General features: G+C 46.9%; 1 protein-coding gene across 1 annotated transcript; it reads right to left on the bottom strand.

Annotated features, from left to right (window-relative positions):
- Window positions 1-6,555: 6,555 nt before the first annotated feature.
- Window positions 6,556-142,640, bottom strand: LOC142483907 (TRPM8 channel-associated factor homolog). Its single transcript, XM_075583828.1, has 7 exons — window positions 142,566-142,640; window positions 124,111-124,745; window positions 95,731-96,722; window positions 83,301-83,395; window positions 28,270-28,483; window positions 7,299-7,535; window positions 6,556-6,971 (listed from the first exon to the last, which is right to left on the bottom strand). The coding sequence occupies exons 2-7, from the start codon at window positions 124,740-124,742 to the stop codon at window positions 6,556-6,558; spliced, it is 2,586 nt and encodes an 861-aa protein (XP_075439943.1). The 5' UTR covers window positions 124,743-124,745; window positions 142,566-142,640.
- Window positions 142,641-249,763: the final 107,123 nt, after the last annotated feature.

Here is a 249,763-nt window from a genome sequence, read left to right as displayed (position 1 = left end):
AGATAAACCATTGTAATAAATTAATATTGATCAGCGACGACTCTGTTTGCAACAATTGTCATCAGCGTTAGTTATAAATAATAGAAATGATGTAAGGTATAATTCCATATACCATTAACGCAGCAATAGTGCCCGCAATAGCAGTCTCCCGCCATCTCCCCTGCAACTACTCTCAATATGGCTGCGCGGCGGCAAATGGCGCTGCGTTGCCATGCCAACGGGAACGTCACGTGACGTAACAGCATCACGTGATGCTCGTTGCCATGACAATGAGACGCCACAAGATGTCACGACGTCATGCGGTGCCACGTTGCCATGGCGATTTGACGCCGCGTGACGTTACATAGCATCCCGTTGTCATGGCAACACAGTGTCATTAAAAAAAAAAAAATCTCCGTGTTGACCGTCAGTCGAAGGTGGCAACCCTGGCACCACTCCTTAGAAAAGACATTATGGAACTAGAGAGAGTGCAGTGAAGAGCCACCAAATTAATAAAGGGGATGGACAATCTAACTTATGAGGAGAGGCTAGCTAAATTACACTTATTTACATTAAAAAAGAGGCGTCTAAGAGGGGATATGATAACTATATACAAATATATTCGGGGACAGTACAAGGAGCTTTCAAATTAATTATTCATCCCATGGGCAGTACAAAGGCCTCGGGCCATCCCTTAAGGTTGGAGGAAAGGAAATTTCACCAGCAACAAAGGAAAGGATTATTTACAGTAAGGGCGGTTACATAGTTACATAGTTACATAGTTACATAGTAGATGAGGTTAAAAAAAGACGTACGTCCATCAAGTTCAACCTATGCTAAATTTAGACAACAGATACTTTATCCTATATCTATACTTACTTATTGATCCACAGGAAGGCAAACAAAAACCCCCATTAAAGGGAAAAATTAATTCCTTCCTGACTCCAAGAATTCGCAATCTGATTAATCCCTGGATCAACATTCTTCCCATGTATACTTATTTGGTATATCCCTGTATACCTTTCCCATCTAAAAAGATGTCCAACCTTTTTTTGAACAAAAAGTAAAAATGTTGAATACATTACCCATGGAGACTGTGATGGCAGATACAATAAATTTTTCAAAATAAAGGTTGGACATCTTTTTAGATGGGAAAGGTATACAGGGATATACCAAATAAGTATACATGGGAACAATGTTTATTCAAGGATTAATCCGATTGCCAATTCTTGGAGTCAGGAAGGAATTTATTTTTCCCCTTATGAGATATCATTGGATGATATGACACTGGGGTTTTTTGTTTGCCTTCCTCTGGATCAATAAGTATAGATACAGGACAACATATCTGGTGTCTAAATTTAGCATAGGTTGAACTTGATGGACGTACGTCTTTTTTCAACCTCATCTACTATGTAACTATGTAACTATGTAACTATGTAACTATGTAAGTTTTGATGCCTTCTCCATTTGAAAAAGTATTTTGGTTTACTCAATCCCTCAGATATGTGGTGGTTTATAGCATATGCCTACAAACATTTTCCTTATACCTTTACCTCCAATGCAAAGTCATGAGTTTCATCCCACCGTGCTTTAGTAGTGCCTATGACATCATACTGCTCCCTTGTTGCTATTGTAGCCAGGTCCCCTCGGCACAGCGGACCCCTCCCCTTCTGCCACTCACTGTGGCTGAGCGCGGGTATACGTGTACGCCCCTTCTCAGCTAGGGGAAGAGAGCGGAGCATCGGGTTGCATGCAGGGCGGTTGCTATGTGCGGTGATCGTGAGCAGGGACTCCCGGCGGCTCCCATTGCAGGGCGCCGCCATCATAGGTTGCCTCGCGCATGCGCGGTAGACCCACCCGACGGGAGGCATACAGGCAGCTCGCGCATGTGCAGAAGAAGCGCGCGAGACACCAGCCAACCAGGAGAGGGCTCTAGAGCAGGGACTACATATCCCATGAGCCTCCATCGCCCCACATGACTCCAGGGAGCCAATAGGGCCACAGCAAATCCCTGCAAGGGAGAATTGATACATTTCGCGGGTTTGCAGCACGTTTGTTAGTTGGTGACCGGAGCAGCTAAGGGAAGGAGGTAAGATGCATGAGTCAGTGACTCCCTGCACTAGGCCAGCATCCTCCTAGGCCCCAGATAGCCCTGAGTCACCAGTATCTGAGTGCTATAGGGACAGGCCCTAGGTTAGGGACCCTGCCCCATTAGCCGTTTGCTAGTTAGGGACACAGCAGACGCTGCGTTTCCTGCTTAGAGACTTGGGCTCAAGTCTCCGCCATTAAAGAGAGCTGGACTATCTTCAGGGTGGGATCGCCTCTGACGGATCACAACGCGGGTGGATCCTGGATGTCATGTAGGAGCTCATCTGATCCTTTCAGAAGATCCTTTAATGCCAGGTGCCGCCGCACCAGGCCGGTATCGTTATAAGTGCACCAACTGAATACTCACACGGGACTAGTGGCTTCGCAGTCACACACACGTCCATATCATTTAAAGGGGACATATTGTGTGGGGTCACTGGACACGGGTGGGATCACCCGGTGGGAGGAGGTTGCGTCCTGTGAGACGCCGTAGTAGTGTCTCCTCTAGGGAGGCACACCTGGTTAATATATGCAATAGTAAAGTCATTGGTTGGTTTACATGCTGTGTGTGTGTGGTGATATATATATATATATTGTCCTGCGAGGAACCACTCTCCCTCTGGTGGGAGCCATCGCAGGTGGAGGCGCTGCACCGAGTACGCGGTTACTCATAGTATTATATATGCCCCAGGTTCCCCGTGGCGGAAGCTAAGCCCTCCTGTGAGCCTAACAGGTAAAGCACCACACCTGGTAACACTAAGCTCCCCGCACACACACGTTATATGCGATTGTATGGGGGAATACCCGTTACACTATTAATCCAATCTGTCAGGCTTCTTGCATTAGCAGTTTTTCCAGTCTGTGCTACTGTTATCTTATCTGCTCCTGCCTTTCTATTCCAATTGGATTTAATCTTGAGAAGTTTTCTAGCTTTATCTGTGTTTAATATTGCTGTTTCCGTGCTGGCCAAACTCCCACTTGCCCCATTCTACCCCTAGCTATTTCCCCATTCATATCCATTGTGTTTAGTTCATTATCTGATTATGTCCCTCCCCCTCCTTCCTAGTTTAAAATCTCCTCCAACCTTTTTTAACAGTTTTAAATAGTTATAATAAGGGTATTGCCAGCAACTCTGTGCCCAGAACATACGTGAAAACGAGAGGTAACTCTCACTGTATTACTTCCTGTAACACGTTATAACTCTGTGCCCAGGACATGCGTGAGAACGAGAGGTAACTCTCACTGTATTACTGCCTGTAACACATGTTATAACTCTGTGCCCAGGACATGCGTGAGAACGAGAGGTAACTCTCACTGTATTACTGCCTGTAACACGTTATAACTCTGTGCCCAGGACATGTGTGAGAACGAGAGGTAACTCTCACAGTATTACTGCCTGTAACACGTTATAACTCTGTGCCCAGGACATGCGTGAGAACGAGAGGTAACTCTCACTGTATTACTGCCTGTAACACATGTTATATCTCTGTGCCCAGGACATGCGTGAGAACGAGAGGTAACTCTCACTGTATTACTGCCTGTAACACGTTATAACTCTGTGCCAGGACATGCGTGAGAACGAGAGGTAACTCTCACTGTATTACTGCCTGTAACACGTTATAACTCTGTGTCAGGACATGCGTGAGAACGAGAGGTAACTCTCACTGTATTACTTCCTGTAACACGTTATAACTCTGTGCCCAGGACATGCGTGAGAACGAGAGGTAACTCTCATTGTATTACTGCCTGTAACACACGTTATAACTCTGTGCCCAGGACATGCGTGAGAACGAGAGGTAACTCTCACCGTATTACTGCCTGTAACACACGTTATAACTCTGTGCCCAGGACATGCGTGAGAACGAGAGGTAACTCTCACTGTATTACTGCCTGTAACACATGTTATAACTCTGTGCCCAGGGCATGCGTGAGAACGAGAGGTAACTCTCACTGTATTACTGCCTGTAACATGTTATAACTCTGTGCCCAGGACATGCGTGAGAACGAGAGGTAACTCTCACTGTATTTCTGCCTGTAACACACGTTATAACTCTGTGCCCAGGACATGCGTGAGAGCGAGAGGTAACTCTCACTGTATTACTGCCTGTAACACACGTTATAAGTCTGTGCCCAGGACATGCGTGAGAACGAGAGGTAACTCTCACTGTATTACTGCCTGTAACACGTTATAACTCTGTGCCCAGGACATGCGTGAGAACGAGAGGTAACTCTCACTGTATTACTGCCTGTAACACGTTATAACTCTGTGCCCAGGACATGCGTGAGAACGAGCGGTAACTCTCACTGTATTACTTCCTGTAACACATGTTATAACTCTGTGCCCAGGACATGCGTGAGAACGAGAGGTAACTCTCACTGTATTACTGCCTGTAACACGTTATAACTCTGTGCCCAGGAGATGCGTGAGAACGAGAGGTAACTCTCACTGTATTACTGCCTGTAACACATGTTATATCTCTGTGCCCAGGACATGCGTGAGAACGAGAGGTAACTCTTACTGTATTACTGCCTGTAACACGTTATAACTCTGTGCCCAGGAGATGCGTGAGAACGAGAGGTAACTCTCACTGTATTACTGCCTGTAACACATGTTATAACTCTGTGCCCAGGACATGCGTGAGAACGAGAGGTAACTCTCACTGTATTACTGCCTGTAACACGTTATAACTCTGTGCCCAGGACATGCGTGAGAACGAGAGGTAACTCTCACTGTATTACTGCCTGTAACACATGTTATAACTCTGTGCCCAGAACATGCGTGAGAACGAGAGGTAACTCTCACTGTATTACTGCCTGTAACACACGTTATAACTCTGTGCCCAGGACATGCGTGAGAACGAGAGGTAACTCTCACTGTATTACTGCCTGTAACACACGTTATAACTCTGTGCCCAGGATATGCGTGAGAACGAGAGGTAACTCTCACTGTATTACTGCCTGTAACACGTTATAACTCTGTGCCCAGGACATGTGTGAGAACGAGAGGTAACTCTCACTGTATTACTGCCTGTAACATGTTATAACTCTGTGCCCAGGACATGCGTGAGAACGAGAGGTAACTCTCACTGTATTACTGCCTGTAACACATGTTATAACTCTGTGCCCAGGACATGCGTGAGAACGAGAGGTAACTCTCACTGTATTACTGCCTGTAACACGTTATAACTCTGTGCCCAGGACATGCGTGAGAACGAGAGGTAACTCTCACTGTATTACTGCCTGTAACACATGTTATAACTCTGTGCCCAGGACATGTGTGAGAACGAGAGGTAACTCTCACTGTATTACTGCCTGTAACACGTTATAACTCTGTGCCCAGGACATGCGTGAGAACGAGAGGTAACTCTCACTGTATTACTGCCTGTAACACGTTATAACTCTGTGCCCAGGACATGTGTGAGAACGAGAGGTAACTCTCACTGTATTACTGCCTGTAACATGTTATAACTCTGTGCCCAGGACATGCGTGAGAACGAGAGGTAACTCTCACTGTATTACTGCCTGTAACACATGTTATAACTCTGTGCCCAGGACATGCGTGAGAACGAGAGGTAACTCTCACTGTATTACTGCCTGTAACACGTTATAACTCTGTGCCCAGGACATGCGTGAGAACGAGAGGTAACTCTCACTGTATTACTGCCTGTAACACATGTTATAACTCTGTGCCCAGGACATGTGTGAGAACGAGAGGTAACTCTCACTGTATTACTGCCTGTAACACGTTATAACTCTGTGCCCAGGACATGCGTGAGAACGAGAGGTAACTCTCACTGTATTACTGCCTGTAACACGTTATAACTCTGTGCCCAGGACATGTGTGAGAACGAGAGGTAACTCTCACTGTATTACTGCCTGTAACATGTTATAACTCTGTGCCCAGGACATGCGTGAGAACGAGAGGTAACTCTCACTGTATTACTGCCTGTAACACATGTTATAACTCTGTGCCCAGGACATGCGTGAGAACGAGAGGTAACTCTCACTGTATTACTGCCTGTAACACGTTATAACTCTGTGCCCAGGACATGCGTGAGAACGAGAGGTAACTCTCACTGTATTACTTCCTGTAACACATGTTATAACTCTGTGCCCAGGACATGCGTGAGAACGAGAGGTAACCCTCACTGTATTACTGCCTGTAACACATGTTATAACTCTGTGCCCAGGACATGTGTGAGAACGAGAGGTAACTCTCACTGTATTACTGCCTGTAACACATTTTATAAATAAATAATTCAAGCCTCTCCGCTATTTCTCAGTTTGGAAAGTTCCAGTAGAACTTTATAAATGTACAGAAGAAGCGAGCGATACTAATGGCATTGGGGCAGAGAAATATCCTATAAGAGAGTACTGTGTATTTCAATTGGAAAGTTAGTGGATAAATGATGCAATCTCCAAGTGGATGTGGTTCAGGCAAATAAAAAAAAACATAGATATTGAGGAGGATATCATTGAAATGGAAACTTAATCATTAATTGGAAACTTAATTGCTCCAGTGTCAATAAATAACATCGGCTGCCATCGCCTCATTTGTTTCTTTACCTGTAAGTAGGTTTCCAGAGCCGTGAATACAGTCCATTTCTCAATCTTAGCTCCCTCCTTTACATATTTTTGTATCCTTTCCTCCCTAATATGTGGCTGTAGTGCTGGATGGGCTTTGTCACGTGGTATGTTACATATCTTCTCATGGAGGTACACAGACCACAGGTTGTTGGAGGCCTCGACGGTATGAGGGTAGAACATCCAAGCTTTCCTCTGCTGGTTGTGACCCAGCTCATGTGCAGCTCCCCAGAATCCTTTAGATCTCATTCCTTTCACATCTACGATACTATTGGCAGCTGATGTATAGATCATAATGGGATACCCGGCGTGCATCCAGCCTGATAAAATAAGGGTACAATCTCACAGTCAAGCAGAGGTTAAATAGATTTTGATATTATGATATGTACTGTAATTGTAATAATAATTTGCTAAAGATTATAGTAAATCTTTTGAATACAAGCATAAGATGAGGCTTTAGGTAATACAGTATGGGATATACTGAGGGTCATTTAAGGTGTAAGACTTACTGGGAGTAGGAATATGGGCTGGTTAGGTGGGACAAGTCGTTTTCTATGTTTTTATGACCTCAGTGATATTTTTATAACCACAGATTGGACATGTTGTCCCACAATTCATTTTGTGCAGAGGTTATTCAAATTACTCACCACCAACCAGTTGCACATCTGCCACAATCCTCTCTGGTCGTGAAAAATTAGGAATTGCTGCCAGTTCAGCAACTGTACTCATCACTACATCCCAGAACTGAAGTAATTCCTCAGGGTCCTCCACAGAAGAGGCTACATCTGAGGGCACAGTGAGGATGATGTTTTCGGTAGCAAACTCAGCCCATGGCGCTGGGTAATGACGTATGGTAGTTAGCCAGTCTGATTGTTTTGTCAGCCCTAAAAAAAAAAAAACATAAATTCTACTTAATTAATGACACTTGAATGTATATTTTCTAAATACCGATTTAGCACTGGGATAATTCATCCCAATTTAGTGTGTTTAACAATTAGATTGTAAGCTCCTCGGGGCAGGGACTCCTCTTCCTTAATGTTATGTTTGTCTAAAGCACTTATTCCCATGATCTGTTATTTATATTATCTGTTATTTATTCGATTACCACATGTATTACTACTGTGAAGCGCTATGTACATTAATGGCGCTATATAAATAAAGACATACAATACAATACTAACTTTACAATTTTGGAGGAATTTAAATGGAAACAATGGGGCTGATTCAGTAAATTGGAATACGTTTGTTTTAATGGTTGATTTCATGAATTTGTATTTTGTCTGTTTTAATTAGACCAAGTTATTGGTGATAAAGAAGGATGCAGGGCTTAGGTGGTTGCAGCTGAATTAAAGAAGTTACAAAAACCCAATAGTCTTATCAGTCACTGTTTTACATAGTTACATATGGGGCTATGCACTAAGCTCAATGGGTTTGCGTTCTGATGTTCAAAAAAAGCACGTCCGTTAAAAAGTGAGGCCATGGACGCAATTCACTAAGGCCTTGAGCTCATTTTTTAACGTACCTGCTCAAAACACCCACAGCGTACGTGTTGCTTTTTTTCCCCCTGCTAGCGTTCTTAAACTTCACGTACGCTAGCTGCTAGAAGAAAAAGCCGCATGTAACATTTGCATGGAGATTTGCCATCTCCATGCAAGGCTGTTACAGGCGATTGTGCACTAAATAAATACATTTGATTAATAGTGTACATGAGCAGGGGAGCTGAACAGCATTGGTTTCAGGTCTGAGGACCCCCTACTTCAGGAGATATAGGCCCCGTTATGGGGTGCCGGTATCCCCTGCAGAATTTCAATGTCCCGGTCACGTGACGAGGAAGCTTGAAAGTGCAGGGGATACTGGCACCCCATAATGTGGCCTGTATCTCCTGAAGTAGGGGGTCCTCGGACCTGAAACCAATGCAGTTCAGCTCTGGAGACCCCCTGCTCATGTACACATTAATCAAATGTATATTAAAAAAAGTGAATGAATAGTGAATTGGTACCCTAAAGCTCAGCGCTGTGACCATTAATTTTGTGATTACAATGTAAGTGATAATAAATCTACTTGTGATTAGATATAAGCTGCCATGGGGTCCCTGCCTAACAAATAACTCACAAATTCGTTTAACAGAAAATAATACAAAAATGCAGTGACCCGGCGCTAGAAGTGACAACAATACCCCAGTCCAATGACATGTCCATATAGATTGGGAAAGTTCTCTTAATGTTCCAATTGGAAACGCAGTGGTGGTTCAGTTGCTAGCTGGTGCTTCAAAGTTCCTCCTGCAGTATAATAGACAAAGGGAAAGAAACCATTGCGCAGCCACAAGTACCAACAGGCGACCCCAAAAAGGGCTTACAAGTAATAAACTTACAAAAGTATTGTGTCTATGTTCATTTGAGAGAATCTGTGCTTTTACTAACTTCTTCTCCTGGACCTCACGAATCCCCCGTGTTGTCAATCATACGTCAGCTCACTCTCCTGTTAACTCACAGCCTGATCACTCAAAGGTGATCTCCGTGGGTTCCCGGAAAGGAAATGACATAGGAGATGATGGTGCAGATTGCTAAAAACTTTAATGACATTAAAAACAGTAAAAAACAGCCAAAGGCTTACTCACATAAACCGTGCTGTTACAGAACAACTGACAACGTGCCGTCCGCAGCTTGTTAAGGTGAGGGGTAGTGAACACTGGGCTGATCGCGCTCTCACTGCTCTCAGTTCCAGAGACTACCGCCTGTCTTCGCGCAACACACTGACGTCACACAATGGCGCCCCCTCCAATCTCCTTGCTACCGGACACCTCAGCAGCTTGTTAAGGTAAGGGGTGGTACAACCTGGGCTGATCGCGCTCTCACTGCTCTCAGTTCCAGAGACTGCCGCCTGTCCCCGCGCAACACACTGACGTCACGCAATGGCGCCCCCTCCACTTTCCTTGCTACCACTTTAAGTCACGAAACGCGTTTGGAGAGAGAGGAGTTGAGACTGAAGTGTCCGGTAGCAAGGAGAAGGAGGGGGCGCCATTGCGTGACGTCAGTGTGTTGTGCGGAGACAGGCGGCGGTCTCTGGAACTGAGAGCAGTGAGAGCGCGATCAGCCCAGGTTGTACCACCCCTTACCTTAACAAGCTGCTGAGGTGTCCGGTAGCAAGGAGATTGGAGGGGGCGCCATCGTATGAAGTCAGTGTGTTGCGCGAAGACAGGCGGTAGTCTCTGGAACTGAGAGCAGTGAGAGCGCGATCAGCCCAGGTTGTACCACCCCTTACCTTAACAAGCTGCTGAGGTGTCCGGTAGCAAGGAGATTGGAGGGGGCGCCATTGTGTGACATCAGTGTGTTGCGCGAAGACAGGCGGTAGTCTCTGGAACTGAGAGCAGTGAGAGCGCGATCAGCCCAGTGTTCACTACCCCTCACCTTAACAAGCTGCGGACGGCACGTTGTCAGTTGTTCTGTAACAGCACGGTTTATGTGAGTAAGCCTTTGGCTGTTTTTTACTGTTTTTAATGTCATTAAAGTTTTTAGCAATCTGCACCATCATCTCCTATGTCATTTCCTTTCCGGGAACCCACGGAGATCACCTTTGAGTGATCAGGCTGTGAGTTAACAGGAGAGTGAGCTGGCGTATGATTGACAACACGGGGGATTCGTGAGATCCAGGAGAAGAAGTTGGTAAAAGCACAGATTCTCTCAAATGAACATAGACACAATACTTTTGTAAGTTTATTACTTTTAAGCCCTTTTTGGGGTCGCCTGTTGGTACTTGTGGCTGCGCAATGGTTTCTTTCCCTTTGTCTATTATACTGCAGGAGGAATTTTGAAGCACCAGCTAGCAACTGAACCCCCACTTCGTTTCCAATTGGAACATTAAGAGAACTTTCCCAAGCTATATGGACATATCATTGGACTGGGGTATTGTTGTCACTTCTAGCGCCGGGTCACTGCATTTTTGTATGATTGTATATTAAAAAAAGATTTAACAAACATCTATACACGACCCCCCTCCCGCCCTCCTCCCGAACACATACAGTACAATAATGTGCAAAATAACTATTATCCAGATATGGATAATAGATTATTTGCCCATTATTAAACACTGCATTAGCATACCTAAATAAAGTCAATAAAACAGTAGTCAGCTAATCCAATCAATACAAGCAGTAACAACATCAACAATGAATTAATTAAACCATTAACCAATGAAACCAATTAATTCCTAAACCAACTCAAAATGAATAGTAACACTAACCAATCAAACCAATGAATTACTACAACATTAATGAATGTAACCATTAAAAGACAAAGAAATACATTCAAACAATCTCTGAAGTAACCATAAAACGCATTAGCTAACATAATACAACATTAATTACAAGCGAACACCAATCGCAAACATTTTATTACATTAAGCAGGAAAAAAACAAACAATCACATCCACATAAAAAACTGACATTAAAAACACCAACAGCAATACCAAGCCACAAATGCCCCCCAAATATTGTCATAATAATGTATTAATCTGTACCTTAAGTGGTAAAGATTAATATATTATCAGTCAATGTGCCTCCCCCCAAAAATAAAAAAAACACATCCAATGTAGAAACCTGTAAAAAGAGACATTTGCAAACATTCTATATATTACTTACCATTAGAAGCGGTGGCCCTCCGACTCCCGGGGTACAGGAAGCTCACGTACCTTGAAGGCCTCCAACAGCATCCGATGCCATCCGCCATGAAGATCCGGATCAGGTACCCCAATCTTCTTTTTTCTTTCTTTAATCACCTTCTTCTATCTTCATCTGTCACCATTTCTTGATCTTCTTTATCTTCTTTCTTCATCTGTCAATCAAAAAAACCCCAGGGTAAATCCCAACCGATGTTGTCTCGTCAGCTTCTTGGGTTCAAATGAGGCGTCACGGCCTTAAATAGGGCTTGTGACGTCACATTTAGCCTCAAAATGGGTAACAGCCACCTGATTGGCTGTCCAAACCATGTTCCGACTTTAATTTTTTTTTTTTACATGCCGTCACTTAAAGGGAATGATGCCAGCCAATCAGAATGGCGGTGCTTTTGCCTTTAAGATGACGTCACGAAGCCGGCGTCACATGGTATTTCAGCCAATCAGATCGTGGGAAACAATTCCACACTCTGATTGGCTGAAATACCATGTGATGTCGGCCATCTTGGATTTAGTGACGTCATCTTAAAGGCAAATGAAGCACAGCCATTCTGATTGGCTGGCATCATTCCCTTTAAGTGATGTCATGTAAAAAAAAAATTAAAGTTGAAACATGGTTTGAACAGCCAATCAGGTGGCTGTTAACCATTTTGAGGCTAAATGTGACGTCACAAGCCCTATTTAAGGCCATGACGCCTCATTTGAGCCCAAGAAGCCGACGAGACAGCATCGGCTGGGATTTAACATGGGGTTTTTTGGATTGACAGATGAAGAAAGAAGATAAAGAAGATCAAGAAATGGTGACAGATGAAGATAGAAGAAGGTGATTAAAGAAAGAAAAAAGAAGATTTGGGTACCTTTGCTGGATCTTCATGGCGGATGACATCGGATGCTGTTGGAGGCCTTCAAGGTACGTGAGCTTCCTGTTACCTCGGGAGTCAGAGGGCCACCGCTTCTAATGGTAAGTAATATATTGAATGTTTGTAAATGTCTCTTTTTACAGGTTTCTTCATTGGATGTGTTTTTTTATTTTTTGGGGGAGGCATATTGACTGATAATATATTAATCTGTAGCACTTTAAGGTACAGATTAATAAATTATTATGACAATATTTGGTGGGCATTTGTGACTTGGTATTGCTGTTGGTGTTTTTAATGTCAGTTTTTTTATGTGGATGTGATTGTTTTTTTTTCTCCTGCTTAATGTAATAAAATGTTTGCGATTGGTGTTCGCTTGTAATTAATGTTGTATTATGTTAGCTAATGTGTTTTATGGTTACTTCAGAGATTGTTTGAATGTATTTCTTTGTCTTTTAATGGTTACATTCATTAATGTTGTAGTAATTCATTGGTTTGATTAGGTAGTGTTACTATTCATTTTGAGTGGGTTTAGGAATTAATTGGTTTCATTGGTTAATGGTTTAATTAATTCATTGTTGATGTTGTTACTGCTTGTATTCATTTGATTAGCTGGCCACTGTTTTTATTTAGTGAAGTATGTTTTTTTGGAGTTAGGTTTTATTATTGTGTATTTGGTGCAATAATGTATTGTAATTAGGGTGCCCATTGAATGCTATAAAGGCTTATCATGCCCATATTATTATTATATGGGTATGATGTACCACTATACTACTCAATGGGTACAGGGTGGGTATAGTCAGTTCAGGGTGGGTGCTTATTGTACTGTATGTGTTAGGGGGGTGTATTTAGTTAGAAATAATGTTTATTATTTTTGTAGGCACAACATTGGTACTGCAGGCCCGCAGGTACCCCGGGACTCCCGCGGGGTCAGCCGGGGACACCCGCCGGCCTGTTGTATGGGTGTTGCTCATGCAAAAATGGAAAGCAGGCAATTTTTCAAAGTCCAGCTTTTTTTGTGTCTACTTTGAGCTGACGTGTTCAGTTAAATGCAACTTTCGCGTACACTAAGGTTGCGTTGCTCAGTGCATCCCGCTTAAGAGCAGAATTTAACGCAAATAGGGTAACGAACAAGCAAAGTTGGACTTAGAAAGATTTCCTGAAAAAAGTCACTTTTAGAGCGCAAAGTGCCTGTTTGCTTTGCTTAGTGCATCGTGTTCAGCGCAACATCACGTTCTAAGAGCACTTTGCGCTCTGAAAGTGACTTAACGGAGCTTAGTGCATGACCCCCACTGCTCCTTCTGCACGTGCAGCTCATACAGAGATTACAGGGGGAGGGGGAAAGGGGCTGGTGGGCAATTTGAAGATCCTTGTCCAGCATCTCTGCTGAACTCTCTGCACTTCATGGAGGAGGAGGGGGAGGGGGCCGTAATCGGAGCCTGTGAAGATCCCTGTCCCGCATCTCCAGCTGATCTCTCTGCACGGAGGGGGGGCGTGATCGCAGCCAGGCTGTTTGTTTAACACAGACGTTCCCTTGCTGGCATCTCTAGCATCACCCCCTACCTGTTTTTTTGTTTTTTTAGTACATCAATTCTAACAGACATGTGAAAATGGGAAAAAAAGTGCGTCTTAGAATCAAGAAAATACAGTATATAGATGGAGATAGCCCCACATTAGAAGGCCCAAAAATAAAACACATTACATATGTAACGGATTTTATGGCCTAGCCTGACCCACCCAATCTCACATTGGCCCCTGTGGTCTAACCAGTCCCCATTACAGTGTAGTGTCTGGTGGTGCACCTGTTGGCAACAGGACTCCTGAGTCTCCCGCATGATGTTGTGTGGGGATTGCCAACCCAGACAGGCAGCTGAGGTAGTGTGCATGAGTCCTACCTATATCCAGTGCAGCGCCTCCACCTCATCAGGATCCCTGCGTCCGCATGGGGATGGTTCTGATGAGGAACTCCTTCTTGGTGATGCCTTCCCCTGCTGAGTAATTCCAGACTCACACAGTGAAGTGTCTTTATTCAAGGTCATCTTTATTGGCATGGTGGTATGGGCCAGCTGCCCCTCACAGCTATCAGCTTAGCCGCTCATTCCTTTGCTGCACTCCATCTGGAAAGTTCCTCCTTCTCCTAATGGAGTTGCTTTCCACCTCTCCCTTTAGGGAGATTCAACAGCTTCTCTCTCTGCTCAGAGCTGCACAGACTCACAGCTAGCATGAGACTACTGCAACACTGTTGCAGACCTTCACGTGCCTCTCACTGAACAGAGGCAGCACAACAACAGGAAACTGAACACTAACTTTAGGCAGTGCTGTGTCTTATATCACCTCAGGAACAGGCACATCTCTGATGTCACTAAGGGTGGACACCAAGCATGTTGTCACTTCCTTTGGGACATTTGACACCTCACCAGGGTTTGAGGGCAAACCTCCATGATGACTACTGGCAATCCTGCATACTTACCAGGTTTACTGCCAGCATGAGAAAGAGATATGTACACCAATTTTACACATGGCTACACATAGAAAAATCAACACATTACTAATGCCAATAAATCAATTGATTAGCACAGTGGGTACACCATGCCCATAAAATATGGGCATGATTTAACACTAAGGCAGTCAATGGTCAACATAAAAAATAAGCAACCACAAACAATATCCAATGTAATCCAAACAATCACAAAATAAACAAGAATAAATAAGTAAACACAACATAATTACCACCAATCAATTAATTAAATACCAAATAAATACCACAATTAACAATTAAAATACCAAAACAAAACCAACAATAAATAAAATAAAGCTCCAAATAAACACTATCATTCAAATTAAAAATAGCAAAATTAATCCACTATTAAAAAACAAACACCAAAAACACCCCTGAAATAATCCATTCAAAAGACAACCAAAAATGCCATCATTCCAAATCAAAACACAAAATAAATAGCCTCAAAAAGATAAAAGAAAGTACCAAAATACATTTAAAATACATAAACGCAAGCAATTGCCAAACTACCCATTCCTTTTCACTGTATGTATGTATGTATGTATGTATAGCCCAAAAGGGGCATACATATATACATTTGCAAGCAATTGGCAATCCAAAAAATTACATAATGAATAAAAATACAATGAAACAAACCTGTAAAGTAAAAATAACATACATTCAATGTTTTTCTTACCTTTAGATGTCTTCACACTTCGATTCCCATGGTTTCAACAAGCTCTCAAACAAATCCATGATCCAAAACAGCAACGACCCACAGGTATAGTCTTAAATCCTTTTCTTCTTTCATAATCTCCATCTGTTAATAGTAATCCATTTGGGATTCTTCTTCTTCTTCTTCTTCTGGAGGAGGTCCTACATCCTCAGCTTCTTGGCTTCAAATGAGGCCTTTATATGGCATGTGATGTATTGGCTGTGAAAACCATGTGCCTTTTTTTAATGTGACGTCATGTAAAGGGAGTGAAGCCAGCCAATCAGAATGGCTGTGCTTCCTTTCCCTTTAACATGACGTCACAAAAACCACATCGCCACTGTCACATGTTATTTCAGTCAATCAGATTGGGAGATGTATATCCCCAATCTGATTGGTTGTAGTTGACCATGTGACTCCATTTGGATGGCATCACATCCTTTGCCAAAATCGACTCGTCACATGGTCTACTACAACCAATCATATTGGTGATATGCATCTTCCAATCTAATTGACTGAAGTAACATGTGACGTTTGCCATGCTGGATTTTGTGATGTCATGTTAAAGGGAAAAGAAACACAGCCATTCTGATTGGTTGGCTTCTTTCCCTTTATTTGACGTCACATAAAAAATAAAAAAAAGACAGATGGTTTTCACAGCCAATCAGATAACGTGTGAACCATTTGCCACTAAAATGTGACGTCACAGGCCATATAAAAGCCTGTGCAGCCTCATTTGATGGCAAGAAGCTGAGGAGGTAGGACCTCCTCCCCAATAGGAATACAATGCCATTACAGATGAAAATGGATAAAGATGAAGAAGAAGATACAGAAGAAGATGAAAGAAGACCCCCAAATGGATTATATTAACAGATGGAGATAAAGAAAGAAGAAAAGGACTTTGGACTTTACCTGTGGTCTGGTGCTGTTTTGAATCGTGGATTGGTTCGAGAGCTTGCTGAGACCACAGGAATCGGCGGGTGAAGACATCTAAAGGTAAGAAAAAACATTAAATGTATGTTATTTTTATTGTGCAGGTTTTTTTCTTTTTTTTGCATTGCCCTGCATATGTATATATGTATGCCCCTTTATGGCTATACATACAAACATACATACCGTGACAAGCAATGGTTATTTTGGCAAATGCTTGCTTTTATGTATTTTAAATGTATTTTGGTACTTAGTTTTTTTGTTTAGATGCTCTTTATTTTGTGTTTTGATTTTGTATGCAGGCATATTTGGTGGTATTTTCAATGGATTATTTCAAGGTTTTTTTTGTGTTTGCTTTTTAATAGTGGATTATTGCTATTTTTAATTTTACTGATGGAGTTTATTTGGAGCTTTCTTTTATTTATTGCTGGTATTGTTTTGGTATTTTAATGGTTAATTGTGGTCTTTATTTGGTATTTGATTAACAGATTGCTGCTAGTTTTGTTGTGTTTACTTTTGTATTGTTGTTTATTTGGTGCCTGTTTTTATTACATGTTTGTGGTGGTTATTTTTTAGATTGACCATTGACTAGCATAGTACTAAATCATGTCCATATTATATGGGCATGATGTACCCACTGTGCCAATCAATTGTTTATTGGCATTTGTTATGTATTTAGTTTGCTATGAAATGTGTTTTATTTTTTGCTATAGTGGTAAATCAGGCCCATATTATATGCGTAGTTGCCTTGGGATGGTGTTAGGCCTCCTGGGTGTGTAGAGGGGAGGGTGGGGTAGCCCACGGACAACCATGGGGACCACCTGAGGCCCCCAGACACCAGTGGGGATAACCTGGAGGCCCTCGGACACCCACAGAGATCACCCAAGGACCCCCGGACACCCGTGGAAACCACCCGGGGACACTCGCCAGCCTCTTGTATTTATTCTGTGCTTAAAAACACATAAACAATGCTTTTATTCCTGACTCCATCTCTTCTGCGCCAGCCTTTAGCTGGTGAAAAGAAATGCTGATTTTTTCCCAGTAGCGATACACTTATCACTGCTTTGTGAATCACACTGACTGGCAAAAAACAGCGGGTTTGCCATCTTATGCCTGATCGGACCAGTTTTTTATCACAGATTTTTTTGGTGAATACCGCACTGTTATCACTGCTTTGTGACTCGCACAGCAGGCAGTATCGGTCTTAAAAGCCATTTAGCTCACTTAAAAGCAGTTATCACTGCTTAGTGAACTGTCCCCTAAATGTGAGCCTAAATACAAAAGAAAACAGAGGATCAGATAGTGTCTGATGTTTTACAGCAGATAGGAAATGGTTAAGTGGTTCTTACTGTATCATCCATCAAATTCTACATTTTTATTTTAAAATAATGCTGCCAGATTCATGGACAGTTCTGTACCTCACTCACCTCTGCAGTTCTGTACCTCACTCACCTGTGCAGTTCTGTACCTCACTCACCTGTGCAGTTCTGTACCTCACTCACCTCTCCAGTTCTGTACCTCACTCACCTCTGCAGTTCTGTACCTCACTCACCTCTGCAGTTCTGTACCTCACTCACCTGTGCAGTTCTGTACCTCACTCACCTGTGCAGTTCTGTACCTCACTCACCACTCCAATTCTGTACCTCACTCACCTCTGCAGTTCTGTACCTCACTCACCTCTGCAGTTCTGTACCTCACTCACCTCTCCAGTTCTGTGCCTCACTCACCTGTGCAGTTCTGTACCTCACTCACCTGTGCAGTTCTGTACCTCACTCACCTCTACAGTTCTGTACCTCACTCACCTCTGCAGTTCTGTACCTCACTCACCTGTGCAGTTCTGTACCTCACTCACCTCTGCAGTTCTGTACCTCACTCACCTGTGCAGTTCTGTACCTCACTCACCTGTGCAGTTCTGTACCTCACTCACCTCTGCAGTTCTGTACCTCACTCACCTCTGCAGTTCTGTACCTCACTCACCTCTCCAGTTCTGTACCTCACTCACCTGTGCAGTTCTGTACCTCACTCACCTGTGCAGTTCTGTACCTCACTCACCTGTGCAGTTCTCTACCTCACTCACCTCTGCAGTTCTGTACCTCACTCACCTCTGCAGTTCTGTACCTCACTCACCTCTGCAGTTCTGTACCTCACTCACCTCTGCAGTTCTGTACCTCACTCACCTCTCCAGTTCTGTACCTCACTCACCTCTGCAGTTCTGTACCTCCCTCACCTCTCCAGTTCTGTACCTCACTCACCTCTGCAGTTCTGTACCTCACTCACCTCTCCAGTTCTGCACCTCACTCACCTCTGCAGTTCTGTACCTCACTCACCTGTGCAGTTCAGCACCTCACTCACCTCTGCAGTTCTGTACCTCACTCACCTCTGCAGTTCTGTACCTCACTCACCTGTGCAGTTCAGCATTTCCACTATGCAAATCCCTACACTGGCTTCCAATATTATCATTAAATTCTAATTCCTAGATCTGACTTACAAAGCTACCAGAGCTGCCCCCGTTACATCTCAGCCCCCATCCCCAAATTTACCCCTAAATGTCCCCTCCATTCTGCCCTTTACCTATGCCTTGTCTTCCCTTTTTACCTTTTTATTCGTCTCATTCCCGCCTATAAGACTTTACGCGCCCTGTAACCTCTCTCTGGAATTCCCTACAATGTTCTATCACACTCTTCCTCAGACTTCCAGACTGTTACAAGCTCCCTGAGAAATCACGTTTTAGCAAAGCCTACCTTATACACCCCTAACATCCATCCCCTCCCACCCTTCTGGAACCAGCTATGCTAACCCTAACCCTAACCCTAACCCTAACCCTAACCCTAACCCTAACCCTTACACACCCCTAACATCCATCCCCTCCCACCCTTCTGGAACCAGCTATGCGCTTGGACAAAACTCCATCTAACACCCCCTAACTTCCACATCGTCACACCTTTATAGATTCAGCTGTGTGGCGGGACCATACTCTATCCTGAGGCACACTCTATCCTAAGGCGCACTCTATCCTGAGGCACACTCTATCCTAAGGCGCACTCTATCCTGAGGCACACTCTATCCTGAGGCGCACTCTAACCTGAGGCGAACTCAATCCTAAGGCGCACTCTATCCTGAGGCACACTCTATCCTGAGGCGCACTCTATCCTGAGGCACACTCTATCCTGAGGCATACTCTATCCTGAGGCGCACTATCTCCTGATGCATTCTCTATCCCGAGACACACTCTCTCCTGAGGCACACTCTCTCTGAGGCACACTCTATCCTGAGGCACACTCTCTCCTGAGGCACACTCTATTGTAAGGTGCACTCTAGCCTGAGGCGCACTCTACCCTGAGGTACACTCTACCCTAAGGCCCACACTCTATCCTGAGGCACACTCTATCCTGAGGCGCACTCTATCCTGAGGCACACTCTATCCTGAGGCGCACTCTAACCTGAGGCGAACTCAATCCTAAGGCGCACTCTATCCTGAGGCACACTCTATCCTGAGGCGCACTCTATCCTGAGGCACACTCTATCCTGAGGCACACTCTAACCTGAGGCGAACTCAATCCTAAGGCGCACTCTATCCTGAGGCACACTCTATCCTGAGGCGCACTCTATCCTGAGGCACACTCTATCCTGAGGCATACTCTATCCTGAGGCGCACTATCTCCTGATGCATTCTCTATCCCGAGACACACTCTCTCCTGAGGCACACTCTCTCCGAGGCACACTCTATCCTGAGGCACACTCTCTCCTGAGGCACACTCTATTGTAAGGTGCACTCTAGCCTGAGGCGCACTCTACCCTGAGGTACACTCTACCCTAAGGCCCACACTCTATCCTGAGGCACACTCTATCCTGAGGCACACTCTATCCAAAGGCGCACTCTAACCTGAGGCGAACTCAATCCTAAGGTGCACTCTATCCTGAGGCACACTCTATCCTGAGGCGCACTCTATCCTGAGGCACACTCTATCCTGAGGCGTACTATCTCCTGATGCATTCTCTATCCCGAGACACACTCTCTCCTGAGGCACACTCTCTCCGAGACACACTCTATCGTGAGGCACACTCTCTCCGAGGCACACTCTATCCTGAGGCACACTCTATCCTGAGGCGCACTCTATCCTGAGGCACACTCTATCCTGAGGCGCACTATCTCCTGGTGCATTCTCTATCCCGAGACACACTCTCTCCTGAGGCACACTCTCTCCGAGGCACACTCTATCCTGAGGCACACTCTCTCCTGAGGAACACTCTATTGTAAGGTGCACTCTAGCCTGAGGCGCACTCTACCCTGAGGTACACTCTACCCTAAGGCACACTCTATCCTGAGGCACACTCTATCCTGAGGCACACTCTATCCTGATGCATACTCTATCCTGAGGCACACTCTATCCTGATGCATACTCTATCTAAAGGCGCACTCTATCCTGATGCACACTCTCTCCTGAGGCACACTCTCTCCTGAGGCACACTCTCTCCTGAGGCACACTCTCTCCTGAGGCACACTCTCTCCTGAGGCACACTCTATCCTGTGGCACACTCTATCCCGAGGCACACTCTCCTGAGGCATAATCTCTCCTGATGCATACTCTATCCTGAGGCACACTCTCTCCTGAGGCACACTCTCTCCTGAGGCACACTCTATCCTGAGGCACACTCTATCCTGAGGCACACTCTCTCCTGAGGCACACTCTCTACTGAGTCGCACTCTCTACTGAGGCGCACTCTATCCCGAGGTGCACTCTATCCCGAGGCACACACTCTCCCGAGGCACACTCTATCCCGAGGCACACTCTATCCTGAGGCACACTCTATCCTGAGGCACACTCTCTCCTGAGGCACACTCTCTCCTGAGGCACACTCTCTCCTGAGGCACACTCTATCCTGAGGCACACTCTCTCCTGAGGCGCACTCTCTCCTGAGGCGCACTCTCTCCTGAGGCACACTCTCTCCTGAGGCACACTCTATCCTGAGGCACACTCTATCCTGAGGCACACTCTCTCCTGAGGCACACTCTCTCCTGAGGCACACTCTCTCCTGAGGCACACGCTATCCTGAGGCACACGCTATCCTGAGGCACACTCTCTACTGATGCGCACTCTCTCCTGAGGCGCACTCTTTCCTGAGGCGCACTCTCTCCTGAGGTGCACTTTCTCCTGAGGCGCACTCTCTCCTGAGGCGCACTCTATCCCGAGGCACACTCTATCCTGAGGCGCTCTCTCTCCTGAGGCACACTCTATCCTCAGGCACACTGTCTCCTGAGGCATATTCTATCCTGAGGCACACTCTATCCTGAGGCACACTCTATCCTGAGTCACACTCTCTCCTGAGGCACACTCTATCCTGAGTCACACTCTCTCCTGAGGCACACTCTCTCCTGAGGCACACTCTCTCCTGCGGCACACTCTATCCTGAGGCACACTCTCTCCTGCGGCACACTCTCTCCTGAGGCACACTCTCTCCTGCGGCACACTCTATCCTGAGGCACACACTCTCCTGCGGCACACTCTATCCTGAGTCACACTCTCTCCTGAGGCACACTCTATCCTGAGTCACACTCTCTCCTGAGGCACACTCTATCCTGAGGCACACTCTCTCCTGAGGCACACTCTCTCCTGAGGCACACTCTCTCCTGAGGCACACTCTCTCCTGAGGCACACTCTCTCCTGAGGCACACTCTCTCCTGAGGCACACTCTCCTGAGGCACACTCTCTCCTGAGGCACACTCTCTCCTGAGGTACACTCTATCCTGAGGCACACTCTCTCCTGAGGCACACTCTCTCCTGAGGTACACTCTCTCCTGAGGCACACTCTATCCTGATGCATACTCTCTCCTGAGGCACACTCTCTCCTGAGGCACACTCTCTCCTGATGCATACTCTATCCTGAGGCACACTCTCTCCTGAGGCACACTCTATCCTGAGGCACACTCTCTCCTGAGACACACTCTATCCTGAGGCACATTCTCTTCTGATGCATACTCTCTCCTGAGGCACACTCTCTCCTGAGGCACACCCTCTCCTGAGGCACACTCTATCCTGAGTCACACTCTCTCCTGAGGCACACTCTCTCCTGAGGCACACTCTCTCCTGAGGCACACTCTATCCCGAGGCACACTCTATCCTGAGGCACACTCTATCCTGAGGCGCACTCTAACCTGAGGCGAACTCAATCCTAAGGCGCACTCTATCCTGAGGCACACTCTATCCTGAGGCGCACTCTATCCTGAGGCACACTCTATCCTGAGGCATACTCTATCCTGAGGCGCACTATCTCCTGATGCATTCTCTATCCCGAGACACACTCTCTCCTGAGGCACACTCTCTCCGAGGCACACTCTATCCTGAGGCACACTCTCTCCTGAGGCACACTCTATTGTAAGGTGCACTCTAGCCTGAGGCGCACTCTACCCTGAGGTACACTCTACCCTAAGGCCCACACTCTATCCTGAGGCACACTCTATCCTGAGGCACACTCTATCCAAAGGCGCACTCTAACCTGAGGCGAACTCAATCCTAAGGCGCACTCTATCCTGAGGCACACTCTATCCTGAGGCGCACTCTATCCTGAGGCACACTCTATCCTGAGGCGTACTATCTCCTGATGCATTCTCTATCCCGAGACACACTCTCTCCTGAGGCACACTCTCTCCGAGACACACTCTATCGTGAGGCACACTCTCTCCGAGGCACACTCTATCCTGAGGCACACTCTATCCTGAGGCGCACTCTATCCTGAGGCACACTCTATCCTGAGGCGCACTATCTCCTGGTGCATTCTCTATCCCGAGACACACTCTCTCCTGAGGCACACTCTCTCCGAGGCACACTCTATCCTGAGGCACACTCTCTCCTGAGGCACACTCTATTGTAAGGTGCACTCTAGCCTGAGGCGCACTCTACCCTGAGGTACACTCTACCCTAAGGCACACTCTATCCTGAGGCACACTCTATCCTGAGGCACACTCTATCCTGATGCATACTCTATCCTGAGGCACACTCTATCCTGATGCATACTCTATCCAAAGGCGCACTCTATCCTGATGCACACTCTCTCCTGAGGCACACTCTCTCCTGAGGCACACTCTCTCCTGAGGCACACTCTCTCCTGAGGCACACTCTCTCCTGAGGCACACTCTATCCTGTGGCACACTCTATCCCGAGGCACACTCTCCTGAGGCATAATCTCTCCTGATGCATACTCTATCCTGAGGCACACTCTCTCCTGAGGCACACTCTCTCCTGAGGCACACTCTATCCTGAGGCACACTCTATCCTGAGGCACACTCTCTCCTGAGGCACACTCTCTACTGAGTCGCACTCTCTACTGAGGCGCACTCTATCCCGAGGTGCACTCTATCCCGAGGCACACACTCTCCCGAGGCACACTCTATCCCGAGGCACACTCTATCCTGAGGCACACTCTATCCTGAGGCACACTCTCTCCTGAGGCACACTCTCTCCTGAGGCACACTCTCTCCTGAGGCACACTCTATCCTGAGGCACACTCTCTCCTGAGGCGCACTCTCTCCTGAGGCGCACTCTCTCCTGAGGCACACTCTCTCCTGAGGCACACTCTCTCCTGAGGCACACTCTATCCTGAGGCACACTCTATCCTGAGGCACACTCTCTCCTGAGGCACACTCTCTCCTGAGGCACACGCTATCCTGAGGCACACGCTATCCTGAGGCACACTCTCTACTGATGCGCACTCTCTCCTGAGGCGCACTCTTTCCTGAGGCACACTCTCTCCTGAGGTGCACTTTCTCCTGAGGCGCACTCTCTCCTGAGGTGCACTCTATCCCGAGGCACACTCTATCCTGAGGCGCTCTCTCTCCTGAGGCACACTCTATCCTCAGGCACACTGTCTCCTGAGGCATATTCTATCCTGAGGCACACTCTATCCTGAGGCACACTCTATCCTGAGTCACACTCTCTCCTGAGGCACACTCTATCCTGAGTCACACTCTCTCCTGAGGCACACTCTCTCCTGAGGCACACTCTCTCCTGCGGCACACTCTATCCTGAGGCACACTCTCTCCTGCGGCACACTCTCTCCTGAGGCACACTCTCTCCTGCGGCACACTCTATCCTGAGGCACACACTCTCCTGCGGCACACTCTATCCTGAGTCACACTCTCTCCTGAGGCACACTCTATCCTGAGTCACACTCTCTCCTGAGGCACACTCTATCCTGAGGCACACTCTCTCCTGAGGCACACTCTCTCCTGAGGCACACTCTCTCCTGAGGCACACTCTCTCCTGAGGCACACTCTCCTGAGGCACACTCTCTCCTGAGGCACACTCTCTCCTGAGGTACACTCTATCCTGAGGCACACTCTCTCCTGAGGCACACTCTCTCCTGAGGTACACTCTCTCCTGAGGCACACTCTATCCTGATGCATACTCTCTCCTGAGGCACACTCTCTCCTGAGGCACACTCTCTCCTGATGCATACTCTATCCTGAGGCACACTCTCTCCTGAGGCACACTCTATCCTGAGGCACACTCTCTCCTGAGACACACTCTATCCTGAGGCACATTCTCTTCTGATGCATACTCTCTCCTGAGGCACACTCTCTCCTGAGGCACACCCTCTCCTGAGGCACACTCTATCCTGAGTCACACTCTCTCCTGAGGCACACTCTCTCCTGAGGCACACTCTCTCCTGAGGCACACTCTATCCCGAGGCACACTCTATCCTGAGGCGCTCTCTCTCCTGAGGCACACTCTATCCTGAGGCACACTGTCTCCTGAGGCATATTCTATCCTGAGGCACACTCTATCCTGAGGCACACTCTATCCTAAGTCACACTCTCTCCTGAGGCACACTCTCTCCTGAGGCACACTCTCTCCTGCGGCACACTCTCTCCTGCGGCACACTCTATCCTGAGGCACACTCTCTCCTGAGGCACACTCTATCCTGAGGCACATTCTCTTCTGATGCATACTCTCTCCTGAGGCACACTCTCTCCTGAGGCACACTCTCTCCTGAGGCACACTCTATCCTGAGTCACACTCTCTCCTGAGGCACACTCTCTCCTGAGGCACACTCTCTCCTGAGGCACACTCTATCCCGAGGCACACTCTATCCTGAGGCGCTCTCTCTCCTGAGGCACACTCTATCCTGAGGCACACTGTCTCCTGAGGCATATTCTATCCTGAGGCACACTCTATCCTGAGTCACACTCTCTCCTGAGGCACACTCTATCCTGAGTCACACTCTATCCTGAGTCACACTCTCTCCTGAGGCACACTCTCTCCTGAGGCACACTCTCTCCTGCGGCACACTCTATCCGGAGGCACACTCTCTCCTGCGGCACACTCTATCCTGAGGCACACTCTCTCCTGCGGCACACTTTATCCTGAGTCACACTCTCTCCTGAGGCACACTCTATCCTGAGTCACACTCTCTCCTGAGGCACACTCTATCCTGAGTCACACTCTCTCCTGAGGCACACTCTCTCCTGAGGCACACTCTATCCTGAGTCACACTCTCTCCTGCAGCACACTCTCTCCTGAGGCACACTCTCTCCTGCGGCACACTCTATCCTGAGGCACACTCTCTCCTGCGGCACACTCTATCCTGAGTCACACTCTCTCCTGAGGCACACTCTATCCTGAGTCACACTCTCTCCTGAGGCACACTCTATCCTGAGTCACACTCTCTCCTGAGGCACACTCTCTCCTGAGGCACATTCTCTCCTGAGGCACACTCTCTCCTGAGGCACACTCTCTCCTGAGGTACACTCCATCCTGAGGCACACTCTCTCCTGAGGTACACTCTATCCTGAGGCAAACTCTATCCTGATGCATACTCTCTCCTGAGGCACACTCTCTCCTGAGGCACACTCTCTCCTGAGGCACACTCTCTCCTGAGGCACACTCTCTCCTGAGGCACACTCTATCCTGAGGCACACTCTCTCCTGAGGCACACTCTATTCTGAGGCACATTCTCTTCTGATGCATACTCTCTCCTGAGGCACACTCTCTCCTGAGGCACACTCTCTCCTGAGGCACACTCTATCCTGAGTCACACTCTCTCCTGAGGCACACTCTCTCCTGAGGCACACTCTCTCCTGAGGCACACTCTCTCCTGAGGCACACTCTCTCTCCTGAGTCACACTCTCTCCTGAGGCATACTCTCTCCTGAGGCACACTCTATCCTGAGTCACACTCTCTCCTGAGTCACACTCTCTCCTGAGGCACACTCTCTCCTGAGTCACACTCTCTCCTGAGACACACTCTCTCCTGAGGCACACTCTCTCCTGAGGCACACTCTATCCTGAGTCACACTCTCTCCTGAGTCACACTCTCTCCTGAGGCACTCTTTCCTGAGGCACACTCTCTCCTGCGGCACACTCTATCCTGAGTCACACTCTCTCCTGAGGCACACTCTATCCTGAGTCACATTCTCTCCTGAGGCACACTCTGTCCTGAGTCACACTCTCTCCTGAGGCACACTCTGTCCTGAGTCACACTCTCTCCTGAGGCACACTCTCTCCTGTGGCACACTCTCTCCTGAGGCACACTCTGTCCTGAGTCACACTCTCTCCTGAGGCACACTCTCTCCTGAGGCACACTGTCTCCTGAGGCACACTCTGTCCTGAGTCACACTCTCTCCTGAGTCACACTGTCTCCTGAGGCACACTCTGTCCTGAGTCACATTCTCTCCTGAGGCACACTCTATCCTGAGTCACATTCTCTCCTGAGGCACACTCTGTCCTGAGTCACACTCTCTCCTGAGGCACACTCTCTCCTGCGGCACACTCTCTCCTGAGTCACACTCTCTCCTGAGTCACACTCTCTCCTGAGGCACACTCTCTCCTGAGGCACACTCTCTCCTGAGGCACACTCTATCCTGAGGCACACTCTGTCCTGAGTCACACTCTCTCCTGAGGCACACTCTCTCCTGCGGCACACTCTCTCCTGAGGCACACTCTGTCCTGAGTCACACTCTCTCCTGAGGCACACTCTCTCCTGAGGCACACTCTCTCCTGAGGCACACTCTCTCCTGAGCCACACTCTCTCCTGAGGCACACTCTCTCCTGAGGCACACTCTGTCCTGAGTCACATTCTCTCCTGAGGCACACTCTATCCTGAGTCACATTCTCTCCTGAGGCACACTCTGTCCTGAGTCACACTCTCTCCTGAGGCACACTCTCTCCTGCGGCACACTCTCTCCTGAGTCACACTCTCTCCTGAGTCACACTCTCTCCTGAGGCACACTCTCTCCTGAGGCACACTCTCTCCTGAGGCACACTCTATCCTGAGGCACACTCTGTCCTGAGTCACACTCTCTCCTGAGGCACACTCTCTCCTGCGGCACACTCTCTCCTGAGGCACACTCTGTCCTGAGTCACACTCTCTCCTGAGGCACACTCTCTCCTGAGGCACACTCTCTCCTGAGGCACACTCTCTCCTGAGCCACACTCTCTCCTGAGGCACACTCTCTCCTGAGGCACACTCTATCCTGAGTCACTGCCCCTTTTTCCCTCTCACGATCAGGGCCCTCATTACCTTCTGTATTTGCTTGCATTTCTTTGTCTTTATTTGGTATTAGAGATGGATGAACCAGTCCAAATCCTTTTTCTGCGGATTGTTTAGACCAAATCCATCCATTCCCCACTAAAATTCATTGGGCCTGGGCGGTTTAATGGCTGTGCAATTCTGTAACCGCGGCTGTGCTGGAAAGCTGTGTATTACGGCAGGCAGAAGCTTACAGGGGTCCATGTTAAAAAGGACATGAAGTAAAAGGTGACACTACGTGTTCGTTTGCATGTCATTTCCCAGAATCCCTTGCTGAATTGGAAGCATTGTATGCTAAGAGATAAGGGGAAACACAGGGTGCAGACCTGCCGGAGACATGCGAGTGGGCCTAGAAGTGCTATTTGTATTTGCAATACTATATAAAGTTCTTCATGGTGGTTTCTAGGCAAGACAACAAGGCGTGATTACCCTTCTGGAAGAACGGAGCCCTCTGTGCACCTTCAATAGACACGTTGAATTTTCCCAGCCGAGTGTGTGCGGGTAGGATTATATAGATGAGGCCGCCCCACAGGCTGTGCACGGTCAGCTTTTCCTTATTGATGGGCACTGTCTGTGTAATCACAGGGGGACGACACATAGTCTCACAATTTTTTAGGTTGTCGGTGTGGCATCCAATCTGCACCTGGAAAAGACAAATCATGTCAAGTTTTCAGCTATTGTGTACACCTGGGCGCAATGTCTGGGACGATGCAGGGGAGGTGATTGGAAGACTAAAGCCGGTATGTACAGTATGTATTGTGTGAGATTGGAGTATGCAGGTAAATGCCAGTACAGGCTGCCTTCCTACTTTGCAATAACGTGATAATCATACAGTTGTATTCCCGCCTATAAATATACAGAAACGTATAATCAGGAAGGTACAGTAGCTATTTGCTCTGAGGCTTTTTATCAACCTGCACATTGTTTTTGTGGGCCAGTAACTCACCTGTAAAATGATTACATACATGTTATTGCTCTGCCTGCCAACCTTACTGTACGTCTAGCTGGAAAACAACCCAACCGTCTCCTTCTTCAGGACTTTGCTCTGCTTAGGACGGACCTCCTGCTGTACATGTGGTCCCGCACATTTTATATTGTGGTGGTCTTTTAGAAAAGAAAAAAAGTGTGTGTGTGCCGATCACGCGCATTTTATGTGACACTTCTTTGTCTTTGGTCACTGTTTTGTCACAGAAATTGTACTTGGTCTTGGGATGGGGATGTTTTCAATTAAAATTCTAAAATTCAAGACACAATGTCAGTGCCAAAATGCAAAGAAGTTTGACTTAGAACGAGCGTGCGCAGCACACACACCTTGTTTTAGCTATTTGCACTTCTATAGTTACAGTAACTGTACAGTAACTGTGCATTCCTTGTGTGTGTGTGCATATGTCTCTGTGTGTGTCTCTGGTGTGTGTGTGTCTCTGTGTGTGTGTCTCTGTGTGTGTGTCTCTGTGTGTGTGTGTGTGTGTGTGTGTGTGTGTGTGTCTCTGTGTCTGGGTGTGTGTGTCTCTGTATTTGTGTGTCTCTGTGTGTGTCTCTGTCTGTATGTGTGTCTTTGTATGTGTGTGTCTTTGTGTGTGTGTGTCTGTGTGTGTTTGTCTCTGTGTGTGTGTCTCTGTGTGTCTCTCAGTGTGTCTCTCTTTGTGTGTGTCTCTAAGTGTGTGTCTCTGTATTTGTGTCGGTCGGCTCTCGCTCAGTGCCGTGCGCCCCCTCTGTAGAACAGCCCTTAGGGCAGGCCTGCACAACTCCAGTCCTCGAGGGCTGCAAACAGGCCAGGTTTTCAGGATATCCCTACTTCAGCACAGCTGGCTCAATTAGTGGCTCAGTATGACTGTTTGCGGCCCTCGAGGACTGGAGTTGTGCAGGCCTGCCTTAGGGCCTCATTCTAGTAGCTCCGATAATCAACTTATCGTGGCTTTGGAGAAGCGATCGCAAAATTTTGCTAGGTAGCTATTCTGAAAGCCTCAGTTAGTTGGTTAGATCGCGCGGGGAAGGCCTTTTTTGGCCGATTTTTCACTCCTGGACAAGCACACCACGCGGGTGCAGCAAAATATCTGGACATCGCATTTTTTCTGATGTAACGCTATTCTAGTAGCACCGATGAAATAATTGGAGCTCTGGAAATGCGTTTTTATCAAAGATTCATCTCGCCAGCACAAGAGAGGCGAGATGGGATCTGCGAGCAGGACTTTGAAAAAAAATGCATTTTTTCCTGCATCAGATTAAAGCCAGGATAAAATAAGCTCCAGAGCTTATACACATATGTAGCCCCCTGTAAACAGCACAGGCTATACATATCTTCCTCCTACTGTGGTAAGTCCTGTTAAGTGCAGGCACCAGTAGTAATCATGGGTTTTTCCCCTTCAAGCCCTGCCCTGAGTGATAGATGCAGGCCCCTGACTCTGCTGCAGGAGTGAGACAGAGGGGAGGTCTTGCTGACATCATGAGAGGTGGGGCTGCCTCTATTAGCAGCCAGTTCCTGTAAGTGACAGTCTGTTCTGATACGGCTCTTGAGCTGTTCTGATACGGCTCTTGAGCTGTTCTGTCCTGGGAGTTGGAGGAGTAGACACAGCTCCGTCCTGGGAGCAAGCAAGAGAGAACTCTGGCCTATTACATTTGGAGAGCGAGCCGAGTTCAGGTGGACCAATGCCCCTCACCCGATGAGGGGGTGATGGGGAGAATCCATACCCCACCCAGAGGATACCCTCTGGGGTGGGCAGTGGGGTATTAAGGCCCCACCACAGTCCATCCTGTTGGAGTGCACACTTGGAGGGAAGGACAGGAGGAAAGGCCTGTACAGAGTGGAGGGTCGTGTGTGCTGTGGAGATTGCTGTTGTTGTTGCAGCTGCTTGCTGCTACTACTGTCGGGCGCGGCTCGGAGAAATAAAGAGAGACGTTACCTTTTACTAAAGACTGTTGTGTGATTCTGGAGCATCCACCCTGGGACCAGGGTTCACTCTTCTATACGGGTCCTACCCCATAGCCTGGGAAGGTATAGAGGATGGAGGCGCTGCACCACCACTAAGAGAATGGAGGCTTCTACCCCAGAAGCCTTGTCCTGTTATCCCCCACACCACCGCGGGAGACTCAGGCCCTCCTGTTCCACGCAGGTACGCACCACTAAGTACATGTAATCCGCCCTCACACACCCTAGATATGTCAGATGAGTCTAGGGGGGGGGGAATAAGGGTTACACATATATCAGCACCGGAGACCCCCGGCATCAATCCGATGCAATACTAATGCATTTCCAGGCAGATTCATTATCTTAGCGGCTAACCGCTAAGGCAATGAAGGTATTAACTACCAGTGCTAGGTTTATTGTGGGTAGCAGGGGTGTGTGAAGGGGGAATTTGGCCCATGGTGGGTGTTTAGGCCTTGCGGGGGGGGGGGGTGTTGAGGGAGGAATTAACCCCTTCATTACCTTAGTGGTTAATACTGCTAAGGTAATGAAGGGGTTAACCCTCCCGCTACCCACCCCGTAGGCATAAACACCCAACGTGGGCCAAATGCCACCTTCACCAACCCCCACAACCCACAATAAACATTCAAAAACACAACAGCTCTACTACCCACCTCCTCTACCCCCAAAAACCCAGGGGTTAACTAGTCCCGCTACCCCCCATGGTAAGCCTAATCACCCACCACTATAAAGTAAATAAAAGTTCTACTTACCCCTGCCAGGGTGAAGGTGTGTATTTTATTGTATTCTAGTATTGTGGTATAATATAATTTGTATACGTTTGCAGTTTTGGTGTTAGAATAATTGTATTGATGTGTAGTCGAGGCTTTTTATTATTATTTATTATTTTATTGTTGTGGTGTGTAGGTGCTTGTGTAATGGGGGTCACACCTTTTGGCCAAGAATACTGTTTTGCAACAGGATTATATTCTCACACTAAATAAAAAGCATCCTATTACAAAGTTGTATCTGTAGAAAAAGGCCGTACATCCTTATCATAGGATATCATAAGTACATTTATAATAATAATAATGATGATGAGTTCGAGAGTAATACAGAGGCAGCGGCCGTTATCCAATCGTTTATTGGGGTAAAACACGCCGCGTGGTCGTCTGAGAAGGTCCGCTGCAGACTAAATGACCCATCGGATTAACACAGCAGGGTCCCAGGGGTCTACTTGTCTGTAAGAGCCGCACAGGAAGAGATAGGCTGAATAAGTCACTCTACCTGCGCGCCTCAACAGGCGACTGCGTGGATTTCAGGTCTGGGGACCCCCTACTTTCGAAGAAAATCCCACGGTCATGTGACCCACAGGATTTTTACATGGCGGGGATACCGTCACCTCATAACGGGGTCTGTATCTCGGGAAGTAGGAGGGCCCCGAGGCTGAAAACAACTTTGTTCAGCTCTGGAGACCCCTTGCCCCAGCACACTAGTATCAAACACCACCCCCCCACCAAATCAAAAATCATTACCTTAGGGCAGTGATTCCCAACCAGGGTTTTGCAGAACCCTGGGGTTCCGTGGAGCAGTCCCAGGGGTTCCGCCTAGCCGCCTGCACTCACTGCGACGCACAATGGCTTTCCTGGATTTCCCCTCTGGCTCTCCCCCTTCATTCCTTCTCCCTCCTCCTCCTCCCTCCTCCTCCGTAGGAGCACGCTCTAGCAGTCCGGCAATTCCGGTTTCTGCACAAGAGCTTTGCAGTCCTCACCACCTCAAGCCTCCCGCTGCCGCCTCAAGCCTCCCGCTGCCGCCTCAAGCCTCCCGCTGCCGCCTCAAGCCTCCCGCTGCCGCCTCAAGCCTCCCGCTGCCGCCTCAAGCCTCCCGCTGCCGCCTCAAGCCTCCCGCTGCCGCCTCAAGCCTCCCGCTGCCGCCTCAAGCCTCCCGCTGCCGCCTCAAGCCTCCCGCTGCCGCCTCAAGCCTCCCGCTGCCGCCTCAAGCCTCCCGCTGCCGCCTCAAGCCTCCCGCTGCCGCCTCAAGCCTCCCGCTGCTGCCTCAAGCCTCCCGCTGCCGCCTCAAGCCTCCCGCTGCCGCCTCAAGCCTCCCGCTGCTGCCTCAAGCCTCCCGCTGCCGCCTCAAGCCTCCCGCTGCCGCCTCAAGCCTCCTGCTGCCACCTCAAGCCTCCCGCTGCCGCCTTCTGCCCGCCTGAAGTAGGCATATGGGATGGATGGGATGGGGGAGGGGGAGATCGGCGGCTTGTGAGCTGGGGAGGGGGTGTGGGGAGATCCACGGCGGTAGTGGCTTGTGAGCTTGGGCGAGGGGGGAGGGGGAGATCTATGGTGGCTTGTGAGCTGGGGTGAAGGGGAGATCCACAGCGGCTTGTGAGCTGGGGTGGGGGGAGATTCGCAGCGGCAGCTTGTGATCTGGGGCGGTGGGGAGATCCGCGGTGGTGGCTTGTGAGCTGGGGTGGGGGGGAGATTCGTGGTGGCGGGAGCGGCGGCTTGTGAGCTGGGGTGGGGGGGGTGGTGATGTGAGATGCAGAAGGGGGGGGATTATGTGAGATGCAGGGGGGAGGATGTGAGATGCAGGGGGGAGGATGTGAGATGCAGGGGGGAGGATGTGAGATGCAGGGGGGAGGATATGAGATGCAGGGGGGAGGATGTGAGATGCAGGGGGGAGGATGTGAGATGCAGGGGGGAGGATGTGAGATGCAGGGGGGAGGATATGAGATGCAGGGGGGAGGATGTGAGATGCGGGGGGGATGATGTGAGATGCAGAGGAGGGACGATGTGAGATGCAGGGGGAGGGTGATGTGAGTTGCATGGTGTGGGTATATGGGGATGAAGAGGGGTGCTGGGGAGTGATATATGAGAATGATGAGGGTGCTGGGGAGAGATATATTATGATGATGATGAGGGGTGCTTGGGGAGATATGATGATGATGATGATGATGATGATGATGATGATGATGATGATGATGATGATGAAGATGATAAGGGGTTCTGGGGTAGATATATGAGGATGATGAGGAGTGCTGGGGGGATATATACGACGATGAAGGGTGCTGGGGGAGATATGAGGATGATGATGTTGAGGGGTGATGGGGGGAGACATATGAGGATGATGACGTGTCATCCAGATAGGGGTTCCTCAAAATTGTATTAAATACTTCAAGGGTTCCTCCAAACAAAAAAGGTTGGGAATCACTGCCTTAGCGGATAGCTTCTAAGGTAATGAAGCTGCTTACATTTTATTTTTATTCATAGTGTGCGTGAGCAGGGGGTCTCCTTAAAAGTAATAGCTATGATTTATTGTATACAACAATACAGTACTCAGTAATACAAGAATAACAATAGTAAAGAAATCCATAATAAAGCAGAGCACAATTCTTAGTTATATGCTTGCATATACACACCACCAAGTAGAGTACCAATTTAAGTCTTGCTAATGTCTCTCTGTCTGCTCTGTTCTCTGTTCTACCTGTCAGTTCTCTACACTAACTTATATGTCATCTGTATACGTCACAGTTCTGTTGTCAAGCAAAATAGGCTAATTCCTAACATACAGAATTATCTTTCTTTCTTCTGTATGTAGCCCTCTTACCCCAACCCTAAGGGGGCTATGCACTAAGCAGTGATAAGTCGTTTTAACAGCGCAAAGTGCTTTTAGAACGAGAAATTCCGCCGAGCGCTATGCACTAAGCCGCGCAAACAGGCACTTTGCGCTCTAAAATGGGCTTTTCTTGAAATTTTTTCAAAGTCCAAATTTGCTAGTACAATCAGCTGTTTGCGCTGAATCCTGCCCTTCTGCGGGATTCAGTAAGCAACGCAAACTGATCGTACGTGAAAATTGCGCTGAATAAAGCTCACCAGCTAAAGGCAGGTGATAAAAAAAGCTGTACTTAGAAAAAATTCTTTGTTTACCTTTTTGCAGGCGCAAAACCCATACAACAGGCTGGCGGGTGTCCCCGGCTGACCCCCGAGGGAGGCCGGGGGTCGCGCGGGTGTCCCTGGCTGACCCTGCGGCCGTCCCGGGGTCCCCGCGGGAGTCCCGGGTACCCGCAGGCCTGCGGTACCAATGTTGTGCCAACAAAAATACTAAACAATATTTCTAACTAAATACACCCCCCTAACACATACAGTACAATAATGTGCAAAATAACTATTATCCAGATATGGATAATAGATTATTTGCCCATTATTAAACACTGCATTAGCATACCTAAATAAAGTCAATAAAAACAGTAGCCAGCTAATCCAATGAATGCAAGCAGTAACAACATCAACAATGAATTAATTAAACCATTAACCAATGAAACCAATTAATTCCTAAACCAACTCAAAATGAATAGTAACAATAACCAATCAAACCAATTAATTACAACAACATTAATGAATGTACACTGGCGACACACTTTATCGCAGTGCGGCCAGATCCGCAAGCCGGGAGATTTCCCGGCTTGCTAGTGGCCGCCCCTCGGCGTGCCGCGCGTCATAGACGCGCGGTCACGCGTCTTCGGGAGCCTGCGCCCCCTGCACGCGCGTCCAGGGCTCCCCGAGGGAGCCCTGGTGTCCCGCGATCTGCGGGACGGCGGCAGGGGGTTCCGGGGGACCCGGCGGACCCGGCAGCGGGAGGGAGAGCGCCCCGATCGGAGGGCGCTCTTCCGCTGCTTCGGCGCGCGCCCGTCACACTCGGGCGCGCGCCAGGCTACTGCTGCGGCACAGAACGGGCAAATGCTCGAATAAACTGTGCCGCAGCAGTAAACATTAAAAGACAAATAAATACATTCAAACAATCTGTGAAAGAACCATAAAACGCATTAGCTAACATAATACATTAACTACAAACATTTTATTACCATTAAGCAGAAAAAAAACAAAAAATGACATCCACATAAGAAACTGACATTAAAAAAACCAACAGCAATACCAAGCCAGAAATGCCCCCCAAATATTGTCATAATAATGTATTAATCTGTACCTTAAGTGGTAAAGATTAATATATTATCAGTCAATGTGCCTCCCCCAAAAAATCAACAATCACATCCAATGTAGAAACCTGTAAAAAGAGACATTTACAAACATTCTATATATTACTTACCATTAGAAGCGGTGGCCCTCCGACTCCCGGGGTACAGGAAGCTCACGTACCTTGAAGGCCTCCAACAGCATCCGATGCCATCCGCCATGAAGATCCGGATCAGGTACCCCAATCTTCTTTTTTCTTTCTTTAATCACCTTCTTCTATCTTCATCTGTCACCATTTCTTGATCTTCTTTATCTTCTTTCTTCATCTGTCAATCCAAAATACCCCATGTTAAATCCCAGCCGATGCTGTCTTGTCGGCTTCTTGGGCTCAAATCAGGCGTCACGGCCTTAAATAGGGCTTGTGATGTCACATTTAGCCTCAAAATGGTTAACAGTCACCTGATTGGCTGTTCAAACCTTGTTCCGACTTTAATTTTTTTTTGACATGACGTCACTTAAAGGGAAGGATGCCAGCCAATCAGAATGGCTGTGCTTCATTTGCCTTTAAGATGACTTCACAAAGCCAGCGTCACATGGTATTTTAGCCAATCAGATCGTGGGAACCAATTCCACAATCTGATTGGTTGAAATACCATGTGACGCCGCCAATCTTGGATTTCGTTTTTTATCGGACGTGCTAATTTTTTTCAGGCCAGCGCGAAAGCTCGGAGCTTAGTGCATAGTTCTCTAAGTGAGATTGAGGTGGGTAGGTGTATCTGACTACTTATCAGTGTGGTGCTGTACCTGTTTGGCAACCAGGAGGGCTGAGCTTCCGCCACGGGGAATCTGGGGTGAATTACTCTTACTACTACTATATGGTGCAGCGCCTCCACCTGTGATGGCTCCCAGTAGAGCGGGAGTTGTTCCTCGCAGGACACATACAAATGAACACATACACTGGATGTCAAATAGCAAAGGGCTTTACTGAACATAACATATCTCTTAACGCTCTAATGTTCTGACTTATAACTCTATGATAATATCTTATCACTCCACCCACTGAAGACACAACTAGCCACACACCTCGCAGGGCCTTGTACCCCACACCTTATTCCCTGAGTCCCAAGTGTCCCAAGAGTTATGCAACCTTAGGCGTGATCAGTGCCTGTGTGGTACCGGTAATGGTGGTGCACTTGGTGACTGTACCTGCCGAGTGTGTCCACACTCGGTATGATGAATCTTCACAAAGGATCCGCTGATCCTGCGATTAAATCTGCCTCTGCTGGGGTGATGTCCCGTGAGACGCTCCCACCGTGAAGACTGTCTCTTTCCTGAAGAGGTCTGTTCCCAGACCCAACTTGCAAGGCCACGTGCACACAGCTGTGTCCCTGACTATCTTATAACACAAAGAACAGGCCAAGCTATTAACAGACAGATTCCTAGAAAGAGGACATCCAAAGGGTAGTTTGATTAAAGCTTACAACCGGGCACTACATACACCGAGAACGCAGCTTCTAGCCACAACTAACCGAAGCAATCTAGGGGAGGGATACAAACCTATACGATTCATTGGAACTTTTAGTGACCAATGGGGTTCGATCTACCGTATCCTAAACAAACACTGGCACATCCTCCTAGATGACGATGACTTAAAGGGGGCGTTATCAACAAACCCCAAACTCACCAGTAGGAGGAGTCGAAATTTAAAAGACATCTTAGTGAGAAGTCATTTCCAGACAAAACAGAGGGGAACCTGGCTAGACCAAAAACCGAAAGGATCATACGCCTGCGGGAGGTGCAAAGCATGCAAATTTGTGCCTAAAACTACCGAGTTTTCAGATTCTAGTAAAAAACGTGTATTCAAGATCAAAGAATACATTAATTGCACTACAGAGGGGGTTATCTACCTAATCATCTGTTCCTGTGGTAAACTGTATGTAGGTAAAACCTTCAGACATTTCAAAACCAGAATACTTGAACATCTGGGATCCATAAGAAATGCAAAAGACACCCCACTTGCACGACACGTGACGATTGAACATGATGGGAACAGTGACAAACTAGTGTTCATTGGTATCGAACACATCCCTTGGGGTCAAGGTAAGGGTGACTGGAATAAGGTCCTCTTGCAGACAGAATGCAAGTGGATCTACACACTAAAAACACTGAGCCCTGTAGGCCTGAATGAGGGTTACATATATACCTCTTTCATATAAAGCATCATGCTAGCCCTGTGACGGGGAGACCATATTGTATGTGAGGTTCAACTGGGATATAGCTTAATGTTCGGTCCGTATTGACCTTTTGGGCGGACAATATTCTGGCTATTAACAATCCTACACCCACATATACTTATAAGTATATTTGTTATGAACATCTGCATCACATTTCTTTGGGGGGTTTATGGTATATAGCTTAAACTAGATGTTCGTTTTGACCCTCGGGGCGGACAACATAGGTCAGGACACTCCTACACTATTATAATAGATACATCCATGAAGATATTTACACTGTATGTATTCACCTATGTGGAGTTATTGGTCTGAGTAATGCTATGTAGAAGAGGTATATATGGGACCTAATTCATTACAGGATTACCATTTATACAAACCATTAAGTGGTTCATATTCCAATACATTGCACTGATATATATCTGTTGTTGGAGCAGAAATACACTATTGCTTGGATCCTACTGAGAAATAGTATCAGCCTCTCCTCATGCATCAGCACAGTTTTACATAGCGTAGAATCAACACGATTGACTGAAACTACACAAAGGCTCCATGGTATACAATGTAGGTGAGCATATGCATCTTGCTCCAATAAGGCGCTATATATCTTAAATAAACCTACCTAAATGTATTTGCATGCACTATGTCTACATGCATATTTACCAGCAACAATATATACTGTGTGAGTATATTACAAAGTATACGCATGATTACTATCAATTCCGACAAATAACTTGCCTGTATGGATAGGTAAATTATTGCAATGGACATATATAGGTCTCCTGGTATTTAAGACCATATACGCACAGGATTTGGGCTTTGAAACTACAAATGTGTATCCAGATCACAGCAATACGAGCTGAATTACCCTTTACACATGTAGTTTTTCTGCTAACATGCAAGCCATAAGTCTGGGCAGTAATCACGCGAAATCATTACATACAACTTGCCAAAATACACATAAACAGACTGATCCAGTGATAGATAGGCAGGTGAACTGGAATTAACACACTTAGTTCTTATCCCACTCAGTATTTTCTGTAATTAGACACTTTACACTTTTTTGTGGTTCAGAAAAGTTGTCTATAGCTTTAAAAGGGAGGTATAGACACCCCCCATCGTTCGGGAGCAGCATACATAAAAGGATAGCGCTGCTCTGTACTGGCACCTCCCACCTTGAGAAAGCGCAGGTCCCCCTACACGCGAAACGTACGTCGGCATGACGTCATCGCGTTGACGTCGTGGAGGAGGCAGTAATCGGGTGAGATCAGTCCTTGCATTAGGCAGTTGCGGGGAATATATTTTCACATGTTATATCTATTGATCTGTACCAGTATTAACGTGTGGGTGCCCCGTGTTACATTAGAGCAGAGGGCTACCTGAATATTGCTAAGCATTGACTATACACGTATACATTAGCCACTACATGTGTTGATACCCCGCTGTGTGAGCTACCAGGTGTGTGCAGCTTATATCTCTGTTTGGAAGTCTGTGAGCAGCATGGTGTCAGAGATATTTTGTGTGTACTCTCCTAAATAATTTGAGGGACACCTGAGTGTTTGGTTACTATTAGAAGTCCACGCGACTAATACTGTGGTATAAACCTCACACTATAGCTACCATTGTGAGTAGAGATTAACTCCACAGCACTCATTCATCTGACTTATATTAACCATCTGTGTGCTGTATATACTCACAATTACTTAGATGGTAACTTATCCTGATCGCCACACCTGCGACTGTGCCCGTTACATTCACATTTTAATTGGTTTTGAGTTAGTTTAGAGCGAGCGCTTCATGTTGTTTGTCTGGTTATATATTAATAAAACATTTGTTATTTTTGCCATTTGGCGTTTTAGTGGTAATTGTCCTCTCACAATATTGGGAGCAATTACTTACCTGTACCGAATGGTTGACTGAACCACATGTAAATATTTGGTATTTAAACCGTGTAATTCAATCCTAGCCTTGTGTGCAGCCAATGAGGATCTTTGAGGAGGATTCTATGCCTCCTTTGTATGTCTTTATCTTATAACACACCTGACTGCTGAGGGGATCCGTTCCCTATCTAGGGCATGTCCCTGTAGCAGCTCCAACCTTTCAATGACTCAGGGCCTAACTGGGCCTGGGGTATAGGGCCTAATGTACGGGCTACTTGCCTCCCTACACGCAGAGCTCCTTCTCCTTCTCTTATGTGACAGGTCCCTATCCTAGGGCCTGTCCCTGTGACCACCCACCCTCAGTAGTGGGAAGGCAGGGCCTCAACTCTAGCCTGGGGATTCCTGGCCTAGGGTTTTTGTGTTTTTTAATGTTTATTGGGGACAAAGGGGGTGGATGAAGGGGGTAGTTGCACCAAGGGTGGTGATTAGGCCTACGGAGGGGGGGGGGGGGGTAGTGGGACTGGTTAACCCCTTCATTACCATATTTCCACCGCATGGTAGTAGTGAATGGGGTTAATTCCTCCTGCACCCTTCACGGCCTAACCGCCCACCCTGGGGCTACTACCTCCTTCATCCACCCCCTCTGCCCCCAATAAACAGGCTTTTGAAGCTTAATCTCTTAATTGCCTTAGTGGCTGACCCTGCGGCCGTCCTGGGGTCCCCGCGGGAGTCCCGGGTACCCGCAGGCCTGCGGTACCAATGTTGTGCCAACAAAAATACTAAACAATATTTCTAACTAAATACACCCCCCTATCACATACAGTACAATAATGTGCAAAATAACTATTATCCAGATATGGATAATAGATTATTTGCCCATTATTAAACACTGCATTAGCATACCTAAATAAAGTCAATAAAAACAGTAGCCAGCTAATCCAATGAATGCAAGCAGTAACAACATCAACAATGAATTAATTAAACCATTAACCAATGAAACCAATTAATTCCTAAACCAACTCAAAATGAATAGTAACAATAACCAATCAAACCAATTAATTACAACAACATTAATGAATGTAAACATTAAAAGACAAATAAATACATTCAAACAATCTCTGAAAGAACCATAAAACGCATTAGCTAACATAATACATTAACTACAAACATTTTATTACCATTAAGCAGAAAAAAAACAAAAAATGACATCCACATAAGAAACTGACATTAAAAAAACCAACAGCAATACCAAGCCAGAAATGCCCCCCAAATATTGTAATAATAATGTATTAATCTGTACCCTAAAGTGGTACAGATTAATATATTATCAGTCAATGTGCCTCCCCCAAAAAATCAACAATCACATCCAATGAATAAACCTGTAAAAAAAGACATTTGCAAACATTCTATATATTACTTACCATTAGAAGCGGTGGCCCTCCGACTCCCGGGGTACAGGAAGCTCACGTACCTTGAAGGCCTCCAACAGCATCCGATGCCATCCGCCATGAAGATCCGGATCAGGTACCCCAATCTTCTTTTTTCTTTCTTTAATCACCTTCTTCTATCTTCATCTGTCACCATTTCTTGTTCTTCTTTATCTTCTTTCTTCATCTGTCAATCCAAAATACCCCATGTTAAATCCCAGCCGATGCTGTCTTGTCGGCTTCTTGGGCTCAAATCAGGCGTCACGGCCTTAAATAGGGCTTGTGATGTCACATTTAGCCTCAAAATGGTTAACAGTCACCTGATTGGCTGTTCAAACCATGTTCCGACTTTAATTTTTTTTTGACATGACGTCACTTAAAGGGAAGGATGCCAGCCAATCAGAATGGCTGTGCTTCATTTGCCTTTAAGATGACTTCACAAAGCCAGCGTCACATGGTATTTCAGCCAATCAGATCGTGGGAACCAATTCCACAATCTGATTGGTTGAAATACCATGTGACGCCGCCAATCTTGGATTTCGTTTTTTATCGGACGTGCTAATTTTTTTCAGACCAGCGCGAAAGCTCGGAGCTTAGTGCATAGTTCTCTAAGTGAGATTGAGGTGGGTAGGTGTATCTGACTACTTATCAGTGTGGTGCTGTACCTGTTTGGCAACCAGGAGGGCTGAGCTTCCGCCACGGGGAATCTGGGGTGAATTACTCTTACTACTACTATATGGTGCAGCGCCTCCACCTGTGATGGCTCCCAGCAGAGCGGGAGTTGTTTCTCGCAGGACACATACAAATGAACACATACACTGGATGTCAAATAGCAAAGGGCTTTACTGAACATAACATATCTCTTAACGCTCTAATGTTCTGACTTATAACTCTATGATAATATCTTATCACTCCACCCACTGAAGACACAACTAGCCACACACCTCGCAGGGCCTTGTACCCCACACCTTATTCCCTGAGTCCCAAGTGTCCCAAGAGTTATGCAACCTTAGGCGTGATCAGTGCCTGTGTGGTACCGGTAATGGTGGTGCACTTGGTGACTGTACCTGCCGAGTGTGTCCACACTCGGTATGATGAATCTTCACAAAGGATCCGCTGATCCTGCGATTAAATCTGCCTCTGCTGGGGTGATGTCCCGTGAGACGCTCCCACCGTGAAGACTGTCTCTTTCCTGAAGAGGTCTGTTCCCAGACCCAACTTGCAAGGCCACGTGCACACAGCTGTGTCCCTGACTATCTTATAACACAAAGAACAGGCCAAGCTATTAACAGACAGATTCCTAGAAAGAGGACATCCAAAGGGTAGTTTGATTAAAGCTTACAACCGGGCACTACATACACCGAGAACGCAGCTTCTAGCCACTACTAACCGAAGCAATCTAGGGGAGGGATACAAACCTATACGATTCATTGGAACTTTTAGTGACCAATGGGGTTCGATCTACCGTATCCTAAACAAACACTGGCACATCCTCCTAGATGACGATGACTTAAAGGGGGCGTTATCAACAAACCCCAAACTCACCAGTAGGAGGAGTCGAAATTTAAAAGACATCTTAGTGAGAAGTCATTTCCAGACAAAACAGAGGGGAACCTGGCTAGACCAAAAACCGAAAGGATCATACGCCTGCGGGAGGTGCAAAGCATGCAAATTTGTGCCTAAAACTACCGAGTTTTCAGATTCTAGTAAAAAACGTGTATTCAAGATCAAAGAATACATTAATTGCACTACAGAGGGGGTTATCTACCTAATCATCTGTTCCTGTGGTAAACTGTATGTAGGTAAAACCTTCAGACATTTCAAAACCAGAATACTTGAACATCTGGGATCCATAAGAAATGCAAAAGACACCCCACTTGCACGACACGTGACGATTGAACATGATGGGAACAGTGACAAACTAGTGTTCATTGGTATCGAACACATCCCTTGGGGTCAAGGTAAGGGTGACTGGAATAAGGTCCTCTTGCAGACAGAATGCAAGTGGATCTACACACTAAAAACACTGAGCCCTGTAGGCCTGAATGAGGGTTACATATATACCTCTTTCATATAAAGCATCATGCTAGCCCTGTGACGGGGAGACCATATTGTATGTGAGGTTCAACTGGGATATAGCTTAATGTTCGGTCCGTATTGACCTTTTGGGCGGACAATATTCTGGCTATTAACAATCCTACACCCACATATACTTATAAGTATATTTGTTATGAACATCTGCATCACATTTCTTTGGGGGGTTTATGGTATATAGCTTAAACTAGATGTTCGTTTTGACCCTCGGGGCGGACAACATAGGTCAGGACACTCCTACACTATTATAATAGATACATCCATGAAGATATTTACACTGTATGTATTCACCTATGTGGAGTTATTGGTCTGAGTAATGCTATGTAGAAGAGGTATATATGGGACCTAATTCATTACAGGATTACCATTTATACAAACCATTAAGTGGTTCATATTCCAATACATTGCACTGATATATATCTGTTGTTGGAGCAGAAATACACTATTGCTTGGATCCTACTGAGAAATAGTATCAGCCTCTCCTCATGCATCAGCACAGTTTTACATAGCGTAGAATCAACACGATTGACTGAAACTACACAAAGGCTCCATGGTATACAATGTAGGTGAGCATATGCATCTTGCTCCAATAAGGCGCTATATATCTTAAATAAACCTACCTAAATGTATTTGCATGCACTATGTCTACATGCATATTTACCAGCAACAATATATACTGTGTGAGTATATTACAAAGTATATGCATGATTACTATCAATTCCGACAAATAACTTGCCTGTATGGATAGGTAAATTATTGCAATGGACATATATAGGTCTCCTGGTATTTAAGACCATATACGCACAGGATTTGGGCTTTGAAACTACAAATGTGTATCCAGATCACAGCAATACGAGCTGAATTACCCTTTACACATGTAGTTTTTCTGCTAACATGCAAGCCATAAGTCTGGGCAGTAATCACGCGAAATCATTACATACAACTTGCCAAAATACACATAAACAGACTGATCCAGTGATAGATAGGCAGGTGAACTGGAATTAACACACTTAGTTCTTATCCCACTCAGTATTTTCCGTAATTAGACACTTTACACTTTTTTGTGGTTCAGAAAAGTTGTCTATAGCTTTAAAAGGGAGGTATAGACACCCCCCATCGTTCGGGAGCAGCATACATAAAAGGATAGCGCTGCTCTGTACTGGCACCTCCCACCTTGAGAAAGCGCAGGTCCCCCTACACGCGAAACGTACGTCGGCATGACGTCATCGCGTTGACGTCGTGGAGGAGGCAGTAATCGGGTGAGATCAGTCCTTGCATTAGGCAGTTGCGGGGAATATATTTTCACATGTTATATCTATTGATCTGTACCAGTATTAACGTGTGGGTGCCCCGTGTTACATTAGAGCAGAGGGCTACCTGAATATTGCTAAGCATTGACTATACACGTATACATTAGCCACTACATGTGTTGATACCCCGCTGTGTGAGCTACCAGGTGTGTGCAGCTTATATCTCTGTTTGGAAGTCTGTGAGCAGCATGGTGTCAGAGATATTTTGTGTGTACTCTCCTAAATAATTTGAGGGACACCTGAGTGTTTGGTTACTATTAGAAGTCCACGCGACTAATACTGTGGTATAAACCTCACACTATAGCTACCATTGTGAGTAGAGATTAACTCCACAGCACTCATTCATCTGACTTATATTAACCATCTGTGTGCTGTATATACTCACAATTACTTAGATGGTAACTTATCCTGATCGCCACACCTGCGACTGTGCCCGTTACATTCACATTTTAAATTGGTTTTGAGTTAGTTTAGAGCGAGCGCTTCATGTTGTTTGTCTGGTTATATATTAATAAAATATTTGTTATTTTTGCCATTTGGCGTTTTAGTGGTAATTGTCCTCTCACAATATTGGGAGCAATTACTTACCTGTACCGAATGGTTGACTGAACCACATGTAAATATTTGGTATTTAAACCGTGTAATTCAATCCTAGCCTTGTGTGCAGCCAATGAGGATCTTTGAGGAGGATTCTATGCCTCCTTTGTATGTCTTTATCTTATAACACACCTGACTGCTGAGGGGATCCGTTCCCTATCAAGGGCATGTCCCTGTAGCAGCTCCAACCTTTCAATGACTCAGGGCCTAACTGGGCCTGGGGTATAGGGCCTAATGTACGGGCTACTTGCCTCCCTACACGCAGAGCTCCTTCTCCTTCTCTTATGTGACAGGTCCCTATCCTAGGGCCTGTCCCTGTGACCACCCACCCTCAGTAGTGGGAAGGCAGGGCCTCAACTCTAGCCTGGGGATTCCTGGCCTAGGGTTTTTGTGTTTTTTAATGTTTATTGGGGACAAAGGGGGTGGATGAAGGGGGTAGTTGCACCAAGGGTGGTGATTAGGCCTACGGAGGGGGGGGGCGGGGTAGTGGGACTGGTTAACCCCTTCATTACCATATTTCCACCGCATGGTAGTAGTGAATGGGGTTAATTCCTCCTGCACCCTTCACTGCCTAACCGCCCACCCTGGGGCTACTACCTCCTTCATCCACCCCCTCTGCCCCCAATAAACAGGCTTTTGAAGCTTAATCTCTTAATTGCCTTAGTGGCTAGACGTTAAGGTAATTAAGCTGTTTTAATTAAAATGTTAATACGAGTGTACGTGAGCAGGGGGTCTCCGTAGCAGAACCTCATTGGTTTTAGGTCCAGGGACCCTCTACTTCCCGAGATACAGGCCCTGTTATGGGGTGCCTGTATCCACATGCAATGTTTTAATGCCCCCCGTCATGTGACCGGGGTATTTAAATGCATAGGAGATACGGCACCCCATATCTGGCAATAATAATGGTAAATGCTGCACACCAACAATAAAAAATCCAAAAAAGGTGATACAATTAGCGGTGCTCCTACGAATGGATGAAAGCCTGCAGCACACCCAGGAACGTAAGAAAGAAGAAATCGCAGAGCACTGACGGATTTGTTAACTCTAATTTATTGAAGCGATCTTCTCAAGTGATATAAAGTGGTATATTGACAATGTCCTGTGTTATCCATTTTTTATCCCCGCCAGATCACTTTATATCACTTGAGAAAGATCGCATTGTCGAAACTTTGTGTTTCTGGCTTCAATAAATTTGAGTTTAACACATCCGTCAGTGCTCTGCGATTTCTTCTTTGTTACGTTCCTGTATCTGGGCAAAGCAGGGGTCCCCGGAACAAAAACCAATGAGGTTCTTCTCCGGAGACCCCTTGCTCTCGTACACTAGAATTAACATTTTTATTACAACACTGCGATCGCTGGCGAGATATGCGCAGGTAGAGGCGTCTCTCTCTGTGCAGCTCTGCAGTCAGATCGCACAGGGAGACCTGTGAGTGCGCCTGAGATGAGTATTTGTGCGGTCCCGAGCGGTTTAGGCATTTTACTGATGCTCGGTTTGAGTTGGGTTCAGATTCTTTCTGAATACCGAGATAACACAAATTTCAAACCGTTCGGCGGGAATATGCCAAACCATTCGGCAGGAATATGCCAAACCGTTCGGCGGGAATATGACAAACCGTTCGGCGGGAACATGACAAACCGTTCGGCGGGAACATGACAAACCGTTCGGCAGGAACATGACAAACCGTTCGGCAGGAACATGACAAACCGTTCGGCAGGAACATGACAAACCGTTCGGCGGGAATATGCCAAACCGTTCGGCGGGAACATGACAAACCGTTCGGCGGGAACATGCCAAACCGTTCGGCAGGAACATGACAAACCGTTCGGCGGAAACATGACAAACCGTTCGGTGGGAATATGCCAAACCGTTCGGCGGGAATATGCCAAACCGTTCGGCGGGAACATGACAAACCGTTCGGCGGGAATATGCCAAACCGTTCGGCGGGAACATGACAAACCGTTCGGCGGGAACATGACAAACCGTTCGGCAGGAATATGACAAACCATTCGGCGGGAACATGACAAACCGTTCGGCAGGAATATGACAAACCATTCGGCAGGAATATGACAAACCGTTCGGCAGGAACATGACAAACCGTTCGGCGGGAACATGACAAACCGTTCGGCAGGAATATGACAAACCATTCGGCGGGAACATGACAAACCGTTCGGCAGGAATATGACAAACCATTCGGCGGGAACATGACAAACCGTTCGGCGGGAACATGACAAATCGTTCGGCCGGAACATGACAAACCGTTCGGCGGGAACATGACAAACCATTCGGCGGGAACATGACAAACCATTCGGCCGGAACATGACAAACCATTCGGCCGGAACATGACAAACCGTTCGGCCGGAACATGACAAACCGTTCGGCAGGAATATGACAAACCGTTCGGCCGGAACATGACAAACCATTCGGTGGGAACATGACAAACCGTTCGGCGGGAACATGCCAAACCGTTCGGCCGGAACATGACAAACCGTTCGGCGGGAACATGACAAACCGTTCGGCGGGAACATGACAAACCGTTCGGCGGGAACATGCCAAACCGTTCGGCCGGAACATGACAAACCGTTCGGCGGGAACATGACAAACCGTTCGGCGGGAACATGACAAACCGTTGGGCAGGAATACTGCACCGACACACTTTATTCGAGCAAATACCCAGTATGTACCTGGCAGATACCTGGAATGCGCCGCTCCTCACCTCTGACAAGCCCCGTTGCGTTTGCCTTCCCAGCCTGGGTTCATGCCTGGCTGATGGGCGGCTGATCTGTTAAATGATAATGATTAGGATTTAATAGGCTGCAATGCTTCGCGTGTCTACCAGATGGCATAAATTCATGAATTGTAATGCAGTATATATATATATACTGTGCAGTATTGCAGCCAGCGGGAATAAAATGTTTCAATCCCTGCCTGGAAAATACCTCAATGCACTCGGGCAGAAAACAGTCACAAACCTCAATACACCCGGGTATACCCGAATTCGTGGGACTAGCCGAGCTCGAATAAAGTGTGTCGCCAGTGTATGCCAAACCGTTCGGCGGGAACATGACAAACCGTTCGGCGGGAACATGACAAACCGTTCATCAAAATCATCGGAGCTACTAGATGTGACGGGGAAGGAAGGGGTTAAACTTATTTGCTATGCATTACTGTGTTTGCCCTGTTCCAGCCATTTTTTATCCCCCATTTGCAGGCCATTCCCTACTTGCAAGGGTAAAAGACAAGATGCATTGCTTGCCATACCCTCTAACCGATACATGATGGCAGATCTTAAATGTAAGGCAGGAGGTATTTTTTGTAAGTCCAAGCAGGAATTACTTGGACATCCAGCTGTGATATGGGTGAATGAGCTGGGGCTATTTTTATGACCAAGCCTCAAAGGGCTCTCAATGGGCTGTAGTTATTTTTATGACCAAGCCTCAAAGGGCGTTCAATGGGCTGATGTTATTTTTATGACAGAGTCTCAAAAGGCTCTCATAGATTTAGAGTCCCCCTGTCTAAAAGAGTGTCAGTTATGAAAAGACCCAGAGACCCATAATGTATACAATACTGGCATACTGATGCACAGCAGATGTCAGGCTAGTGACATTTATTGGACAAAAATCAGACGGAGCGGCACCAAGTTATGGGTGTAGCCCAGGTATGCTAAGTGGCATGGGCGTCAACCTGACCCATGCGCCCTGCCCACCGGACAGCCCTTTTGACCGGTCTTATGATCTGTGGGTAACTTGGCTATTCGTGTTTTTTTTTGTTCCCACGAGGGGATTGGATCCACATGTTAAAGATAGCTTTGGGCAGCCTATAACTGTGGCTCCCCAGGTATCCCCAGTGTGATTCCTGAATTTTAATCCATGATGTAAAGATGCAAGACTTTGTTCCAGCCCAGCAGCAACCAGTCCAAGAGTGAAGGGGTTAATAACAACATAACCACAAGACTTTTAAAACCAAGGCTGCATTTCTTGCGCTTGCAAGCAAAGGACAATTTCTTTCGTTCCAAGGACAATTTATTTCGTTCCCTTATCCCAGTGAGTGTTGTTTTAAGTGTATTCTGCAGATGTCGTGTCTTTGTCTATTAAGGAAATAAATCACAATTTATTTTGCAACTTGTTCTGTTCAATCAAGTACCCAGAAATATAAATGTGTTGATAAAAGTTGGTGTCATCGTGACAGGCTTTTAAAAAACTGGTGGCAGCTGGTGGGATACTGATTGAACCTATATTGCAGTTTTCTGCGGGCTCTGTAATATAGTGAGGACCTTGTAGCTTGTGAGCTCCTCAGACAAGTAGCAACTGACACACACTTCTAAAGAGCACGAGAGACCTGTTCCCTTCACCCATACCCTGAAGGCACCATGAGCGATCGCTCAGGAAGGTTCCGGTCATGGACCAGAGAGAAAGTCGTGAGAAATGTGCGGGGTATGGCTTACCGACAGATGGGCGGTCAAAGGCACAACTGGAGGAGGATTTGGAGCATCATGAGGACCACAGGGTCCTACCAGAGGGGCAAGTCCGCGTAGCTGCTTGGTTGGCAGACGCAATTCAGCCCGGAGTGCAGGAGGTCCTTCCAGCTCCGGGGCTGCAAGGACATGAGGAGAGTGCTAGTGACCCCCCGGTCGTGGGTGGCTTGGCGCCAGGGGTTGTGGATGAGGTAGCAGCTGCGGCTGCTGAGTGTGTCGTCCCTGGGCTCACTGCACTTCTGGCTACATGGGGAACGGGTGTTAGCACTGCGGGGCGGGTACAGCTCCTGACAGCAGTGCTTGGAAGAACCCACAACTCCTACCTTGAAAACGGAGAACAAGGTCTTTCCCGGGCGGATCATCACAGCTTCAGCAAGTTCGTGGGTGGCACAGATGACCTCGATGCGTTCCTGAATGACTTTGAGATGCAGTGTTCCCGGTTCCGAATTCCAAAGAGGGACTGGGTGGTCAGGCTGCGACCACTGTTATCTGGCAAAGCCAAACGGACTGTGATGGGTATTCCATGCGTGGATGCCAATGACTACGGTCATGTGAAAAGCAAGCTGCTTAAACAGTATGCCCTGACCCCAGAATCTTACAGGGGCAAGTTCCGGACAGGGGTAGTATTCCCCGGAGAGTCATACAGCACCTATGCCAGTAAGATGGCTTTGTACGGGACTCAGTGGGTGGAGGGGAATGGGGTTACAAAATTCCATACCCTGCTGGACTTATTCTTTCAAGAGCAGCTGCTGACGCAGCTTCCCACAGATGTGAGGGGATGGGTCTATGACCATAAACCTCAGACCTATGAGGATGCAGCGAAAATGGCAGATGAGTATGTGGCCAGCCGAGTTGCAATGAAGGACCCTGTAGCACCCAAAGGAGCGGGCCGTGCAGTCCAGGGCACTAAGACTACCCCTCCACAGCAAACAGCACACCAAAGGCTGCAGAGTTCAAGCATGAGAGGCGGTGGTATTCATGCAATAAAGTTGGACATCTCAGGCCAGATTGTGCGGACCGGGACCGGTCCAAGGGACCCCATTAGGGGCAACGCTCACCAGCTGTGAGGCCGGTCGCCCGTGTGCGATTGGCACACACAGAGGAGCCAAGTACAGCTGTGGAACCAGCCCACAGAGGGATGCCCAGCGGAGAGACTGCACTTGCCACCTCAGGACCAGCAGCAGAGAGCAGGGGACATCAGGTTGCTCCAGTCAGGATGCAGCCCAACGATGTCCGGCAGAAGCATCTGCGGAAGGTGACCATCGGAGACCGGCAGGCGGACGGCTTGCTAGACTCCGGTGCCACCGTGACTCTAGTTCGCCCTGATATGGTGCGGCCAGAGCATTTGCTCTCGGGCACCGGAATGTAAGTGACCATGCCAGATGGAGGACCATGGTCACTCCAGGTGGCCCGGGTCTTTTTGGACTGGTTTGCCGGACGTGGCATGAGGGAGGTGGGGGTTTTGCCTGGGTTAGATGCCGAGGTCTTGCTGGGTAACGACCTAGGACATGTTACCTGTGTTTTTACCACTGAGCTGGCGCCTGTTGCAGCGATCACCAGGAGCCAGTCAGCAAGGATCGCAGCAGAACCAGCCCCTGTCCCCCTGCATTTGGGACCTACAGTTCCAGTAGTCTCTGCAGAGACCAGACAGGTAAGCCAGACTCAGTCGCTTTCTGACACTGACTTACTGTTCCCTGTACCTGTTCCCTGTCCCCCTGATTCAGATGTGACCGGGGGGGGGGGGGGGGCAGAGTTAGGTGCCCAGTTTATGGATGCGGTGCGATCTGATCCCAGCTTGGAGGGCATGAGACTGCGGGCGTCCGAGTCTAAGCCAAGCAAGGGGTCTGATTACTTCTTGTGGCACCGCGGGCTCCTATATAGAGAGCAAGGGACCACCGGGTTAGATGAGGTATGGACGGGGAAGAGACAGCTAGTGGTACCCCGGGAATATAGGCAGCAGTTGTTGTGGGTAGCCCACTCCATTCCACTAGCGGGGCATCAGGGACTAGCGGGGCATCAGGGGGTCGCTAGGATGCGAGCCCAGCTGTTGCAGCGTTACTACTGGCCGGGGGGCATCCAGTGAGGCGGCAGAGTTCTGCCGATCCTGTGACGCCTGCCAGCGAGTAGGTAAGGCGGGTGACCGTGTGAAGGCACCCCTGAACCCGTTACTGGTAATAGGGGAACCCTTTCAGCGGGTAGCTATGGACCTCGTGGGACCCCTCATGGTTCCCAGCTGGTCAGGAAAGCGCTACATTCTCACGGTGGTGGATTTTGCCACCCGGTACCCTGAGGCGGTAGTGCTTGCCAGTATTGATGCTAGGGCAGTAACTAAAGCTCTGTTAGCCATTTTTTCTAGGGTAGGTTTCCCTAGTGAGATCCTAACCGATCAGGGGTCGCAGTTTATGAGTGAATTGCTCCAGTGTCTCTGGGAGGCGTGCGGGGTGAAGCACCAGCGCACGACCCCTTACCACCCCCAAACCAACGGACGATGTGAGAGGTTCAATGGTACCCTGAAGCAGATGCTGCGAACATTTATAGAGGCAGAGGGGAAAGACTGGGAGATTCACCTGCAGCATTTGCTGTTTGCGTACCGAGTGGTGCCGCAAGAATCTACAGGCTTCTCTCCCTTTGAGCTGCTATATGGTCGCAGGGTACGGGGACCTCTGGACCTATTACGTGAGGGATGGGAAGGGGAGACGACCACTACTGATGCTTCTGTGCTTCAGTATGTGACAGATCTCAGAGACCGGTTAGAGATGCTCATGGGGTTGGCACAGGACAACCTTAGGCCGTTCAGACCAAGCAGAAGACTTGGTATGATCAGAATGCCCGTAGCAGAGAGTTCATCCCAGGACAGCAGGTACTTGTTCTCAAGCCCATTCGGGAGAACAAATTAATGGCTGCCTGGTCGGGACCGTATCCGGTACTGCGAAAGATGAACGAGTGCAACTATGTTGTTCAGGTAGATGCTGAGACAGGGAGAAATAAGACTTATCACATCAACATGCTGAAGGAGTACATAGCACCGAGTGTGGCGTCGGTGCTGGCCATTTGCAGCCCACCGATGGGGGATCCGGCGAGCAATGCTCTGCCTGATCTCCTGGGGGAGGCTAGGCAGGTTGGCACCATAGAATAGGTGGAGATAAGGGCTCAGCTGAGTGTCAGGCAGAGAGCAGAAGCCAGGGCTATGCTATAGAAGTATAGGGCTCTGTTCTCAGACAAGCCAGGGAAGACACACATTGCAGATCACCCAGTGCTGACAGGGGATCTGAGACCTCTCATAAGCACGCTTATAGAGTGTCAGCAGAGGTAAAGGGAAGTATAGAGAGGGAGGTAGAAGAGATGCTGGCCCTAGGGGTAATTGTACCATCCTAGAGCCCTTGGGCTTTTCAGGTAGTCCTGGTGCCTAAGAAGGATGGAACCACCCGGTTCTGTGTGGACTACCGGCAGCTCAATGTGGGCACGGTGTCAGATGCCTACCCCATGCCCCGCATGGATGAGTTGTTAGATGAACTTGCGGGGGCAAGGTATCTGACGACTATGGATCTCAGTAAAGGGTACTGGCAGATCCCTTTGACCCAGGAGGCTAGAGAGAAATCTGCATTTATTACCCCAAGTGACCTCTATGAATTTCTAGTGATGCCATTCGGGATGAAAAATGCACCGGCTACCTTTCAACGCCTGGTCAATCGCTTTCTGGAAGGTATGCAAGGGTTTGCAAGGGCATACCTGGTTGACATTGCTGTCTTTAGTAATTCGTGGGACTCACACTTAGTGCATGTAGTTGCGGTGCTAGCCAGGATTAGGGAAGTGGGACTCACGTTGAAACCCACCAAGTGCTTAGTGGGGATGGCAGAGGTATTGTACCTAGGGCACAGAGTGGGTGGCGGGCACCTTAAGCCAGAACCAGCTAAGATGGAAGCTATAGTGCAGTGGCCCGTTCCCAAAACCAAGAAGCAAGTCATGGCTTTCCTAGGCACCGCAGGCTACTACAGAAAGTTTGTCCCTCACTATAGCGCCATTGCCAAACTCCTGACTGACTTGACCCAGAAGCGACAGTCTGTGCTGGTAGTCTGGTCTCCTGCCTCTGAGGTCTCATTTCAGGCATTAAAGACTGCACTTGCCAGCGCTCCTATACTTGCCGCTCCAGACTATGCAAAAAAGTTCCTGGTGCAGACTGATGCCTCAGACTTTGACATTGGGGCTGTACTCAGCCAAGTGGGGGAGGAGGGCGTTGAGCACCCCGTATTATATCTTAGCCGCAAACTGCTGCCCAGAGAGGTGGCCTATGCCACCATTGAGAAGGAGTGTCTGGCCATAGTGTGGGCTCTAAAGAAGTTACAGCCTTATTTGTATGGCAGACATTTCACGGTAATAACTGACCACAATCCTTTGAGTTGGTTACAGAGGGTGTCGGGGGAAAATGCTAAACTTTTGTGCTGGAGTCTTGCCTTACAGGAGTGGAACTTCACCATTCAGCACAAGAAGGGAAGTGAGCATGGTAATGCTGATGGCCTTTCCCGCCAGGACAGCCCTCAGGACTTACTAACTTCAAGAGCTGGCAGTTCAGCCCAGCCACCTGACGGGGTGGTCAGGGCAGAACCTGCGTCTTTAGTGGTGGAGGTGTGACGGGGAAGGAAGGGGTTAAACTTATTTGCTATGCATTACTGAGTTTGCCCTGTCCCAGCCATTTTTTATCCCCCATTTGCAGGCCATTCCCTACCTGCAAGGGTAAAAGAGGCCATTCCCTACCTGCAAGGGTAAAAGACAAAATGCATTGCTTGCCATACCCTCTAACCGACACATGATGGCAGATCTTAAATGTAAGGCAGGAGGTATTTTTTTGTAAGTCCAAGCAGGAATTACTTGGACATCCAGCTGTGATATGGGTGAATGAGCTGGGGCTATTTTTATGACCAAGCCTCAAAGGGCTCTCAATGGGCTGTAGTTATTTTTATGACCAAGCCTCAAAAGGCTCTCACAGATTTAGAGTCCCCCTGTCTAAAAGAGTGTCAGTTATGAAAAGACCCAGAGACCCATAATGTATACAATACTGGCATACTGATGCACAGCAGATGTCAGGCTAGTGACATTTATTGGTCAAAAATCAGACGGAGCGGCACCAAGTTATGGGTGTAGCCCAGGTATGCTAAGTGGCATGGGCGTCAACCTGACCCATGCGCCCTGCCCACCGGACAGCCCTTTTGACCGGTCTTATGATCTGTGGGTAACTTGGCTATTTGTGGGTTTTTTGTTCTCACGAGGGGATTGGATCCACATGTTAAAGATAGCTTTGGGCAGCCTATAACTGTGGCTTCCCAGGTATTTCCCAGTGTGATTCCTGAATTTTAATCCATGATGTAAAGATGCAAGACTTTGTTCCAGCCCAGCAGCAACCAGTCCAGGAGTGAAGGGGTTAACAACAACATAACCACAGGACTTTTAAAACCAAGGCTGCATTTCTTGCGCTTGCAAGCAAAGGACAATTTATTTCATTCCAAGGACAATTTATTTTGTTCCCTTATCCCAGTGAGTGTTGTTTTCAGTGTATTCTGCAGATGTTGTGTGTTTGTCTATTAAGGAAATAAATCACAATTTGTTTTGCAACTTGTTCTGTTCAATAAAGTACCCAGAAATATAAATGTGTTGATAAAAGTTGGTGTCATCGTGACACTAGAATGAGGCCCTTAGTTGTATCTTTCAAGTCGCTTGTTTTGATTCAGTTATCCTAAACACTCAGTGACATATCTTCCAAGTCTAGATTTTGAGGTTTAGTTTTAAAGGATTGATGGGTTTATTGGATTTTTGGCAATGTTTTCACTCATTTTCACTTCTTTGAGTAAAAAAACTGTCATTGTCTTCTCTTATTTTTCAGCATTCTTAGTGTCAGAGGGGTAAGTAATGTAGGGCTTTGTACTAAAATTACAATTGTGTTTCCATGATAGATTCATGCCTCAGAATAAATATATCAGATATTGTAACTGGAAACTCATAACTGCTGTGAACATTTTGCAACCTTCCGTAATGCAGAATATGAGCAGAAGCCGGGTATGCACCATGTGTGTGTGTGCAGGGAGTTACTTTACCTGAAGAGAGCGTGATATCACAGAATATGAGTATAAGCCGGGTATGCACCGTGTGTGTGTATGCAGGGAGTTACTTTACCTGAAGAGAGCTTGATATCACAGAATATGAGTATAAGCCGGGTATGCACCGTGTGTGTGTGTATGCAGGGAGTTACTTTACCTGAAGAGAGCTTGATATCACAGAATATGAGTATAAGCCGGGTATGCACCGTGTGTGTGTGTATGCAGGGAGTTACTTTACCTGAAGAGAGCTTGATATCACAGAATATGAGTATGAGCCGGGTATGCACCGTGTGTGTGTATGCAGGGAGTTACTTTACCTGAAGAGAGCTTGATATCACAGAATATGCGTATAAGCCGGGTATGCACCGTGTGTGTGTATGCAGGGAGTTACTTTACCTGAAGAGAGCTTGATATCACAGAATATGAGTATGAGCCGGGTATGCACCGTGTGTGTGTGTATGCAGGGAGTTACTTTACCTGAAGAGAGCTTGATATCACAGAATATGAGTATGAGCCGGGTATGCACCGTGTGTGTGTGTGTATGCAGGGAGTTACTTTACCTGAAGAGAGCGTGATATTACAGAATATGAGTATGAGCCGGGTATGCACCGTGTGTGTGTATGCAGGGAGTTACTTTACCTGAAGGGAGCTTGATATCACAGAATATGAGTATAAGCCGGGTATGCACCGTGTGTGTGTGTATGCAGGGAGTTACTTTACCTGAAGAGAGCTTGATATCACAGAATATGAGTATGAGCCGGGTATGCACCGTGTGTGTGTATGCAGGGAGTTACTTTACCTGAAGAGAGCTTGATATCACAGAATATGAGTATGAGCCGGGTATGCACTGTGTGTGTGTGTATGCAGGGAGTTACTTTACCTGAAGAGAGCGTGATATCACAGAATATGAGTATGAGCCGGGTATGCACCGTGTGTGTGTATGCAGGGAGTTACTTTACCTGAAGAGAGCTTGATATCACAGAATATGAGTATGAGCCGGGTATGCACCGTGTGTGTGTGTATGCAGGGAGTTACTTTACCTGAAGAGAGCTTGATATCACAGAATATGAGTATGAGCCGGGTATGCACCGTGTGTGTGTGTTTGCAGGGAGTTACTTTACCTGAAGAGAGCTTGATATCACAGAATATGAGTATGAGCCGGGTATGCACCGTGTGTGTGTATGCAGGGAGTTACTTTACCTGAAGAGAGCGTGATATCACAGAATATGAGTATGAGCCGGGTATGCACCGTGTGTGTGTGTATGCAGGGAGTTACATTACCTGAAGAGAGCGTGATATCACAGAATATGAGTATAAGCCGGGTATGCACCGTGTGTGTGTGTGTATGCAGGGAGTTACTTTACCTGAAGAGAGCTTGATATCACAGAATATGAGTATAAGCCGGGTATGCACCGTGTGTGTGTGTATGCAGGGAGTTACTTTACCTAAAGAGAGCTTGATATCACAGAATATGAGTATATGCCGGGTATGCACTGTGTGTGTGTGTATGCAGGGAGTTACTTTACCTGAAGGGAGCTTGATATCACAGAATATGAGTATAAGCCGGGTATGCACTGTGTGTGTGTGTATGCAGGGAGTTACTTTACCTGAAGAGAGCTTGATATCACAGAATATGAGTATGAGCCGGGTATGCACCGTGTGTGTGTGTATGCAGGGAGTTACTTTACCTGAAGAGAGCGTGATATCACAGAATATGAGTATAAGCTGGGTATGCACCGTGTGTGTGTATGCAGGGAGTTACTTTACCTGAAGAGAGCTTGATATCACAGAATATGAGTATAAGCCGGGTATGCACCGTGTGTGTGTATGCAGGGAGTTACTTTACCTGAAGAGAGCTTGATATCACAGAATATGAGTATGAGCCGGGTATGCACCGTGTGTGTGTGTATGCAGGGAGTTACTTTACCTGAAGAGAGCTTGATATCACAGAATATGAGTGTGAGCCGGGTATGCACTGTGTGTGTGTATGCAGGGAGTTACTTTACCTGAAGAGAGCTTGATATCACAGAATATGAGTATGAGCCGGGTAAGCACCGTGTGTGTGTGTATGCAGGGAGTTACTTTACCTGAAGAGAGCTTGATATCACAGAATATGAGTATGAGCCGGGTATGCATCGTGTGTGTGTATGCAGGGAGTTACTTTACCTGAAGAGAGCTTGATATCACAGAATATGAGTATGAGCCGGGTATGCACCGTGTGTGTGTGTATGCAGGGAGTTACTTTACCTGAAGAGAGCGTGATATCACAGAATATGAGTATGAGCCGGGTATGCACCGTGTGTGTGTGTATGCAGGGAGTTACTTTACCTGAAGAGAGCTTGATATCACAGAATATGAGTGTGAGCCGGGTATGCACCGTGTGTGTGTGTATGCAGGGAGTTACTTTACCTGAAGAGAGCTTGATATCACAGAATATGAGTGTGAGCCGGGTATGCACTGTGTGTGTGTGTGTATGCAGGGAGTTACTTTACCTGAAGAGAGCTTGATATCACAGAATATGAGTATGAGCCGGGTATGCACCGTGTGTGTGTGTATGCAGGGAGTTACTTTACCTGAAGAGAGCTTGATATCACAGAATATGAATGTGAGCCGGGTATGCACTGTGTGTGTGTGTGTATGCAGGGAGTTACTTTACCTGAAGAGAGCTTGATATCACAGAATATGAGTATAAGCCGGGAATGCACCGTGTGTGTGTGTATGCAGGGAGTTACTTTACCTGAAGAGAGCGTGATATCACAGAATATGAGTATAAGCCGGGTATGCACCGTGTGTGTGTATGCAGGGAGTTACTTTACCTGAAGAGAGCTTGATATCACAGAATATGAGTATAAGCCGGGTATGCACCGTGTGTGTGTGTATGCAGGGAGTTACTTTACCTGAAGAGAGCTTGATATCACAGAATATGAGTATAAGCCGGGTATGCACCGTGTGTGTGTGTATGCAGGGAGTTACTTTACCTGAAGAGAGCTTGATATCACAGAATATGAGTATGAGCCGGGTAAGCACCGTGTGTGTGTATGCAGGGAGTTACTTTACCTGAAGAGAGCTTGATATCACAGAATATGAGTATAAGCCGGGTATGCACCGTGTGTGTGTATGCAGGGAGTTACTTTACCTGAAGAGAGCTTGATATCACAGAATATGAGTATAAGCCGGGTATGCACCGTGTGTGTGTATGCAGGGAGTTACTTTACCTGAAGAGAGCTTGATATCACAGAATATGAGTATAAGCCGGGTAAGCACCGTGTGTGTGTGTATGCAGGGAGTTACTTTACCTGAAGAGAGCTTGATATCACAGAATATGAGTATGAGCCGGGTATGCATCGTGTGTGTGTATGCAGGGAGTTACTTTACCTGAAGAGAGCTTGATATCACAGAATATGAGTGTGAGCCGGGTATGCACCGTGTGTGTGTATGCAGGGAGTTACTTTACCTGAAGAGAGCGTGATATCACAGAATATGAGTATGAGCCGGGTATGCACCGTGTGTGTGTGTATGCAGGGAGTTACATTACCTGAAGAGAGCGTGATATCACAGAATATGAGTATAAGCCGGGTATGCACCGTGTGTGTGTGTGTATGCAGGGAGTTACTTTACCTGAAGAGAGCTTGATATCACAGAATATGAGTATAAGCCGGGTATGCACCGTGTGTGTGTGTATGCAGGGAGTTACTTTACCTAAAGAGAGCTTGATATCACAGAATATGAGTATATGCCGGGTATGCACTGTGTGTGTGTGTATGCAGGGAGTTACTTTACCTGAAGGGAGCTTGATATCACAGAATATGAGTATAAGCCGGGTATGCACTGTGTGTGTGTGTATGCAGGGAGTTACTTTACCTGAAGAGAGCTTGATATCACAGAATATGAGTATGAGCCGGGTATGCACCGTGTGTGTGTGTATGCAGGGAGTTACTTTACCTGAAGAGAGCGTGATATCACAGAATATGAGTATAAGCTGGGTATGCACCGTGTGTGTGTATGCAGGGAGTTACTTTACCTGAAGAGAGCTTGATATCACAGAATATGAGTATAAGCCGGGTATGCACCGTGTGTGTGTATGCAGGGAGTTACTTTACCTGAAGAGAGCTTGATATCACAGAATATGAGTATGAGCCGGGTATGCACCGTGTGTGTGTGTATGCAGGGAGTTACTTTACCTGAAGAGAGCTTGATATCACAGAATATGAGTGTGAGCCGGGTATGCACTGTGTGTGTGTATGCAGGGAGTTACTTTACCTGAAGAGAGCTTGATATCACAGAATATGAGTATGAGCCGGGTAAGCACCGTGTGTGTGTGTATGCAGGGAGTTACTTTACCTGAAGAGAGCTTGATATCACAGAATATGAGTATGAGCCGGGTATGCATCGTGTGTGTGTATGCAGGGAGTTACTTTACCTGAAGAGAGCTTGATATCACAGAATATGAGTATGAGCCGGGTATGCACCGTGTGTGTGTGTATGCAGGGAGTTACTTTACCTGAAGAGAGCGTGATATCACAGAATATGAGTATGAGCCGGGTATGCACCGTGTGTGTGTGTATGCAGGGAGTTACTTTACCTGAAGAGAGCTTGATATCACAGAATATGAGTGTGAGCCGGGTATGCACCGTGTGTGTGTGTATGCAGGGAGTTACTTTACCTGAAGAGAGCTTGATATCACAGAATATGAGTGTGAGCCGGGTATGCACTGTGTGTGTGTGTGTATGCAGGGAGTTACTTTACCTGAAGAGAGCTTGATATCACAGAATATGAGTATGAGCCGGGTATGCACCGTGTGTGTGTGTATGCAGGGAGTTACTTTACCTGAAGAGAGCTTGATATCACAGAATATGAATGTGAGCCGGGTATGCACTGTGTGTGTGTGTGTATGCAGGGAGTTACTTTACCTGAAGAGAGCTTGATATCACAGAATATGAGTATAAGCCGGGAATGCACCGTGTGTGTGTGTATGCAGGGAGTTACTTTACCTGAAGAGAGCGTGATATCACAGAATATGAGTATAAGCCGGGTATGCACCGTGTGTGTGTATGCAGGGAGTTACTTTACCTGAAGAGAGCTTGATATCACAGAATATGAGTATAAGCCGGGTATGCACCGTGTGTGTGTGTATGCAGGGAGTTACTTTACCTGAAGAGAGCTTGATATCACAGAATATGAGTATAAGCCGGGTATGCACCGTGTGTGTGTGTATGCAGGGAGTTACTTTACCTGAAGAGAGCTTGATATCACAGAATATGAGTATGAGCCGGGTAAGCACCGTGTGTGTGTATGCAGGGAGTTACTTTACCTGAAGAGAGCTTGATATCACAGAATATGAGTATAAGCCGGGTATGCACCGTGTGTGTGTATGCAGGGAGTTACTTTACCTGAAGAGAGCTTGATATCACAGAATATGAGTATAAGCCGGGTATGCACCGTGTGTGTGTATGCAGGGAGTTACTTTACCTGAAGAGAGCTTGATATCACAGAATATGAGTATAAGCCGGGTAAGCACCGTGTGTGTGTGTATGCAGGGAGTTACTTTACCTGAAGAGAGCTTGATATCACAGAATATGAGTATGAGCCGGGTATGCATCGTGTGTGTGTATGCAGGGAGTTACTTTACCTGAAGAGAGCTTGATATCACAGAATATGAGTGTGAGCCGGGTATGCACCGTGTGTGTGTGTATGCAGGGAGTTACTTTACCTGAAGAGAGCTTGATATCACAGAATATGAGTGTGAGCCGGGTATGCACTGTGTGTGTGTATGCAGGGAGTTACTTTACCTGAAGAGAGCTTGATATCACAGAATATGAGTATGAGCCGGGTATGCACCGTGTGTGTGTATGCAGGGAGTTACTTTACCTGAAGAGAGCTTGATATCACAGAATATGAGTATGAGCCGGGTATGCACCGTGTGTGTGTATGCAGGGAGTTACTTTACCTGAAGAGAGCTTGATATCACAGAATATGAGTATGAGCCGGGTATGCACCGTGTGTGTGTGTATGCAGGGAGTTACTTTACCTGAAGAGAGCGTGATATCACAGAATATGAGTATGAGCCGGGTATGCACCGTGTGTGTGTGTGTGTATGCAGGGAGTTACTTTACCTGAAGAGAGCGTGATATCACAGAATATGAGTATGAGCCGGGTATGCACCATGTGTGTGTGTATGCAGGGAGTTACTTTACCTGAAGAGAGCTTGATATCACAGAATATGAGTGTGAGCCGGGTATGCACCGTGTGTGTGTATGCAGGGAGTTACTTTACCTGAAGAGAGCTTGATATCACAGAATATGAGTATAAGCCGGGTATGCACCGTGTGTGTGTGTATGCAGGGAGTTACTTTACCTGAAGAGAGCTTGATATCACAGAATATGAGTATAAGCCGGGTATGCACCGTGTGTGTGTGTATGCAGGGAGTTACTTTACCTGAAGAGAGCTTGATATAACAGAATATGAGTATAAGCCGGGTATGCACCGTGTGTGTGTGTATGCAGGGAGTTACTTTACCTGAAGAGAGCTTGATATCACAGAATATGAGTATGAGCCGGGTATGCACCGTGTGTGTGTATGCAGGGAGTTACTTTACCTGAAGAGAGCTTGATATCACAGAATATGAGTATAAGCCGGGTAAGCACCGTGTGTGTGTATGCAGGGAGTTACTTTACCTGAAGAGAGCTTGATATCACAGAATATGAGTATAAGCCGGGTATGCACCGTGTGTGTGTGTATGCAGGGAGTTACTTTACCTGAAGAGAGCTTGATATCACAGAATATGAGTATAAGCCGGGTATGCACCGTGTGTGTGTGTGTGCAGGGAGTTACTTTACCTGAAGAGAGCTTGATATCACAGAATATGAGTATAAGCCGGGTATGCACCGTGTGTGTGTGTATGCAGGGAGTTACTTTACCTGAAGAGAGCTTGATATCACAGAATATGAGTATGAGCCGGGTATGCACCGTGTGTGTGTATGCAGGGAGTTACTTTACCTGAAGAGAGCTTGATATCACAGAATATGAGTATAAGCCGGGTATGCACCGTGTGTGTGTATGCAGGGAGTTACTTTACCTGAAGAGAGCTTGATATCACAGAATATGAGTATAAGCCGGGTAAGCACCGTGTGTGTGTGTATGCAGGGAGTTACTTTACCTGAAGAGAGCTTGATATCACAGAATATGAGTGTGAGCCGGGTATGCACCGTGTGTGTGTGTATGCAGGGAGTTACTTTACCTGAAGAGAGCTTGATATCACAGAATATGAGTGTGAGCCGGGTATGCACTGTGTGTGTGTATGCAGGGAGTTACTTTACCTGAAGAGAGCTTGATATCACAGAATATGAGTATGAGCCGGGTATGCACCATGTGTGTGTATGCAGGGAGTTACTTTACCTGAAGAGAGCTTGATATCACAGAATATGAGTATGAGCCGGGTATGCACCGTGTGTGTGTATGCAGGGAGTTACTTTACCTGAAGAGAGCTTGATATCACAGAATATGAGTATGAGCCGGGTATGCACCGTGTGTGTGTGTATGCAGGGAGTTACTTTACCTGAAGAGAGCGTGATATCACAGAATATGAGTATGAGCCGGGTATGCACCGTGTGTGTGTGTGTGCAGGGAGTTACTTTACCTGAAGAGAGCTTGATATCACAGAATATGAGTATAAGCCGGGTATGCACCGTGTGTGTGTGTATGCAGGGAGTTACTTTACCTGAAGAGAGCTTGATATCACAGAATATGAGTATGAGCCGGGTATGCACCGTGTGTGTGTATGCAGGGAGTTACTTTACCTGAAGAGAGCTTGATATCACAGAATATGAGTATAAGCCGGGTATGCACCGTGTGTGTGTATGCAGGGAGTTACTTTACCTGAAGAGAGCTTGATATCACAGAATATGAGTATAAGCCGGGTAAGCACCGTGTGTGTGTGTATGCAGGGAGTTACTTTACCTGAAGAGAGCTTGATATCACAGAATATGAGTATGAGCCGGGTATGCATCGTGTGTGTGTATGCAGGGAGTTACTTTACCTGAAGAGAGCTTGATATCACAGAATATGAGTGTGAGCCGGGTATGCACCGTGTGTGTGTGTATGCAGGGAGTTACTTTACCTGAAGAGAGCTTGATATCACAGAATATGAGTGTGAGCCGGGTATGCACTGTGTGTGTGTATGCAGGGAGTTACTTTACCTGAAGAGAGCTTGATATCACAGAATATGAGTATGAGCCGGGTATGCACCGTGTGTGTGTATGCAGGGAGTTACTTTACCTGAAGAGAGCTTGATATCACAGAATATGAGTATGAGCCGGGTATGCACCGTGTGTGTGTATGCAGGGAGTTACTTTACCTGAAGAGAGCTTGATATCACAGAATATGAGTATGAGCCGGGTATGCACCGTGTGTGTGTGTATGCAGGGAGTTACTTTACCTGAAGAGAGCGTGATATCACAGAATATGAGTATGAGCCGGGTATGCACCGTGTGTGTGTGTGTGTATGCAGGGAGTTACTTTACCTGAAGAGAGCTTGATATCACAGAATATGAGTATAAGCCGGGTATGCACCGTGTGTGTGTGTATGCAGGGAGTTACTTTACATGAAGAGAGCTTGATATAACAGAATATGAGTATAAGCCGGGTATGCACCGTGTGTGTGTGTATGCAGGGAGTTACTTTACCTGAAGAGAGCTTGATATCACAGAATATGAGTATGAGCCGGGTATGCACCGTGTGTGTGTATGCAGGGAGTTACTTTACCTGAAGAGAGCTTGATATCACAGAATATGAGTATAAGCCGGGTATGCACCGTGTGTGTGTGTATGCAGGGAGTTACTTTACCCGAAGAAGCTTGATATCACAGAATATGAGTATAAGCCGGGTATGCACCGTGTGTGTGTGTATGCAGGGAGTTACTTTACCTGAAGAGAGCTTGATATCACAGAATATGAGTATAAGCCGGGTATGCACCGTGTGTGTGTGTATGCAGGGAGTTACTTTACCTGAAGAGAGCTTGATATCACAGAATATGAGTATGAGCCGGGTATGCACCGTGTGTGTGTATGCAGGGAGTTACTTTACCTGAAGAGAGCTTGATATCACAGAATATGAGTATAAGCCGGGTATGCACTGTGTGTGTGTGTATGCAGGGAGTTACTTTACCTGAAGAGAGCTTGATATCACAGAATATGAGTATGAGCCGGGTATGCACCGTGTGTGTGTGTATGCAGGGAGTTACTTTACCTGAAGAGAGCGTGATATCACAGAATATGAGTATGAGCCGGGTATGCACCGTGTGTGTGTGTATGCAGGGAGTTACTTTACCTGAAGAGAGCTTGATATCACAGAATATGAGTGTGAGCCGGGTATGCACCGTGTGTGTGTATGCAGGGAGTTACTTTACCTGAAGAGAGCTTGATATCACAGAATATGAGTATAAGCCGGGTATGCACCGTGTGTGTGTATGCAGGGAGTTACTTTACCTGAAGAGAGCTTGATATCACAGAATATGAGTATGAGCCGGGTATGCACCGTGTGTGTGTGTATGCAGGGAGTTACTTTACCTGAAGAGAGCTTGATATCACAGAATATGAGTATAAGCCGGGTAAGCACTGTGTGTGTGTGTATGCAGGGAGTTACTTTACCTGAAGAGAGCTTGATATCACAGAATATGAGTATGAGCCGGGTATGCACCGTGTGTGTGTGTATGCAGGGAGTTACTTTACCTGAAGAGAGCGTGATATCACAGAATATGAGTGTGAGCCGGGTATGCACTGTGTGTGTGTGTGTATGCAGGGAGTTACTTTACCTGAAGAGAGCTTGATATCACAGAATATGAGTATGAGCCGGGTATGCACCGTGTGTGTGTGTATGCAGGGAGTTACTTTACCTGAAGAGAGCGTGATATCACAGAATATGAGTATGAGCCGGGTATGCACCGTGTGTGTGTGTGTGTATGCAGGGAGTTACTTTACCTGAAGAGAGCGTGATATCACAGAATATGAGTATGAGCCGGGTATGCACCGTGTGTGTGTGTATGCAGGGAGTTACTTTACCTGAAGAGAGCTTGATATCACAGAATATGAGTGTGAGCCGGGTATGCACCGTGTGTGTGTATGCAGGGAGTTACTTTACCTGAAGAGAGCTTGATATCACAGAATATGAGTATGAGCCGGGTATGCACCGTGTGTGTGTATGCAGGGAGTTACTTTACCTGAAGAAAGCTTGATATCACAGAATATGAGTATGAGCCGGGTATGCACCGTGTGTGTGTGTATGCAGGGAGTTACTTTACCTGAAGAGAGCTTGATATCACAGAATATGAGTATAAGCCGGGTATGCACCGTGTGTGTGTGTATGCAGGGAGTTACTTTACCTGAAGAGAGCTTGATATCACAGAATATGAGTATAAGCCGGGTAAGCACCGTGTGTGTGTGTATGCAGGGAGTTACTTTACCTGAAGAGAGCTTGATATCACAGAATATGAGTATGAGCCGGGTATGCACCGTGTGTGTGTGTATGCAGGGAGTTACTTTACCTGAAGAGAGCGTGATATCACAGAATATGAGTGTGAGCCGGGTATGCACCGTGTGTGTGTGTATGCAGGGAGTTACTTTACCTGAAGAGAGCTTGATATCACAGAATATGAGTATGAGCCGGGTATGCACCGTGTGTGTGTGTATGCAGGGAGTTACTTTACCTGAAGAGAGCGTGATATCACAGAATATGAGTATGAGCCGGGTATGCACCGTGTGTGTGTGTGTGTATGCAGGGAGTTACTTTACCTGAAGAGAGCGTGATATCACAGAATATGAGTATGAGCCGGGTATGCACCGTGTGTGTGTGTATGCAGGGAGTTACTTTACCTGAAGAGAGCTTGATATCACAGAATATGAGTGTGAGCCGGGTATGCACCGTGTGTGTGTGTATGCAGGGAGTTACTTTACCTGAAGAGAGCTTGATATCACAGAATATGAGTATGAGCCGGGTATGCACCGTGTGTGTGTATGCAGGGAGTTACTTTACCTGAAGAGAGCTTGATATCACAGAATATGAGTATGAGCCGGGTATGCACCGTGTGTGTGTGTATGCAGGGAGTTACTTTACCTGAAGAGAGCTTGATATCACAGAATATGAGTATGAGCCGGGTATGCACCGTGTGTGTGTATGCAGGGAGTTACTTTACCTGAAGAGAGCTTGATATCACAGAATATGAGTATGAGCCGGGTATGCACCGTGTGTGTGTATGCAGGGAGTTACTTTACCTGAAGAGAGCTTGATATCACAGAATATGAGTATGAGCCGGGTATGCACCGTGTGTGTGTGTATGCAGGGAGTTACTTTACCTGAAGAGAGCTTGATATCACAGAATATGAGTATAAGCCGGGTATGCACCGTGTGTGTGTGTATGCAGGGAGTTACTTTACCTGAAGAGAGCTTGATATCACAGAATATGAGTATAAGCCGGGTATGCACCGTGTGTGTGTATGCAGGGAGTTACTTTACCTGAAGAGAGCTTGATATCACAGAATATGAGTATGAGCCGGGTATGCACCGTGTGTGTGTGTATGCAGGGAGTTACTTTACCTGAAGAGAGCTTGATATCACAGAATATGAGTATAAGCCGGGTAAGCACCGTGTGTGTGTGTATGCAGGGAGTTACTTTACCTGAAGAGAGCTTGATATCACAGAATATGAGTATGAGCCGGGTATGCACCGTGTGTGTGTGTATGCAGGGAGTTACTTTACCTGAAGAGAGCGTGATATCACAGAATATGAGTGTGAGCCGGGTATGCACCGTGTGTGTGTGTATGCAGGGAGTTACTTTACCTGAAGAGAGCTTGATATCACAGAATATGAGTATAAGCCGGGTATGCACTGTGTGTGTGTGTATGCAGGGAGTTACTTTACCTGAAGAGAGCTTGATATCACAGAATATGAGTATGAGCCGGGTATGCACCGTGTGTGTGTGTATGCAGGGAGTTACTTTACCTGAAGAGAGCGTGATATCACAGAATATGAGTATGAGCCGGGTATGCACCGTGTGTGTGTGTGTATGCAGGGAGTTACTTTACCTGAAGAGAGCGTGATATCACAGAATATGAGTATGAGCCGGGTATGCACCGTGTGTGTGTGTATGCAGGGAGTTACTTTACCTGAAGAGAGCTTGATATCACAGAATATGAGTGTGAGCCGGGTATGCACCGTGTGTGTGTATGCAGGGAGTTACTTTACCTGAAGAGAGCTTGATATCACAGAATATGAGTATGAGCCGGGTATGCACCGTGTGTGTGTATGCAGGGAGTTACTTTACCTGAAGAGAGCTTGATATCACAGAATATGAGTATGAGCCGGGTATGCACCGTGTGTGTGTATGCAGGGAGTTACTTTACCTGAAGAAAGCTTGATATCACAGAATATGAGTATGAGCCGGGTATGCACCGTGTGTGTGTGTATGCAGGGAGTTACTTTACCTGAAGAGAGCTTGATATCACAGAATATGAGTATAAGCCGGGTATGCACCGTGTGTGTGTGTATGCAGGGAGTTACTTTACCTGAAGAGAGCTTGATATCACAGAATATGAGTATAAGCCGGGTAAGCACCGTGTGTGTGTGTATGCAGGGAGTTACTTTACCTGAAGAGAGCTTGATATCACAGAATATGAGTATGAGCCGGGTATGCACCGTGTGTGTGTGTATGCAGGGAGTTACTTTACCTGAAGAGAGCGTGATATCACAGAATATGAGTGTGAGCCGGGTATGCACTGTGTGTATGTGTGTATGCAGGGAGTTACTTTACCTGAAGAGAGCTTGATATCACAGAATATGAGTATGAGCCGGGTATGCACCGTGTGTGTGTGTATGCAGGGAGTTACTTTACCTGAAGAGAGCTTGATATCACAGAATATGAGTATAAGCCGGGTATGCACCGTGTGTGTGTGTATGCAGGGAGTTACTTTACCTGAAGAGAGCTTGATATCACAGAATATGAGTATGAGCCGGGTATGCACCGTGTGTGTGTATGCAGGGAGTTACTTTACCTGAAGAGAGCTTGATATCACAGAATATGAGTATGAGCCGGGTATGCACCGTGTGTGTGTGTATGCAGGGAGTTACTTTACCTGAAGAGAGCTTGATATCACAGAATATGAGTATAAGCCGGGTAAGCACCGTGTGTGTGTGTATGCAGGGAGTTACTTTACCTGAAGAGAGCTTGATATCACAGAATATGAGTATGAGCCGGGTATGCACCGTGTGTGTGTGTATGCAGGGAGTTACTTTACCTGAAGAGAGCGTGATATCACAGAATATGAGTGTGAGCCGGGTATGCACCGTGTGTGTGTGTATGCAGGGAGTTACTTTACCTGAAGAGAGCTTGATATCACAGAATATGAGTATAAGCCGGGTATGCACTGTGTGTGTGTGTATGCAGGGAGTTACTTTACCTGAAGAGAGCTTGATATCACAGAATATGAGTATGAGCCGGGTATGCACCGTGTGTGTGTGTATGCAGGGAGTTACTTTACCTGAAGAGAGCGTGATATCACAGAATATGAGTATGAGCCGGGTATGCACCGTGTGTGTGTGTGTGTATGCAGGGAGTTACTTTACCTGAAGAGAGCGTGATATCACAGAATATGAGTATGAGCCGGGTATGCACCGTGTGTGTGTGTATGCAGGGAGTTACTTTACCTGAAGAGAGCTTGATATCACAGAATATGAGTGTGAGCCGGGTATGCACCGTGTGTGTGTATGCAGGGAGTTACTTTACCTGAAGAGAGCTTGATATCACAGAATATGAGTATGAGCCGGGTATGCACCGTGTGTGTGTATGCAGGGAGTTACTTTACCTGAAGAGAGCTTGATATCACAGAATATGAGTATGAGCCGGGTATGCACCGTGTGTGTGTATGCAGGGAGTTACTTTACCTGAAGAAAGCTTGATATCACAGAATATGAGTATGAGCCGGGTATGCACCGTGTGTGTGTGTATGCAGGGAGTTACTTTACCTGAAGAGAGCTTGATATCACAGAATATGAGTATAAGCCGGGTATGCACCGTGTGTGTGTGTATGCAGGGAGTTACTTTACCTGAAGAGAGCTTGATATCACAGAATATGAGTATAAGCCGGGTAAGCACCGTGTGTGTGTGTATGCAGGGAGTTACTTTACCTGAAGAGAGCTTGATATCACAGAATATGAGTATGAGCCGGGTATGCACCGTGTGTGTGTGTATGCAGGGAGTTACTTTACCTGAAGAGAGCGTGATATCACAGAATATGAGTGTGAGCCGGGTATGCACTGTGTGTGTGTGTGTATGCAGGGAGTTACTTTACCTGAAGAGAGCTTGATATCACAGAATATGAGTATGAGCCGGGTATGCACCGTGTGTGTGTGTATGCAGGGAGTTACTTTACCTGAAGAGAGCGTGATATCACAGAATATGAGTATGAGCCGGGTATGCACCGTGTGTGTGTGTGTGTATGCAGGGAGTTACTTTACCTGAAGAGAGCGTGATATCACAGAATATGAGTATGAGCCGGGTATGCACCGTGTGTGTGTGTATGCAGGGAGTTACTTTACCTGAAGAGAGCTTGATATCACAGAATATGAGTGTGAGCCGGGTATGCACCGTGTGTGTGTATGCAGGGAGTTACTTTACCTGAAGAGAGCTTGATATCACAGAATATGAGTATGAGCCGGGTATGCACCGTGTGTGTGTATGCAGGGAGTTACTTTACCTGAAGAGAGCTTGATATCACAGAATATGAGTATGAGCCGGGTATGCACCGTGTGTGTGTGTATGCAGGGAGTTACTTTACCTGAAGAGAGCTTGATATCACAGAATATGAGTATAAGCCGGGTATGCACCGTGTGTGTGTGTATGCAGGGAGTTACTTTACCTGAAGAGAGCTTGATATCACAGAATATGAGTATAAGCCGGGTATGCACCGTGTGTGTGTATGCAGGGAGTTACTTTACCTGAAGAGAGCTTGATATCACAGAATATGAGTATGAGCCGGGTATGCACCGTGTGTGTGTGTATGCAGGGAGTTACTTTACCTGAAGAGAGCTTGATATCACAGAATATGAGTATAAGCCGGGTAAGCACCGTGTGTGTGTGTATGCAGGGAGTTACTTTACCTGAAGAGAGCTTGATATCACAGAATATGAGTATGAGCCGGGTATGCACCGTGTGTGTGTGTATGCAGGGAGTTACTTTACCTGAAGAGAGCGTGATATCACAGAATATGAGTGTGAGCCGGGTATGCACCGTGTGTGTGTGTATGCAGGGAGTTACTTTACCTGAAGAGAGCTTGATATCACAGAATATGAGTATAAGCCGGGTATGCACTGTGTGTGTGTGTATGCAGGGAGTTACTTTACCTGAAGAGAGCTTGATATCACAGAATATGAGTATGAGCCGGGTATGCACCGTGTGTGTGTGTATGCAGGGAGTTACTTTACCTGAAGAGAGCGTGATATCACAGAATATGAGTATGAGCCGGGTATGCACCGTGTGTGTGTGTGTGTATGCAGGGAGTTACTTTACCTGAAGAGAGCGTGATATCACAGAATATGAGTATGAGCCGGGTATGCACCGTGTGTGTGTGTATGCAGGGAGTTACTTTACCTGAAGAGAGCTTGATATCACAGAATATGAGTGTGAGCCGGGTATGCACCGTGTGTGTGTATGCAGGGAGTTACTTTACCTGAAGAGAGCTTGATATCACAGAATATGAGTATGAGCCGGGTATGCACCGTGTGTGTGTATGCAGGGAGTTACTTTACCTGAAGAGAGCTTGATATCACAGAATATGAGTATGAGCCGGGTATGCACCGTGTGTGTGTGTATGCAGGGAGTTACTTTACCTGAAGAGAGCTTGATATCACAGAATATGAGTATAAGCCGGGTATGCACCGTGTGTGTGTGTATGCAGGGAGTTACTTTACCTGAAGAGAGCTTGATATCACAGAATATGAGTATAAGCCGGGTATGCACCGTGTGTGTGTGTATGCAGGGAGTTACTTTACCTGAAGAGAGCTTGATATCACAGAATATGAGTATAAGCCGGGTATGCACCGTGTGTGTGTGTATGCAGGGAGTTACTTTACCTGAAGAGAGCTTGATATCACAGAATATGAGTATAAGCCGGGTATGCACCGTGTGTGTATGCAGGGAGTTACTTTACCTGAAGAGAGCTTGATATCACAGAATATGAGTATAAGCCGGGTAAGCACCGTGTGTGTGTGTATGCAGGGAGTTACTTTACCTGAAGAGAGCTTGATATCACAGAATATGAGTATGAGCCGGGTATGCATCGTGTGTGTGTATGCAGGGAGTTAATTTACCTGAAGAGAGCTTGATATCACAGAATATGAGTGTGAGCCGGGTATGCACCGTGTGTGTGTGTATGCAGGGAGTTACTTTACCTGAAGAGAGCTTGATATCACAGAATATGAGTGTGAGCCGGGTATGCACTGTGTGTGTGTGTGTATGCAGGGAGTTACTTTACCTGAAGAGAGCTTGATATCACAGAATATGAGTATGAGCCGGGTATGCACCGTGTGTGTGTATGCAGGGAGTTACTTTACCTGAAGAGAGCGTGATATCACAGAATTAGAGTATGAGCCGGGTATGCACCGTGTGTGTGTGTATGCAGGGAGTTACTTTACCTGAAGAGAGCGTGATATCACAGAATATGAGTATGAGCCGGGTATGCACCGTGTGTGTGTGTGTGTATGCAGGGAGTTACTTTACCTGAAGAGAGCGTGATATCACAGAATATGAGTATGAGCCGGGTATGCACCGTGTGTGTGTGTATGCAGGGAGTTACTTTACCTGAAGAGAGCTTGATATCACAGAATATGAGTGTGAGCCGGGTATGCACCGTGTGTGTGTATGCAGGGAGTTACTTTACCTGAAGAGAGCTTGATATCACAGAATATGAGTATAAGCCGGGTATGCACCGTGTGTGTGTGTATGCAGGGAGTTACTTTACCTGAAGAGAGCGTGATATCACAGAATATGAGTATAAGCCGGGTATGCACCGTGTGTGTGTGTATGCAGGGAGTTACTTTACCTGAAGAGAGCTTGATATCACAGAATATGAGTATATGCCGGGTATGCACCGTGTGTGTGTGTATGCAGGGAGTTACTTTACCTGAAGAGAGCTTGATATCACAGAAAATGAGTATAAGCCGGGTATGCACCGTGTGTGTGTGTATGCAGGGAGTTACTTTACCTGAAGAGAGCTTGATATCACAGAATATGAGTATGAGCCGGGTATGCACCGTGTGTGTGTGTATGCAGGGAGTTACTTTACCTAAAGAGAGCTTGATATCACAGAATATGAGTATATGCCGGGTATGCACTGTGTGTGTGTGTATGCAGGGAGTTACTTTACCTGAAGAGAGCTTGATATCACAGAATATGAGTATAAGCCGGGTATGCACTGTGTGTGTGTGTATGCAGGGAGTTACTTTACCTGAAGAGAGCTTGATATCACAGAATATGAGTATGAGCCGGGTATGCACCGTGTGTGTGTGTATGCAGGGAGTTACTTTACCTGAAGAGAGCGTGATATCACAGAATATGAGTATAAGCTGGGTATGCACCGTGTGTGTGTATGCAGGGAGTTACTTTACCTGAAGAGAGCTTGATATCACAGAATATGAGTATAAGCCGGGTATGCACCGTGTGTGTGTGTATGCAGGGAGTTACTTTACCTGAAGAGAGCTTGATATCACAGAATATGAGTATGAGCCGGGTATGCACCGTGTGTGTGTGTATGCAGGGAGTTACTTTACCTGAAGAGAGCTTGATATCACAGAATATGAGTGTGAGCCGGGTATGCACCGTGTGTGTGTGTATGCAGGGAGTTACTTTACCTGAAGAGAGCGTGAAATCACAGAATATGAGTATGAGCCGGGTATGCACCGTGTGTGTGTGTATGCAGGGAGTTACTTTACCTGAAGAGAGCTTGATATCACAGAATATGAGTGTGAGCCGGGTATGCACTGTGTGTGTGTATGCAGGGAGTTACTTTACCTGAAGAGAGCTTGATATCACAGAATATGAGTATGAGCCGGGTAAGCACCGTGTGTGTGTGTATGCAGGGAGTTACTTTACCTGAAGAGAGCTTGATATCACAGAATATGAGTATGAGCCGGGTATGCATCGTGTGTGTGTATGCAGGGAGTTACTTTACCTGAAGAGAGCTTGATATCACAGAATATGAGTATGAGCCGGGTATGCACCGTGTGTGTGTGTATGCAGGGAGTTACTTTACCTGAAGAGAGCGTGATATCACAGAATATGAGTATGAGCCGGGTATGCACCGTGTGTGTGTGTATGCAGGGAGTTACTTTACCTGAAGAGAGCTTGATATCACAGAATATGAGTGTGAGCCGGGTATGCACCGTGTGTGTGTGTATGCAGGGAGTTACTTTACCTGAAGAGAGCTTGATATCACAGAATATGAGTGTGAGCCGGGTATGCACTGTGTGTGTGTGTGTATGCAGGGAGTTACTTTACCTGAAGAGAGCTTGATATCACAGAATATGAGTATGAGCCGGGTATGCACCGTGTGTGTGTGTATGCAGGGAGTTACTTTACCTGAAGAGAGCTTGATATCACAGAATATGAGTGTGAGCCGGGTATGCACTGTGTGTGTGTGTGTATGCAGGGAGTTACTTTACCTGAAGAGAGCTTGATATCACAGAATATGAGTATAAGCCGGGTATGCACCGTGTGTGTGTGTATGCAGGGAGTTACTTTACCTGAAGAGAGCGTGATATCACAGAATATGAGTATAAGCCGGGTATGCACCGTGTGTGTGTATGCAGGGAGTTACTTTACCTGAAGAGAGCTTGATATCACAGAATATGAGTATAAGCCGGGTATGCACCGTGTGTGTGTGTATGCAGGGAGTTACTTTACCTGAAGAGAGCTTGATATCACAGAATATGAGTATAAGCCGGGTATGCACCGTGTGTGTGTGTATGCAGGGAGTTACTTTACCTGAAGAGAGCTTGATATCACAGAATATGAGTATGAGCCGGGTAAGCACCGTGTGTGTGTATGCAGGGAGTTACTTTACCTGAAGAGAGCTTGATATCACAGAATATGAGTATAAGCCGGGTATGCACCGTGTGTGTGTATGCAGGGAGTTACTTTACCTGAAGAGAGCTTGATATCACAGAATATGAGTATAAGCCGGGTATGCACCGTGTGTGTGTATGCAGGGAGTTACTTTACCTGAAGAGAGCTTGATATCACAGAATATGAGTATAAGCCGGGTAAGCACCGTGTGTGTGTGTATGCAGGGAGTTACTTTACCTGAAGAGAGCTTGATATCACAGAATATGAGTATGAGCCGGGTATGCATCGTGTGTGTGTATGCAGGGAGTTACTTTACCTGAAGAGAGCTTGATATCACAGAATATGAGTGTGAGCCGGGTATGCACCGTGTGTGTGTGTATGCAGGGAGTTACTTTACCTGAAGAGAGCTTGATATCACAGAATATGAGTGTGAGCCGGGTATGCACTGTGTGTGTGTATGCAGGGAGTTACTTTACCTGAAGAGAGCTTGATATCACAGAATATGAGTATGAGCCGGGTATGCACCGTGTGTGTGTATGCAGGGAGTTACTTTACCTGAAGAGAGCTTGATATCACAGAATATGAGTATGAGCCGGGTATGCACCGTGTGTGTGTATGCAGGGAGTTACTTTACCTGAAGAGAGCTTGATATCACAGAATATGAGTATGAGCCGGGTATGCACCGTGTGTGTGTGTATGCAGGGAGTTACTTTACCTGAAGAGAGCGTGATATCACAGAATATGAGTATGAGCCGGGTATGCACCGTGTGTGTGTGTGTGTATGCAGGGAGTTACTTTACCTGAAGAGAGCGTGATATCACAGAATATGAGTATGAGCCGGGTATGCACCATGTGTGTGTGTATGCAGGGAGTTACTTTACCTGAAGAGAGCTTGATATCACAGAATATGAGTGTGAGCCGGGTATGCACCGTGTGTGTGTATGCAGGGAGTTACTTTACCTGAAGAGAGCTTGATATCACAGAATATGAGTATAAGCCGGGTATGCACCGTGTGTGTGTGTATGCAGGGAGTTACTTTACCTGAAGAGAGCTTGATATCACAGAATATGAGTATAAGCCGGGTATGCACCGTGTGTGTGTGTATGCAGGGAGTTACTTTACCTGAAGAGAGCTTGATATAACAGAATATGAGTATAAGCCGGGTATGCACCGTGTGTGTGTGTATGCAGGGAGTTACTTTACCTGAAGAGAGCTTGATATCACAGAATATGAGTATGAGCCGGGTATGCACCGTGTGTGTGTATGCAGGGAGTTACTTTACCTGAAGAGAGCTTGATATCACAGAATATGAGTATAAGCCGGGTATGCACCGTGTGTGTGTGTATGCAGGGAGTTACTTTACCTGAAGAGAGCTTGATATCACAGAATATGAGTATAAGCCGGGTATGCACCGTGTGTGTGTGTATGCAGGGAGTTACTTTACCTGAAGAGAGCTTGATATCACAGAATATGAGTATAAGCCGGGTATGCACCGTGTGTGTGTGTATGCAGGGAGTTACTTTACCTGAAGAGAGCTTGATATCACAGAATATGAGTATGAGCCGGGTATGCACCGTGTGTGTGTATGCAGGGAGTTACTTTACCTGAAGAGAGCTTGATATCACAGAATATGAGTATAAGCCGGGTATGCACCGTGTGTGTGTATGCAGGGAGTTACTTTACCTGAAGAGAGCTTGATATCACAGAATATGAGTATAAGCCGGGTAAGCACCGTGTGTGTGTGTATGCAGGGAGTTACTTTACCTGAAGAGAGCTTGATATCACAGAATATGAGTATGAGCCGGGTATGCATCGTGTGTGTGTATGCAGGGAGTTACTTTACCTGAAGAGAGCTTGATATCACAGAATATGAGTGTGAGCCGGGTATGCACCGTGTGTGTGTGTATGCAGGGAGTTACTTTACCTGAAGAGAGCTTGATATCACAGAATATGAGTGTGAGCCGGGTATGCACTGTGTGTGTGTATGCAGGGAGTTACTTTACCTGAAGAGAGCTTGATATCACAGAATATGAGTATGAGCCGGGTATGCACCGTGTGTGTGTATGCAGGGAGTTACTTTACCTGAAGAGAGCTTGATATCACAGAATATGAGTATGAGCCGGGTATGCACCGTGTGTGTGTATGCAGGGAGTTACTTTACCTGAAGAGAGCTTGATATCACAGAATATGAGTATGAGCCGGGTATGCACCGTGTGTGTGTGTATGCAGGGAGTTACTTTACCTGAAGAGAGCGTGATATCACAGAATATGAGTATGAGCCGGGTATGCACCGTGTGTGTGTGTGTGTATGCAGGGAGTTACTTTACCTGAAGAGAGCTTGATATCACAGAATATGAGTATAAGCCGGGTATGCACCGTGTGTGTGTGTATGCAGGGAGTTACTTTACCTGAAGAGAGCTTGATATAACAGAATATGAGTATAAGCCGGGTATGCACCGTGTGTGTGTGTATGCAGGGAGTTACTTTACCTGAAGAGAGCTTGATATCACAGAATATGAGTATGAGCCGGGTATGCACCGTGTGTGTGTATGCAGGGAGTTACTTTACCTGAAGAGAGCTTGATATCACAGAATATGAGTATAAGCCGGGTATGCACCGTGTGTGTGTGTATGCAGGGAGTTACTTTACCCGAAGAGAGCTTGATATCACAGAATATGAGTATAAGCCGGGTATGCACCGTGTGTGTGTGTATGCAGGGAGTTACTTTACCTGAAGAGAGCTTGATATCACAGAATATGAGTATAAGCCGGGTATGCACCGTGTGTGTGTGTATGCAGGGAGTTACTTTACCTGAAGAGAGCTTGATATCACAGAATATGAGTATGAGCCGGGTATGCACCGTGTGTGTGTATGCAGGGAGTTACTTTACCTGAAGAGAGCTTGATATCACAGAATATGAGTATAAGCCGGGTATGCACTGTGTGTGTGTGTATGCAGGGAGTTACTTTACCTGAAGAGAGCTTGATATCACAGAATATGAGTATGAGCCGGGTATGCACCGTGTGTGTGTGTATGCAGGGAGTTATTTTACCTGAAGAGAGCGTGATACCACAGAATATCAGTATGAGCCGTGTATGCACCGTGTGTGTGTGTATGCAGGGAGTTACTTTACCTGAAGAGAGCGTGATATCACAGAATATGAGTATGAGCCGGGTATGCACCGTGTGTGTGTGTATGCAGGGAGTTACTTTACCTGAAGAGAGCTTGATATCACAGAATATGAGTGTGAGCCGGGTATGCACCGTGTGTGTGTATGCAGGGAGTTACTTTACCTGAAGAGAGCTTGATATCACAGAATATGAGTATAAGCCGGGTATGCACCGTGTGTGTGTATGCAGGGAGTTACTTTACCTGAAGAGAGCTTGATATCACAGAATATGAGTATGAGCCGGGTATGCACCGTGTGTGTGTGTATGCAGGGAGTTACTTTACCTGAAGAGAGCTTGATATCACAGAATATGAGTATAAGCCGGGTAAGCACTGTGTGTGTGTGTATGCAGGGAGTTACTTTACCTGAAGAGAGCTTGATATCACAGAATATGAGTATGAGCCGGGTATGCACCGTGTGTGTGTGTATGCAGGGAGTTACTTTACCTGAAGAGAGCGTGATATCACAGAATATGAGTGTGAGCCGGGTATGCACTGTGTGTGTGTGTGTATGCAGGGAGTTACTTTACCTGAAGAGAGCTTGATATCACAGAATATGAGTATGAGCCGGGTATGCACCGTGTGTGTGTGTATGCAGGGAGTTACTTTACCTGAAGAGAGCGTGATATCACAGAATATGAGTATGAGCCGGGTATGCACCGTGTGTGTGTGTGTGTATGCAGGGAGTTACTTTACCTGAAGAGAGCGTGATATCACAGAATATGAGTATGAGCCGGGTATGCACCGTGTGTGTGTGTATGCAGGGAGTTACTTTACCTGAAGAGAGCTTGATATCACAGAATATGAGTGTGAGCCGGGTATGCACCGTGTGTGTGTATGCAGGGAGTTACTTTACCTGAAGAGAGCTTGATATCACAGAATATGAGTATGAGCCGGGTATGCACCGTGTGTGTGTATGCAGGGAGTTACTTTACCTGAAGAAAGCTTGATATCACAGAATATGAGTATGAGCCGGGTATGCACCGTGTGTGTGTGTATGCAGGGAGTTACTTTACCTGAAGAGAGCTTGATATCACAGAATATGAGTATAAGCCGGGTATGCACCGTGTGTGTGTGTATGCAGGGAGTTACTTTACCTGAAGAGAGCTTGATATCACAGAATATGAGTATAAGCCGGGTAAGCACCGTGTGTGTGTGTATGCAGGGAGTTACTTTACCTGAAGAGAGCTTGATATCACAGAATATGAGTATGAGCCGGGTATGCACCGTGTGTGTGTGTATGCAGGGAGTTACTTTACCTGAAGAGAGCGTGGTATCACAGAATATGAGTGTGAGCCGGGTATGCACTGTGTGTGTGTGTGTATGCAGGGAGTTACTTTACCTGAAGAGAGCTTGATATCACAGAATATGAGTATGAGCCGGGTATGCACCGTGTGTGTGTGTATGCAGGGAGTTACTTTACCTGAAGAGAGCGTGATATCACAGAATATGAGTATGAGCCGGGTATGCACCGTGTGTGTGTGTGTGTGTATGCAGGGAGTTACTTTACCTGAAGAGAGCGTGATATCACAGAATATGAGTATGAGCCGGGTATGCACCGTGTGTGTGTGTATGCAGGGAGTTACTTTACCTGAAGAGAGCTTGATATCACAGAATATGAGTGTGAGCCGGGTATGCACCGTGTGTGTGTATGCAGGGAGTTACTTTACCTGAAGAGAGCTTGATATCACAGAATATGAGTATGAGCCGGGTATGCACCGTGTGTGTGTATGCAGGGAGTTACTTTACCTGAAGAGAGCTTGATATCACAGAATATGAGTATGAGCCGGGTATGCACCGTGTGTGTGTGTATGCAGGGAGTTACTTTACCTGAAGAGAGCTTGATATCACAGAATATGAGTATAAGCCGGGTATGCACCGTGTGTGTGTGTATGCAGGGAGTTACTTTACCTGAAGAGAGCTTGATATCACAGAATATGAGTATAAGCCGGGTATGCACCGTGTGTGTGTATGCAGGGAGTTACTTTACCTGAAGAGAGCTTGATATCACAGAATATGAGTATGAGCCGGGTATGCACCGTGTGTGTGTGTATGCAGGGAGTTACTTTACCTGAAGAGAGCTTGATATCACAGAATATGAGTATAAGCCGGGTAAGCACCGTGTGTGTGTGTATGCAGGGAGTTACTTTACCTGAAGAGAGCTTGATATCACAGAATATGAGTATGAGCCGGGTATGCACCGTGTGTGTGTGTATGCAGGGAGTTACTTTACCTGAAGAGAGCGTGATATCACAGAATATGAGTGTGAGCCGGGTATGCACTGTGTGTGTGTGTATGCAGGGAGTTACTTTACCTGAAGAGAGCTTGATATCACAGAATATGAGTATGAGCCGGGTATGCACCGTGTGTGTGTGTATGCAGGGAGTTACTTTACCTGAAGAGAGCGTGATATCACAGAATATGAGTATGAGCCGGGTATGCACCGTGTGTGTGTGTGTGTATGCAGGGAGTTACTTTACCTGAAGAGAGCGTGATATCACAGAATATGAGTATGAGCCGGGTATGCACCGTGTGTGTGTGTATGCAGGGAGTTACTTTACCTGAAGAGAGCTTGATATCACAGAATATGAGTGTGAGCCGGGTATGCACCGTGTGTGTGTATGCAGGGAGTTACTTTACCTGAAGAGAGCTTGATATCACAGAATATGAGTATGAGCCGGGTATGCACCGTGTGTGTGTATGCAGGGAGTTACTTTACCTGAAGAGAGCTTGATATCACAGAATATGAGTATGAGCCGGGTATGCACCGTGTGTGTGTGTATGCAGGGAGTTACTTTACCTGAAGAGAGCTTGATATCACAGAATATGAGTATAAGCTGGGTATGCACCGTGTGTGTGTGTATGCAGGGAGTTACTTTACCTGAAGAGAGCTTGATATCACAGAATATGAGTATAAGCCGGGTATGCACCGTGTGTGTGTGTATGCAGGGAGTTACTTTACCTGAAGAGAGCTTGATATCACAGAATATGAGTATAAGCCGGGTATGCACCGTGTGTGTGTGTATGCAGGGAGTTACTTTACCTGAAGAGAGCTTGATATCACAGAATATGAGTATAAGCCGGGTATGCACCGTGTGTGTATGCAGGGAGTTACTTTACCTGAAGAGAGCTTGATATCACAGAATATGAGTATAAGCCGGGTAAGCACCGTGTGTGTGTGTATGCAGGGAGTTACTTTACCTGAAGAGAGCTTGATATCACAGAATATGAGTATGAGCCGGGTATGCATCGTGTGTGTGTATGCAGGGAGTTAATTTACCTGAAGAGAGCTTGATATCACAGAATATGAGTGTGAGCCGGGTATGCACCGTGTGTGTGTGTATGCAGGGAGTTACTTTACCTGAAGAGAGCTTGATATCACAGAATATGAGTGTGAGCCGGGTATGCACTGTGTGTGTGTGTGTATGCAGGGAGTTACTTTACCTGAAGAGAGCTTGATATCACAGAATATGAGTATGAGCCGGGTATGCACCGTGTGTGTGTATGCAGGGAGTTACTTTACCTGAAGAGAGCGTGATATCACAGAATTAGAGTATGAGCCGGGTATGCACCGTGTGTGTGTGTATGCAGGGAGTTACTTTACCTGAAGAGAGCGTGATATCACAGAATATGAGTATGAGCCGGGTATGCACCGTGTGTGTGTGTGTGTATGCAGGGAGTTACTTTACCTGAAGAGAGCGTGATATCACAGAATATGAGTATGAGCCGGGTATGCACCGTGTGTGTGTGTATGCAGGGAGTTACTTTACCTGAAGAGAGCTTGATATCACAGAATATGAGTGTGAGCCGGGTATGCACCGTGTGTGTGTATGCAGGGAGTTACTTTACCTGAAGAGAGCTTGATATCACAGAATATGAGTATAAGCCGGGTATGCACCGTGTGTGTGTGTATGCAGGGAGTTACTTTACCTGAAGAGAGCGTGATATCACAGAATATGAGTATAAGCCGGGTATGCACCGTGTGTGTGTGTATGCAGGGAGTTACTTTACCTGAAGAGAGCTTGATATCACAGAATATGAGTATAAGCCGGGTATGCACCGTGTGTGTGTGTATGCAGGGAGTTACTTTACCTGAAGAGAGCTTGATATCACAGAAAATGAGTATAAGCCGGGTATGCACCGTGTGTGTGTGTATGCAGGGAGTTACTTTACCTGAAGAGAGCTTGATATCACAGAATATGAGTATGAGCCGGGTATGCATCGTGTGTGTGTATGCAGGGAGTTATTTTACCTGAAGAGAGCTTGATATCACAGAATATGAGTATGAGCCGGGTATGCACCGTGTGTGTGTGTATGCAGGGAGTTACTTTACCTGAAGAGAGCGTGATATCACAGAATATGAGTATGAGCCGGGTATGCACCGTGTGTGTGTGTATGCAGGGAGTTACTTTACCTGAAGAGAGCTTGATATCACAGAATATGAGTATGAGCCGGGTAAGCACCGTGTGTGTGTATGCAGGGAGTTACTTTACCTGAAGAAAGCTTGATATCACAGAATATGAGTATAAGCCGGGTATGCACCGTGTGTGTGTATGCAGGGAGTTACTTTACCTGAAGAGAGCTTGATATCACAGAATATGAGTATAAGCCGGGTATGCACCGTGTGTGTGTGTATGCAGGGAGTTACTTTACCTGAAGAGAGCTTGATATCACAGAATATGAGTATAAGCCGGGTATGCACCGTGTGTGTGTGTATGCAGGGAGTTACTTTACCTGAAGAGAGCTTGATATCACAGAATATGAGTATGAGCCGGGTATGCACCGTGTGTGTGTGTATGCAGGGAGTTACTTTACCTGAAGAGAGCTTGATATCACAGAATATGAGTATGAGCCGGGTAAGCACCGTGTGTGTGTATGCAGGGAGTTACTTTACCTGAAGAGAGCTTGATATCACAGAATATGAGTATAAGCCGGGTATGCACCGTGTGTGTGTATGCAGGGAGTTACTTTACCTGAAGAGAGCTTGATATCACAGAATATGAGTATGAGTGAGCCGGGTATGCACCGTGTGTGTGTGTATGCAGGGAGTTACTTTACCTGAAGAGAGCTTGATATCACAGAATATGAGTATGAGCCGGGTAAGCACCGTGTGTGTGTATGCAGGGAGTTACTTTACCTGAAGAGAGCTTGATATCACAGAATATGAGTATAAGCCGGGTAAGCACCGTGTGTGTGTGTATGCAGGGAGTTACTTTACCTGAAGAAAGCTTGATATCACAGAAGAAGGAAAAACGAATGTAGCTGATGTTTGAGGGGAAATATAAAGGCCGGTGCTCCTCCAAGCGATGGCATCTGAAACACACCAATGATTATATTCTGAAATATATAGTAATCCATGGGGTATAGAGAGAATAGGACAATAATGCGTAAATAGGATATTAAGACATTAACTGTGATAAACGTAAGAGCATCTAATGACCTTTTCACCTCCAGTGAAATACTAACTATTATTTAGTAATGCTGTGCCTTACTATGCTATTCTGTGGTGGAGGGGCAGGTGGACTATAGTGACATAGGCACAAACATCAGTGACAACATAGATTTTTCATGGCCATTTTGTGCGCATTAATGGTCACTGGACATTAATAGCCTGGTGGGGAACAAACTTGTGTTTGTTTTTTTTACGTGATTTAAAAATATTCTAAAAGGTTATTTGAATTCACTGGTAATTTTAATTATGTATTCATCCAATGTGAGAGATGTACAGTATTAAGGTGGCTTTTTGCATTGCTTGGTCCACAATAATGATAGAAAAAAGGTGTGTTCAGGAGAAAAGTTTAATAAATTATACATTCCTTTCAGCATTAATGGCAACATACAGTAATGTTTTGGGATGTTATTGCTATTCATTTTAGCCATGTTTCTCATCCAGAGGAAGGCAAAATTCACTCTGCACATAGGTAAATTAACCCAAAATAAAACAGGCTGCTGCATACAGACGACCACACTACACACACAGATATATATATATACAGTATATACATTTTAAGTTATGGTGGGTGACAAGGCAACAAGAAACCTCCACCGTACTGCATATAGCAAATAAAAAGATCCCTTGTGAGCACATTCACATGTCTTAGGCAGGTCTGCAACCCTGCCTTTCACCATTATCCCCAGCATACAGTGCTTCCACTGCAGCAAGGGATTCTGGGAAATAACATGCAAATGAGCACTCCATTGTTACATGGAGCCCATTTAAGCGAATGCTCGCTGTTAACACAGCTTTAAAGCACAGCACGGGAATCAGATGCAAAGCCAGAGAAACCATGTTTCACCCTTAATTGGTATCATCAGTGTGAAGTTGGTTGTAGTAGGGTTTAGCATCACGTTTTAAGTTATGGTGGGTGAAAAACACAACAAGAATCCTCCACCATATTGTATATAGCAAATAAAAAGATCCCTTGCTGCAGTGGAAGCGCTGTATGCTGGGGATAATGGTGAGAGGCAGCGTTGCAGACCTGCCTAAGACATGTGAATGTGCTCACAAGTGATCTTTTATTTGCTGGAGGTGGAGGTTTCTTGAGAGAGAGGGAGAGAGAGAGGGAGAGGGAGGGAGAGAGGGACAGGGAGGGAGTGAGGGAGAGAGAGGGAGAGAGGGAATGAGGGAAAGAGGGGGAGAGGGAGGGAGGGGGAGAGGGAGGGGGAGGGAGAGAGTGAAGGAGAGGGGGAGGGAGAGAGGGGGAGGGAGAGGAAGAGGGAGAGAAAGGAGGAGGGAGAGGGTGAGAGGAAGGGGGAGGGAGGGGGAGGGAGAGACAGGTGGAGGGGGAGGGAGGAGGGAGAGGGAGGGAGAGGGAGAGAGGGGGAAGGAGAGGGAGGGAGGGGGGAGGAAGATGGAGGGAGAGAAGGGGCGGGAGAGAGAGGGAGAGAGGGGGAGGGAGAGGGGGAGGGAGAGGGGGAGAGAGGGAGGGAGAGAGGGAGGGAGAGAGGGAGGGAGAGAGGGAGGGAGAGAGGGAGGGAGAGAGGGAGGGAGAGAGAGGGAGGGAGAGGAGGGAGAGATAGGGAGAGATAGGGAGAGATGGAGAGGGAGAGGGAGGGGGAGGGAGAGGGGGAAGGGGAGGGAGAGATGGAGAGATAAGGGGGAGGGAGAGGGGGAAGGGGAGGGAGAGATGGAGAGATAAGGGGGAGGGAGAGGGAGAGAGAGGGAGAGGGTGAGGGTGAGGGAGAGGGGGAAGGAGAGTGAGGGTGAGTGAGGGAGAGAGAGGGAGAGAGGGATAGAGGGAGGGGGAGGGTTAGGGGAAGGGGGAAGGGGAGGGGGAGACAGATGGAGGGGGGGGAAGGGGGGAGAGGGAGGGTGAGGGAGAGGGAGAGAGGGGGAAGGAGAGGGAGGGAGAGGGGGAGGAAGATGGAGGGAGGGGGAGGAAGAGAGAGGGAGAGGGGGAGGGAGAGGGGGAGAGAGAGGGAGAAAGAGAGGGAGTGAGAGGGAGGGAGAGGGAGGGAGAGGGAGGGAGAGGGGGAGGGAGAGGGAGGGAGAGGGAGGGAGAGGGAGGGAGAGGGAGGGAGAGGGAGGGAGAGGGAGGGTGAGGGAGAGGGAGGGAGAGAGGGGGAGAGGGAGCGAGAGAGAGATAAGGGGGAGGGAGAGAGAGAGAGGGAGGGTGAGGGAGAGGGGAGTGAGGGTGAGTGAGGGAGAGAGAGGGATGGTGGGAGGGGGAGGGTTAGGGGGAGGGAGAGGGGGAGGGTGAGAGGGAGGGAGAGGGAGGGAGAGAGGGAGACGGAGGGAGGGAGAGGGAGGGAGGAGGGCAGAGCAAAATTGAGGGAGGGAGATAGGGAACCCTGTTTTTATTTGTACAATTAATATGGAACTGAGTAGCTTCTCTCTCTGCGACTCATTCTGGTAGCTTTGATAAAATCACTGCCATATGGAAGGATTTGGCATGACGTACCTCACGGACTGACGTTTGTGTTATCACGGAATTCAGAAAGAGTTATTGCAAGTCAGATACCATTTGATAGGAAAATGCCAATACTCCTCGGGATACAGTGTCCTTATCTCAGCCTTATTCTACGTTCTCAACCTTCAATGAGCCTGTACACCTCTTACAGGCGATCTCCCTGCACAGAGAGAGCTGCATCTCCCTGCTTAGCTCTTACAGGCGCTCTCCCTGCACAGAGAGAGCTGCATCTCCCTTCACAGCTCTTACAGGTGATCTCCCTGCACAGAGAGAGCTGCATCTCCCTGCACAGCTCTTACAGGCGCTCTCCCTGCACAGAGAGAGCTGCATCTCCCTGCACAGCTCTTACAGGCGCTCTCCCTGCACAGAGAGAGCTGCATCTCCCTGCACACCTCTTACAGGCGATCTCCCTGCACAGAGAGCTGTATCTCCCTGCACACCTCTTACTGGCGCTCTCCCTGCACAGAGAGAGCTGCATCTCCCGGCACAGCTCTTACAGGAGCTCTCCCTGCACAGAGAGAGCTGCATGTCCCGGCACACCTCTTACAGGCGCTCTCCCTGCACAGAGAGAGCTGCACCTCCCTGCACAGCTCTTACAGGCGCTCTCCCTGCACAGAGAGAGCTGCATGTCCCGGCACACCTCTTACAGGCGCTCTCCCTGCACAGAGAGAGCTGCATCTCCCTGCACAGCTCTTACAGGCGCTCTCCCTGCACAGAGAGAGCTGCATCTCCCTGCACAGCTCTTACAGGCGCTCTCCCTGCACAGAGAGAGCTGCATCTCCCTGCACTGCTCTTACATGTGATCTTCCTGCACAGAGAGAACTTCATCTCCCTGCACGCCTCTTACAGCCGATCTCCCTGCACAGAGAGCTCTATCTCCCTGCGCACCTCTTACAGGCGATCTCCCTGCACAGAGAGAGCTGCATCTCCCGGCACAGCTCTTACAGGCACTCTCCCTGCACAGAGAGAGCTGCATCTCCCTGCACACCTCTTACAGGTGATCTCCCTGCACAGAGAGAGATGCATCTCCCTGCACACCTCTTACAGGCACTCTCCCTGCATGGAGAGAGCTGCATCTCCCTGCACACCTCTTACAGGCACTCTCCCGGCACAGAGAGAGCTGCATCTCCCGGCACAGCTCTTACAGGGGATCTCCCTGCACAGAGAGAGCTGCATCTCCCGGCACAGTTCTTACAGGCAATCTCCCGGCACAGAGAGAGCTGTATCTCCCTGCACAGCTCTTACATGTGATCTCCCTGCACAGAGAGAACTTCATCTCCCTGCACACCTCTTACAGCCGATCTCCCTGCACAGAGAGCTGTATCTCCCTGCACACCTCTTACAGGCGATCTCCCTGCACAGAGAGAGCTGCATCTCCCTGCACAGCTCTTACAGGCAATCTCCCTGCACAGAGAGAGCTGCATCTCCCTGCACAGCTCTTACAGGCAATCTCCCTGCACAGAGAGAGCTGCATCTCCCGGCACAGCTCTTACAGGCAATCTCCCTGCACAGAGAGAGCTGCATCTCCCTGCACATCTCTTACAGGCGATCTCCCTGCACAGAGAGAGCTGCATCTCCCTGCACAGCTCTTACAGGCGATCTCCCTGCACAGAGAGAGTTGCATCTCCCTGCACAGCTCTTACAGGCAATCTCCCTGCACAGAGAGAGCTGCATCTCCCTGCACAGCTCTTACAGGCAATCTCCCTGCACAGAGAGAGCTGCATCTCCCGGCACAGCTCTTACCGGTGATTCCCCGGCACAGAGAGAGCTGCAACTCCCTGCACAGCTCTTACAGGCAATCTCCCTGCACAGAGAGAGCTGCATCTCCCGGCACAGCTCTTACCGGTGATTCCCCGGCACAGAGAGAGCTGCATCTCCCTGCACAGCTCTTACAGGCGATCTCCCTGCACAGAGAGAGCTGCATCTCCCTGCACAGTTCATACAGGCGATCTCCCTGCATAGAAAGAGAGCTGCATCTCCCTGCACAGCTCTTAGGCTAAGGCCCCGCTCTCTCAGTCAGTGCGACTGTACTGCAGACAGGCGGCGCGCTGACAGGCAATTTAACGCTACTTACAGTCTGTAGGGAGCAGGAGATACAATTTTTCTGCCTCTCGCGCATCACCGCTCCCGCCTCCCTCCTCCTTCCTCCCGAGCCGGCTAAAAGTTAACAAAAAAAACAAGACACACACCCGCAGCTCCTTCCCTTCTCCCCTCCACTCACGCACACAGGCACTCACACACACACACACACCCGCAGCTCCTTCCCTGCTCCCCTCCACTCACACACACACAGGCACACACACACACAGGCACTCACACACACACCCGCAGCTCCTTCCCTGCTCCCCTCCACTCACACACAGGCACTCACACACACACACACACACACCCGCAGCTCCTTCCCTGCTCCCCTTCACTCACACACACAGACACTCACACACACACACCCGCAGCTCCTTCCCTGCTCCCCTCCACTCACACACACAGACACTCACACACACACCCGCAGCTCCTTCCCTGCTCCCCTCCACTCACACACACAGGCACTCACACACACACACACACACACCCGCAGCTCCTTGCCTGCTCCCCTCAACTCACACACACAGACACTCACACACACACACCCGCAGCTCCTTCCCTGCTCCCCTCCACTCACACACACACAGGCACTCACACACACAGACACTCACACACACAGACACTCACACACACCCGCAGCTCCTTCCCTGCTCCCCTCCACTCACACACACAGGCACTCACACACACACAGGCACTCACACACACACAGGCACTCACACACAGACACACACACACACACACACACACACACACACACACACACACACACACACACACACACACACACACACACACACACACACACACACACACAGCTCCTTCCCTGCTCCCCTCCACTCACACACACAGACACTCACACACAAGGCACTCACACACACAGACACTCACACACACACACCCGCAGCTCCTTCCCTGCTCCCCTCCACTCACACACACAGACACTCACACACACAGACACTCACACACACAGACACTCACACACACCCGCAGCTCCTTCCCTGCTCCCCTCCACTCACACACACACAGACACTCACACACACAGGCAAATACACACGGGGGGGTGAATCGGAGCAAGGGGGGTAAATCGGAACGGGGATCGGGCAGAGGGGGGAAATCGGGGCGGGGGGGGAGCAGAGGGGGAACTCGGATTGGTTCCCTTATGTGTCACGTGACGCGGCACCCGCCGAAACCACAAGCTCCTTGTAGCTCCGGCTGGCTAACGCGTCACAGCACGCAGTCAGCCACGCCGGAAGGAGCCAGTGGGGACCTCCAGAATGGAGGCAAGCAGCTGGTGGCCCACAACAGCTCAGTCAATCTCCCTGCACAGAGAGAGCTGCATCTCGCTGCATAGAGAGAGCTGCATCTCCCTGCACATCTTTTACAGTCAATCTCCCTGCACAGAGAGAGAGAGAGAGCTGCATCTCCCTGCACAGAGAGAGCTGCATCTCCCTGCAAAGCTCTTACAGTCAATGTACCTGCACAGAGAGAGCTGCATCTCGCTGCATAAAGAGAGCTGCATCTCCCTGCACATCTCTTACAGTCAATCTCCCTGCACAGAGAGAGAGAGAGAGAGCTGCATCTCCCTGCACAGAGAGAGCTGCATCTCCCTGCACAGCTCTTACAGTCAATCTACCTGCACAGAGAGAGCTGCATCTCGCTGCATAAAGAGAGCTGCATCTCCCTGCACATCTCTTACAGTCAATCTCCCTGCACAGAGAGAGCTGCATCTCCCTGCACAGAGAGAGCTGCATCTCCCTGCACAGCTCTTACAGGCGATCTCCCTGCACAGAGAGAGAGAGAGCTGCATCTCTCTGCACAGCTCTTACAGGCGATCTCCCTGCACAGAGAGAGAGAGAGCTGCATCTCCCTGCACAGCTCTTACAGGCGATCTCACTGCACAGAGAGAGAGAGAGAGAGAGAGCTACATCTCCCTGTACAGCTCTTACAGACGCTCTCCCTGCACTGAGAGAGCTGCATCTCCCTGCACAGCTCTTACAGGCGATCTCCCTGCACAGAGAGAGCTTCATCTCCCTGCACGGCTCTTACAGGCACTCTTCCTACACAGAGAGAGCTGCATCTCCCTGCACACCTCTTACAGGCACTCTCCCTGCACTGAGAGAGCTGCATCTCCCTGCACAGCTCTTACAGGCGCTCTCCCTGCACAGAGAGAGCTGCATCTCCCTGCACAGCTCTCACAGGTGATCTCCCTGCACAGAGAGAGCTGCATCTCCCTGCACAGCACATACTGGCGATCTCCCTGCACAGAGAGAGCTGCATCTCCCTGCACAGCTCTTACAGGCGATCTCCCTGCACAGAGAGAGCTGCGTCTCCCTGCACAGCTCTTACAGGCGCTCTCCCTGCACAGAGAGAGCTGCATCTCCCTGCACAGTTCTTACAGGCGATCTCCATGCACAGAGAGAGCTTCATCTCCCTGCACGGCTCTTACAGGCACTCTTCCTGCACACAGAGAGCTGCATCTCCCTGCACACTTCTTACAGGCACTCTCCATGCACTGAGAGAGCTGCATCTCCCTGCACAGCTCTTACAGGCAATCTCCCTGCACAGAGAGAGCTGCATCTCCCTGCACAGCACATACTGGCGATCTCCCTGCACAGAGAGAGCTGCATCTCCCTGCACAGCTCTTACCGGTGATTCCCCGGCACAGAGAGAGCTGCATCTCCCTGCACAGCTCTTCCAGGTGATCTCCCTGCATAGAAAGAGAGCTGCATCTCCCTGCACAGTTCATACAGGCGATCTCCCTGCATAGAAAGAGAGCTGCATCTCCCTGCACAGCTCTTAGGCTAAGGCCCCGCTCTCTCAGTCAGTGCGACTGTACTGCAGACAGGCGGCGCGCTGACAGGCAATTTAACGCTACTTACAGTCTGTAGGGAGCAGGAGATACAATTTTTCTGCCTCTCGCGCATCACCGCTCCCGCCTCCCTCCTCCTTCCTCCCGAGCCGGCTAAAAGTTAACAAAAAAAACCAAGACACACACCCGCAGCTCCTTCCCTGCTCCACTCCACTCACACACACACAGACACTCACACACACACCCGCAGCTCCTTCCCTGCTCCCCTCCACTCACACACACAGGCACTCACACACACCCGCAGCTCCTTCCCTGCTCCCCTCCACTCACACACACAGGCACTCACACACACACCCGCAGCTCCTTCCCTGCTCCCCTCCACTCACACACACAGGCACTCACACACACCCGCAGCTCCTTCCCTGCTCCCCTCCACTCACACACACACAGACACTCACACACACACACCCGCAGCTCCTTCCCTGCTCCCCTCCACTCACACACACACAGGCACTCACACACACACACACACCCGCAGCTCCTTCCCTGCTCCCCTCCACTCACACACACACACAGGCACTCACACACACACAGACACTCACACACACACCCGCAGCTCCTTCCCTGCTCCCCTCCACTCACACACACACAGGCACTCACACACACACCCGCAGCTCCTTCCCTGCTCCCCTCCACTCACACACACAGACACTCACACACACACACACACCCGCAGCTCCTTCCCTGCTCCCCTCCACTCACACACACACACAGGCACTCACACACACCCGCAGCTCCTTCCCTGCTCCCCTCCACTCACACACACACACAGGCACTCACACACACACCCGCAGCTCCTTCCCTGCTCCCCTCCACTCACACACACACACAGGCACTCACACACACACCCGCAGCTCCTTCCCTGCTCCCCTCCACTCACACACACACAGGCACTCACACACACACCCGCAGCTCCTTCCCTGCTCCCCTCCACTCACACACACACACAGGCACTCACACACACACCCGCAGCTCCTTCCCTGCTCCCCTCCACTCACACACACACACAGGCACTCACACACACACCCGCAGCTCCTTCCCTGCTCCCCTCCACTCACACACACACACAGGCACTCACACACACACCCGCAGCTCCTTCCCTGCTCCCCTCCACTCACACACACAGACACTCACACACACACAGACACTCACACACACAGACACTCACCCGCTGCTCCTTCCCTGCTCCCCTCCACTCACACACACACAGACACTCACACACACACCCGCAGCTCCTTCCCTGCTCCCCTCCACTCACACACACAGACACTCACACACACACACCCGCAGCTCCTTCCCTGCTCCCCTCCACTAACACACACACAGACACTCACACACACAGACACTCACACACACAGACACTCACACACACACACACCTGCAGCTCCTTCCCTGCTCCCCTCCACTCACACACACACAGACACTCACACACACACACCTGCAGCTCCTTCCCTGCTCCCCTCCACTCACACACACACACAGACACTCACACACACAGATACACACACACAGACACTCACACACACAGACACTCACACACCCGCAGCTCCTTCCCTGCTCCCCTCCACTCACACACACACAGACACTCACACACACACACAAATACACACGGGGGGTGAATCGGAGCAAGGGGGGGAAATCAGAACGGGGATCGGGCAGAGGGGGGAAATCAGGGCGGGGGGGAGCAGAGGGGGAACTCGGATTGGTTCCCTTATGTGTCACGTGACGCGGCACCCGCCGAAACCACAAGCTCCTTGTAGCTCCGGCTGGCTAACGCGTCACAGCACGCAGTCAGCCACGCCGGAAGGAGCCAGTGGGGACCTCCAGAATGGAGGCAAGCAGCTGGTGGCCCACAACAGCTCAGTCAATCTCCCTGCACAGAGAGAGCTGCATCTCGCTGCATAGAGAGAGCTGCATCTCCCTGCACATCTTTTACAGTCAATCTCCCTGCACAGAGAGAGAGCTGCATCTCCCTGCACAGAGAGAGCTGCATCTCCCTGCAAAGCTCTTACAGTCAATGTACCTGCACAGACAGAGCTGCATCTCCCTGCACAGCTCTTACAGGTGATCTCCCTGCACTGAGCGTGAGAGAGCTGCATCTCACTGCATAGAGAGAGCTGCATCTCCCTGCACAGCTCTTACAGGCGATCTCCCTGCACAGAGAGAGAGCTGCATCTCCCTGCACAGCTCTTACAGGTGATCTCCCTGCACAGAGAGAGAGAGCTGCATCTCCCTGCACAGCTCTTACAGGTGATCTCCCTGCACTGAGAGTGAGAGAGCTGCATCTCGCTGCATAGAGAGAGCTGCATCTCCCTGCACAGCTCTTACAGTCAATCTACCTGCACAGAGAGAGCTGCATCTCCCTGCACAGAGAGAGCTGCATCTCCCTGCACAGCTCTTACAGGTGATCTCCCTGCACAGAGAGAGAGAGAGAGCTGCATCTCTCTGCACAGCTCTTACAGGCGATCTCCCTGCACAGAGAGAGAGAGAGAGCTGCATCTCCCTGCACAGCTCTTACAGGTGATCTCCCTGCACAGAGAGAGCTGCATCTCCCGGCACAGCTCTTACAGGCGCTCTCCCTGCACAGAGAGAGCTGCATCTCCCGGCACAGCTCTTACAGGCGATCTCCCTGCACAGAGAGAGCTGCATCTCCCGGCACAGCTCTTACAGGCGCTCTCCCTGCACAGAGAGAGCTGCATCTCCCGGCACACCTCTTACAGGCGATCTCCCTGCACAGAGAGAGCTGCATCTCCCTGCACAGCTCTTACAGGCGATCTCACTGCACAGAAAGAGCTGCATCTCCCTGCACAGCTCTTACAGGCGATCTCCCTGCACAGAGAGAGCTGCATCTCCCGGCACAGCTCTTACAGGCGCTCTCCCTGCACAGAGAGAGCTGCATCTCCCGGCACAGCTCTTACAGGCGCTCTCCCTGCACAGAGAGAGCTGCATCTCCCTGCACAGCTCTTACAGGCGCTCTCCCTGCACAGAGAGAGCTGCATCTCCCTGCACAGCTCTTACAGGCGATCTCCCTGCACAGAGAGAGCTGCATCTCCCGGCACAGCTCTTACAGGCTATCTCCCTGCACAGAGAGAGCTGTTTCTCCCGGCACAGCTCTTACAGGCGATCTCCCTGCACAGAGAGAGCTGCATCTCCCTGCACAGCTCTTACAGGCGATCTCCCTGCACAGAGAGAGCTGCATCTCCCTGCACAGCTCTTACAGGCGATCTCACTGCACAGAGAGAGCTGCATCTCCCTGCACAGCTCTTACAGGCGATCTCCCTGCACAGAGAGAGCTGCATCTCCCTGCACAGCTCTTACAGGCGATCTCCCTGCACAGAGAGAGCTGCATCTCCCTGCACAGCTCTTACAGGCGATCTCCCTGCACAGAGAGCTGCATCTCCCTGCACAGCTCTTACAAGCGATCTCCCTGCACAGAGAGAGCTGCATCTCCCGGCACAGCTCTTACAGGCGATCTCCCTGCACAGAGAGAGCTGCATTTCCCGGCACACCTCTTACAGGCGCTCTCCCTGCACAGAGAGAGCTACATCTCCCGGCACAGCTCTTACAGGCGATCTCCCTGTTTATTTTTAATTTTAATAATATTACTGAAGCAGGGGGCCTCCAGATTTGAACCACATTAATTTCAGCCTTGGGGACACTGCTTCCTGAGATACAGGACCTTGTTGCTCCCATTGATGGCATCGGTAACCACACTAGTAATCAATGCGTGTATTGGATAGTATTGGTTGTTGTGTTGTATTTTAATGTTTATTGGGGTGGATAAAGGTGGTTTTTGGCCTGTGGTTGGTGTTTAGACCTCCTGTGTTGGAAGCAGGAAGGGTTAACCCTTTCATTACCTTAGCAGTAGTAACCGCTAAGGTAATGAAGGAGTTAACTCCTCTTGCAACCTTCCCGGTAGGCCTAAACACCCACGCTGGGGCGACTCCAAATGTCACCCACCCCCTCTGCCCCCAACAAACCAGGCACATTTATTTAACCCCTTCATTACCTAAGCAGCTAGCCGTTAAGCTAATGAAGCTGTCTGTAAATTTATTTTTATTACATAGTATTGAAGCAGGGGGTCTCCAAAGCTGATATTAATGTGTGCCTTCTCCTGAGACACCCGTCTTCAATGAGATGTACTGTAGTAAGAATATTTTTTTCCATTAGAGTCACATCGCAGATCGCTCTCTTCAGTTGGCGAGTTCAGAACCTTAGTATTGTAGCCGTAATGTGAGTATTGGAGCTACATGAAAATCTTGATTTGTCAAAAAAGGTGAGTTTTGAGCATTTTTTGAGCTACCACTCAGTTTGTCTGAGGGCTATCGATCAGGAACGTGCAGGTTTTCAGTGAGTTTGGCATGTTATCAGAGCTTTCTGAATAGCTACACATGCAAACTCACTCGAAAAGTACCCAAAACTGTTGATAAGTCAATTATCGAAGCTACTAGAATAGGTATATATATATATATATATATATATATATATATATATATATATATATATGAAGTTGGAATCACTATGGCATTTAGCCTTTTGCACACAATCACATACTGTAGGGGAAATGATTCAGTGATAGTGTTTGAAAAGTATATCTTAATATATCAGAATACATAATGACAGAATTTCCAAAGGCTTTATATTTATATTACATAGCTTGATGTACCGTATATCTGTACAATACAAGCAAGACAACATGGAAACACAGGTCCACTGATTTAAAAAGCATGAATATCACTTGCAGTAAATGTATAACTTATTTACAGTAAAGAGTTCAGATTCCCTACCTTTGTTTTTACCATCAACCAGAATGTTTTCAATAAGACTGCCTTGGTTCACAGGAAATGACTCCACACCTGCGGGTTTACATCCCTCTAAAGCTGCGTATTTGTCATACAGAAGTGAACGCAGATACAGTAAAGATGCTTCTTTTGAGTTCTTCTTGATAGGCTTCTCTCTGCTGGGCTCTGAAATTCCACCTTTTCTGAATAACTGCAGTAATAACTCATGGACCCCTAAACAGGGCAGGGAATCTTCAAATGGGATTTTTAAGAATGTGATCATATCTTCATTCATCTTGGGAATCCAGGAGATAAAGGTTTCACTCCAATCTTCATTTTTAATTATGTATTGTTGGAGTTGCCAGAGACATTTACAGAAATGATAAGATAAAGAGTTTTCATTTGGGTTTAATGCTTTATAAGAATCAGGTTTCATGCAGACTCCTAACATACTTATCCCAACTCTATTCAGAAGCTTGTTACCAGCGTAATCAACAATAGGCTCCTTCCCTCGGTTTAGGTATGACCAAAACCAAGCTTGTCCAGCAACAAGTAAACCTCCTCCTTCTGCTACAAACTGTAGTGTCTTCTCAATGTCTCTGTCATTGGAAGAATTGCAGGAAAAAACACTTAGAGATGGGATAAGGTCAGTCATCTTGCTTTTGATGTCAAGCTGATGGAGATAGTTATGAAACTGAATCAATGATCTTTCAACACCAACTTCTCCATTTCTTCCTGCATCCAGCCAAGACAAGGCATTGAGTATATAAGGTTTCAGGCTCGGAAAGCAGAGCTGTTCCTGCTGGGTCATCACCACTATACGCCCTCTACCATAGAGGGCTGCTGCCAAAGGGGTACGCAAATCTTTGGTTTGACTAAGGGAGAAAGCATTGCCGCCATGGACAAAAAGTTGGGATGGCATGTCACTTGTCTTCAGGTTAAATTCTGAGATTCCATTCAGGAGAGACTTCATGTGTCCGACCAAGTAAATCTCATTCCTGAGAAACACAACATTCGTTTTGCATTATACAGTCATTATAGTATTACATTCAGTACATTACATACATTATACAGTCATTATTAGTATTACAGTATATTAGTCATTGACAAATAATTTTTTATAAAAACATTTTTAAAACATTATCGTTATGGCAAAAGATAACAAAGAACAGTGCAGTCTGATCATAGCAAACCAGCTGTGTAAATGATCACAACTCTTTTTGCAAATACTGTGTGGCCTATGCAGTAAATGGAGAACTCCTAGGTTTCAGAATTAATATTGTCATATTTAATAAACACCAATACCCCAAACACGCCCCATGCCCCCCCCCACACTGTAAAACCATGATTTATTATTTTACACACAGGATTAATACCTCAGACCGGCGGGGTCCCCGGTGGTCCCGACGGGTGTCCGAAGGTCCCACAATGCACCCTGGGGGGTACACATTGGTGTCTGGGGGTTTCCGTGTGGTCCCCGCTAGGTGCCGCGAACCTCCAGGTGGTACCGGCAGACCCAAATGGGGTCCATGGGTGGTCGTAGTGGGTGTCTGAAGGTCCCCGGTCATCCCCATAAGGGTCTGGGAGCCCTCAAGTGTTTCCCACGGTGTCTGGGGTACTCAGGTGGTCACTGCAGGTCTGCGGGGCCCCCACAGCTGTGGGGCCCCCGGTTCTTTCCCACAGGTGTCCTCCGTGGGTCCTCAGGTGGTATCCGTGGGCATCCGGGGGTCCTTGGGTGGTACCCGTGGGCGTCCGGGCGTCCTCAGGTGGTCTCCATGGGTCCCTGTTGCCCTGCAGTACCAATCCTGTATGTTAAAAAAATAAAACATGGCCTACATTTAAATTAATACACCGCACCACCACCAAACACATGCAGTACAGTAATGGGCAAAATAACTATTATCCAGATATGGATAATAGATTATTTGCCCATTATTAAAAACAACATTAGCCAGCCAGCATAAATAATGTAAATAAATACAGTTCTGCTTACCTCAGCCAATATGAAGGGCGTCCTCATAAGGATACTGCAGGTCCCTGTGCTCCGTTGCCAGAAAGCATACTTACAGTAATAAATACATTCTAATGGCCACTAGACCCTTAATCGCTTTAGCGGTTAATAACCGCTATAGTAATTAAGGGGTTAACCCGCCCTGCACCGCTACCCACCCGGGAGGCCTAACAACCCACCCCGGTGCACTATACTCACCCTGTACACATAGGGCCTCATGCAGTAAAGGTTGATAAAAATTATCGCCAGGGCATTTAAATGGCCGTTTTTTGGGGCGTTGCTATCACGGTATTCAGCAAGCCTTCATTACCGTTCATAGCAAAATTCCCAGAATGAGCGATTTGCTGCCAGCGATAGCATGGAGCCTCTGAAAAGGCCTAACCTGGCGATACATTTCTGCTGCAGAGAGAGCGGCTCTGAGAAAGCCGCTTCTCACATCGAAAATGCTGCCCACAAATTATGTTTTTTAATATACATGTGTTTCATAGTGTAGATGTGCAGGGCGTCTCCGGAGCTGAACCGTGTTGGTTTTATGTCCAGGGACCCCCTGCTTCCCGAGATACAGGCACCTTTATGGGGTGCCGGTATTTCCTATGCTTTGAAATGTCCCGGTCACGTGACGCGGGACATTTCAATGCAGAGGGATACCGGCACCCCATAAAGAGGCCTGTATCTCGGGAAGCAGGGGGTCCCCGGACATAAAACCAACACGGTTCAGCTCCAGAGACCCCCTGCACATCTACACTATGAAACACATGTATATTAAAAAATATTTAATACACATCAATACACGCCCCCCTGCGCCCAAACACACACTGTAATGGGCATAATAACTATTATCCAGATATGGATAATAGATTATTTGCCCATTCTTAAACACCACAGAACCATGCATCAATAAAGTAAATAAATACAGTTCTACTTACCACACCAGCAGGTCCCTCTGTCCTCCGTAGCCAGAAAGCATATATACATAATAAAGACATTATAATGGCCCCTAACCCCTTAACCACCTTTGCGGTTAATAACCGCTATAGTAATTAAGGGGGTTAATCCACCATGCCCTGATACAAACCCGGGAGGCCTAAGCACCCACCCCGGACTGACTATACCCACCCTGTACCCATTGAGTAGTATAGTGATACATCATACCCATATAATTGTAACGGGTATTCCCTGTGAATACAGACGCTACTACTGCTGTATACCTGCGTGGCTCTCAGGAGCCTAAGCCTACGCTCGGGGAGCCTTGGGTACATACATATAATTATCTCGGGGTGCAACGCCTTCACCTGGGAGAGATCCCAAGGGAGTGGGAGGAGGCCCTCACAGGAAACAATCACGGTAAGCACACAGTTGTAAAACAGGACAGGCTTTACTGCATATATGCGCATAACTTATACCAATCACATTCAATGTTAGCACTGCATTAGGATATAACATAATACCCACACCCACCACCGTGTACCCCACACCGTGTCCACAGTATAACCCCCCTTGTCCCGTGGTTAGCGCTGCCACTATGTGCGAGTACTCTCGTGTGTGCATGTGTATAACGTTACCTGCCCAGTGCGACAGAACCTGGGCGTTAAAGGGTCTTCGCAAAGGATCAGACAACCTTTCTGGCGATGTCCGGTTACTCCGGGGAGATGATCGGTCAGGGCGGTCCACCCTTGGTACAGTTCTGCTCTCTCTGCGGAGCAGGCTTGATCCCAAGCTGCTGGATGGGAGGCGCAGTGTCCGCTGTGTCCCTAACTAGCACTTAATAGTAAGGGGCAGGGTCCCTAACCTGGGGCCTGTCCCTGAAGCAACACAAGCTACTAGATGGCTAAGGGCTAACTGGGGCCTAGGGGGCTGCTGGCCTAGTGCAGTGAGTCACTGACTCCTGCACCCTCACGTCCTTCCCTTAGCCTCTTTTGGCGCTGACTAAAGTGGGCTCAACCCCGCGAAATGTATCTATTCTGTGAGCAGGGAGATACTGTAGCCCTATTGGCTCCCTGGCATCACGTGGGGTCCCCTAAGGCTCATGGGACCTGTAGTCCCTGCCTAGAGCCCTCTCCTGATTGGCCTGGGTTCGCGCTTATCACTGTGCATGCATGACCTGTCTTTTTGCCTCCCGTCGCTTCTGGGTACTGCACATGCGTGCGCAATCCAAGATGACGGCCCCCTTGGCAGGCACCACTGGGCATCCCTGGCAACCAGCTGCACGCGTCCCCGGCAACCCCCACACAGTGAGAAGAGGCACGCTGTGCGCGCACACAACCCCGCACCTCCCCGCGAGTGGCCGCTCAGCTCCCTTCCGCCACGGTGAGTACCCGGAGGGGGGTCCGCAAGGCAGATGGGGGACCTGGCTACATTCTCCCCCTGGTAAAAACCCCAAGGCCCTAGCTTGGGACACAACTAGATAACAATATACAGTAGTTATATAATGAAAATGCAACAATCAAATGCGATCTTACACTTTTCAGCTCTATATCAGTTTGTACATTTCATTGAACATCACAATGACGGACTGCACTTTGCTGCGAGACCACTGCTGAGCCTCATAATGGGGTGCCCCAATTTGATCATAGGTTTCCCGGTTTGGAGGGTACCTTACTCTTTGGCTCCTACGGAGCTGTTCTTCAGAAACTCCCTCTGGGGAGTAATAAGTACAGCCTCTTCCCTTGAGGGGAGAAATGACTTTGAACAGTCCCTGTTTGGCACAGAGCATGGGCTCTGTGGATCCAAAGCCTGGCCTGTTGGTGCCATCTTAGTAGGCGTTGGCCTACGAGGCCCTTTACCCGTAGCTCCTCCGGGAGATGCCTCTTCATTGGAATAGTAACTTTGAGAGGGTCCTTCTATAGCGTCTTCAGGAGTTTCAGAGTTGGGGTAATTATTTACAGTCTCTTGACCAATCTCTGAGAGATCGGACTCACCGTTAAGCGGAGTGGCCAGTATTTCTGCTTCTTCGTCTCCCACTTGTGGGATGGGGAGAAGGTGATTACGATGCCAAACCTTTACCCGGCCTTCAGTGTCTTTGATGCGATAGACCGGGAGGCCAGGCATCTGTGACCCTAACCCTCATATACGCCATCTTTGCATCGGTCCGCCAATTTATGTTTTCCGGGGACTCCCAGATTACGAAGCAACACAGCGTCCCCAGGACGTAGCTCCCGATACTTGACTTTATGATCATATCATCTTTTGTTGCCAGCATTCAGTTTAGCTGTTGACTTCTCAGCCTGTCGGTAAGCTTGCTGCAAACTGTCCTTTAGTCTTTGCACATACTTGAAATGGGTAGCATTGTGTATCCCATCCGTTGATACTCGAAGACGCACATCTACTGGCAGTCTCGCCTCTCGCCCAAACATGAGGAAGTATGGGGAGAATCCAGTGGACTCATGGCGGGTACAGTTGTACGCGTGTACCAAAGCCTCCACGTGTCGGCTCCATTCCGTTTTCTCCGCACCCTTCAGGGTTCCGAGCATGTCCAACAAGGTCCTATTGAATCGTTCTGGCAAAACGTCTCCTTCGGGATGGTACGGAGTCGTCCGCGATTTGCCAATGTTCAGCATTTTGAGTAATTCTCAGATCAGAGTGCTCTCAAAATCTCGACCTTGGTCTGAGTGAAGTCGGTTTGGAAAACCGTAGTGAACGAAGAACTTCTGCCATAGTATTTTTTGCTACTGTGATGGCCTTCTGGTCTTTCGTGGGAAAGGCCTGAGCATACCGGGTGTAATGGTCCGTGATGACCAGCACGTTACAGATTCCTCGGCTATCGGGCTCAATACACAAAAAGTCCATACACACTAGGTCCATTGGGCCAGAACTCTTGAGATGGGCCATGGGGGCTGCTCTGGTAATCAAAGTCTTGCGTTGTATATACCGGGAACAACGGCGGCAGTGTTGTTCCACCGCTTCACGCATCTTGGGCCAGAAGAAGCGGTCTCTGACTAACCCAAAAGTCTTCTCTACACCGAGATGCCCATGTTCATCATGTAGAGACTTCAACACCATATATCTCAAGTTTTGGGGTAGAACTAGTTGTCGCCTATCAGGGTGGTTGTGATATTGTGTCAAACAGCACATGACTGTGATCATTCGTAACTTAACTAAAGGTAGTTAAGTAGTGTATACATATGGAGATCCTGGATAGATATTTAGGATCTGGTGCTATGTATATAGCCTCCTATAGATATGGAGAAAAGTCAGTGATGTACCCACCACACAGAATGTCAGTCCTAATATACATGTATATTCTTAGAGCGTGTATAGATAAGCGTTCTGAATCAATGGTGACATATATGTGGTGTAAATGTATAACATCTAAGCAAGGCAAAGTAGATATCTGTATGTGACTATCTGTTGACGTGTGAATGTTGTAATAGTCCCATTCAAACACTAGAAGCTGCCTACCATAAGGGTAATACCTAATGTGGCGCTCCGTGAGTATAGCCCCTAGAGCCTAATAAGGCAAAGGTCTGCAAGTATAAAATCAATATAGTGATTAATGTGGACACCTTCTTGGGGTACCTTGAGCAATGCCTTATTGCTCTAGTTGTGTAGACAAAATGTAGCTTGGCTACGGGACTAATGAAGGGAATATTAAAACATCCTTAATAAAGTCACAGGTAGCTTAACTACCTTTAGTTAAGTTACGAATGATCACAGTCACGTGCTGTTTGACACACTTTCTTATTTTAAAGCCCATTTTTTTATTCATTGTTCACCAATAAAGTATTTTAATCAAATAATTATACATTTAGCTTGATAGAGTGCTGATATACTAGGTTTCCTTTTCTTTTGTTTACATCAATTCTTTACCTAGTAAGCACCTCAACGTGGTTTATATTGTGGCGGTGCGGGAGTTCCCTCTGTGTGTGGTTGTGATATTGGACTACCCTATAGAGCAAGCAATTGTTAATCTCAAACTTGTCTACCTCACGCATTAGAAACGCGATCAGGTCTCTGGGAGCACTTTTCAGTAGAGCTGGATTCTTTCTTTGAACAGCTTGCCGAATTATACTGATTACCGGATCTCTCATTTGGTAGTCCACTAGGTCTTTCCATCTTATGACCTTGTCGTGAGTTATGTTCATTCCTTTTGGATCTCAGTAGGCGGCAGGGATAGCCTGCGACTGGCATCCTAAGGAATCTACAACCTGTAGTTCTGAGAAGGCCACTTGATCATTGATGACGGCCGCTATGCTAAACATTGCTTGCATCCCGGGTCCCGGGATCTCTTCCCATTCATCATCATCGGGAATACCACTTAGTCCAGGTCGTTGGGATAAAGCGTCAGCTCCAATGTTCAAAGGCCCCGGCTTATACTTCAGAGAGAATCTGTAGTTACATAGAGTTGCCAGCCATCGGTGCCCTGCTGGATCCAATTTGGCCAAGGTATTGATGTACGTGAGGGGATTGTTATCCGTACTTACCACAAATGTAACACCATAAAGGTAATCATGGAGTTTTTCTGTGATCGCCCATTTGAGATCCAAGAACTCTAACTTGTGTACAGGGTATTTATGCTCACTGGGTGTCAGACTGCGGCTGATGTAGGATACAGGCCGGAGACCCTCGGGGTGCTTCTGATGCAGGACAGCGCCCAGTCCATTGAGACTGGCATCCACATGCAGAACATATGGTTGTTCTGGATCACCATACGCGAGCACTGGTGCTTCAGTCAGGCTTTTCTTCAAGTTCAGGAAGGCCCGTTCACACTCGGACGTCCACTTATCGCCAAACGGTTGACGGGCCGACGTGGCTTTTCTTCCTGTATCTTCGGGGTATATCTTCAAAAGATTGTTCAGGGGTTTAGCTCGACTAGAGTACCCTTCCACGAAGCGACGGTAATACCCACAGAAACCCAGGAATGATCGCAGTTCTGTGACATTCTCGGGACGAGGCCAGTTCACCACAGCTTCTACTTTGGCTGGATCGGTAGCAATTCCTTGAGCAGACACGATGTGTCCCACGTAAGTCACCGAGGTGTGACAGAACTGACACTTGTCGAGGGACAACTTCAATCCTTCTCTTCCAAGACGGTCTACCACCTTAAGCAGCCTCTCTTCGTGCTCCTCCCGGGTCTTTCCGAAGACAATGATGTCGTCCAGGTAGACTAGACACTCCCGAAGGTTCATGTCTCTGATCGTTTTCTCCATAAGTCGCTGGAAGGTAGCAGGAGCTCTGCATATACCTTGGGGCATACTCGTAAATTGGTAGAAACCCAGAGGGCAGACAAAGGCTGTCTTTTCCTGGTCCTCTGCACTCATAGGTACCTAGTAGTACCCAGATCGTAAGTCGAGAACACTGAACCATTGTCTCCCGGTTAGAGCATTCAGGATCTCTTCAATGCGAGGAAAGTTGTATTGGTCGGGCACCGTACGATTATTCAGGGTGCGATAATCAACACACAGTCTTACAGATCCGTTCTTCTTCCTTACCACCACTATGGGTGATGCGTAAGGACTCAGAGACTCAATATCAAAGCAGTCTCCATTTCTTTCAGGACGTTCCTTTCATCATCCACATCCCTGGGGGCGATGCGACGAGAGCGTTCACGGAACGGAGTGGCATCACTCAGCCTAATGGTATGTTGGGCGCAGCGACTGTGGCCCACATCCATCTCACTTGTGGAAAACATCGTCCTTCGTTCATTCAGCTTGGCCGTCAGTCGACCCTTCCACTCAGTTGCTAGCGTTGAGTCTCTGAAGTTGAAATCCAGATCGACTAACTGCTCACCCACTGCATCGGCGTTCACCTGTGGCACTGTTTCCACAGGGCTGACCGGATATATGCTGCCCAAACTTCGCCCATCGGGAATGGAGAGATGTTCTGAACATATACCTAAGTTCGTAGAGGAATTGTGGTCGTCCACTCTCTCACTTCGGGTATTACCCTATACCCTCTCTGAACCTCTTCCTCAGGAGTACTTTCCAGAGAGAAAAGATCATCGGTCTCATCTCGATCAGGATAACAGCACCAGCTGGCCATGCATTGCACTCCCCCTGGTAAAATGGTCATCAGTCCGCGTTGACGATTGTAGAGATCCCTGTGATGCTCTAAGGCATATACTCGGTTGCACTCCTCCCGCAGTAAAGGGTCAAGGAGTGGACTGGCCATTGGTAATTCGTTGGTCTCTTTCAGGTAGGCTCTGATTACGGCTCTCACTATATCCGTATTCGTTCCCAAGATGATCGGGTACTGACACTGTCCTTGAGGCTTCGGGCATACCATTGCTTCCACATGCATGGGATGTTTCTTGCCGGTGTTCAGTTGAAGTATCTCCAGTTGAACTCTCACAATCCCATTGATGGGGTAATCTTCGTTACTTAACCCCCTAACCTTCATCGGCTCCGCCGACCGCAGGGGACAGTGTTTGAGGTGTTGGTCATAGAATTGTCTGTATATTATGGTCACTTGGGATCCGGTGTCCAGTAGAGCAGAGGCATAGACTCCTTCTACTACCACACGCATGATGGCAGATGGGCCTATCTGACTGTAAGCATCCCCGGTCGGAGTTCCATCGTCGGGGTTTAGGTCAGTAGGAGCTTCGGGAGGCGCAGGGGTGGCCTCGGAGGTCTTGGCTTCTGTGGTCTGTATCCGGCAAATCATGGACCTAGCCGAGCTTCCTTTACTTGGAGTTTTTTTTCCTTGGTTGACTCCGTCAGGGCACTCTCTGGAGAAATGGCTCTTCTGTTCACAGCCATATCCTTGGGATTAAGTCGTCTCGGGTACGTGGGGGAAGATCTCCCCGAAGTTCGGCCTTCCAGTGAGGGTGACTTGGGTGGCTCCTCTTCCTCTTTGACAGCTTTCTTGACCCGGCGAGCGGAGGCTCCCGGGACGTCACTCGCAAGTGGATCTTTGACCTTGGGGGCCGTATGCAGCTTGGTATAGGCTTCATGCCCCTTGACGGTCCCCAAAATGTCCATGAACGTAGGGGGAGGCCCCTCCATTATGGAGCACCTGATCATGATCACTATGTGATGCGTGGGAATGGCCCCTCGGAGGAACTGCTTGCGCCGATATTCGTCCATATCTGAGGCTGGAATATGGCCGCAAGTTTGCAATTTCCGCAATACCAGCTGAATTCGTTGAAGAAAATCCGACAGGTCTTCTTTCTCCTTCTGTCTGAGACCGTAATATTTGAACCACAGCTCACTTTCCTCTTCATCTTTGCCATAGATCTGGAATAACAAGTCTACCATCTGATGAACAGAGAGATCAGGGTCTTGGTCGCGCTGTGCACTGACCATGGTGGATGTCGGAGGCTCAACAGGATTCTCTGACGTCTTACCAGGGCCATTCATCGATCACCTTGAGGGTGTGTTCCTTCCAAGACTCTATGCTTTCTTCGCCTGTGGGGACGGGTAATTCTGCGCTCGTGCTGACGTAGTTATAGCTTCTACAAGCTGCGGGAAGGTCACTCCCAGCATGGAGCCATCACTAGGGGAGGGACTTGCGATCCCCGCTCCCATGTTAGGAGTTGGTGTGAAGCTGCTCATTAGTCTGTTAGGGGCCGGTGAGATTGGTGGGCTACCGGCCCAGCTGGTAGCCCTTTGCCAAGCATCAGAAGAGAAAGTCACTCGGGGTAGGTATACGTTTGATCTGATGGGCGTACTGGCAGTCATATCTTTGCCTTCCCAAACCGCATGTCTGGTAGGGGAAGTTACGTAACTGGAAACGGTTCCAGGATAAATGAGAGGGCACCCTTGCGGTAAAGTCCCGGGTAGATACACCAATTGTGGGCCTCCATTAGGGGGTAGAGCTTGTTCTGTGGCCAGCAGTAGGGTGTTCTCTTGCCGGTCAATGTTGTAGTGCTTACTGATGAGGCGGTCTCCCGCTAGACCAGGTAATGTCCTTACTGCACTGCAGACAGTAAACATGGGTACATTGGCATGTACCCCTTCTACGGCGACTACGTGTCACAGGGCCTGTCCTAGTCTTTCGGCCCAGACGTCCACTTGTTGTGGCGTGAACGCGGGCATGCTGACTGACACGATACTACGTGAACTACTGAGTAGGGCACCCCAGGGCTATCTCAGCAGCGCCTCCAAATATAACGGGTATTCCCTGTGAATACACACGCTACTACTGCTGTGTATACCTGTGTGGCTCTCAGGAGCCTAAGCCTCCGCTCGGGGAGCCTGGGGTACATACATATAACAATCTCATGGTGCAACGCCTTCACCTGGGAGGGATCCCAACAGAGTGGGAGGAGGCCCTCACAGGAAACAATCACGGTAAGCACACAGTTGTAAAACAGGACAGGCTTTATTGCATATATTGGCATAACTTATACCAATTACATTCAATGTTAGCACTGCATTAGGATATAACATAATACCCACACCCACCACCGTGTACCCCCACACCGTGTCCACAGTATAACCCCCCTTGTCCCGTGGTCAGCGCTGCCACTATGTGCGAGTACTCGTGTGTGCACGTGCGTAACGTTACCTGCCCAGTGCGATGGCACCTGGGCGTTAAAGGGTCTTCGCAAAGGATCAGACGACCTTTCTGGCGGTGTCCGGTTCCTCCGGGGAGATGATCGGTCAGGGCGGTCCACCCTTGGTACAGTTCTGCTCTCTCTGCGGAGCAGGCTTGATCCCAAGCCGCTGGATGGGAAGCGCAGCATCCGCTGTGTCCCTAACTAGCACTTAATAGTAAGGGGCAGGGTCCCTAACCTGGGACCTGTCCCTGAAGCAACACAAGCTACTAGATGGCTAAGGGCTAACTGGGGCCTAGGGGGCTGCTGGCCTAGTGCAGTGAGTCACTGACTCCTGCACCCTACCTCCTTCCCTTAGCCTCTCCTGGCACCAACTAACATGGGCTCAAACCCGCAAAATATATCTATTCTGTGAGCAGGGAGATACTGTAGCCCTATTGGCTCCCTGGCATCACGTGGGGTCCCCTAAGGCTCATGGGACCTGTAGTCCCTACCTAGAGCCCTCTCCTGATTGGCCTGGGTTCGCTTCTGGCTACTGCACATGCGCAATCCAAGATGACGGCCCCCTTGGCAGGCACCGCCTGGCGGTCCCGGCAACCGGCTGCACGCGTCCCCGGCAACCCCCACACAGTGAGAAGAGGCACGCTGTGTGCGCACACGCCCCCGCACCTCCCTGCGAGCGGCCTCTCAGCTCCCTACCGCTGCGGTGAGTACCCGGAGGGGGGTCCGCAAGGCAGAGAGGGGACCTGGCTACATAATAATAATATGGGCATGATAAGCCTCTATAGCACTCAATGGGCACCCTAATTACAATACATTAATAAACAAGACACACAATAATAAAACATAACTCCAAAAAACCATACTTCACTAAATAAAAACAGTAGCCAGCTAATCCAATTAATACAAGCAATAAGAACATCAACAATTAATTAATTGAACCATTAACCAAAACAATTAATTCCTAAAACAACTCGGAATTATTTTAAACAGTAACCAATCAAACCAATTAATTACTAATCCTACTCAAAATTAATAGTCACATTAACCAATCAAACCAAGTAATTTCTACAACATTAATGAATTAATTGAAACATTAAACTACAAAGAAATTAATTCAAACAATATCTGAAATAACCATTAAACGCATTAGCTAACATAATACAACATTAAGTAAAAACGAACAACAATCGCAAACATTTGATTTTCATCAAGCAGGAAAAAAGCAAACAATGACATCCACATAATAAACTGTAATTAAAAAAAACAACAACGTGTCTTGGAGCTCAGGCAAGATGGACGTGTAGTGCTTAAGCTCCCGGATAGCAAAACCACAAGCTTTATCCATCACAGGGCATCGTTGCTCTAATTACCAAAAAAGGCACAGTTATAGACTGTAGTAGAGCTGGGGATCACTACAAACTGAGATTTGTACAAATCGGACTATATTTGTAGAAATTACCCACTTATGAGGCCTAGATGGTGTGGCTGCATGTAGACCTAGGCTGAAGAGACACAAGGCCTTGCAGTATCATACGGATAAATAGGCACTCAATAAAGCCATAAAATCAGGCATCCAAACACAGATGCCAAGTACAACATATCTGACTTTATCACAGTGCAGAAGGGTATAAGAAGAGAGCTGAAAAACATGAGTTGGATTCTGCCCCTCTCCTCCTGAGGCCCAGGAGAATAAACAGGTGAGCTGACTCGCGGATCTGTCCCCCCGACTCCCCTTCAAACAATTAAATTGGAGCCTGGTTTGCCTCCCACTCCTGTCAACCCAAATTAAGAAAATGTATCTCCCCATGCCAGGGCACCCTTCCTCCCATGGGTCTCTCGGGTGTTGCAGAGATGTCAACTGCCAAGTCTGTCTCCCTATTCCTGGGTGCCCTTCCTCCCGAGTGCTGCGGCCTGCCCTCTGTCCGAGTCCCACTCCCACTGTCACTCGGCACCCTTCCACCTATGGGTCTCCCGGGTGCTGTGAGCTGTCCCCACGCCTGAGCCTCGGTCCCCCTGTGCCTGATCGCCCTTCCTCACGAGTGCTGCAGTCTGTCCCCCGCCTGAGTCTAACTCCCCCTGTGCGCACTGGAGGGAGAAGTGAGGGAGTAGCCAGGAGACATTCAGCGGGACGTGGCGCGTGGGCTCTGATGCGGCAGGGTGGCATCTAAAATGTCTGCCATTGCCCTGTGAGGGAGAGGGAGCCGAGTACTGGACATACCTTCCCCCGGCCGGCGGTCCGTCATGGCGCGCCTTCCTGCACCGCGGTCCTGTGCTCCCCCCCACCTTCCGGCGTCCCCACTGTGAGGGGGGGGGACTGAGGCTACCGGTGGGGCATGCGGCGGTGGCACTAGGGCTCTGGTGCGGCTGGAGGCTAACTAAAATGGCCACCATTGAGCTGTAGCTGAGTGCTGGGCTTACCTCTCCCGGCCGGCAGTAAAATCAATCAGCGCGCCTTCCCGCTATCCCCCCCCCCTGTCTCCCTGTGCTTCCTTCCACCTGTCTGCACTGTCGCTGCTAGGAGGGGGTCTGAGTAAGTCTGCTGCCTGGATCGGAGCTGTCTGGCTCCCTGCGTTTCAGCTTGCGTGTCAACAAAATCCAAGATGGCCGCCACAGGTTGGATTTAAAGGCACATCTCCCCCCAGGAACATAAATAAATAAATAAACACCAAAACATAAAAAATCAGCCAAATCCTAGTCCAGGGGCTGCTGAGGCAGGAGAATAAAAAACAAAAGCAGCTACACATGCCCCGGCCACAAGGCAATGTCCGCGTAACCCCTGAAAACCCAAGCATAGATGCAATAAAATGGCTCGCATGCAGAGGAGCGACACAGCAGACACTGACAAGATTAAATGACTTTGCCCCATTAAAAAGGTTCTAAAGAGGAGACTTCCGGTTGCGTCAACGGGTATGGACGCCTGAGGGATTCGCTGCGCGGCCCCTCTCCAAGCAATTGAACTAGTACGAGCGCAAAACACCAAACGGTATCAAATAATACTCTACATCATGCTGAATTAAAGGGATGGCTAATAAAAACAAAAAACGCTACCACAGAGTGTATCAACCTACTTCTGCCCTAGTCCGCGCCAGGGAGCTCCCAGCGAGAACTTGCAAGATGGAGCTGAGGGCGAAATGGCACTGGAGAGTGCAGGTCCCATGTGGGAAATCACACAAACATATATGGAGAGCCTCTTCACCAGGATGCGGAAAGGCTTCCAAGAGGACCTGAATAAAGCTATTAATTCCCTGAAAGGGGACATGGAGGCCCTAACGAAAAGAACAGAGGCTACAGAACAGAGGATGGGAGCCGAGGAAAATGCACAGTCATACACAGAGGATGTCCTAAATAGAATGACATTTGAGATAAGAGCATTAAAATAATCTATAGAAGATCAAGAGAATAGGGAGAGGCGGCAGAACATCAGGATACGCAATACACCAGAAACTATCTCAGCAGAATCCCTACATACATATCTGAGGAATTATTTCTTGAGCTGGCACCTGATCTGTCCCAGGAGAGTCTGGAACTAGACAGAGCACACAGAGCTCCTGGCCAAAAATTCTCCGACCCCCAAAAAACAAGGGATGTTCTCGTTAGATTTCATTCGTACTTCCAAAAAGAACGCATTCTAACAGCAAGCAGGAATAGAGGAACAATTTCCTTCAAATATTCACCTATACAGATATACTCTGACATATCCAGAGCAACTATTGAAAGAAGGAGAGAGCTAAGACCCCTCACGAACTTGCTGAGGGACAAGAAAATAAATTACCGCTGGGGCTTCCCTTTTTAATTGATCGTGCTCGCGGAGGGTAAATTCCACACAATATCATATACGGAGGACATCCCCTGATTCCTGAAAGCACTGGGCCTCCCCTACACGAATGAAGGCGATGAAGATCAAGGCCCCTGCAGATCGCCCTCCCCAAGAAGATACCCAAGAGCATCACAGAGGATTGCATCCCAAAGGCACCAAGAATGGAGGAGTAATGAAAAACAGGAGCGGATTCCTTACCTGATTCTCCAGTGGGGGGTTAGGACAAGGAGCCTTGGGTCTACCACACTGAACGGAACTCTAATCCCAGATGAAGGAGGAATGGTGAACCTGGGTGGCCGGGAAGAAGGCCTCATCCACGACGGACCCTCCGTGGATCCGTCCGCCCCCCCCCCCCCTCAACAGACCTGGCCCTGTTGACCCACTCCAAACCGGCAGGCCCAGGCATCAGATTGAAGCTGCTCCCCCCCTCCTATCAACTTCTCACCCCCCCCCCATTCCCCTTCTCCTCCCCCCACCCCTCGCTCCCACCCCCACCTTATCTTGGGATCGAGAAGACCCTTGCTCTCTGATCTGTTTCCCGGGAGCTGAGGTCACACGAAGCTTCACCCGCCCCATCAGAGTCCTTAAGAACCCCCCCCCACACACACACACCATTTCAAAAAGACGGCATGGAGGAATCTTACATATGGACTGATGCTGCCATGAGGACTCCAACTAACGATCTAAGCTGAGACTCCAAGCTGGGAACCTGGGTCTATGGTTTACAGAATGGTGTGGGAGAAACGTGTGGGGAGCGCAGGTATCACCATAAACATGTAAGGGAAAAGAATAAAAAATATAGTGCAATATGTTTAAATGAATACAGCAACCTCAGCAGGAATCATGAATGGGAACTCACATTCTCCCAGTAGTAATTAAGCCTTTGATTAGCAATAGATGCAGTGGGTAGATTCAGCAATGTGCAGGGGGGTCTTGCTTGTACACACTCCCTGATGTTAGCAGGACGAACCCTCAATGGAAATGAAAACAAAGACAATTCTAGTGCAACATTGTATGTTCACTATATATGTATTGAAATAGGCAATGGATATTGCACTTACATGATCAACATGTGCTTAGACACATAAAAATTGATGCACAGCATAGGTGTACTCCATCCACCCCACTCCCGAGTTCGCGTCGCGTCACTTCCGGTTCGGCCCGTCGCGTCACTTCCGGTTTCGTCGTCGAAAACGCAGGATGGATCCTCACGGGTTCTGGGGCTTGTGTGGGACACTTCTGAACTGCTGCTGGTTCACTCAACGCGTTTCGCTGGCGTGGCAGCTTCGTCAGGAGTCCGATCTGAAGTGTAAGCTTCTTGGGTTTTCATACCAGACCCAAAATACAATTCATAGTTTAATACCTTCACATATTAAAAAAATCCGTTCTGCTGGGCCCAGTAGGCTGATACTTGCCAATCCCTCATGCCGGAGGGGATTCTCTATAGTGGCCAAGTTTCAGCTCTCTGCGACCCCCAGAACCGGAGATACACAAATGCAGTTTAAAACACTTTTTTAATACAGGATTCTTCCCTTTAAAAATGAATCTCTGCCTTTCACTCTTTTCCCATTGAAATCAACGGGTTCAGCCACCATAGACTTTCAATGGGGCAACTCCACCATTGACATCTATGGGACTTCTCCGCCATAGCCTTTCAATGGAGGAACGCCGCCATTGATGGCTATGAGAAAATCACTAATCTTTACAGTTGCCCATACTCCGTCTGGTTGTTCGGAGAGGGCTGGAAATGGCCATACAGTCATTCCGGAGCAGTGACTACATGCGACCCAAATCCCAACCCTCTGGTCCTCGCAGAACCGGAGATATGGACTTACACTTTTTACAGTTTCGGACTTAGCCGTTTTAACGCCACGTGGCTTTCTCCCATTGGAATCAATGGCCGGTGCCACCATAGGAAATGCATGGGCAAGCCATTAGATTCAATGGAACCTCCGCTCCACCATTGGAGTCAATGGCGCGACCCTCTTGTTGAGCTCGACCCTTTACGGGGGTCCTGGATTCTCGGACCCGGTGGTGGTCGAGTGTGGGGAGGCCTAGGTGCTAGGGGCAAAAGGAATTTTATTTCTAGGTGCCCTAGAACCTAAGGTTCCCATGCCAATTGGGGTTCAACTTGAACTCAGTGATAAAGCTCTTTTCAAAGACATTGTATCCGCTTTTGCGGTCTGCGGTTTGGATGGCTGCCAACCTGTACCTGGAGGTCGGAGTCAAGGAATCCCCATTGAAGTCAATGGCCCCATTGACTTACAATGGGAAACCGGCGCTCCTCCTCTCGGACGCCACCTGCTGGAAACAGGCCCAAAACCGCCAGATCTGCCATTGGAATGCATGGAGCTGCAATGGCGACCTATGGAAGGCTGCAAAATGGAGCCTGAAAAGGCGGGAAAAGGAAACAAAGGGCTATAACCACTGAATTAACATTAACCCCTTCCCTGCCGCATCAACCCTAGTGTATGTGTTGGTGCAAACACTGGGATGAGAACAATACATTTTTACAGGGGAATATACATTTGGATTCTAAAGCAGGGTAAAAACACATTACTGGGCCGCAGTCCAGTTAACCCCTTGCTTCCCAAGTGAGAGCAGGGGGTGGCCAAATGTGGTGTAACCCCTTTAATACCGTGCCAAACCCCCTCTTCCATGACAGGAACCCCCCCCCATCATTCCCCTACTTGCCCTGCTGCCCTGCCCCCCCCATAATTTCCCCCCCTCACCACCACTGCTCAATACCCCCTCCCCACAACTCCCCCCTGTCCCCTTCCAGTCCTAAAATGGAAATGTATTTTTTTACAGGTTTTTCCATTGGATGTGTATTTATTTATTTTTCTTTGCACATTGACTGTTAATGTATTGATCTGTACCACTTTAGGGTACAGATCAATACATTATTAGGCCAATAATTTGTTTTCAATTTCTTGCTTTGTATTGCGTGTAATTTTTTCTATGTGTGTTTATTCTGTGGATGTCATTTTGCTGCTTTATTGAAAAAAAAATTGGCGATTGATTTTCGTTAATTAATGATGTATTGTGTTGGCTAATGCTTTTAATGGTTGTGTTGCCGATACTATTTAATAATTAATGTCTTTGATTGGTTACTGTTTCAATTAATTCATTGTTGTTTTAATAATTAATTGCTTTGATTGGTTACTACTACAATAATTCCTTGTTGTTTAATTAATTGCTTTGAATGGTTACTATTACAATGAATTCCTTGTTTTTATTAATTAATGGCTTTGATTGGTTACTGTTACAATTAATTCCTTGTTGTTTTATTAATTCATTGATTTGATTGGTTAATGGTATAATGAATTCCTTGTTGAGCTGGTTAGTGCTTTTATTAATTACATTTGTTGGCTACTGTTTTTATTTAGTGAATTGGAGTGTTTCAGTGTTTTTTAATGTTTAATTATTGTGTGTTTTGTGCATTAATTTATTTTGATTAGGTGCCCATTGAGTGCTATAGTGGCAATCAGGCCATATTATATGGGTATGACGTACCACTATACTACTCAATGGGTACACAGTGGGTATAGTGTGTCCGGGGTGGGTGGTTAGGCCTGCCGGGTGGGTAGCAGGGCAGGGTGGTTTAACCCCATAATTACTATAGCGGTTATTAGCCACTAAGGTGATTAAGGGTTTAAGGGCCATTAGAATGCATTTATTACTGTATGTATGCTTTCTGCCAACGGGGGACAGGGACCTGCAGTATCCTGATGATGAGGCCCTTCATATTGGCTGTGGTAAGTAGAACTGTATTTATTTACTTTATTTATGCTGGCTATTGTTAAGTTTAATAATGGGCAAATAATCTATTATCCATATCTGGATAATAGTTATTTTGTCCATTACTGTACTGCATGTGTTTGGTGGTGGTGCGGTGTATTGATTTAAATGTAGGCCATGTTTTATTTTTCTACATACAGGATTAGTACGCGGGGACCCATGGAGACCACCTGAGGACCTCCGGATGCCCCCGGGTACCACCCGAGGACCCCAGGTCGCCAATGGGTACTACCTGAGGACCCACGGGGGACACCTGCAGGGAAGAACCGGGGGCCTCACAGCGATGAGGGCCCCATAGACCCACAGGGACTAACCAAGGGCCCCAGACACTGTGGGAAACACCCAAGGCCCCCCAGACCCTGTAGGAACCAACTGAGGGCCCACAGACACCTATGGAGATGACCCAGGAACCCCCAGACACCCGTGGGACCACCCATGGACCCTATTGAGACCCAAGGGGTCCATGGGGACCACATGGAGGTCATCGGTGCCTAGTGGAGACCACCCGGAGGCCCCCAGACACCTGTGTGTACCCCCCGGGGTGCACTGTGGGGACTTCATACACCCGTTGGGACCTCTGGTCTATCTGCAAGCAGTCGCAAATTACCCCTATCCTCCCTGGAGATTCACCCCATATTTAAGGAGGAATACAATATAATCTCTGCCCGAGAAGGATTCGGACAATTCTTCAACCTGGAGAAGGTGTTGACAGAGATTCCACCAGGGGGAGCGAAGCACATGGCTGCAGTACCTAACTACCCGGACCGTTATGAGGCCAAATGGTACTTCTCACAAGAGACCATGCCCGAAGAGGATGCCAATAGAGGGTTCAAGGTGGTGTCAGAGATGAAGGAGTGGAAGTCTTTACTTCCTTGATGATTCAAGGTGACCATTCAGAACATCTCACCCCACCCTAAACGTTTTGATGTCGTCAAGCCCTTGTTTGGATATACTCCATTACTCAGATTAAATCTTTGGCTACAGTACAAGAAGCCCCCACAGGATTGCAGTTTGCCTTAGGGAAATCGACCTTGCCCACGATGTGAAGGAAACGGCTAAGCGATAAGCTGGCAGAATGCCAAGAGGTGTTCTCCACCAGTGAGATGGATGTGGGCTGCAGCAAGAGTGCTTAACACACGATACAGTTGAATTACGCCACACATTCCAGGAGCTTTCCAAACGCATAGCTCCCAGAGATATGGAGGACCTGAGGGATTTCCTGAAGGAGATTGAGACGGTGGGTACCATAACAGAGTCCTGTAGCCCCTATGCCTCTCCTATCGTGGTAGTGCGGAAGAAGAATGGGTCCATTCACCTATGTGTGGACTACCACACCCTGAACCACTGCAAGATACAAGACCAATATACATTAGTGCGGATCGAGGAAACCTCAGCGGCTTATTAGTAAGTCAGTGGTTCAGGATGCTGGACCTGAGGTCTGGATACTACCAGGTACCCATGAGCCATGAAGACCAGGAGAAGACAGCATTTGTCTGCCCTCTCGAGTTCTACCAGTTTACCCAGATGCCCCAAGGCATTTGTGGTGCACCTGCAACATTCCAGAGGTTGATAGAAAAGACCATCGGTGATATGAATCCCCGAGAATATCTGATCTACCTCGACGATATCATTGTGTTCGGAAGAACGCTAGAAGAACATGAACGCCTTCTGAAAGTTCAGGATTGACTGGAAGAGGAAGGCCTGAAGTTGTCCTTGGATAAATGTAGATTCTGTCGTACCTCAGTCACCTATATAGGTCACATAGTGCACACGGAAGGAGTTGCTACTGACCCCGCTAAGGTCGAAGCCGTAGTGAACTGGCCTAGACCAGATAATGTAATGGGGCTATGTTTCTTCCTGGGGGTTTGAGGTGTACTCCAGCAAGGCCAAGGTCCTTAATAACCTGTTGCAGATCTACCCCGAAGAACCTCGGAAAAATGCCATAACTCTACGGGCACCGCTCAGGGACAAATAGACTTCTCAGCAAAATGGAGGCTGCGCTCGTCTGTTGTCTCCTGGATATCTCCGTTATCTACCTTCTCCCGCAGCTCCCAATTCCTCCGGCGATCACCCGGGCCAACAGTCAATAGATAACAAAAAAGTTGGAGCGCAGAGAGAAAAAAGAGGTGGTATTAGGCAAAATCACTTTAATGGGTAACAATACATATAAAAACTTACAATCAGTAAAGCTGCATCGCCCGTAGGGTTCCCAAGCCTGTCCTCACTAACGCTGCCTCACTCGGCAGTGCCCTGCTGCGAATCTCTGCCCTGCTCCAACCCGGAAGTGGAAGTCCAATGCTGGGCTCTCTCGCGAGATCGCTCTTAGGGAATGTGATGGCTATTGCTGGAATTCAAAACCGCTGCTAAAACTGCTAAAACTTCCCACCTACGGCCGGGAAGATGCTTTGTTCCTTAGCAAATGGCACGATATAATGGATGAATGTTCCTTTAAAATTCTAGAATTACTTATTGATGAACGGGAGGTGGCCTTGGAGAAACTACATAATAAGATTACTAATATAAGGACTAATATAATCTCTATAATCCATCAGGAGGATTTGATCAAATTTGAGGAACAGTTAGAAAAAAGAATAGATGATTATGAGGCTAAACAAATGAGCAATAAGAAGACGAAATATATAAGGGATAAAATGGACTATGTAAATAATAAACAATATAATTGGGCCAAGAATACTAATCAAAATATTGTAGGCAATCAAGATGATCCTTATGAGGAATTTTTTTGCCACAGCATGTAACAATCATGAGCAGCTAGATGGACAAAATATAGTCCCACCTCAAAATCTGAATCTTATAGATATAGGGATTGCAGGGGATAATGGAGGTCCTATGCAGAGTAATATTAACTGTGAGCCTCAGATTAATTTACCTAATACAAGTAGCAAGAAACATAAAAAGAAAAATAAGAATAACAATAGAAATAAAAACAATAATAAAAATAAATACATTCCAAAGGGGTTAGACAAAGCACAGATTGGGAAATATATGGGTCCATCTGCTCCCTATCAGTGGAGAACTGTTGATAAAAGAGGGGGGACACATACAGTGGCAAATCGGCTTCCTGATATCCAACCCATTCCTATCTCTAATGCCTTTCAGACATTGGGGGAACTAGCGGAGAACAATTTAGAACTGGATGCTATAAACACAGCAGGAGCCCTCTCTCGACCCTCCGCCTCACCCTTTTCCCCTATTCCCTCAACCTCGACCTCAGTTCCTTTTTTAGGGAGAGGATCCCATATAGAGATGGGGGCGATACCCAAACAATTATTGCCCACCAGATCTCCGGGCCTGCTACCATGGTTGAGAGGAGGAAGGGAAAGAGAGGTGTTAGGGGCGGTGGGAGCAAAAGGGCTAAGGGAATAAACCAGTTTACGGACAGTGATATCACAGAGGATATGCTGAAAAGCAATGGGATCTATAACCTACTGTATCTAGGTTCAAACTCACAAGATCCCAACTCAGTGTCCTTCAAAAAGGGTTATCCTTTCCCCGATCAATAGGCCCAATGAGTTCAACTTATATGTAGATTTGCAGAAATTTGGTAGAAAACTGACTCTAAAAAGGCATTATGCCAAATTTCAGACAAATAGTGAGGAGAGGATGGAGGGGCCTAGAGAGGAGTCCAGGGTAAATGAGGGAGGTTTAGTTCCCGATCAAGATTTAATCTTGTTACCTAGGAGGAACACACTAAATGAGTGGAACAATCAAAGTGAATGGATTGATCTATTTGAAATCAATGACAACCAAAATAATGCCAGTGGTTCACCTCTCAATGAAACCAATCCCCATTTATCTAGTAACGATGTCTCATTTGAAATTGATAATACCTACCAAAATCTGCTAAATTTGTATGAGGAAAGTGACCTGGGAAAAAATATTGTACACACAGGTTTAAAACCTAAATCTGTTTTTTATCCCCATGAATCAAAAGGACCTTACATTGAACTGTTTGGTAAATTAGTGGAACAAGATATTCGAACACTATGTAACAATAATCGATATTATATGGCCAATGATAATCTTACCCGCAATGAGAGAGAAGCTATAAAAAGTCTAAACGAAAATGGGCAATTAATCATACGCCAAGCAGATAAAGGGGGCGATACAGTGCTACAAAATCGCGGAGACTAAATAGGTGAGGCCTATCAACTCCTCAATGATAAAATATCGTATCGTAAATTAGGGACAGACCCAACCAATGAATACTTGGGATATCTAGACAGATTTCTAAGGGATGCAAAAGAGAGAGGCATTCTAAGCTTCCAAGAATTCCAATTTGTCTATAACAGCCATCCTCGAGTACCTATATTGTACCATACCCCAAAAATTCATAAAACATTCAACCCCCCTGGACGACCGATTATATCGGGTATAAATTCTCTAACTGCCAATCTGTCCAAATATGTAGATACTTTTTTGGCACCAATAACTATGGCCCTCCCATCCTACATTAAAGACAGTATGGAAGTCCTAAACTCTATGGACAAGATCCATTGGGAGGAGCATTTTATTTGGGCAACATTGGATGTAAGTTCCCTATATACATGCATTGAACATGGTTTGGGGATCAGGGCGGTGTCTCATTTTTTGTACCAACAGAATACGCTATCAAGCACCCAACAGGAGTTTATTGTAGAGAGTATCTTATTTATTCTACAATATAACTATTTCCTGTTTGAGGGCGAATATTTTATTCAAGTAAATGGAACGGCTATGGGCACCCGTTTTGCCCCCAACTATGCGGGGCTGTTTATGGGGCAATGGGAAGAGGACTTTGTGTGGATTAAGAACGAATTTCGCCAATATTTGGTCTATTATGCCAGGTATATAGACGATATTCTAATTATCTGGTCTGGAACAAAAGATTTACTAGACAAGTTCATTGCATTCCTAAACAAAAATGATAGAAATATTGCTCTAAGAGGAGATATTGACTCTGTAGAAATTAACTTTCTGGATCTTAACCTAAAAGCAGTAGGTAACCGTATTGTCACCAAAACCTTTTTTAAAAAGGTGGATGCCAATTCCTATATAGATTTTTCTAGCAACCACTCTGCTAATTGGCTCAATAATATACCCTATGGGCAATTTTTGCGGGTGAAACAAAACTGTTCAGAACCAAAGGATTTCAATGATCAATCTAATATTCCAAGACAGCGATTTATAGACAAAGGTTATGACAAAGACCTACTACAGAAATCCTTTGTTAGAAGTGAAAATAGACCAAGAAACACTTTACTAGCATCAAAAAGAAAAGTGAGATCTGATAGTAATGATGCAACACCTATGTTTATAACGGACTTTTGTAAAAAGGAATCCAAAATTAGACACTTGGTAAACAAACATTGGGAGGTCCTAATGATGGATCCCATTTTAGGTAAAAGAATAATGGACAAACCAAAGGTGGTTTTTAGGAAGGCCCAAAATTTGAAAAATATTTTAGCACCCAGTTTTTTAAAGGGATCTAAAGTTTTAAAGCAAACACACTTTTTGACCAAACCTTTGGGTAATTTTAAATGTGGTAAATGTGTAATGTGCCAATACATGTCTCCCGACAAGGTTTTCGTGGATCAACAAACAGGGTTAGAATATAGAATTAAAGATTTTATTACTTGCCAAACAAATTTTATAGTTTACATTATCACGTGTCCTTGTAACAAATGTTACGTTGGAAAAACTATAAGGCCCCTAAAGGTGCGAATTGGCGAACATGTTAACGGTATCAGAAATGCCAAACGCAATGTGGAAAATGGCAAAAAAGTACATAATTTGGCACTGCACTTTTTACAACACCATAATGGGTTAACTGAAGGTCTATGCTTCAGAGGTTTAGAGATAGTCCAAAAAGATATTAGACAAGGGAATAGAGATCTAAAGTTACTTCAACGAGAACAATATTGGATATATACACTTAAAAGTAAAATACCTGATGGTCTGAATGAAATGATAGAGCTAAATCCCTTCCTTAGATAGTTATATTAATTCTAACTTTAAAACAAATATGCAATATAGGGGTTTTAGGTTCAACAGTTTCCAAATCTTAATGTTTAATTTTTAGTTTATCTATTTTTTAATAAGTGGAAGAGTATACAAACATTTTATATAAAAAATGAAAAATACAATTTTATAGAATGTGGTCTGCAATTAGATTAAGAAAAAGTTTCATTAGAGTAGCTATTTCCAATATGCTGATAAGCAGGTGATTGATTTAAGGATCTAAGTACAAGTTAGGGATTATTTTAAGGAATTTTAAAAGTAATTTTAAATAATGTTCTAGGGAAAGTATATAGAATTTTTAGGATGCGTGTAAAGGGTTTTATAATCAATGTATAAGATATTAGTGATTTGTTTTTGTTTATGTCATGTTTAGAGTATATGTCTAGTCACAGGATCATTGTTTGTTCATTGTAACAAGTATGCACATGTGTAATAGATTTAGCACAATCAGGGGGGTGGTGGCCTATATAAGGCAGCCCCCTGAGATGTTTATTACCTCCTGACGAAGCGCAAGATCGCGCGAAACGCGTTGAGGGGTTGCATAGAATTTAGGGTACACACTCGGTCTTGGAGAGTGGTACCCGTAGCCTATAGGGGTTCGGTTTTGAATTCCAGCAATAGCCATCACATTCCCTAAGAGCGATCTCGCGAGAGAGCCCAGCATTGGACTTCCACTTCCGGGTTGGAGCAGGGCAGAGATTCGCAGCAGGGCACTGCCGAGTGAGGCAGCGTTAGTGAGGACAGGCTTGGGAACCCTACGGGCGATGCAGCTTTACTGATTGTAAGTTTTTATATGTATTGTTACCCATTAAAGTGATTTTGCCTAATACCACCTCTTTTTTCTCTCTGCGCTCCAACTTTTTTGTTACAAATAGACTTCTGCCAGTGAGAAGGCATTCACAGGGCTCAAGAAAAGCCTCATGGAAGCCCCTGTCTTGGCCTATGCTGATCCGGAGCAGCCATACAGCCTACATGTAGGTGCCAGCTTCAACAGGCTGGGAGCCATGTGTGACACTAGAGGTAGATGGCTGACCTAGTGGGGAGAAACCCCAGCTATTTACCCCTAAAAAAAACATATAACTTGGCTGTCCTAGTAATATTTCATCCAGCCAAATGTCTTTAATATTTGGGAAAGAACTGGGAATGTGTAAATTGTCTGTAAGAATGTATTTCAAAGCATGTATTCTTTTCTTTGTGACAATTCTTCCCCCAATCAACATTGTTCTGTGATGTCATTTGGGCTAGCTGTGCGTAATGCTAGGTCATGTCTTTTACATAATTACCTTATGTCTGTATTTATTCCTGTGTTAGCAATTCCTCCCAGATTACATACAGTAGATGGTATTGTGTGGTGATGGAATTAACATGCAAGAAAGTAAATAAGATATTCCACTGTTACTGTCATTTCTATGGAGAAAGACTAGTAATTCACTCAGTTGAAGCTTCCCATAGAAATAGATCAGAACAAAGGTAGGGGATTAGTTAAATGACTCAGTTATCAGGTCTGAGCCCCAGGCACTGTTTTCTCTTGGCTGGCTGCCTTTGTTTGCTGATAGGGTTAGGGTTTCAGGACACAATGTGTAGTGCAGGACCTGCTGATTGGGTTAGGGACACAATGTGTAGTGTAGGACCTGCTGATAGGGTTAGGGACACAATGTGTAGTGTAGGACCTACTGTTGGGGTTAGGGACACAATGTGTAGTATGGGACTTGCTGATAGGGTTAGGTACACAATGTGTAGTGTAGGACCTGCTGATAGGGTTAGGCTAAGGGACACAATCTGAAGTGTAGGACCTGCTGATAGGGTTAGGGTTAAGGACACAATGTGTAGTGTAGGACCTGCTGATAGGGTTAGAGATGCAATTTGTAGTGTAGGACCTGTTTATTGGGTTAGGGTTAGGGACACAATGTGAAGTGTAGGACCTGCTGATATGGTTAGGGACACAATGTGTAGTGCAGGATATGCTGATAGGGCTAGTGTTTGGGACATAATATGTGTTGTAGGACCTGCTGATAGGGTTAGGGTTAGGGACACAGTGTGTAGTGTAGGACCTTCTGATAGGGTTAGGGTTAGGGACACAGTGTGTGTAGTGTAGGATCTGCTGATAGGGGTAGGGTTAGGTACATTGTGTTTAGTGTAGGACCTGCTGATAGGATTAGGGTCACAGTGTGTAATGTAGGAACTGCTGTTAGGGTCACCTTAACATGGTGGCAGGCTTGATACTGTATGCTTTGGCCAAAAGATTGAACTAAATTACCGATACCTAGTGAAGAAAAGCACATAGAAATGAGCAAAATAATTACATTATTTGAGTATTGGGGCTTCGTTGTTACTGTTCTATATTAGAGGACCATTTCCCAATTGTGCTCCAATTGGAACAATTAAATATATTAATATGTACAGGTGCACCAATGAGTATTCTAAAACTTGTCTTAAACTTGCCTTGGAAAATCTGGGTCTATCACCAGGTACATGCTGGGTATATGCTGCAACATTTCAGTGACATTTCTGCAGAGAGTAATGGCCCATCGGATTAACATAGCAGGGGTCCCTGGCAGTCCCATTCAGTTTGAATGGGACTGCCAGGGAACCCCACTGTTAATCTGATGGGCCATTAGTCTGTCTGCAGAAACGTAACTGAAATGTTGCAGCATGTACCCAGCATGTACCTGGGTCTTGTTGGTGATTGCCCCAGCTTTGTTTTAGAATACTCGTCGGCGCTACAGTAATACTGAGTGTTTGGGTTTTGATCTTGTATTGTCTAATTATAAATAATATTATACTTGACACATATTTAGAAACACTAGTTATGAATAAAAAATTACACATAATTCTGTGTTGATTTCAATGATATCAATGGGTATGCAATATGACCTGATGCATAAAAAAATATTAGAAACAGCAAATTATGCATCAAATGTATAAAGTCTTCATACATTTGAAACAGTTTATGAAGGGTTGTATTACTTTTTACGCACTGAAATTTTGAAACACAATTGTTTTCAAATATAATCCTAGTACACAGGCCCCGAAATCTCACAACATTATAAAATAACATGAGTATAGACAATAGGACAGACAGTACAGTATGCACATTATCAAAGCTAAAACAAAGTGTTTGGCAAAACAAACTGCACCAGATGTACAGTATTAAAGAAAATATTTCAATAGGATTTTATTCCTTGATGCATATAGTGTAGGATTTTTTAAACCAGATTAGCGCAATTTTTTATTTGATACATAGTCCCCAATTGATGGATATTTTCATTTAAATTGACCAACTATAGTGTTTATACTCACATTGCCATAAGAGAAGCAGCTGGAATATGTTGTGAGAAGGAGAAGACACCAGTCTTAGAACGCCTTTCTGTGAAGTGAATGCCAGCGACTCCTGCTACCTTATTCCCAGGATACGAGGAGAAAACATTGGTTTTGCTATTGTTGGAAGCCCAGGACCTTGCCATTCCTGCAATAAGAAGACCTCCACCTCCCTTTATAAATGATATAAGCTCAACTGATTGGGAATCCTCATCAGCATTCTTGCAGTAAACTTCAAATGTGTTGGAGAAGCTTGTTTGTAGTTGAACTTTATGACCTTTGCTAGTGAAGAACTCGGCCAGAGAAGGAAACATTGATTGCACCCCAACCTGGGAGACTGTGGATGGTTTCAACCAGTTCACAGCATTTTGGAGAAATGGGAAGAATGTGGGGGTAGTGAGGCATTCTTCATTGGGGAGGACAACAATTTTCCCCCTCCCATACTGTGAGGCAGCAATCAGGACTTCTCCAGCAGAGTTTGCAAGCAGTGGGAATGCTTTGTCAGCGGTCAGCTGCAGGATACAGGGTATTACATGGCTGAAATCCAAAGCTTCAACACCAGCCACTAGAGAGGTGTAAGCTGTTTGAGCGCTGGGTATGATATTCTCTCCCATTATCTGCAACAGAAGGGAAAATCATGTATCTCACCTCGTTTTATTATTGTCATACCATACATTTCCAGCAAAGGTCAGTTGCAAAAAACATAAACTGATTCTTAGGACAAACTATGCAGATTCTTGATATATTATTAACTAAAAACAGTTCAGAGTGTTACACCTGCCCCTCTCTACAATAATCTGTGCATGTGTTGATGGGAGGAGCACCACATGTTTAAAGATTGTATTTACTGTAAACAGACTTTACATTAACGTTACATAATGTATATGGATGATTTGATTTTCATCTCGGAATTAGTGAGTAGTATACTGGGGAAGGTGAGGTGGGGGGCCATGATGGTTCCTCACCCAGACATCACAGTTGTAGGCTCCAGGGTGGTATTCAATGCTGCTCCACTAGTCCATAAGTATCTGTAGGAATGGCCCCCAGAAGAACCACCTCCTTGGTGTGGGATTTAGTTTAATTATATGCCATGGTGTGGTGAATTTCTCTGTAGTGGTTTAAAGGGGCAGGGGACACTTGGGAATGACTTCAATGCAAGACAAGGCGGGTTCTATTGTCTGCCCATTCTAGAAGTTCTGCTCCTAGGGGGAGACCTGTTAGAAGTACTTCAGGTGCTTCTCTTGTAACCAATTAGCCCACCTGTGGAAACTTTTTCTCTTCTCCAACATTCACCACCACCCAATAGACTGGCCCATGGAGTGCGCAGCAAAGTGTGCAGAAAAATGTGATGGTACGGTGCCCATAAACAGTTTTGTGCTTTATACTGTAGAAAGGTAGTGCGTAGGTCTGCAACATCTGTTCTGTGGTGAAATTGTTAGTATGGTGAACTAAATGAGGATCTGCAGTCATAGGATGCCATTGGGCATGTGAGGCTAAGCAATCCTTGCCATTTCTGTCATTTGGAATAGTAGACAGCACCCACCTTACGGCTCTGTAAAGCTTGTCATTGCCCTTTAGTGGTGCCTGCTCATTTACGTAATAATCCAACATCCTCTTCATTCTCACACTGAAAACAATACACTCAGCCCCAATTTAATTCCGCTGTCCTACTCTTGTCTTACTCTCACTTTTGGTCCCTTATTCTCAGTGCACTGTCACTAGAAATAAATTGAATTTAGTTGATGATTGTGATCGGAGGGGCAGCGTTACAAGCACATTAAAGGTTAAACCTGCTGGTTGCCTATGTATAGGATCATTTGGCTATATTATTGTAGCCAAAATGGTTGACTGTGTGTATATTATTTTTTCCCATGTACAGACGAGACAACGAGTATTCTAAAGCTTGCCTTAAACTAGCCCGGTTACATTCTGTGTATGTGCTGGGTGTAACCTGGCTAGTTTAAGGCAAGTTTAAGGAATTTCTGCATTGACTAATGACCCATAGGATTAACACAGCAGGGGTCCCTGGCAGTCCCATTCAGTTTGATTTGACTGCCAGGGACCCCTGCTGTTAATCTGATGGGCCATTAGTCAATGCAGAAATGCTGGGTCTAGTTTAAGGCAAGTTTAAGGCATGTAACCAGCATGTACCTGGGTGTACCTGGGTCTTTATGGCGATTGCCACTGGTTTGTGTTAGAATAACCGTGAGCACTACAGTAGGTTATTTATTCCTCATGTTAATTCTGCCTGTATGTTTTGTAAGGCTCCATGTGTGGTGGGCTGTTAATCTACTCAGTCCGAAAATCACACAATGAAGTCTTCGACAATAATTTAATTTGGGCTAGATGAAGTGCTTGGGAACACTGGGGAAGTAGGGAAGGGCATGGACTCAGAAATGGGAACATGTGCTACAAAAGTGGAGTTTATTGTTCATCCTTCACAATGATGCAACGTTCTCCGAGGGAGATATCATAAAAGTATTCTTAGGACAAGCTGAAAATGGGAACCAAGGACTGGGTCATAGTCCTACTCGAGCTTATTTCCTATTAGTCAGTTTGAATTTCCATCTTTCTTAAAGGCCCTCTCTGGGCTGTCCTAAAGCTCTAATTGATCCTTCTCAGGCAAGCACTCGCTCTCTAATTGAGCAGAAAAGACAATCTCTTTGCTGTTTGCTCGCAAGCAGTCTTCCATGGTTTCAGATGGAGGCCAGGAAAGTAAAACGGCACAGATCAGAGCTCCACAGATTATTTTTGGTTCAGAGACTAGCAGGATATCTAAACCTGTAAGCCAGAGGCTATCATTCCAAGGTACTGGGACACTATGAGGCAGATGGATCATGGAAGACATCCTTGGTAAGCAAGCTACAACAGCACCCAGCACCTTGTGAGCTAGGATACCCCTCGTAACCCTCTGTTTAGCGAGTTGTACCTGTTTTTGTGAATTGTGTTGCTCCTGTTGGCTTCAGCCAAAATAAACTCTGCTTATTTAACTCCATCATTCTGTCTGGTGTTTGTGGTCATGGTGTAATTATCTGCTCTTCCGTGACAGATTTTTTTCAGGTAGCAGCGGTGGGATCGGTGGGCTCGGAGATGAAATACTTGCAATCTTTTCAGCACTTAGTTGATCTGAGGATCGACTGTGAGATGGTGTATCTGGGTGTCCTTATGGACCCAGGTTATAGGTGTTTTCAAACAAATTGAGAAAATACATTTTGGCACCCATAAAGAGAAAAATAAATTTCAGCTCTTGGCCAAAATAGTGTTAATCTATAACTGGAAAATTACAGTAGATTAAATAAAGGTCAGGATAGTCCATTTCTCAGATACCAAGTAACAGTATGGTTAACCATGCCCCCGTAGAAGGAATAAAACAAGTATACGGGGAGATCTATCAAAAAGAAAAAAAATACTTTCGTAACAAATTGGGTCATATAAAAAGATGCAGGATAAGGAACAAGCAACAATCCACAATACTGTTCCCGCAAGCACTCTTTCATTTGTTACATAGTTACATAGTTACATAGTTACATAGTAGATGAGGTTGAAAAAAGACGTACGTCCATCAAGTTCAACCTATGCTAAATTCAGACAACAGATACTTTATTCTATATCTATACTTACTTATTGATCCAGAGGAAGGCAAACAAAAAACCCCATTAAGGGGAAAAATTAATTCCTTCCTGACTCCAAGAATTGGCAATCGGATTAATCCCTGGATCAACATCCTTCCCATGTACTTATTTGGTATATCCCTGTATACCTTTTCCATCTAAAAAGATGTCCAACCTTTTTTTGAACAAATCTATTGTATCTGCCATCACAGTCTCCATGGGTAATGAATTCCACATTTTAACTGCCCTTACTGTAAAGAACCCTTTCCTTTGTTGCTGGTGAAATTTCCTTTCCTCCAACCTTAAGGGATGGCCCCGAGTCCTTTGTACTTCCCGTGGGATGAATAGTTCTTTTGAAAGCTCCTTGTATTGTCCCTGAATATATTTGTATATAGTTATCATATCCCCTCTTAGACGCCTCTTTTCTAATGTAAATACACTGGCGACACACTTTATTCGAGCTCGGCTAGTCCCACGAATTCGGGTATACCCGGGTGTATTGAGGTTTGTGACTGTTTTCTGCCCGAGTGCATTGAGTTATTTTCCGGCAGGGATTGAAGCATTTTATTCCCGCTGGCTGCAATACTGCACAGTACATATATATATACTGCATTACAATTCATGAATTTATGCCATCTGGTAGACACGCGAAGCATTGCAGCCTATTAAATCCTAATCATTATCATTTAACAGATCAGCCGCCCGTCAGCCAGGCATGAACCCAGGCTGGGAAGGCAAATGCAACGGGGCTTGTCAGAGGTGAGGAGCGGCGCATTCCAGGTATCTGCCAGGTACATACCGGGTATTTGCTCGAATAAAGTGTGTCGGTGCAGTACATCTAATTTAGCTAGCCTCTCCTCATAAGTTAGAATGTCCATTCCCTTTATTAATTTGGTGGCTCTTCTCTGCACTCTCTCTAGTTCCATAAGGTCTTTTCTTAGGATTGGTGTCCAAAATTGTACTCCATATTCAAGGTGTGGTCTTACTAATGCTTTGTAAAGGGGCATAATTATGTCTACTTCCTTTCTTCCTTTAATGCAAGATAAGATCTTGTTTGCCTTTGCAGCTACTGCATGACATTGGGCACTATTGCTAAGCCTGCTGTCTACAAGCACTCCTAAATCCTTCTCCATCAAGGATTCCCCCAATATATCTCTATTTAATTTGTAAGTCGCCTTTTTATTCTTGCATCCCAAATGCATAACCTTACATTTATCTGTATTAAACCTCATTTGCCATTTACCTGCCCACGTTTCCAGTCTCTCCAAGTCCTTCTGAAGAGAAATTTCATCCTGCTCTGATTCTATTACCTTACACAATTTAGTATCATCAGCAAAGATGGAGACTTTGCTCTCGATCCCAACCTCAAGGTCATTAATAAACAAGTTAAAAAGCAGGGGTCCCAGTACCGATCCTTGAGGTACTCCACTCACGACTTTAGCCCAACCTGAAAAAATTCCATTTATGACAACCCTCTGTTGTCTGTCCTATAACCAGTTTTCAATCCAGGTGCATATATTATTACTGAGTCCAATTTTCTTTATTTTGTACACCTTTTGTAAGGTGGTTGACCTTACTTTCTATTGCAATCCTTTTTTCATTATCCATTTTTGCTAATTTTATTGCCCTTTTGCAATTTTTGTTACATTCCTTATAATTCTGATACAATGTCTCTGTCCCTTCTGACTTAAAGAATCTAAACGCCTTCCTCTTCTTGTCCATTTCCTCCCCTACCTGTTTATTTAGCCACATTGGTTTTGACTTATTTCTTTTATACTTATTACCCAAGGGTATACACTGATAAGTGTGCTTTTCTAACAATGTTTTACAGACTGCTATTTATCTTCCACATTTTTCCCTGCAAAACATCATCCCATTGTATTACTACTAGATTATACCTCAGTTTTTTAAAATCTGCCTTTCTAAAGTTTAAAGTCTTTGTTGAACCCAAGTAATCTGTTTTTTGATAATGTATTTCAAATGAGACCATGTTATGATCACTGTTACCCAAATGTTCCAGGACTTGAATATTTGTTATTACTTCTACATTGTTTGATATGACCAAATCCAGAACTGCCCCTCTCCTGGTTCGTTCCTCAATAATTTGGGTCATATAATTATCTTTAAGCACCCCCATAAACCTGTTCCCTTTTGTTGTAACGCTAATCTCATTGCCCCAGTCTATGTCTGGATAATTAAAATCCCCCATTATGCAAACATGACCCAGTTTTGATGCCTTCTCCATTTGCAAAAGTATTTTAGCTTCCTCAATCTCACAGATATTTGGTGGTTTATAGCATATTCCCACAAACATTTTCTTTATACTTTTACCTCCACTGCTAATTTCTTTCCACAAGGTCTCTACATTTTCATCATTCCCTTCATAGACATCATCCCTTATAATAGGTTTTAGATCCGGTTTAACATATAAACATACTCCACCTCCACTTCTATTTGTTCGATCCTTCCGAAAAAGAGAATAACCCTCTAAATGAACTGTCCAGTCATGAGTTTCATCCCACCATGTTTCAGTAATGCCTATGATATCATACTGCTCCCTTGCAGCTATTAATTCAAGCTCCCCCATTTTACTGTCAGGCTTCTTGCATTAGCAAGCATGCGTTTCAGGTTTTTTTTCAGCCTGTACTATTATCTTATCTGCTCCTTCCTTTCTGCTCCCACTTTGTTTAGTCTTTAGAAGTTTTCTAGTATTATCTATATTTACTATGGGTGTCTCACTGCTTGTCAAACTTGCACTTGCCCCCATTCTACCTCCATACCACCTTGTATCCTCATCTATTCCATTTAGTTCATTATCTGTTTCATTCCCCTCCCCCCTCCATCCTAGTTTAAAATCTCCTCCAACCTTTTTAGCATTCTCCCCCCAAGCACAGAAGATCCCTCTTCATTGAGGTGCAATCCGTCCCTAGAATATAGATGGCACCTCTCAGAAAAGGAGTCCCAGTGCTCTAAAAACCCAAATCCCCCCTTCCTGCACCACTTTCTTAGCCATGCATTAACCTCCCTGATCTCTGACGGTCTCCCTGCGGTAGCGCATGGCACTGGTAGTATTTCAGAAAATACTACCTTGGAGGTCCTTGCCTTAAGCTTTTGGCCTAGATCCCTGTAATCATTTTTTAGGACCCTCCTTCTTTCTCTAACGTTGTCATTGGTGCCAACGTGTACCAAGACCGCCGGGTCAAGCCCAGGACCCCCCAACAATCTGTCTACCGATCCGCAATGGGCCGAACCCGAGCACCCGGGAGACAACAAACTGTTCGGTTCATGCCGTCCTGGCAACAGATTGCCCTATCTACCTTCCTAATAATGGAGTCCCATACCACCACAATCTTTCTTTGTATCTGAGCATCCTGAGTCCCCACTGTGCTGCAGGAACTATTCCCCTGGCTGCTAGAGGAATTAGTCTCCCCCAGCCTTGCCATTTCTGCCCCAACATTCCCAATATCTTCACTCAACATGGCAAATCTATTGGGATGTGTCAGCTCAGAAACGATCTGCCTCTCCCTATTGCCCCTGCTTCCCCTTCTGTCACCCAGCTACCTACCTGCTCCTCACTAACAGAAACCAAGCTACCTACCTACTCCTCACTAACAGTGCCACCATCTGCACCACTAGTCGAAACAAGGGCCTGCTCAGTGAGCTCTAATTCCCTTTCAAGATTGCCAATGTCCCTCAATATTGCAAGTTGCCTCTTAAGATCAGCAATCTCTAATTCTAAAGAGACCACCCGCTCACACCTCTCACAGCGGTATGCTCCTTGGAACAGCTGCTCCAAGTGCACATACATGTGGCATGATGTGCATTGAGTGGCATTTTCAATCCTGCTCATTCTAGCAACTATGAAGTTTAGAAGTACTAACAGTAAACTGTACTTCAATAACTATACCTTGTTTAACAGCTTCCTTGTTCAAACTGCTTCTGGTTCTAACTGCACACACTTTAAACAACCAGCACTTGAAATCAACCACACATATCAGTCAGTACATGCAAGCTCAGGATTCGTTAGAAGCCTCTGTTTAAATAGGGACACCCACCAGGTGTGTTAGGTTATCAATTAACTAACCCCACCCACTGCAGGTGTGTTAGGCCAGCCAATTAACCAACCACACCCACTCTGCCTCTGGCAGGAGAAAGGGAAAAAAAAGTTGCAGGCTTCAAATTACAGCACACTTTAAAAATAGATTAACCCACTGCTCACTCCCCAAAAACAGCCACCCCTGCTGGTATACCCAGTACTTCCCTTTCCTTCTGGTTCTAACTGCACACACTTTAAAAAACCAGCACTTGAAATCAACCACACAGATCAGTCAGTACACGCAAGCTTTTCCATTAGGTATTCCTGAATACTATGCCGTATTAAACCTTCAATTAGTTTCCCCACTATTGAAGTCAGGCTTACAGTTCTGTAATTCCCCGGTTGTGATCTAGCTCCCTTTTTAAATATAGGCACCACATCTGCTTTACGCCAATCTTGTGGTACTTAGCCTGTGGAAATGGAGTCCATGGATATTAAATATAATGATTTGGCTACTACTGAGCTTAACTCCTTGAGAACTCTTGAATGTATGCCATCGGGGCCAGGTGCCTTATTTACTTTAATTTGATCAAGCCGCTTATGAACTTCTTCCTCATTTAACCAATTGTTCATTAATATGGAGGTTGTGGCTTCCTCCTGCGGCACTACTATTGCAATTTATTCTTCCCTGGTACAGTAAACACAGAGGCAAAGAATGTGTTTAATACCTCTGCTTAATTCCTTTATGATCTAATTATTATTTGTGGTGCTCTTTCACTTTTATTGGTTTTACTTCATTATTATCTTATATACTGTTAAAGTAAGGGTATTCACCTTTTATGTTGGTATATTATACCGTACGCATTTATTGAATGACTGTGTGCAAATTGATGTTTGTTCTCCCTTAGATTACTCATTTCTGTTCCACTCTACACATATACTGTATGTCACATTTTGACATTTTGACACATATGTATATTCTTGTTACCAATTTATGTCTACTTGTGTTGCCACTCATGCTGCATGTTCATTTGCCACTAATATGCTTTGTGCCGCCTCATTTTCGCTGTGACATCGACATTAGGGACTATTTGTACTGGACATTTGCTTTTGGTTCTATCACTGTACATGAGGAAGTTTGGTCAGCCGAACGAAACGCACCGGGGGGTCCCTGAGTTCTGTGGACACGTGGTCTGTTCTCTGCTGCCGCTGCTGAGATCGAGGAAACTAGGATTGGTGGTTCCTGTTCCGGCAAACCCGGAAGAGAGACGCATGGGGAGACTGCTATCGGCTATTTACTGAGCATGACCAAGACGCCAGTACTGGAGGACCCAGAGTGGTCAAATTGCTTGTGTTCTATTTTGAGCATGTGAGTTTAATGGGCTCAATGCTCATCTATGTTTTTTAATAATATAATAATAATTGTTTTTTTTACGTAGCGCTTACGCATTTGCTATGGGTAAAGTCAGAGAGGAGCCATGCATTTCTAATCTGGGCACATGGGGCTTGATATAAGGTCTGTATACCCCTAAGAAAGGCTCCCATGACACCACAAAGAGATATCGCCAGACCAGCCTATCGATAGCTTTCTCAGCATCCAGTGAGAGTAGCATACAGGGGATCTTTTCTGTTTCAGCTGTATGTCTTAGGTTAAGAGTCCTCTGAATATTGTCTGGGGCCTGTCTAGCTGGGACAAACCCCACTTATCGTGGTGAACCAGAAAGTTCATATGGTTTTTGTAAGCCGTTAGCTAGAATTTTTGCATATATTTTTATATCATTGTTTATGAGTGAAATAGGGCAATAACTGGCGCAATTTATGTTATGTTTGTGGGGTATTTATCTTTTTATATATTAAGGGAGAAGGAGTGGCTTAGTGTGTAAAGACACTGACTGGCACTGAGTTTGAAGAAGCAGAATCTGGTTCAATTCCTGGTGTCGGCTCCTTGTGACCTTGAGACAGTCCCTGTGAGAAAGCCTCAGGCACCAAAAAATAGATTGATTAAGCTCCATGGGGCAGGGACTGTGCCTGCAAAATGCCTCTGTAAAACGCTATGTAAAACACTATAGTAGCGCTAGAGAAGAGCATGCAATTATTATTATAATACAATGGTGGCTGTAGGCATCGTCTAAGGGACCGATTCAACCTTTAGAAATTTATTGAACTTTGTCACTAAATATGGGGTAAGAATATTTGAGAATTTCTTATAGTAGGCCCCAGAAATGCCATCCGGGCATGAGGCTTTTAATGTCTTCAGCTCCTTAATGGTCTCAGACAACCCTTTTGTGGAAATTGGCTCATTAAGCTCTGTTCTGTGGTGCGGTTTAAGTTTGGGCATTTGGCAGGCCTCTAGATACGTGTGGATTTTGCTTGTATCATTTACCAGGTGGTCATTTACCAGGTGGTCATTTACCAGGTGGTCATTTACCAGGTGGTCATTTACCAGGTGGTCATTTACCAGGTGGTCCACCTTTTTACCATCATATAATTTTTGGTAGCAGCTGTGAAACTGTTTCACTATATGTGGTGGGTCATGGGTCAATGTTCCATCAGCTAGGCGTATTGCCTGTATATTTTACGCTGCAGATATATTTTTTAGACGCCTGGCAAGCATAGTGTGGCCTTATTACCTCATTCATAATATTTTTGAGAGGTCCAGGGTAAAGCCTGTTCTGTTTTAACTGAAAGGCATAAATTTAGCTCCGCTCGGGTCTGGATAATCTTAGCCCTCACATCTGCGGTGCTGTTAGCTTATTTGCTAAGTCCAGCTCGTGTTTGAAACGGGCTTTCTTTCTGCGCGAGGCAATCTTGATAAAGGTGCTTTATGCGCCTCCCATATTGTTGTGAATGGGAGGTCATCTGTGTACTTGGTATCAAAGAAAAATCTAAGTTCTCCCCCAATTTTTGTAACTAATTCTGGTGCACAGAGCAGTGATTTGTTCAATCTCCATTGGCTACGGCCCCCCACAGGATAAAGCCTCAGTATGATAATATTGACATTGCATGGTCTGATCAGGAAATACTGTGAATGTTTGCCTGCACTTTTTGTGATAACAGTCTTGCATCAACCAAGAAAAAGTCATTTCGTGAATATGTATTGTGAGGGGCTGAATAGAAAGTATAATTGTTTTTGAGAGGGTTAAGTGATCTCCAAACATCGACTAGTTGGTGTTCCCTCATAAAATCTCGAATGATTTTAATTTCTGGGCAATTTCGTTGCTCTGTCCCAAATTGTACGGGTCCTGATCTATCTTATCCACTGTCCATAACTGTTAAAGTCTCTGCCTAGGATGATAATACCCTTTGCCACCTTGCTTATTGTGTTAAATATAATTTCGTAGAAGGACCGTGACATGTTTGGGGCGTAGATATTAGTTAACGTAACTTGTACTCCCTCCAGCAAACCTACTAGGCAGAGAAACCTGCCCATTTTGTCTTTCTTAAGTGTCTCAAGCTTAAAGGATATCTTCGAGTTTAATATAATGCTACTCCCCCTTTCTTGGTGGATGCAGGTGATAGTAATATCTGAGTGTAGGGCTTGTGGAAACAATTTGGGCACAAGGTCTTGCTGAAATGTGTCTCCTGGAGGAATAGCACATCCGCGTCCTCTTTTTTGTAGTTAGTGAATGCAACTTTACGCTTATTCGGACTATTGAAGCCTTTTAGATTGTGGGAGATGAGTTTTAGAGATCTATATATATTTTTACCTGAAAGTGCCATTGGTATTGGAGACAACCGGAACCTAGTACCTTACCCTAGTGTTAGAGTGGAGAGGATCCTTGGAACGCGAGTAGACGCCGAGATATACTTCATAGCGGATAGGGTGAGGGAACACATGGGGAAAAAACAGAACATATAACAAGAAATATAACATATGTTAACCACTTAGGGGCCACCCAGGAATCCGGGAGGGCCTGGGTGTGCTGGCACCATATCTGTGGTCCAGCGGCAGTAGCATATACTTATATAGCAACGTGCTATATAAATTGGAACAATTTGGGGCGGGGGGACAGAACCCAGGAACATGACGCTCACATTGCCCAGGGGGCCCACCAAACATACAGTTTTCATATTAACTTATATATCTATGGTACAGATCTATATAGTCCATTTTTGATGACATCACTCCACTCACTTTTTTGTTTGCTGAAGTGACGTCATCTTAAAGGAAGGGACGCATATGCTACCTGATTGGCTGGCTTCCCTCCATTTAAGATGAAAAAATATGCAAATGTATGTGCCATTTGTCTTGTATCATAGTGACCAATGAACCCATCTATTACCGTTTGTCTCAGGCACTTAGGAGATAGTACTCATCGTGCTCGGTGTACCTATGTCTGCTAAATTGCAGCTCTCTGCTTGCAGCACATATCAGTGTATCTTAAACCGGTAAACTACAGGTGAAGCCACAAGTATTGGAACACTTGCCTGGGAAAATCTGGGGCAATCTCCAGGTAATGCTGCAACATTTCTGGGACATTTCTGAAGACAGACTAATGGCCCGTCGGATTAACACAGCGGGGGTCCCTGGCAGTCCCATTCAAACTGACCAGGGATCCCTGCTGTGTTAATCCGATGGGCCATTAGTCTTTCAGCAGAAATGTCAGAGAAATCTTGCAGCATTACTGGGAGATTGCCCCAGATGTTTCAAAGCAGTGTTCAGATACTCGTAACTGCATCTGTAAGTACTGCACTTTCACACACGCACTCTGCCGCTCTATGATAAGGTTACTGAATTAGGTATCATAGGTTCGAGCAAAAAAAAAAAAGATAATCCTTATATGATTTGATTAATCATTTACTCCTGGTAGCCTTCCTTATCGGTATAAGGGTATAGGATATCACTATTCGTGTGTAGGTTACACTAAAATATTTTATTATAGCATTAGAGCTATTAGCACAATCTTTTTTCACATCATAGGTCCAAGCACTCCAGAGTTTGCCAAGTTATTATTCAAGTATTATCTACAACTCAGCTATCATCAGCTACGTAAATAAGCTACTGGCACCCGGGGGCTCTGAGGTTACTACCTGCCTTGCTACAGGAAACACAGTTAACTTTGCTAAAGCCCGCTCCGATTGACTCCAAGAATTGGCAATCGGATTATTCCCTGGATCAACATCCTTCCCATGTATACTTATTTGGTATATCCCTGTATACCTTTCCTTTCTAAAAAAGATGTCCAACCTTTTTTGAAAAAAATTATTGTATCTGTCATCGCAGTCTCCATGGGTAATGAATTCCACACTGTAACTGCCCTTACTGTAAAGAACCCTTTCCTTTGTTGCTGGTGAAACCTCCTTTCCTCCAAACTTAAGGGATGCGCCCGAGTCCTTTGTACTGTCCGTGGGATGAATAGTTCTTTTGAAAGCTCCCTGTAATGTCCCCGAATATATTTGTATATAGTTATCATATCCTCTCGTAGACACCTCTTTCCTAATGTAAATAAATCTTATTTAGCTAGCCTCTCCTCATAAGTTAGATTGTCCATCCCCTTTATTAATTTGATGGCTCTTCTCTGCACTCTCTCTAGTTCCATAATGTCTTTTCTAAGGAGTGGTGCGCAAAATTGTACTCCATATTCAAGGTGTGGTCTTACTAATGCTTTGTAAAGGGGCATAATTATGTTTACTTCCCTTCCATCCATTGCCCGTTTAATGCAAGATAATATCTTGTTTGCCTTTGCAGCTACTGCATGACATTGGGCACTATTGCTAAGTCTGCTGTCTACAAGCACTCCTAAATCCTTCTCCGTCAAGGATTCCCCCAATATATCCTCATTTAATGTGTAAGTCACCTGTTTGTTCTTGCATCACAAAAGCATAACCTTACTGTACATTTATCTGTATTAAATCTCATCTGCCATTTACCTGCCCACGTTTCCAGTCTCTCCAAGTCCTTCTGGAAAGAAATTACATCCTGCTCTGATTCTACTACACTTACACTGTGACAGTGAGGGGGTAACTGGGCTCAATAATAAAGGTCAAGCCCATCTGGTTACCCCTGATCCAGGTTTTGGGGTCCTATAGAGTCATCTCTTGGACCCAGAGTCTGCATATGTATTACCAGGTGTAAATGTAAAATATGCAACCTTAGAGATTTTTTGTGTTTTACATTTCCAGGGGTGCTAGGACCAGGAGATTGCTGGGCTATGAGTTTCAGGGTGGATTTTACGGAGAAAGTCTTGTCAGCGTGTGGCAATGTAGCGGGGACCCCGAGTTACAGGATACACCAACGATGTTTCTACCATCAAGAGAAATTAAGATTTAATTAACTATTCGGGTATGTTTCTGTGAGTTGATAGGCAGACCCTCCCTTAATTGTTATTCAATTGCAAGTGCTCAGAGTACTTAAAACGGAAAATCTTGGCTGTGAAGCCATATGGCTGTGTCCCATCTTAAAGTGTAACATCAAAAGTGTGTGGCAGAGTTAATTTTGGAGTTTAAATTGGAGGTGAAGATTGGAGGAAGATCGGGACTCTGCACAACAACTTTGCAACTGTGAGAACTTTACTTTGATACACTGTGATTCTTTGTACCCTTTCTATCCACCAGTACCTGGGAATCTCTCCTCATGCATCTCACTATGCCCTCCCTATTGCTTCTTCCATTTACTGTTTCCTCACTCCTTTGTGAATGTCTCTGTTCTCTTCAACGTCCCCACTCCCCACTGCACCATTATTTATACACCTTTCTTCTATCAACTTCTATCAACTTCTTTACCCCGCAATAAAAAACACCCACACAAATCCTCTATTCATACCCTTTATCTACTCCTCCCTGCTGCTGGAGATTCTCAACCCTAATTCTGAACCCTAATTCTGAACCTAGACATACACACCTGATTTCACCCATGCCTCCCTGCCATCTCTTCCCCTGTAAATTGTGTTAACCCTCTCATTTTAATTCTGACTAACCTTAAAACTCATCCCAATAGCCTGCACTCATGGCAATTCACCCACACTCAGTCACTCCTACCTCCCATTGTGGCCAAGCACTGCCATGTACAGCACTTATTCCCTCACCTGCTGTTTCTGTAAGTTCCCTCAAACCTCTTAGATTGTAAGCTCTTTGGGGCAGGGATTTCCTTTCCTATTGTCTGATTTTGCTGCACTTATTGTATTATTATAATTCCCTGTACTGTATTCTTTGTGAAGCACTGAGTACACTTTTGGCGCTATATAAATAAAGACATACATACATGTACCCGGGAATCAGGTAGGATTCCTGGGTGCATTGAAGCACAGTGCTCCGGTCAAAATCCTACCCTGGAAACGTTCTTGCGACTCATCGCCAGGGTTCCCTGCTTCAGCACAAATGGGAAAGTTAAAAAGGGGCATAGGGGATCAAGGAACCCCTGCAACATACACGGGTCCCTAGTATAAGGGGTATGCCAGTTATATTTATTTATTTATTTATTTATTTATAAAATATTTTACCTAGAAGTAATACATTGAGAGTTACCTCTCATTTTCAAGTATGTCCTGGGCACAGAGTTAAGACAAATAATACATGTTTACAAATACAGTTACATAATGAGCAGGGTTTACATTATATACAAGACATTGCATGCACAGTTAAAGATAATTTGTATTATGGGCGTATGAAACAATTACAGACCACATTAAAATGTGTGACAGCCTTAGATTTGAAAGAACTTAGACTGGTGGTGGATGTAAGAGTCTCCGGTAGGTTTTTCCAGTTTTGGGGTGCACGGTAAGTGAAGGAGGAGCGGCCTGTATACTTTGTTGAACCTTTGGGACCATGAACAGTCTTTTTGAGTCTGATCTCAGGTGATAGGTGCTGCATGTGGTAGGGGTGAGGAGCTTGTTCAGGTAGCTGGGTAGCTTGCCCATAAAGAATTTGAAGGCAAGACAGGAAAGGTGAACTTTGCGCCTAGACTCGAGTGATGACCAATCTGGTTCTTTGAGCATTTTGCAGTGATGTGTGTTATAGTTGCATTGGAGAACAAAACGACAAATAGAGTTGTAGAGGATGTCAAGTTTGCTAAGGTGGGTTTGAGGTGCCGAGCCATATACTATGTCTCCATAGTCAATAATTGGCATTAGCATCTGCTGTGCAATACGCTTTCTGACCAGGAGACATAGGGAGGATTTGTTCCTGTAGAGTACCCCTAGTTTGGCATAGGTCTTCGTTGTCAGGGTATTAATGTGCATCCCGAATGTTAAGTGGGAGTCAAACCATATGCCCAGGTATTTAAAACTAGTAACAGGAGTTAGGGTGGTGTTAGTGTTGGTTGTAATCTGGAGCTCAGTCGCTGGAAGCTTTAAAAATTTAGTCTTGGTCCCAAACACCATTGTTACAGTCTTGTCAGTGTTTAAAAACAGTTTGTTTTGGGAAATCCAGTTTTCGAGTCTGAAAAAGTCAGACTGAAGTATGTGTTGAAGGTCAGAGAGGCTATGGCTGTGTGCATATAGGATTGTGTCATCTGCATACATGTGTATTGAGGCCTGATATGCTGTGGGAAGATCATTGATGAACACTGAGAAGAGTAGGGGCCCCAGAACAGAGCCTTGCAGGACACCACAGGAGATAGCCAGGGGGTTAGAGTTAGCCCAGAGTTGGACACATGTTGGGATCTACCTGATAGGTAGGACTGAAACCAGTTTAAAGCATGTTTCCCTATTCCAGAGCTCTGGAGTTTGTTGAGCAAGATAGCATGATCAACAGTATCAAAAGCCTTTGCAAAATCTTGGAATGCTGCAACAGTGAGTTGTCCCCGTTCCATTCCACACTGGATCTCATTGCAAACTTTTAGCAGGGTAGTTACGGTGGAGTGTTTGGGGCGAAAGCCAGATTGGAATTGGCTAGGAAAATTTGTCTTGTTATAGTAATCGCTTAATTGGGAGTGGATACATTTTTCCATGAATTTGGACAGGATTGGGTTCCCAGTTCACCCTGCATCCAGCATAGGGGTTCAGGGGGTGCCCCAGCTATGTGTGCTAAATGTAAAGTCGGGTTTCTACAGTGTGGCAGGAATAAGGCCAGTAAGAGTAGAGAAGATATATTCTTATTCTATCCCTGACACCAGAAATGGGGGACTTAGACATTTTAACACCAAACACAGTGTAAAATTAATTAAAGGGTACATTTAATTAAGGTATATATGTTTGATGTACTGTAAATGAGGCACAGGGATGGAAAGGGTCTCTGTAGCTGCGCGGATCCCTAGGTAACATAGGGGTGTATAGTATCCCCTGGACGGTGGCGGGCTCCCTGGTATGAGGGTCACGGGGTACTCCAGCTGGGTGATAAAGCTCAGAGGTTTTGATTAAAATATAGGTCAGGTTTTGCAGAGTGTAAGGTATATTTATTAGCAAAATGTATTGCAATATATGCTTGTGCATTATACCAAGCGGGTGCCACATTGTCTCACTCGGAGGTTTTGACTTGAAAGGCTAGAGGTGTGAGAGCCATTTGTTCAGGATGGCTAAGTGAAGGACCCATGTCCTCAGATCAAAGGATGTATGGGCATGTCCATGTGGCCTACCCCAGACAGGCCGGAGACTTGTCACCGCGGGTGGCAGGAATGGAGCAGAGGCAGAAGGATCATATGTCACCTGCTCCTGTAGACACTAAGAGGTTTAATAAACCCCATTTAGTAGTCTCAGATTGGTTGCTAGGAAAATCTCTTAGGCCCCTGATAGGGAGAGGGGTTTGGGGGGGATGCCCCCGAAAGGTTTTAAAAACCCTTAAACAGCTCAAATCTGGCAATCCTCCAAGTCCTCTCAGATTTTCAGTACTAAGTCTCTCGAAAAAGGTTTTAAAGTGTTTCCAGCGAGAAAGAAAGACTCTGCTTCAGCAAAATCTGCCTGGAATCTTTGCAGTTTCAAGACTATTGAGGGTTAAACTTCTGGTTGTGAAGTCCCTGCAACTAGGAAAGCATAGTTTTGTCACCCCAGTCCCAGTAAGTGTGCTTTTATCTGTATTTTGTGTAATAATGTGTGTTTGCCTGTTTTAAGGGAATAAATCACAATTTATTTAATCAACTCGTTTTGCTCAATGAAATGATCCTGGTTATAAAGGTGTAATTGCCTGGGCTCCCGTGACATACACAATTTAGTATCATCAGCAAAGATGGAGACTTTGCTATTGATGCCAACCTCAAGGTCATTAATAAAAAAGTTTAAAAGCAAGGGACCAAGTACTGATCCCTGAGGTACTCCACTCACGACTTTAGCCCAACCTGAAAAAGTTCCATTTATGACAACCCTCTGTTGTCTGTCCTTTAACCAGTTTGCAATCCAGGTGCATATATTATTACTGAGTCCAATTTGCTTTATTTTGTACACCAACCTCTTGTGTGAAACCGTATCAAAAGCCTTTGAAAATCTAAGTAGACCACATCAACTGCATTACCCTGGTCTAAATTCCTACTTACCTCCTCAAAGAAACAAATAAGGTTAGTTTGGCAAGATCTATCCTTCATAAATCCATGCTGACTATTACTAATAATGTTGTTTTCCAATAGATATTCCTGAATATTATCCCGTATTAAACCTTCAAGTAGTTTCCCCACTATTGAAGTCAGGACTATACATCTATAATATATTCAGCATTAACATAATAATTGCTATCAGTCATTCTTCAGTTTCAACTGCACTAACACTATGTATCAGCCCTGCTCTTATCATTTGTCTGATGCTCCAGCAAGCGTTTGATCTGCCGCAGCAATGCTGATATATACACACCCTGTCTCCCTGCATAAGTATTCAGCACTGCCTGTAAGAAGCATCAAAACGTGTATCTAAGGCTGGGATTATACTCACCACGTGGCGCACGAATGTCGCTTGCGTGAAAATGAACTGTGCTTCAGGTGATGTTCAGGTGACAGGGAGGCATGGTGGAGGCATGTCTATGACATCACATGAACAGTTTGCCCTCATTGACTGAACCACGCATGTGACTCGGCCGTCGCGAGGCAAAGACAAATTCATTCATTAATTTGTCTGGCCGATAATCACGCGCTTTGTCGCGCTTGGTTGCGTGTGTGCCTTTATTGGTATTCATTACTTTGTTCCGGCGGTGTGCGGTGTCATGCACACGCAAGCCGCAAGTATAATTGCAGCCTAAGACTTGACTAGCTCCAACAGCACATACATTTCTAAACGGCGGTGACTACTATGATGCAATTCAAAAGGTACTTTGATGCAATATACTAAACCCCAGCATCAGCAATTTAATCACAATATTAAACATACCTACCAGTCTGACAGTGTGATTTAGTTTAAAGGGCTATACCGTTATATTAACCCTTTCCTATATGTATACAATGATCACTAAGAACTTATTTATATACTGTATGTCTTATTTATATACTGTATAACTTATTCATATACTCTATGTTTTATTTATATTCTGTACGTCTTATTTATATACTGAATGTCTTATTTATATACCTTATGCCATTTTCATATTCTGCTTGATTTATTTATATTTTGTATGTCTTATTTATATACTGTATGTCTTATTTATATTCTGTAAGTCATGTATATTCAGTATGTCTTATTTTTCTACTGTATATCGTATTAATATACTGTTTTTCTTTTTTATATTCTGTTTGTCTTATTTATATACTGTATGCCTTTTTTATATTCTGTATGTGTTATTAATTTTCTGTATGTCTTATTTATGTACTGTATGTCTTATTTATATACTCTATGTTTGATTTATATTCTATATGTCTTATTTATATACCTTATGCCTTTTTCAAATTCTGGAAGTTTTATTTATATTTTGTATGTCTTATTTATATTCTGTAAGTCATATATATTCTGCATGTCTTATCTTTCTACTGTATATATTATTAATATACTGTATTTCTTTATTTATATTCTGTTTGTCTTATTTATATACTGTGTGTCTTATTTATATACTGTATGTCTTATTTATATACTGTACTGTATGTCTTTTTTATATACTGTATGTATTTTTTATATACTGTATGTCTAATGTATACTCTTGTCTCCTTTATCTACTGTGTCTTATTTATATACTGTGTCTTATATATCTACTATGTCTTATTTATTTTCTGTTACACTTATTAATATTATTTATGTGTTATTTATATACCGTACTGTATGTGTTATTTATATTCTGCATGTGTTATTTATATTCTGTACAGGCATACCCCGCTTTAAGGACATTCACTTTAAGTACACACGCGAGTAAGTACATGTCGCCCAATAGGTAAACGGCAGCTCGCGCATGCGCCTGTCAGCACGTCCTGAACAGCAATACCGACTCCCTACCTCTACCAAAGCTGTGTGCAAGCGGGGAGACTATAGAGCATGTTAAAAATGTGTTATTTACATCAGTTATGCACGTATATGACGATTGCAGTACAGTACATGCATCGATAAGTGGAAAAAAGGTACTGCTTCACTTTAAGTACATTTTTGCTTTACATACATGCTCCGGTCCCATTGCGTATGTTAATGCGGGGTATGCCTGTATATCTTATTTATATACTGTATGTATTATTTATTTACTGTATGTCTTTTCTAAAACGGTCTTTTTTATATTCTGTATGCCTTATTTTTATTCTGTAAGTCTTATTTATATTCTGTATGTCTTATTTATTTTCGGTATGTATTTTTTTATACTGTACAGTATGTCTTAATTATTACTAGATGTGTAATTTATATACTGTATATCTCATGTAAATACTGTATGTCATATTTCTATACTGTCATTATTATTTTGTTATGTATGCCTTATTTATATTCTGCATGTGTTATTTTGATACTGTATGCCTTATTTATTACAGGACTTGTTATTTATATACTGTGTGTCTTTTTTATATTCTGTATGTGTTATTAATATTCTGTATGTCTTTTTTGTCTGTACATCTTATTTATATATTGCATGTATTATTTATATACTGCATGTATTATTTATATACGGCATGTCTGATTTTAATTCTGTATGAATTATTTATATTCTCTGTCTTAATTTGTTCTGTATGTCTTACTTATTCTTTGTACATCTTATTTATATTCTGTATGTCTTATTTAAATTCTGTATGTCTTATATTTATTATTTGTCATATTTATATACTGTATACAGATGCAGCGGCCGTTGTGGAATTTCGATATATGCCCATGATCATTCCAAGTTTAGCCGCGGAAGACTAAAGGCGCCTCGGATTAACACAGCAGGGGTGATTACTTCCGGGTCTGCCTGTCCTTAATAGACGCGCAATGGCGTGGGTTTTATTAATATTCTAACATTACAGTAATGTAGCAGGTGTCTCCGGAGCTCAACAAAGTTGATCTCAGCCTCGGGGACCCCCTACTTCCTGAGATACAGGCTCCGGTATGGGGTGCCAGTATCCCCATGTTAAAAACCATGTGGGATGTAAACAAAGCAACTGCAACTGACCATCTCGGGTTCACCACGTGGCATAACGCAAGGTGTACCCAGGTAAATGTTCAAATAACGGCCACTGCCGCTGTATCTTATTTATATTCTACATGATATATATATGTAGTATATAAAGTTTATGAATAAGAAATACAGAATACAGAATACAGAATACACATATATATATATATATATTTATTCTGTATTCTGTATTTCTTATTCATAAACTTTTTACATATTGTTTTTCTTTTTTATATTCTGTATGTCTGATTTATATTCAGTGTCTCTTATTTATATACTGTTTTTCTTATTTATAAACTGTGTATGTCTTATTAATTTTCTGTATATTTTATTTATATCTGTATATTCTGTGTCTAATTTATACTGTACATCCTTTTTATATACTATAATGTATGTCTTATTAATATTCTGTATGAATATACAGTACTGTATGTCTTATTTATATTCTTTGTCTTATTTATATACTTTATGTCTTATGTATGTACTGTATGTCTTATTTATATATTGTATATCTTATTTATATACTGTATGTCTAATTTATATTATTTATGTCTGTTTTTATCTACTGTATGTCTTATTTATATACTGTGTGTCTTATTTATATTCAATTTCACTTATTAATATACTGTTTTTCTTTTTTATATTCTGTATGTCTTATTTTATATTATATGTATTATTTATATTCTGTATGTCTTATTTATATTTTGTATGTATTATTTATATTCTGTATGTCTTATTTATATTTTGTATGTATTATTTATATTCTGTATGTCTTATTTATATTTTGTATGTATTATTTATATTCTGTATGTCTTAATTATATTCTGTATGTCTTATTTATATTCTGTATGTCATGTATTTTATGTATGTCTTTTTTTATTACTGGATGTTTTATTTATATACACTATGTCTTATTTAAATACAGTATGTATTATTTATATACTGTATGTATTTTTTATTACTGGATGTTTTATTTTTATACAATATGTCTTATTTATAAACTGTATGTCTTATATTTATTCTGCATCTATTATTTATATACAATCGGTGGTTTGGGGCATACGTCCCAATAACAGTGCTCAATCCAATTCTGAACTCCAATCTTGTGAATATTTTCAGTCCTTATATATGTGAAGCCAGTATGACCATACAGTGAGATATTGGACCCAGTGCTAAATTAGAGCAGCAAAACCACAGACACTAACAGAATGAGATGATCCATATGTCAAAATAAAGCAATAAAGGTATGACATACCATTGATGTCTGAGATAGTGCCATACGGGACACTGCAGCTGCGGCACTGTTACCGGTCATCAAGTCTCCAATTGGGGAGAAAAAACAATACTCACTGAGGTCTGCTTCCTTGGTTGCGTGCATCAACGCTCCATAGTCAAAGTTGTGGTAGAAATCCCTGGATTCCAGCGGTGCACAGCTTGGTAGATTTAGGAGACCAGCAAGGTGTAGGTTAAAAATACAAATTTATTGAAGTAACATGGTATGGGGGACACACTCTGACGCGTTTCGGACTAACATAGTCCTTAATCATAGAGCTGACTCGCGCCGTTTGTTTCCCCAGTCTTAAAGGGTAAGCCCCCCCCACCTGCGTCATCGCGCTGCGTGCATTTGGCGCGAAAATCGCCGAACTATGCCCTCATTGGTTAGTGCTCTTAGCCAATAAGCAGCCATATGCCGCGGGTGTATTTCGAGCAGGGGAATGACGTGCATGTTGGTAACTGCGCGTACAGCCCCTCCTTCCAGACAGGTCGCGACGTTGCTAAGCAACCATCATAAACAAAAACAATAAACTGCCCGTCTCTGTGTTCTATGAGGATAAGTACATCATCGTATGGAGGGGGGGGAGGGAGGGAGGGGGGAAGGGGAGGGGGTGGCAATGGGTGGAGGAGGGAAGAGGGGAGTGAAAGGTGGGAAGGGGAAGGGAGGTGGAGAAGGGAACAAAAAGACTTGGGGAAAAAAAGGAACCGGAATGAATAAAATTGGCATGATGCAACATGCCCAATGACACTAAAAAACATACATAACAAACAGAAACAATTAGACATTGTATAGCGAATCTTTAAGCTGCAATGGAGATCATAGAGTCTACTAAAGGGCAATCGGTTAGTGTTGTATTGCCAATTGATCATAATTAATAATAACAGTACATTCATCATAAGGCATAAAACAACTTGTCCCTATTGTACTCCATGCTGAGATATATTAATCAATCATATCTGTGAGTGCCATATTTATTTCACCATATGGGGAAACTGATATTAACCCCATATATCTTAATTGATATGATGACAAAGAGTATACTAAATATGGTGAATAGGCAGAAAGAATAGGCTGTGTATAGTCCATGTATAGTTTTGGTAAAGTGATTATTAGTCCTCTTGAAAGACTAATATCTAGATTTAATATAATAAGATCTATTATGTAAGTAGACCCTAAAGTTCATGAGAGTTGTGTTGTCAATTATAGATCTTAATGTGTAGGGCAAATGAATATTACATAGGTCAATGCATGCATCTAAGGTGAGGACACTAGACTTGTGTTTTTGTCAGTTGAGGAAGTGTTTCAACTCCCAGTCCTGATTCATGCCCCTGGGTGCCATTGTCCCAAGGGCATAAATCCAGAACATCTCCCGACGATTTAATGAGGCCTCCCTGTGTCCCCCTCTAGGATGTATAGAGATATTCTCAATGGCGCTGTATGTAAGCGTTTTAATGGATCCTAATGGGCATGTATTAAAATGGCGCGCTACAGGGAAGCGTTCGTCGCGATTTTTAATACTACGGATATGCTCTGTAATTCTCACTTTCAGTGCTCTAATAGTTCTACCTGCCACATGCACATTTCAGCAGATAAATCACAAAGTTGGTGTTACACGTCATGAATGATTCAATCCTATATGTATGACCCGTATAGATATCCCTCAAAGACTTCAAGGGTTCCGCATACTTACAAAGGTTACATTGGCCACATTTATAGAATCCCTTTGGTAGTTGTGATGTTTTGTTATTCCTAGAGCTAAACAGACTAGGGGATACATAATTACCGATTGTCTTGGCTTTTTTGAAAACCAATCTTGGTTTTTGTATTGTGTAGGGGTCTAATTCTGAATCTAATTTCAGAACTCCCCAATGTTTCTGTAAAATGTATCTTATCTGCTCTGCTTGTTTAGAGAAGGTGGTTATGAAGAGTGGGCCCTGTTTAGTATCATTGTTATAGGATGATTTTTTGGGGTTTCTTTTCTTAATCAAATGTTCCCTATCTGCTTGTAAAGCATATTCATAGGCACTCTCCAGGTCCCCCTCTCCATAACCACGCTCTCTGAACCTTTGTTTGAGTTCTTTAGCTTGTACCAAAAAGGACTCTTTAGTAGAACATAGCCTCCTTAATCTTAGAAATTGCCCTTTGGGTATACCGTTTATAAGTGGTCTCGGGTGGGCACTGTTCGATCTGAGCAGGGAATTTTTGGAATTCGTTTTTCTATAGATGTTGGTCTGAATTTGTTGTCCAACATCTATATATAAATGTAGATCTAGATAATCAATCTGTGAGTCACTGTATGAATGTGTAAATTTCAAATTGTATGTATTTGCCTCAAGATATTCAAAGAAAGCGTGTAAAGTGTCAATATCCCCATTCCAAATAAATAATAAGTCGTCAATAAAGCGACGATAAAAAATAATATTATCTCTAAAAGGGTTGTTGTCACCAAAAATGTGAGTGGACTCCCAAAATCCCATAAAAAGGTTTGCGTATGAAGGTGCAAATGACGTGCCCATGGCTGTGCCTTGTGACTGTAAATAAAATTGTGCATCAAACATAAAATAATTGTGTTGTAACAGAAACATTACCGAATCTAACAGAAAAGTGTTTTGTGCTAAATTTAAGTTGGAGTGATTGAGAAAGTGACTAATTGCTCTCGTGCCCAAAGTGTGATCAATAATAGTGTACAAAGAAGTTACATCGAGCGTGACCCAAGTGTAACCATTAAGCCATTTGATTCTTTGAATATCTTGAAGCAAATCTGCAGAGTCCCTTAGATAGGCGGGTAATGTTTTGACCAATGTTTGTAAAAAATAATCAACGTACCTAGATAGACCATCTCCCAAAGATCCAATACTAGATATAATAGGTCTGCCTGGAGGGCAGACTATAGTTTTGTGGATCTTTGGGAGATGGTGAAAAATAGGTACGGCTGGAAATGGATTGTACAGATAAGCTGACTCACGATTATTGAGTACTCCCAATTCCCTACCCAGATCGAACAGTTCTTGAATCTCCATCAAATACATCTGAGTAGGGTCCCTGTCCAACTTACAGTATGCTTGTGTATTGGACAACTGTCTTATGGCTTCCGTGTGGTAAGCTTGTGTGCTCATTATCACCACTGCTCCCCCCTTGTCCGCATTCTTGATAATGATATCGGACCTTTTCTTGAGTGTATTCAAATTTGTCCTATCCTCTTTGGACAAGTTGTCGAAGGAGGGAGCAGTGAATGTATAGCCTTTGGCCAGAGCCTGTAGATCCTTCTCCACTAGTCTCTCATAGGTCTGTAAATGAGGACCCCTGGAGAAGGATGGACAGAAAATGGACTTACTCCTGAATTGTGTGTGTTTTGTACCACTCAAAAATGTGAACTGCTCTTCGTTACTCAAAGAATCTGATGCTGTGTCGTCTCCATCTAGATCTAACCTAAGGGATTCTATAAATGTGGCCAATGTAACCTTTGTAAGTATGCGGAACCCTTGAAGTCTTTGAGGGATATCTATACGGGTCATACATATAGGATTGAATCATTCATGACGTGTAACACCAACTTTGTGATTTATCTGCTGAAATGTGCATGTGGCAGTGGCTACATAGGTAAAACTATTAGAGCACTGAAAGCGAGAATTACAGAGCATATCCGTAGTATTAAAAATCGCGACGAACGCTTCCCTGTAGCGCGCCATTTTAATACATGCCCATTAGGATCCATTAAAACGCTTACATACAGTGCCATTGAGAATATCTCTATACATCCTAGAGGGGGACACAGGGAGGCCTCATTAAATCGTCGGGAGATGTTCTGGATTTATGCCCTTGGGACAATGGCACCCAGGGGCATGAATCAGGACTGGGAGTTGAAACACTTCCTCAACTGACAAAAACACAAGTCTAGTGTCCTCACCTTAGATGCATGTATTGACCTATGTAATATTCATTTGCCCTACACATTAAGATCTATAATTGACAACACAACTCTCATGAAATTTAGGGTCTACTTACATAATAGATCTTATTATATTAAATCTAGATATTAGTCTTTCAAGAGGACTAATAATCACTTTACCAAAACTATACATGGACTATACACAGCCTATTCTTTCTGCCTATTCACCATATTTAGTATACTCTTTGTCATCATATCAATTAAGATATATGGGGTTAATATCAGTTTCCCCGTATGGTGAAATAAATATGGCACTCACAGATATGATTGATTAATATATCTCAGCATGGAGTACAATAGGGACAAGTTGATCAATTGGCAATACAACACTAACCGATTGCCCTTTAGTAGACTCTGTGATCTCCATTGCAGCTTAAAGATTCGCTATACAATGTCTAATTGTTTCTGTTTGTTATGTATGTTTTTTAGTGTCATTGGGCATGTTGCATCATGCCAATTTTATTCATTCCGGTTCCTTTTTATCCCCAAGTCTTTTTGTTCCCTTCTCCACCTCCCTTCCCCTTCCCACCTTTCACTCCCCTCTTCCCTCCTCCACCCATTGCCACCCCCTCCCCTTCCCCCCTCCCTCCCTCCCCCCCCTCCATACGATGATGTACTTATCCCCATAGAACACAGAGACGGGCAGTTTATTGTTTTTGTTTATGATGGTTGCTTAGCAACGTCGCGACCTGTCTGGAAGGAGGGGCTGTACACGCAGTTACCAACATGCACGTCATTCCCCTGCTCGAAATACACCCGCGGCATACGGCTGCTTATTGGCTAAGAGCACTAACCAATGAGGGCATAGTTCGGCGATTTTCGCGCCAAATGCACGCAGCGCGATGACGCAGGTGGGGGGGGGGGCTTACCCTTTAAGACTGGGGAAACAAACGGCGCGAGTCAGCTCTATGATTAAGGACAATGTTAGTCCGAAACGCGTCAGAGTGTATCCCCCATACCATGTTACTTCAATAAATTTGTATTTTTAACCTACACCTTGCTGGTCTCCTAAATCTAACAAGCTGTGCACCGCTGGAATCCAGGGATTTCTACCACAACTATTATTTATATACTGCATGTCTAATTTGTTTTCTGTGTGTCTTATTTATTCTCTTTGTCTTATTTATATTCTGTGTGTCTTATTTATTCTCTGTGTCTTATTTATATACTACTTATATATATATGTATATATACTACTTTATATATGTTTTATTTATATTCTGTATGTATTATTTATATTCTGTATGTCTTATTTATATTATGTATGTCTTATTTATATTCTGTATGTCTTATTTATTCTCTGTGTCTTATTTATATTCTGTATGTATTATTTATATTATGTATGTCTTATTTATATTCTGTATGTCATATTTATTCTCTATGTCTTATTTATATTCTGTATGTATTATTTATATTCTGTATGTCATTTATATTCTGTATGTCTTATTTATATTCTGTATGTCTTATTTATATTCTGTATGTCTTATATATATTCTGTATATATTATTTATATCCTGTATGTATTATTTATATACTGTATGTCTTTTTATATTATGTATGTCTTATATATATTCTGTATATATTATTTATATCCTGTATGTATTATTTATATACTGTATGTCTTTTTATATTATGTATATCTTATTTATATCCTGTATATCTTATTTATATCCTGTATGTATTATTTATCTTCTGTATGTCTTACTTATTTACTGTAAATCTTATTTATACTCTACGGGGGTCATGCACTAAGCAGTGATAAGTGCTTTTAAGTGAGATAAAAAGCCATTATAGCGTGATACTGCCTTCTGTGAGATTCACAAAGCAGTGATAAGTGCTTTTAAGTGAGATAAAAAGCCATTATAGCAGGTTACTGCACTGCTATCACTGCTTTGTGAATCTCACAGCAGGCAGTATCACGCTATAAAGGCAGTTATCTCACTTAAATGCACTTATCACTGCTTTGTGCATAGCACCCAGAAACCCCACTTATCACTGCTTAGTGCAGGACCCCCTTTATGTCTTACTTATATTCTGTACTGTGTGTCTTATTTATATTCTGTATGTATTATTTATACTCTGTATGTATTATTTATATACTGTATGTCTTATTTATATACTGTATGTCTTTTTATATTATGTATGTCTTATTTATACTCTGTATGTATTATTTATATACTGTATGTCTTATTTATATACTGTATGTCTTTTTATATTATGTATGTCTTATTTATATTCTGTATGTATTATTTATATACTGTATGTCTTATTTATATACTGTATGTCTTTTTATATTATGTATGTCTTATTTATATTATGTGTGTCTTATTTATATTCTGTATGTATTATTTATACTCTGTATGTATTATTTATATACTGTATGTCTTATTTATATACTGTATGTCTTTTTATATTATGTATGTCTTATTTATATTCTGTATGTCTTATTTATATTCTGTATGTCTTATTTATATTCTATATGTATTATTTATACTCTGTATGTCTTATTTATATTCTGTATGTATTATTTATACTCTGTATGTCTTATTTATATTCTGTACGTCTTATTTATATTATTTATGTCTTATTTATATTCTGTATGTATTATTTATACTCTGTATGTCTTATTTATATTCTGTATGTATTATTTATATACTGTATGTATTATTTATATTCTGTATGTCTTATTTATATTCTGTATGTCTTATTTATATTATGTATGTCTTATTTATATTCTGTATGTATTATTTATATTCTGTATGTATTATTTATACTCTGTATGTCTTATTTATATTCTGTACGTCTTATTTATATTATGTATGTCTTATTTATATTCTGTATGTATTATTTATATTCTGTATGTCTTATTTATTTTCTGTATGTCTTATTTATATTCTGTATGTATTATTTATACTCTGTATGTCTTATTTATATTCTGTATGTATTATTTATACTCTGTATGTCTTATTTATATTCTGTATGTCTTATTTATATTCTGTATGTATTATTTATACTCTGTATGTCTTATTTATATTCTGTATGTCTTATTTATATTCTGCATGTCTTATTTATATTCTGTATGTATTATTTATCTTCTGTATGTCTTACTTATTTACTGTAAATCTTATTTATACTCTACGGGGGTCATGCACTAAGCAGTGATAAGTGCTTTTAAGTGAGATAAAAAGCCATTATAGCGTGATACTGCCTTCTGTGAGATTCACAAAGCAGTGATAAGTGCTTTTAAGTGAGATAAAAAGCCATTATAGCAGGTTACTGCACTGCTATCACTGCTTTGTGAATCTCACAGCAGGCAGTATCACGCTATAAAGGCAGTTATCTCACTTAAATGCACTTATCACTGCTTTGTGCATAGCACCCAGAAAACCCACTTATCACTGCTTAGTGCAGGACCCCCTTTATGTCTTACTTATATTCTGTACTGTGTGTCTTATTTATATTCTGTATGTATTATTTATACTCTGTATGTATTATTTATATACTGTATGTCTTATTTATATACTGTATGTCTTTTTATATTATGTATGTCTTATTTATACTCTGTATGTATTATTTATATACTGTATGTCTTATTTATATACTGTATGTCTTTTTATATTATGTATGTCTTATTTATACTCTGTATGTATTATTTATATACTGTATGTCTTATTTATATACTGTATGTCTTTTTATATTATGTATGTCTTATTTATATTATGTATGTATTATTTATACTCTGTATGTATTATTTATATACTGTATGTCTTATTTATATACTGTATGTCTTTTTATATTATGTATGTCTTATTTATATTCTGTATGTCTTATTTATATTCTGCATGTCTTATTTATATTCTGTATGTATTATTTATACTCTGTATGTCTTATTTATATTCTGTATGTGTTATTTATATTCTGTATGTCTTATTTATATTCTGTATGTATTATTTATACTCTGTATGTCTTATTTATATTCTGTATGTATTATTTATACTCTGTATGTCTTATTTATATTCTGTATGTCTTATTTATATTCTGTATGTATTATTTATACTCTGTATGTCTTATTTATATTCTGTATGTCTTATTTATATTCTGCATGTCTTATTTATATTCTGTATGTATTATTTATACTCTGTATGTCTTATTTATATTCTGTATGTATTATTTATATACTGTATGTCTTATTTATATTCTGTATGTCTTATTTATATTCTGTACGTCTTATTTATATTATGTATGTACAGTATTATTTATATACTGAATGTCTTAATTACATTCTGTATATCTTATTTATATCCTGCATATATTATTTATATTCTGTATGTCTTACTTATTTACTGTAAATCTTATTTTTAGTCTGTATGTATTATTTATATACTGAATGTCTTAATTATATTCTGTATGTTTTTTTTATTACTGGATGTTTTCATTTTATACACTACTGCATGTCTTATTTATATACTGTATGGCTTATATGTATTGTGTATGTCTTATTTATATACTGCATGTCTAATTTTTATTCTGTATGTCTTATTTATTCTCTGTGTCTTATTTATATTCTGTATGTCTTGTATGTATACGGTATGCCTTATTTTTATACTGTGTCATTTATATACTGTTTGTGTTATATACATACTGTATGTCTTATGTATATCCTGTATTATTATATTCTGTATGTCTTATTTATATACTGAATGTATTATTTATATTCTGTATGTATTATTTATATTCTGTATGTCTTATTTATATTCTGTATGTCTTATTTATATTCTGTATGTCTTATTTATATTCTGTATGTCTTATTTATATACTGAATGTATTATTCATATTCTGTATGTATTATTTATATTCTGTATGTCTTATTTATTTACTGAATGTCTTATTTATATTCTGTATGTCTTATTTATTTACTGAATGTCTTATTTATATTCTGTATGTCTTATTTATATACTGAATGTCTTATTTATATTCGGTGTATCTTATTTATATCCTGTATGTATTATTTAAATTTGTATGTCTTACATATATTCTGGGAAGAGTAAATGAAGACTTCAGTTCTATTTGATACCCATTTTTTTTATTAAGACTAACAATTGATATTATAAGACAACCTTTAGAGAGTTCTCTCTCTCTCTTCCAAATACTGCAATACTGTATTTGAATCAGTATTCAGTAATACTGATTTACAGAGATTCCATGCGTTTAACACACATGTAAAAGTCTAGATAACAAACTAAGGCAGATGATGTAGAGAAGGAATTGTAGAGGTCATAGTAAATAAACAGACAGGGCAATAAAAGGTCATTTACTCAGCACTATCACAACTGCACTAACATGGCTTTTCCTATTTACTTTCTTATAGAAAGGGAAAGTCTCACCAAGTCTGGCCTCCTGCAGGATCTGTCAGGAAGAAGTGACTCATGTCACACTCTGGGGTATTTATAAGCAGAATGTGTCTCCCGGTATGCCTTTGAGGTTTTATTATTTACCATTTACCACTGTTTGTGTGAGTACCTGAAAATCAGAGGATCATCACATGGACTCAGCAGTGATGCCTGCCAAAGAACCTCGGATAAGACAACACTAAACAAAGCTGGCATTATTTGCACACAATTAAAAAAATGAAGTAATCTACATTCTGATTTAAACATATTGACAACTCCATACAGAATGAAACATAGTAACATACTGTATAGCAACCCCTCTAATTTAATATTGACCAACCTTGAAACTCACCACTTAAAGGAAACATCCCAATAGCCTGGACTCTTAGACTACTGTCCCACGCCCACAGTAACTCCTGCCAAGCATTGTGACAGCACTGCCATATACTGCACTTATTCCTTCACCAGAAGGAACGGCTCACTGAGTAAAGACACTGACTGGCACTGAGTTTGCCTTTGAGACCTAGGGCAAGTCACTTTATCTCCCTGTGTGTCAGGCACCAAAAACATAGATTGTAAGCTCCATGGGGCAGGGACTGTACCTGCAAAATGTCTCTGAAAAGCGCTATGTAAAACTAGCAGCACTATACAAGAACATGCTATTATTATTATTACTACCTGCTGTCTCTGTAAGTCTCCCAACTACCACACGCAGCACTTATCATCTGAGATCTGACTCCAAAAGACTGTTCATGGTCCCAAGGCTCAACAAAGTATCCGGTCGCTCCTCCTCTTACCGTGCACCCCAAAACTGGAACAGTCTACAGAGACTCTCACAGCCGCCACCAGTCTATGTTCTTTTAAACATAAAGCTGACTCACATCTGGTCTGTAACTGTTGCATACGCCTATAATATATATTATCTCTAACTGTGCATGCAATGTCTTGTATGTAAGGTATAACCCTGCTCACTTAATGTAACCATGTATTTTTCATCATAACTCTGTGCCCAGGACATACTTTAAAACGAGAGCTAACTCTCAATGTATTACTTCCTGGTAACACATTTTATAAATAAATAAATAACTCGGGCAGGGATTTCCTTTCCTATTGTCTGACTTTGCTTCACTTATTGTATTATTATAACTATCTAATGTATTGTCTTTGTAAAGTACAGAGTACACTGTCGGCGCTATATGAATAAAGATATATATATATATACACTACCGACACACTTTATTGAAGTGTGGTCGGTACCGCAAGCCGGGAAATCTCCCGGCTTGCTAGTGGCCGCCCCTCGGCGTGCCGCGCGTCATAGACGCGCGGTCACGCGTCATCGGGAGCGTGCGCCCCCTGCACGCGTGTCCAGGGGCTCCCCGAGGGAGCCCTGGTGTCCCGCCATCGCGGGACAGCGGCAGGGGGTTCCGGGGGACCCGGCGGACCCGGCAGCGGTAGGGAGAGCGCCCCGATCGGAGGGCGCTCTTCCGCTGCTTCGGCGTGCGCCTGTCACACTCGGGCGCGCGCCAGGCTACTGCTGCGGCACAGAACGGGCAAATGCTCGAATAAACTGTGCCGCAGCAGTATATATATACAGTACATACAGCACATATAGAGCGCTAAATACGTACAAATTGAAACAGTGAGATTACCAATGGTGAGTAGTCTTGTAATTATATTTATTTTTCCATTATTGCACGATTGTCAGTGCAAGCATTTCTTGCTATAGTGTGTGAATTTCTGTTTGTTTCTTGTCTCTGTTTTGAGTGTGAGTTAGATGGAAGAGGAATGGGAGTGTAACGTGAGAGTAGCATGTGTGAGTTTGGGTAGAGTAATGAGAGTGGGCATGAGAGAAGTGAGTGGGAGTATGGGTGACAGGAATGATGGGAGTGGCAGAGGTGTGAGAAGTGGTAGAGGGTGAGATGTTAGGAGTAATGGATGTGAAAAAGGTATGAGGAGTGGTTGAATTGTTGGAGGTATGAGGAGTGGTGGGAGTGATAGGGTTGCGAGGAATGGTGGGAGTGGCTGCAGTATGAGGAGTGGTGGGAGTGATGGAGGTGTGAGGAATGGTGGGAGTGGCAGCAGTATGAGGAGTGGTGGGAGTGATGGAGGTGCGAGGAATGGTGGTAGTGGCAGCAGTATGAGGAGTGGTGGGAGTGATGGAGTTGTGAGGAATGGTGGGAGTGGCAGCAGAATGAGGAGTGGTGGGAGTGATGGAGGTGTGAGGAATGGTGGGAGTGGCAGCAGTATGAGGAGTGGTGGGAGTGATGGAGTTGTGAGGAATGGTGGGAGTGGCAGCAGTATGAGGAGTGGTGGGAGTGATGGAGTTGCGAGGAATGGTGGGAGTGGAAGCAGTATGAGGAGTGGTGGGAGTGATGGAGGTGTGAAGAATGGTGGGAGTGGCAGCAGTATGAAGAGTGATGGGAGTGATGGAGGTGCGAGGAATGGTGGGAGTGGCTGCAGTATGAGGAATGGTGGAAGTGATGGAGTTGCGATGAATGGTGGGAGTGGCTGCAGTATGAGGAGTGGTGGGAGTGATGGAGGTGCGATGAATGGTGGGAGTGGCTGCAGTATGAGGAGTGGTGGGAGTGATGGAGGTGTGAGGAATGGTGGGAGTGGCAGCAGTATGAGGAGTGGTGTGAGTGATGGAGTTGCGAGGAATGGTGGGAGTGGCAGCAGTATGAGGAGTGGTGGGAGTGATGGAGTTGCGAGGAATGGTGGGAGTGGCAGCAGTATGAGGAGTGGTGGGAGTGATGGAGGTGCGAGGAATGGTGGGAGTGGCAGCAGTATGAGGAGTTTTGGGAGTGATGGAGTTGCGAGGAATGGTGGGAGTGGCAGCAGTATGAGGAGTGGTGGGAGTGATGGAGGTGTGAGAAATTGTGGGAGTGGCTGCAGTATGAGAAGTGGTGGGAGTGATGGAGGTGTGAGGAATGGTGGGAGTGGCAGCAGTATGAGGAGTGGTGGGAGTGATGGAGTTGCGAGGAATGGTGGGAGTGGCAGCAGTATGAGGAGTGGTGGGAGTGATGGAGTTGCGAGGAATGGTGGGAGTGGCTGCAGTCTGAGGAGTGGTGGGAGTGATGGAGGTGTGAGGAATGGTGGGAGTGGCAGCAGTATGAGGAGTGGTGGGAGTGATGGAGGTGTGAGGAATGGTGGGAGTGGCAGCAGTATGAGGAGTGGTGGGAGTGATGGAGGTGTGAGAAATTGTGGGAGTGGCTGCAGTATGAGAAGTGGTGGGAGTGATGAAGGTGTGAGGAATGGTGGGAGTGGCAGCAGTATGAGGAGTGGTGGGAGTGATGGAGTTGCGAGGAATGGTGGGAGTGGCAGCAGTATGAGGAGTGGTGGGAGTGATGGAGTTGCGAGGAATGGTGGGAGTGGCAGCAGTATGAGGAGTGGTGGGAGTGATGGAGTTGCGAGGAATGGTGGGAGTGGCAGCAGTATGAGGAGTGGTGGGAGTGAGGGAGTTGCGAGGAATGTTGGGAGTGGCAGCAGTATGAGGAGTGGTGGGAGCGATGGAGGTGTGAGGAATGGTGGAGTGGCAGCAGTATGAGGAGTTGTGGGAGTGATGGAGGTGTGAGGAATGGTGGGAGTGGCTGCAGTATGAGCAGTGGTGGGAGTGATGGAGTTGCGAGGAATGTTGGGAGTGGCAGCAGTATGAGGAGTGGTGGGAGTGATGGAGGTGTGAGGAATGGTGGGAGTGGCAGCAGTATGAGGAGTGGTGGGAGTGATGGAGTTGTGAGGAATGGTGGGAGTGGCAGCAGTATGAGGAGTGGTGGGAGTGATGGAGGTGTGAGGAATGGTGGGAGTGGCAGCAGTATGAGGAGTGGTGGGAGTGATGGAGGTGTGAGGAAAGGTGGGAGCGGCTGCAGTATGAGGAGTGGTGGGAGTGATGGAGGTGTGAGGAATGGTGGGAGTGGCTGCAGTATGAGGAGTGGTGGGAGTGATGGAGGTGTGAGGAATGGTGAGAGTGGCTGCAGTATGAGGAGTGGTGGGAGTGATGGGGTTGCGAGAAATGGTGGGAGTGGCAGCAGTATGAGGAGTGGTGGGAGTGATGGAGGTGTGAGGAATGGTGGGAGTGGCAGCAGTATGAGGAGTGGTGGGAGTGATGGAGTTGAGAGGAATAGTGGGAGTGGCAGCAGTATGAGGAGTGGTGGGAATGATGGAGTTGCGAGGATTGTTGGGAGTGGCAGCAGTATGAGGAGTGGTGGGAGGGATGGAGTTGCGAGGAATGTTGGGAGTGGCAGCAGTATGAGGAGTGGTGGGAGCGATGGAGGTGTGAGGAATGGTGGGAGTGGCAGCAGTATGAGAAGTGGTGCGAGTGATGGAGTTGCGAGGAATGGTGGGAGTGGCAGCAGTATGAGGAGTGGTGGGAGTGATGGAGGTGTGAAGAATGGTGGGAGTGGCAGCAGTATGAGGAGTGATGAAGGTGTGAGGAATGGTGGGAGTGGCAGCAGTATGAAAAGTGGTGGGAGTGATGGAGTTGCGAGGAATGGTGGGAGTGGCAGCAATATGAGGAGTGGTGGGAGTGATGGAGGTGTGAGGAATGGTGGGAGTGGCAGCAGTATGAGAAGTGGTGGGAGTGATGGAGTTGTGAGGAATGGTGGGAGTAGCAGCAGTATGAGGAGTGGTGGGAGTGATGGAGGTGTGAGGAATGGTGGGAGTGGCAGCAGTATGAGGAGTGGTGGGAGTGATGGGGTTGCGAGGAATGGTGGGAGGGGCAGCAGTATGAGGAGTGGTGGGAGTGATGGAGGTGCGAGGAATGGTGGGAGTGGCAGCAGTATGAGGAGTGGTGGGAGTGATGGAGTTGCGAGGAATGGTGGGAGGGGCAGCAGTATGAGGAGTGGTGGGAGTGATGGAGGTGCGAGGAATGGTGGGAGTGGCAGCAGTATGAGGAGTGGTGGGAGTGATGGAGGTGCGAGGAATGGTGGGAGTGGCTGCAGTATGAGGAGTGGTGGGAGTGATGGAGTTGCGAGGAATGGTGGGAGTGGCAGCAGTATGAGGAGTGATGGGAGTGATGGAGTTGCGAGGAATGGTGGGAGTGGCAGCAGTATGAGGAGTGGTGGGAGTGATGGAGTTGCGAGGAATGGTGGGAGTGGCAGCAGTATGAGGAGTGGTGGGAGTGATGGAGTTGCGATGAATGGTGGGAGTGGTAGCAGTATGAGGAGTGATGAAGGTGTGAGGAATGGTGGGAGTGGCAGCAGTATGAAAAGTGGTGGGAGTGATGGAGTTGCGAGGAATGGTGGGAGTGGCAGCAGTATGAGGAGTGGTGGGAGTGATGGAGTTGCGAGGAATGGTGGGAGTGGCAGCAGTATGAGGAGTGGTGGGAGTGATGGAGGTGTGAGGAAGGGTGGGAGTGGCAGCAGTATGAGAAGTGGTGGGAGTGATGGAGTTGTGAGGAATGGTGGGAGTGGCAGCAGTATGAGGAGTGGTGGGAGTGATGGAGGTGTGAGGAATGGTGGGAGTCGCAGCAGTATGAGGAGTGGTGGGAGTGATGGAGTTGCGAGGAATGGTGGGAGTGGCAGCAGTATTAGGAGTGGTGGGAGTGATGGAGTTGCGAGGAATGGTGGGAGTGGCAGCAGTATGAGGAGTGGTGGGAGTGATGGAGGTGCGAGGAATGGTGGGAGTGGCAGCAGTATGAGGAGTGGTGGGAGTGATGGAGTTGCGAGGAATGGTGGGAGTGGCAGCAGTATGTGGAGTGATGGGAGTGATAGAGGTGCGAGGATTGGTGGGAGTGGCTGCAGTATGAGGAGTGGTGGGAGTGATGGAGGTGTGAGGAATGGTGGGAGTGGCAGCAGTATGAGGAGTGGTGGGAGTGATGGGGGTGTGAGGAATGGTGGGAGTGGCAGCAGCATGAGGAGTGGTGGGAGTGATGGAGGTGTGAGGAATTGTGGGAGTGGCTGCAGTATGAGAAGTGGTGGGAGTGATGGAGGTGTGAGGAATGGTGGGAGTGGCAGCAGTATGAGGAGTGGTGGGAGTGATGGAGTTGCGAGGAATGGTGGGAGTGGCAGCAGTTTGAGGAGTGGTGGGAGTGATGGAGTTGCGAGGAATGGTGGGAGTGGCAGCAGTATGAGGAGTGGTGGGAGTGATGGAGTTGCGAGGAATGATGGGAGTGGCAGCAGTATGAGGAGTGGTGGGAGTGATGAGTTGCGAGGATTGTTGGGAGTGGCAGCAGTATGAGGAGTGGTGGGAGTGAGGGAGTTGCGAGGAATGTTGGGAGTGGCAGCAGTATGAGGAGTGGTGGGAGCGATGGAGGTGTGAGGAATGGTGGGAGTGGCAGCAGTATGAGGAGTGGTGGGAGTGATGGAGGTGTGAGGAATGGTGGGAGTGGCTGCAGTATGAAGAGTGGTGGGAGTGATGGAGTTGCGAGGAATGGTGGGAGTGGCTGCAGTATGAGGAGTGGTGGGAGTGATGGAGGTGTGAGGAATGGTGGGAGTGGCAGCAGTATGAGGAGTGGTGGGAGTGATGGAGTTGTGAGGAATGGTGGGAGTGGCAGCAGTATGAGGAGTGGTGGGAGTGATGGAGGTGTGAGGAATGGTGGGAGTGGCAGCAGTATGAAGAGTGGTGGGAGTGATGGAGTTGTGAGGAATGGTGGGAGTGGCAGCAGTATGAGGAGTGGTGGGAGTGATGGAGGTGTGAGGAAAGGTGGGAGTGGCTGCAGTATGAGGAGTGGTGGGAGTGATGGAGGTGTGAGGAATGGTGGGAGTGGCTGCAGTATGAGGAGTGGTGGGAGTGATGGAGGTGTGAGGAATGGTGGGAGTGGAAGCAGTATGAGGAGTGGTGGGAGTGATGGGGTTGCGAGGAATGGTAGGAGTGGCTGCAGTATGAGGAGTGGTGGGAGTGATGGAGGTGTGAGGAATGGTGGGAGTGGCAGCAGTATGAGGAGTGGTGGGAGTGATGGAGTTGCGAGGAATGGTGGGAGGGGCAGCAGTATGAGGAGAGGTGGGAGTGATGGAGGTGCGAGGTATGGTGGGAGTGGCTGCAGTATGAGGAGTGGTGGGAGTGATGGAGTTGCGAGGAATGGTGGGAGGGGCAGCAGTATGAGGAGAGGTGGGAGTGATGGAGGTGCGAGGAATGGTGGGAGTGGCTGCAGTATGAGGAGTGGTGGGAGTGATGGAGTTGCGAGGAATGGTGGGAGTGGCAGCAGTATGAGGAGTGGTGGGAGTGATGGAGTTGCGAGGAATGGTGGGAGTGGCAGCAGTATGAGGAGTGGTGGGAGTGATGGAGTTGCGAGGAATGGTGGGAGTGGCAGCAGTATGAGGAGTGGTGGGAGTGATGGAGTTGCGATGAATGGTGCGAGTGGCAGCAGTATGAGAAGTGGTGGGAGTGATGGAGTTGCGAGGAATGGTGGGAGTGGCAGCAGTATGAGGAGTGGTGGGAGTGATGGAGGTGTGAAGAATGGTGGGAGTGGCAGCAGTATGAGGAGTGATGAAGGTGTGAGGAATGGTGGGAGTGGCAGCAGTATGAAAAGTGGTGGGAGTGATGGAGTTGCGAGGAATGGTGGGAGTGGCAGCAGTATGAGCAGTGGTGGGAGTGATGGAGTTGCGAGGAATGGTGGGAGTGGCAGCAGTATGAGGAGTGGTGGGAGTGATGGAGGTGTGAGGAATGGTGGGAGTGGCAGCAGTATGAGAAGTGGTGGGAGTGATGGAGTTGTGAGGAATGGTGGGAGTGGCAGCAGTATGAGGAGTGGTGGGAGTGGTGGAGATGTGAGGAATGGTGGGAGTGGCAGCAGTATGAGGAGTGGTGGGAGTGATGGAAATGCGAGGAATGGTGGGAGTGGCAGCAGTATGAGGAGTGGTGGGAGTGATGGAGTTGCGAGGAATGGTGGAAGTGGCAGCAGTATGAGGAGTGGTGGGAGTGATGGAGGTGCGAGGAATGGTGGGAGTGGCAGCAGTATGAGGAGTGGTGGGAGTGATGGAGTTGCAAGGAATGGTGGGAGTGGCAGCAGTATGAGGGGTGGTGGGAGTGATGGAGGTGCGAGGAATGGTGGGAGTGGCTGAAGTATGAAGAGTGGTGGGAGTGATGGAGGTGTGAGGAATGGTGGGAGTGGCAGCAGTATGAGGAGTGGTGGGAGTGATGGAGGTGTGAGGAATTGTGGGAGTGGCTGCATCATGAGAAGTGGTGGGAGTGATGGAGGTGTGAGGAATGGTGGGAGTGGCAGCAGTATGAGGAGTGGTGGGAGTGATGGAGTTGCGAGGAATGGTGGGAGTGGCAGCAGTTTGAGGAGTGGTGGGAGTGATGGAGTTGCGAGGAATGGTGGGAGTGGCAGCAGTATGAGGAGTGGTGGGAGTGATGGAGTTGCGAGGAATGGTGGGAGTGGCAGCAGTATGAGGAGTGGTGGGAGTGATGGAGTTGCGAGGATTGTTGGTTGTGGCAGCAGTATGAGGAGTGGTGGGAGTGAGGGAGTTGCGAGGAATGTTGGGAGTGGCAGCAGTATGAGGAGTGGTGGGAGCGATGGAGGTGTGAGGAATGGTGGGAGTGGTAGCAGTATGAGGAGTGGTGGGAGTGATGGAGGTGTGAGAAATGGTGGGAGTGGCTGCAGTATGAGGAGTGGTGGGAGTGATGGAGTTGCGAGGAATGGTGGGAGTGGCAGCAGTATGAGGAGTGGTGGGAGTGATGGAGGTGTGAGGAATGGTGGGAGTGGCAGCAGTATGAGGAGTGGTGGGAGTGATGGAGGTGTGAGGAATGGTGGGAGTGGCAGCAGTATGAGGAGTGGTGGGAGTGATGGAGGTGTGAGGAAAGGTGGGAGTGGCTGCAGTATGAGGAGTGGTGGGAGTGATGGAGGTGTGAGGAATGGTGGGAGTGGCTGCAGTATGAGGAGTGGTGGGAGTGATGGAGGTGTGAGGAATGGTGGGAGTGGCTGCAGTATGAGGAGTGGTGGGAGTGATGGAGGTGTGAGGAATGGTGGGAGTGGCTGCAGTATGAGGAGTGGTGGGAGTGATGGAGGTGTGAGGAATGGTGGGAGTGGCTGCCGTATGAGGAGTGGTGGGAGTGATGGGGTTGCGAGGAATGGTGGGAGTGGCAGCAGTATGAGGAGTGGTGGGAGTGATGGAGGTGTGAGGAATGGTGGGAGTGGCAGCAGTATGAGGAGTGGTGGGAGTGATGGAGTTGTGAGGAATGGTGGGAGTGGCAGCAGTATGAGGAGTGGTGGGAGTGATGGAGGTGTGAGGAATGGTGGGAGTGGCAGCAGTATGAGGAGTGGTGGGAGTGATGGAGGTGTGAGGAATGGTGGGAGTGGCAGCAGTATGAGGAGTGGTGGGAGTGATGGAGGTGTGAGGAAAGGTGGGAGTGGCTGCAGTATGAGGAGTGGTGGGAGTGATGGAGGTGTGAGGAATGGTGGGAGTGGCTGCAGTATGAGGAGTGGTGGGAGTGATGGAGGTGTGAGGAATGGTGGGAGTGGCTGCAGTATGAGGAGTGGTGGGAGTGATGGAGGTGTGAGGAATGGTGGGAGTGGCTGCAGTATGAGGAGTGGTGGGAGTGATGGAGGTGTGAGTAATGGTGGGAGTGGCAGCAGTATGAGGAGTGGTGGGAGTGATGGAGTTGTGAGGAATGGTGGGAGTGGCAGCAGTATGAGGAGTGGTGGGAGTGATGGAGTTGCGATGAATGGTGCGAGTGGCAGCAGTATGAGAAGTGGTGGGAGTGATGGAGTTGCGAGGAATGGTGGGAGTGGCAGCAGTATGAGGAGTGGTGGGAGTGATGGAGGTGTGAAGAATGGTGGGAGTGGCAGCAGTATGAGGAGTGATGAAGGTGTGAGGAATGGTGGGAGTGGCAGCAGTATGAAAAGTGGTGGGAGTGATGGAGTTGCGAGGAATGGTGGGAGTGGCTGCAGTATGAGCAGTGGTGGGAGTGATGGAGTTGCGAGGAATGGTGGGAGTGGCAGCAGTATGAGGAGTGGTTGGAGTGATGGAGGTGTGAGGAATGGTGGGAGTGGCAGCAGTATGAGGAGTGATGGGAGTGATGGAGGTGTTAGGAATGGTGGGAGTGGCTGAAGTATGAGGAGTGGTGGGAGTGATGGAGGTGTGAGGAATGGTGGGAGTGGCAGCAGTATGAGGAGTGGTGGGAGTGATGGAGGTGTGAGGAATGGTGGGAGTGGCAGCAGTTTGAGGAGTGATGGGAGTGATGGAGGTGTGAGGAATTGTGGGAGTGGCTGCAGCATGAGAAGTGGTGGGAGTGATGGAGGTATGAGGAATGGTGGGAGTGGCAGCAGTATGAGGAGTGGTGGGAGTGATGGAGTTGCGAGGAATGGTGGGAGTGGCAGCAGTTTGAGGAGTGGTGGGAGTGATGGAGTTGCGAGGAATGGTGGGAGTGGCAGCAGTATGAGGAGTGGTGGGAGTGATGGAGTTGCGAGGAATGGTGGGAGTGGCAGCAGTATGAGGAGTGGTGGGAGTGATGGAGTTGCGAGGATTGTTGGGAGTGGCAGCAGTATGAGGAGTGGTGGGAGTGAGGGAGTTGCGAGGAATGTTGGGAGTGGCAGCAGTATGAGGAGTGGTGGGAGCGATGGAGGTGTGAGGAATGGTGGGAGTGGCAGCAGTATGAGGAGTGGTGGGAGTGATGGAGGTGTGAGAAATGGTGGGAGTGGCTGCAGTATGAGGAGTGGGGGGAGTGATGGAGTTGCGAGGAATGGTGGGAGTGGCTGCAGTATGAGGAGTGGTGGGAGTGATGGAGGTGTGAAGAATGGTGGGAGTGGCAGCAGTATGAGGAGTGATGAAGGTGTGAGGAATGGTGGGAGTGGCAGCAGTATGAAAAGTGGTGGGAGTGATGGAGTTGCGAGGAATGGTGGGAGTGGCTGCAGTATGAGCAGTGGTGGGAGTGATGGAGTTGCGAGGAATGGTGGGAGTGGCAGCAGTATGAGGAGTGGTTGGAGTGATGGAGGTGTGAGGAATGGTGGGAGTGGCAGCAGTATGAGGAGTGATGGGAGTGATGGAGGTGTTAGGAATGGTGGGAGTGGCTGAAGTATGAGGAGTGGTGGGAGTGATGGAGGTGTGAGGAATGGTGGGAGTGGCAGCAGTATGAGGAGTGGTGGGAGTGATGGAGGTGTGAGGAATGGTGGGAGTGGCAGCAGTTTGAGGAGTGATGGGAGTGATGGAGGTGTGAGGAATTGTGGGAGTGGCTGCAGCATGAGAAGTGGTGGGAGTGATGGAGGTATGAGGAATGGTGGGAGTGGCAGCAGTATGAGGAGTGGTGGGAGTGATGGAGTTGCGAGGAATGGTGGGAGTGGCAGCAGTTTGAGGAGTGGTGGGAGTGATGGAGTTGCGAGGAATGGTGGGAGTGGCAGCAGTATGAGGAGTGGTGGGAGTGATGGAGTTGCGAGGAATGGTGGGAGTGGCAGCAGTATGAGGAGTGGTGGGAGTGATGGAGTTGCGAGGATTGTTGGGAGTGGCAGCAGTATGAGGAGTGGTGGGAGTGAGGGAGTTGCGAGGAATGTTGGGAGTGGCAGCAGTATGAGGAGTGGTGGGAGCGATGGAGGTGTGAGGAATGGTGGGAGTGGCAGCAGTATGAGGAGTGGTGGGAGTGATGGAGGTGTGAGAAATGGTGGGAGTGGCTGCAGTATGAGGAGTGGGGGGAGTGATGGAGTTGCGAGGAATGGTGGGAGTGGCTGCAGTATGAGGAGTGGTGGGAGTGATGGAGGTGTGAGGAATGGTGGGAGTGGCAGCAGTATGAGGAGTGGTGGGAGTGATGGAGGTGTGAGGAATGGTGGGAGTGGCAGCAGTATGAGGAGTGGTGGGAGTGATGGAGGTGTGAGGAAAGGTGGGAGTGGCTGCAGTATGAGGAGTGGTGGGAGTGATGGAGGTGTGAGGAATGGTGGGAGTGGCTGCAGTATGAGGAGTGGTGGGAGTGATGGAGGTGTGAGGAATGGTGGGAGTGGCTGCAGTATGAGGAGTGGTGGGAGTGATGGGGTTGCGAGTAATGGTGGGAGTGGCAGCAGTATGAGGAGTGGTGGGAGTGATGGAGGTGTGAGGAATGGTGGGAGTGGCAGCAGTATGAGGAGTGGTGGCAGTGATGGAGTTGCGAGGAATGGTGGGAGTGGCAGCAGTATGAGGAGTGGTGGGAGTGATGGAGTTGCGAGGATTGGTGGGAGTGGCAGCAGTATGATGAGTGGTGGGAGTGATGGAGTTGCGAGGAATGTTGGGAGTGGCAGCAGTATGAGGAGTGGTGGGAGTGATGGAGGTGTGAGGAATGGTGGGAGTGGCAGCAGTATGAGGAGTGGTGGGAGTGATGGAGGTATGAGGAATGGTGGGAGTGGCTGCAGTATGAGGAGTGGTGGGAGTGATGGAGTTGCGATGAATGGTGGGAGTGGCAGCAGTATGAGAAGTGGTGGGAGTGATGGAGTTGCGAGGAATGGTGGGAGTGGCAGCAGTATGAGGAGTGGTGGGAGTGATGGAGGTGTGAAGAATGGTGGGAGTGACAGCAGTATGAGGAGTGATGAAGGTGTGAGGAATGGTGGGAGTGGCAGCAGTATGAAAAGTGGTGGGAGTGATGGAGTTGCGAGGAATGGTGGGAGTGGCAGCAGTATGAGGAGTGGTGGGAGTGATGGAGTTGCGAGGAATGGTGGGAGTGGCAGCAGTATAAGGAGTGGTGGGAGTGATGGAGTTGCGAGGATTGTTGGGAGTGGCAGCAGTATGAGGAGTGGTGGGAGTGAGGGAGTTGCGAGGAATGTTGGGAGTGGCAGCAGTATGAGGAGTGGTGGGAGTGAGGGAGTTGCGAGGAATGTTGGGAGTGGCAGCAGTATGAGGAGTGGTGGGAGCGATGGAGGTGTGAGGAATGGTGGGAGTGGCTGCAGTATGAGGAGTGGTGGGAGTGATGGAGGTGTGAGGAATGGTGGGAGTGGCTGCAGTTTGAGGAGTGGTGGGAGTGATGGAGTTGCAAGGAATGGTGGGAGTGGCTGCAGTATGAGGAGTGGTGGGAGTGATGGAGGTTTGAGGAATGGTGGGAGTGGCAGCAGTATGAGGAGTGGTGGGAGTGATGGAGGTGTGAGGAATGGTGGGAGTGGCAACAGTATGAGGAGTGGTGGAAGTGATGGAGTTGTGAGGAATGGTGGGAGTGGCAGCAGTATGAGGAGTGGTGGGAGTGATGGAGGTGTGAGGAATGGTGGGAGTGGCAGCAGTATGAAGAGTGGTGGGAGTGATGGAGGTGTGAGGAAAGGTGGGAGTGGCTGCAGTATGAGGAGTGGTGGGAGTGATGGAGGTGTGAGGAATGGTGGGAGTGGCTGCAGTATGAGGAGTGGTGGGAGTGATGGAGGTGTGAGGAATGGTGGGAGTGGCTGCCGTATGAGGAGTGGTGGGAGTGATGGGGTTGCGAGGAATGGTGGGAGTGGCAGCAGTATGAGGAGTGGTGGGAGTGATGGAGGTGTGAGGAATGGTGGGAGTGGCAGCAGTATGAGGAGTGGTAGGAGTGATGGAGTTGCGAGGAATGGTGGGAGTGGCAGCAGTATGAGGAGTGGTGGGAGTGATGGAGTTGCGAGGATTGGTTTGAGTGGCAGCAGTATGAGGAGTGGTGGGAGTGATGGAGTTGCGAGGAATGGTGGGAGTGGCAGCAGTATGAGGAGTGGTGGGAGTGATGGAGGTTTGAGGAATGGTGGGAGTGGCAGCAGTATGAGGAGTGGTGGGAGTGATGGAGTTGCGATGAATGGTGGGAGTGGCAGCAGTATGAGAAGTGATGGGAGTGATGGAGTTGTGAGGAATGGTGGGAGTGGCAGCAGTATGAGGAGTGGTGGGAGTGATGGAGGTGTGAAGAATGGTGGGAGTGGCAGCAGTATGAGGAGTGATGAAGGTGTGAGGAATGGTGGGAGTGGCAGCAGTATGAAAAGTGGTGGGAGTGATGGAGTTGCGAGGAATGGTGGGAGTGGCAGCAGTATGAGGAGTGGTGGGAGTGATGGAGTTGCGAGGAATGGTGGGAGTGGCAGCAGTATGAGGAGTGGTGGGAGTGATGGAGTTGCGAGGAATGGTGGGAGTGGCAGCAGTATAAGGAGTGGTGGGAGTGATGGAGTTGCGAGGATTGTTGGGAGTGGCAGCAGTATGAGGAGTGGTGGGAGTGAGGGAGTTGCGAGGAATGTTGGGAGTGGCAGCAGTATGAGGAGTGGTGGGAGCGATATAGGTGTGAGGAATGGTGGAGTGGCAGCAGTATGAGGAGTTGTGGGAGTGATGGAGGTGTGAGGAATGGTGGGAGTGGCTGCAATTTGAGGAGTGGTGGGAGTGATGGAGTTGCGAGGAATGGTGGGAGTGGCTGCAGTATGAGGAGTGGTTGGAGTGATGGAGGTTTGAGGAATGGTGGGAATGGCAGCAGTATGAGGAGTGGTGGGAGTGATGGAGGTGTGAGGAATGGTGGGAGTGGCAGCAGTATGAGGAGTGGTGGGAGTGATGGAGTTGTGAGGAATGGTGGGAGTGGCAGCAGTATGAGGAGTGGTGGGAGTGATGGAGGTGTGAGGAATGGTGGGAGTGGCAGCAGTCTGAGGAGTGGTGGGAGTGATGGAGGTGTGAGGAATGGTGGGAGTGGCTGCAGTATGAGGAGTGGTGGGAGTGATGGGGTTGCGAGGAATGGTGGGAGTGGCAGCAGTATGAGGAGTGGTGGGAGTGATGGAGGTGTGAGGAATGGTGGGAGTGGCAGCAGTATGAGGAGTGGTGGGAGTGATGAAGTTGCGAGGAATGGTGGGAGTGGCAGCAGTATGAGGAGTGGTGGGAGTGATGGAGTTGCGAGGATTGTTGGGAGTGGCAGCAGTATGAGGAGTGGTGGGAGTGATGGAGTTGCGAGGAATGTTGGGAGTGGCAGCAGTATGAGGAGTGGTGGGAGCGATGGAGGTGTGAGGAATGGTGGGAGTGGCAGCAGTATGAGGAGTGGTGGGAGTGATGGAGGTATGAGGAATGGTGGGAGTGGCTGCAGTATGAGGAGTGGTGGGAGTGATGGAGTTGCGAAGAATGGTGGGAGTGGCAGCAGTATGAGAAGTGGTGGGAGTGATGGAGTTGCGAGGAATGGTGGGAGTGGCAGCAGTATGAGGAGTGGTGGGAGTGATGGAGGTGTGAAGAATGGTGGGAGTGACAGCAGTATGAGGAGTGATGAAGGTGTGAGGAATGGTGGGAGTGGCAGCAGTATGAAAAGTGGTGGGAGTGATGGAGTTGCGAGGAATGGTGGGAGTGGCAGCAGTATGAGGAGTGGTGGGAGTGATGGAGTTGCGAGGAATGGTGGGAGTGGCAGCAGTATAAGGAGTGGTGGGAGTGATGGAGTTGCGAGGATTGTTGGGAGTGGCAGCAGTATGAGGAGTGGTGGGAGTGAGGGAGTTGCGAGGAATGTTGGGAGTGGCAGCAGTATGAGGAGTGGTGGGAGTGAGGGAGTTGCGAGGAATGTTGGGAGTGGCAGCAGTATGAGGAGTGGTGGGAGCGATGGAGGTGTGAGGTATGGTGGGAGTGGCTGCAGTATGAGGAGTGGTGGGAGTGATGGAGGTGTGAGGAATGGTGGGAGTGGCTGCAGTTTGAGGAGTGGTGGGAGTGATGGAGTTGCAAGGAATGGTGGGAGTGGCTGCAGTATGAGGAGTGGTGGGAGTGATGGAGGTTTGAGGAATGGTGGGAGTGGCAGCAGTATGAAAAGTGGTGGGAGTGAAGGAGTTGCGAGGAATGGTGGGAGTGGCAGCAGTATGAGGAGTGGTGGGAGTGATGGAGTTGCGAGGAATGGTGGGAGTGGCAGCAGTATAAGGAGTGGTGGGAGCGATGGAGTTGCGAGGATTGTTGGGAGTGGCAGCAGTATGAGGAGTGGTGGGAGTGAGGGAGTTGCGAGGAATGTTGGGAGTGGCAGCAGTATGAGGAGTGGTGGGAGTGAGGGAGTTGCGAGGAATGTTGGGAGTGGCAGCAGTATGAGGAGTGGTGGGAGCGATGGAGGTGTGAGGAATGGTGGGAGTGGCTGCAGTATGAGGAGTGGTGGGAGTGATGGAGGTGTGAGGAATGGTGGGAGTGGCTGCAGTTTGAGGAGTGGTGGGAGTGATGGAGTTGCAAGGAATGGTGGGAGTGGCTGCAGTATGAGGAGTGGTGGGAGTGATGGAGGTTTGAGGAATGGTGGGAGTGGCAGCAGTATGAGGAGTGGTGGGAGTGATGGAGGTGTGAGGAATGGTGGGAGTGGCAACAGTATGAGGAGTGGTGGAAGTGATGGAGTTGTGAGGAATGGTGGGAGTGGCAGCAGTATGAGGAGTGGTGGGAGTGATGGAGGTGTGAGGAATGGTGGGAGTGGCAGCAGTATGAAGAGTGGTGGGAGTGATGGAGGTTTGAGGAATGGTGGGAGTGGCAGCAGTATGAGGAGTGGTGGGAGTGATGGAGGTGTGAGGAATGGTGGGAGTGGCAACAGTATGAGGAGTGGTGGAAGTGATGGAGTTGTGAGGAATGGTGGGAGTGGCAGCAGTATGAGGAGTGGTGGGAGTGATGGAGGTGTGAGGAATGGTGGGAGTGGCAGCAGTATGAAGAGTGGTGGGAGTGATGGAGGTGTGAGGAAAGGTGGGAGTGGCTGCAGTATGAGGAGTGGTGAGAGTGATGGAGGTGTGAGGAATCGTGGGAGTGGCTGCAGTATGAGGAGTGGTGGGAGTGATGGAGGTGTGAGGAATGGTGGGAGTGGCTGCCGTATGAGGAGTGGTGGGAGTGATGGGGTTGCGAGGAATGGTGGGAGTGGCAGCAGTATGAGGAGTGGTGGGAGTGATGGAGGTGTGAGGAATGGTGGGAATGGCAGCAGTATGAGGAGTGGTGGGAGTGATGGAGTTGCGAGGAATGGTGGGAGTGGCAGCAGTATGAGGAGTGGTGGGAGTGATGGAGTTGTGAGGATTGGTTGGAGTGGCAGCAGTATGAGGAGTGGTGGGAGTGATGGAGTTGCGAGGAATGGTGGGAGTGGCAGCAGTATGAGGAGTGGTGGGAGTGATGGAGTTGCGAGGAATGGTGGGAGTGGCAGCAGTATGAGAAGTGGTGGGAGTGATGGAGTTGCGAGGAATGGTGGGAGTGGCAGCAGTATGAGGAGTGGTGGGAGTGATGGAGGTTTGAGGAATGGTGGGAGTGGCAGCAGTTTGAGGAGTGGTGGGAGTGATGGAGTTGCGATGAATGGTGGGAGTGGCAGCAGTATGAGAAGTGATGGGAGTGATGGAGTTGTGAGGAATGGTGGGAGTGGCAGCAGTATGAGGAGTGGTGGGAGTGATGGAGGTGTGAAGAATGGTGGGAGTGGCAGCAGTATGAGGAGTGATGACGGTGTGAGGAATGGTGGGAGTGGCAGCAGTATGAAAAGTGGTGGGAGTGATGGAGTTGCGAGGAATGGTGGGAGTGGCAGCAGTATGAGGAGTGGTGGGAGTGATGGAGTTGCGAGGAATGGTGGGAGTGGCAGCAGTATGAGGAGTGGTGGGAGTGATGGAGTTGCGAGGAATGGTGGGAGTGGCAGCAGTATAAGGAGTGGTGGGAGTGATGGAGTTGCGAGGATTGTTGGGAGTGGCAGCAGTATGAGGAGTGGTGGGAGTGAGGGAGTTGCGAGGAATGTTGGGAGTGACAGCAGTATGAGGAGTGGTGGGAGCGATGGAGGTGTGAGGAATGGTGGAGTGGCAGCAGTATGAGGAGTTGTGGGAGTGATGGAGGTGTGAGGAATGGTGGGAGTGGCTGCAATTTGAGGAGTGGTGGGAGTGATGGAGTTGCGAGGAATGGTGGGAGTGGCTGCAGTATGAGGAGTGGTTGGAGTGATGGAGGTTTGAGGAATGGTGGGAGTGGCAGCAGTATGAGGAGTGGTGGGAGTGATGGAGGTGTGAGGAATGGTGGGAGTGGCAGCAGTATGAGGAGTGGTGGGAGTGATGGAGTTGTGAGGAATGGTGGGAGTGGCAGCAGTATGAGGAGTGGTGGGAGTGATGGAGGTGTGAGGAATGGTGGGAGTGGCAGCAGTATGAGGAGTGGTGGGAGTGATGGAGGTGTGAGGAAAGGTGGGAGTGGCTGCAGTATGAATAGTGGTGGGAGTGATGGAGGTGTGAGGAATGGTGGGAGTGGCTGCAGTATGAGGAGTGGTGGGAGTGATGGAGGTGTGAGGAATGGTGGGAGTGGCTGCAGTATGAGGAGTGGTGGGAGTGATGGGGTTGCGAGGAATGGTGGGAGTGGCAGCAGTATGAGGAGTGGTGGGAGTGATGGAGGTGTGAGAAATGGTGGGAGTGGCAGCAGTATGAGGAGTGGTGGGAGTGATGAAGTTGCGAGGAATGGTGGGAGAGGCAGCAGTATGAGGAGTGGTGGGAGTGATGGAGTTGCGAGGATTGTTGGGAGTGGCAGCAGTATGAGGAGTGGTGGGAGTGATGGAGTTGCGAGGAATGTTGGGAGTGGCAGCAGTATGAGGAGTGGTGGGAGCGATGGAGGTGTGAGGAAAGGTGGGAGTGGCAGCTGTATGAAGAGTGGTGGGAGTGATGGAGGTGTGAGGAATGGTGGGAGTGGCTGCAGTATGAGGAGTGGTTGGAGTGATGGAGGTTTGAGGAATGGTGGGAGTGGCAGCAGTATGAGGAGTGGTGGGAGTGATGGAGGTGTGAGGAATGGTGGGAGTGGCAGCAGTATGAGGAGTGGTGGGAGTGATGGAGTTGTGAGGAATGGTGGGAGTGGCAGCAGTATGAGGAGTGGTGGGAGTGATGGAGGTGTGAGGAATGGTGGGAGTGGCAGCAGTATGTGGAGTGGTGGGAGTGATGGAGGTGTGAGGAAAGGTGGGAGTGGCTGCAGTATGAGGAGTGGTGGGAGTGATGGAGGTGTGAGGAATGGTGGGAGTGGCTGCAGTATGAGGAGTGGTGGGAGTGATGGAGGTGTGAGGAATGGTGGGAGTGGCTGCAGTATGAGGAGTGGTGGGAGTTTTGGTGTTGCGAGGAATGGTGGGAGTGGCAGCAGTATGAGGAGTGGTGGGAGTGATGGAGGTGTGAGGAATGGTGGGAGTGGCAGCAGTATGAGGAGTGGTGGGAGTGATGAAGTTGCGAGGAATGGTGGGAGTGGCAGCAGTATGAGGAGTGGTGGGAGTGATGGAGTTGCGAGGATTGTTGGGAGTGGCAGCAGTATGAGGAGTGGTGGGAGTGATGGAGTTGCGAGGAATGTTGGGAGTGGCAGCAGTATGAGGAGTGGTGGGAGCGATGGAGGTGTGAGGAAAGGTGGGAGTGGCAGCTGTATGAAGAGTGGTGGGAGTGATGGAGGTGTGAGGAATGGTGGGAGTGGCTGCAGTATGAGGAGTGGTGGGAGTGATGGAGGTGTGAGGAATCGTGGGAGTGGCTGCAGTATGAGGAGTGGTGGGAGTGATGGAGGTGTGAGGAATGGTGGGAGTGGCTGCCGTATGAGGAGTGGTGGGAGTGATGGGGTTGCGAGGAATGGTGGGAGTGGCAGCAGTATGAGGAGTGGTGGGAGTGATGGAGGTGTGAGGAATGGTGGGAGTGGCAGCAGTATGAGGAGTGGTGGGAGTGATGGAGTTGCGAGGAATGGTGGGAGTGGCAGCAGTATGAGGAGTGGTGGGAGTGATGGAGTTGTGAGGATTGGTTGGAGTGGCAGCAGTATGAGGAGTGGTGGGAGTGATGGAGTTGCGAGGAATGGTGGGAGTGGCAGCAGTATGAGGAGTGGTGGGAGTGATGGAGGTTTGAGGAATGGTGGGAGTGGCAGCAGTATGAGGAGTGGTGGGAGTGATGGAGTTGCGATGAATGGTGGGAGTGGCAGCAGTATGAGAAGTGATGGGAGTGATGGAGTTGTGAGGAATGGTGGGAGTGGCAGCAGTATGAGGAGTGGTGGGAGTGATGGAGGTGTGAAGAATGGTGGGAGTGGCAGAAGTATGAGGAGTGATGAAGGTGTGAGGAATGGTGGGAGTGGCAGCAGTATGAAAAGTGGTGGGAGTGATGGAGTTGCGAGGAATGGTGGGAGTGGCAGCAGTATGAGGAGTGGTGGGAGTGATGGAGTTGCGAGGAATGGTGGGAGTGGCAGCAGTATGAGGAGTGGTGGGAGTGATGGAGTTGCGAGGAATGGTGGGAGTGGCAGCAGTATAAGGAGTGGTGGGAGTGATGGAGTTGCGAGGATTGTTGGGAGTGGCAGCAGTATGAGGAGTGGTGGGAGTGAGGGAGTTGCGAGGAATGTTGGGAGTGACAGCAGTATGAGGAGTGGTGGGAGCGATGGAGGTGTGAGGAATGGTGGAGTGGCAGCAGTATGAGGAGTTGTGGGAGTGATGGAGGTGTGAGGAATGGTGGGAGTGGCTGCAATTTGAGGAGTGGTGGGAGTGATGGAGTTGCGAGGAATGGTGGGAGTGGCTGCAGTATGAGGAGTGGTTGGAGTGATGGAGGTTTGAGGAATGGTGGGAGTGGCAGCAGTATGAGGAGTGGTGGGAGTGATGGATGTGTGAGGAATGGTGGGAGTGGCAGCACTATGAGGAGTGGTGGGAGTGATGGAGGTGTGAGGAATGGTGGGAGTGGCAGCAGTATGAGGAGTGGTGGGAGTGATGGAGGTGTGAGGAATGGTGGGAGTGGCAGCAGTATGAGGAGTGGTGGGAGTGATGGAGGTGTGAGGAAAGGTGGGAGTGGCTGCAGTATGAGGAGTGGTGGGAGTGATGGAGGTGTGAGGAATGGTGGGAGTGGCTGCAGTATGAGGAGTGGTGGGAGTGATGGAGGTGTGAGGAATGGTGGGAGTGGCTGCAGTATGAGGAGTGGTGGGAGTGATGGGGTTGCGAGGAATGGTGGGAGTGGCAGCAGTATGAGGAGTGGTGGGAGTGATGGAGGTGTGAGGAATGGTGGGAGTGGCAGCAGTATGAGGAGTGGTGGGAGTGATGAAGTTGCGAGGAATGGTGGGAGTGGCAGCAGTATGAGGAGTGGTGGGAGTGATGGAGTTGCGAGGATTGTTGGGAGTGGCAGCAGTATGAGGAGTGGTGGGAGTGATGGAGTTGCGAGGAATGTTGGGAGTGGCAGCAGTATGAGGAGTGGTGGGAGCGATGGAGGTGTGAGGAAAGGTGGGAGTGGCAGCTGTATGAAGAGTGGTGGGAGTGATGGAGGTGTGAGGAATGGTGGGAGTGGCTGCAGTATGAGGAGTGGTGGGAGTGATGGAGTTGCGAGGAATGGTGGGAGTGGCAGCAGTATGAGGAGTGGTGGGAGTGATGGAGTTGTGAGGATTGGTTGGAGTGGCAGCAGTATGAGGAGTGGTGGGAGTGATGGAGTTGCGAGGAATGGTGGGAGTGGCAGCAGTATGAGGAGTGGTGGGAGTGATGGAGGTTTGAGGAATGGTGGGAGTGGCAGCAGTATGAGGAGTGGTGGGAGTGATGGAGTTGCGATGAATGGTGGGAGTGGCAGCAGTATGAGAAGTGATGGGAGTGATGGAGTTGTGAGGAATGGTGGGAGTGGCAGCAGTATGAGGAGTGGTGGGAGTGATGGAGGTGTGAAGAATGGTGGGAGTGGCAAAAGTATGAGGAGTGATGAAGGTGTGAGGAATGGTGGGAGTGGCAGCAGTATGAAAAGTGGTGGGAGTGATGGAGTTGCGAGGAATGGTGGGAGTGGCAGCAGTATGAGGAGTGGTGGGAGTGATGGAGTTGCGAGGAATGGTGGGAGTGGCAGCAGTATGAGGAGTGGTGGGAGTGATGGAGTTGCGAGGAATGGTGGGAGTGGCAGCAGTATAAGGAGTGGTGGGAGTGATGGAGTTGCGAGGATTGTTGGGAGTGGCAGCAGTATGAGGAGTGGTGGGAGTGAGGGAGTTGCGAGGAATGTTGGGAGTGACAGCAGTATGAGGAGTGGTGGGAGCGATGGAGGTGTGAGGAATGGTGGAGTGGCAGCAGTATGAGGAGTTGTGGGAGTGATGGAGGTGTGAGGAATGGTGGGAGTGGCTGCAATTTGAGGAGTGGTGGGAGTGATGGAGTTGCGAGGAATGGTGGGAGTGGCTGCAGTATGAGGAGTGGTTGGAGTGATGGAGGTTTGAGGAATGGTGGGAGTGGCAGCAGTATGAGGAGTGGTGGGAGTGATGGAGTTGCGAGGAATGGTGGGAGTGGCAGCAGTATGAGGAGTGGTGGGAGTGATGGAGTTGTGAGGATTGGTTGGAGTGGCAGCAGTATGAGGAGTGGTGGGAGTGATGGAGTTGCGAGGAATGGTGGGAGTGGCAGCAGTATGAGGAGTGGTGGGAGTGATGGAGGTTTGAGGAATGGTGGGAGTGGCAGCAGTATGAGGAGTGGTGGGAGTGATGGAGTTGCGATGAATGGTGGGAGTGGCAGCAGTATGAGAAGTGATGGGAGTGATGGAGTTGTGAGGAATGGTGGGAGTGGCAGCAGTATGAGGAGTGGTGGGAGTGATGGAGGTGTGAAGAATGGTGGGAGTGGCAAAAGTATGAGGAGTGATGAAGGTGTGAGGAATGGTGGGAGTGGCAGCAGTATGAAAAGTGGTGGGAGTGATGGAGTTGCGAGGAATGGTGGGAGTGGCAGCAGTATGAGGAGTGGTGGGAGTGATGGAGTTGCGAGGAATGGTGGGAGTGGCAGCAGTATGAGGAGTGGTGGGAGTGATGGAGTTGCGAGGAATGGTGGGAGTGGCAGCAGTATAAGGAGTGGTGGGAGTGATGGAGTTGCGAGGATTGTTGGGAGTGGCAGCAGTATGAGGAGTGGTGGGAGTGAGGGAGTTGCGAGGAATGTTGGGAGTGACAGCAGTATGAGGAGTGGTGGGAGCGATGGAGGTGTGAGGAATGGTGGAGTGGCAGCAGTATGAGGAGTTGTGGGAGTGATGGAGGTGTGAGGAATGGTGGGAGTGGCTGCAATTTGAGGAGTGGTGGGAGTGATGGAGTTGCGAGGAATGGTGGGAGTGGCTGCAGTATGAGGAGTGGTTGGAGTGATGGAGGTTTGAGGAATGGTGGGAGTGGCAGCAGTATGAGGAGTGGTGGGAGTGATGGATGTGTGAGGAATGGTGGGAGTGGCAGCACTATGAGGAGTGGTGGGAGTGATGGAGGTGTGAGGAATGGTGGGAGTGGCAGCAGTATGAGGAGTGGTGGGAGTGATGGAGGTGTGAGGAATGGTGGGAGTGGCAGCAGTATGAGGAGTGGTGGGAGTGATGGAGGTGTGAGGAAAGGTGGGAGTGGCTGCAGTATGAGGAGTGGTGGGAGTGATGGAGGTGTGAGGAATGGTGGGAGTGGCTGCAGTATGAGGAGTGGTGGGAGTGATGGAGGTGTGAGGAATGGTGGGAGTGGCTGCAGTATGAGGAGTGGTGGGAGTGATGGGGTTGCGAGGAATGGTGGGAGTGGCAGCAGTATGAGGAGTGGTGGGAGTGATGGAGGTGTGAGGAATGGTGGGAGTGGCAGCAGTATGAGGAGTGGTGGGAGTGATGAAGTTGCGAGGAATGGTGGGAGTGGCAGCAGTATGAGGAGTGGTGGGAGTGATGGAGTTGCGAGGATTGTTGGGAGTGGCAGCAGTATGAGGAGTGGTGGGAGTGATGGAGTTGCGAGGAATGTTGGGAGTGGCAGCAGTATGAGGAGTGGTGGGAGCGATGGAGGTGTGAGGAAAGGTGGGAGTGGCAGCTGTATGAAGAGTGGTGGGAGTGATGGAGGTGTGAGGAATGGTGGGAGTGGCTGCAGTATGAGGAGTGGTGGGAGTGATGGAGTTGCGAGGAATGGTGGGAGTGGCAGCAGTATGAGGAGTGGTGGGAGTGATGGAGGTTTGAGGAATGGTGGGAGTGGCAGCAGTATGAGGAGTGGTGGGAGTGATGGAGTTGCGATGAATGGTGGGAGTGGCAGCAGTATGAGAAGTGGTGGAAGTGATGGAGTTGCGAGGAAAGGTGGGAGTGGCAGCAGTATGAGGAGTGGTGGGAGTAATGGAGGTGTGAAGAATGGTGGGAGTGGCAGCAGTATGAGGAGTGATGAAGGGGTGAGGAATGGTGGGAGTGGCAGCAGTATGAAAAGTGGTGGGAGTGATGGAGTTGCGAGGAATGGTAGGAGTGGCAGCAGTATGAGGAGTGGTGGGAGTGATGGAGGTGTGAGGAATGGTGGGAGTGGCAGCAGTATGAGGAGTGGTGGGAGTGATGGAGGTGTGAGGAATGGTGGGAGTGGCAGCAGTATGAGGAGTGGTGGGAGTGATGGGGTTGCGAGGAATGGTGGGAGTGGCTGCAGTATGAGGAGTGGTGGGAGTGATGGAGGTGTGAGGAATGGTGGGAGTGGCAGCAGTATGAGGAGTGGTGGGAGTGATGGAGTTGCGAGGAATGGTGGGAGGGGCAGCAGTATGAGGAGTGGTGGGAGTGATGGAGGTGCGAGGAATGGTGTGCGTATCAGCAGTATGAGGAGTTGTGGGAGTGATGGAGGTGCGAGGAATGGTGGGAGTGGCTGCAGTATGAGGAGTGGTGGTAGTGATGGAGTTGCGAGGAATGGTGGGAGTGGCAGTAGTATGAGGAGTGGTGGGTGTGATGGAGTTGCGAGGAATGGAGGGAGTGGCAGCAGTATGAGGAGTGGTGGGAGTGATGGAGTTGCGATGAATGGTGGGAGTGGCAGCAGTATGAGAAGTGATGGGAGTGATGGAGTTGTGAGGAATGGTGGGAGTGGCAGCAGTATGAGGAGTGGTGGGAGTGATGGAGGTGTGAAGAATGGTGGGAGTGGCAGCAGTATGAGGAGTGATGAAGGTGTGAGGAATGGTGGGAGTGGCAGCAGTATGAAAAGTGGTGGGAGTGATGGAGTTGCGAGGAATGGTGGGAGTGGCAGCAGTATGAGGAGTGGTGGGAGTGATGGAGTTGCGAGGAATGGTGGGAGTGGCAGCAGTATGAGGAGTGGTGGGAGTGATGGAGTTGCGAGGAATGGTGGGAGTGGCAGCAGTATGAGGAGTGGTGGGAGTGATGGAGTTGCGAGGATTGTTGGGAGTGGCAGCAGTATGAGGAGTGGTGGGAGTGATGGAGTTGCGAGGAATGTTGGGAGTGGCAGCAGTATGAGGAGTGGTGGGAGCGATGGAGGTGTGAGGAAAGGTGGGAGTGGCAGCTGTATGAAGAGTGGTGGGAGTGATGGAGGTGTGAGGAATGGTGGGAGTGGCTGCAGTATGAGGAGTGGTGGGAGTGATGGAGTTGCGAGGAATGGTGGGAGTGGCAGCAGTATGAGGAGTGGTGGGAGTGATGGAGGTTTGAGGAATGGTGGGAGTGGCAGCAGTATGAGGAGTGGTGGGAGTGATGGAGTTGCGATGAATGGTGGGAGTGGCAGCAGTATGAGAAGTGGTGGAAGTGATGGAGTTGCGAGGAAAGGTGGGAGTGGCAGCAGTATGAGGAGTGGTGGGAGTAATGGAGGTGTGAAGAATGGTGGGAGTGGCAGCAGTATGAGGAGTGATGAAGGGGTGAGGAATGGTGGGAGTGGCAGCAGTATGAAAAGTGGTGGGAGTGATGGAGTTGCGAGGAATGGTAGGAGTGGCAGCAGTATGAGGAGTGGTGGGAGTGATGGAGGTGTGAGGAATGGTGGGAGTGGCAGCAGTATGAGGAGTGGTGGGAGTGATGGAGGTGTGAGGAATGGTGGGAGTGGCAGCAGTATGAGGAGTGGTGGGAGTGATGGGGTTGCGAGGAATGGTGGGAGTGGCTGCAGTATGAGGAGTGGTGGGAGTGATGGAGGTGTGAGGAATGGTGGGAGTGGCAGCAGTATGAGGAGTGGTGGGAGTGATGGAGTTGCGAGGAATGGTGGGAGGGGCAGCAGTATGAGGAGTGGTGGGAGTGATGGAGGTGCGAGGAATGGTGTGCGTATCAGCAGTATGAGGAGTTGTGGGAGTGATGGAGGTGCGAGGAATGGTGGGAGTGGCTGCAGTATGAGGAGTGGTGGTAGTGATGGAGTTGCGAGGAATGGTGGGAGTGGCAGTAGTATGAGGAGTGGTGGGTGTGATGGAGTTGCGAGGAATGGAGGGAGTGGCAGCAGTATGAGGAGTGGTGGGAGTGATGGAGTTGCGATGAATGGTGGGAGTGGCAGCAGTATGAGAAGTGATGGGAGTGATGGAGTTGTGAGGAATGGTGGGAGTGGCAGCAGTATGAGGAGTGGTGGGAGTGATGGAGGTGTGAAGAATGGTGGGAGTGGCAGCAGTATGAGGAGTGATGAAGGTGTGAGGAATGGTGGGAGTGGCAGCAGTATGAAAAGTGGTGGGAGTGATGGAGTTGCGAGGAATGGTGGGAGTGGCAGCAGTATGAGGAGTGGTGGGAGTGATGGAGTTGCGAGGAATGGTGGGAGTGGCAGCAGTATGAGGAGTGGTGGGAGTGATGGAGTTGCGAGGAATGGTGGGAGTGGCAGCAGTATAAGGAGTGGTGGGAGTGATGGAGTTGCGAGGATTGTTGGGAGTGGCAGCAGTATGAGGAGTGGTGGGAGTGAGGGAGTTGCGAGGAATGTTGGGAGTGACAGCAGTATGAGGAGTGGTGGGAGCGATGGAGGTGTGAGGAATGGTGGAGTGGCAGCAGTATGAGGAGTTGTGGGAGTGATGGAGGTGTGAGGAATGGTGGGAGTGGCTGCAATTTGAGGAGTGGTGGGAGTGATGGAGTTGCGAGGAATGGTGGGAGTGGCTGCAGTATGAGGAGTGGTTGGAGTGATGGAGGTTTGAGGAATGGTGGGAGTGGCAGCAGTATGAGGAGTGGTGGGAGTGATGGATGTGTGAGGAATGGTGGGAGTGGCAGCACTATGAGGAGTGGTGGGAGTGATGGAGTTGTGAGGAATGGTGGGAGTGGCAGCAGTATGAGGAGTGGTGGGAGTGATGGAGGTGTGAGGAATGGTGGGAGTGGCAGCAGTATGAGGAGTGGTGGGAGTGATGGAGGTGTGAGGAAAGGTGGGAGTGGCTGCAGTATGAGGAGTGGTGGGAGTGATGGAGGTGTGAGGAATGGTGGGAGTGGCTGCAGTATGAGGAGTGGTGGGAGTGATGGAGGTGTGAGGAATGGTGGGAGTGGCTGCAGTATGAGGAGTGGTGGGAGTGATGGGGTTGCGAGGAATGGTGGGAGTGGCAGCAGTATGAGGAGTGGTGGGAGTGATGGAGGTGTGAGGAATGGTGGGAGTGGCAGCAGTATGAGGAGTGGTGGGAGTGATGAAGTTGCGAGGAATGGTGGGAGTGGCAGCAGTATGAGGAGTGGTGGGAGTGATGGAGTTGCGAGGATTGTTGGGAGTGGCAGCAGTATGAGGAGTGGTGGGAGTGATGGAGTTGCGAGGAATGTTGGGAGTGGCAGCAGTATGAGGAGTGGTGGGAGCGATGGAGGTGTGAGGAAAGGTGGGAGTGGCAGCTGTATGAAGAGTGGTGGGAGTGATGGAGGTGTGAGGAATGGTGGGAGTGGCTGCAGTATGAGGAGTGGTGGGAGTGATGGAGTTGCGAGGAATGGTGGGAGTGGAAGCAGTATGAGAAGTGGTGGGAGTGATGGAGGTTTGAGGAATGGTGGGAGTGGCAGCAGTATGAGGAGTGGTGGGAGTGATGGAGTTGCGATGAATGGTGGGAGTGGCAGCAGTATGAGAAGTGGTGGAAGTGATGGAGTTGCGAGGAAAGGTGGGAGTGGCAGCAGTATGAGGAGTGGTGGGAGTAATGGAGGTGTGAAGAATGGTGGGAGTGGCAGCAGTATGAGGAGTGATGAAGGGGTGAGGAATGGTGGGAGTGGCAGCAGTATGAAAAGTGGTGGGAGTGATGGAGTTGCGAGGAATGGTAGGAGTTGCAGCAGTATGAGGAGTGGTGGGAGTGATGGAGGTGTGAGGAATGGTGGGAGTGGCAGCAGTATGAGGAGTGGTGGGAGTGATGGAGGTGTGAGGAATGGTGGGAGTGGCAGCAGTATGAGGAGTGGTGGGAGTGATGGGGTTGCGAGGAATGGTGGGAGTGGCTGCAGTATGAGGAGTGGTGGGAGTGATGGAGGTGTGAGGAATGGTGGGAGTGGCAGCAGTATGAGGAGTGGTGGGAGTGATGGAGTTGCGAGGAATGGTGGGAGGGGCAGCAGTATGAGGAGTGGTGGGAGTGATGGAGGTGCGAGGAATGGTGTGCGTATCAGCAGTATGAGGAGTTGTGGGAGTGATGGAGGTGCGAGGAATGGTGGGAGTGGCTGCAGTATGAGGAGTGGTGGTAGTGATGGAGTTGCGAGGAATGGTGGGAGTGGCAGCAGTATGAGGAGTGGTGGGAGTGATGGAGTTGCGAGGAATGGTGGGAGTGGCAGTAGTATGAGGAGTGGTGGGTGTGATGGAGTTGCGAGGAATGGTGGGAGTGGCAGCAGTATGAGGAGTGGTGGGAGTGATGGAGTTGCGATGAATGGTGGGAGTGGCAGCAGTATGAGAAGTGGTGGGAGTGATGGAGTTGCGAGGAATGATGGGAGTGGCAGCAGTATGAGGAGTGGTGGGAGTGATGGAGGTGTGAAGAATGGTGGGAGTGGCAGCAGTATGAGGAGTGGTGGGAGTGATGGTGTTGCGAGGAATGGTGGGAGTGGCAGCAGTATGAGGAGTGGTGGGAGTGATGGAGGTGCGAGGAATGGTGGGAGTGGCAGCAGTATGAGTAGTGGTGGGAGTGATGGAGGTGTGAGGACTGGTGGGAGTGGCAGCAGTATGAGGAGTGGTGGGAGTGATGGAGGTGTGAGGAATGGTGGGAGTGGCAGCATTATGAGAAGTGGTGGGAGTGATGGAGGTGTGAGGAATGGTGGGAGTGGCAGCAGTATGAAAAGTGGTGGGAGTGATGGAGGTGTTAGGAATGGTGGGAGTGGCAGCAGTATGAGAAGTGGTGGGAGTGATGGAGGTGTGAGGACTGGTGGGAGTGGCAGCAGTATGAGGAGTGGTGGGAGTGATGGAGGTGTGAGGAATGGTGGGAGTGGCAGCATTATGAGAAGTGGTGGGAGTGATGAAGGTGTGAGGAATGGTGGGAGTGTCAGCAGTATGAAAAGTGGTGGGAGTGATGGAGTTGCGAGGAATGGTGGGAGTGGCAGCAGTATAAGGAGTGGTGGGAGTGATGGAGTTGTGAGGAATGGTAGGAGTGGCAGCAGTATGAGGAGTGGTGGGAGTGATGGAGGTGTTAGGAATGGTGGGAGTGGCAGCAGTATGAGAAGTGGTGGGAGTGATGGAGTTGTGAGGAATGGTGGGAGTGGCAGCAGTATGAGGAGTGGTGGGAGTGATGGAGGTGTGAGGAATGGTGGGAGTGGCAGCAGTATGAGGAGTGGTGGGAGTGATGGAGTTGCGAGGAATGGTGGGAGTGGCAGCAGTATGAGAAGTGGTGGGAGTGATGGAGTTGCGAGGAATGGTGGGAGTGGCAGCAGTATGAGGAGTGGTGGGAGTGATGGTGTTGCGAGGAATGGTGGGAGTGGCAGCAGTATGAGGAGTGGTGGGAGTGATGGAGGTGCGAGGAATGGTGGGAGTGGCAGCAGTATGAGGAGTGGTGGGAGTGATGGAGGTGTGAGGACTGGTGGGAGTGGCAGCAGTATGAGGAGTGGTGGGAGTGATGGAGGTGTGAGGAATGGTGGGAATGGCAGCATTATGAGAAGTGGTGGGAGTGATGGAGGTGTGAGGAATGGTGGGAGAGGCTGCAGTATGAGAAGTGGTGGGAGTGATGGAGGTGTGAGGAATGGTGGGAGTGGCAGCAGTATGAGGAGTGGTGGGAGTGATGGAGTTGCGATGAATGGTGGGAGTGGCTGCAGTGTGAGGAGTGGTGGGAGTGATGGAGGTGCGAGGAATGTTGGGAATGGCAGCAGTATGAGGAGTGGTGGGAGTGATGTAGTTGCGAGGAATGGTGGGGGTGGCTGCAGTATGAGGAGTGGTGGGAGTGATGGGGTTGCGAGTATTGGTGGGAGTGGCAGCAGTATGAGGAGTGGTGGGAGTGATGGGGTTGCGAGTAATGGTGGAATTGGCAGCAGTATGAGGATCGGTGGGAGTGATGGAGTTGCGAGGAATGGTGGGAGTGGCAGCAGTATGAGAAGTGGTGGGAGTGATGGAGGTTTGAGGAATGGTGGGAGTGGCAGCAGTATGAGAAGTGGTGGGAGTGATGGAGTTGCGAGGAATAGTGGGAGTGGCAGCAGTATGAGGAGTGGTGGGAGTGATGGAGGTGTTAGGAATGGTGGGAGTGGCAGCAGTATGAGGAGTGGTGGGAGTGATGGAGTTGCGAGGAATGGTGGGAGTGGCAGCAGTATGAGAAGTGGTGGGAGTGATGGAGGTTTGAGGAATAGTGGGAGTGGCAGCAGTATGAGAAGTGGTGGGAGTGATGGAGTTGCGAGGAATGGTGGGAGTGGCAGCAGTGTGAGGAGTGGTGGGAGTGATGGAGGTGTTAGGAATGGTGGGAGTGGCAGCAGTATGAGGAGTGGTGGGAGTGATGGAGGTGCGAGGAATGGTGGGAGTGGCAGCAGTATGAGGAGTGGTGGGAGTGATGGAGTTGCGAGGAATGGTGGGAGTGGCAGCAGTATGAGGATTGGTGGGAGTGGTAAAGGCGGGATAAATGGTGAAAAGGACAAAACTAGGAGGAGTTGAGGGAGTGGCAGAGGTGTGAGGTGGTGGGAGTGGCTGACATGAGGAGCAGTGGAAGTGGTGGCGGTATGAAGAGTGTTAAGAGTGGCAGAAATGTTAGGAATGGTGGCCAGGAGATTTGAAGAGTTGAGGGGGCACAGATGTGTGGAGTTGTGCGAGTGGCAGTGTGTTAGGAATGGTGGGAATGGTAAAGGTCAGGATCAGAAACAGGCACGATCAGGGCAGGCCAGAGTCAGAGCAGGTAGAGGTCACGAGCATAGTCAGGCAGGAGGATGATCGGCAGGAATCAAAAAGATGAATTAGGTACCGTCAGCAAAGCTGCATGTAATGGGAAGAACCACATTGATCTGTCAACCAGGAAGTGGATGTGGTTTACTTTTAAAGGAAACTTTGGGGAGTGTCCACAACCCTGAGTGGCATTAAGTATGAGAAGAAGGTAGGTAGAGCTCAAATGTATGCTGCAGTAGTAGAGCTATCCAGCAAACCAGATCTGCTGCCCTAATCTTCACAGGTTGTGTGTTCTGACCCCATTTGACCTGACAATAATCCCCTCTTCTCAAGGCATAGGGTGTGAATATTACTCACTGGTACCCACACCAGTTAATAGAGTTGTCCTCACCCTGTCGTCCTCTCTCTCTATTGTTTTGTATTGTATGTCTTTATTTATATAGCGCCATTAATGTACATAGCGCTTCACAGTAGTAATACATGTGGTAATCAAATAAATAACATAATATAAATAACAGATCATGGGAATAAGTGCTTTATTAATAGTAACATTAAGGAAGAGGAGTCCCTGCCCCGAGGAGCTTACAGTCTAATTGGTAGGTAGGGAGAACGTACAGAGACAGTAGGAGGGAGTTCTGGTAAGTGCGTCTGCAGGGGGCCAAGCTTTATGTATCATGTGTTCAGAATATCCACAGTGCTATTCATATGCTTCTTTAAGCAAGTGTGCCTTAAGGTGGGTCTTAAAGGTGGATAGAGAGGGTGCAAGTCGGGTACTGAGGGGAAGGGCATTCCAGAGGTGTGGGGCAGTCAGTGAAAAAGGTTTATGGCGGGAGAGGGCTTTAGATACAAAGGGGGTAAAAAGAAGACATCCTTGAGAAGAACGAAAGAGTCTGGACGGTGCATAACGAGAAATTAGGGCAGAGATGTAAGGAGGGGCAGAAGAGTGTAAAGCTTTAAAAGTGAGGAGAAGAATGGAGTGTGAGATGCGGGATTTGATCGGAAGCCAGGAGAGGGATTTCATGAGGGGAGATGCTGAGACAGATCTAGGATAGAGTAGAGTGATTCTGGCAGCAGCATTTAGGATAGATTGTAGGGGAGACAGGTGAGAGGCAGGAAGGCCGGACAGCAGGAGGTTACAGTAATCAAGACGGGAGAGAATGAGGGCCTGAGTCAGAGTTTTAGCAGTCGAGTAACAGAGGAAAGGGCGTATCGTAGTTATATTGCGGAGGAAAAAGCAACAGGTTTTAGAAATGTTTTGAATGTGAGGGGCGAATGTGAGAGAGGAGTCGAGTGTGACCCCTTAGCAGCGTGCTTGGGCTACTGGGTGAATGATGGTAGTTCCAACAGTAATGTGGAAGGAGGTAGTAGGGCCAGGTTTGGGAGGAAGTATGAGGAGCTCTGTTTTAGCCATGTTGAGTTTAAGGCGACGGAGGGCCACCCAGGATGATATAGCAGAGAGACATTCAGAAACTTTGGTTTGTACAGCAGGTGTAAGGTCAAGTGTTGAAAAGTATATTTATGTGTCGTCAGCATAGAGGTGATAATTAAACCCAAAAGATGTTATTAGGTCACCTAGAGGGAGTGTGTACAGAGAAAAAAGAAGAGGTCCCAGGACAGAGGTCTCTCTTTCTCTCACCCTGTCGCCCTCTCTCTCTCACCCTGTCGCCCTTACCCTCTCTCTTACCCTGTCACCCTCACCCTCTCTCTTACCCTGTTGCCCTCTCTCTCACCGTCACCCTCACCCTCTCTCTTACACTGTCACCCTCACGCTCTCTCTTACCCGTCACCCTCACCCTCTCTCTTCCACCCTCTCTCTCTCACCCTGTCGCCCTCTCTCTCTCACGCTGTCGCCCTCTCTCTCTCACCCTGTCACCCTCACCCTCTCTCTTACCCTGTCACCCTCACCCTCTCTCTTACCATGTCACCCTCACCCTCTCTCTTACCCTGTTACCCTCACCCTCTCTCTTACCCTGTCACCCTCACCCTCTCTCTTACACTGTCACCCTCACACTCTCTCTCTCACCCTGTCGCCCTCTCTCTCTCACCCTGTAACCCTCACCCTCTCTCTTACCCTGACACCCTCACCCTCTCTCTCTCACCCTGTCGCCCTCTCTCTCTCTCACCCTGTCGCCCTCTCTCTCTCACCCTGTCACCCTCACGCTCTCTCTTACCCTGTCACCCTCACCCTCTCTCTTACCCTGTCACCCTCACCCTCTCTCTTACCCTGTCACCCTCACCCTCTCTCTTACCCTGTCACCCTCACCCTCTCTCTTACCCTGTCACCCTCACCCTCTCTCTTACCCTGTCACCCTCACCCTCTCTCACTTACCCTGTCGCCCTCTCTCTCTCTCTCTCTCACACTGTCGCCCTCTCTCTCTCACCCTATCGCCCTCTCTCGCCCTCTCCCTGTCGCCCTCACCCTCTCTCTCTCCCTGTCGTGCTCTCTCATTCTATCTCTGTGTGTGTGTCTCTCTCTCTGTGTGTGTGTGTCTCTCTCTCTCTCTCTCTCTCTGTGTCTCTCTCTCTCTGTGTATGTCTCTCTCTCTGTGTGTGTCTCTGTGTGTGTGTGTCTCTCTCTCTCTCTCTGTGTGTCTCTCTCTCTATGTGTTTGTCTGTGTGTGTGTCTCTGTGTGTGTGTCTCTCTCTGTGTGTCTGTGTGTGTCTCTCTCTCTCTCTCTGTGTGTCTGTGTGTGTCTCTCTCTCTCTCTCTCTCTCTCTCTCTCTCTCTGTGTCTGTGTGTGTCTCTCTCTCTGTGTGTGTCTCTCTCTCTGTGTGTCTCTCTCTGTGTGTGTGTGTGTGTCTCTCTCGCTCTGTGTGTCTGTGTGTGTCTCTCTCTCTGTGTGTCTGTGTGTGTCTCTCTGTGTGTGTGTTTGTGTGTGTCTCTCTCTCTCTGTGTCTGTGTGTGTCTCTGTGTGTCTCTCTTTGTGTGTCTCTCTCTGTGTGTCTCTCTCTCTCTGTGTCTCTCTCTGTGTGTCTCTCTCTGTTTGTCTCTCTCTGTGTGTCTCTCTCTGTGTGTCTCTCTCTGTGTGTCTTTCACCCATACTCTCTTTCTCTCACACTCTGGATCTCTTATTTACCCTATATATCTTAACTGCCCTATACTACACCGAAATAACCTATACTGCTTTCTTCCAGATCTGACTCAAGCTTCACACGGAAGACATCGGAACCCCCCCTAACCCAGAAGATAGGTAGGGAACACATCCCCTCCAATGTATAACATTGCGGGAATGAGGGTACATGGACATTGAGGGACTGCGGATCAGGTAAGATCCCAGGCGGGATTGCTGCTTTAGATATTGTGAAGCGGGGACGTCCAGACACTGGTTAAAGGGTTCAAGAAACTAGTCATTCACACCTGGCTTTTATTTCTAGATCCGACATTTACACACACACACACACACACACACACACACACACACACACACACACACACACACACACACACACACACACACACACACACACACACACACACACACACACACACACACACACACACACACACACACACACACACACACACACACACACACACACACACGTAACAAGGACTAATTGTAGTATAATGTAATACAATAAATACATTTATGTCAAAAACGAATGTTGTTCTGACTTGGAATTTATTAAATGTATTTTATTTATATATTTTATTTTAAAGCGGGGTTGGGGGCGGGACTAGGGGTGGGGTTGGGGGTGGGACTAGGGGTGGGGTTGGGGGCGGGACTAGGTGGAAAGTAGATTTTTTAGTTGGGCGAGTAGATTTTTGGGTGATTTGTCGAACACTGGCAATAACTACTGCCTACACTCCCTCGGTACCACTAATTGTTGCCTACCAGTCCAAACTCTATCTGGAGCAGTAGAATCTTGTTATCTGTACAACAGCCCATGGTTCCATAAGAACCGAGCTGACCCACTCTCAGAGGCAGACTCAGACGCCCAAAGTCTCATGCCCTCTAAGCTGGAATCAGATCGCACCGCATCCCGAAACTGTGTCACTAATTCTGGCCACCACCCCCTTAGTCTCTCAGTCAGGTGGAAGGGGAACAGGTGAAGGGCTAGGTAGGTCTGTACAAGGTGTAAACTTTTTCTGGCTTACCTTCCTTGTCTCCTCGGATTTCTCTGGAACTGCTGGTCCCTGTCACGGGAGACCAGGTTTATCAACACCTTTTTATACCGGGATCATTTATTGAGCAAAGCAAGGAGGTAAAATAAGTGCAGTGATGAAAATTAAACTAAAACATATACTAAGCGCTCAACCTATTAGCCTAACTTAACAATACACTATAGTGATATATAAGTGCTCTAAATGTTGGATCTTCCTTACAAGATACAACAATACATAAATGATGAATCCTACAGACTGATTTGACAGACTGAGAAAACGGCTGCCTAAGGATTGAAAAAACCAAACCTATCCACAAGGAGTGTACAACAATAGCATACAAACAGAAAACAAAACTAACAATAAACAAAAATAGTCCTTGGTGCACTATCTGGTATATAACCTGACAGAAAATGAAGTCCAAAGTACTTGGTGATAAGGATAATGAACCCAAAATCCAATCGCACTCAAAGTCCTTGGAGGTGGTTGAATCAGATCTGTAATGGTATAATGCACGTCGTCGTCGACGTCACGTATGTGGGGAGGAGAATGGGCGCTTGAGCAGTGACGTCACCAGAGGGAGACGAGGCGCTCCGAGTCGCGGCCACGAAGCGGGGATTCTAGCCAAGTCTCACCTCCATCTGCAGCACCCCGACACCCTCTCACGCAAGCGGACGGCACTTTGTATCCTGTGCATAGGGACTATCGGCATGTGAGTGTACTGTTGTTTAGCCCTGTAGTTTTTTATTAAGTGTTACGGTATCATACCATTGGTTCCTTTATTTTCCCTTGCATTCCGGGTTACGTTGGTGAGAGGCTTATATCTGGAAAGAGGGGGCATCTCGCCTGACAACTAATCTGGGATCAGACAACAGGGAAAGAAGTTAAAGATACCTTTTGAGGCCCTTTTATATCTATTTTTAAGTAAGTAGCTGGCAACGGTGGGGGAGTTAACGATTGACCAGAAGTACTGCGCAATGGTTGTTTTGTTTTTTTATACCATTACAGATCTGATTCAACCACCTCCAAGGACTTTGAGTGCGATTGGACTTTGGGTTCATTATCCTTATCACCAAGTACTTTGGACTTCATTTTCTGTCAGGTTATATACCAGATAGTGCACCAAGGACTATTTTTGTTTATTGTTTGTTTTGTTTTCTGTTTGTATGCTAAGGAGGTAAAATAAATTGTAATTTATTTTAGGAAAAGACATACACACAATGTAACACAATTTACAGTGAATGGGGCTAATTAATAACTCTATCCTTAGAACGAAATTTGCAAAATGACCTCTGTAGGAGCCCTTTTCCTTGACCAGTAGGTACTCACGAAAGTTCTGGAACTGATTTCGGCGAGCAATGCCAGACGTGACCGCTACGTTCTCAAAAGCAGGACTTAGAAGCTTCTCTGGGTTGAAAATCCTTGAAGCCGGCTCGCATCTATTCAGTACAGAGCATCTTTGAATTTCCCGCTGATGGTTTGGTGCTTGGAATCTGCGCTCCTGATTGGCTGCAAGCCCTCTTAAGGGTTTCAGGCTCTCATTCACCAACCTCTATAGCAAATCAGAGCGTGGGAATTCTCCTGCCAGCCAATCACAGAGTTGCCGGTATTGTAAAGCCGGGAGGGCACCTTTTCTCAGACTGTAAAGTGGCATGCGCCAACCTGGCACCTCTGCCTCTTTGCATACTGAGCCCACCCGCTGTCCCGGCTCCAAAGAGTCTGGACTCTGGCAAATGGTGGCCGGATAGCCCTATGTTAGCCCAGGATGTGGATACTCAAGCAGAACTGCAGCACCCTCCTGTTCTAACACCTTGGCATCCCTGAGGCTTTCAGGTCCAGACTCCACACAGACCCAGAGGCACCAAGCTTGGTGACCATCTGGTCTCTCGGAATCCATCACTTGGAAATCCCACAGTTCATTTACAGGTTATCAGTATATGTACCTATTAAACATAATTATTTTAATAAAATATACTGTGTCCTGTTTTCATTGTGATGAAAATGTACAAGTTCCTATTCTGGTGTCAGGGATGGAGTGAGAGGATAATTTACCTACCCTCACTAGCCTCGTTCTTGGCACACTTTAGAAAAATAACTTTTAAAACTTTTACACACAGAAATCAGGCTCAGCTTTGTCACATAGTTGGAGCACCCCCTGAACCCCTATACCAGGTTCAGGGTACCTAGGCATATATCTGGGTACCTCTCCTTACACTACGGACCCCGTGTTATGGTTGCAGGTATACATTAACCCATTCATGCCTGTTTACCTTGTCTGGATGATGCTGCAGCAGGAATCCTGGCGGTGAGTCGTAAGAATGTTTTCAGAGTCAGAGTTTGACTGGAGTAATGCGCTTTGCTGTATCTGAGAATCTCACTCGATTCCCGGATCCACCTTTTGGGGTATCCAATAACTCCAGAATCCTGATACATACTGCACCGACACACTTTATTCGAGCAAATACCCGGTATGTACCTGGCAGATACCTGGAATGCGCCACTCCTAACCTCTGACAAGCCCCGTTGCATTTGCCTTCCCAGCCTGGGTTCATGCCTGGCTGATGGGCGGCTGATCTGTTAAATGATAATGATTAGGATTTAATAGGCTGCAATGCTTCGCGTGTCTACCAGATGGCATAAATTCATGAATTGTAATGCAGTTTATATATATATACTGTGCAGTATTGCAGCCAGCGGGAATAAAATGCTTCAATCCCTGCTTGGAAAATAACTCAATGTACTCGGGCAGAAAACAGTCACAAACCTCAATACACCCGGGTATACCCGAATTCGTGGGACTAGCCAAGCTCGAATAAAGTGTGTCGCCAGTGTAGCCACATTCTGTAAAGACTTTCTCTGGCAAACCCACCCTGAAACTTACAGCCTAGAAGTCTCCCAGTTCCAGCATCCCAGGAAAGGCAAAACACACAGAAATCTTTAATGCTGCATAATTTGCACACAGTCACAGTAATGCATGTAGGACATCTGGGTCCAAGAGCTGACACTCTAGGACCCAAACACATGGATCAAAGGTAAACAAGTGGACTGAACCTTCATTAGTGAGCCTGGTTAACCCTTTCACCGTTACAGTCCCAAATGCAGGGGGGCGGTGAATTCCTCACTGGGCAAGGGTACCAAAGGCTCCCCTGCTTGGGCCAGTGCCCTGGTCTTGCTCCTGGTAATTTCTGCAACCATAGCAAGCTCTGCAGTAAATACACAGGTAAGATTCCCCAGGTCATTACCGAGTAGCACCTCAGTTTCCATCCATGGCAAAAACTCAAGCCATATCTGCCAAAGCTAGTGGACTAGTCTTTGTCCTAGCTGGGCTGGCTTCCTTCTGGGTAGATGTCATGATAGAGAGGGTTTGGCCCGGGATTAAAGGGGTTACGCTCCATTTGGCCACCCTCTACTCTCACCTGGGAAGCAAGGGGTTAACTGAACTGGGGTCCAGTAATGTGTTTTTGCCTTGCTTCAGCCATCCAACTGTTTATTCCCCTGTATAAATGTATTGTTTCTGTGCCAGTGTCTGCACCACACACACACTGGGGCTTAAGGGGTTAATGAGCTGCAGTTTAGGAAAATACAAATATGTGGTGTCTTTTCAGAAATATCTGGGCTGCAACAGACTTGATTGAAGTTGGGTGTGAAAAGTACAGAGGGGGTTTGGTGTAAGTTAACACATCTTGCTGGTAGAGACAGCTAGGCCCATGTCCGGGGCATTGGGTGTGAAATCTAGCACCTGTGACAAATGTTCTCTACACAGGAGTCCCTGCTTCAAAGAATTTATTGACCAGGGGTTATGGGGGCCAGGGGTGCGGTTACCCAAGGAGATATCAGAAGGAGTGACCTTATTAAATATATGAATATTATGAGATGTCCTCGGCTGAACGTGCTAAAAGCTACATATCTGTATTCGTGGGACTGATTCGCACATAACGATTACAGACACATGATGTCTAGCAGGTCCTAAGAGACAGATATTAATATCTCTTTTAATTTTAGTATTACACGGTAATATTTAGTCTCATTGGGAGCGCCATGCGTGCCGAAATGTATTAATATGTCTCGCGTGCCAGTAAGTATTACTGAACTGAAGTTATGAAGTTATTTAGATAGGAAAAGCAGTTTTTTAAACGTCCTTGGGTGGGAGGAGTTTTACTCTGTGGAAAACTGTCAACCTCACCACTGATTTATGAGAGGGGCTGGGTTTAGGTTGTGTTCAATGGGAAATAATTGTATATGAACCAGGCTCAGCCTATAGCTTAAAAAGTGACTTTATGATTAAAAATAAATAGTTCTGCATACATCAAGATAAAATACACAAGCAGTTGGTTAATAGGTTTACCACACCAGGAGATGACCGAAGGCGACACCCTTTAGTGAGTCTCAGCAGGGGATGGATCAGCAAGCGTCTCGTCTGCTGTTCACTCCACACCTGTGGAATCCAGTATTCTCCGTCTTGGGGTGGTAGGTGGGTAAGTCCCGAGATGAGAGTCCCAGAGCACAAGGCTCAAAACGGCGTGAAAACAGCCAGAATCAGTGTCTATAGGGTTTGCACGCCACTCGCTTGCTGCTACTCCTCGTGGGGCGCTCGGCGATGACGTCACGAGTCGCCCATCAGCTTCCGGAAAATGTCTCCTGGAACGCACAGCGTGCGGGTCGTGCTGGATGCTCACAGCGGCGTGGAGTTACACCCTGAAGAAGTAACCTAGTGTTACGAAACGCATTGGAAAGAAAGGTGTCTCTGCTCGTTTTTCCACATCCCTATGCGTCTTTGAACACTGTCAGTAAGTTTAAGCTGATTCCATAGTGACGTATGCGTGCTCTCTACTCCATGCCGCTGGGAACATCCAGCACGACCCGCACGCTGTGCGTTCCAGGAGACATTTTCCGTAAGCTGATGGGCGACTCGTGACGTCATCGCCGTGCGCCCCACGAGGAGTAGCGGCAAGCGAGTGGCGTGCAAACCCTATGGACACTGATTCTGGCTGTTTTCACGCCGTTTTGAGCCTTGTGCTCTGGGACTCCCATCTCGGGACTTACCCACCTACCACCCCAAGACGGAGAATACTGGATTCCACAGGTGTGGAGTGAACAGCAGACGAGACGCTTGCTGATCCATCCCCTGCTGAGACTCACTAAAGGGTGTCGCCTTCGGTCATCGTCTGGTGTGGTAAACCTATTAACCAATTGCTTGTGTATTTTATCTTGGTGTACGCAGAACTATTTATTTTTAATCATAAAGTCACTTTTTATACTTTACTTCACTATGTGCGTTGTGCGCCCTGTTCTTTTGTTTTTTGTCTAGTTCCTGGGGTGTCGAGCCACCCCCAAGAAAGGCTGCAGACCCACGTGTAGTGCTATCTTCACTCATAAGGTTAACAATATTGTTTCATATCCACTGTGCACTGATCACTATTCGTTGTTTACTAGGTATTAGATGCGCACTATCACCTATTTTTTCACTGTCAGCCTATAGCTATTGTCTTTTGTGTCTTTTGTGATTTTCAAGATTGCTGTATGAACTGCTAGTCACGATTTCTGACTATTTAATCATTTCCATCTTAAGTGAGTGTCTATATTTTGTCTGTTATTTGTATAATCTGTTGTGTTCACCTTTTTCAAGGAATAAATTATATTTTATCATATCTAAGCCTCGTCCAGTTCAACCCAGTTATATATTTGGTGTATTATTATAGCCTGTCACAAAGCTCCCGTCACAGTAGATCCCTTTTCTGGGTCAGTGCACAACTGATTACAAAATCATCAGCCTTTATGGCTGCAGCATGGCAAGTCGCTGGCTTTCGGTCAATGACCCCGTTCCGCACGTCAGGTGTACAACTCTGGAGAAACTTTTCTATAAATATCAAGTCCAGTAAAGTGTGATTCTTGGTGGCATCCCTTCCCTCCACCCACTGAGCGCAATTCTGAATAATACTGGCTGAAAAGCACATATGGAACTCCTTGCTAGTCTTTTCTTCTGACTGGAACATACCACGGTATGCCTCTAGTGTGAGGGAAAACTATGTGAGCAACAAAGCCTTTATATGCCTGTAGTCATCACTGTCTGCTGATTGGATGGCATGGAAAATCGCCAGGGCTACCTTCGAAAATAGCGGTGACAACTGCAAAACCCTGTCCCGTTCTGGTATACAGAACCGGCGACACTGATCCTCAAAGGTTTTTAAATATCCGTCGATCTTGTCAACCCCATCCACATACTTGCCAAAACTGTTATGGGATGACTGTGGCCGGGAAGGTTGGGTAGGAGTCATCTGGGCTCTGGGGCGCTGTAACACTTGAGACGCCGTTACCAACTGTGTCAGGTAGTAGAATCAGAGCAGGATGTAATTTATCTCCAGAAGGGCTTGGAGAGACTGGAAACTTGGGCAGGTAAATGGCAGATGAGGTTTAATACAGATAAATGTTAAGGTTATGCATTTGGAAAGCAAGAGTAAACAGGCGACTTACAAATTAAATGGAGATATATTGGGTAATCCTTGATGGAGAAGGATTTAGGAGTACTTGTAGACAGCAGGCTTAGCAATAGTGCCCAAAGTCATGCAGTAGCTGCAAAGACAAACAAGATCTTATCTTGCATTAAATGGGCAAAAGATGGAAGGGAAGTAAACATAATTGTGCCCCTTTACAAAACATTAGTAAGACCACACCTTGAATATGGAGTACAATTGTGGACAATCCATGGAGGTATAACTGGCACAAATCTTACAGTTCTTGTTAAGCCAATAGTCAACTGCCGGAGCTCACAGAGTCAGGAAATGTCCTGCTGGTCCAATTTTGGGCACCACTCCATAGAAAATACATTATGGAACTAGAGAGAGTGCAAAGAAGTGCCACCAAATTATTAAAGGGGATGGACAATCTAACTTATGAGGACAGGCTAGCTAAATTAGATTTATTTACATTAGGAAAGAGGCGTCTAAGAGGGGATATGATAACTATATACAAATATATTCGGGGACAGTACAGGGAGCTTTCAAAAGAACTATTCATCCCACGGGCAGTACAAAGCACGCGGGAGCATCACTTAAGGTTGGAGGAAAGGAGATTTCACCAGCAATAAAGGAAATGGTTCTTTAAAGTAAGGGCAGTTAAAATGTGGAATTCATTTCCCGTGGAGACTGTGATGGCAGATACAATAGATTTGTTCAAAAAAAGGTTGGACTTCTTTTTACAAAGGAAAGGTATACAGGGATATACCAAATAAGTATACATGGGAAGAATGTTGATCCAGTGAATTATCCGATTGCCAATTCTTGGAGTCAGGAAGGAATTTATTATTCCCCTTATGAGATAACATTGGATGATATAACACTGTGGTTTTATGTTTGCCTTCCTCTGGATCAATAAGAAAGTATAAATATACTGTAGGATAAAGTATCTGTTGTCTACATTTAGCATTGGTTGAATTTGATGGATGTATGTCTTTTTTCAACCTCATCTACTGTGTAACTATGTAACTGCAACCGCTACCAAAAGGTAATTCCCACTCCCCACTGTGCAAGACGTGCTGTGATGCCTGTATCCAGGAGACCGCTAGCCACTGGGACTACCACGGCTACACTCCCGCATCCAGCACAACCAATGCTCCTGCGACATCCCTGGTTATCCACCACCTCCTCTGCCTCCACTCCCAAAGGGCTGGAATGACCTCTGGCACCCTGGCTGGACTAGTGGACCCTGCAACTGTGGGCGAGGGTGTGACCACCTCAGGTGAAGCTATACTGGCTTCGTGTATCTCGAGATCCTCCTCAAGCACCCTCTTTGCCGACCCACGGTTGGTAGTCCACAGCTTTCACAACGGGCGACAATCCTGGGATGTCCCATAACTGGTCCCGACTGTCGGTCCATTTTCACCTGGAGGCACTAAACTAAGTGAAAAAAGCGAACCTGTGCTTATCTTAGCTTTGTGTAACGTGTGCGTCACTACTTGTTTTGAGCGCTCGCAATCTACGAGTTTCTCTTTATGTTCGAAGACCCCACAGGTATTTAAAACATAAAGCTCAATGATCCCTCCTCTGCCACCAGAAAATATGCCTGTCACAGGAGACCAGGCATTTACACCTTTTTACTAGGATCATACATTGAGCAAAACAGGTAAATTGATATAAGTTGCAAATTTATTTGCATGACAAGGCAAACACACAATGATACACAAACTACATAAGAAGAGACACACTTACTTGGGAGTTGGGCAAAAAACTAGACTTTCCAAGCTAAAATAGAATGTAAAACAGGAGTCTATAGTTTACCAGGACTCCACTGATCTTTCTCCTGAAGAGAACTTGAAATCACTTTACTGGGACTTAACTCAAACTTCCTGTAACTAGAATTGGCTTGCAATTCTAGCTGCGACCGCTTTGTTCGTTTTTGAGAACTTAGCCACAAAAAACTGGGACTTAGAAAATACTTCATCTTGGATTTCTGAAGCCTGTGTCTTTACAATTTCTCTCGGAGCATCTTTTGGTACATTGAAATTTACCGCTGCAGTTGTGGCGTTTAGAATCTGATGTCCGGATTGGATGAGGGATTCTAATAGTATTTCTGAGTACATTCATGAAATACTACAGCCAATCCCAGCGTGGGAACTTTCTCACCAGCCAATCAGAGCAGTGCACAAGGGTTAGATACAGCAGTCAATGCACTTTCTTGATGTTTCAATGGGAAGAGAGGGATATTGGAACAATAGTATATACAAGTCTAGAAAACATGGCCATGTGTAAGCAGTGAATACATCAAAGGTTTCTTTATCCACCACGAAGGCACCAACCACAGGGGGTTAAAGATAAAGATACCTTGGATGTATTCGTCGCTTACACATGGCCGTGTAAGTAGTCTTGTATATTTTATTATTCCAATATCCCTCTCTTCTTATTGAAGCATCAAGTAAGTGCATTAACTGTGGTATCTAACCCTTGTGCACTGCTTTGTGTTTGTGGTGGGGTGATTAATTCATTAGCCAACCCACCGTTGGTTACAAAATTTTCTGTACACACTGAGTATAATTTTGTGTTCATTTATTAATTCGGTGCTCCCCTAACCCAAGTGGGGTTGAGCTGCAGGAGTCATTTTTTCTTACGTGTCTCCAATCTTTTTGGGAACATTTATTGGAATCATATAAGGTAATATCGGCTATTTTTATTCAGTCTTTATTTACATTTTGCAGTTTTTGGAGTTTGTGCCCAAGATTCTTTTCACCCAGCCAATCAGAGTGCTGACAGTCTACTGAAGATGCACAAGCAGGGATTCGGAATCAGCCAAGGGCATGCCAAAGATTGCCACCTCTGCCACTTGGTATTCAGAAGCCACCCTCTGGGTCATGCTCCTCCATGTCTGTTGAGGCAAATGATAGTCTTGAAGACTTCCATTCATCTCAGGACATGGGTGTGACGGGAGCTTTGTGACAGGCTATAATAATACACCAAATAACTGGGTTGAACTAAACGAGGCTTAGATATAATAAAGTATATTTATTCCTTAAATAGGTGAACACAGCAATATATATAGTAACGGGCAAGAAGTAACACTTACTTGGGGATGGGGAATGAGAAGTATCAAGTAGCAATTCTCCAGCAATCAGGTAACAATCAAGATGGTATCAGAAGACAAAGGATATAGGGTTGACCACAGTTTATATATCTTTGTCACCCTATTCTTAACATTGAGTACAGGTATTGGATATCAATTACCTGTAGCCAATCTTTAACGTGGGAACACAAATTAACCCATGCCCCCAGCTGGTTAGCTCATGCGCACTGGTACCCTGGGGGTCTCATGTCTGTAGCCCCACATTTACATCAGGGATGCCGGCCAGTGTACCAAAAGGGATTTCTGGCAGAATGCCCCTTGTTCACATGTGTAAAACATGACAATCACAGATCACTCTAGTTTGAGGCGTCTCCGCCTTCAGGAAAATAGTGAAGGTGGAAACATCCTTTGAACAGCACTTAAGTCCTAGACATTGGGTCCCCCCCTCTAACCATATGCTTCCCGTTGTGCAAAGGAATTTCCTCTGGTTTTTTTCCCTGCCTTGGGATACAGTATTAAAGGTAGAATACAAACACATTAACATATCTGGTTCCGTTAGGTCCAGCGGGTCCAAATTATCCAGATCTCAATGCCGGAACTGGGACACCATATGGTCCAAGTTTCAGCCCGCTACGATCTTCGGAACCGGAGATACACAAATACCTTTTTTTATACAAAAATCTCCGCTGTAAATGAAATCACTAAATCCCCATTGAAAACAACGGGCTCCGCCGCCATAGACTTTCAATGGCAAACCGCCGCCGTTGGCGGCTATGGGAATCCGCCGCCATAGACTTTCAACGGGGCATCGCCGCCGTTGAAGCCTATGGGGTTTCTCCGCCATAGCCGGTCAATGGAAATTGGCCGCCATTGGAGCCTATGGGAAAATTCCCGAACCTTCAAGGGGGTCCATACTCCTTCGGGTTGGTCAGAGAGGGTCAAGGATGATTCTGCAGCCATGCCGGAACAGTGCCTACAGGTACACCAAACCCTGGCCCTCGGGACCCTCCGGAACCGGAGATATGGGTTCATGATTTGTAGCTGCTTCTGCCGCCGCCATTGGAACCTATGGTGCGACCCGCTATCTGCAGCTTGACCCTATCCGGGGACCTGGATTCGGGGACCCGGTGTTGGTCGAGTGGGGGGAGGTCTAGGAACTAGGGGCAAAAAGAATTTTATTTCTGGGTTCCCTAGAACCGAAGATTCCCACGCCACTTGACGTTGAACTTGACTAATCAGTGATCAAATCTCTTTTTCAGACAAAGTATCCGCTTTGCGGTTTTGCGGTTTTGCGGTTTTGACGGCAGCCAACTCGTTCCTGGAAAGCGCCGTCGAGGAATCTCCATTGAAGTCAATGAGCCCATTGACTTACAATGGGAAACCGCCGCTCCTCCTCTCGGACGCCACCTGCTGGTCTTCGAGGGAAACAGGTCCAAAACAGCTAGATCCGCCACTGAAATGCATGGAGCTCTAATGGCGGCCTATGGGACTCTGCAAAATGGTGCCTGAAAAGGCAGGAAAATTACACAAAGGGCTATAATCACTAAAGAACTATTAACCCTTGCCCTCCCAGATGGATCCGAGTGTGTGTGTGATGCAGACACTGATATAACAATAAAACATGGGAACAGGGGAATATACATTTTCATGATATAACAAGGGGTAAACCCCATTCCTGGACCGCAGTCCAGTTAACCCCTTGTCTCCCTGGTGAGGTCAAGGGATGGCCAAATGGGGTGCGACCCCTTTAATACCGGGCCACCCCCTTTCTCCCTCTATACCTCCCCTTCTTAATGGTTGACCTGTTACCCACTGGCCCTAACGGGGAGTGGGGCACTGCTGGCACCATTAATGAATTCAGTCTCAGAGGGATAGTCCTGACGTGAAAGTCCATCAGCATTGCTGTTTTCACTGCCCTTTTTGTGCTGAATGGTAAATTCAAATTCTTGTAAAGGTAAGCTCCATCTCAGCAACTTGGCATTCTCCCCTGATGCCCTCTTCAGCCAACTCAGGGGGTTGTGGTCTGTGATGACCGTGAAAGCCCTTCCATATACATAGCAAAAAACGAATGGCGCACAGCCAGGGAGCCAGGTGTGGAATAAAAAGTTTTCTTTTATTTCAGCATGGTATGAGACAAAATCACCCCTTGGGGGACACAGGCAAAATCCTCCTACGCGTTTCGGACCAACGGGTCCTTTATCAAGGAGTATGGGGTCTGCTTTGGGTGGGCACCTTAAATACCTAATGTTTGATAGGCAAATTAAAACAATCTGTGAAAAAATCGTGCCACGGGCCCACTGCGCATGCGCGTGACGTCATCCGGTGCGCCGCTCCAACAACCCTCAGGATTGTGGGTAAGGACCGCCCCCTAGCGTCACTCGCGCATGCTCACAGTGAGCCGTGAAGGGAAATGCCATTCCCTTACTCTCTGTCTCTGTCCCGTCCCCCCGTGACGTCACCACGATCTCTGATTGGCTGAAACGCGCCGCTGCACCACCAATGACTGTGTGAAGCAGACGAGGCAGCTCCAATCGCTCCAGAGACCAGCGTGCATACACGAAGGGGAAGGGAGAAAGTACAGGGAGAAACAAATCATTTATCATACTCTATAGGAGCACACTGTAGAATTAGAGTAAACCAATACATGCTCCCATTGAGAATGGTGCCCATCCCCAATGTAGATCCCAATATACTGACATACACAAAAAAATACATGCAAGGGATCTAAGATCCATATCAAGAAAATACCGTCATAGTTACACTTGGCATCCCAAGCATAAGCCTAGAACGGATCTATAATCCATATAGGCAAAATGCTATCATATTTATCTAAATATAGAAAATTTATTGAAAATGTATTAAAAACAATTTAAAATAATTCTCAAGACTTTGTGTGTTATGTCTTGTTTTTCTGTGTCTCCAGTTGTGAAGAGGAATCAACTGTACACATTATATGTTATGCATATTCTCTGGCTATTTATTTAATCAATGATTTTTTTTTAAAAAAGGCCATCATAACATAGCCCTCAACAAAGGCTACTGACTAACAAGTGGCTAACGACAAATAAAAAATACATCATAAAGGCTCTAATGGTATATCAGGGTTTGATGCCCACACAATAGGATAGGATAATTGACAGAAGACAGTATTTTAGCAACATCATATTATGGCAAACAATCAAATCATATATCTTATGACTTTTTATGCTTAAATTTTGAGGAAGCATGTTGTTATTACAGCAAAAGTAGTGGTAAAATGAATCCAAGCTGTTGTTTATAACTGTAGCTTCCATCAGCTTCCAGCTTCCATCAGAGGGGCTACAATTTAGATGGTTTAATTAACACCTCCAAAGAAGTTGCGTTAACCAACAGAGAAGATTTGTTTAAAAACGCTAAGGGTGATCCACACAGGGAAACAGCTAACATTAGTAATAAGAACAAAAAAGATTCTGGGTTCATGAAAGGGGATGTTCCATTAATGATTACCCAATATAATAGATGTAGTCACAAAGTACAGAATATTATACGGAAGCATTGGAGCATCCTAAAAATGGATGGCAGCCTTAAGGATTGTGTCAAGCAGGGCCCCCGCTTTGTTTACCGCAAGGCCAAAACAATTGCTAGTTACATATCTCCAAGTTATGTCGCATCCTCTAATCCATCCACGAGAAAATTTGTAACGAAAGGTACATACAGATGTGGAGGTTGTAAGATTTGCCGATTTATGTTTCCCTCACAGTGTTTTAGGGGCCTAATATCTAACAAGGAATTCCCGATAAAATCATTCATTAATTGTAACACCCAATACGTGATTTACCTCCTAACCTGTGGGTGTGGGATTAACTATGTGGGTAGGACAATCAGACCACTTAAGAACAGAATCCTTGAACACATTAGATTAATTCGAAAAGGAGACACATCCCATCCGGTGTCTAAACACTTTTCTCAATGTTCAAAAGGGAGCCTCAATGGGCTCAAAGTTCAAGGAATTGAACAGATCCTTCCGAAAGAGAGAGGGGGTGATTTACTTGGCCTTTTAGACCGCAGGGAGGCATATTGGATATTTATGCTTCAGACCAGAACCCCCTGCGGTCTAAATGTTGAGTGGAATCTGGGCCACTTTCTTAAAAAATCTTAAATAACCTTAAAAAAAACTTTGATAAATAATAATAAAAAATAGGCATTATGTGTTATAAACAACAGCTTGGATTCATTTTACCACTACTTTTGCTGTAATAACAACATGCTTCCTCAAAATTTAAGCATAAAAAGTCATAAGATATATGATTTGATTGTTTGCCATAATATGATGTTGCTAAAATACTGTCTTCTGTCAATTATCCTATCCTATTGTGTGGGCATCAAACCCTGATATACCATTAGAGCCTTTATGATGTATTTTTTATTTGTCGTTAGCCACTTGTTAGTCAGTAGCCTTTGTTGAGGGCTATGTTATGATGGCCTTTTTTAAAAAAAATCATTGATTAAATAAATAGCCAGAGAATATGCATAACATATAATGTGTACAGTTGATTCCTCTTCACAACTGGAGACACAGAAAAACAAGACATAACACACAAAGTCTTGAGAATTATTTTAAATTGTTTTTAATACATTTTCAATAAATTTTCTATATTTAGATAAATATGATAGCATTTTGCCTATATGGATTATAGATCCGTTCTAGGCTTATGCTTGGGATGCCAAGTGTAACTATGACGGTATTTTCTTGATATGGATCTTAGATCCCTTGCATGTATTTTTTGTGTATGTCAGTATATTGGGATCTACATTGGGGATGGGCACCATTCTCAATGGGAGCATGTATTGGTTTACTCTAATTCTTCAGTGTGCTCCTATAGAGTATGATAAATGATTTGTTTCTCCCTGTACTTTCTCCCTTCCCCTTCGTGTATGCACGCTGGTCTCTGGAGCGATTGGAGCTGCCTCGTCTGCTTCACACAGTCATTGGTGGTGCAGCGGCGCGTTTCAGCCAATCAGAGATCGTGGTGACGTCACGGGGGGACGGGACAGAGACAGAGAGTAAGGGAATGGCATTTCCCTTCACGGCTCACTGTGAGCATGTGCGAGTGACGCTAGGGGGCGGTCCTTACCCACAATCCTGAGGGTTGTTGGAGCGGCGCACCGGATGACGTCACGCGCATGCGCAGTGGGCCCGTGGCACGATTTTTTCACAGATTGTTTTAATTTGCCTATCAAACATTAGGTATTTAAGGTGCCCACCCAAAGCAGACCCCATACTCCTTGATAAAGGACCCGTTGGTCCGAAACGCGTAGGAGGATTTTGCCTGTGTCCCCCAAGGGGTGATTTTGTCTCATACCATGCTGAAATAAAAGAAAACTTTTTATTCCACACCTGGCTCCCTGGCTGTGCGCCATTCGTTTTTTGCTGTTGGATACTTCTGGATTCTAGATCCTTTAGGCTTGCACGCCAGCTGAGGAAACCCTGGAGATGACGTGAGTGGGGTTCATTGGTTAAAAATATTATGGTTAAGTTTGACTTATTGTCACTGATACTTACAAGTCTTAAAGCACCTACCCACTCCCACTGGTTTCTCCAGGGTCTATAATAATATTATTTATATACTGGATGGAGTAGCTGCGGGTTGGAGCACCCCAATTCTTTCACCTGTCTTCCATATACATAGGGCTGGAGATTTTTGAGTGCTCACACAATGGCCAAGCACTCCTTCTCAATGGTGGTATATTACACCTCCCTGGGGAGTAGTTTGCGACTGAGATACACCACAGGGTGCTCTCTGCCGTCGTCTCCCACCTGGCTCAATACAGCTCCAATACCAAAGTCTGAAGCATCAGTCTGAATGAGAAAATGCTTGGTATAGTCTGGGGCATTCAGTATGGGGGCTCCAGCAAGCGCAGTTTTCAGTGCCTGGAAAGCAGTTTCACAGGCAGGAATCCAGGTAATAAGCACAGGCAGTTGCTTCTTAGTCAAATCAGTCAGGGGTTTGGTCACGGCGCTGTACTATGGGACAAACTTCCTATAGTACCCTGCGGTGCCCAAAAATGCCATGACCTGTTTCTTGGTTTTTGGAACAGGCCACTGAACTATGGCTTCTACCTTGGCTGGCTCTGGTTTGAGGTGCCCTCCACCCACCCTGTGCCCTAAGTACAGGACCTCTGCCATTCCTACCATACACTTAGTGGGTTTCAAGGTAAGCCCAGCCTCCCTTATCCTATCCAGCACCGCAGCTACATGTCCTAAGTGGGATTCCCAGGAACTAATAAAGACAGCAATGTCATCTAAGTAAGCCCTGGCATAGCTCTGCATCCCTTCCAGTAACCTATTGACCATGCGTTGGAAGGTATCTGGGGCATTCTTCATCCCAAATGGCATCACTAAAAACTCATAGAGGCCACTTGGAGTGATGAATGCTGACTTCTCCCTAGCCTCCAGGGTCAGTGGGATTTGCCAATAGCCTTTGCTGAAATCCATGGTGGTCAGATACTTTGCCCCGTGAGTTCATCCAGTAACTCATCCATGCGGGGCATGGGGTAGGCATCTGACACCCTCCCAGCGTTGAGCAACCGGTAGTCCACACAAAACCTGGTGGTTTTGTCTTTCTTAGGGACTAGGACTACCGGACATGCCCAAGGGCTCTTGGACAGAGTAATTATCCCTAGGGTCAGCATCTCCTCTATCTCCCTCTTCATACTTGTCTTGACCTCTGCTGACACTCTATAAGCGTGCTTATGCAGAGGCTGCAGGTCCCCTGTGTGCACTGTGTGTTTGGTGAGATGTGTGGTCCCTGGCATGTCAGTGAAGAGGGCGCTAAACTTAGCTAGCATGTCCCTGGCTTCTCCCTTCTGCCTAGCACTCAACTGTGCCCCTATCTCCACCTGCTCCACAGTGTTTCCCTGCCTATCCTCCCCTAGGAGATCAGGCAGAGCATTGCTCACCGGATCCTCCAGCAGTGGGCTACAAATGGCCATTACTCCTCCCATACTCGGTGCTCTGTACTCTTTCAACATGTTAATGTGATATGTTTTGTGCCTCTCAGGCTCTACCTGTACAACGTAGTTGCACTCATTCACCTTTCGGATGACCGGGTACGGTCCCGACCAGGCAGCCATCAGTTTGTTCTCCCGAGTGGGTTTGAGAACAAGCAACTACTGTCCTCGGATGAATTCTCTGCTACGGGCATGCGGGTCATACCATTGCTTCTGCTTGGTCTGAGTGGCCCTGAGGTGGTCCTGGGCCACCGCCATGAGAATCTCTAACAGGTCTCGGAGATCTACTACATACTGGATCACTGAAGCATCAGTAGCAGTAGTCTCCCCTTCCCATCCCTCATGGAATAGGTCCAGAGGTCCACGTACCCTGCGGCCATACAGTAGCTTGAAGGGGGAGAAGCCTGTAGATTCCTGCGGTACCTCTCAGTAGGCAAACAGCAAGTGCTGTAAATGAATCTCCCAGTCTTTCCTCCCCGCCTCTATATAGGTCCAAAGCATCTGCTTCAGGGTACCGTTAAACCTCTCACATAATCCGTTTGTCTGGGGATGGTATGGAGTAGTGCGCCGGTGCTGTACACCGCATGCATCCCAGAGACAATGTAACAGTTCACTCATGAACTGCGACCCCTGATCGGTTACGATCTCACTAGGGAAACCTACCCTAGAAAAAATGTTCAGCAAAGCTGCTGCCACTGTCTTGGCATCTATGGTGCCAAGCTCTACTGACTCAGGGTACCGGGTGGCAAAATCCATCACCGTGAGGATGTAGCGCTTCCCTGACCTGCTAGGAATCATAAGGGGTCCTATAAGGTCCATCGCTACCTTCTGGAAGGGTTCCCCTATTATCGGTAGGGATTTCCCGAGATTACCCACTCGCTGGCAGGCATCACAAGAGCGGCAGAAGTCACCCGCATCTCGTGATGCCCCCAGCCTGTAGTAACGCTGTAATAACCGGGCTCGCATTCTGTTGACCCCCTGATGTCCCGCTAACGGAATAGAGTGAGCTACCTGTAACAGTTGCTGTCGGTACCCCTGGGGCACTACTAGCTGTCGCTTACCGGTCAATCCCTCCTCTATCCCTGGGTTCCCTTCTTCTCTATACAGGAGTCCCTTATGCCATAGGCAGCGCTCAGTGTCTTCCCCTGCCTGAGATTCGGATGCCCGAAGTCTCACGCCGGCCAGGGTAGGGTCTGTCTTCACTGCCTCCCTAAACTGGGCTCCTAATTCTGGCCACCCCCCAGTCATGTCATTGTCCAGGGAATGGGGAAGGGTGAGGGGGAACAGTAAGTCAGTCTGTGGTTGCAACTGATCCTGGCTTACCTCCCCGCGCTCCTCTGCGCCCTCCGCTAACGTTGGTCCCAAAGGCTGGGGGACTGGCCCTGCCTCCATTGCCACGGTCTGGCTCCGGGTAACTGCCGCCACTGCAGCGGGCTTGGGCACCCAGTCGTAGGTGCAGGTCATCGGTCCCAGATCATTGCCAAGAAGAATTTCAGCATAAAAATTCTTAAAACCCCCACCTCCCGCACACCCTGGCCCTCCCCCCAATCCAAAAAGATTCTGGCCACTTGCAAGAAACGTGGCTCTCCGTCGGCCACAGTGATCTGCATCCCAGGGCCGGGGAGCAATTCCTCTTGCCGGACCATATCAGGTTGGACCAGGGTCACTGCAGCTCCTGAATCCAGCAAGCCGACTGCTTGCCGGTCACCGACTGTGACCGGGGTGAGATGTCTGCTCCGGTCATCTATCTGCTGCAGGGCTGTGCTGATCTGTCCTCCGCTCCTGGCTGTAGGCACCGATGAAACCGGGACAGGGGTGGCATGGGACGTCTCGCTGGGAGTTGTTTCCATGACCGGTCCGGGTTCTTTGGTGGAAGCCACCCACACGCAGGCTACCGGCTTCGCAGCTGGGGTGCGTTGCCCCTGATGGGGTCCACTGGAACGTAAGGGTTCCGGGCAATCTGGTATGATGTGACCAGTGCGGTTGCAGTTGTAGCACTGACGCTCATGCCGGAGCTCCCCCGCCTTTGGTGGACTGCTGCCCGCAGGCGGCCTCTGAGTCCATTGGGGTTATTAGCAGACTCCTTGGCCGGCGCCGGCGCTGCCACCGCCGCCTTGGCTGGTACCTTGGTGGGCATCAGGGCTCGGCTGGCCACATAGTCATCTGCTAGCCTCGCCGCCTCCGTGTAAGTCTTGGGCTTTTTGTCATACACCCAAGCCCTCACCGCCTGCGGGCACTGCTGCATGAGCTGCTCCTGAAAGATGAGGTCCAGCAGGCATTGGTAAGTCCTGGCCTCATAGCCCTCCACCTAGTGGATCCCGTACAAAGCCATGTGGGTCACATATGTGCTATACACAAAGAAAAACCCGCACAGCTGATGCTAACCACAGTGAGGTGCTGACTGGATGGAGACTGATTGTATCATATGGGAGAAAAAAGAACCCAGTCTTCCAGCACTCACTCACAACAAATGTAGAATTGTAAATTTAAAATACTTTATTAATATCCAAGTATAAAAAAATAGGGTGTTAAAACGTAATTAAACGGTGTATTACAACAGCACGTGACTGTGTCCAATTTTAACCCAAGTAGGGCTGGGTGGGTGGATGTAGTAATAAAATCCCTTATAGATATTCGGGATTAGACTGCTATATGTTATAGCTTCCTAAAAGGTATAGGAAAGGGGCCTATGAGAACTCACCCAGAGGATAATGTCAATGTTAGTGTATCCGGGCATGTGGTGCACACTCAGATGATACACTAATGGTGCAAATGTTCTGTGGTATAATATGCAAAGGTCAGACCGTATCCACCCCTATTTGGAGAATGAACTGTTTACTGCGTGGTATCTCCAGCGTAGTCAGCGCTAGGTCTATTGCGGAGTCATATTATGCCCACATAGTGAAGTAAAAACACCGGCTTATAGGCAAATATTTAGGTGAGGTATATATTAGATAGCATTCATCAAGTATATAGTTTAATTTCCAAAACACTCATACTGCAGATTGTTGATTGATATAGAGACACCATAGGTGGCACTGATAATGCCGTGGTGTTTCTAGGTGTGCTGTAAACCCTAAGGGCTCACCTATGGTACTGTCAGTGAGGTGTAGGTGGTCTTGAATCAGTATCAAACTCTGTGTGTATAGTAATTGCCTGTTGAAGCAACCTCCACTGTGTTTGTAGTTGCTACAGCTGAGATCAGCACTGGTTAAATGGGGCTAATAAATACACATAGCAGCTGACAGAAACCGAGAATCTACTAAGCAGATAAGACACACTGACGAAATGCCAACAGTACCATCTAATAGGGTGTATATGGGGTTAATGATGGGATGGATTCAGTGTACAATCACCCCACCCCCCTTTCCCTGTATAGCAGCTAAATACCTAATGCCAGTTTATAGAGGGGCCGGTCTAACTGTAAATCGCATGGTCCCCTATATCAGCGCTGATCTTGGTTATATCAGCGCTGATATGTTCGAGGACATGCCTGTCTGTAGGTGAGTTGAATAAACCCCTAGAGGTACATGGATTCTAACACATATTATACATGCATTAATATATTTTTTATCAGGTATTACATGACCCGTAATGGGTGTGTTTGTCACGTGCAGTTCCTACATTAAATCAGTTATTTCGTCTCTGTCCTCAGATTACCAGTTGGTATAGGAGACAAACTCTGAGCTCAGTGGTTCTTACAGCGATTCCATGCGGGTTAGTAAGAGGGGGATAGAGAGAGGACGGGGGGTAAGGGGGCAGGGAAAGGGGGGGGGGGTTGTAGGTGGCGTGGGGGGGAGGGGGAGGGGAGAGAGGGGAATGTATGGGGCTAGGGGAGAAGGACGGGGACAGGGGGGGAGGGGTAGGGGTAGGGAAGGGGTGCATTCTTATAAACTCCTAACAACTTTAAACTTTTAGGGATGGGGGTATCTAGTGTCGCTTTCACTTATTTTTTTTTTCCCTTGGTCCTTGCACACAGTTTATTAGCGTTTGTTGTTTTTAGGGGTTCTGAGGATTCAGAGACTGCTTGTGCGTGGGGGACTGTTCCAAGGACCGCGGATGCCACGTTTATATAGGTAATGTACTTACATTTTCAGAGGGTCTGATCTCATACCTGGCGTGGACAGGTTTGACAGCCTTTCATAGGTCTGTTTGTCTCAGGTCGTCTGCTGCAGCTACTCATGGGGTGATGGAGGGGGGGGGGCAGTGGGGGCCATGGGGTCTCTCATCGATCACCGTTCTCTATGTAAATCTCCAACACCTTCCCCCTCCCTCAACAGTGAGCCCCCCCCTCCCAAAAAAGAGGTCGCCCTCCTGTGGATCTGGATGGGAGCTTGGCGTCGGTTTTCTCGGCTGGTTCCTCTGGGGCGGGTGGGCCGTGCTTCGTGGTGGTCACTCCGGTATGGCAGGCGGCCTCCGATGACTGCTGCTGCAGGTAGGTGTGTACTCTCCCTCCGACATGTTCCATGTTATCCTCTTTACAACAGGCTGCGTAGGAGTCGTTGTGTCTTGTCTTGTGGGTAGGCATCTTGCCGGGTCTTCTAAGGGTGCTTGTGCGACACTTTGACACTAGAACTGGGGATAAAAAGTTCGCTTTTTTATTTCCTTTGTTTTTGTCCTGCGAGGCATTCTGAGGCCCTCACCAAGGGACCCTCTCTCTCCGGTCCTTGAGAGTTGGGTGGGTCGGAACTCCACGATGGAGGGGGGGACAGGCCCACTGCTTTCGCCAGTCTGGACATCTCTGCAGGGTGTCTGACGACATGTGTCTTCCCATTTCTGATGACTATTAATTTAAATGGGAATCCCCATTTAACCCCGTACTTAACCCCGTTGTCTCTGAGGAGTATGGTCAGAGGTTTTAGTTCCATCCGTTTGTTGATCGTCTGTCTTGCTAAATCGTTATAGATTTGCAGATGGTCATCTTGGTATGTAAGCGGATCCTTTTTCCTGCAGGCTGCCATTAGCTTCTCTTTGGTGGTATAGTGATGTAATCGGACTATGATGTCCCTGGTTTTGTTTGGGTCATCAGATCTTGGCCCGAGGGCGCGATAGGCTCTGTCCATTTCAAAGTCCTTTTTATCTAGGTCCTCACACAGCGAGGAGAAGAGCCCTAGGAGATACGGCTGTAGTTGTTCTGATTGGATCGCCTCTGGTATTCCGCGGATCCTCAGGTTCTGCCTTCTCTCGCGGTTCTCCTGATCCTCGAGGTTGTCTTTTAAACAGCTAATTTCCATTCCAAGCCGGAAGATTTCATCATCCGCGGTTGTTTGTGCCTGGAGTGACTCTTCCATTTTTGTTTCTAGTGCTGTCGTCCGTTCAGTGAGGCCTGTGATATCTTGCCGCAGTTCTGTTACTGCGGCCTTCAGGTCCCTTTGTATAGAAATGTGTAGTTTATCTAACATGCCTGTCATCAAATCCTGCATGAATTCTCTGGTGAGTGTTGCCTCCGGGCTTTGTGCTTGCTCCCCTTGGTCTCTGGTCACGCCTGCTTCTTGGGGCCTCGTGTGCTCGCTGGTCCGGCGCCGTCTTGGATTCTCGGGGTGAGATCCGAGTTCCGCTGAGACGGCGAAAAGAAGTTTATGGCTCCCTGGCCGGGCGGCGCTTTTTGTTTAGCAGCAATTGCAGGGTTTTTATTTTGCTAGGAGTTAAGTTTTTGGGGGTCGGGGATTGGGGTGAAGGGCGTTTGTATGGCGGTTTATACGCGAGGGTCGGCGGAGCTCAGCTCTCACACGTCCATCTTCTCTGGTGTCCTGGACACGCCCCCCCACTGGCGGGAGATTTTAATGTTGCGGTTAATCCAAAAATGGACAGATCAGGCCCCTACAAACCCAACAAGAGAGGTTGCATAGAAGCCTTAGGGCTGTAATATACAGCATGCGGACGTGCGGCCGCACGTTGCTATGTGAACGTTGCTATGTGAACGCGCGTGCACGTGTCGCGTGCTTTTCCTGTATAGTGTCGGGAGCTGCAGGTAATGTATATGTGTGTGTATGTGTATGTATGTGTATGTATGTGTGAGTAAATGTGTGTGCATGGGTTGTGTGAGTGAAAGTAAGTCCTAGATAAGATTTTTTAAAGAAAAAAAACTTTAATAAATATATATTTTTTACTTATGCAATTATTTACACATGCACACACACACACACACACACACACCTATACAAACACAAATCCACGCATACATGCATACATGCATACATACATACACACATACACACATACATACATTTGAGCGCAGGCAGCGGCGCGAAAAGATGAATTTCCTCATCTTCGCTGCTGTCTGGTGGCTCCCCTCTCCCTGCAGTGCACGCGCGGCCCTTCTATAGAAAGGCTGACTGTCGTCAGCCAACTAAAAATCCGCGCGCGCGCGTGCACGGCATAGCACGCGCCCAGCACTATAGAACCTGCCTTGCAGGGAGGGTTGGCTGATAACCAACTTGTAGACATCTGGAGGGAGATGCACCCATTAGAAAGGGACTATACTTTCTTCTCCCACCCCCATACCATCTACAGAAGAATCGATTACTTCTTTGTTTCTAGCAGACTGTTCCCGAAGACTGTTCCATGATATTTCATGGTCGGATCATGCGCCTATTGAGCTACGGTGCACTCACAAATTTCAGGACAGACCGGGAGCAAACTGGAAACTTAATGAGTCACTATTAAAGATCCCAGAGTTGGAACAATCAATTGGTAGGGAAATTGACCAATTTTTCAAAATCAATTCTGGTAGTGTTCAGTCCCATTCAGTCTTGTGGGAAGCGCATTAAGATACCCTGAGAGGGACCCTAATTAAGTTAGCGGCAAAAATAAAAAGGGAGAGAAATGAGAAAATTATCATCTTGCAATCTAAACTAAGGGAACAGTTAAACAAACTTAAGCAAGGTCCCAACTCGGAATTCCTCCACTATAAGTTTTGGATTGGCTGTCGTGGCCCCCGTTTTTAGCCTTAGCCCCCTTATGCTATAATTTGGATGGCTATTCCTTAATTTGTTAGCTAGCAAGGTGTCTGGTTTGTTTGCTTTTTCATAAAATAGTCTCTTGGACCAACTCAGCGTATTGTCTGCCTGGGAGGTTAAGAGTAGATTGAGTTCAATTCTAATGTTATGTATTTTTTTGAGGAGAACCGAGTTGGGACCTTACTTAAGTTTGTTTAACTGTTCCCTTAGTTTAGATTGCAAGATGATAATTTTCTCATTTCTCTCCCTTTTTCTTTTTGCCGCTAACTTAATTAGGGTCCCTGTGGCAGGACGGCCTGTAGCCGAGGTCAGGGAAGAGTCCACATGTGTAGTTTCAGGATAAATGAAAACGTTCAGTGGCTTTATTTCTCCACAGCAACATAACATGCGGGTACACTGTCCCTTTAAGCAAATAAATCCTGCTCCTCGTTGGGAGAAAACTGACTAACACAGCATTCCTAGCTAGCAGGCTGGCTGGCTAAACCATAACCAAACCTTAAGAGTCTTTTTAAGCAGTCATGCAAACAAATGAAACAAATCTTACTTTGGCTGCAGTAAGTAGTGTGCTGTATCCTTCTGGATAGCAGCACATCTATCCATGTGCTCTCATCTGAGACAGGCAGCTACTGCTGGTAACAAGATCCTTATCTACCTTCCTGGCTCTCAGGTGTCAGCTTACTTCCTGATTACCTAACTTCCACCTGAGTTAACACTTATGAGTGCTGGATGAAGCACTCAGACATATGTTTCCCATGCATAATTGATAGGGGTTGACTTCACCCTGTCACATACCTCCCCTGTTTGTGTGTGGCTAGTGTCCCACACGGCTGAAGCCGACCCTCCACTCCTTCTCTTGACAAAAAATCAGCATTTCCATGGTCCTTTCCAGGTCTATGCTGAATATCAAAAGAGAAGGGTTGGAGGGCCATATACCACCTGGTCAACCTTGGATTTGTGTCCTTCATGGTGTTTAACCACTTCAAGGGCACATGGTCAGTGACCAGGGTGAAGTGTACTCCGGCGACATAATGTCTCAAGGCCTCAATTGCCCATTTTACAGCGAGACACTCCTTCTCAATAACGGAATACCTCACTTCCCTTGGGAACAGCTTCCGGCTGATGAACAGTATGGGGTGTTCAACACCATCAAATTGCTGAGACAGCACTGCTCCCAGTCCTACCTCTGAGGCATCCGTCTGGATGATGAAGGGCTCTTTAAAATCTGGGCTTCGAAGAGCGGGGCCCTCTGACAGGCACTTTTTTAGCATGTCAAAGGCGTCTTGGCACTCCCAAGACCATTTAACTTGGGTCGGACACTCTTTTTTGTCAAATCTGTTAGGGGTGCAGATATTTCTGAAAAATTGGGGATAAACCGCCGGTAATACCCTGTTAACTCCAAAAGGGAGCGGACCTGTGTCTTTGTCTGTGGGGAGGGGACTTCCTTTATGGCGGCCACCTTGCTAGCTAGTGGCCTTACTATCCCTCCCCCAACGGCATAGCCCAAGTACTTTGTAGTGGATTTACCCAGGGCACATTTTTTTGGATTTGCAGTTAGCCCTGCTTCTCTTAAGGACGTTAGGACTGCCCTTAACCTTTTTATATGAGACTGCCAGTGTCTGCTATAGATGACAATGTCATCCAAGTAGGCCGCGGCATATGCCCTATGGGGTCGTAGTACCTTGTCCATTAACCTTTGGAACGTGGCTGGAGCCCCATGTAACCCAAATGGCATAGTGACGAATTGGTATAAACCGAGAGGGGTGCGAAGGCAGTTTTGCATTTGGATTCTTCCGCTAGAGGTATCTGCCAATATCCTTTCGTGAGATCTAGGGTAGAGATATACTCTGCTTTACCAAGCGAGTCAAGCAATTCATCCACCCTAGGCATTGGATATGCATCAAATCTGGATACAGCATTTACCTTTCGCAGATCCACGCAAAACCTCACCTTCCCATCTGGTTTAGTGACCAACACGATAGGGCTACACCATTCGCTGTGGGACTCCTCGATCACGCCCAATTCCAACATGTCTATTATCTCCCTCTCTACCAGGTCTTTTCGGCCCTCTGGCAATCTATAGGGACGGGACCGTACTTTTACGCCAGGTTCTGCCTCAATCCTATGGGACACTAAATTAGTCTGCCCTGGCAGCTACGAAAAAACATCTGGGAACTGGTCACATAATTCTAGTAGGTCTGACCTTTGTTCCGTTGTTAACTGCCCCCCCATGGGAACCTGATGGTCATTGTATGTACTACCCTTTGGAAGCTGCGGACCCAAAATCCGTCTCTCCTTCCCGAGGGTGGATGAACAGCAATCTCATCGTTTTCCAGGGTTTCAGGAGGTTCACGTGGTAGATTTGTTTACCCTTCCTGGACCCTGGTTGAGAGATCTCATAGTTCACCTCCCCGTTGCGGCGGAGAACTTGGAAAGGACCCTGCCACTTAGCAAGGAGTTTACTCTCTGATGTCGGTAGTTGTAGCATCACTTGGTCCCCAGGTTGGAAGACCCTCAAGCGAGCATTTTGGTTATATTGCCTTTCTTGACGTTCTTGAGCAGATTTGAGGTTTTCCTTAGCAAACCGACCTATCATATCTAGGCGATTTCTAAGATCTATGACATACTGAAGGGTATTCTTGGAGGGGGAGGGCTCCTCCTCCCAGGATTCCTTCAGTAGGTCGAGAATACCCCGAGGTAGGCGTCCATATAGGAGCTCAAACGGGGAGAAGCCTGTGGATGATTGGGGAACTTCTCGTACCGCAAACAACAGGAAAGGGAGAAGTTCATCCCAAGCTCGCTTTTCAGTGTCCACAAACTTCCTAAGCATGGTTTTTAAAGTACGGTTAAACCTCTCTACCAATCCATCAGTCTGAGGATGGTAGACTGAGGTCCGGACGGATTTTACCTCCAATAACTTCAGGACATCCTGCATTAACTTTGCCATGAAATTTGTTCCCTGGTCAGTTAACATTACTTGGGGAAGTTCTACCCTAGAGAACAGTTCTAACAGCCTGTGAGCAACCTGTTTAGCAGTGGGTGATCTCAGAGGGAAGGCCTCAGGATATCTGGTGGCATAATCTACCACAACAAGTATAAATATATGTCCCTTCACAGAGGGTTCTAAAAGTCCGACCAGATCTACCCCAATTCTCTCGAATGGGATGGCTACCAAGGGCAGAGGAACCAAGGGAGCCGGCTTCTGTCCTTTTTGGCTAGTTAACTGGCATTCAGGACATGTCTGACATAGTTTCATGATGTCACCATGTATGCCTGGCCAGTAAAACCGGGACGAGATGCGGTCCGTGGTTTTATCTCTGCCCAAATGACCACCCCATGGGAGAGTATTAGCTAGGGTGAACACCGTTTTAATCAACCCTTTAGGGACTAGCATCTGTCAAATGACCTCCCCTGTTTGTGTAACCTTATTCACACGATATAGAATGTCATTCAACAGTTCAAAATGTGGAAACACTTTTACACCCTGTTCATCCCTTATCTTGTTGTTGACCTGTACCACCTTCTCATATTGTCTAGCCAGAGCTGGGTCCTCCCTCTGCCTCTGATGGAAGTCAGGAAGATCCAGGTCTGGCAAAATTCCAGTGTCTATCTGTTCCCCACCCTGGTCATCCCCGGCCATGATCTGCAGTCCTTTGGGCTGACTAATGTTACCAAGAGTCCCAGCCTTTCTTAACCAGTCCTCTTTTTCCACACGTCTCTGTTTACGTGTCTTTGGGACATGATGTCTACAGGGAAAAATCTCTTTGGGGAAAAAGGGAACAAGTCTCCGGGCTTCTCCGGTACCAGAGAAGTAGGCTCCGTAGGAGTAGGGGCCAACAATGTTTTGAGGTAGGGCCAGTCTTGGCCATGTAAAACAGGAGCAGGTAGCCAGGGAGCAACTCCCACTAGTAGGCTAGCCTCTTGATCCTGGATACGCAGTAGAACGTTCGCCGTCGGGTATCTCTTTGTATCCCCATGGATACACTCAATATTCCAAGGAGAGTCATAAGATAGCCTATTGCTTGGAATTAGGCCCTCTAGGATCAGGGTTTTTCCAGAGCCCGAGTCCAGCATGGCGTTTACTTTTGTCCCCTCCAGAGATGCTGGGACTAACCACGGATTGTGGTCACCTCGGAGACAAGCTGTGGCAGTGGTTCTGCCATATGAACAGTCTATCTCATCATCTCCTGAATAAGCAACCTCGGTCGTCAGCGGAAGCTCTCGACGGGGCTCGGTGTTTGGACCTCTCTGCTGTTGGATGGGGTCCTCCCTTCTGATTGGTGGGGTTATCCTCTCCGCCGGGTGGGTGACAGGAGTCCAGGTTCTCGGGGAATACTGTGGGTGGTGGCCTCCCTTGAGTGATCCAGTGGCCTCGGACCCAGGATTGGCGTCTCTGCGGGAGTTTGTACCAGGAACCCTCCGAGATGGGAAAGGGTCTTCCGATCGGGTTGACTGGATCTCCCGAGCTGGCGGGTTGTAGCCCCCTCGATTGTCTGCTCTCCTGCCTCTAGCATCACCGGAAACAACTGGTGTTTGCACCGGCCGTTCCCAGATATCCTGTTGGGTGTCGTCGCCCAGGAAGTTTTCCACCAAGCGGACCGCTGAATCCAGGGAAAATGCAGCGTGTCTTTTTACCCAGGAGCAGGAGGAGGGGGGCAGTATCTGTATGAACTGCTCGAGCACAAACTGTTCAAGGATCTCTGCCTTGTCATGTTTTCCCGTTTGTATCCACCTGGAACATAAGTCTACTAAGCGGTGGGCTACGACCCGGGGTCTGTCTCTGTTTGTATATTTGACTGTCCGGAACCGCTGTCGGTAGGTCTCTGGAGTGAGGCCTAGGCGATCCAGAATAGCCGCCTTTAGTTGCTGATAGTCCATGGCCTCGTCTGCTGGAAGAGCCTGGTATGCTGCCTGAGCTTCCCCTATGAGGAGTGGAGCCAGAGTCGTTATACAGCGATCAACTGTCCAGCCGTGGGCTGTGGCTACCCTTTCAAAAGTGAAGAGAAATGCCTCTGGGTCTTCGTTTGGCTTCATTTTATACAGCATCACCGGTGGGTTATTTGGAATCCCTGGTCTGCCTGGGGCTGGGCCTTCGGCCAGCAATTGGAGTAGCTTTTCCTCTCGCCGGGCCTGTTGCTCATCTTGCTGGGCCTGTCGCTCATCTTGCTGGGCCTGTCGCTCAGCTTGCTGGGCCTGTTGCTCAGCTTGTTTCTCTGCTAGCTGGAGCTGTTGCTCAAGGAACTGAGAAAAAATTGTCTCCATTTTTTTTTCCCGTCTGTGTGTGTTTGTGGCCCTTCAGATACAGGGCCCATCCAACATCCCACTTCTGACACCACCTGTGGCAGGACGGCCTGTAGTCGAGGTCAGGGAACAGTCCACACGTGTAGTTTCAGGATAAATGAAAACGTTCAGTGGCTTTATTTCTCCACAGCAACATAACATGCGGGTACACTGTCCCTTTAAGCAAATAAATCCTGCTCCTCGTTGGGAGAAAACTGACTAACACAGCATTCCTAGCTAGCAGGCTGGCTGGCTAAACCATAACCAAACCTTAAGAGTCTTTTTAAGCAGTCATGCAAACAAATGAAACAAATCTTACTTTGGCTGCAGTAAGTAGTGTGCTGTATCCTTCTGGCTAGCAGCACATCTATCCATGTGCTCTCATCTGAGACAGGCAGCTACTGCTGGTAACAAGATCCTTATCTACCTTCCTGGCTCTCAGGTGTTAGCTTACTTTCTGATTACCTAATTTCCACCTGAGTTAACCCTTATGAGTGCTGGATGAAGCACTCAGACATATGTTTCCCATGCATAATTGATAAGGGTTGACTTCACCCTGTCACAGGTATGATTCTGAAAAAAAACATAATTGGCAAGGGGGGGGGGGAGAGGGCTAGCGGTACCTTGTTTGTTGTCCTACTACAAAGCAGCACGATTATGCCAAATTTACCAATGGCACACAAACCCTGATTTGAAGAGATGGGTAGCATTGGAGAGTGAAGTTTGCTCCCCAATGGAGTTGAACAGACTAATATGGTTACCCAAAACCGCCTCAAAGCTGATAAATAAGCTGCTGGCCTCCATGGCTAATTCACTGGTTGTCTGGGAAGCCTCCAAATTTAAATGCACGCTATTCTCTAGAGTTTCGCTGATGACCCCCCTATGGGACAATCCGGACTTTGCTCCAGGCCTGAATAGAAAGGAATTTACAATCTGGAAACAAATGGGTTTACATAGACTCCGGGATCTGGAGGGGAGAAAAGACATCAAATCCTTTGAACAAATTAAAGCCAATAAAAACCTCCCCCAAAAAGAGATATTTAGATAACTCCAGATTCGAGCATTTTATAATAAAATCTCCCATAGACCCCCGTTAACCACGTTTGAAAAGCTCTGTCTAGTTGAGACTGATACTAGGGGACTCACATCGCAAATGTACAGAGAAGTGATCGGTTCAGGGGTGAAGGTAGAACGGAAACTGAGATACTGCACCGACACACTTTATTCGAGCAAATACCCAGTATGTACCTGGCAGATACCTGGAATGCGCCGCTCCTCACCTCTGACAAGCCCCGTTGCGTTTGCCTTCCCAGCCTGGGTTCATGCCTGGCTGACGGGCGGCTGATCTGTTAAATGATAATGATTAGGATTTAATAGGCTGCAATGCTTCGCGTGTCTACCAGATGGCATAAATTCATGAATTGTAATGCAGTATATATATATATACTGTGCAGTATTGCAGCCAGCGGGAATAAAATGCTTCAATCCCTGCCTCGAAAATACCTCAATGCACTCAGGCAGAAAACAGTCACAAACCTCAATACACCCGGGTATACCCGAATTCGTGGGACTAGCCGAGCTCGAATAAAGTGTGTCGCCAGTGTACATGGAACAAAGGAAGCGGACCTGGAGTAAATCTTGGAAAAGAAGGAGTGGGCTAAGATAGTAACGGCAGCAGCTAAGAGTTCTCTATGCATAACATTAAGGGAGAACGCATATAAAGTGTTAATGCGCTGGTATCTTACCCCCATGAAATTATCTAAATTCGTGCCAGGGTACTCCCCGCTGTGCCCCAGACAGTGCGGAGAAACAGATGACCTGTTACATATGCTGTGGTCTTGCCCACGGATTAGCCCTATATGGACAAAGATTAGAGATTGGCTCCAGAGGATTTTTAACCTCACCATTCCCTTGGACCCATGGCTGTTCCTCCTGAACAGACCAGCACTGGGTTTGAACAAAACAAGTAATAAACTGGTTGCTCACTTTGCAACAGTAACACGGTGTGAGATCGCAGCATTATGGAAACAACCCAAAATTCCATCAATTTCCAAGATTCTGAACAGAATTTGGTTTGTGTGCCAGATGGAAAAATTAACGAGTTTAGTTAATGACACTGGCGAAATTTTCCTAAAAACCTGGACGCCATGGTGGGCCCAGACGGACGTCCCGGGGGTAGAGAGGGATACCATCTGGCTTTAATAGTAGCAGATGCGTTCTCCCTTGATAGAGGCCTGAAGTGGGTGCTATAAGTTGTAAATAGGACACTAGACGCCCTTTAAGAATAGTCAGAGTTGGAGACTAGAACACCCGTCCGGTGAGGACGATTAGACAAGACCAACACCAATGAGACGGTAGGAGATGGAAATATCAAACACGGATAGACCCGGCTGGAGACAGACCCGCCCCCCCCCCACCCCCCACCCCTTCCTTCCTGTCTTTCCCTTCCCCCCCATTTCCCTTGGATTTTTTTAGATACGTGTTTAAATATTGAGCTATGTTATGATGAAATCATTTCAGAAGTTATGACTGTTTATGTGTTCCTTCAAAATCCAATAAAACTAAAGTTATATGTAGCCCTGTGTAATTTGGGGGTTACATGCCTCTCTCCTTTTGTGCAGTAATCCCTGTTAAGAGGGCAGGTTTGCCAGAAGTTATGAGGATTGGCCTCAACCCCCTGTGAGGTGTACTATGTAGCAAAGGAAGTGACAGCATGCTCTGTGTCCACTAACAGTGACACAGGGGTGGGCCTTCTGGAAGCTATATATTACGCATCACTTCCTAAAGTTAGTAGTTCAAGTGTCTGCTTCAGTGCAAGTGCAGTGTGCAGTGAGTTCAAGATCAAGTCTGTCAAGCAGTGGCAGAGTAACAAGCAGACCCACACTGTGTCCAGGGCTCTGGCACAGATTGTGGCTCTCCCATAGGGGAGAGGTGGCAGATATCCCTGTCTCTATTACAGAGTCAGGAGGGAACTTCCTTGAGGTGAGCAACTATGATGATGTGCGGCTAAGTACCGGCCGCTATGATGGGCAGTCTGCCTATGAAGATGTTAATAAAGATGCCCTTGATTCAAAGAACTTTCTTGCCTGAGACTGGAGTTAATCAGGGAGAAGCCGCACCCAGGGGTTCTCTTCCAGAGACTCCTCCCTGCTGTCGTGGGGATCTGGAAGGGATGGAGGCGCTGTACCAACTGTGAGTACGATCTCAGCACTATCTCACGAGCCAGTCCTGGTGAATTCCCGAATACCATCAAGCGGGAGACTCAGGAGTCCTGTAAGCCAGCAGGTGCACGACATGACATGTAACTGGGGGGCAGATTTCTCACATAGGGGCCCATATGAGATTGGGTAGGGGTCTGACCGTTACATTTTTGGAGGCGCTGCTGAGATCATCAGGACAGGCTTTTGCTAGGCGAACTGAGAAACAGGGATATGTATGCTGCCAGGAAGTGCTGTGGAAGGGACGGGAGCCTAGGGATAGTCAGGGGTGTCATAATTACTCGCAAAGCACACCTTAGGGCCGGAATGGAGTTAAGTATGTCTGGAGACAGGGCTATTGCTGTTCTAGTCACCTTGAGGCAGCTAGTCGTAGGATGCCTTAGGGGGTAGCCTGGTTAACGCGGGTCAGGAACTCCTAGGAGGGTCTGCGCTAGGTGCAGCCAACAGTAGGTGACACCCTAAGTACTGCATGGAGAAGCCAGAGTACACTAGCTAGTAACCAGACTACTAACCACAGAGCACATACTGGAGGATATCGTGTACAGCATACAGAGAGAGAGTTAGCCTAGCCTGAGGTAGTGCATACATCTGAGATAGACACACTGAGATATATGTAGAGGTGCACTAGCATACTTTATTGCATCGGAATGGCGACTGCCCAGCAGAGGAGCACCATGTTTGATTGCAACAGAAGTGTAAAGATGGCGAACAGCAATGATGTCCCACGCGGTGCGGAGAGTCCAAGATGGCGGCTCGTGCCTGATGGAGAAAGCGCTCATGGTGTGTGTACCACGGAAGTACAAACTACAGAAGTGACTTTTGCTAGTTTACTGTGGCGTGCCACTAAAGCTGTGGCTGCGCCATTCTTGTCCTGCCTAGGTTCCCGGGGTGCCACCCTGGAGGAAAGCTGTGAGGAACTTGTGATTACGTGCGAAACTAATGATGGAGTATCTGATTGCCAGGCGGTGATCACTACACAAGTCGCATCTGCTGCTAATGTGGATTGCAGCGTGATCCAAAATGGCGGCTCCCGCTTCCCTGGGAGACCGCGTGGGCTGTGGGCAAACAGAGATTTTGCAAAAACTTGGCCGGGAGAGGCGCGAAAGAGAGAACCCCGCCCTGATTGGGGAAGTGGCGCAAAAGCCGTGGCCGCGCCCTCCTGGACTGTGACAGGCTCAAAGCCGATTCTGAGTCATCATGTGAATCTGTGGGACCCTCCTCTAATCTCCACCAGAGGGAGGGGTCCTTGTATCTACCAATGGAAGACAGAGCTGACTGAGGGAGGAGCTGGATGTGCCCTTCCTGGCCCTCAGTTGAGAAGAGCTGGTGAGCAAGAGAGACTACTGTGCCGTGTGTCTCCCTTGCCAAGCACCACTACTAATTGTGTCATGGACATTGCTATACACCCTTATCAGCTGCCAGGAGGCTTCCTGGTGGTGAAGACAGGTGGGAGAGAAACACTGTGGTGCCTGTGTATTCAGTGCAGGCTACCGGGCAGAGAGGCCAGCACCACGGCGAGATGCCCGCAATGTGGTATACATTATTTGTGGGCCGTGGAGCCGTTTGTGCCTGGGCACGCCGCGGAGGCGCGAGGAGATGCAGCCCTGCTGACGGCTGGAGCCTCGCCAAAAGTAAAGCAAGAGTAGGTCGATCCCGGAGAATGGGGATCGCTACTAATGACGGTACCTGAAAAGAATGGAACTGGGGCCTGCAACCGCAGCGAGAACCTGGAACCTTGCTGTCGGTCCCCTGCGGGAGTACCTTTACCGTCATCGGCGTCCACTCCATCGGACGATGAGCAGGGAAGCCCGACATCGGTGGTGATGCGCCCACCGGCGGGCCACTACAGCGGTGCTGAAAGTAAAGACAAGCTACTCACCGGTGGTCTTGAAGAGCTGAGCATTGAAATTCCCCGACAGCATGCGCTGGTGCGGCCGGATCAGCGGAAGAGTCCAACGGCCGTGGCGACTCCCAGCGTGTCGGGAGAAGAAGACCTCGTCGCAAGCCAGCGGAGTGGTGAGATACCCTCTTACCTTCCACAGGCTCCGATGGAGGCGGCATAGGAGAAAGGCCCTAATGATGACATCACTTCCGGTAGCCACAGCGGAGCCGACCGGCAGCAACCGTCGCCGCCGATGATCAGCACCAGTCTGTCCAAGGAAGATATGGACAGATACCGGCAAGCAGTGAAGAGTCGGGGGAGCAAGAAGATGGGTGAGCCTGATCTGCCCAACGTTGCCGCGGCATCGCCAAATTACTGATCATGATCCCGCAGCGTAAGAACACTTCCCCCTTCCCTTTATCCAAGGCCACTGCCCCAATCCCTGCCCCTGTCACGTCTCCCTCGGGGTCCCGATCGAGCCAAGGGTGGTCTGGGGAGTCACGGGGTGCATCAGAGGAAAGGCCTAAGGACTGGGGTGATTGTATGACCTCTGATGATGAGGGATCGGGGAGGGAAGTGGTAACATATGTGAAGTCTCCGGTGATGAACCCTACTGTATTTAAGCATGTGGCTAAAGGGAAATTTAAGCGTTATTGTATGCACACTCATTCCAGTGGAAAGTCTGGGGATTTGGGTAATGTTGCTCAAATTGTGCCTGTTGCTCGGGTAAACCCCTATGTGCCTCCAGTGTCGGCAAGAGTTGCCAGGAAACGCCAAAAAGCTTTACTTTATTTCCACCATCCATGGGAGGCAGAAATTGAGTTTGAAATGGTTTCCACTGATGAGGATAGGGGATATAGTTCTGATGATGAGGAAGGATCAGACGAGGAAAATTGGGATACTGATAGCTCCCTAGAGGACTGGGATCCTGACGTATCAAACGAGAAGTGGTATAATCTAGAAAATGCCTTAAGGAAGTGTATGGGCATGATCCTCTCAGTCCACTAGCATCCAGGCAGGAATTATGGGCTGACTGTGGGTGTCCAGTATGCCACCCAGAGTGTTATTGTACTTCTGTTCTAAACCCAGTGGACCATGCTGTGCGCAGGCCACCTTAAGAGTGTAAGGTAGTAAAGAAGCCTGACCCCAGACATTATTACTGATGTTTAGGTTCTCCTAGGGAGTAATCTATTAAGTGTAATTTTGGGTGCAGTAATTGTGTACAGTGTGGGGAAATGTATTCCTGTATTGATATTATTGTTTTGTGTCTTTTGCAGTTGCCCGTTTGAAGGAAGGTTCCGCAAATTTAGGCCCAAGCGGGGATGTTGGATTCCACCAGAGGGAGATTGTAGCCCTGTGTAATTTGGGGGTTACATGCCTCTCTCCTTTTGTGCAGTAATCCCTGTTAAGAGGGCAGGTTGCCAGAAGTTATCATGAGGATTGGCCTCAACCCCCTGTGGGTTGTAATATGTAGCAAAGGAAGTGACAGCATGCTCTGAGTCCACTAACAGTGACACAGGGGTTGGCCTTCTGGAAGCTATATATTACGCATCACTTCCTAAAGTTAGTAGTTCAAGTGTCTGCTGCAGTGCAAGTGCAGTGTGCAGTGAGTTCAAGATCAAGTCTGTCAAGCAGTGGCAGAGTAACAAGCAGACCCACACTGTGTCCAGGGTTCTGGCACAGATTGTGGCCCTCCCTTAGGGGAGAAGTGGCAGATATCCCTGTCTCTATTACAGAGTCAGGAGGGAACTTCCTTGAGGTGAGCAACTATGCTGATGTGCGGCTAAGTACCGGCCGCTATGATGGGCAGTCTGCCTATGAAGATGTTAATAAAGATGCCCTTGATTCAAAGAACTTTCTTGCCTGAGACTGGAGTTAATCAGGGAGAAGCTGCACCCAGGGGTTCTCTTCCAGAGACTCCTCCCTGCTGTCATGGGGATCTGGAAGGGATGGAGGTGCTGTACCAACTGTGAGTACGATCTCAGCACTATCTCACAAGCCAGTCCTGGTGAATTCCCGAATATCATCAAGCGGGAGACTCAGGAGTCCTGTAAGCCAGCAGGTGCACCAGACGACATGACATGTAACTGGGGGGGCAGATTTCTCACATAGGGGCCCATATGAGATTGGGTAGGGGTCTGACCGTTACATATATATTAAAAAAAAAAAAAAAAAAAACACTGTTAATAAAATATACAATTTAAAAATATCCTAAGTATTTCTGGTATGGAGAATAGAATAAAAAGCTGCACCTAATTTTTTACTAGCCATATTCCCCACACATTGTAGGGGGCCTGTGCACTAAACTCCAATAGATAAAATCGCCATTGTTTTTAAAATCGCCATTTTTGACAGCGTTGCTATCACGGTATGCCGAAAGCCCCAAATACTAGTGATAGCAACATTTGCAAAAATGGCGAGTAGCCGGCGACGAGACGAGAAGGGTAACGTTTGCATTGGATATAACAACCGTGCAAAGGAAATCATTTTTATTACAGCTGCTCTGCCAAAAAGAGATAGTGGGAATTAAACCCTTTAGTTCCTCCAGGATCTTTCTATTATCGGTTTTATATTGGTATATTCTCTGTCCATTTCAAACTTCTCCTAGAGATTACAGACTTGGTGCCATCTATTGCGATACAGAAGGATAAACGCGCATAAAGCTCGTAGGATCACTCAAATACACAAAATGGTGACAGATGCTAAACTTCAAATATATATGTATATTTTAAAAGATTATGCTATGCACACTGTCTGTTTTTCCTAATGTGATGCTCCCAATGTACTGTAATAATCTGTATCTCCCTGAAAACACAATAAAAAAAGATTGAAACAAAAAAAAACTGCACCAGATGTATCAAACAATTGAAACTAATATTATTTATTTTCCTATAGATCTACATTATTCCACAAGAGAGACATACAGTAGGGGTCAATGTCCATTAATACTGAAGCTTTGTGCAGCTTTGTTACTGGCCTGAAAACAAAGGTATAATGCTTGTTTTACACCAGCCCCAGTCACAGGGAGGGTTTGCATTAATCGTAAATACCAAGTCCCCGTCATGCAAACAGAAGTGTTACTGTCCTGATATCCCCCATTCATATTTGGGCATAATCTAAACATATTAAAGTATCATTACAATATCATTTAATCGCTATACTTTAAAGGGGCATTAGAAAACATTCACAAAGGTTGTGCAATACTTTTAATGACACAATAAATATAAGACATGAATTGATTGCATTTTAATCATGAGGTGCTGTTAATTTGGATGTGGAACAGTTTGTTCAGATGCCTGGGAACATGACATGCCATGACAGAGGCAGTGGAACAGTCAGAGTCTGCCCTGAGGACTTGGACACAATGTTATCATTTGTGATCCGGTTGGGCTAAGGTACCGAAGCTCTGATTAGCCTAAAATAACACTGTAACCTGCCTGTGTGGGACTTAAATTTATTCTACCCCCCTCCGCCCACACAGAGTGAGTACAATGTATCCTTAGATGCTTCAGAACTCGCTATGATAAGAGGGTAAGGAAATATAAGTGCATTTATTTTTTAAAGGAGATTAACACTTGAGTCTATATTTTGATTTTGGCTTTAAATAAACTAGTCAAATAGTTTGGGATTTTAGGAAAAACTGAAATTTTCTGGTGAAAGAAATTATGTTATTTGTAATGTAATTAGCACAAGTAATAATAATAATGTGTTTTACATCTGTGTCCAATGTCCCGTAAAGAACAGGATAGGGGAAAACAAAGACAGGAGAAGACTTGTTACAAGGAGACTATTTGGAAAGACCTTTATAAATCTGGTACTGCGTGTTACAGTATGTTGGAGATGGAGTACCTGAAGGAATACTAGTTTGTTCTGGAGACTAAGGTATAGGAGGATTCATGCAGCAAAAATAAAAAAACAATCCTGTTTTGCAAAGGAAAAATGAATAACGTTAGTAACCTTTTGGTATTAATTAGTAATAGATAGTAAGTTACAAAATGTTAGGGTTATAGGGGGGCACAACATTTTAGGTATGTGATGTCATTTGGGTACTTGGCCAATAAGAGTGAAGTTAGGGTTATAGGGGGATACAAAATTTTAGGTCTGAGAGGTCATTTGGGTACTTTTCCAAAGAGAGTGATGTTAGGGTTAGGGTTATAGGGGGATTCAAAATTTTAGGTATATGAGGTGATTTGGGTACTTGGCCAATGAGAGTGAAGTCCTGAAGTTTGTGTTGGAAGTTGGAAGATATTATTAGGCATATCGTTATAAGGGGATACACAATTTTAGGTATGTGAGGTCATTTGGGTACTTGGCCAATGAGAGTGAAGTGGTGAACATGGCGTTTAAGTGTTTGTGTTGAAAGTTATGGTTGAAAGTTAGGGAGGATGTGGGTAGAGGTTGAAGATGTGGAAAGGAAAGGTGTAAGTGGGAAAGCAGGTGAGGGAGGTTGTGGGTAGGTGGGTGAGGGAGGTAGGGTGGGTGTGGGTAGGGGAGGTTGAAGGTTTGTGAGGGAGGGTGGTTGAGGGAGAGTGTGGGTAGGTGGTGTTGAAGGTGGGTAAGGAAGGGTGACTGAGGGTGTGTGGGAGGCTGAGGATGAAGGTGGGTGAGTGAACAAGTGGGTGAGAGGGCAATGGTGAGGCTTGGTATGGCTGTGATGGTAAGGGTGGGTGAATGAGAGTTTTAATGTGGATGATGGAGGGTAGAAGGTGAGTGAGGGTGAAGATGGGTGAGGGAGGGTGGTTGAAGTAGGGTGTGGGTAGGTGATGTTGAAGGTGGGTGAGGGATGGAGAAGATGGATAAGGGAGGGTTTGTAGGTAAGGTTGAAGGCAAGTGAGGGAGGGTGAAGGTGGGTGAGGGAGGGTGAGGGTGGGTGAAGGAGGGTGAGGGTGTGTTTAGGTGGGGTTAAAGGTTGGTGAAGGTAGGTGAGGGAGGGTGAAGGTGGATGAGTGAAGGTGTGGGTGAGTGAAGGTGTTGGTGAGAGGGCAATGGTGGGTGGTCAGGGGTGGGTGAAGTTTGGTAAGTTTGAGGGTGAAGGTGGATGAGGTGGTGGGTGATAATGAAGGTGGGTCAAGGAGGGTAAGAGCGGGTGAGGGAGGGCATGGAATCAGTCTGTGAGCCTGCCTTTTCTTTTTTGTTGTATATATTCTATTACCTATCCAATTGACATGTTGCATTTATATGCAGATGTCATTCAAAATTTTGAAAACTCTTGCATTCGTTGCATGTTAGCGAGAGGCACCCTTAGAGGTAAAGAGCTAGCTTTTACCTCACTACTAAGTACTTGGACATTGAGGACTAGATCAGTTTTGTACAGAGCGGAGCTTCTCCTCTGCCGTATGCTCAGAGTGAAGAAGCATTACTGTCTATCGTCCGTAAAGGGGTATGCTTTCTTCCCCCAATTTACAGTCGAGCTAGCGCTGCAGATGGGACAGTAGCGAAGAGTTCACTGCCTGACTCTAAAAGGGCACACTCGTGTAAAGGGAGAGATAAAAGCAATGCATTGTGTAGGTGTACACACTTACCTCAAATACATACCTTCTTGTTTGTATGTCCTTTGTGAACAGCATCTTGATAGACAAACTTACCCATTTCCACACTGCAAATACATTTTACCCAAGATCAATGGGGGAAAAAAATGCAATCCCCTTTGGAGCAATGCAGTTGAGGACCCTCTTTCACTGATGGACTAAATAAACAATGCTTAGACTGAGTGAGAGAGGGCTTTGTGAGAGAGAGGGGAGAGTGGTAGTCCTTGAGAGAGAGAGAAAGAAAGGACATTTGAGAGAGTAAAATACAGGTGATTTGGAAGGAGCAGGGATGCTAGTCAGGAAGAGTAATAGAGAGCAGGGAGAGAAAGAGAGGGTGTGAGAAAGAAAGGGAGAGAGAGGTGGAAGAAAGAAACGTGTGTGAGAGCAAGAGACCGAGTGGGAGTAAGAGAGAAAAAAATGGAGAGAAGGGAGAGGGAGAGAGAGAGAAGGGAGAGGGAGAGAGAAGGGAGAGGGAGAGAGGGAGGTGGTTAAAGTGGGGTCAGTTTGAGTCAGGTTAAGTGAGATGAGGGGCATATCAAGAGAGAGAAGAAGGGGAAGGGAGTGATAAAGGGAGGGAGAAAAGTTGAGAGAGAGAAGGGGGAGAGAAGAATGAGTGCTAAAAACAGGACTACTTTAACATTTTCAAAGCCATAAGAAATCGGATCAACATACACAGACCTGTAATTGGAGGATTTTTTAAACCGATCAAATTGGCAGATCCAGACTTAAACAGCTTCTAAAATAGCCTCTCTAGGTACAGATTGCACATGCGAGAAAGACTTACAGCATAGCAAAGCATGCCAATTTGCATCTAGAGTGCTCTTTAGAAGTGGTTTGTCTCACTTCAGAGTTACTAGAATAGGCCGCAAAAGCCTTTGCGGTTTACAGGAAAAAAGAGGCATAACATACTAAGGCTGCCATCTCTTAATATTACAAGGTTACTCAGCAAACATAACAGAAAAACACAGAGAATACACAGCTATTCAAAAAGAGAGTGAAATGGGCCTTGCTGTATCCAGCTAAACTTATGTAGGGGTGTTCTGTTTTCCCCTCTGTACCTCCGCTGCAGGGTGCAATCCCGCGGGGGGGCTGTGAGAGAGTGTCTGGAGGTTCCGCAGCGGCCCGATAGCACAGGGTGCCGCCATTTTGTTTGGGCATTGTGCAATTCCCATGAGCCTCAGCAGAGCCACATGACACCAGGGAACGAATAGGAGTGCAGGGATTGCTGGCAGGCAGGAAAGGGAAGCATGGGGGAGAGACCACGCTAGCAGAGGGTGACAGAGGAGCAAGGGGAGAGGTTGTGTGCGTGCAGGGGGTCAGTGACCCACCTGCGTAGGCCAGATTTCCCCTCAGGCCCCAGTGCAGACCCAGAGTCATCATTAGCTTGTGGTGCTGCAGGCAGAGAAAGAGACATTCTATTCCCTTACTGTATTAGCAGACAGGGACACAGTGTTCTTCCTGAGCTGCTGTGTGTGAACAGTGGTTTGGGCTCAAGCTGCTGGACATTTCCAACTCATGAGAGACTACGCTGGATCGGCGGATCCTTTTTGAAGTCTGTTACCGGCTGCTGGAGTAGCCGGAAGGTATTTAATAAGTGCACCAACACTGGTATCTTCAGGTGCTGATCCCGTCTTGGGGGAGCGTTCTTTGGGGACACTGGGTTTAGTGACCAAGGGACTGAGTTATACATTGGACATGGTGCGGGGTGCATGCGGTGGTGGGAAGTGATATTACTCAATGAGGAGAGTGGCCAGGCCACTGGTGTATATTTACTGAATATCAGCTATTCATGTACTGTACTATATGTGTGTTATCCCTAATAGGTGTACGCTAAGGTTTTGCGATTACTTATTAGTAAAAGGTTACAACGTTGAGGCTTGTTATCATTATTCTTACCTAGGGGAATCTTACTTATTGGGGATCCTGGGTAAGTGGAGGCGCTGCCAAGAACATATTGTTACCCCAGGCTCCCAGCTAGCGGATGCCCAGATCTCGCTGAGCCAGCAGATACATACAGCACTAGTAGTCTCTCTATATCAGCAGGAAAGAGGGCTACATTTGGAGGCGCTGCTGAGATCTCAGACCTGGGGTGCCCATTCAGAAATTAAATTGTGCTATCCAGTTAAGCCATGTTTGTGCCCTCACAGACCGAGGTGCGCAAGTGGGCCCAACAAAACCATATACCACTGACCTGTGCCATTGCCGTTGGGAATGTCCCTGCAGCCACCTCCTTGGGCACCATAGGGGATCAAGTGAGGAAACTTCCGTTCCTGGCCACGGCCCGAATTATAGACCATAAGTATGATGCAGAACACACCTGGCGTAAAGTACTATTTGCCACTGAACGGGACATATGCCCAGAAGCAGTACCCTCTATATTAATACTACCTGAGGATCCATTGTTCGCTGGTGCAGGTGGGCATGGCCGAACCACAGGCCATGTCCACACCCCAGAGAGAGTACCCTGTCCCATCAAGTGCAGTAACGTTTACTCCATTCCGTACCCTTGAGAGCAGTCTGAACCCCATGTGGCCAGCAGCCATGGGCCTAGGAGTATCTTTCACCCCATTCACCATCTGGCCCTCCCTGAGTAGGAGCAGTATGTCCAGACTTGATACAAATAGTCCTGCTTAAGGAAATATCACGCCTAATGATCTGACCATACCTGTGCTAGTGGAGGCCATACATCAATCCACCCAGTCGCATCAGTACCGGAAGCTGAAGGCATTCTCTGGAGACAAACCAATGCCCTTGGGAGAGGTAGGGTTTGAGGAATGGTTGGATCATGCTGAGTAGGTATTACCCGAATGGTCCTGCACTGACGCAGTAAGGAGGCAGCAAATTATTGAATGCCTACAACCGCCCGCCTCCCATATGGTGCATTGTTACAGAGATGACCATCCGGATGAAGGCACGCACAGGGTACTTCATGCAGTCACCAAAGCCTACGGAACCCCGGTGGACGCGTTCGCCTTGATGGCCAAATTCCATGTGCTGGCCCAGAAAGAAGGAGAAATGGTATCTGACTTTCTTAGGCGTCTGCATTTGGATCTTTGGACTCTGGTGAGGAGGAAAGTAGTGCAGAAGGCTGATGCAGACGGGCTGCGAACCACACAACTTTTGAGGGAACAGTTTTTCATAAATCCATTATATTTTATTATAGCAGCTCATTATCTTATTTAAGAAATGGATTTAGATCCCAATCTGAATACTGGATGTGTAAGATCAGTATGTTGGGTGTACCACACGAGCGTTAAAGGTCAGAATGAGGGAGCACATCAGACTGATTAAACTAGGAGATCTTACACATCCAGTATCTCAACACTTTACCAACTGTAAACTAGGGGATATTACCAAACTAAAATACAGAGGAATTGAACATATTGAGAAACCTTACAGGGGGGGCAACAGGCTAGATTTGCTGGACAAAAGGGAACTCTTCTGGATTTTCATCCTAAATACTAGGATTCCATTAGGTTTAAATTCAGATTGGGATCTAAATCCATTTCTTAAATAAGATAATGAGCTGCTATAATAAAATATAATAGATTTATGAAAAACTGCTTGTCCTATAATTATTATAAAATAAGATCTTGTCTAATGAACCCTGTGTAATTAACATCATATATCCAATATCTTGTGAATATAAGAATATATAAAAGAAAAAACAAAACAAAAATATTGGATAACAAAATAAGGTTAACCGGTTCAAACATATTTTGGTTCTGTACAAGCATGGGTCACAGAACAATCTGAATATATGACCCCAGGTAACTATTGTGAGTGAACAATACATGCATATAAAATGGACTATTGTCCTCTTAGATTGATAATTTCAAATAATCAACTTAATGTCAAATGTATATATGCATGTATGTTCTACTCTAATAAAATGGAGAGTCATATATATCTATCCTATAGATCGTTTTCACTAATTAAGATAATTTCTTTTAAATGTCTACAACTGTTGTTTTAAATGTATGTCATTTAGTAATACTCCGTTAATAACAGAGATTATTGTCATTGTTTAAGATTTAAGTACTAATAAAGTTGTTTTAAGTTTTTTTACTGTTGTCAGCTATACGCTATCAATAAAGTTGTTTTTTGTTCGTAGACGCACTGACGTCACCACTCTACCCTACGCGGCGGGCGCTACTCGTGACGCGTGCTGGTAACATGGCGCGCCACCTGTGACGCGACTAAGCGACAGGTTAGTGATGGCGAATGGCGGGAAAATGAACTTATATCAGGTAAGGGGATTAATCAGTTTGGTAAACACCTTGAGAAAGAGCGGAAGCTCGAAACGCGTTGGTGGGGGCCCTAGGGCTCATTTTTTGTGTACCATGCTCTGATCCAATAAAACCTTTTTATTGGGGACACACTCTCTAAGCAATTTTTTCCAGTAGTGCTTCATCTCTCCCTCGTCGAACCTGTTGAAACCTTTGGAGAACCGGCAGCACACACCAGTGAAGGAAAAGACCCACTAAAGACCATTCTACATAACAGTGAGTGATTTGCTCCTCTATACACCACAGAAATCCTATTCAATGAGTGAGACTGGACACAAGCAAGTGTGAGTATTCACCAATTAATAGGTGTTACTCTACCGGTTTATTGATGTATTGGATGTGGTATCACATTTTATAGATGGTCTATCGTAGTGTGGGACACTTCAAGGATACGGAATTATGGCAATTATATCTTAGGAAACCCAGCAGCTGGTTGGGTCAGTGTTAGAGCACCATACAGCTTTTTTTGTCAATGAAATGTATAACCTCATGTAGAGTATACAGTGATAAGTTGTATTTCTCAGGTATGCATTTTTATTGTGTAATATGTGTATTGGTTACGTTCCCAAGCTGGGATGTTGGATTCCACCAGGAAGAGAATGTAGGGGTGTTCTGTTTTCCCCTCTGTACCTCCGCTGCAGGGCGCAATCCCGGGGGGGGGGGGGTGCTGTGAGAGAGTGTCCGGAGGTTCCGCAGCGGCCCGATAGCACAGGGCGCCGCCATGTTGTTTGGGCATTGCGCAATACTCATGCGCGACCGGAGGCACGGAGAAAGTTAGCGCATGCGCAGTGTAAGCGCACGAACGGCTGGCCAATCACCAGGAGGCTCTGAAGTAAAACTACAATTCCCATGAGCCTCAGCAGAGCCACATGACACCAGGGAATGAATAGGAGTGCAGGGATTGCTGGCAGGCAGGAAAGAGAAGCATGAGGGAGAGACCACGCTAGCAGAGGGTGACAGAGGAGCAAGGGGAGAGGTAGTGTGTGTGCAGGGGGTCAGTGACCCACCTGCGTAGGCCAGATTTCCCCTCAGGCCCCAGTGCAGACCCAGAGTCACCATTAGCTTGTGGTGCTGTAGGGAAAGCCCTAGAGAAAAAGACACCTATTCCCTTACTGTATTAGCAGACAGGGACACAGTGTTCTTCCTGAGCTGCTGTGTGTGAATAGTGGTTTGGGCTCAAGCTGCTGGACATTTCCAACTCGTGAGAGACTACGCTGGATCGGCGGATCCTTTTTGAAGTCTGTTACCGGCTGCTGGAGTAGCCGGAAGGTATTTAATAAGTGCACCAACACTGGTATCTTCAGGTGCTGATCCCGCCTTGGGGGAGGGTTCTTTGGGGATACTGGGTTGAGTGACCAAGGGACTGAGTTATACATTGGACACAGTGTGGGGTGCACGCGGTGGTGTGAAGTGACATTACTCAATGAGGAGAGTGGCCAGGCCACTGGTGTATATTTACTGAATATCAGCTATTCATGTACTGTACTATATGTGTGTTATCCCTAATAGGTGTACGCTAAGGTTTTGCGATTACTTATTAGTAAAAGGTTACAACGTTGAGGCTTGTTATCATTATTCTTACCTAGGGGAATCTTACTTATTGGGGATCCTGGGTAAGTGGAGGCGCTGCCAAGAACATATTGTTACCCCAGGCTCCCAGCTAGCGGAGGCCCAGATCTCGCTGAGCCAGCAGGTACATACAGCACTAGTAGTCTCTCTATATCAGCAGGAAAGAGGGCTACACTTAAAATATTGCAGGGAAAATAAGTCCTCTGGAGGTACTCTCCAACCCAGGTACCTGAACAAGCTCCTCACCCCTACCACTTGCAGCACTTATCACCTGAGATCAGACTCCAAAAGACTGTTCATGGTCCCAAGGCTCAACAAAGTATCCGGCCGTTCCTCCTTCTCCTACCGTGCACCCCAAAACTAGAACAACCTACCAGAGACTCTCACATCCACCACCAGTTTAAGTTCTTTCAAATCTAAGGCTGTCACACATTTTAATCTGGTCTGTACAGTGGCGACACGTTTTATTAGCTAACGGCTAGTACCGCAAGCCGGGAGATGTCCCGGCTTGCTAGCCGCATCCCCTCGGCGTGCCGCGCGTCACCGATGCGCGGTCACGCATCATCGGGTGCCTGCGCCCCCTGAACGCTCCCCGAGGGAGCCCTGGTGTCCCGCAATGTGGGGGACGGCAGTGGGGGGTTCCGGGGGACCCGGCGGACCCGGAGAGGGGAGGGGGAAAGCCCCGATCGGAGGGCGCTCCTCCGCGGCTTCGGCGCGCGCCCGGCACATCCCGGCGCGCGCCTGGTTACTGCTGCGGCCGAGACCGGGCAAATGCTCGAATAAACTCGGCCGCAGCAGTAACTGTTTCATAAGCTCATAATATATATTTCCTTTAACTGTGCACGCAATGTCTTGTATATAATGTATACCCTGTTCATTTATGTAACTGTATTTGTAACCATGTATTATTTGTCTTACTCTGTGCCCAGGACATACTTGAAAACGAGAGGTAACTCTCAATGTATTACTTCCTGGTAAATATTTTATAAATAATTAACATAAATAATAACACAGGCAAAAAAAGTATTTCAAAACAATGAAAGCAAGTCAAAGATTCAAAACACGTGGCTGATGAAAGCAAGGGTAAAACCATGGAATGCTATATTTTCAAGTGTGACATGCCCCTAGTAAGACCCATTTCTCAAGGTTTACAAGTTACAGTTATTTTGCTGTTTAAAGCTCTTCTACCTTTATATATTTCATTTCTTGATCTTACATATGTACCAGTAACAAGATATATGTTAGAACAGGGGTGCTCAACTCCAGTCCTCAAGCCTGTCCAACAGGTCAGGTGTTCAGGATATCCAAGCTTCAACACAGTTGCTTTAATCAGTCCCTGCTTCAGCACAGGTGGCTCAATCAGTGTCTCTGTCTTCAAACAAGCCTCTGTTTGAGCCACCTGTGCTGAAGCTGGAAAATCCTGAAACTCAGACCTGTTTGGGGGCTTAAGGACTTAAGTTGAGCAGCCATGTTTTCAAATTCTATGATACTTATTATTTACATTTGCATCTAGAGTGCTCTTTAGAAGCGGTTTGTCTCACTTCAGAGTGACTAGAATAGGCCGCAAAATCTTTTGCGGTGTACAGGAAAAAAGAGGCATAACAAACCAAGGCTGCCATCTCTTTATATCACAAGGTTACTCAGCAAACATAACAGAAAAACACAGAGAATACACAGAAGTATGCAAACAGCTATTCAATAAGAGAATGCAATGTGCCTTGCTGTATCCACATAAAATATTTCAGGGAGAAGAACATCTCTGGATGTACTCTCCAACACAGGAAAAAAAAGTATTTCAAAACAATGAATGCAATTTAAAGACTCAACATATGTGGCTGAGGAATGCAAGGGTTAAACCTGGGAATACTATATTTTCAGTGTGACATGCCCCTATTAAGATGCATTTCTCAAGGTTTACAAGTTACTGTATGGTTATTTTGCTGTTTATAGCTTTTCTACCTATATTTGTTTAATTTCTTGACCTTACCTATGTACCAATGTACCTATGTAGCAAGATAAATCTTAGAAAAGGGGTGCTCAACACCAGTCCTCAAGCCTGTCCAACAGGTCAGGTTTTCAGGATATCCCAGCTTCAGCACAGGTGGTTCAATCAGGGGCTCAGTCTTCAACCGAGCCACTAATTGAGTCACCTGTGCTGAAGCTGGAATATCCTGAACACCTGACCTGTTGGAGGACTTAAGGACTGGAGTTGAGCATCCATGCGTTCGAATACAATTATACTTATTTTGTACATTTGTCAGACAACAACATGCAGGCTTACACTCAGGCATTTTCTTGCTTGGGGGGGGGACACAGAGAATGGGAACTCTGATTTCTTACAGGGACACCAAGATATATGACACATATGACTTATTCAGGAATAAGTTATCAGAAATAGGCCCCTTGTTCAAAACAATATAAACATTTTCTCCTGGGAAGTTGGAAGCATTAATATGCCTGATGACGCCATATACTGGACACAATGGCCGAGATAGCAGCTGAGAGAAAGAGCAGAGAATGCAATAGTGTTTAAAATTGTTACCCAATAGCTCAGATATAGCGATCAGTGACGGAACAGTGACCCAACAGCAGTGGGTGGACTGGATGTCTTGCTCACAGATGCTATGTAATGTGGAAAAATGTTGCACACCAAAAATCAAAATAAATCTGAGATACTAATACCAGTGCTCTCTAACTCCATGAGGGAAGGACCGCTGCAATCCAAGCACAGGATACATAAAAAAGGAAGAGTAGAGGTTCCACGGAATTTTTTTCATGCAATAATTTATTGAAGCCAACTAAAGTGTCACTAATTTTAAATATCTGGGCATCTGGTTTCACTCCCATTTAACATTCGGGATGCACATTGATACCCTGACAACCAAGACCTATGCCAAACTAGGGGTACTTTACAGGAACAAATCCTCCCTAAGTCACCTGGTCAGAAAGCGTATTGCACAGCAGATGCTAATGCCAATTATTGACTATGGAGACATAGTATATGGCTCGGCACCTCAAACCCACCTTAGCAAACTTGACACCCTCTACAACTCAATTTGTCGTTTTGTTCTCCAATGCAACTATAACACACATCACTGCGAAATGCTCAAAGAACTAGATTGGTCATCACTCGAGTCTAGGTGCAAAGTTCACCTTTCCTGTCTTGCCTTCAAATACTTTCTGGGCAAGCTACCCATCTATCTGAACAAGCTCCTAACCCCTACCACATGTAGCACTTATAATCTGAGATCAGACTCCAAAAGACTGTTCATGGTCCCAAGGCTCAACAAAGTATACGGCTGCTCTTCCTCCTCTTACCGTGCACCCCAAAACTGGGACAACCTACCGGAGACTCTCACATCTACCACCAGTTTAGGTTCTTTCAAAAATAGAAAGTTGCGAGGCGGTTCACTGCTGCCGCCGGGGTATGAATGTAAACACGCAAATTGAAATAAAAAAGGTTTTATTTGTGCATATTACACAGAGTGCGCTGCAGAGCCAACTCTGACGCGTTTCGTTCCTAGCAGGAACTTTGTCAAAGAGGCTCATGGACATTTATTCTGTGTTTCATGGATTTGTTGTTCTAGTGTGGGACTGGCTAGTTTTCATTTAGTAGCATCAGTTTGTTCTTAGGAGTGATCCTGGATTTCGTTAGGTTCTTTCAAAACTAAGGCTGTCCCACATTTTAATTTAATCTGGTCTGTAACTGTTACATACGCCTATAATATACATCTTCTCTAACTGTGCATGCAATGTATTGTATATAATGTATACCCTGTTCAGTTATGTAACTGTATTTGTAACCATGTATTGTTTGTCAGATTAACTCTGTGCCCAGGACATACTTGAAAACGAGAGGTAACTCTCAATGTATTACTTCCTGGTAAAACATTTGATAAATAAATAAACAGGGCTGGTTGAACCTGTCAGGCACTGACACATCTCAAATAAACACTGATACTTTATGAATGTTTCTCTATTAAGCAGAAAGTAATCAGCAGCATTGTGCTTTTTCACTAACAGATTCTCTTTAATCACATTGTTATGCAAACAGCCATTTACTGTATTTGAGACGCACACAGCACTACGGTTACACATGTTATACGGTTACACATGTTATACGGTTACACATGTTATACGGTTACACATGTTATACGGTTACACATGTTATACGGTTACACATGTTATACGGTTACACATGTTATACGGTTACACATGTTATACGGTTACACATGTTATATGGTTACACATGTTATACTGAAGCACAGCCCCGTCGGACATGATTAGTAAAAAATTTGCAAATGCACATGCACCTAAGTGCAATTGGGGTGCGCTAGGTGTGGCCACAAGCTACTGCATATAGGTGTAAATAGTGACTTGGGTGTGTGGATAATAGACCAATAGTGTCCTCCAGACTACGGAGTCACAAATATAACAACAGTATAAAACCAAGGAATAGAATACTAAAACACCATTAGCTGCAGCATTAGCTGGGAGGACGGACAAGGAGCCTGGACGCCCGGCCCGCTGACGTCACAGCGTCACAGTGGGAAGAACCTTGGGAAAACAGCGCACTGACAGCAATTAGACGGCACCCGCAGAGGAAATCTACAGCCCCCGCCGAGCATCGGAGGCAACAGGTCTCCAAGCGGATCATCGCCCGAAACAGCTGAGCAGCTGAGCAGTTCGGCAGATACCCCAGAAGTGAACATTGTCCTTGCAAACTCCAGCCAGCAGCAAAAGACACAGAGGGAGTAAGACTCCAAACTATAATTATAATACAAAATGGACTATTCCTTTGTGTATTTCACTTAATGTGTCTTATTACCTTACAATTAGATTTCTCTTGTATTTTCTAGGGTTACTCTATGGGATTTCTGCAGTTATAACATGTTGTGCATACAGTTTTATGAAGTTAAAATGCACGTACTGCATCTGTTGGTAGAAGCAATTATGTCATATAACCATGGGATGCGCAAACTTGAGGGCGCAATATTTTCGGGGGTGGGCGGCGGTTACAGAGGTCTCTCTCTCCCTCAAGGCATTTATATTAAGTGTCAGGGGACGGCACAAGGCCTCTGTAAAAAATTTACCTTGCTTTCCAGTGATGCCTCGTCATGGTAACCTGGCGTCAAGTGATGGCGCAGGGTCACGTGACATTGTGTTGCATTGGCAACGTGGCGTCACATGAACCCACAGTGTCATTTGACGTCAGGGCCAAGCAGGAAGGGCGCAGGCTGGCAAATTATACATTTTACAAGGATATGTGTGGTGTCACCTTTACACACATATAACTACTGTGCGAGTTAGGGAAGATTCGTGATAAGACACAGGGGTTCAGCAGCAATCAATACCATCTTGTTTGGGCTAGTATGGTCCATCGTTATTTTATATTAATGTAGCACCATCCTATTTGGAGGGAGCGTCCCAGGTTATCTTTCCTTTTTGGCAAGGAGAGCAGGCAAGGGTGTACACAGGGAAAAGTTTGCACACCCCTGATGTAACCTATGAACTATTATCCTGAAATCAATCTATTCTTTACAAATTAAATTATTTTACATGTATCAATTTTCTTTTTTTTAAATTCACTATGAATTAACTTTTTATTATTTTATTATGTTACTCTTGGCTGTCAAAAAATACTCTTAATTATTTCTTAATTATCTATTTGTTTCATGTTTATGGGTCTGAATCCGCACATTAGGAAGTTTAGAGAGCTGCCTATGAATATTAATGCGCAAGTCCCAGTGACCATGCAATATTACTAACTAATATGTCTTTCTCCTTGTGCCATGAAATGCCTTATTTGAATACTAAACTGTTGCACACATGACTGTACATGTACATATTAATGACATGCTGTATCGCTTAATGTAGGGCATAGTCACTTTGCGTGTGTGTTTGTACATATACATATACATTTACATGGGTGTCTCTGAAAGTATATAATATACAAATAGAGATGAGGAAGGTATAGAAGGGGGCGCGGCGGTTTGCAGAAGCACTGCACTCTTCCCCAAGGCATTTAAATTAAATGCTGGGGGATCACGTAATGCAACATAAACGTACCTTGGCTCTGCCAGCATCAGGACACGTCTCCATGACAACGTGGCATCAGTAGATGCCACGAGGTCATGCGATGGGACGTCACACGCCTCATTGCCATAGCAACACAGCGTTAAAAGGGGGAGGGACTTAATAGAAAAGTGGGAGGAGCTTAAAAGTGGGCGGGGCTTAATAGAAAAGTGGGGGGCTTAAAACGGTAGGGGGGCTTAAAAACTGTGGGAGGGGCTTAAATGTCGGTGGGGTTAGGGTTAAAAGTGAGGGTTGGGTTAGGGTTAGGGTTAGGGTTGAAAATGAGGGTTGAAAGTGGGTGGGGTTTAAAAGGAGGAGAGGCTTAATAGGAAAGGGAGAAGGGCTTGAAAGTGGGCAGGGCTTTAATAGAAAAGTGGGCAGGGCTTAATAGAAAAATGGGAGGGGCTAAATAGAAAGTGGGAGGGTCTTAATAGAAAAGTGGGAGGGGCTTAAAAGTGGATGGGGCTTAATAGAAAAGTGGGAGGGGCTTAAAAACGGTGGGGGGGCTTAAAAAATGTTGGAGGAGATTAAAAAATGGTGGGAGGGGCTTAAAAATGAGTGTGGCTTAATAGAAAAGTGGGCGGGGCTTAATAGAAACATGGGAGTGGCTTAAAAACGTCGGGAGGGGCTTAAAAACGGGTGTGGCTTAATAGAAAGTGGGAGGGGCTTAATAGAAAAGTGGGAGTGGCTTAAAAACGGTGGGAGGGGCTTAAAACGGTGGGAGGGGCTTAAAAATGGGTGTGGCTTAATAGAAAAGTGGGCTTACTAGAAAAGTGGGTGGGGCTTAATAGAAAAGTGGGAGGGGCTTAAAAGTGGGTGGAGTTAGGGTTAGGGTTAAAAGTGAGGGTTGGATTAGGGTTAGGGTTAGGGTTGAAAGTGAGGGTTGGGTTAGGGTTAGGGTTAGGGTTTAAAGTGAGGGTTGAAAGTGGGTGGGGTTAGGGTGAGGGTTAGGGTTGAAAGTGAGGGCTGAAAGTGGGTGGGGTTTAAAAGGGGAGGGGCTTAATAGAAAAGTGGGAGTGGCTTAACAACGGTGGGAGGGGCTTAAAAACGGTGGGAGGGGCTTAAAAACGGGTGTGGCTTAATAGAAAAGTGGGCGGGGCTTAATAGAAACGTGGGAGTGTCTTAAAAACGGTGGGAGGGGCTTAAAACGGTGGGAGGGGCTTAAAAATGGGTGTGGCTTACTAGAAAAGTGGGAGTGGCTTAAAAACGGTGGGAGGGGCTTAAAACGGTGGGAGGGGCTTAAAAATGGGTGTGGCTTAATAGAAAAGTGGTCGTGGGTTACTAGAAAAGTGGGTGGGGCTTAATAGAAAAGTGGGAGGGGCTTAAAAGTGGGTGGAGTTAGGGTTATAGTTAAAAGTGAGGGTTGGATTAGGGTTAGGGTTAGGGTTAGGGTTGAAAGTGAGGGTTGGGTTAGGGTTAGGGTTTAAAGTGAGGGTTGAAAGTGGGTGGGGTTAGGGTGAGGGTTAGGGTTGAAAGTGAGGGCTGAAAGTGGGTGGGGTTTAAAAGGGGAGGGGCTTAATAGAAAAGTGGGAGTGGCTTAAAACTGGTGGGAGGGGCTTAAAAACGGTGGGAGGGGCTTAAAAACGGGTGTGGCTTAATAGAAAAGTGGGCGGGGCTTAATAGAAACGTGGGAGTGGCTTAAAACGGTGGGAGGGGCTTAAATCGGTGGGAGGGGCTTAAAAATGGGTGTGGCTTAATAGAAAAGTGGGCGTGGCTTACTAGAAAAGTGGGTGGGGCTTAATAGAAAAGTGGGAGGAGCTTAAAAGTGGGTGGAGTTAGGGTTAGGGTTAAAAGTGAGGGTTGGATTAGGGTTAGGGTTAGGGTTAGGGTTGAAAGTGAGGGTTGGGTTAGGGTTAGGGTTGAAAGTGAGGGTTGAAAGTGGGTGGGGTTTAAAAGGGGAGGGGCTTAAAAAACAGTGGGAGGGGCTTAAAAATGGGCGTGGTCTAATAGAAAAGTGGGAGGGGCTTAATAGAAAAGTGGGAGGGGCTTAAAAACGGTGGGTGGGGCTTAAAACGATGGGAGTGGCTTAAAAATGGGTGTGGCTTAATAGAAAAGTGGGAGGGGCTTAATAGAAAAGTGGGAGGGGCTTAACAGAAAAGTGGGAGGGGCTAAAAACGGTGGGAGTGGCTTAAAAACGGGTGTGGCTTAATAGAAAAGTGGGAGGGGATTAATAGAAAAGTGGGAGTGGCTTAAAAACGGTGGGAGGGGCTTAAAAACGGTGGGAGCGGCTTAAAAATGGGTGTGGCTTAATAGAAAAGTGGGCGGGGCTTAATAGAAAAGTGGGAGGGGCTTGAAAACTGTGGGAGGGGCTTAAAATGGGCGTGGCTTAATAGAAAAGTGGGCGGGGCTTAATAGAAAAGTGGGAGGGGCTTGAAAACTGTGGGAGGGGCTTAAAAATGGGTGTGGCTTAATAGAAAAGTGTGCGGGGCTTACTAGAAAAGTGGGTGGGGCTTAATAGAAAAGTGGGAGGGGCTTAAAAGTGGGTGGAGTTAGGGTTAGGGTTAAAAGTGAGGGTTGGATTAGGGTTAGGGTTAGGGTTAGGGTTGAAAGTGAGGGTTGGGTTAGGGTTAGGGTTGAAAGTGAGGGTTGAAAGTGGGTGGGGTTTAAAAGGGGAGGGGCTTAAAAAGCAGTGGGATGGGCTTAAAAATGGGTGTGACCTAATAGAAAAGTGGGAGGGGCTTAATAGAAAAGTGGGAGGGGCTTAAAAACGGTGGGTGGGGCTTAAAACGATGGGAGTGGCTTAAAAATGGGTGTGGCTTAATAGAAAAGTGGGAGGGGCTTAACAGAAAAGTGGGAGGGGCTAAAAACGGTGGGAGTGGCTTAAAAACGGGTGTGGCTTAATAGAAAAGTGGGAGGGGATTAATAGAAAAGTGGGAGTGGCTTAAAAACGGTGGGAGGGGCTTAAAAACGGTGGGAGCGGCTTAAAAATGGGTGTGGCTTAATAGAAAAGTGGGCGGGACTTAATAGAAAAGTGGGAGTGGCTTAAAAACGGTGGGATGGGCTTAAAATGGGCGTGGCTTAATAGAAAAGTGGGCGGGGCTTAATAGAAAAGTGGGAGTGGCTAAAAACGGTGGGAGTGGCTTAAAAACGGGTGTGGCTTAATAGAAAAGTGGGAGGGGATTAATAGAAAAGTGGGAGTGGCTTAAAAACGGTGGGAGGGGCTTAAAAACGGTGGGAGCGGCTTAAAAATGGGTGTGGCTTAATAGAAAAGTGGGCGGGGCTTAATAGAAAAATGGGAGTGGCTTAAAAACGGTGGGATGGGCTTAAAATGGGCGTGGCTTAATAGAAAAGTGGGCGGGGCTTAATAGAAAAGTGGGAGGGGCTTGATAGAAAAGTGGGAGGGGCTTGAAAACTGTGGGAGGGGCTTAAAACCGGGTGTGGCTTAATAGAAAAGTGGGCGGGGCTTAATAGAAACGTGGGAGTGGCTTAAAACGGTGGGAGGGGCTTAAATCGGTGGGAGGGGCTTAAAAATGGGTGTGGCTTAATAGAAAAGTGGGCGTGGCTTACTAGAAAAGTGGGTGGGGCTTAATAGAAAAGTGGGAGGAGCTTAAAAGTGGGTGGAGTTAGGGTTAGGGTTAAAAGTGAGGGTTGGATTAGGGTTAGGGTTAGGGTTAGGGTTGAAAGTGAGGGTTGGGTTAGGGTTAGGGTTGAAAGTGAGGGTTGAAAGTGGGTGGGGTTTAAAAGGGGAGGGGCTTAAAAAACAGTGGGAGGGGCTTAAAAATGGGCGTGGTCTAATAGAAAAGTGGGAGGGGCTTAATAGAAAAGTGGGAGGGGCTTAAAAACGGTGGGTGGGGCTTAAAACGATGGGAGTGGCTTAAAAATGGGTGTGGCTTAATAGAAAAGTGGGAGGGGCTTAATAGAAAAGTGGGAGGGGCTTAACAGAAAAGTGGGAGGGGCTAAAAACGGTGGGAGTGGCTTAAAAACGGGTGTGGCTTAATAGAAAAGTGGGAGGGGATTAATAGAAAAGTGGGAGTGGCTTAAAAACGGTGGGAGGGGCTTAAAAACGGTGGGAGCGGCTTAAAAATGGGTGTGGCTTAATAGAAAAGTGGGCGGGGCTTAATAGAAATGTGGGAGTGGCTTAAAAAAAAGTGGGAGGGGCTTAAAACCGGGTGTGGCATAATAGAAAAGTGGGCGGGGCTTAATAGAAAAGTGGGAGTGGCTTAAAAACGGTGGGATGGGCTTAAAATGGGCGTGGCTTAATAGAAAAGTGGGCGGGGCTTAATAGAAAAGTGGGAGGGGCTTGAAAACTGTGGGAGGGGCTTAAAACCGGGTGTGGCTTAATAGAAAAGTGGGCGGGGCTTAATAGAAAAGTGGGAGTGTCTTAAAAACGGTGGGAGGGGCTTAAAAACGGTGGGAGGGGCTTAAAAATGGGTGTGGCTTACTAGAAAAGTGGGTGGGGCTTAATAGAAATGTGGGAGTGGCTTAAAAAAAAGTGGGAGGGGCTTAAAACCGGGTGTGGCATAATAGAAAAGTGGGCGGGGCTTAATAGAAACGTGGGAGTGGCTTAACAACGGTGGGAGGGGCTTAAATCGGTGGGAGGGGCTTAAAAATGGGTGTGGCTTAATAGAAAAGTGTGCGGGGCTTACTAGAAAAGTGGGTGGGGCTTAATAGAAAAGTGGGAGGGGCTTAAAAGTGGGTGGAGTTAGGGTTAGGGTTAAAAGTGAGGGTTGGATTAGGGTTAGGGTTAGGGTTAGGGTTGAAAGTGAGGGTTGGGTTAGGGTTAGGGTTGAAAGTGAGGGTTGAAAGTGGGTGGGGTTTAAAAGGGGAGGGGCTTAAAAAGCAGTGGGATGGGCTTAAAAATGGGTGTGACCTAATAGAAAAGTGGGAGGGGCTTAATAGAAAAGTGGGAGGGGCTTAAAAACGGTGGGTGGGGCTTAAAACGATGGGAGTGGCTTAAAAATGGGTGTGGCTTAATAGAAAAGTGGGAGGGGCTTAACAGAAAAGTGGGAGGGGCTAAAAAACGGTGGGAGTGGCTTAAAAACGGGTGTGGCTTAATAGAAAAGTGAGAGGGGATTAATAGAAAAGTGGGAGTGGCTTAAAAACGGTGGGAGGGGCTTAAAAACGGTGGGAGCGGCTTAAAAATGGGTGTGGCTTAATAGAAAAGTGGGCGGGACTTAATAGAAAAGTGGGAGTGGCTTAAAAACGGTGGGTGGGGCTTAAAACGATGGGAGGGGCTTAAAAATGGGTGTGGCTTAATAGAAAAGTGTGCGGGGCTTACTAGAAAAGTGGGTGGGGCTTAATAGAAAAGTGGGAGGGGCTTAAAAGTGGGTGGAGTTAGGGTTAGGGTTAAAAGTGAGGGTTGGATTAGGGTTAGGGTTAGGGTTAGGGTTGAAAGTGAGGGTTGGGTTAGGGTTAGGGTTGAAAGTGAGGGTTGAAAGTGGGTGGGGTTTAAAAGGGGAGGGGCTTAAAAAGCAGTGGGATGGGCTTAAAAATGGGTGTGACCTAATAGAAAAGTGGGAGGGGCTTAATAGAAAAGTGGGAGGGGCTTAAAAACGGTGGGTGGGGCTTAAAACGATGGGAGTGGCTTAAAAATGGGTGTGGCTTAATAGAAAAGTGGGAGGGGCTTAACAGAAAAGTGGGAGGGGCTAAAAAACGGTGGGAGTGGCTTAAAAACGGGTGTGGCTTAATAGAAAAGTGAGAGGGGATTAATAGAAAAGTGGGAGTGGCTTAAAAACGGTGGGAGGGGCTTAAAAACGGTGGGAGCGGCTTAAAAACGGTGGGATGGGCTTAAAATGGGTGTGGCTTAATAGAAAAGTGTGCGGGGCTTACTAGAAAAGTGGGTGGGGCTTAATAGAAAAGTGGGAGGAGCTTAAAAGTGGGTGGAGTTAGGGTTAGGGTTAAAAGTGAGGGTTGGATTAGGGTTAGGGTTAGGGTTAGGGTTGAAAGTGAGGGTTGGGTTAGGGTTAGGGTTGAAAGTGAGGGTTGAAAGTGGGTGGGGTTTAAAAGGGGAGGGGCTTAAAAAACAGTGGGAGGGGCTTAAAAATGGGCGTGGTCTAATAGAAAAGTGGGAGGGGCTTAATAGAAAAGTGGGAGGGGCTTAAAAACGGTGGGTGGGGCTTAAAACGATGGGAGTGGCTTAAAAATGGGTGTGGCTTAATAGAAAAGTGGGAGGGGCTTAATAGAAAAGTGGGAGGGGCTTAACAGAAAAGTGGGAGGGGCTAAAAACGGTGGGAGTGGCTTAAAAACGGGTGTGGCTTAATAGAAAAGTGGGAGGGGATTAATAGAAAAGTGGGAGTGGCTTAAAAACGGTGGGAGGGGCTTAAAAACGGTGGGAGCGGCTTAAAAATGGGTGTGGCTTAATAGAAAAGTGGGCGGGGCTTAATAGAAATGTGGGAGTGGCTTAAAAAAAAGTGGGAGGGGCTTAAAACCGGGTGTGGCATAATAGAAAAGTGGGCGGGGCTTAATAGAAAAGTGGGAGTGGCTTAAAAACGGTGGGATGGGCTTAAAATGGGCGTGGCTTAATAGAAAAGTGGGCGGGGCTTAATAGAAAAGTGGGAGGGGCTTGAAAACTGTGGGAGGGGCTTAAAACCGGGTGTGGCTTAATAGAAAAGTGGGCGGGGCTTAATAGAAAAGTGGGAGTGTCTTAAAAACGGTGGGAGGGGCTTAAAAACGGTGGGAGGGGCTTAAAAATGGGTGTGGCTTACTAGAAAAGTGGGTGGGGCTTAATAGAAATGTGGGAGTGGCTTAAAAAAAAGTGGGAGGGGCTTAAAACCGGGTGTGGCATAATAGAAAAGTGGGCGGGGCTTAATAGAAACGTGGGAGTGGCTTAACAACGGTGGGAGGGGCTTAAATCGGTGGGAGGGGCTTAAAAATGGGTGTGGCTTAATAGAAAAGTGTGCGGGGCTTACTAGAAAAGTGGGTGGGGCTTAATAGAAAAGTGGGAGGGGCTTAAAAGTGGGTGGAGTTAGGGTTAGGGTTAAAAGTGAGGGTTGGATTAGGGTTAGGGTTAGGGTTAGGGTTGAAAGTGAGGGTTGGGTTAGGGTTAGGGTTGAAAGTGAGGGTTGAAAGTGGGTGGGGTTTAAAAGGGGAGGGGCTTAAAAAGCAGTGGGATGGGCTTAAAAATGGGTGTGACCTAATAGAAAAGTGGGAGGGGCTTAATAGAAAAGTGGGAGGGGCTTAAAAACGGTGGGTGGGGCTTAAAACGATGGGAGTGGCTTAAAAATGGGTGTGGCTTAATAGAAAAGTGGGAGGGGCTTAACAGAAAAGTGGGAGGGGCTAAAAAACGGTGGGAGTGGCTTAAAAACGGGTGTGGCTTAATAGAAAAGTGAGAGGGGATTAATAGAAAAGTGGGAGTGGCTTAAAAACGGTGGGAGGGGCTTAAAAACGGTGGGAGCGGCTTAAAAATGGGTGTGGCTTAATAGAAAAGTGGGCGGGACTTAATAGAAAAGTGGGAGTGGCTTAAAAACGGTGGGTGGGGCTTAAAACGATGGGAGGGGCTTAAAAATGGGTGTGGCTTAATAGAAAAGTGTGCGGGGCTTACTAGAAAAGTGGGTGGGGCTTAATAGAAAAGTGGGAGGGGCTTAAAAGTGGGTGGAGTTAGGGTTAGGGTTAAAAGTGAGGGTTGGATTAGGGTTAGGGTTAGGGTTAGGGTTGAAAGTGAGGGTTGGGTTAGGGTTAGGGTTGAAAGTGAGGGTTGAAAGTGGGTGGGGTTTAAAAGGGGAGGGGCTTAAAAAGCAGTGGGATGGGCTTAAAAATGGGTGTGACCTAATAGAAAAGTGGGAGGGGCTTAATAGAAAAGTGGGAGGGGCTTAAAAACGGTGGGTGGGGCTTAAAACGATGGGAGTGGCTTAAAAATGGGTGTGGCTTAATAGAAAAGTGGGAGGGGCTTAACAGAAAAGTGGGAGGGGCTAAAAAACGGTGGGAGTGGCTTAAAAACGGGTGTGGCTTAATAGAAAAGTGAGAGGGGATTAATAGAAAAGTGGGAGTGGCTTAAAAACGGTGGGAGGGGCTTAAAAACGGTGG

The sequence above is a fragment of the Ascaphus truei genome, unplaced genomic scaffold (genome assembly GCF_040206685.1).
Source record: "Ascaphus truei isolate aAscTru1 unplaced genomic scaffold, aAscTru1.hap1 HAP1_SCAFFOLD_390, whole genome shotgun sequence".
NCBI classification, from domain to species: domain Eukaryota; kingdom Metazoa; phylum Chordata; class Amphibia; order Anura; family Ascaphidae; genus Ascaphus; species Ascaphus truei.
Note: the sequence above shows the minus strand (reverse complement) of the source record. Positions and strands in the feature narration are given on the sequence as shown.

Coding starts and splice junctions, on each gene's coding strand:
- LOC142483907 (XM_075583828.1), bottom strand. CDS start 124,742: ATGGGAGAGAATATCATACCCAGCGCTCAAACAGCTTACACCTCTCTA. Junction 96,723..124,110: donor GCTGCTTCTCTTATGGCAAT/GTGAGTATAAAC, acceptor TGTGTTTCTCAG/GAATGAGATTTACTTGGTCG. Junction 83,396..95,730: donor GGTTGATGGTAAAAACAAAG/GTAGGGAATCTG, acceptor GGTGTGTTTCAG/ATGCCATCGCTTGGAGGAGC.